Below are 288,358 nucleotides of genomic sequence, written 5' to 3' on the forward strand. Positions count from 1 at the left end.
GAAGAAATCAACTCCTTCACATGTAAATCTGTGAAAAAGGGAGTTTAAAGAGAAACAGTCCAACAGTAGTGTAGCCAGCAGTTAGGGCAGACTTTTTTGAGGGAAAACGCCATTGAAACTAAGCTGGTAAAGTAGAAATGCCAGTAGAGTCATAGGAAGTAAAGAAAAAAAAATATGGCGGCCGATATCGAAGAAGTCCGTTTTTACCTCATATTGCAATGTAGGATGAGGTACTGAGAGCCAAACACATATCTTGGAGCACAGGAGGACTTCCGACATGCAAAACAGCCATTTTGAAAGGGAAACGCCGACCAGAAACAGTCCGTTCGTGCTCGGAGCGCCGCCTAGGACACGGAGCTCACGTAGGAGCGGCCATCTTGGTTGCCGCGTCGCACGCTCTGCTTGCCTGCCTCCCCTACCCTTTTTAATCTTTATGTGACCCCGTTAGCATCACTAATAAAAGCACACGGTCTAAAACTAGTTTCAATATGCTGATGATACTCAGCTGTTGGTATCACTCACACAAACAACTGAAGTCACGGCGGAGCAATTTAGAAGCTGTCTCTTAAGCATAAAATGCTGGATGAATAAAAATTTCTTAAAATTAAATACCGAAAAAACTGAGGTGATTGAGTTTGGACATAGCACCTCCATCTGGAGCCAACTTTGGTGCCTCCGGAGGCAGGAATCTGTCCTGCGCCGGCATTGAAAGTCAAAAACCTAGGTTTCTGGCTAGACAAAGACCTTGCTCTCACTGCACAAGTGAATCAAGTGACATCTGCTTGCTTCTTCACTATCAAAACCCTCAGGAAAATATTGCTTATGGTCCCTCCCACATTGAGGAAGACTGTGGTCGGGGCTTTAGTTCTCTCCCATATCGACTACTGCAACGCTCTATATTTGGGAATGGATGAAAGGCAACTCACCAAATTACAATCACTCCAGAATGCCGCGGCACGAGTTCTGTTAGATCTCCCAAAGCCCCATCCTACTTCCAAAGCCATACGCCAACTCCATTCGCTACCAGTTCGGCAAAGAGTACAATTCAAAGGCCTCTGCCTAGTTCACAAAACAGTTGTAGGAGGAGGAGCCGAGGACATGAAAGCTCTCTTTCCTCATTACACCCCTAGCCGAACACTTAGATCCATGGGCCAGGGCCTAATTACCACTCCAAGAATAAGGAAAGCACGCTGGGGAGGCAAGTCCTTCTCCCATCTAGCAGCAAAGCTATGGAACACCCTGCCCGTTAAGCTTCGGTTTCCACCTAATAAGAATAGCTTCCGAAAGGCACTAAAGACCTGGCTGTTTACCACGCTCTAGCTAACCAGCAGAAGCCTCACTTCCCTCGCAGCACCAAGACGCCACGGCATAAGTGCGCTTAACAAATAATTCAGTCAGTCAGTCAGTCAGAGAAATCGTGCCCCCCCCCCCCCAGACCGTGTCGGCCATTAAGTCCCCAAGCTACAGAGGCTGGTGATGCGCAAGTTGTAGAGCCAGAGTGGCCCTCCACATTATCCGTGTTTGCTTCCAGGATAGCCACAGCTTTACTCAGCTATTGTATCTGGGTTTAAATGTCTGTTACAGTCGGTCGCATGGCCGCCATCATGGATTCCGTACTGCAACACGGTCCACTAGCTTCCTGTGATCGGCTTGCAAGAGATCCAGCTCAATCATTAAAGCATCTACTTAGGGCTCCAGATTTGATGTGATTTCCTTAATTGCCTGCAGGAGCATCTCAAATTGCACTGTACGGTTCTGGTGTGGCTAGGGATTCTGTTCTCATGTTACTCGCCATTTTGTGTGGTGGGCTGGCATGTTCAGGCCTCAGCACCAGTCTTCATGTCATTAGGTCTCACCCAGCTTTGTGGTGTCTCAGTGGAAGAATGGATGGCAACCAATTCGCCTTGAGAGGGCTGGGACCCCCATGCAGGCAGGCCCCAACTCCTTACATTGGGGATTAGCAAGCTGTCCCTTTGTGCGCATTCCATATAAGTCTCCGGATTTCAGCCTCTAGTAGGTTGCCAAACCACCCCAGATGCAGACCCCGGATGCCTCTGTTCCAGCCGAGGGAAGGGAAACCTGTGGGGTGACCCACAGGGGGGCACCTGTTGGCTTCAGAAAGGGCACTCAGGCCCCACATGCCATGTCTCCATGCCAGCCCCACTTGCATTGCTATGTAGGTGAGCACCACCATGCTGCACAGGTGAGCACCACCACCTTGCGGATCACTGGGCCGGCACACAACTGCTGGCAGCGGCGCAGCAGCCAGTTGTTGGGTGGAAGAACCTCAGCCACGCTGTTGGTTCCCATGTGGGCGGGTCCTCTGCAATGGGGTTGCTGTGATCGCCGGGCCCCAGAGGTTTCTCATCCCAGCACCGTCCTCTCTGCAGTGGTGGGATCTCTCAACACTTCCTACTGCCGTGGCTCAACCCGGTTTCCCTGGTAGGATTTGGTGCAGACCTCTGCTGCAAGGCAACATAGGCCGCAGCTGTGGCCATTTGTCAGCGGTCCAGAAGCTTGTACACCCGGACATCAGAGGCGCCCACTCAGACTCAGGGGGGAGTATAGACTATTGGTTCCAACTCAGGAGCTTGCTAGCATGCAACCAGCACAGCCGCCATCTTGGCTGTGCCCACTTGGTGCCTGAACAGCTGTTAGGGCAAAATTTAGATATGTGACAGGAATTTTTTCTCTTTGAACCGCATGAGGGACTCCTCGAGCCAAGCAGTAAAGATGGCTTATTTGCCCACTTAACACAGCTCTCGAGCTGGGAAGTGGATCTTCCCCTGCTCTTCAGCTCTCCCAAAGCGTCTTCATCTTGAAGTATACAAAAAAGTGATGAATGGCATGCTTGAATTATTGTTAGCCACGGGGAATTACTTGAGGCCACATCACAGTCCATCATGATTTTGCACACCATGCCATCTTAGTTTTGACTCAGCTGTATGCAAATCGGTCTTGACCCTGCTCCAATGGGGGACAGCCCTGCCTGAACTGCCAGGACATGCCCTTGCTGAACCAGAACACAAGTAACCTAAGACTGATTTTGCATTTATTATGACTTATCGGTCAGGTATAGATTGGTTCCAGAGGCACAGTGTCCAGGGGACCCAACTCTAGTTATACACGTTCCACTTAGGGTGTCACACTGAAGTATATCAAAAGTGATAGAAGGAATGCTTGAATTAATGACAGCCACTAGTAATTACTTTCGGCCACATCCCAGTCCATCATTGTTTTGCAAACTATGCCACCTCAGTTTGAGCACAGGGAGGGGGGCAGGAGATGAGGGATGCTGTTGGTGCTCTGGTGGGACCACCAGGTTACACTAGGAAGGCATGAAAACTCCTGGGGGACTTCCAGCAGTTCTTCTACCTCTAAATGGGCGATTTCTAAAGTGGTGCTTGACATTGTGGACCACAACCACTTCCTTCAGACTCTAGAGCTTAAAATTGGCATTAGGGGACCGGTTCTAATCTGGTTCCACTCTTTCCTGACTGGTCATCCCAGTAGGTAAAACTGGGGAACTTCACATCTGCAATACAAAAAATGACCTGTGGTGTTCCTCAAGGTTCCATACTTTCCAGTTTTGTTCAATCTTTATGTGGAACCACTTGAACTGTTGCTAAACAACACTGCCATAAAGCTACCTCAATATGCCAACAACACCCAATTGTACTTACAATTATCTACAGTGCAAGACTTACACACCTTACAAAAGGGTCTGAAAAGAATACATGACATGATGGACTCTCATTGTTTAAAACTAAGCCAGTTGAAAATGGAGTTTCTCCTAGTCCTAATCTCCCGCAAATCCTTCTTCAAAATCGATCCAGCTCTGAACGTGGAAATATTAAAAATGGGGTACAACCCAGTACAGAACAATATGTTCAAGTCCTTTATTTCCAAGATGGACTCCTCACACAGCCTGACAGCTAGGTGAACAAAATAGCGCAATCAGTTAACTTCGAACTTCACCGGCTTCATATAATCAAACATGTTTCAATCAATCCATTAAGATCCGCAGCTCAAGCTCTGGTCACTGCAAGAATAGACACAGGCAATGTAATTGCAACAAGACTTCCAACATCACCTTTGGCTCTCCTCAAACACATCTTTCACCCCACAACTAAACTCATTGCTGAGAAAAAGATTTGACCATATCTCCCCGATTCTGAAAGAACTTCACTGGATACAACTGCAGCGTATGAAGTTCAAGATCAGCTGCATTACCAACAATACATTACATTTACAGTAGAACAGCACACCTCTCTAACTTCCTCACACTACCCAGAGGTGAAATTGTCTCAAGAAGCTAGCTCTCCTTAAAACTGGAAATGCCAAAATTCAATGCCTCGCCAGCATTGAAGCAGTTCTTCTCGGGAGATGAACCCAGGTTCTCGAATTCCCCGGCCTTAGACATAATCTTGTCTCTCAGGAAAGGCCTCGCCATTTGCAGCAGTGTTTGTCTCAGTGAATTGTCTTCATGGTGCACTAGTCTATTTTTTAAAATCTATGAACCTAACTTACATTACAATACAATGGTCCCCTAGAAACAAGAAATAAAAGGTCGAGCTCTGTGTCTGTGTGACAAATCATACTTTTTGTCATTATTACTGTTGTAAGCCTGCAAGGTGAGACTGGGATGCAGAAACTGTAAGGAATATCTCCAAAACTAAAGGAATACAAACAAGACAGTTGTTTTACGTCTAGTTCACCAGCTCTTAAATATACAAGACAAACAGTAGACAATTAAATTAATAAATTGGATTTTATGGCAAGGCACCAAGACTAACATTATTCATTAATTTCTTTATTGCACTACACACTGCACCAACAGAGAAAGGAATCTGGATTGCTTTCAACATTCTAAGACAGTGTAAAACCTCAGAACACGCAGCCATCTTTCTTTTGCTGCTGCTAATCACAAATGAATAAGTGCGTGAGTGAAGTACGAGGATATTTGTTTTTAAGAGGATAAACGGTGGCTTTCTTTTGAATTTGATTGTTAATGAGTGACTTTAAGGACTTTGCGGATAAGGTATTCTAATTAAATGTGCATTTAGATTAATATTAGGCTCGTCAATTTTAAGCATTTCGGTAAGTCACTTAAGTTGTGCTTTTGATATCACAAGGATGATGTTCTACAGATGGACGTTAATTTTAAAGTATATTTAAAATATCAAGTATATTAGTTTCATCTGGAAATAAGTTAAATATTAAAGACCATATTTAAAGTTTGATGGACAGAGTAGAGTCTGTCACGGTGGAGGAGGACTTTAGGTTCACCACCCTGACAGACTTCTGTCTGTCAAGTTTAGAGATCACCACTGACACAGTGGGAATCCCTGCAGCTTCACAGAAATGTTGCTTTTTGTCAATGTACCCAGAGTTTGGTGTACGGTCGACGTTTTTAACGGCCGTCCACCAAAGATTAAATAGTTTGTGTTTTTTTCAAAAACGAACTCACAAGGTGGGAGTTTGTCTTCGAAAAACAAAAAGAAATAATGAACCCCCCACACCCAGGAAGTTGTTCCCCTGGAGTTGGCAGTCATTACTTGTTTTTTCTATCTCTTACTGCCAGGGGGACAGAAAAAAGGGAAATTACGCCATGTACCATAAATAAGGCAGGCGTGTCATGACCTTCCTATGACTGTTTCTTCTCCACTGGGCCATTGGAGAACGCTTCATATCAATGGTGCCAATGGGACTCATCAACGGAAAGCTGGCAGTGCATCTGACCTTAAAAGGGGAGGGCGGACCATCACTTTGGCCGACAGAGTACCTTGTCTGACAAACTCAAAAGCAGCCCCTAAGTTTATTTATGCACAATTGAAGGTACTTTGGGGATAGCTGCTGAACACGCACATGGCGAGAGTTGGTACATCACACGCACCTTATCTTAGTAGCGTCTGTCATGAGGGTTTTGTAGCGTGAGTCTTTGGATGCCTACTGTGCCGACAAAGTTGTTTCACATCTGAGCTAAGGTGCCCTCAGATCTGACGTATAGGTTCAGCCTGTGTTGGGCAGCAATGTTATATCTTTTGGCCCATTACATTGAATTCTATGAGTTGGCCACTCTCATGCACATGCAGATTATCACATTTCAGTCAAATGAAAAAAAACTGACAACAGTCTTGAGGAAGAAGTTTGCTCAGGTTAAAGTGGTACATGAAAGGAACAATTTTACTTGTTTTGGGTTTTCTACTCATTGGGATCGTTAGCATGATCAAAGAGTAAGATAAGACAAGTATCAGTTTAACGATAGAGGAAACAGTGAGTAAAGTTGTGGAAACAATGATGAAAGGTTTTACAGTAGGTTAGAGAAGAAACTGTATGAACCTTTACTATCAATCAAAGGTTTGCGGAGAGGACAGGTTTTAGAAGAACAAAGATTTTGGTCAGCTGGTGAGAAAAGAATAGTGAGGATGGAGAAAAGGGGATAGACTTGCTGGGAAAATGTATCATCGAGAGATTGAAGAACTGAAATCTTCATTCTCAGGGGTCTCACTAATACAAAAGAACTTGGCACAGAAGCTGAAATATCAAAAGACATCTTTATTAAACTTAATAAGTGAGGCCACGTCATCCAACTGCCTTAGCAATTGAATGAGGCAGTCTAAAGAGTACAAAACACAGAGGCTTTTTATATGTTCAGAATTAAAAACTCAGCATCAAAGAAAGGGGCAGTCCTAGCTTCTGCAAGCATACAAAATACCTAATATGGACATACAAGATCTGCAAAATATTAGCCAATAGAAAAACATCATGTAACCAGAATGTCCCCTTACGTCGTGTTTCTGCCCAACCCATAAGTCAATCAATTACAGCACTTATAAGTCAATCAGTAATGGCAGAACATATCTGTATGCAGTTAGGCCAGCTAGTGTCTAAGATTGGTTTCAAAGCAAGGACAGAGGGGGTGTTTTCTACACGTTGCAGTCCAAAGGGCAGAAATACTTCATGAATAGAGCAGTCTGTGTAAAGGCAACACAAATTGATGACAAATATAAGATGGAGTCAAAATTAAAGAACCTCAAGATTCTGGTAGAGAGTAGAAAAGAAGAAATGCAAAGAAGTAAGGAAAACTGCTCTTTAGAGTTGGCTATGACCAGTAAGCAAGATAGGTTTGTTGTTATCAACCGACTTTCCAGGTCCATTGCATTATCACTACAGATTTTTAAGATAGCAAGCAGAGAAGAATTACTCAAAGTGGATAGAGTTAAAGGAGGGAGCAGATACATTAGGGAACAATGAATGTTCAGCTGTGGAGAGAGATTTTTTATGAAAATCCATGTTGGGTGTTAGAATTTGTTGCAAGATGCGAAGGTTAGGTGATCAGGCGTGGACAGGTATTCAGGGAGACATTCAATGGTCAAAGTGGACAAGAGACTGCAATTAACTGCCTGGAATTGTTTGCAGGGTCTTTTGCAATTCGCTTTCTAATGAAAGAGAGAATAAACTGCTGTGAAATTATGAAAATTGACAATGTATCAGCAGTGAGGTATATGAACAAGCAGGGTCTGCTCCTCCGTTTGAGACAGTAAACAAAATGGTAATGAATTGTATTCATTACCATTTTAATTTTCGTCCCCCGTCCCGAACGGAGGGTACGGACAGGGTCAGGGCTGCTAATGACTGGCTGCAGTGAAGAAGACAGGGTACTTTCAGTTTAAAGTGTGCATATCTTTTTAGCCAGCACTGCTCTCATGCTGGTGAGCGAAGCGACAAGATTGGTGGCTTGGGAATGTCGAGCCTGTCTGCCTTGAGAAGAGAAGATCCTCGCAAATGTCACATTCGCAGGCAAGTGCTTTTAATTCACTTTTCTTTTTTAATGTCCTACCTGCCCCCGCCCCCCCCCCACCCCCCACACCCACCCACCCTTGGGACATGCCAGCCACTACTGTAAACAAAATGGACCCATTTGAAGAGACTAGCAGGGATGGTTGAAGAGTATTATCTTGAAAAGGGAATCATGGTGCAAAAACAGAGTACATTCTGGAATTGTCAATTGAGTCACAGATTGTGGTTCCTGTATTTCTAAGATGCAAACGATTGGAAAGAAAATGCGGGGTCGGGCCAGCAGAATGCTGGATGCCAACAGGCAAAGAAACGCCAGGACTGGAACTTGAGCTCCCCCTCAAAACATTGGAATCATATCCCATATGTGCTGAATCTTCTGGGGAGGGGGCAAGGCTTGCAACTATGATGTGTCCATTACTATTTGTCCTGTGAACCAGAGTCTCTGAGAGGGCTGTAGGTGAGGCATGGGCACAGTGATGGAAAAGTCCAAGTTGAACAGCAGGGATGCTGTTGTCTGTAGGTGGTCTGATACCAGCAGCGGCGAGCCTGCCTTGGGCAACAAATAGCCGAGGAATGGGAACACTGTGACACCCGACTCGTGCAGATGCACTACAACCATTGCCATCACCTTTGCGAATGTAAATTATAACAAGGTCCACCCTATAAGCCCACCTGGAAAGGGGTAAGTGTTATATATATAAGTACAAAGTACCATGGGCATCATTCAGTAGGTGGGAATCATACCCTCAATACGTGATTCCATCACTTAATTCAATTACTGATACAATATGGACAAAACTTCTCAATTATAACACAAACAAAAAAGGTCTCACAAGGGTTTTATTTGCTGATATTTATTCTCAACAAATCTCTTTAATCATCAGTGTACCTATCCATATCCATACTAATATAATAAAGAGAGAGCCCAAACCTCTGAGGCGGCTAATCTCAGGAACCACAGCACCAATCACAACACCCAATACAGTGTTGGAAAGGGCAGTTACAGCAGAAGGACATAGGCTATGCAGACTCCCACCATATACATTTAAAAGGTAAAAGAACCGTGCCAGCAAAGTAGTCCCTTGTGGGCATGTCTGCGTGGTGCTGTGGGCGTGTGCTGGGGGCGTGTGGTACGTTACGCCCATCATGCCATGTCTCATATTGTGTGCTAATCCCACCCTGCTCCCTTTAAATACCCCTGCACCCCATAATCATAACCCACCCTTACTCCTTAAAATACCCCAACACCCTTAAACACTAACCCATCTTAACCCTTTAAATATACCCTGTACCCCAAAACACAAACCAATCCCTAAACCCTAAAAATACCCCTGTACCCCAAAACCCAAACCTAGCCCTGAACTCTATAAATACCCCTGTAACTCAAAACCCAAACCTACCCCTTAACCCTAAAAATACCCCTGTGCCCCAAAACCCAAACCTAGCCCTGAACCCTAAAAATACCCCTGTACCCTGAAACCCAAGCCTACCCCTGAACCCTAAAATACCCCTGTACCCCAAAACCCAAACCTAGCCCTGAACCCTTAAAATTCCCCTGTACCCCAAACCTACCCCATAACCCTAAAAATACTCCTGTACCCCAAAACCCAAACCTAGCCCTGAACCCTAAAATAACCCTGTACCCCAAAACCCAAACCTACACCTGAACCCTAAAATACCCCTGTACCCCAAAACCCAAACCTAGCCCTGAACCCTAAAAATACCCCTGTACCCCAAAACCCAAACCTAACCCTGAACCCTTAAAATACCCCTGTACCCCAAAACCCATACCTATCCCTAAACCCAAAAACGACCCCTGTACCCCATAACCCAAAACTATATCTGAACCCTTAAAATACCCAAACACCCCAAAACATATACCTCAGTACCCCAAAACATATACCCCTATACCCATACTTACCTTATCCAAACATTAAAAAAAAACATGCTTTTACCATTCGTGCATTTACAACGAATTTCGTTGTAAATGTATGCGTGGTAAAAGCATATAAAATGTAATGCCATTCGTTATAATGGCATTGCAGAGTCATGGCACTTTCGTAATGAAAGTTTGCGGAGTGATTGTATGCGGAAAGAAAGTTGCGGAATAATGGGTGTTTACCCTCCCCAGTTAAGTACATTGGTGGCACGGCGGCCCACATCTCCAGCAACATACTCATATTTTTTTCACCACCCATTTGAAAAATGCACAGGTCTCTCTCATTGATGGCCAGCTCCGACATACACTTTTAGACACACCTCCCGCCACAAGTTCTAGAATTGCAAACTTTAGAGCTGGGGTGCTAAGTTCGAATCTCGGCATCAGCTCAACATCCTGTGATTCCAGGCAAATCGCTTTGTCTCCCTGTGCCTACCACAAATGAATGTGTTCTTCTGTAATGTAAATTGTGCTCATGCCATGTTGTCGAGTTCGCGCTATATAATATTGCAAGGAAAAATAAAGTAGGGAAACTCGAGTTCACACACTACTGAACGCAGTGCATCAGCAGTGCACTGTGAATTGGAGCGTTTCACAGGCCTGTCACAGATAAGAAATGCTATCAAAACGAAATCCTACAAAACAATATACTACTGGCCGGCAGCAATTCCTACCCGGACAACATTGGGATGGGCTGCTAGTTATATATAAAGTTCAAAAGACGAAGTGCTGAAGTGAATGTGATGGTACATAAATATGAACTCAAGACACTGTACAACCCAGGCTCATTTAATAATTTCTGAAGGAAAATATGTTAGCAATTATTGCACATTCATAATAATCATAATAGAAATGTGAGCTAGGGATAAGATGTCGACGTTTCAACGCAAGTTGATTAGAAGGATCTCCACAGGACTCGTTGTTTGGCTTAGTACAACCGAGTATGTATAGCATCTCATGAAGTCACTCAACTTATATTCAATGGCATCATCACAAAAAGGTGTAGAAACGGGTGCCCAGTAGGCCCACCCTTTTTCCAATGCCAATGGGTATCCCTCAATGGTCATAATATCTGGTAGTTTAGGAGTGACCGGAAGGGTCATTTCGTGACCTCCATATGTCTGAATGGAATCACTCACAGATGTCGTCAATGTAAGATATTGCTCTAGTAATCGAGCTCAGAATGAAGGAGAAGGAAGGAGGCTCCTGTTCACCCTGCTTTCCCACAATCTCAGAGATTGCTGTCACTGACTATGCAACAGAGACATCGATCTCTCTTGAGGTCATGAAATGACCCTTCTGCCTACTCCAAATCTACAGTATATTACCACCATCGAGGGATACCCATTGACACTGGAAACAAGTGGTCTTCTGGATGAAGGGACTGAGGAGAGGGATCTGGGGAGGTGCCTGTTGGAAAAGAACAACATATTCCCTTTCTGTGACCTACAAAACTCACTGGTCTGATGTAATGGCCCTTCAGGCCTGCCAAAAAGAAATTAGCCCCCCTCCAACTGGCTGCATGTGCTCCTCTAAGGGGAAGCTAAAGCATCTTTAAAAGTGCAGCAGGGGAGTAAGAGGAGGAGAAAAGCTGCTGGGCTTAATGGCCTTTTCTTTTGTCTCTGTGCTTATACTGCTGCTTATATTTTTCAGCTGCTGGGGGGGCTGGAAGGGCTAACCACCGTAGCTTCCATGTCCCACAGAGAAAGAGTATACCTGACAAGCAGGCAAAAGACATTCATCAATATAGGGGCTAGACTTCACATCAAAATGTTTTTCTTGCACACTGCTTCCAATGTCCTAGACTCGATCTGGTGGAGGGTGTAGGAAAAGCTCACAGATATTTGCTTTGTACACAACAAAGCCTGCACCACCAAACATTCTGGTGGGGGATGGAATGAGAGAAAGGCTGGATCTCCAGGGGCTGGTCTTTTTCTCCTTGCAATCAGGCTGTTCATGGCTGGGGCGAGGTGGTCTTATTGCAAGCTGCCTGAATGGGTTTGAGCAGAGCCTCATTAAAAGCAGGCTTTAGGACCTCTGTCAATAAGTTGGACCTAGTTTCTACTGTTGGAAGGGGCAGCTACAACACTTCTATCACCTTCTTAATGACAGCATGGAAGGAAGTCACTTCTGCAGACGTGGAGGAGGAAACTCCATAACCATCTTCGGCAATGTTTCTATCCCACTAGCACTCTGTAATGCCAGGTTATCGACAGTGTCTGAGGATGGATTGGGGAGCAAGCTTGCTTCTTTGCTGCTGTTATTGTCATCATTTTTTCAAACAAGGGGTACCTGGCCACCAATTTCAGTACTTCTAATTAATACTGCAGATTCGAAATACAATACAGAAAATCATTGTACTTTACTTTCATATTTGTATTGATTCAACTTCTACTCTTGATGCATAGGCGAAATACACATTTCATTCAGTATATTGTGCGACTCAAAATTGTATGAAAAACATTTTACAAAAATATATTATAATCAAAAACAAAAACAAAACACTGTTGTATTTGCATCAATTAATTACACCAGTCCAAAATTTCAACAATTGCCTGCCAAAATTCAAATTCTATGTGGCACTATGACAGGCAGGCTGCGGGGAAAATTATTTTTTAATAAAAGTTTGCTCTCGGGGTATGTTTCAATTATGACACACTCACTAGAGTCCCATTCAATGTTGGTCCCTTGCAGACGATTAAAGACGTGCCTTAGCAGTACTGAATTTGGTGGCCAGGTACCCCTTGTTTGAAAAAATGTATTAGACGTCCTGCCAGGCTCCCAGAACGGACAAAACCCCTTTGGTTTAAAGTTATTGTCATCATGACATGGTTATTTAGACCACTGCAGACCCCTAAACCTAGACGGGTTATAAGTACTTCATGGTAGCAGCATATTCCTGCTCTTGATTCCTATGGGTATGGCCACAGTGATCAGCTTACACACAAACTGTTATAAAGGACTTGAAATCTTTATTGGGACATATGCAGTAGCCAAATTGGATTCGTACCAGCGTTTAGCATTCCCCTCCAGTGCGTTCAGCGATACCATGGAAAATGTGACTGCTGTACTCCTCTCCCTATCATCCCAAGGGAAATGTGGTAGCGGAGAGGAGGAACAAGGACATAAGACAGTCTTTAATAGGCCTGGGCGGTAAATTCCATTTTGCTCATGGAATTTGCGGTATTTGGGTAATTTCGTGTTCCGCAGAGAACGCAGAATTGCCAAAAATTCTGCGATCAGCGGCTTCACTGAATTTTTTGCTTGTTTGTGCTTGCTTGTTTGTGGAGCTTTATTACCGTTTTGCGGAGCACAACTACGCAATTCCACCCACCAGCAACAGTACTGGGTTCAGTTCCCAGTTGGGTTCACCAGCTGTATGGGGGCCAGAGAGCTCTAAATAATCTGCCTAAAAAATCCCTGGGTGGTCAGACTCCTTATGAGATCCTGTTCAGGGTTAAGATATGGGTTTTTAGACCTTAACAGTCCAATTACAGTGGCGGTAAAATCACTTTTTGATGTCAGTGAACGTTTAGATGTTTACCTGAACAAGTTCATAGAAGCTCAGAGCAACATACAGGAGAAATATTATGCTACTAGTGAAGTGAAAGAAGCACCACCAACTCCTGGTTGGATTCCAAAGATCAGTGATCTGGTCATGGATATGATTGTGGACAAGAAGGAATTCGGACCTTTCTACAGAGCACCTGTGCCTATCCTGGGAGATGAAGGTACCAGAACTGTACTTTCAAGCCCATTGCTGGTAGCAAACACAAGAGCTCAGTCTACTGTTCTCATCAAACCACATCATGTGGCCAGTTGTATTTAGTAGGCCAAAAGTTCACCTGTCTGCTCTCCCTAATCTACAAGAAGTCTGTTACAAGCTTTGATCAAATATGAAGACAGCTAACTCTGAAGTATCACTTCTTCCTGTTACATCAAAAAATGCCATACAATCATCATTTATGTAAACACAGATTTCAATTCTGCAAACAATGATGGTGCCTACTGCAACATATCACCATTAGAGCCATCTACTGGTTCTACCCAGTTACACAAACGTCCTGAGTTTGTGCAAACAGCCTCCGGTTACTTTGTTGACTTTGATGACTTTTCTTGGGATCCGTCAGACCCATATCCATCTCCACAAAGGGAATTTTACATTTGGCTCAAAAAACATACTTTATCCCTCCATGGGTATACATTTGGATTACTATTTCATTACTTTTCTGCATCCTTTGGAATGGTTTTGTAGCAATATTTTGCCTGCTTCTGAATGGACACTATCTGTATATCCACCTTCTCCAGCATCCCACTGAGCTTCCAGCACTGCAGCCTTGGACTCGTCTGAGACACGCCTTTGAGCGTGTCTCTACTTCATGTTGGGGACCTACAAGGTATCCTGAATAACCCAGCTGAAGAACCGGGTTTCTAAACCCAGCGGCGCCAGGGGCACGCCCAAAGTCTTCGGATTCACCTGTGTTGGTATACAGAGACACGGAATACTTCTGGATGGTGTCAGAGACCAAATTTATTAGCTGCAGCTAGTAACAGTAATCTCAGCAATACAACACAGTGTACAACTCAAGAAACTGTTCAATTTTTGTAAGGCAAGACATCCCTTTTTATGCCAAAATTCACAATACGAGTACACACCCATTGCGCAAAATTCTAACCAATAAGGTACATTCTCAAACAAAGTATCACATAGCAAAAACCCTCAGTTTACATTGCCCCAAACCACAAGTTAATTATTAGGAATGTCCCAAATCCAATCTCCACAAGCCGGACGAACCCATAATTGAAAGCACAATGCATGTAATGAAAGAGCATAGGAAAGGAAACAATGACAGGTAACGAGCAAGATAAAGCATGTGTAAGGAACCTAAAAGTTAACGATGTCCTGAACCTTGGTTCGCAATCTCAGACAACAATCAACCAAGGAAATTGACTTAGCGAGGTCAGTTTCAGATGAAGGGGCCAGTTTCTTACAATGCACCTTAAAGTCAAGAAAAGGCCTAGTTAATAAGTGTATGAACAGTGAAGCTCATGCAACTTTGTTCGTTCGGTTACCTCCACGGGCCCACAGGCCTACGTGATGGCAACACAAAATGGAGGCATAAACAAAATGGAACCCATGTTCGAAAACAAAGTCTCTGAATACGTAATGAACTCGCTAGTTAACGTGACGAATTCACTCCATATTAGCCGCATTCACTAAATACGGTACAACATCACCAAAATCGTGACGGAACCATGACCTCACGAGACAAGTCAGGATTTCACAGAACCTCAGGCCCTCCTTTTTACTCACGTTAATCTGAATATAGGTCTATATCAATATTCATCAGATCATCAAGATGTTGCTGGAGCATCATCCTACTATTCTCTACTTCTCTCGAGACAGGTCTCCGCACAAACAAAGTAGTACAAAGACTACAAACGGCGGGAGCACACTGGATACAAAGACAACAAGAGAAGAGAATAGCTAAAACCATACCAAAGAATATCAGAATCTTCCATCCCCATTTGGACAGTAGTCCCCAAAACCATCCAGTCAATGACCAGTCTCCTTCATCCACATGAATAGACTCGGAAACCTTATGCAGTCTAGAAATGGCCTGGTATACCGTAGGGGCATTATCTGGTATGAAAACACAGCAACTAGATTGGATCAATTTGCATACCCCTCCTCTATCTGCAAGTATAATGTCTAAAACCATACGGTTTTGTAACGTCATAAGACAATCCGCTTGAAGCTCAGCGGTGACATTACTAAGGGCACCTGCAGTCTCATTGATAGTGGCCTCAACCACTCTTGTAAGGTGTCGTAGATTCCTGCTATTGGCCATAGGACACCAAAACAGTAAGAAACCCTTGAAAAAGTCTCCTACTTCCAGTGCTGCGGTATCTTCCTGATCAAACACACCTCTACCATATCTTGTCCTATGATAGTCCGGAGTAGCAGTATAAGTAGGGGGAAGCAAAAATGCCACATAACAAGTTCCCGAAAAATCAGGTGGCAACCATGTGTAGGCTCCGTCATGACAAATAACATACGTGCCTTTAGCTGGCACGAATGGAGGAGAAGTCTGGGATGAATAAACATAGGTGTGAGCACATATACTCTTACCTAACTGAGCTCTAGGATTTCGACCACTACCTTGTAAACAAAAGTGGCCTCGATGTGGTACAATCCAAATCGGGGGAGACCTTTTTCGCCTCTCCTTCTCTGTCAGACTAATACTATTATATCCAGTCACGTTCCAACCAACGTAAGCCTGCACCTCATCCTTAGGGATAGCATTATATGCATCAATATCTCGGATCATATCTACTATTCCCTTTATCAAGCACAATTTCTCGGATTGTCTTTCATGGAACGTAAAGGATATACCTCATTCGCATAGATAAACATAGTCTGAAAAGCCCATACAGACCCATTGAAAGAAAAAGGCAAAATCAAAAAAGGCATACCTCTGTCTGTTGTATGAGGCATAAGACCACAAACCCAGCAAGTAGTGGTATTTACTACCAACTGATGCTGATGCAACAGCTGTATAAAAGAATTGTTGACAAATTCTGACCTACTTATCTGTTCATGTTCAGGCAACATGTAAAATTGGTGTGAAGACACAGTAGAAAAAGAAAGCATAGGTTGGGACGTGGGTGCAGAATTCAGTTGGGTAGCATGAATAATCCAACCCACAAAAGCTAATGTGATACTTAAAAACATAAAAGAACACAATATTATAAAACATTTACTATGCATCAATGTACAGAATCTCATTTTAAAATTCACTTCATCAACAACTCTCTCAGTTACAAAAAACTCCATCCTCTAACCGTGCTGTTCGCGGCAGTTGTTTCTTTTCGCTCAAGTGTGCGTCTGTAAGTCCAGGGAACGCCCTAGAACAAACCAGAACCGCTGACCTTGTGCCAACACGGCTCACAACCTTAAGTCTTTATACCGCGACCCTACAGCTGAGCTCGGATGGTAGCTCAAAAAAGAAAAATAGAAAAAAAGTTTCTTGTCTGAAAGAGTATAGTTTCCAAAAAACGTAATTTTATTTGTCCATGTTAGATCTCAAATTGTAGCGTTCTTTACCAGACACCGCCTGATCCTTGAAAAGCAACTCTGGTTGGGTAGTATCAAGCTTCAGTTGAGGAGGCACAGCTTCTTGTAGAACTTCGTCATCCGCACGTTCCGACTGAGTCCATGTCAAACATGCATCACTAAAAGGCACAAAGTTTGGGACCTTTTCAGTTTCTGAATCTGCAATTCCTTCCCTCACCCATTGGTCATATGGTAAGGGCAAAGGAATCCTTTTACAATGGGTGGCATGCACCCAGTTATTCTTGCCAAACACTTTAACAGCAGTCCTGGTTGTAAGTAGAACCTGGAATGGTCCTACCCATCTCGGTTCCAGATTCTTTGTCCTCTGGAAATTCCTCACTAAGGTCCAGTCGCCAGGTTGTATTGAGTGACCTGGATCCACAGAAGCTGAAGGTAAAGTATTGTGCACCTGTTGGTGAAGAATACGCAATTTAGCAGTCAAGTCATGTAAGTAATCAACCAACATAGGATACTCGATGTTGCTATATTCATTCGGCCTCGGCACACTCCAAACATTCGCCGGGGGACCAAAAACAATCTCGTATGGGCTAAGTCCCACACAAGAATGTGCTGTTGTCCTTGTTGACAAAAGTGCCAACCGAAAAGCATCAGGCCACGTAAGACCAGTGCTCGCTTGTATCTTGGCCAATTTAAGCTTAAGAGTGGCATTGTAGCATTCAACCAAACCAGCTGACTGGGGGTGATTCGCAGCATGAAATTTCTGTTTGATTCCCAAACCCGCACACACTTTCTTCATAATCTGACCCACAAATTCACTTCGATTGTCACTCCATACCATTCTCGGCAAACCATACCTAGGGAAATATTCCTTCAGCAAAACCTTAGCTGTAGATAAAGCAGTATTATCCTTTACGGGGTAGGCCTCTATCCATCGGGAAAAGGCACATACAACCACAAGGACATACTTTAGGTTGTTGCATCTTTCCATGTGAAAAAAAAACCAACTGCAACACCTCAAACGGATACATTGGAGGAGCAAAATGACCAGCTGGAGTTGGGGTTCCCTTGCCAGGATTATGCATCAAACAGATCATGCAGTTTTTAACCAAATTCTCAGCACATTTAGGAATTCCAGCATTCTGCCATACCGGAGCCAACAACTTACATATCCCTTTCGAACTGATGTGAGCCAATCCATGAGCCATTGTCACTACAACGGGAGCACATACGCATCAGGCAACAACCATCGCTGATGCTCCGACAACTCCACCCAACAGCCAGTCGAGTCCAACATTCCCGTAGTCTCTCTCCACACATTCAATTCTTTCTCAGTAGCTTCTGCCTGAATCAATTTCACACTTTCCATTGTGTCTTCACACATTCCTCCTGCCATAACCCATCTAGCAGGGCCTGCAACATACAGTCGACTCGTCACATCTTTCGCCGTTTCTCTCGCTACTTTATCCGCAAACGCATTACCACGACCAACATCATCCGTAACCTTCCAATGTGCACTGCATTTCACAATCGCAACTTGTGTTGGCAAAGTAAGAGACTCAAGAAGTTCATTCACCAATTGCCCATGCTGAAATTTTGTACCATGAGAGGTAATAAAACCTCTTTCTCTCCACAAACGTCCAAAACTATGGGCAACACCAAATGCATACTGGCTATCAGTATACACATTCACTCTCTTTCCTTTCAACAATTCACACGCTTTCGTCAGTGCAATCAACTCTGCTGCTTGAGCTGAATTCTGTGCAATACGTGCAGTTTCAACAATCGTGTGCAAAGTCGTAACCGCATACGCTGCAGTCGTATCGCCATTCGGGAGCTTAAAGCATGAACCATCTACCCATAGGGTACCATCTGGTTTCTCAAGAGGATAATCTTTCAAATCAATTCTACCCTTTGTTTCCTCCGCTGTCCGAAGAAAACAATCATGCTGTTCCAGAGCATCTGTCTCTACAGAAATCGGCAACAATGTAGCTGGATTCAACGTGTTGCTCCGCTTTATGTGCACATGACTAGTCAAAAGCGTCAACTCATAACCTGACAAACGTGCACTAGTAAGATGCTGAGTTCTAGTTTTATTCAATAAGGTATCCACTGCATGTGGGACCATCACAATCAATGTATTATCCAATACTAAACCAGCAGACTGTCGGATAGAAACAGCCGCTGCCGCTGTAGCCTTCAAACAACTCTGCAATGCTCTAGCTACCGGATCTAAAGTAGACGAAAAATACGCACATGGGTGCTGCTTGTCTCCGAATTGTTGTGTCAATACTGACAACGCACAACCCTCTCTCTTGTGTACATAGAGTGTAAAAGGCTTACTGTAGTCGGGAGTACCCAACACTGGAGCAGAACACAATGCATCACGCAACTCAGAAAAACTCTTCTGGCATTCGTCAGACCAAGGAATAGGATTCGGTGTATCCTTAAGGGTAAGTGCCAACAAAGGTTTCGCCAATAAGGAAAAATTCGGAATCCACTGCCTGCAATACGAGGTGATACCCAAAAACGCACGCACCTCTCTTTGTGTGGATGGCACAGTTATCTGAGCAATCGCTTGAATACGCTCTGGGGTCAATAGTCTTCCCTCCTTCGACAAGAGATGACCTTAGTAGGTCACTTCTTGGCGTCAATATTGCAACTTCGAAGGCGACACTTTATGGTGAAGGTCAGACACATGTCGCAACAAAGAAAGCGTAGCTGCTTTATAAATCTCTTCATCATCAGCAGTGACTAACAAATCATCCACGTACTGGATAAGAGTTGCACCAGAAGGCAAAACAAAAGCATCAAGCTGAGTTTTCAAAGCCTGACTATAGATGGAGGGACTCTCACAATAACCTTGAGGAGCGTGCTTAAACCGGAAGCTACGACCTCCTAAAGAGAAGCCAAAAATATCTCTACTTTCTTCAGCAATCGGAATACTAAAGAAAGCATTCTTCAGATCTATAACAGAAAACCAAGCAGCCGAAGCAGGGATCATAGTCAATAAGGCAGTAATGGCCGGAACAACAGGAAACTGTGGCACAACAATTTTGTTGACCTCTCGAAGGTCAATCACAAACCGATACAAAGGTGGTTGAGAAGAGTCAGTACGCTTAAGGACAGGCAGAACAGGACTGTTACACACATTACCTCTCGTTTCTTCAATCACATCTTTCTCAACCAAATCATAGATAATCGCTAAAAGAGCTCTCTCACCATCACTAGAGATCTTATATTGGGGAATGCGAGGTAGCTTAGCATTCGACTTGAGAGTAACAACATAGGGTGGAATCTGCAAAAGGCCAACATCATTCGGACCTGTAGCCCACAAAGTATCAGGAAGCGAACGCAATTCCAGTGGAAGCCGATCTTTAGACAAATACATCGGAGAGATCACTCTCTTACCCAACGTAAGATGTACTCCTGAAGGAGAACAATGTAATGTTGCATACAATCTTTTCAACAAATCCAAACCCAACAGATTCTCCCCACAACCTGTCATTAGAATAAGGGGTGCTTCCAATTCACAAGGACCAATAGAAAGAGACAAAGGACTAGAAACCGGATTACGAACTGGGGCGCCAGAAAATCCTACTGAAACATTTGTCAAGCAAGACAAAGGTGCGCCAAGGAGTTTAGAGTGCATGATAGAACTCTTAGCAGTATCCAAAAGAAAAGGTTCTGACACACCTGATGTAATTACTTCAACATAAGGTTCACTCTGGTCAACTGGAACTGACACTACTCCCTCTCTTTGTCCATGGCTGTCCTAGCTATCATTAAAGCCAGCACTCTCACCTTCAACATAATAGTCATCCGTGTAGTATTGAGTAGACTGAACAGACGGAACGTTCTGTTGATCAAAATAATTAATAGAATTCTGAGGGGGAAAGGAACGTTCATTCTGAAAAAACGTACCACGTCCTCTACCCCTAGACGCTTGTTGAAAACCACCACGGCCTCTCTGACCAGACACACCATTCGCACGTTGAAGCAAAACCGGACAACTATTCTTGAAGTGACCCTCTTCCCTACAGTAAGCACACTGATTAGGACCTAGCGGAATTCGCGGAGGAAAAGACTCAGGCTTCTGCAACAATCTCTGGAACTGTGGGGGCTGCTGAAACTGGGAAGGTTGCTGACGCTGATTCGAGCGAGGCGGATACACCTGCTGTAAAAGAACCTTTGTCTTTAATTCTTTATTCTTCTTTTCTGCTTTATCCTTCTCATCTTTATCTCTATTCTCGTAGTATTGTGCAGTAGCCAATATCTGGGCCGAAGAAGAAACAGCCCATGAACTCTCAGAGTCCTTCAACTTATTACAAAGTTCAGGAAGCAAATTAAAAACAAACTTATCTACAAACAATCGTTGGCCACCTTCTGTACTCATGTCCTGACCACTGTGATCAATAAATGTTTCTTCAAACCTAGTGAAGAAATCAGACATACTCTCATCTTTCTTCTGTTTACATGCTGTTAACTTGTCCCAATTCACTCGCATAGGAGGCATCAAAGTTTTCATTATATTAATAATCCTACCAGGTAATTCTGCAACTAAAGGCTCAGGTTTGGCACCTCCTACCTGTTGACCATCTGCAGCAGCAATGTTAACCCATGTATCTCCTAACTCTTGTGCATGATCCTCATGACGGATCTTCGCCCACAAAGGTTGAGGAACTACATTACCCAACAGCATATTTACATCAGCTAAATTCATAACACAAGCATCAACTGTCTGGGACAACTCCTTGTAATAACCAGCAGGATTCTTACGGGGGTCAGGCAGAGTCTGCTTAAGAGGCAAGACCTCAGTTCTCTTCCAAGGGACATGTACCTATACACACTGAAAATGCGCCGGTACTCCTGGGGGATTATTATTCGCACCAGCAGCTACCGCTTCACGCCATACTGGGGGAACTTCTCTCATAGGATACTGCTTTACTTTCCTGCTAACAGAAGGATCAGGTTCAAACAACAACTGAGAAAGGAGTCTACACCTAAACGCAAGAAGCGTCTCTGCAGCTTCCTCAACATCGGGACCCACTATCGTCCCTTTAGCAAATTCAGACTGAACATCAAGCACTTCTTGCGGGATCAGACCCAACTCATTATTTTCCCATTCTTCACGAAGGAAGGTACACATCACATCAAAAACATACCTTTGCTTAGGCGGATCCCACTGCAAGAAAACATCCATAACCGCTTGTAAGTCATACCTAGAAGCATTCAAAACCCATCTACGAGCCAAGATATCCAACACTGCCCGCTCTTCGGGACCAGGAAGCTGACTACGGCTCTGCTTACGTTCCGAAACCGGGGTCATATTCAGTGACCCAAAGAATGGAGACAAAAGACTAACAACAGTCTCAGACATCCGTTTCTGAGCAGAAGGAGAAGAAGTTGACATAAGAACAGGAGACAAAGTGTTTTGAGGAGACAAAGACATAGGGTCAGTAGAAAAGGAAGTCAAAGGCACAGGAGAAGAAGGCAAAGGAGTTTGAGGCAGGACTGGTAGCAAAGCTGGCAGCCCTAAAGAAGGCTGCGCCAATGGAGGAAGAACCAACTGTGGAATGACAGCTGGCGGCTGAACAACACCAGGGGGTTGAACAACTGGAGGTCGCGGAGGTGCTGTAGCACTCTGCACATAAGGGGGTGGTCATCTCAACAAATGCGACATCAAAGGATCCTTTTCAGGGTCATTTGTCGCATTCGAAAGAAGAGGTGGCAAAGCCGGATAACATTTGTCAATGGCCATGCAATGTTGTCTATCTGACACCTCAATCGCACGATCTTCTTCATCTTCTTTAAACTGCCTAGCAGCTTGCATAATCGATATATTCTTCTCTTTTCTATCTTTCTTCGCTTGCTTAATTTCTCGCTGTTTGGCTTCCTTACGCCAAAGGCGGAAAGAGTCAAACATCGCCGGCTGGGCTTTCTTCCTAAATAGCGCAACTTCTAGGTTATCTAAAACCTCTGATTCAAAACTACCATGTTGGGGCCATCGTAAGAGACCATCTTTCCTAGTATAGCGGATCCATACTTCATTATACGTAATTGGACCCACGCCATGCTTTGAATAGAGCTCATAAGTTGGAGTTCCAATCTGAGGTATCGGACACGAATCCTCCAATCGGGAATCCCTTTTACAACTACAAAAAAACCATTTCCTAAATTTGCTAAGATCAGGCATCTTATAGCTCCCTAATCTAGCTTCAAACTTCAAGGGGTTATCAACACGATATACGCGCAAATATACGAGCTCCTCTGCTTTGGTAGTTGCAACAACCAAATCAAAGAAAGCCAAGAAACCAAACAAAGTCGTGGGAGCAACCCACTTGTACTTAACCAAAATGTCTGTCACGCCACCAGAAGACCGTCTATCGTCTCGCCTTACAAATCTTCACAAACGGGTCCAAGACAGGGCGACAGTCAGGGCAGCAGTCCTTCGTAGCCGTCGGAAAAGGGGAAGCCTCGCAGTAAACACCTTCGGTCTACAGTCGACATGCAGGGGTCGATGAAGAGGGGTCCCTCCTCCAGTATTTCCTCACGAAGCTCCTCACGATCTTTAGGCTTGGACCGGTACCGCTGAAGTCGCCCCACGTTGGGCGCCAGTTGAAGAACCGGGTTTCTAAACCCAGTGGCGCCAGGGGCACGCCCAAAGTCTTCGGATTCACCTGTGTTGGTTGTCAGACTCCGCCTCTGTCTCTTCGGAGCTGTGCTGACAGACCCACACCTTCCCCCGAAGAACTGCCCCAATGTCTGGATGAGAACACAGAACACTAAGGCAGTTTCACCAGGGAGGGAAAGGAAGGGGACAGCGGGGAGGGAGATCTGCAATGACAAAGAACAAGCTATTAGAACAAATCCCCCATACCCACCTTACTCTAACACTTCTCCTACTTAATTACAAGGCCTTTACTACATACACTTCCTCATACCTGGAAAGGAAAATAACGAGAACTAGTGCGAGGAGAAGACATTCAAGGTGATACCAGGGATTCTGCTTCACTGTATAAGAAAACAAAAGAACTTGTATGAAACCCTGCTTCAAACAACAACTACGCTATATGCACATAACATTCCACACATACCATCTCATGGATGCGCACACAGCACTAACATAATCCCTCGAACTTGATACCCCTCACTCGTTTCTCCTGCTTGAAAGAGAAATAAACAAAGTTGTGGAGAAAACAAATAAAGCACACAGGGTTAATCCTTCCTTAACGGTGTTTGCATGATAGAAGTCTGAATGCCTCTATATTCAAGTAAATAGTCAATATGTATTGTATATCCTGCTATTGATATAGTCTCTGGGCAACGCAGCTCCACTGCGCATTGCAAAAGGAATAAGAAATAGTCCCCGGTCTGAAATATCCAAGTTCTTCAGAAAGGTTACACTTGAACAACTCTCTCAGTCGAGAGAATTACGGGGAATCTGTAACACACGCTCGCTGCGTGTTCGAGCATCCGTAGCTCACAAGGAGCCTTCTGAAAGTTCCAGGACAATTGGAAACAAAGATCCGAGGGCTTACCGCATCCACAGCTCACCGCCTACACCTCAGAACAAATACGGAATTATCGGCGCCGCCGATAGTTCCAGTGCAGTCTTTATTTCCGGGTTTACGGCGGGTTCAGCGTCTCTTGCGTGACGCGAATCTCGGCATGTCGGGATTTGTAGTTTTCATCCTGACCCTCCGAGATCGTTGTTGTACGGTGGTGCTCAGAAGACGGAGAGGGTGTTGTGGTTCCTTGCCGTTTGGGGCGAGATCTGACATTGGTATACAGAGACACGGAATACTTCTGGGTGGCGTCAGAGACCAAATTTATTAGCTGCAGCTAGTAACAGTAATCTCAGCAATACAGCACGGTGTACAACTCAAGAAACTGTTCAATTTTTGTAAGGCAAGACATCCCTTTTTATGCCAAAATTCACAATACGAGTACACACCCATTGCGCAAAATTCTAACCAATAAGGTACATTCTCAAACAAAGTATCACATAGCAAAAACCCTCAGTTTACATTGCCCCAACCCACAAGTTATTTATTAGGAATGTCCCAAATCCAATCTCCACAAGCCGGACAAACCCATAATTGAAAGCACAATGCATGTAATGATAGAGCATAGGAAAGGAAACAATGACAGATAACGAGCAAGATAAAGCATGTGTAAGGAATCTAAAAATTAACGATGTCCTGAACCTTGGTTCGCAATCTCAGACAACAATCAACCAAGGAAATTGACTTAGCGAGGTCAGTTTCAGATGAAGGGGCCAGTTTCTTAAAATGCACCTTAGAGTCAAGAAAAGGCCTAGTTAATAAGTGTATGAACAGTGAAGCTCATGCAACTTCGTTCATTCGGTTACCTCCACGGGCCGACTGGCCTACGTGATGGCAACACAAAATGGAGGCATAAACAAAATGGAACCCATGTTCGAAAACGAAGTCTCTGAATACGTAATAAACTCGCTATTTAACGTGACGAATTCACTCCATATTAGCTGCATTCACTAAATACGGTACATCACCAAAATCGTGACGGAACCATGACCTCACGAGACAAGTCAGGATTTCACAGAACCTCAGAGCCCTGCGCACATAGGTTCCCCTGAGAACCTACGCCCCTCCAACCCAGACTATTGACGGTGTGGCCCCAGACCACTGCGATATAAAACCTGGTCCTGATGATGGCCTAAACTTCCTACAGGACGAAACGCCGTCGCAGCAAAATTCCTGGCGCTCCCCTCATGGATACCTACACAAATTACTTATATTTTATACTTTCATTGACTGTTTGGGTATCCTCAATTTGTACAATTGTAAGTTCACTTGTTCGCCGTTGCGCCCTCCACAGTCGCTGTACATACCACCTCACATTGTCACTTGCACCGACTCAATCCTTCACGAGCACTTGTGCACAGTATCCAACAGGTTACATACCATTTAATGTAACGCAGCACAACTTTTCTGTTTGACCATATGGAATTGAATATGTCAAATATGTGAATATATCATTTTTGTTGGCAAAACATTTGGTTTCTTCCCTTTTTTTCCCCTTTCTGGATTTATCCTTCAGTAATAATTGGTACTAATTTTATTGTCCCTCTATTGACACCCCTTTGAGACATTGTTGTATGTTACAAATGTTTGCCCTAGTCTCATTAGGGTTTATGGGCTACCTCCTGTAGTCAGATATTATGTGAATCAGCATTCAGATTGCTTTCGAATGGTAGCTATTTGATCTTGAACAATAGAAGTTGAAGTGGAATGAGACCGGGAATTGTGACAGTTTCTGCAGTCATGACCTGCTGTGAACAAGTACTGTTTACACAGTTAGAAATTAGACAGTTTGGCCTTCGATTAAGGTTTCTAATGTGAACTTTGATACTTTAAGCAGACAGGAAGCCTCTATGCTTCAGAAGCACATGGCCTTATAATCTGCAAAGGAGACGTTTGATCTTCAAGTAGCAAGGTCTTCCTCTGAGATACAGTTCTTATTCTGCACTGATTTCCCACACCATTTTGGGGAGTGAGTGCACCACATGTTTTAACATTTCCAATAAATTAGGGGTAGCACACTTTTGAAGAAAATTAGATTTGAGTTGGTTAGCACCTTCCAGACTGTCTTCGGAGTTAGTCCATCTTGCAATCACTCCATGCTTGGAAGCATTTTTGATGGCTTCTAAACTAAACAATGACTGATTCTTATCCTTTCGGCCAGTCTGGCAGCCCGTATCCTGCGGTCTACTGTCCACTTTCGAGTGTGTCCTGGACGTATGCTTGGAAATGCAACCGGTTCAATCTATGAACGTAGAACTGCTGGTGAGTCCCCTGGCCCAGTGTACCGTTGCTTTTCGCTTCAAAATGCATATTGTGAGCCTTCCTGGGATGCGCCACCTTATGGTGAGTTGGATCCTGGTTCGTCCTCTGCAGATTTATTGCTGTCTGTTCCTCCTTCGGCAGCTGCTGAGGGGGTTGGATTTCAACACGTATTGCTCTATGCAGCTAGTGCGATGGGTGCCACAGGGAACATCGTCTGCAGTTGCTGGGAACAGCAATGTTTTGTCTACTCCTCAGAACATTTAAACAATCTGACAGTTTTAAGTAGTGCAGATATTTTTGCATTCAGCCTTGTATTTTACTGTTGAAAATTACTTTTTAAATGTACCTTTTTACTCACTTTTTACATTAATTTTACTGCAATTTGGCTTGCTGTATGCTTTTATTATTAAAGAGCACAATGATTTAAATGGATTTGAGCTTTTCGTGACCACATCTTTTTTTTTTTGTTAAGCCAATATTTTTGGAATTGTTTAGTCACCTTAGTGGGTGTCATGTGGTCACATTAGGCCCGAGTAGGTACACCACCATTTTACTTGCTCATGTGTTTTAAAGTTACCATATTTTCTTAAACACTGAAATTTGACACACATTTGCTTGTGTGCCTGTGCAGGATAATATTCTCTGAAATGGCTCTTCTTACATTTACACTTCTTCATAGCCATTTTATCAAGTGCCTTGATTATTCTGTACGAGGGCTAAGTTCAATGCAATTGTTGTTTGTTATTGTCCATTCGGCGACAGGCTATCCGAAAGAATCAATAATAGTGACTTGACTGGGGCTTCGGGATGATTAGATAAGGGAAGTTTATTATATAAACAACATCACTCCTTTGTTAGGCAGAGGAGTACTTCGATGTCACTGTTGAGGTTGCCCCATGCTAGAAATCCAGCCCAGTTAATTTCTATTTACCTCCTGTAAGGGATGGGGCTGAGCTGTACACCAAGACAGGCTCCCAGATGACACTTACCCACAGGAACGCGGAAGTTAGATTACCCTATGGGGATTCTGGCAGGTTCACCCACCATAGTGGATAGAAGCATAAAATATAACATTACTGAAATGCGAGCATTTATCCTATATGGTAGCACAATGGTTGAATTATTTTCTTTACCATTCACGTAATGCTGATTTTACAGTTCAGTTTCCTTCTATTAATAATTGCACCGCCTGTATTTTGCACAAGAATTAAAATGCTTCAATAAATATTGAAATGCCATGTTGTGGATCTATTTGGGTGTGCACAAGTTACCAAACAAAACAGTTCTAGACAGGGCAGCTCCTCCTCTAAGGCAGAAGAGCAGTGAAAAAAGGAAAAGCTACAGGGCTAGGTTAAGGCAGGCAGGCTGGGGTTACAGGGGGAGTGATGGACACACTTTAATGTGCATGACTGTTTGGCCGGCCAGCTTGGGCCGCCCAAACCGTCATGCACACTTTGCATGTTCCCCATCAGGCTGTAATTCACACCTTGGTGGGTAACAAGCACAGGCTCCAAGTCCCCGTTTGACCAATTACAATGCTGCCTAGTAGCATTGTGATTGGCTTAGGGGAGCCTGTGTGCTTCCAGCTTCTGGGACTTACCAGGAAGAGAAGCAATGATGGAGGAGAGACAGGGACGTGAAGAGGTAAGTTTTTTTTTTTATTTATGGCTTGTTTTTTGCACCCTCCTGCCCTGCCACTCGTTCCCTGCCATCTGCCACTGGTTCTAGATCTGATTCCACAATTTGCTTAAGGAGTCATTGTTGTCACGTTCTGAGGTTGCACATTCCACCGGATACCTTGCCAGGTTAGGAGTAGAGAGGGTGCACTGTGAGCTGGCAGAACTAAGGCCGTTGGTGTGCATAGAATCAGTTTTGCACAGTTCTGATGTTTATGTTGTGCAACAAAGGCACAGGCTTACTAAGATAGTATGAACCGTACCACAAGGTTCTTGGGTTGAATACAGTGACAATTGATGCAGGTCTTGCTGTCATGGTCGTGCTCAAGGCACCAGAGGTAGACAAGGTGTGAATCTGTCTCCGACGTTTGCCGGTGACGGGCACCACAGGGCTTAAAACTGGCCTTCTTCATGGACAAACTTTCCACATAAGAAGACAATGTCTCAAAACAACTTTGACAAAAGGCTGAAAAAGACCAGTCAAAAAGTGACTGGGGTAGCTCTTCTCCAGATCTGAGCTGACTGGCGCGGAAAGAAAAGAACTGACGTCAGTGCACTGGAGTGGTGCCTTTATAGGCACCGCTTATGCCACTTTCGGCACAGACGACGCCACATGGAGTCGAACTTTACCACATACCGTACTGCTCACAAAAAAGATTTTTGGCTCCGATTTGATTTCTGTGGATAATTCTAAGGTAAAGAATCTGTGGCTAGGAATGTTTCTCAGATAATTTAGAGAAACTCAAAGGGACCGGTTCAGGAAGATAAGTTGAAAAGTATAGATGGAGTTCTATACTGCCTGAAAGTAGCAAAACTGGTTTAATACTTCAACTGGAAATCCACACTGAGTTTTTCACCCATTCTGTTGCACGTCTTTTGACTTTGTGAAGGTGACTACTTAAAACATATGTATTTGTACATTGGAAACTTTTGCAGACTGTGGGAAGGGCAGCACATTTTATGCCAACAGTCTGCACAGAAAAGTCAATGAGTCATTATTTGATTTCCATAGCAAAACAATACCGATTCAAATGCATTAAGATGTGACAGGAAACCATCTGGAGGAATATCCAATAACTACTTAATTTACTGGGTTCTGATTATTCCAAAGCATACAACTTATATCAAAGAGCTCCCAAGATTTGGCAAATAGAAATATCTTTAATATGATAGAATGTAGGCTTTTTCATTGTTATTTCAGATGTTTTAATAAGAAGAAAGAGGCAATTCACAAACCCTTTTATGCAACAATTTGTACTTGCAAGGACAAATGGCTGATGTGAATTCCTAGAATCAGACGATATTTAAACTTATAGATGAATCTAATAAAATACTCAGGTAGGGCACATTTTGCAAAGTTGTTCGACCGCTGGCCCACACGAAACCACAACCCTCATAGAGCATCTCCACTTCCAGATCCAGACCAACCCTAAAATGACTCTCCACGGAATCCTCAGCTACAGGCCGCCAGGCCCCTGCACTCCTTTCACTGACACCATCGCCGACCTCTACGCACCCCACGGCCTCGCCTCTCCAGACTACATCCTACTCGGAGACCTAAACTTCAACCATGACAACCTTGATGATCCCAACACTACCGCCCTCCTAAAGAACCTCACCAATATAGAACTGAAGCAACTTGTCACCGCCCCCACACACAGAGCAGGACACGCACTCGACCCTGTCTTCACAGAAGGAAACAGCGTTTCTCACAGCCACCCCACGGAACACCTCCGGACTGATCCCCACTGTATCCACTTTTCCTTCAGAAAACCCACCGTACACAAGCACGCCCACCGCCTCCCACGTAGAAGCTGGAACAAAGTCACCCAACTACAGCTCACCTCCGGCCTCACCAGCACTCGACCTTCAACAATGCCAGATGTTAACATCTTCGCACACAACATCCACCACTGGATCACAAACTGCGCTGACACACTCGTCCTTCTCAAGAAAGCTACAGGACGACACAGCAATATAGCAAGCTGGTTCACCCCGGCACTCCAAGAATCCAAGCACTTCTGCCTACAACTCGAAAGCCATGGAGGAACAGCATAACACCAGAAACACGCACCGTCTCCAGAACAGACCACACAGCACACCATCAACTCATCAAATCCACAAAGAACTTACTCCAAGACAGAATCCTCACCAACGCCCACAACTCCAAAGAACTCTTCTCCATCATTAAGGAATTTTCCGAACCCGGCAGCGAAACAACAGACGTCCCAACTTCCCAAGATCTCTGCAACAGGCTCAATACCTTTTTTCACCTCAAGATTAAGACGCTCTACGACAACTTAGACAACCAAGACATCTGCACCGCTCCAGCTCCTCCCCCCAGCGACACCACCCAATGGACCCAACTCACAACAGAAGACACCTTAGGGACCATGAAGAGCATCCACTCTGGATATGCTCATTTCACACAGACATAACTCAGTGAGTCAGACTCTTGCCCTACCTCTCAGAATCAACAGAGAACAGATGTGGAGAGCCCCAGGGATCCTCCCTCAGAGCCCCCTTGTCAACATCCACATGGCCCCCTCAGCAGCCATCATCAGAACACCACAATGAAGTGAAGCTGCCTGAAATTCAGCTCAGACAAAACAGAAGTCCTCATACTTGGCTCCACCCCCTCTGCATGTGACGAAACCTGGTGGCCCTCCACCCTTGGAAACCACCCCACCCTGGCGGACCACGCACAAAACTTTGGCATCACACTAGACTCATCGCTCATGATGAACCACCAGATCAACGCCGTATCCTTGGCCTGCTTCAACACCCTCCGTATACTCTGAAAAACGTTCAGATGGATCCCATCCGAATCCAGACAAACAGTCATGCAAGCCCTGATCAGTAGTAGACTGGACTATGGCACCACTCTCTATGCCGGAATCAACAAGAAACTCCTTCGCAAGAATATTAATATCACTGCATACAGACACCTGGTGCCAGGTACAAATGGGGAGAGAAAAGGGCTTAACCAGCCCTATCCCGACCCCCAATGGCCTCAAACAGGGATGTCTCCTCGCTCCTCTACTCTTCTCACTCTATCTCAGCGATATGCCTCAATGTCTCCAGCAAGCACGCAATTTTCCACCAAAAGTTGCCTCTCATAAAATACATACACTGTTATACGCAGACGATATTGTCATATTAGATTTAACACCATTTGGACTACAAAGCAATCTCCAGGCACTGAACAAATATACGGAGGAAAATTACTTAATCCCTAAAATTACAAAAACAAAAATAGTTTCTTTTTCAGGAAAGAAAAAGAGTTCTAAATATAACTGGACCCTTGGTGGAGACAAGGTGGAAGAAATAAATGAATACACCTATCTTGGCAGAATCTTCACCAAGTCTCTACAAAATCGGCCACACACTGTGAACCTGACCAGGAAAGCTGACGTACGCGGGAGCTCTTGCAAGACTATCTGCAGCGTCAGGACACAGGCATTTCTCTTCTCTGCTCAAGGTATATAGTGTTAAAATACCACCTGTACTATCATATGCCTTGGAATATATTCCCATAAACCAGTGGAACTTCCTAGATCTAAAAGAAGGAAAAATATTACGGAGACTAATGAAGGTATCACAGGCCGTTCCTGTACAAGCTCTTCGCCTCGAGTTCTCATTAACCAGCTCCTACTCTCGAGGAATTGCTAATGTCATCAGGTGGGTATATAATCTCCTGCACGTCGAGGAAGGAACTCTTCGATCTCTGCTCAAAACAGAAACAATTGATCGTGACTCATCCAAACACGTTTTTAAGAAAAACATGTCAGTTGCCTTTAAGCTAGCGGAGATTAACATCGATCTACTGCTAGCTTGGACACCATCCCAACTTAAGCTCTTTCTGAAACATTTCACCTCAAGGCTGAGCTTTGATCTAGACTTTTTGCATTGTTCTAAACTATCTTCATATAAGAATTTCACTGAAACTATAACATACAAGAAAATTCAACAGTACATTGCTTTCAATCTAAATCATTCTGTCAGGAGAGCGATTGTTCTGTTTCGGTTGGGTATTTTACTAGTCAAAACTGTAACAGCCAAATGGCACTTAAAGGAAAACTCTAAATGTAATCTGTGTAATGGAGGAGAGCAAGATGTCGAGCATTTAATGTTTGCCTGTTTAAATCCAAAGGTGGTAACGGCAAGGAAGCGGTACTTGCAAGCCATACACATTAAATGTAGGATTAATTTAGCAAATGAACTGATCACTCTATGTAAATTCCCGCCAAATGAATTTGTTTGTTGTAACTTTTATAAATTTCTAAAATCTTTTTTAACATTGTATTAGCACAAGAAATTTTACTGTTGTAAATAACCTGAATTTTATGTTTGAAATATTTGTGGTTCTCAGTTGAGTACCAAAGCAAATAAAAATAAATAAACTTGAAACTTGAAACTCCTTCGCAAGATCCAGACCGTCCAGAACGCCGCAGCCAGACTGATCCTAGCCATCCCCTGTCACAACCACATCACCGAATACCTCTGCAATCTCCATTGGCTCCCCATCGAAAGAAAAATAACCTTCAAGCTCCTCACTCATGCATACAAGGCACTCCACAACATCGGACCAGTATACCTAAACAACTGCCACTTTTACTCACCCAAGAGAAACCTCTGATCAGCCGACCTCTCTTCAGCCATCTTCCAACGCATCTACAAGACCAGAACAGGAGGACAGTCCTTCTCCTACTTTGCAGCCAAGACCTGGAAGGACCTCCCCTCCCGCAAAGCCCTACACTGCTCCAGTTCAGGAAGGACCTCAAGACCTGGCTCATCAGATTACCCCAGCACTCAACGGAACCGCACTCCCCCCCTCCCCCTAACACCTTGAGACCCTCATGGGGGAGAAGCTGAGCTTTACAAACCCCTGATTGATTGATTGAGTGCTACGGGTGGGTTTGGAACATGGGTATCAATTGGGAAGGCAGTAAAACGTCCATAAATCCCTAACTTTGTGGGTATGCACCAACATCTCCATTTGTGTTTCACACCCAATTTGAAAATCTGTGCATACTGGCAAACACAAGTGATTAGATTGGGTTGGCAAACACAAGTGAGCAAATATGGTGTGAAACATTGCCCAACACATCCATAATTTCATGTTATTTAGGTTAAGTGGTTTTCCAGATGGAGAAATATTTTCTGTGTTGGTAAAGTATCAAAAAAGTAAAGGTGCGAACATAGGAGACAGGCATTATTATGCAGACTCTCTTCTTGCATCATTCAGTAGCTCACATAAAAGACACTACAACTCCCATAATCCCGCTTGCCACATAAATAGCATTAGCCCATACACCATTTCCTCTTTTATTGCTGCTAGAGAAAAGTGCATTACATATCACTGTTTGCTAGCACTGAATTGTGATTAACTGTAGGTTGCTTGATGTTTAAACTAAACTTTGTATTTCTTCATGTCAACCTCACATAGGTGGCTGCTTTCAAAGCTGTATGAAATTGGTACATTGTTGTGAGGCAGATTCATAAACTGCTTTTAAGGCTTGCATGTAAAATTGTTACTTTGTTTCAGTGTGCTGTGACTGGTTTGTTTATTTAAGGGGGAATTCATACGTTTTCAAAGGTTCACATATGAATAATAATTAATTGTAACAGTGCAAGGCTGCTGGGGGAGTGTTGCCTATATTTATTTTATGGTCAGATACACTGTATAATTTGTAGCAAGGAAGAGTCTTGCCCGAGGGAGTGTTTATGCAAGCAGCTGCCTGGATTTATGTGAATGCCATTGAAAGGCATATCCTGTTTACTGTGTAACTTTGTTCAAAGAAAATATTGTTGGTTGACTGCAGTATTAATAATGAGGAGGATGAGGTTTTTAAGAAAACCCGTGGTGAAGTTTTGGACAATTCAGTTTCTAATTCTATTCATAAAGTGGCATCTTCATCATTTAGAAATGGCCAATGATTTAGGAAATTCTGTGGCAAATGCCATTACAAACTCTTTCATTCCTGCAGAAGGCAGGTTAGTTACATGCCCAGCAAGGAGAATTAGGTAGCACAGCAGTAAAATAATGATGAAAACAATTATCTTTCCAGTCGTGTATGAGGAAGATGAATTATGTGGTGGTTCAGTTCTGCAGGGAGATAACCACTGGATGTCAATGTGGAAAACCCCTATTATGAGTAATATGGGAGGCTGAAGTAAGAGGCTCCATGATGATGTATGTTCATAACATTCTGATGAATGCTATTATAATGAAAATTACTATAATTTGATGGTTATTAATGTCCTGAAAAAGATTAATATTGGGGATACGCCTCATATTTCTATTTTGAATGAGGGGGGTACTCTCATGTTTGAGTCTGGGCTCATGCAGCCGATTGGGATCCTGTGCTGTTTACTGATGAATACATTAGATCCAAGATAAAAAGTTCAGTGGACAGCGGTGTTGGATCTAAAATGAGGGAGGAGTGCTCAAGGGCAATAATATTTGAGAAAGGACCTAAACTTCGGGATTGGATGCTAAAACGGTACCATTTTAAAGCAGAGGTGGGGACGGACACAAGAAAAGGTGTGGATAGGGGATGGTCCTGTTGCAGAGATACATTTTTGGATACCCTGGGTCCTGTTTTCCTATTATGTACACTGATGGAAAGGCAAAAAAGTCGGGGACCAAATGGACCCAGAAACAATTTTCTGGTTGGACACCAAGAGCAATCTGCTTTCTTTGGAATGCAAAATTGGGTCTTTGGTTTGAGAGACCCATGGGAGCTTTGTTGTGTATAGATCCCAAACTTGGGGAGCTAGCCGGCTTGGATATAGAAGAGCCAATGGTCTCTGGGAATGAATTTATTAAAGAAACTAGGCTGTATGTTCAGACCTTTGTCTAAGCCACATTTCTCCCAGGCCTGTGTTTTTGGACGCGTCTCTGCAAGTGCCAGTGGATATTGGTAGGGGGGGTCGATTCTCCCACTGGAGGACCTTCTACAGACCCTTCTACCATCAGCAGGATGGCTACTCAAGACCAACATTCTTTCTACAAAGAAAGGGAGAACGTTTTGTTGTCAGCAGACGCCAAACAAGGGGAGGGAAATCTCAAAGTAAGTGTAAAGCTCTCTCCCCTTGGAACAGTATGAGGCAAGGTGGTCTTTTTTCTTGAACAGTGGGTATTACAGATGGTTACAGGGTATCAAATAGAATGCTAAGCAACCTCAATACAGACCAGGTGGCCTTTGCCAATACATTTTTCTCCGGAAGGGTGGGGTCTGGTCACCACAATGGTACAGTTGTTGTTGCAGAAGGGAACTTTTAAAACCATTTCACGTACACCCCAAGGTTTTGTCTGCAACATCCTCCTAGTGCAGAAGATGAATACAAAAATATATTGACCTGTAATACATAAGGGATCGCAACCAGTTTGTTCTGTACTGTCTTTTCAAAATATAACTATTATATGCCTGAGGAACATCCTTCTTCCGGGGGACTGTATGGTGCATCTGGATTTTAAAAAACGCCTACCTGACATTACTAATGTGTCAAGAGCACAGGAAACACTTGCAGTTTCTGTAGCAAGAATAGGTGTTCTGATTCAAGTCCTTTCCATTGAGTCTATCCTGGACTCCTTGGTGATCAGGCCTCTTGCAGCGGCCCTCAGAGCACAGAGACTGAGGATGGTGGTGTACCTGGACGATATCCTATTCCTGAGACAGGAGCGAGGAAAGCTAGTGAAGCAAATTTGGAGAGGCATAGCACTGGATCAGTTACTGAGTTTCATTATCAATGTTGAAAAAAAGAGTTTGTGCCCTCAGGAAGGATGGAATTATTGGGGTTTCTGATTATTTCCAAAAAGTAGCTGCTTTTGTTACCTGAAGCAAAGCTAAAGCGGATAAAGAAAACATTGAGGGTGACCTTGTCACAACAACACATTGCTGTCCTTGCGTTGATGAAGCTGGTAGGCTGGCTATGGTCCTCAATTCAAGCAACTTTTCCAAGACTCCTTTATTACACGACTCTCCAGCACCTAAAGATAAGACACCTTCAGAAAGGTCTAGAATACTCAAAAACAGCCCCTTTAGATCAGCAGTCAACACAGAAGAAAAGTTGATACCTGTCATGTAGACAAATGTTAAGTGTGCGCCATCTTTGCTATGTTGCCAGATTTTGTCTCAGAATTGGATGCAATACACAGAGGTGCAAGATGTGGCAGTTACTTGAATCAAGGAGGATGGTTCAGGAAGGAATCCTCAATGTTTTTGAGCTTCTTGCAGGCTCCGTTGTAATCCAGCACTTTGAAAAGAAAACCAGGATCATATGTGCGATCCTCCTTTGCATCAACAACATTAGAGCAGACCAATACATGCAGACTCAGAGAAACAAGGTAATTGCTATTGGCAGGTTTAACCAGGTTCCCTTAGGAACTTTGTCTACAATGGAAAATATCACTGGTGGCAGAATATCTTTCAGGACTGAACAATACAGTAGCAAATTGGTATTCAAGGTCCACATATGAAAGCATTAAGTGGTGTCTGTCATTTCAGACTCTGAACAAGACATGGGGTCCTTTCAGCGTAGACCTCTTTTCATCTTGATTGACAGTTTTACAGTTGGAAACCAGATCCCGAAACTCTAGCAACGGATGCTTTTCTTCAGGGAAGAGGGAATTGTTATGCTTTTCCACCATTTATCATGATTCCAAATGTATTTCCATGATCCACAGTCAGTTGGCAAGGGTCACATTGGTAACTCCATTGTGGAGGGCACAGCATTTTCTTCTCTTCATTTCAAGAATTGTCAGACCATTGACCAATTCTTATTTCAACCTTTCCTCAGCTGTTGAGGCACTTGCTGTCAAGACCACTAACCTAGAACCTTTACTCTTCTGCTGGGATGATGTAATCCTCCTTTCACTTCACCATTGATCCCAGATTATAGAGCCAGGTGAGCAATGATAGCCTTAGAAGGGAAGAAGGTGATGGGATAGAAAAAGAAGAGCCGCTGCTACTTTGAGTAGTGTGTTCTTGGCGTTTACTCAGATTGGCAGCAGATCTTCCTTCAGACTGCTTGGGTTCTACTGAGATTGGGTAAGAGGTGCAGTCTACCTATGCATGTAAACAACAGTGTTGTGGCTCACATAACACACATCTTAAATTGACACATTTACATGGATACAGTGTGCATTTAATTTAAACTTACTTTCTAACAATAATTTGGTTACTTCCTTGGCTTCAGGAAACAGTAAAATACTAATGAGTACTTTTACCAAATAGTTTAGCATCTTTCTCTCATTTGAGGTGAAATAAAGTTTGCCAATAAGACTTCATTCAGTCCCTCTTACTTCGGTTTAACTCAAATTATTGTGCCTCCTTATTAAGATACTTTACAATAAACTTTGGGAGGCTTGTGCCAGTTTCTCCTAATAAAGGAACTAACAGCCTGATTCATGAAAACCAAAATCTGCGATTTTCAAATTGCGATTAACAGCGAATCGCAATTTAGAAATCGCAGATCGGTATTCATGAAATTTACAGAGAAAAAAATGTGATTCGCAAGCGGCCGCAAAAAGCGATTGCGAGTTACGGGAATCGCAGAATAATCGCTATTTTCGGCAACATCCGTGTAGGAATTGCGATATCGCAAATAGCGATATCGCTAATTGCGAGATCGCAAAATGCAAGATCGTAAAATCGCGAGATCGGGAAAACGGGAAGTCGCATTTCGAGCACAGTGATGACATCACAACCAGGAAACAGCCAGTTCCCACCCCCATTCTCAACAGTGAGGCAGACCTCGAGGCAGCAACCAACTCAGCTCCTACCAGGACACCTGCAAACTTGAGATTCCACACCCTATCTCACTGCAGCAATGGCAGAGGAGGCTGTACCAGGGCCCAGCAACACCGGGCGCAAGAGGAAACTGAAGTTCTCTGAACAGGAGTTGGAGCACCTCATCGAAGGTGTGGTGGAAAACCACTCAAAACTGTTTGGCAGAGAATCAAGGAGGGTGCCTGAGCAGGAGAAAAGGCGAATCTGGGTCGGGATAGCGGCCACAGTGAACTCCGTGGGCGTGGCACACAGGTCCTTGGAGGAACTCAAGAAGAGGTGGTACGACCTCCGAGGTCGTGCCAAAGAGAAGGTGGCCGAGAGGCTAGGTGAGACCCTGGCCAATGGAGGGGGAGGACCTACAATCCCTCCCAACACCCCCTTGGAGGACCGCGTCGAAGACACGTTGGAGCCCGAGGCGTGCATTGGGGTCACCAGATTGGACTCATCCCGCCCCACCCAAGAGAGCCAAGGTAAGTCGCATGCGAGTGCGACCCTGTCCCCTATCAATGGTCATGACCCTATAGCCTCCCATAATGTTCCAAAGTAATGCCATCCGTGCACATTAGGTAATGCCCTAAAGCATTGTGGGTCATGTAGTCTGCCCACAATGTACAAGTACCCCAATGCAGCCAGACAGGTCCCAAAGTACGCAATGCCACAGCCAGTCAGGGAATGTCAGCCAGCATGCATGTAGCAACTGCACGTGTGACAGATACATGCAACTAATGAACGTCCACTTCCCCTCACAGGTGGCGCAGACAGCAGCGACAGTGACAGGCAGCTCATCGATGAGCAAGCATTGGATGCCGAGGAGGTGCCGTCACCAACACAGCCTGCACCAACAGGCGCAGCACCTACCCCTGCAGCCAGGCCCACAGCATCTGCGCCTACACCATCAGGCGCAGCACCTACCCCTGCAGCCAGGCCCACAGCATCTGCGCCTACACCATCAGGCGCAGCACCTACGCCTACCTCAACGCCACCAGCAGCTGGAGCCTCCACATGTGGTGCAGCGACAGCGGTGACACAGCACCTACCCACTGTGGCCAGCCAGCAGAGCAGGCATGGCAGGGCTCGCCTGCAGAACAATGCATGCAGCGCCAGGAGGGGGATGGAAGTGCGCTTGCCGAGCATGAGCATAGAGCGTAAAATATGCTACGCATTCACCAGCTGCAGGCACGCCGGCAAGGGGCCATACAGATGCAGCTACACAATATAGGCCGCAATGTGGCAAATGTGGCAGAGAGGATGGACTGCATGACGGCAGCCATGGAGGCCAACACTGCTGCGCTAATATCACAGCGCAACACCGCCCGCCGCCGCCACCGGCAGCTACTGACGCGGCTGTTGGCATATAGTAGATCCAACTACGTGATCGGGAATGCGACGTCCCAGCTATCGCGACGGTCCCTGGCGCAGCAGCTAATACAATGCTGTAAGGATGTGGCCAGAGTGTTAGAGCACCTCACCACTGCAGTTATGGCACTCCATCCCGCTCTACCTGGCAATGTTGGGGGGGACGATGCCAGCGAGGGCACCTCAAGTGTGTTCAGCCAGTCTGCCTCACAGGTTGCGGTGTTACGACGTAGCACCAGGCCCACTGCAGGGTCACGTGCGGTGGCAGAGGATGAGCCGGAGAGGCGCTTGGGTGCTTCGCGCCGGAGGCGCACCTGAGTAACATGTACTTTTACAGGGACATGCTGACACTATAAGTCTGCCCTGTGTTTTGGACGCAGCAGTATGGGGCAATACTGATTGCATAGGAAGGATGGCAACTTGCACTATTATTGTGAATCAAACAATAATATTTATTCTTGCATCATACATTGGCGTCCTGTCATTATTTCCATTTGCATGCAATTGTGATTTGTTGGGTGAGGGGAGTGGGTGCACTAGAAACAGTTCATTGTGATGTGGTTGCGGCGTCTGTGGCCTTCAGCTGGGTTCTCCCCGCGTGCATGGCGCACATGTGCAGGTGGCCGGTCGTCCCCTTCCGACTCACTGCCAGAGATGTCTACAGGTATCCGGCGCTTGGTAGCAATGTTGTGTAGTATTGCACACACAGCCACAATGCGGCAGCACACATCAGGACTGTAGTACATGGCCCCACCTGTCTTGTGAAGTATGCGGAATCTGCTCTTCAGTAGCCCAAAAGTCCTCTCAATGCAATTCCTTGTGCGTATGTGTGATACGTTGTAACGCCGTTGCTGTGGTGTAGCAGGGTTGAGGTATGGGGTGAGGAGGTATTCACGCAGGGCGTAGCCACTGTCACCTGAATGAGAGGAGCAGAGGGTGAGTGCCTGTGCAGCGCAGCTACTTCATCGCAGTGTGACATTGTGGGCAAAGTGTACTTACCAAGTAGGTGTCCTTCCCCGAAGTCTCCCCTGGCCAGTCGTGTGTGGAGGCCGCTGTGCCGGAATATGAATGAGTCATGTGTACTCCCCGGGTACTGTGCCACTATGTCCGTGATGTATGTCTTAGCATTGCAGACCATCTGGATGTTGAGGGAGTGGTAGGACTTGCGATTGCGGTACATGTACTCCGTTGCAGCTGGTGGGCAGATGTGGATGTGGGTACAGTCAATGCATCCTACATTCGACATTGTAGAATTGAAGCTTGGTCTCATCCAAATCCTGTTGGCTTGTTGGAAATTTGATATGGTGGTGTAGCTGGGTCAGCATTGCCTCAAGGAAACTCCCTAGGCAGCGGGATGGTGGGCTGGGATATCCCCCCAGCAGCCGCAACTATCCCCTGGAAGCTCCCGGAGGCCAGGAGGTGCAGGCTACACAATACCTGGACATGTGTTGGCACGGCATTGGTCCGCCTTGTTGGGTGCTGCATCAGGGGGTCAAGGTCCTGAATTAGCTTGATGATCATTGCCCCATTCAGGCGGTACTTTGCGTATATTTGCTCTCTGGTTTGGCCCAGCAGGGTGACCCGCTGGCGGAATATCCTGGCCTGGATTCGGCGTCTCCTCCGTGCTGCTCGCTGTAGCCTTCGCCGCCTGACCACCATGTACATTCCTGGCATTGTGACACTCCTTATGCTGATGCTGCTTCTCCTTAAGTGTGTTTGGTCAGGCCAGCACCAGTTGCTGATTGGCCAACGGTTTTTCAAATTTTTTTTCTATGGGTTTGATGGTTACCACCTGCTTTGGGCTGTCCTTAAATTGCGCCTCGCAAACTGCGATTTTGTGCTTTTTCGCTAATTGCGATTTTTCATGAATCCCGATTGCGAGGATATTGCGACTTCGCAATTTATTTAGCAGATTCCGTGATTTCTCGCTATTTCCGAATCGCAAATGGTCTACTGCCGGGATTCTGCGAATCTTTTTGCGATTTCGCATTTCTGTGTTAGCGATTTCGCTGTTTTCGTGGTGAATACCGATTAGGGAAATTGCGCCCGCGATAGCATTTTCGCAGCTATTGCGAGCGCAATTTTGCTTCATGAATCAGGCTGAATGTCTCAAAAAGTGCTCCTAACATCAGTCCATCTAGGCACAAGGAGAGTTACTATGTTGTGGTAACTTTTAAGAGTTATGTTTTAGTGCACTAACCTTTAATATGCCTTGTTCTTCTTTTGCCGGTGCAAAGTATTGCAGGAGTACAGGTCAGTGAGATAGCAAAGAAAGTGGAGCTAGATGGGGATCCAGGTTACAGATAAGAGATGTTCTCCCGAGGGATGCAAGAGGATGAGTTTTCTTACAGAAGGTGGTAAACTTAGGTTCCAAGCTGGGGGCAGGAAGGAAAGATCCTCTCTAATACTGAGTCTGAAGCCAAGCGGGTATTGTGGCTTGGGTGCGGGTTAAATTGAAGTGCCCAAGCAAGATGGCTCCAAAACTATGTTTCTTTATATGTATTTATTGAAGTTTTGTATAGCGCTAGCTGGACCCGAGGGTACCAGAGCGATTCACAATAGGTACAGTTATGAGCAAAACATTTTGGGCAAACACAAGAACAAAAAAATAAAAAACCTGCAATTTACCAACTCAAGAGCATTATGGACAAAGTTACAATACAGATCTTCAGGATGAGGGGTTTCAAGAAGAGGAGTTAGTTGTCCATCCCAAAGTCATTTGTGGATTTCTCGTTACGATCGAGAGCACTCTAGGAAGAGGCCTTTGAGTAGTACCTTGAATTTCGGGAAGGAGGTGGTCGTTCTGATGTGAGGAGGGATGGAGTTCCAGATCTTAGGTGCATTTCCCGCAAAGGATTTATTTGCAGTTTTGTGTTTCTGTGATTTCAGTGGGATGAGTAGAAGCGTGTTGGAACTTCTGAGGTTCCTGGACTGACTATCCCTTTTAAGTTTGGCGGCCAGATATTCTGGTTTACCTGTGTGCAAGGCTTTATGCGTGAGACAGGCTGTACAGAAGCTCGCTCGTTGATCAATAGGGAGCCACTTAACTTCCTTGAGTGCCGGAGAAATGTGCTCGTATTTCTTAGTTCCTGTGACCATGCTTGCTGCGCCGTTGAGGGTAGTGGTCATGGGACCTAGGTGAGATTTTGCTGTCCCGGTCAGGGTTGCGATTTCATAGTCAATTCTGGCAAGCACCAGTGACTGGGTGGCCTGTTTAAGATCTTTCGGGGGGAGGAAGGGTTTTATTTTGTATAGCTGTTTCAGATTTAGGAACGCACTTTTGGCGGTTTTTGAGATGTATTTTTTCATGTCCAGTTTGGGGTCGAGGGTAATCCCTAGGGATTTCACCGAGTCCGCTGGCATAAGGGTACCATAGAGGGCCTCTATGGCTTTGAGCCATTCTTCGATTTGAGGGTTTTCGTCTATATTAGAGATGAGGAGAACTTCTGTTTTCTCTTGATTGAGTTTAAGGTGGTTCACTGAGAGCCAATGTTGGACATCTTTGAGCGTGGCATTTAGTCTGTGTATGTCTTCGATCGAGGTGGTTTCCAGATAAAGTTGTGTGTCGCTCGCATAGAGGTGGAAGGGGATGTTGAAGTTCCTTAGAAGTGTGGTGAGGGGTTCCATGTAAATGTTGAAAAGTTGTGGAGAGAGTGCTGACCCTTGCGGAACTCCTCTGCGGACGGCAAGGGGGTCAGACTCAAAGTTATTGATTTTTATTCTTTGCGTGCGGTTGTGAAGAAAAGAGGAGAACCATTTTAGTACCGTCATTTCAATGCCTGCTCTCTCGTGGAGGACTTTGAGGAGCAGGGTGTGATCAACTGTGTCAAACGCGTCTGATAAATCAAGGAGAATGAGAAGGCTACATTGGTCGGAGTCAAGTGACATGTGAAGATTGTCTAAGATGTTTAAGATTGCGGTTTCGGTGCTGCATTACTTTCTGAATCCTGATTGGTGTGGGTCTAGTAGCTTGATATTCTCCAGGTGTTGGGTTAGCTGTGGAAGGACACATCTTTCTAGAGTTTTGGATAAAAGAGGAAGGTTCGATACCGGCCTGAAGTTGTTAATGTCCTCAGTGTCAAGGCCAGGTTTTTTTAATAGCGGCGTGACTTGTCCTACTTTGAGGTAGTCTGGAATGATTCCTGTGCTCAGTGAACTATTGATGATGATGTGACTCACGCAATTTCTCACAAGTGTTCAAGCGGCATGAACCACACAGCGGGAATCAAACCAAAAGCCCTCCTGTGACACTGGAAGCGTTTTTTGACATGTAGGTGTTTACTCAAGCAGGGGTCATCAGGCTCAATATTAGAAGAGCATAAGAATGGGAGTTCATAATTTATCGCCCCACTGTCGAATGTGACCCAGACTGCCCCCACCGAGACGTAGGCATCGGATCTTGCATGCTTTTTCACCACAACGATTAAGCTGAATCTGGACTCTTTTCCATCGCGACCGGCCGCTGCCTTTCCTTCTTCTGAGGTTGGACCAGTTCCATCGGCTCCCCTTGGGCCAGTCCTGTCAGACTTTCCGCCTATTTCAACTGCTTCGTCATTGACTCTTTTGGCCAATCTTAAATCTGGATCGCCGCTCGACCCATGTCCGGCCAAATTTCTGGCGAAGATGGCGGTAGTGGTAAATCCGCTGGTCAATCCCCTCCTGAATCTTTCTCTGAGCCAGGGCGTGGTCCCTTCGGCTTGGAAACAGGCTATGGTCATTCCCCTTATTAAGAAGCCCGGTCTAGACCCCGAGGTCTTGGCCAATTACAGACCTATCTCTCTCCTCCCTGCATTGGCTAAAACCCTGGAGAAGCACGTGCATAATGTGCTTTCTAATTTTTTGGAATCACACGATCTGCTTCATTCCACCCAATCGGGATTTCGTCCCAATCTTAGCACTGAGACGGCGTTGCTGGAGGTGTCTGAAGCCATCAAGGAGACGCTGGACTCGGGTGGCAGAGCCATGCTGATCATGCTTGAGTTGTCGGCGGCCTTCGACACCGTCCCCCATGAGGATCTGCTCGTCAGACTTCATGAGATTGGTCTGAGGGGGACGGTGCTCAGCTGGTTTACATCTTTTCTGGCCGGCCGCCGACAAACGGTCTGGGCGTCCTCTAGCTCTGCTGAGATGCCGCCATTGGGAGTCGGAGTCCCTCAGGGCTCTGTATTGAGCCGACTCTTTTTAACATCTTTATGACCCCTCTGGCGGCTCTGGCTGAGTCCTTCGGGGCCCAGATCGTATCCTACGCAGATGACACCCAGCTGCTCTTTACCTGTCGGAAAGGAGAGGATTTTGATGGAGAGAGTATCCGTGAGTGCCTTGGGGCTGTTTTTAAATGGCTCCAACTGAACAGTCTCAAGTGCAACTCAGATAAATCGGAGGTGCTCTTCTTCGGTTGTCAATCCGATCCTGACTGGCAGGTATGGTGGCCTGCTGACATGTCTCCTCCGGGGCGGTCGTCTCAGTCAGCTAAGAATTTGGGGATCAAAATCGACAATGGCCTGACGTTAAGATCTCAGATCCTTGCCCTTACTGGCACCTGCTTTGGTCTTCTCCGCATGCTTCGGAAGTTTTTCCCTTTGCTTTCTGAGGACCACAGGAGGACTACGGTACAGGCCTTGATCGGTTCAAGACTGGACTACTCCATGGTCCTATATCTTGGCCTGCCGGAATATCTCCTGCAACGGATGCAGGTGGTTCAGAACGCGGCAGCGCGTGCCATTTTTGGCCTGCATAGGCGAGTCAGAGTTTCTGGCTTGTTGCAGTCGCTTCATTGGCTGCCTATCCGACAGCGGATAGTTTTCAAAGCCTTAACTCTTGCTCACAAGGCCTTTTATGCCACAGGGGCTAAATACCTTCAGAAGAGGCTCTGTTCCTATCGTCCTTCCCGATCTCTGAGGTCAGAGTCGATGTTTCTTGCTACGGTTCCTCGTGTGAGGAAGGCCCGTATGGGAGGTCGTTCCTTTATGCTCCGGGCCCCACAGCTTTGGAACTCCCTACCCCTGACATTGCGTAGCACCCCAGATCTGTTGGCCTTCAGGAAGGGCCTGGAAACTTGGCTTTTTGCTTCCTAGATTTCCTTATTTTGCTGACCCTGCTTTCTTTTAATCTGCGTGTTGTGTTTGTCTTTTTTCAGGTTGTCAATAAAGCCCCGGGACACTCTTTTGAGTAGCCGAGCGCTATAAAAGACACAAAATAACATAACATAACATAACATAATGGGGCCCCATGGTGAGGTGACATAGGATACAAGAAGAGTCAAAATGTGCATTATTAACAGTCCCCCTCCCCCCATTAATGGCCGTCTCAGTGTGCGTGGCTTAGGTGAGTAACAGGTGTGAAATAAAGGAACCAATCGAGGGGCATGGACATGGGAGGCAAGACTTCCAATCTATTAAATAAAAGAAAAAACTCTTGATCCATTTGGTGTCAACTATTCGCTGAACTTGAAGCTACTTGCTTCCTACTACAAAAGACTAGGCTGGAACGGGTCGGCGAAGTTAAGTTTTTTATTTTAAATTAAACCCCCCCCGAATCATGTGAACCCCGCCACTCCACCCACGACTCATGCCGGCTGCGACTGTGTAAGAAAAGCAGTGAAACATGAAAGACCGGATGTATGGTGAAGTCATCAGGAAATTTCAATTGGACAGCTACTGGGTTGATGAACTGCTGAATTGGAAAAGGTACCACAACTCTGGGTTGTAATTTCTTTAGTCCAGACAATTGGAAGTGCTTAGCGGAAAGCCATACTAAATCACCCTTTGATATGTGGGTTCTAATTTACAAGTTTTGTCTGCTTGTTGTTCATCAGTTGTTTAATATCTGCTAAATGTTGTTCTATAGTTTTTTTAGGTGAGAAAGAATGTTATGCTTGTCAACCAAAGGGACCTGATGTTGTTGGAATCTCAATGGGTAGAGATTTAGGATGCCTACCAGTTAAACAGGAAAAGGGGTAATAACCTATAGCAGAGTGATCAGAAGTGTTGGATGGAAATTACACCAGGTGTAACATGTTCTCCTTCACAGTGGATAGGGTCGAGAGAAGACATTACAGGATTTGTTCCTAGGATTGGTTCACTCATTACGTCTGCTCATCCATTTGTGGATGATCGGCAGAAGAGAGTCTGACGTCTATGTCCAAGGAGGTGCATAGTGCTTGCCAAAATCTTGACACAAACTGTGTATCTCGGGCAGATATTATAACGGACAGGAGTCTGTGAAGTCTGACAATATGTTTAGTGAAGAGGTTGGTTAGATCTTTTGCTATTGGAAGAGCATTCATGGAATGAAGTGCACCATTTTATAAAAAAGATCCACTATCACCCAGATAGTGGAATACGCATTGGATTATGGCGGTCTATAAAAAAACCTATACTAATTGTGTGCCAAGGGTGAGATGGTTAGTGACAAAGGATGCAATAATCCAACGGGAGCTGAATAAGATATCTTATTTATTATGCATATCAGACAGGCTTGGAGATAGTCTTGCACATTCTTGGACAAAGTAGGACACCAGAACCATCTTTTACAATTTGTTATTGTTTTGGTAATCCGTAGATGACCCGCTAGAGATGTGTCATGACACTAAGGTAAAACCTCCTGTCTTAGTCCTTTTGTTTCTGGTGCAATAATCACTCATAAACACTATCTGCCATTTTCTTTAACCAGTTCTCTAAGTGTATTTTTAATGTTTCTATGTTGAGTTAAGAACTCACCTTCTCAGATGAAATTACGTTTTGTGGGATATTGATTTCTATTCCTGAGGAAGAATATCCTAGTTGGGAAAATGTGTTGGCTTGAGTTTATTAAGATCCTGGTCGATAGGTGATCACAAAGTCAAATTAACTATAAAACAGCAACCCAAAGATTTGTAATGGGGTTAAAGCTTTCAGGGACTTGAAGAATTGTACATTTTTGTGATCCTTATAAATTGCTATACTGTCTCTAGCTCCTAAGGAGTAGTGTTCCCATTCCTGTATACTTAATTTGATGCCCAACAAGTCCCTTTCTGCTACTTTGTAATTTTGCTATGCTGGAAGTAATATTTTTAGAAAAATAGGCAATTGGATGTAACTATCTGGTGTTCTCATCCCGCTGTGAAAGGATCCCCCCAACCCGCACACTGTGTCACTGGAACTATGCTATACCTGGATGATAAGCCCAAAACAAGTGCAAATCGGTCCTGGGTTGCTTGTGTTCCTGTTCAGGGAGGACCTGGTTTGGAAGTTCGAGCTGGACTGTTCCCATTGGAACAGGTTCAAGACTGATTTGCATAAAACTGGGTCTAAACTGTAGTGGGTCCAAAAAAGCTTATGTTCAATGGATCGTGAAGGTCTGTTGGGCATGTAGCATGGACATGTAGGGGGTCAGGAGCCACTGTAGTAGTGGAAGGCTCTTACCATGCATTGCTCGGTGAGCCAGGCTGAGAGATTGACATTTAATTATTTTAGATATTGGTAACTAGTGAAGAACTACAAGGGTAGGGGGGGCAGAATGACACATGAGTATTTTTTGCCAAATATGTGCTGCGGCTTCAGAACCACCTGCCATTGCTTAGTTACATTTGCTGGGTAACCCAAATAAACTGAGTTCCCTTAATCAAGCTGGCACAGTTGAAGGCCCTGGATGACAGTTGTGCAAGTGGTGGGGGGGAGCCAGGTCAGAGCTTTCCTCATCAGCCTGAGTATGCCAAAGACACTGGCCCCCAGATTCTAACATGAGGCTCCATTGTCAGACAGATGTAAATCCAGAAGCCTGTTATCTAATTTTCACGGGGGAGCAGGTCTCCCAGGTATTCGGGCCAACATAGCTCTGTACAGAGGGATGGATTGTTGCTGACCACCAGGACCCGTTTTATCCTAATTTAATTTTATATTACTGTTTGACATCCAGTGAGTAATGTCTCTTAAGCAGTTGCCTGGAGAGTACTGCAGTTTCTGAGGTGAGAGGGATAAATATTTGGGTATCATCTGCGTATGATAGATAGGATTGAAAATACATGTTCTGTTATAATATCAGCCAGTGGTCGGACATGCACATTGAATAGAGTGGGTGTTGTGTTTGCATTCTCAGAGTTTCCATTTATTAACATTCCTTATGATGCACTTGTAGAGCTTTGTATATGTCACTCTGAGAATGTTGTAATGTCATGAAAGAATGTATTTTTGTAAGTGGTAGACGGTTACAATTCATGCTTGAAGCTGGATGCATTCTGGTTCAGCTCTTTGACTTCAATAAAGGAAAATTTATCATAACGATCCAGAATCCTTTATTACACTGGCGACGGGCTTTGGAAGAGCGGGAGGACCTACGCAAGCTACCACATTGATAAGAAGCATTTTCTTCGAATTTTTAATTATCAGAAGATACGTCCTTAAGGAAGTACCGATGAATTCCTCGACGATTCTGAAATCGACAAGGGAGTTATCTGTAAGTGAATCTACGTGAGAATTATCTGTGAGTGACTTAGACGCTTTCTTTTTATTTAAAAAGTAAGCGATTTACCTTCTTCTCCTCGCGCTCTTCTTGCTGCACGAGCACCTAACGACAACTCACAAGACTCACTGCTCCTTAGTTACTGTTGTCATTACAACACTCACGGCTTCTTTGCGATGACGTCTGGATGATCTGTGGCCGTAGTTACGTCTGCATTCGTGTACGCACTTACGCTAATCACGTCACGTAACTCGGATCATGGAGGTAAGAGGTACTTAAATCCGTCCAGCCACAGCGACTCCTCGGCAGCAACTGCCGAGCACAGAACCGTCACAAGTGTTCCACGCAGGGAACATTCTCATGCAGAATGTCACGACAGGCTAGAGAGAAATCCCAACACACCTCCCTTTCAACATGAAGAAAACAAAAGAGAAAGGATAAGAAAAGAAAAGAAAGAAGCCAAAGGAGAAACAAAGACAGAAGCAAAAAGAGAAGAAAGACAAAAGGAAAACAAAACAAAACAAAACATACACCACCCCGTAAATCCAGCATGCTTTACCCCATCATGTAGTCCTGGAATTTCGCAGGAACAGATCTGACTCTGGAGGAAGTTTCCCTCAGCGGTTAAGAGACGGAAACAGGAGAAGGCACAACACCATCTACCCTATGAGAAGCAGGGAAAACACCAACCCCCAACCGCTTGCTGACACTCTCAACCATAGAACCAGGCACAACAGAAACCATACACTTGTTCCAAACCCTTCCATCCTCCAACACCACAACACAGTCCTTCACTGCAGACACCTTCTTGGGAGAAGAAAACCGCGACTCCCCCTTAAGGAGGAACCCGGGTTTCTTTATCCTCACCCAGTCACCAACCTTCACCCTGGAAGGAGACGAAACATCTGATCGGGTATCATACTTTTTCTGAACCGAAACCCTAACATCAGCATCACCAGCTAAACATGCAGCATCCACAACTTTCCTTGACATCCACTCTTTGTTCAACTTGGTACCAGCAACCCTACCACGCAACAAAGTGCAAGGAGCAACACCAGTCGAAACGTGCGGAGTGGTCCTTACAGCCCATAACATGTCACTAACCGCTTGGCGCCAATGCAAACCATTCACTAAGGCCAGTTGAAGGTGCTCCTTGACAACACGGTTGAAACGCTCAACCAAACCATTGCTACGAGGATGATAGAGCGACGTGCAAATATGCTTAATACCAACCTCCTTGAAAAATGAAGTCATCTCAGCAGAAACCAACTGCGTACCATTATCAGAAACTATCTCCTCAGGAAAACCCTCCCTGGAGAAAATGTCACTTAAAAATGTAATTACCACTGAAGAACTGATAGAATCAACAAACCTAACCTCAGGCCACTTGGTCATGTAGTCAACCAACACCAAAATAAACTTAGTAGTTGAACCAACGAGACCATAGGGTCCAGCAATGTCTAAAGCAAGCTTGGACCAAGGAACATTCTTCACAACAATAGGTTCAACAGGCAAAGGATGGGTAACCTGTGACTTATCGCTAACAACACATTCACAGCATTTGCGAACAAAACGTTCAACATCCTTGTCCACACACGGCCACCAAAAATCCTGCCTCACTCTACGTTTCATGGAACGAATGCCAGGATGACCTTCATGAGCGAGACAAAGAATCTTACCACGGATCGAAACAGGAACAACCAACAAACCTCCTCTTCTCAATATACCGTCTATAAGGGACAATTCATTCTTAATTCTCAAGTAAGGAACAATAGCAGGGGGACAATCTTTTTCACACGGTCAAGACTTGCAGAGAAGATCAATAACAACCTGCATATCGGCATCTGAAGCGATCCCTTCCAACCACTCACACTCAGAAAGGGCACACCCAACAGAGTCACACAAAGAACCAGCCATGCAAACCACCTTCAAATCGTCACACTCAAAACTGTCGTCACAATTGGAAAGGGGAAGCCTGGATAAGCAATCGGCAACCAGATTCTTTGCTCCAGCCACATACTCAAGCTGATACTGAAACTCTTGCAACCTGAACTGCCATTTGGAGATCCGTGGTGTTGCCCTGCCACCCTGTAGCGGTAGCATGGAAAAGAGGGCTAGTGTCATATCCACCAAAGCAGCTATGTGGCTTGTGTAATAAAAGTGTACATGCTCCAAGCCGTAAAAACTACAACTACCAGCATGCCAAGGGGCTGGTGAGTGGAGGAGTGAGGCGGTTCTTACATAAGCACCTCCTTTCCAACAGGAAGGTGCTTGTCAATTAATCCCGGAACGTTTTGGATGGCGGATGGTGTTCCCTGCCGGATTTCAGCAAGAAGATTGAAGCCTTCGTGATCGTGAACTGTGGAGCCTTATTTTTCGTATTTTGGAAAAGACGTGGAAGACTGTGACTGTGATTAAGGTCAGAGCCGACCGGAGAGCGGGCTCGCCTCCGGCGTGTGTGAGCCTTATTGAAAACTCATTTTGCTTTTGTAGAACTTTATTCGAGGTGCCTCGTAGTCGGGTCCTGCTCGTATTTAGCAACCCGTGTAGGAAGAGAAGAGCAGGGAGCGCGACTGAAAGTGAAGTCGCGCTTCATTTCTTTGTTTTTGCATCTTCAAAACAAACATTTGTTTAAAGCAGGAGTTGTGTAATTGTGATACCGGAATGCAAGACAGCCACACGAGATAACTTTTTATTACAAAGTGAAACGGATTTCCAGGGTGGCAGCAGCTGGCTTGAACTTGTGGTGTAACGGAGGTTACACATTCTTTTTCTTGGGTTTTCCATGATATCGTTTGCAACGTTGAATATAAGCAAGCCCCTGCATTTATTTCCGGCTTTGGTGGTGTGACACTAATGTGAGTACCGTAAGGATTATTTACCTTTTACATAACTCAATCCCCCCCCTAAATAGGATCGTTTATAATCATTGTGTCCCTTCCTTTTTTGCAGTGTGGAATCCCCTATTTGAAGTCTACTAATCTTGAATCCAGTGATAGGAGAGATCCCCATACATCCATCCTGCCTTAATTCTTTTATCCACGTCCCCTTTTCCTATCTGAGCACTTCTCCACACAGAGAGTCCTATTTCGCTGTGGGGGTCGTGTTTTGGTCGGACTGGGGGGTTAGCTTCGGACATCGTTCCTGCTGGTCGTCTGAGAAGGTTAGTGGCGATAATAGTGCTTGCGCTGCTGCCAGTCTTGACAGATTGACAAGCCCAAGTATACTCGCCAGCCTGAACGATGGATACAGATGCAGTGTTGTCCTCTTTGGTGGAAAGCATGGCAGCTTTGCAGCAGGAAGTGCACACTTCTAGAGAGGAGAATCAGGTCCTCTATAAGGAGATGGGTACCTTGCGTAGGGAGGTAGCAGGGTTGTCACGGAAGGGTACAGGTGGAAATCCTTACATTAAACCTGCTACTTTACCCCCTCCAATTACCTCCACACATACTCCATCATTGGTAGCGGAAGGGGGTGGATATTTTACCCCGCAGGCTGTGGATCCTTCTTCTGCTTCCACCCCCGTGGATCCTGTGCATACAGTACATGTGGTGCAAAATATGGGTATTCCATTGGCCCCGCCTGAGAGGTTTTATGGGGATCCTAGGAAGTTTGAGACATTCCTTAATCAGTGTAGATTACACTTCCTCTGTAAACCTGGGGTGTTTCAAGATGATCCCGCCAAGACCGCTTTCATGATGTCCTATATGGGTGGTAATGCGGCCAGTTGGACCATTCCTTTGTTGGAGAAAAACGACACAGTGTTGCACAGCTTTCCTGATTTTTGCATTGAATTACGAAAACTTTTTGACAGAAAATCCCACATGCTGACCCTTGACAGGGAACTGTTAACCTTACGTCAAGGCTCTCAGGATCTGTTGTCATATATCACTTCATTTAATCGACTAGTGGTTGAAACCGACTGGCCTCCTGCAAAACGGATATCTTTGTTCTATCAAGGCTTACGAGGAGAACTTAAGGATGTTCTTGCCCAAGTTGTTCAACTACCTGACACATGTGAAGAACTTATAGACTTAACAGTTCAGTTGGATCATCGTCTTCTCGAGCGAAAGGGAGACAAAAGTAAAGGAGAAAATCGTCCTTTCTATCCTCGCTTTAGGAGTCCAATGGAAGAACGCCCTAAGGCGGCAGATGGCGTAGAACCTATGCAGATTGGAGGCATACGTGGTCCCCTTTCCCAGGAGGAGAAAGATAAGAGACAACGTTTGAAACAATGCCTCTATTGTGGCAAGGGAGGACATTTTATAAAGGAATGTAGAGCCAGGAACGCGTTATCCGGGAGATCCTTTGTACCTCGAGTTCCGGCCTTAAGCATGTCTGAGAAACCGTCGGAAAACTAGAGAACCCAAATCAGGAGGAGGTCTCTGTCTTGGGTTATCTGAATCAAACGATCTCACCCTTCCTTGCCAATACGTTGCATCCAGCGGTAGCACATATGAATCTCAAGGTCCTTCTGTGGGTTACCGCACAAAACGCCTTGGATATCGATGCCTTGGTGGATTCTGGTGCTACCGGTAATTATATTGATCAAGAGTACGCCATGAGAATTGGAATCGCCTGCGAGAAAAAAGAAAAGCCTGAGCTAGTAAAGGCAGTCGATGGTACTGTCCTGTCTTCTGGTCCTGTGGCATATCATACCTGCTCTATGTTAATGCAGACCAACCAAAACCATCAAGAATATATCCAATTCGACATCATCGATGCCCCCCAATTTCGTCTCATATTGGGCATGCCCTGGTTGACACTTCATGATCCTTGCATTAGCTGGTCAGCCCGTACCATCACCTTGTCGTCCAACTATTGTAGGGAACATTGCGTTCAAGACATAACTCTTGCAGACAATCCTGTCATGACTCCTTCAGTATGTTTAGCGACAACTTGTGGGCAAGAACGGTTCTGTTGTGCTATAGTTCTTCCGGAGGAGTACAAAGAATATTTACCAGTGTTCGACAAACAGCAGGCCACTAACTTGCCACCACATCGAACGTACGATTGTCGATTTGAACATCGATGCCCGCCTGTCTACCAGCTATCATCCCCAAACGGATGGTAAGACAGAATGTCTAAATCAAACCTTAGAACAGTATCTGCGATGTTTCACTTTGCAAAATCAGTTGGATTGGACTACGTTGTTATGGACTGCTGAATTTGCCTACAATAATGCTGTGCACACTACCTTGGGTTGTTCTCCTTTTTTTTTGTCTTCATGGGCATCACCCTAATATGCTTCCTTTTGACTTGCCTGTTCATTCCCCTCTGCCTAGTATTAACGAACACCATGCACATCTTAGAGCAGTGCTGATAGCAGCAAAATCAAGTTTGATGGAGGCACAGTCTGCCCAGAAACGTTGTGCTGACAAGAGACGGTCTGTAGAACCAGACTTTAAAGTGGGGGACAGGGTATGGCTTTCTACCAAACATCTACATATCAAAGGGAATTCCAGGCTTATACCTAAGTATGTGGGTCCTTACAGCATAGATAAGGTTGTGAATCCTGTGGCGGTAAGACTCTCCCTTCCTGAGGCATGGCGGATCCATCCTGTATTTCATGTTTCCCTCCTTCAGCCTTGCTTGCCTGGTGCGTGACTTTCAGATAAACCCCTTCCGGTTGAGGTGGATGGAGTGGAGGAGTATGAGGTGCAGTCCATCCTAGATTCCCGATTGGTTAGGGGTAGGGTTCAGTATTTGGTGGAATGGGTTGGTTATGGCCCTGAAGACAGGTCATGGGAACCTGTGGGTAACATGAACTGTCCTGAGCTGATTGCACAATTCCATGCCCTGTATCCGGGTAAACCAGGTCGACCGCCGAGTCGGCGGTCCTCGAGAGGGGGTTCTGTAGCGGTAGCATGGAAAAGAGGGCTAGTGTCATATCCACCAAAGCAGCTATGTGGCTTGTGTAATAAAAGTGTACATGCTCCAAGCCGTAAAAACTACAACTACCAGCATGCCAAGGGGCTGGTGAGTGGAGGAGTGAGGCGGTTCTTACATAAGCACCTCCTTTCCAACAGGAAGGTGCTTGTCAATTAATCCCGGAACGTTTTGGATGGCGGATGGTGTTTCCCGCCGGATTTCAGCAAGAAGATTGAAGCCTTCGTGATCGTGAACTGTGGAGCCTTATTTTTCGTATTTTGGAAAAGACGTGGAAGACTGTGACTGTGATTAAGGTCAGAGCCGACCGGAGAGCGGGCTCGCCTCCGGCGTGTGTGAGCCTTATTGAAAACTCATTTTGCTTTTGTAGAACTTTATTCGAGGTGCCTCGTAGTCGGGTCCTGCTCGTATTTAGCAACCCGTGTAGGAAGAGAAGAGCAGGGAGCGCGACTGAAAGTGAAGTCGCGCTTCATTTCTTTGTTTTTGCATCTTCAAAACAAACATTTGTTTAAAGCAGGAGTCGTGTAATTGTGATACCGGAATGCAAGACAGCCACACGAGATAACTTTTTATTACAAAGTGAAACGGATTTCCAGGGTGGCAGCAGCTGGCTTGAACTTGTGGTGTAACGGAGGTTACACATTCTTTTTCTTGGGTTTTCCATGATATCGTTTGCAACGTTGAATATAAGCAAGCCCCTGCATTTATTTCCGGCTTTGGTGGTGTGACACTAATGTGAGTACCGTAAGGATTATTTACCTTTTACATAACTCAATCCCCCCCCTAAATATGGTCGTCTATAATCATTGTGTCCCTTCCTTTTTTGCAGTGTGGAATCCCCTATTTGAAGTCTACTAATCTTGAATCCAGTGATAGGAGAGATCCCCAGACATCCATCCTGCCTTTATTCTTTTATCCACGTCCCCTTTTCCTATCTGAGCACTTCTCCACACAGAGAGTCCTATTTCGCTGTGGGGGTTGTGTTTTGGTCGGACTGGGGGGTTAGCTTCGGACATCGTTCCTGCTGGTCGTCTGAGAAGGTTAGTGGCGATAATAGTGCTTGCGCTGCTGCCAGTCTTGACACACCCCCCTTAGTCGTGAACAAATCGACCAAAGGCTTGCGGTCAGTCCTCAAGATAAATCTGTTGCCCCAGAGAAAATTCTTGAAATGCAATACCCCCCACCACATTGCTAACGCCTCCTTCTCAATGGTAGAATATGTACCCTCAGCACCCCTCAAAGTTCTGGAGGCAAAAGCAATGGTTTCCTCACGACCATCACTCCTTCTCTGCATGAGAACAGCCCCCAACCCCCCATTACTGGCATCGGTGGAAAGAATACATAAGTCATTGATGTTAAACAACTTCAGAGGACGAGCACCAATATTTTCTTGCTTAATGGCATTAAAGTTGCTATTGCAATCATCATCCCAAACAAACCTAGCATTCTTTTTGAGAAGGCAACGCATAGCAGCGGTTTTGGAAGAGAAGTTCTTAACAAATTTGGAGTAATACTCCACCAGGCCAAGATATGAACGTAACTGATCCTTGTTGGCAGGAACAGGAGCATTTTGAATGGCATCAATAATCTTGACCTTTGGTTTGATGCCATTGTGAGAAATATGGTGACCAAGATAGTCCACACCATCTTGAAGGAATTTGCATTTGTCCTCCCTCAAGGTTAGCCCACTGGACCTTAAGATGCTCAGAACAAGTTTAACCCGCTCATCATGCTCAAGCTCGGACTTGCCGTGGACTAGTATTTCGTCCTGGAAAAAGACAACACCAGGAATGTCTTTGAACAGGTTGTTCATCAGCCTCTGAAAAACAGCAGAGGCTGAAGCCAAACCAAACGGCATGCGAATGTAACGATAAGCCCCCTCCGGAGTTACAAAAGAGGTAAGATGTTTAGAATCCGGACACAGTTCAATCTGGTGATATGCGGATGAAATATCGAGGGAAGTGAAAAATGTAGCACCCTCGAGAGTAGCTAACATCTCGTTGATATTTGGAAGTGGTTGCCAGTCAATCCAAATGTTTGCATTGAGATCGCGAAGGTCAACACACATCCTTAAACATTTGTCGGATTTCCTCCCCAAAACTATGGGAGCGAGCCACTCAGAACCCTCAATTGGCTCGATCACCCCAACAGCACACAGACGTTCTAATTCCTTCTTCAACTCTGCTCGTAAACTTAGAGGAACTTTGCGCACTCTGTGGGCAACAGGCATGGCATTTTCTTTTAAAATTATACGGTGTTGAAAACATTTGAGTTTGCCTAACTCCCAGCTAAATACTTCTGGAAACATAAGCGCCCACTTGGTACTAGATACTTGAGACACAGTAAGCGCCCTTGGTGGTGCAGAAGCTGAAGAGTAAAACTCACACAATTCACTGCGGGATATCACCATGTCTGGATGGTTGGGATCCAAAATGATGTTCAAGTCACCTTGTTCGTGCCAACCCAACAAGTTAGTACCATCCTTGACTATGAATACCACACCAGTGGTATGATCGGCATGAAATTCCAGTTTGGCAGAACACTTTCCCAAAACTTCTACCCTTTTGCCATTATAAGCAAAAATCTTAATGCTGGAAGGTTCCAAAAGTACATTAGACAGTTTACTAAAATCAGCAAAATTCAACAAAGTGAACGGCGAACCAGAATCTGCTAAAAATTTGCAGACAACTCCATTCACCGCTATAAAACATTTATTTATTTATTTTTTTTATTTAGGAAGCTTATAGAGCGCACAGCTACCCCCGAAGGGGGTGTCCCGGCGCTACAGAATACTTGTCAGTCAGAGGGGGGATGAGCGGAGCAGGTAGGCTAGAGGGAGAGAGAAATTTAAGGGAGAGTGAACAGCCAGGTCTTAAGTTTACGACGGAACACTTGCTCTGAGTCGATAAACCTAAGGTCCAATGGGAGGCTGTTCCAATATTTGACGGCAGCCACTCCAAACGTTCTGCCACCGCTCCTGGCGCGGCGAAATCTGGGTACCACCAGGAGACGTAGGCTGTTAGATCTTAATGTTCTGACAGAACGGGATAGTTTAAGTCTTGTACTCAGGTAGGCAGGACCAGAGCCATTGATGGCATGAAAGGCCAGGATCAGGACTTTAAACTGAATACGTCTGGAGATGGGAAGCCAGTGCAGTTCTTTCCGATAAGCAGCAACAGAGTGGCGGAAGGGAATATTTCCGATTAATCTGGCGGCTGCATTTTGAACCACTTGTAACCTTTCAACAAGGTAGAGAGGGGCGCCTGCATAGAGACTATTGGCATAGTCTAAATGCGACGTGATCAGGGCATGTACAACAGTCTTACGGGAGTCCAAAGGGAGATAAGGAAAAATCTTTCTGATCATACGCAGTTTGCCAAAGCAGGCGGATGTCACTTTGTTGATCTGGGCTTTACAGGACAAAGTGTTATCAAAAAGGAAACCCAAATTGCGGGCAGACTGAACTGGAATAGGAGGAGGTTTCAAAACGGCAGGCCACCAAAGGGTGGTGGGAGGGGCAGTTTTTTGGTTGAAAAATAAGACCTCCGTTTTGCCAGTGTTTAGAACCAGATGGTTAGCAGCCATCCAAGAGCAAATATTGCCCAGGCAGTTGCGGAAGTTAGAGAAGTGGTGATCAGAGTGGTCTCTAAAAGAAAAAATAAGCTGCGTATCATCAGCGTAAGAGACCACCCTGACCCCCCACGACTCAACCACTCTGGCAAGAGGGCCTAAATAAACATTGAACAACAGAGGGCTCAAGGCCGAGCCTTGAGGCACACCGCACAGGAGAGGTTTATCTTCTGATACAAAGGGCCGAAGAAGAACTCTCTGCGTCCTCCCAGTAAGACGATCCAGTAATATATCATGAGACACCGTATCGAAAGCGGCAGACAGGTCGAGGAGGACCAACATTGCCTCCTCTCCCCTGTCCACACACTCTCGAATCGTCTCCGATACCTCTAGCAGAGCAGTTTCTGTGCTAAAGCCGGTTCTAAAGCCGGACTGGGAGTCATGCAGCAGCTGATTTATTTCTAGGTAGTGAGACAATTGCCTCTGAACTACCTTTTCCAGAATCTTTGCAGGTTTGGGAAGAAGGGATATCGGGCGGTAGTTGGAAAATTGTGAGGGATCCGCATCCGTCTTTTTTAGAATGGGGACCAGCATAGCCTGTTTCCACAGTGTGGGGAACTGACCTCTGGTTAAAGAGGCGTTCCATATAGAAAGGAGAGGGTTGGTTAGGATCGGAGCAAGGTTTCCCATCACTTTAGCGGGGACTGGATCCAACATGAAGGAGACTTCCTTTTCCGAAGACCAGACAAAGCAGATAGTTCAACTACTCCGGCCTCATGCGAAGAAGAAGACAGCATCAACAATTCATAGCATTCCTCATAAGATTCCCCTGAAATAGTCTTCACAGAGTGAATGGGCTTGTTCGTAGTAGCAGCTTTGCACATACGAGAATAGTGACCTTTGTTCCCACACTTGTAGCAGGTTTGATTGAGAGCAAAACAAAATTTAGCAGAACCCTGATGTGACTTGCTGCCACAACGAAAACATATTAATTCATTTTGCATAAACTTGGTTCTGGAAGAAACATTAGTTGGAACAGGACGGGTAACATTGGGCAATGCACTAGTTTTAGGTTTAAAAGGAGGTTTGGAATTCAAAAGTTTAACCTCTACTGAAGAAGAGGACGTGGATGGAGAGGAAGAACTCATCTCTTTAACACAAAACTGAGAATGCTCAATACTTTTGGCCAGAGTGAAAGCAGTCTCCAAGTCAGGATCACCAGAAGCAAGTAGTTTCTCTTGAATTTTCTTATTGGAAGTCCTTTCAATAAGCTGATCACGTATGATCTCATCTCTTAATTCCCTATAATTACAGTTGATGGCCAGAATGCGAAGCGCTGCTACAAAATCGTCAATAGATTCACCGGGTGTTTGAGCCCGTTGAAGAAACTTATGACGTTCCAGCACAACATTTCTCTTGGGAGAGAACCTTTTATCAAGAGTTTTTACTAACGAAGCATATTCATCAATTAGAAGTGAATCACCAGCATCACCACCACTAACTGTAGTGCTGACCACCTCTAAAGTCAAAGTTTTTAAAATGTTTCTGCCTTCAGTGCCAAGATTATAAATGAGTAGAGCTTTTTTCTTTTTATTGGTAAAAGTGTCACCATGAATAGCCTCTAAATACGCTTCAAAAGTGTCCTTCCATTGTTCCCACGGTACAGGAGGTGTGCCAGCAGTTTGCAAGAAAGGAGGAGGGGCCAAAATACGATCCATTGCGTGGGTGAGTTGCTGCCCCAACAATAAACACACAAAAAAAATGTAACTTCAATGAGACTATTGAATTTTCCCAATAAAATTGTGCAGATTGCCAAATAAAGTCATGCATAGAAAACCAGTGCAAATCAGCAATGATAAGGAAACTCAGCATATAAAATTCATAACTGAGTGCGAAGAATGAACTTGCAAATTGAAGAAAATTCATGCATCAGACAAAATTGCGCACAATAAACCAGGAAAACATTGCTGTGCACATCGACGCTTAAATTAGGCAAGATATGCTGTGCGCATCAGCGATGAAGATGATGAAGCGCTAAACATTGCTGTGCGCATCAGCGATGAAATGAAAAGCAAAACGCTTTAATTAGGCAAGGCATGCTGTGCGCATCAGCGATGAAAGTGGTGAAACGCTGAACAGCTGTGCGCATCGTGCGAGCGTTGTTGAAACGTTGCCAGGTTACACAAAGCAATTTAAAATGGGCGCACGCAACGTGGGATGTCGCACTGACGGCGTCAGGCAGGATCCACGTAGTAACGCGAGAGCAGAGCAACGGCTCGATCGCGTAGGGAAACAAACAAAAAGTTACGGTGATAGGAACATCCGAACTTGGCAGTCAGCAGTCAGAGGACACAACAGGAGGCAGAAATCACTTCGGACCAGGTCTGAAGAAACTGGAAGCCATTTCCAGTTAAACATCAAGTAAACAGAAATCCGAAAATGCCAGGAAGACTGGACAGCTACACGCGAAATCGTCTGGAACACTGAGGAGGCTGTAAGCTGGAGCCAATCGTCGCCACTGAAAGGAAGTACAACACTTGGATCATGGAGGTAAGAGGTACTTTAATCCGTCCATCACACCGACTCCCCAGCAGCAACTGCCGAGCACAGAACCGTCACAAGTGTTCCACGCAGGGAACATTCTCATGCAGAATGTCACCACAGGCTAGAGAGAAATCCCAACAGTAACCTACGCAGGGGGCATGTTTTTTTTGCCTAAAGTCATTTTTACGATGTTTTGAATCGAAAGATTCTGTACCACAGCAGACTTAATATTTAACGACCAGCAGTATTCGGCGGCATCATTACAAATTCGTTCATCCTACAACCGGCAGTATCCAGTGTATGTAATTTTGTTTATTCTTCTTCAACTACCTTCACAAAGACTTGGAACTTTGATCACTTTACGTCTTTTGAGTGCTTTACATTACAACTTTTATTTAAATACTGATATTACGCTACATATAATTACTTACTCTAGACTTGGAGAACATTACAAAATATACTGACTATTAATATTGATGACTATTAATTCTTCTGGCAATTTTTTATTATTTTTTCTAATACTGCCAGATATTAACTATTAAACAATATGACCCAACCAAATTACAACATCAATTCTCCACAAGCATTTTGGATTTCTGGAACTGAACCTCCCTTAAAATGGTTGGAATGGAAGCCTTATTTTTGTAACTATATTGATGCTTTCGACGAAGATGGAAAAATGTCTCATGCTCAAAAAAAAGATTACTTTTGCATGCTTTATGTCCTGTTGGGTTAAAAGTGGATGAGAGTATAACAAAACCTTGCTTTCCAGGTGACCTAAATGTATATGCCTTGGCCTTACTTCATCTGGACACATATTTCGCCCCCAAGGCTTGTATTGGAGTGACGAGGTATAAATTCTTTTCTAGGAAAGACCATAAGGAGGAGAGCATTGACCATTACTTAGCTGATCTCAAGAAATTAGTTTTAGACTGCAAGTTTGGTGTATTACAAGATGATTTAATAAGAGATCAAATAGTCATACACGCTTACAATCCTTCCATACAAGACAGACTATGGATTAATGCTGATGCCCCTTTAGATGACATTCTTGCCATTGTACGGAAAGCAGAGATTTCTGGCAGGTGTGCCAGTATTCTTAAACAAGATAATGTCACTACTGATGTGGTAGGTAAGGTGAATGTCAATGATAGAAAGAAATCCACAACTAATCCTAAGGATAATTCGTATGTTAAATCCAATTAAATTAGGTATTTACCCTCTACAAGATTTAAACCAAAATGTTATAGATGTAACAGCCTAGAGCATTTAGCGGGTTGTAAAAGTTGTCCAGCACTTAAGTTTAAATGTACTAATTGTGGTCTTAAAGTCTATTTTGCCAAAGCTTGCAAAAGACGTAAGAATAGTGTCAGATGTGTGAATAGTGTGGATGAAAATAATCTAAATATTGATGATGCTGATGATATGAGTGATGATACTGGCTTAGTAATGAATTTACACAATACACTTGTGTTGAGTATTAGAGATGATACTATTATAAATAAGCCAATTTGCTTGATGGACATTGGCGGTGTTGAGGTAAAAATGTATGCTGATTCTGGCTCACCCTACACTATCATCAACGAAGAGCTTGGGAAATCCTGTTGTACAAAAAGTGGGTGAACAATTATTGGACCCTGAAATTCACCCTGAAGGTTATGGTGGGGAAACTATTGATCTTCTTGGTTACCGTTGGTTCATTTTTAAATTTAAGGGAAGAGAGTGTAGAGGCAAATTGTACATTGCAAAAAAAGGGACCACCTGTTCTTGGTTGCTTTGATCAGAAACAATTGCATATCATTTTAGACCCGATAGCAAGGAACAGGTATTCATTGCTGATGACAGTAATGTAATTAGCAAAGATATGTTAGTTGCGTTTCCTAATGTTTTCAGCAAGCTTCTGGGTAATCTACAATATTTTGAGCACAAAATCATTATCAAACAAGATGCTTTTCCTAAAATATATAAGTGCAGGAAGATTCCTATTTTAATAAGAGATGAAGTTAGCAAAGAATTAGACAAAGTTGTTTCAAACAACATCATTGAGCCGATAGAAGCGTCTGATTGGGTTTCCCCGATCGTCGTAGCAAGACGTAGTAACGGTAAAATTCGGCTCTGTGTTGACCTGAGGTAACTAAATAATAACATAGTTGTGGATAAATTTCCATTACCAAATGATGTCAAGTTTGAATAATGCTAAGTGGTTTTCCACCATAGACTTGTCATCTTCGTATCACCAGATTTCTTTGTCCCCTGAGTCAATGAAATTTACATCTTTTGTCACCCCCTTTGAGTGATTTCAATATAAACGCATGCCCTTCGGCTTAGCTTCGGCGGCCGCCGTTTTCCAACGGTTGATGTTCCACTTATTCAAAAAGGAACAAGGTGTTAGGTTTTTTCAAGATGACATCCTTGTATTTGGAGGTGATGAGAAGGAACAATTAATGAGACTTATTGAACACAAACTACAAACCGTTTTGGGAAATTAGATTTGAGTTATCTATTTCACACAATACTCTGTTAAGGGGTGAGAGAATAATTCCTCCTGAGAGTTTACATGATGGAATTATTGAGCTTTGTCATGAAGGTCATCCAGGAATTGTTAGGACTAAATCCTTAGTTAAAAGATTATTTTGGTGGGCAAGTTGTGACTCCCAAATTGAGAAGAGAGTAAGGAATTGCATTTCTTGTTCATCTTCTGATAAAACCTTACAAACATTCCGTCCCCCTATGGCAAAATGATTTTTTCCTAAAAATCCTTGGGAATGTGTTGCAGCAGACATTATGGGACTTATTTGTGAGGCTGATGGTTCTCATTGCTCTTAATTGTTCTCATTGAATTATTCTAAAGATGGCCAGTTGTTAAAATTGTTACAAATGCTGGCACTGATTCTGTCCTACTATTCTTAGATGAGAAATGTGTTACAGAAGGTATTTCTTCGTGTATTCTAACAGATAATGGAGTACAATTTTTATCATTGAAAGCTAAGACCTAATTAAAAAAACTGGGAATCACACATAAAACCACTACGCTTTACAACCCAAGTGGTAACGGTATGGTGGAGAGGTTTAATCCAGTTTTAAAAAACACCATTCAGTTACCATTGAATAGTAATCTTGATTGGCCTACTCAAATAGGAATAACAGTGTGGACTTACCGCATTACTGTTAATGAATCTACGGGATTCTCTCCCTTTGTACTTATGAAAGGTAGGAATCCTCGCTCTAAACCCATTCCTACATGGTTATTTTCTAATGAAATACAACCATGGCCTAGAAGTGAAGTGGAGACACGTATGGAACCTAACAAAGTTCAGAAAGGTGATTTCCAATTTTCAGAACCTTTTCAGGTAATTGAAGTCCTACTTAATGCTGTCAAAGTCAGTGATGGTAGAGATTGGAACTTGAATAGAGTTGCTAAGTGTCAACCCAATCTTGCCAACCACAATTGGAAGCCTGAGGATTTAGATGCCGATGCTTCTGGGGATATTCCTCCCAGCAAAAGCCGAAATGGCAACTTGGAAGTGCCAAATAATGAAGATGTTGGTGCTTCTTCAGAGAACATTTCTCCAATAAACACTACTACTTCTGTAGAAGAAACTGCTTCTTCAACCTCAGCAACCACTTCTTCTACCTCACAGAATGAGTGGCCTGATATTCTTCGTCATTCATTAAGAAAGGTGGTGCCTTCTTCGTTGAAAGACTATATTATTAGCAATTGATAAATAGTATCATAAGTTGAATTAGTATTATTATTTTTTTTTGTGTTATTTTTTTTTCTGTGTCCTAAGAAAGGGGGATGCATTGTGTTTGCATTCTTAGAGTTTCCATGTATTAACATTCCTTATGATGCACTTGTAGATCTTTGTATATGTCACTTTGATAATGTTGTAATGTCATGAAAGAATGTATTTTTTGTAAGTGGTAGATGGTTACATTTCATACTTGAAGCTGGATGCATGCTTGTTCAGCTCTTCGACTTCAATAAAGGAAAAATTATCATAACGATCCAGAATCCATTATTACAGTGGGGTTTAGTGATAAGCCCTGTAGTATACCATATTCCAAGGTCAGGGGGTCTGAATGGAACGTTTCCTCGCACACTTGTAAACTTCTGTTGCTTAAGAATAAGGTCAGCCACTTGAGAGTGGTACCCTTAATTCCTGCTTCTTCTAATCTAATAAATACTTGGTGGGAAACCATGTCTGAATCTAAGATTTGTTTACGTTCAGCAGTCACAGCCAAGGTGGTTTATGTGCTGTTTCCTGTTCTGAAACCACTTTGAGTAGGGTGAATTGTACCCTGTTCCTCCAGGTACAAAGAGAGATTTTTATTGACAACACTCTCTACAATTTTGTTAACACCTGGGAGCAGGGAAATAGATCTGTAATTTTCTGGCCGGTTAGGGTCTAGTGAGGGTTTCTTTAAGAGAGGTTCCAACGTGGCACGTTCCCATGCTGAGCGCACTATGCCATTCTAAAGAGAGAATTTATGGTAGAATGGCTAGGACTGAAAAAATGAGTTTTCAACCTTTCAAGAGGATATTGGGTGGAGCCGGGTTCAACAGGGATCCTGATTTGATAGAGATAAGTAGGCTTCTGATGTCTTCTGCTCTAATCTTTGGGGAGGTTAAAAAACTCTCCTTTACCTTCCGTAGTTGGTGCGTTATTTTGCCTTTTGACACCAATATTGTAATCTAGGCCCTTTGGCAAAGTGGCACAGATTTTATTAACCTTTTCCACAAAGTCCCTAGTTCGTTACATCTGGCCTTAGATGCTTTTGGGACCTACTTACCTTATGGATGGCGTCAAGAATGAATAAATGATTGTGAAAAGCTCTTTTGCGTAGTTGGCAGCATTATCGACCTTAGTACAAAGGAAGGAGGCTTTAGCCTTCCTTGTAGAAGAGTGAAAAAATGTTATTCTGTCCCTGTACTTTTGTTTACTGACTGCATCATAGTGTTTTCTCCACTTTCTTTTCTTTTACATTCCTTTTGAAGGATTTTAAGGTCACTTTTGAACCAAGGAATGTGCGCCTGTGTGTGACTGCTTTTCTGTAATCTCTTAGGAATTTTGAGATCTAATGAGTTTTCTATCCAATCTACAAATGTGGAGTATATTTTGGTAATATCTCCATTCAACATGGGGAAAGAACTAAGAGTGATTTCCCAGTCTTTGCCATCTAATTTTCGACCAGCTTCGGTCTAAACTGGGTTGCTGGCTCTGGATAAGTTTATTTCTTTCTCTATCGAGATAGAAGGGAACCATAGAGTGGTCTGACCAACAAAGTGAGAGAGGATTAGATACTATTAGATTAGAGATATTTGAAAATATATGAGAAGACATCTTCACTTTCTGGGTTAACTGAATGGCCTCTAAGTCATGTGTTTGGTTTTGTGCATTTGTGCAACTAGTGTCTTCAAAGTGTAGATTAAGATCACTTAGGAATATGAAGGTAGCCTTTTGTAAGCTTTCTTCTGCTACTATATCGGGCAGTGCTTGTATGAACGTGGAGGGGAGACCAGGTGGGCGATATACCAATATACCTGAGCGCATAAATGTATGATAAAGTTCCAATAAGAACTCAAGATAGTCACATATTGGAATGGGGGAGGGAGAGAATTTTCTTTTTAGATCTTTCTTATAAATAATAGCGACCCTTCCTCCTACTTTATTTGGGTGGTCTGTGCACAACATACCCGCAATAATGATAAAATATAACATAAAACATAATATATAACAAAAATCCCAAAGCAGCAATAAAGACTAGGCCACCAATCAACTCTCCTATTAACTAAGTACATATGCTAAAGACATATCGCTGTTCATTTCCAGACTTGTCTGTGCTATCTTACTGGAGGCAATAAATCTATAAATTGTGTGATAGATCATGTCGGTGTGGAGCAACTAAAGATACTCCAGTTCTGCCTTGCACTCCCTAATGTTAAGATTCCTCAGTAAGGGTCTTAAAATGTGCATTCTAATGTCTTTATATAGCTCACAGAAAAAGAACAGGTGCAACTGAGATTGGGACATTATTGAGTTACATGAGCATGGTATTAGATCTTGGTATAAACATCTGAGAGGTAAGATACCAAATAGTGTGCCATACCAAGTCTAAATCTTATCAAATAAAACCTCTGGTAACGTGGCACCTTGGCTAGATATGGTTCCATATTGGGGGTGTGCACAACAGGAGATAGCCTTCAACTGACTTCTTCCTCAGTTCTATTGCCACTCTTTTCCCTACTATAAAGTTAAAAATTCCCCGTTTCACTGAGGTTTTGGTTGATTGATTGATGATCTGTGGGTTTTTGCACAGATGCATCCTACAATAGCCCGCAGATCATTTTTAACATACATCAGCCATCTAATATTGTGAACCCTTGACAGTCCTGAGTAGTCATTAATTACTGCGTGGCTAAGTACAGCTTCAAGCCTGGACCAGACTGAAAGCCACAGCAAAGTTGGCGCTAGCCTTATGATATCACTTCACAAGAAACAGTTTTGTGTAACCTGCAGGTGTGAATGATCAGTGTGCCTCCATACCAGTGCGCCATAGGAGGCAATCTATATAGATCTTGCTTTGTAGATTTCAATAACAGTGTCAAGTACCATGGACCGTAACTTGGCAGCAAATTGAAAGAGAGAGGGTGTGGTCTGTTTGAATTGCATTGTCCTCATGCTAATCAAATGCTTCTAAGAGCTCGTATTGTGAAAGGGGACCCCCAGGTAAGTAAAGTGCAGTGCCATTACTATGGAAGGGAGCAATCCTGCTCAAAAGGTGGTCACTCACCAAGACCAAAGATTTTACGTTGTTACTTGATAAACCCAGCTCAGACATAAAAGCCACATAATCCATCTAACGACCTCCAGAGTCCCTGCCCCATTCTTGCCATGAGAACACAATCATCAGCATACATCAGTACTGGTAACATTGAAGTCCCTGAGCTAGGAAGATTAGTGTTTAACTCAATCTGATAACTGTCAAAATCATTAATATAGAAGCCAAAAAGAAACTGGACCAACACGCACCCCTGTCTAACCCCTCTTATCTGTATAAATGATGTGCATTCACCGTTTGGCCCAAACCTAACACTACCTTCCACACCCTCGTGGATCTGAGAAAGTAAGTGGACAATCTTTGGATCAGCACCCTATTTCACTAACATGCTCCACAACATGCCCCTTATAACATTGTCAAAGGCTGCGCTAAAGTCCACAAACGCCCCCCCCCCAAAAAAACGAAACCCTTCTTTGTAAAACACATATTTACTGATTAGTAGGTGGAGATTCAGACACTGGTCTGTTGTCCCTAATCCGTGTTTGAATCCATACTGAGCTGTTGTTAGGATACCCGTCTTGTTTGCCAAATTCTCTAGTTGTTCCAGCAGTACTCTATCCAATACCTTAGTTGTAGAGTCTTTTAAGGATATTTGGTGATAGCATCGAGGGTCACCCATTCTCCCCCCCCCCCCTTTTTAGAAATAGGGACAATGATTGCTCTGGACTAGGATTTGGGAGGGCCAGCACGAATCCCACTATGGAGCACATTCACCAAGATCGGAGCCAAAAGTGCTTTGTTATTCTTAAAGAGATCAATTGGGACCCTATCAGGCCCGATGCTTTGCTGTTCCGACATCTTTACACAACAGCTATCCTTGAGAGAAATTGATAGTTGATGATTGTTCCCTAAGCTAGTTGCCTTCTTCAGAGTGTGCAGTCGTTGCACGCGGGATTCTGGAAGTCATTTACATTGGTAAAATGATTGACCCAAATGCGCTCTGGGATGGTCACATCTATACTGGTGACAGGGCTATTCGCAAAAAAAGGTGCATTCACTACCTGCCAGAATTGGTTGCTCCTAAACCTCCCTTCTAACCTTCTCTTTCCATGTCATAATGGCTCCCTTATAAAGTTTCCAACAGGTTTGGATGTCCGACAAATCACTTAGTGAGCTTTTAACTGCTTGTAAAAGTCTGCTATGTGCTTGTGACCATCTTTTGCATCTTGGGGTTCGGTGGCAATAGCTCAGTTGCCTACTTGCAAATTTCAGTGAAGGCTCCAAATACCCTCAACAGGTCGGGCTGAAAATTAAAACACAGTTCAAACTGCTACCAGTGTTCCTCCAGGAGCAGGGACTGAAACGCCTCTGGGTCAATATTCCGCTATTTACTGCATACTCTCCCATTTCTAGTGTGCTCAATTGGGGAAGCCAAATTGTTATTAGTCAATAATGTCAACCCTAAATAAAGACTTAGTGCCAGCGGGTTATTGTCGCTCATAGGGCTCTTTGTGATATAAAACATGTGTCCCTTCCTCGCCCATACCTTAGATATTGTGATGTAGTTGATCAGGGACCCTTTTCCCCTGCCCGTGTATGTTACCTACTTGGAGACTTCATTAGAAGCCAGGTCTATACTAAGTATAAGGGCATGGGTCACCATCAGCCTGATCACTTTATCACCAAAAGCATTGTGTTGAAAATGTGAGTGGTTACAAGATTCATTGTCACCTGGGCCACAAACACAATCATTAGAAATAGGGCATAATCTAAAATTAAAATCACCCCCTCCATATTATAACATTTTCACATACCTGTTGAAGTACGAGGTGGAGACAATCGTATTACAGTAAAGGGTATTTATTCAAAATGCAACAACTCCCACGACCACGGCGTCCAGCAGCTGCAGATCCTCAGCACGAACAGAAACGTTGCAGAGAAATCCACGGTTGGCGAACCGCCACAGAGCTCGGATTATAATTTCAAGAAATAACACGTTTGTCCCCGTGGAGGTCACATGCGCCCACAATGGAAGGCTGCATGTGCCCACCTCGTGAACCGTAATTGCAGAAATATCACAACATTTTCTTCTTAACAGATGAAGGAAGGCAAAACAAGACAAGAGAGAAATACCAGCTAAGGTAAAACATAAGAAATATTAAAATGCAATAAAGAAAAGCACAGGTAATGGTAACAACCTGTAAAAGAAAGAAATAAACATGTTAGCTCAGGATATAATCCTTGAGTTTGTCAGGTAATCTCCTCAAGCGAACACTACTTTTGTAACATGTCATTTCACAGGCAGAAGTAACAGTGGTGTGTGTCTCATGTGAGGAGGAAGGGACAGGAACGGACAAAGTCGAATCCACGGGTGGCATGGAAGCCAACGTATCCTGTAACCAACTATGAGACTGTATGTAATCTGCATTTAAAGCAGGATGATTCATGATGATGTCAGTTTGGGCGTTAATGAGGATAACCAGATTCCACTTGTTCCACCATCCTCTGTTTGCTAGAAGAGCTGAACCTCTACTCACATGACTAACTTGCACGGGTGAAGAAAATCTGGAAGTGCCTTTTAATTCTTTCTTAGGATTGTTAATTAAGATCCAAAAAGTGCCTTTTAATTCTTTCTTAGGATTGTTAATTAAGATCCAATCACCAGGTTTGAACGATTCAGTACTAAAATGTGTGTTAGAATCAAAATGACACTTCATGGCATCTTGATTAGTTTGGACCCTAGCTTTAATGACATCCAAAGACTCTGGCTTCTAATCAACCCTGCTGGATAGCCGCGTTGGACACTTTGGACACTAGTTAGAGTGCACTTTCCTTCCTCTATGTAAGGTGAAGGGTGCAACTCCATTGGTGCAATGGGGAGTGGTGTTATAAGACCATACCTTATCCTTCAATTAGTCTAGCACATTTAAACCTGATGAAATTGCAGTTTGTACATCCTCCTTAATCAATCTATTACCCCTATCCACTAGACCATTGGAGGAGGGTGAATAAAGAGTCACTTTGAGGTGTTGAATATCATGATGTTCTAAAAATCTGAGTATACATTGGAAAACAAAATGAGTTCTGTTGTTTATAACAAGTGATTTAGGAGCTCCCTCCACACTGAAGATGTGTTCTTAAAAACTTAATGACATTATCAGTAGTGGGACCATCACAAAACCAATAGAACTTCCACTTTGAAAAATATTCTACCATAAGGATTAAGAATTTGTTGTGGGCAGGTAACAACTCATAAGGACCCGAAAAATCTAGACCAACTTTATCCCAAGGGCCAATAGGAGGATGTAAAGGAATTTGTAAAGTTTTCCATCTCTTGTCAGGAAGAAGGCATTCTGCACAACTCTCAATAGTTGACTTGAACCTCCATGGAAGGCCATCAATAAAATTCCTTAATGCGTTGACAAGTTTTAGAGATACCAAGGGGACACTGATGAGCTATCTGAATAATCTTCATGCGTAAACGTTCAGGAGGAATGAACATGTCATGCCGCATGCAATTGACAATTCATTTGACACAAAAACAAAATTCCTCATTTCACCAGAAAGTGTCCTACTTTCTGGCCACTTCCTTCATGATAAATTCTTTAACCCTATTAAGGTTGTGGTCCTTGGCATCTTCTTCTCTCCATGTGTTCTCAGAAATGGGAAAGCATTCCTTGACCGCATCTATAGCTACCAACACACACTCAGACATTCTTGTCATTCTCATTCTCTTCACATTCTAAAGACAAGCGAGATAAACAGTCTGCTCCGTAATTCTTACCACCAGGAAGATGCTTTATCACAAAATGATACTCTTGTAGGGTAGAGAGCAAGCGTACCAGCCTTGCAGAGGCCTTTTTGGGACCGGCACTAGTGAGAATGTATACCAGAGGTTTGTGATCAATCAATATGTCAAATTCACGCCCCTAAATGTAAGATCTAAACTTATGTATAGCCCAGACACACCAAAGTGCCTCTCTTTCGATGGTGCTGTAAAGTGTTTCTGTGGGTTGCAGTGTTCTAGAAGCGAAAGCAATCATCTTTGGCTCCAACCCATTGCCCAAGCACAGCACCCAACCCAGACAAGCTGGCATTCACATTCAAAAAGCATCTGCATTCATCCTGAAAAGGTTGTAATGCAGGAGCTCGCTCAATGATGACTTTAACTTGATTAAAGGTATCTTGCAACTCATCATTCCATATGAATTTGGCACCTTTTCTAAGCAAAGCTCGAAGGGGATCCACAATTTGGGCATATCTATGCGTGAAAAAGGCATAGTACTCGGATAAACCAAGGAAAGAGGGTAATGCATCCTTGTCCTTGGGTGGTGATGCATCACGCACAGCTTTCATTAATGACAATTTGGGCTTACTACCTTCTGGAGCTAGTGTGTGTCCTAGGTAGTACAGATCTTGAACGCCAAATTTGGATTTTTCATGTCTATTGGTCATGCTAGCTGTGCACAACTTGGAAAGGACCTTGGACAAAGTGATGTTATGTGTCTCGTGACTGCTAGCATGAACCAGAATATCGTCCTGGTAAGCCTGGACTCCAGGAATATTTTTTTAAAGTGTGTCCATGAGCTTCTGGAACATGCTAGTAGGGGAGGCAAAGCCAAACGGGAGCCTGAGATGCTTGAATGCCACAAAGAGGGGTAACAAAAGCTGTGAGTTCTTGGGAATCAATTCTAATGGAAATCTGATGGTATGCAGAGCGTAAATCAATGAGGGAAAATACTTGGACCCGCCCAGGCCAGCCAAAAGGTTGTGGATCTTAGAGAGGGGATGACAGTATATGATGTTGTTCCTGTTCAAGGAGAGCAAGTCGGCACAGAGTCTCACCTCTCCAGATTTTTCTCGTACGACGCTGGAAGAAACCCAAGGAGAAGAATCACATGGGGCAATGATCCCCTCAGAACAAAGGTTGCACAGAACATTTTTGAGTTCATCCCTGACATTAAGGGGTAAGGGTTGAACTTTGAGCACAACAGGTTGGGCATCGGGTTTGAGTCTGAGTCTGATTTGATGTGCCAACTTTATTAGTAAGAACCATTGGAAATTAGTTGACAATGTTCTTGATGTCTGAAGAAACATCTGAAAAGTAAGAGTTAGCAATAGATATAGTATCCACATTGTATGCATCATCAGCTATGTAACCTTGAGGTAAGTCATCAAGGACGATAGGATTGTCTGAACCTGGTTTTAGGTAAATTACCATTTTAGCTAGATCCTGCCAGCCAACGATGTTCCTGCCTTTAACTGAAATATACATTTTGGTAAAGGCATGACGCCTGAGGCACATTAATTTAGATTTGAAATAACCAAGCATATCAATCTCAGTTTCCCCAAAAGCCTTAGGGTTAACATCAGTCAGAGTGAGTGGTATAGAACCATGCCATTCCTCCTGAAATTAAAAGTCAGACAAAATTGTTATGGGTGAACCAGAATCAGCGATGACTTGAAATGGTACACCAGCTATCAAAACGTCACACCATGGACCCTTAGCTGTGCCTATATTGCTTGTCATATTGCACTCGATTGTCAATACAACATTACTGAGTTTTTCTAAGCATGCATTTTTATTGGTCTTCTGGCACTTCTGCATACAGCCTGAAAATTACCAAATTGTTTGCATGATGTGTACTTCTTGCCAATGGTTGGACAATTAGGAGAGTTGCCAATATGTAATTTAGAACCACAACTGTAACATGTTAGTCTTTTTAAGTGCAGATCTTCCAGGATTGCTAAAGGTGGAAATCACATTAATAGATGCTTCAGGCTGAGAGACAAGTGAATTAACAGATTGGCCTTCATGGATAGCCTTAAAAAAATCATAGAGCGTTTTATTGCTTTGGCGATGTCAATGGTCTCTGACGAGGTGGGATTCCTGCAACTCAGTAATCTTTCCTGAATTTTGAGAGAAAAAAATGCAAAGACAAATTGATCTCTAATGGAAATGTCTGCATTTGTTCCAAATTCACACGTGAATGCAAGTATTCTCAGTTCTGCCATGTATTCCTCCACTGTTTCGTCAACATTTTATTTTCTTTTAAAGAAGTTGGAACACTTGAGCATGATGCTTGGCTCTTCATCATAGTATTTGATTAAACAAGCTAATGCTTTCTGAAAGGGATCCCAGTAATCACCTGACCCTACTTGGGGTGCATCAAGCAAATTGTCAAAAAACCTTTTGCGCAGCGAGGCCAATGCAACTATAAAGAAAAGCTGATTTACGTGTAGGTGAAAAACATGTGGCATCAACTGCTACCAAATAATTATCAAAAATATTGATCCATTGATGCCATTTAACACTTGGTTTGCCTGTGGATTGCAAAAAAGGTGGAGGAAGTGTGATTTGCTTTGTAGAAGCCATGGTTTATAGTCACAATTATACACAAATGTAAGATAAGCAGTAAAATATAGTCAAAGTGATTCCTTTTAGGAATTAAATGAATAATAGTACGTGGGTTAAGTGCTTGCTCTGTAGAAGAAGATGCAAAGTGGAGAGCAAGGTAAGTAAAATGACAGTACCACACAGAATTTTTGAAAAGGGGTCCACAGGCAAGTTTAATGACCCAAACCTAGATACACGCCCCCACTAATATCATCAACAACAACAAGTATCTAGGGGTCAAGGAAAAACAAAAAAACTCAACTCACAACATGATCCTCGAAAAAACCCATAATTATTGGTAACACATGAAACGCCCAGGTGCTCTATTGTGCGTGGCTAAATGCACATGGGCAAAACAACTCCAAGGGTAGATGAATTATTCCCATCAGTCGCCGATCTGTACCGCCCTTATTGCATCATCTGGGGTTCTCCTTACCCAGGAGAAAGAGTGTCCACAGTCTAAAGTTGTGAAAGGCTGTGACAACTCAGTGGTTACTTTAATCAACAAATAGGTGGTGTAGAAGCTGAATAGATGTAAATAGGCAACTGAAAAAGCAGTGCAAATAGTGTGAGTGGTGATAAGATAAAATTGGATAGGGCTGAGTAGAGGTTTAGACTTTAATATTTTCTCTCAGCTCCTTCAGATTAAAAATCAAGTGAAAAAAGAAACAGATTTAACAAATTATCTGTTCAGCAATGGAGGTCAACATGTTTCTGCATTGATGGCTTTTACGCCTATGCTTTCGTCAGGACCTAGAATGTTGCTACTGCTGTATAATGAAAAAGTGAAAGAAAAAGGGAACTTATATCACCTGAAATCACAGGCTAGATAGTCCACCACAATCCTGTTGTAGCATCATGGTCGAGGTAGTAAGTGAGGAGAAATATAACACATTAGAGACATATCACAAGACATTTCGGTGTGATAGAAAAAAACATTCCCAGTTAAGTCAAATGGTCATTACAAATAGTTTAAGTAAACACTCACCAAGTATTTGTGGAGATGGCGCTTCACCCCACCTGGCTGCAGCTCAGGTATAGAGGAGCACCGCTCTATTCAGAAGAAACATACAGACATTCAGTATTCCATTGAGTTCACAAAGGAGGCTTTAGAATAACCCTTGATGAATTTATTGCTATATTTGATGTGAAAGTGTGCTAATTCACAAAGTTGCCCCGTACCGATTCTTTAAATAGTTGTAAAAAACGTGCTGCGATTCAGATAGAAACAGTCAATCACAGTAAGGGCTCACAACTTTATTAAGCTAGTTAACAGGTTCTATCGTGAAACCTCTCAGTGCGTCTGTTCTCAAGAGACGCCGTTATGCCCAATGTTGTGTGCCGTGTTTGATGTGCATTAGAAAGCACTCCTTCATACTTAGTTTAAGCATGCTCAAGCGTACATATCTAAAATACTTCAGTCCACGCTATAACTATACACAGCCCAAAACATAGCAAACTATGTTTAAAAGCGCGTGTCTCGAGCAAGCCAAAACCCAAACGCGTGTCTCCGTACATTTGTTCTCAAGAAACACCGTTATACTCAATGCAATGTGCCTTACTCGATGTGCATTAAAAGTACTTCTTCATACTTGTTTAGAATCTTAAACATGCTCAAGCCTTCTTATCTTAAATACTTCGGTCCGCGCTATGACCATACACAGCCCATGACATAGCACATCGTGTTTAAAAGCGCGTGTCTCGAGCAAGCTAAAAAAACAAATGCGTGTCACGGATCATTAGATATCAAAGAGCGGCAGCCATTCATACCTGTCCGTCGGTGTCTCCCAGCGTCCCTCTGCGCTGACTGGGGAGGCACCGACCGGTTTGCAAGAGGCGTGTTTGTACACAACACTTCCGGACACGTGGGGCAATCAGGCAAGCTTGGGAGTTGTAGTTCAAAAGCGTTCTGATGCGATATTAAACGGCAAAGGCATCGTATCCAGTAGATAATTCATATGGATGAAACCGTGTCTCGATAAGAATGCAGGGATTTTGGTAGTGCATTCCCGAGATGACTATCTCTATTAGCACCAATTATCACGTTTATTTTGCAGCGTGATATCAAGGCGCATAGGAGATGTACAGCAATCGGGCATTATTAGGCGGTGTCGTCCCGATCGATTCCAATATTATAATATGCGTGAGTCGCATTGTTGTGTTGATTCATATAACATCAGAACATATTATCTAATCAACATAGGTGCAGCGTTGTATAATAGTAAAGCCCCAAACACAGTGAGCAGCATGGGAAAAGTGGTTCTAGACCGAAAAAACTGTCATTAGCAAGAAATCACTTGCCAAATTTTTTTTGTCAATTTTTTTACACGAAACTAAGGCTTCTACAGAAATAGAAGGACTACTTTACACATCTAGGTCTCTAACAAGTTTCTTGCGATGTAGATGTCACGCTACATTCGAGTTTGCGGGCGATTTAACGAACCCACAAGAATGTTAACTTTTGTTATCCAAGTTTATAAAATTGAAGGCTGTCTAGTTCCTCACATTGGTCATGTGCGACTCAATCGCACCAAATGTGTACTAAATGGAAACAAAGTAAAAAGTAAGAAAACCCATCGTTGTCATGTAAGTGAATATAATCATGTCACTGATGCGTCTCAATCAATGGGCCATATTGCATGCCCACATTGAGGTGGCAAAATATCCCCAAGAAACAAATACTCATACCAAGCTAGGATGTCAAGTCATCATTATCAGGTAATCCCTTAAAAACAAAGGGAACCAGCCTTGGAGTGGGTGAGTAGAATACAGTAACGAACGGGACAACCCATTGATTACCAGAATCTGACGCTTCCATTTCCAGCATCGACTATTTTGTGTCTACCACCCAAGGTTTTATTAGGGGTAGTCCATTTACACAGCTTTCATTGGTAATATGATGACATATTGTCATACTAGGAAAGGAATGGTCATAAATACTATAGCGCCATCCATGGTATCGGTTCATTCAAACCGTCTTTGTCGCTATTCAACTTATAAACCCACTTCTGTTCGATCTTAAATAGGAATTTGCTTACATCAGAACACAGATCTGGAATAGTGGGCTGTTCAAGAACTGTCCAGGTGAAATCATGCGGACCATGGCCAGCTTCCAAAAAGTGTGATGTTAAACGAGTCGCTTGTTTGCGACAGCGTACAGTTCTTTTATGTTCGGAAATTCGAACCTTTATTTTTCTTGTAGTCATGCCAACATACCTTTTACAGCATGGGCATGTAATGAGATATATGATGTTCTCACTGTTACAATTCGTGAATTTCCGCTGGTGCGAGGGTCTACTTGTGCCAATGTCTACACATTCCGAAGGGATGGTGGCCTTCTACCGGTGGAAGGCCCCACAAGGTACCAAGTTGTCTCGGTGTTTTGGTCTTTGGTCTTGTATATACAAGTTGGTCCTTTATACATTGTCCTCTCTTAAATGCAAAAAGTGGCCTTGGTATATTGTCGTCCCCTGTATTCAAAATTGACCAATGTTTTTTTACAATTTTTGGAACCTGGTTGGACTTAGTGTGAAATGTGTTAACAAATGTAATCCTCTCTGTTTTCTCTTTTGGTACTGACAATTCAAGAAGGGCCTCACGGTTGTTATTGGATGTTCGCTTCTTAGATTGGCGTATAATTTTCTTGGGATACTTTTTTCTCAGAGTTGTTCTTCCAATTTAGCTGAGTGTATCTCAAAGGCCTCTCTGCTACAACAATTCCTCTGGACCCTCAGGAACTGTCCAAACGGTAGATTGTTTCCTGAGGGCCCTAGGAGGGCAGCTTTCATAACTCAGTAATGCATTTCGGGCCATGGGTTTCCTATACAACTCGGAACCCAGTCCGTCTGCCGTGGCTTGAATTGTAAGTTCTAAAAAGGCCAAGTGTGTCTTGCTGTATTCCACCGTAAACTTTAGATAGGTGTTACGTGAGTTCAACCACTGGTGGAACTCAATCAATACTTCCACTGCACCTCGCCAGATGACAAGAATGTCGTCTATGTACCGCTTCCGAACTCGAAGCGATACATAGAACGGGTTACTAGGAGTGAGAATCTCGGTCTGTTCAAAATGATGAACGTAGAGATTAGCGAGACTAGGAGCGAAGACACTACCCATACTGGTCCCAGATGTTTGTAGGTAGGTAGGGCCCGATTCACAGAATGAACTTAAGACTCAATCCTAAACTTACTACTATTTTGGTATTCACAGAATGCACTTACTACTTTTGGCATTCACAGAATGAACTTACTACTTTTGGTATTCACAGAAGTTAGGATTTTGTCTTAAGTATGTCTTAAGACAAACTTAAGACAAACTTAAGACAGACTTAAGACAAAATCCTAACTTCTGTGAATAGCAAAAGTAGTAAATGCATTCTGTGAATGCCAAAATAGTAGTAAGTTTAGGATTGAGTCTTAAGTTCATTCTGTGAATCGGGCCCGTAGTGTCTTCGAACCTAAAATAGTTCTCTTTCATCGCAATCTCTGCTAGATTCATAATGAATGGTACACGTGTAATAGATTGCAGGTTTTAGGTTGAGGTTTATGAACCTTCGGGAGGCAGTAAAAATAAGGGATGGATGGTTGGAAAACCCGGAGAAATTGACCCTCCTGTGATGTAATCCACCCTTCAGATGTAGCTTCCTCCACTAGATGACCAATAGTCACCTGTAACCTCTCTGTCGGGCGGTAGACACAAAATAGTCGATGCTGGAAATGGAAGCGTCAGATTCTGGTAATCAATGGGTTTTCCCGTTCGTTACTGTATTCTACTCACTCACTCCAAGGCTGGTTCCCTTTGTTTTTAAGGGATTACCTGATAATGATGACTTGGCATCCTGGCTTGGTATGAGTATTTGTTTCTTGGGGATATTTTGCCACCTCGATGTGGGCATGCAATGTGGCCCATTGATTGAGACCCATCAGTGACATGATTATATTCACTTACATGACAACGATGTGTTTTCTTACTTTTTACTTTGTTTCCATTTAGTACACATTTGGTACGATTGAGTCGCACATGACCAATGTGAGGAACTAGACAGCCTTCCATTTTATAAACTTGGATAACAAAAGTTAACATTCTTGTGGGTTTGTTAAATCGCCCGCAAACTCGAATGTAGCATGACATCTACATCGCAAGAAACTTCTTAGAGACCTAGATGTGTAAAGTAGTCCTTCTATTTCTGTAGAAGCCTTAGTTTTGTGTCAAAAATTTGACCCAAAAAATTTGACAAGTGATTTCTTGCTAATGATAGTTTTTTCGGTCTAGAACCACTTTTCCCATGCTGCTCACTGTGCTTGGGGCTTTACTATTATACAACGCTGCACCTATGTTGATTAGATAATCTATTCTGATGTTATATGAATCAACACAACAATGCGACTCGCGCGTATTATAATATCGGAATCGATCAGGACGACACCGTCTAATAATGCCCGATTGCTGTATAGCTCCTGTGCGCCTTGATATCACGCTGCAAAATAAACGTGATAATTGGTGCTAATAGAGATAGTCATCTCGGGAATGCACTACCAAACGCCTGCATTCTTATTGAGACACGGTTTCATCCATATGAATGATCTACTGGATACGATGCCTTCGCCGTTTAATATCGCATCAGAACGCTTTTGAACTACAACTCCCAAGCTTGCCTGATTGCCCCACGTGTTCGGAAGTGTTGTGCACAAACACGCCTCTTGCAAACCGGTCGGTGCCTCCCCAGTCAGCGCAGAGGGACGCTGGGAGACACCGATGGACAGGTATGAATGGCAGCCGCTGTTTGATATCTAATGACCCGTGAAACGCATTTGGTTTTTTAGCTTGCTCGAGACATGCGCTTTTAAACACGGTGTGCTATGTCATGGGCTGTGTATGGTCATAGCGCGGACCGAAGTATTTAAGATAAGAACGCTTGAGCATGTTTAAGATTCTAAACAAGTATGAAGAAGTACTTTTAATGCACATCGAGTAAGGCACATTGCATCGAGTATAACGGTGTTTCTTGAGAACAAATGCACGGAGACACGCGTTTGGGTTTTGGCTTGCTCGAGACACGCACTTTTAAACATAGTTTGCTACGTTTTGGGCTGTGTATAGTTATAGCGCGGACTGAAGTATTTAAGATATGTACGCTTGAGCATGCTTAAACTAAGTATGAAGGAGAGCTTTCGAATGCACATCAAACACGGCACACAACATTGGGCATAACGGCATCTCTTGAGAACAGACGCACTGAGAGGTTTCACGATAGAACCTGTTAATTAGCTTAATAAAGTTTTGAGCCCTTACTGCGATTGACTGTTTCTATCTGAATCGCAGCACGTTTTTTACAACTATTTAAAGAATCGGTATGGGGCAACTTTGTGAATTAGCACACTTTCACATCAAATATAGCTATAAATTGATCAAGGGTTATTCTAAAGCCTCCTTTGTGAACTCAATGGAATACTGAATGTCTGTATGTTTCTTCTGAATAGAGCGGTGCTCCTCTATACCTGAGCTGCAGCCAGGTGGGGTGAAGCGCCATCCCCACAAATACTTGGTGAGTGTTTACTTAAACTATTTGTAATGACCATTTGACTTAACTGGGAATGTTTTTTTCTATCACACCGAAATGTTTTGTGATATGTCTCTAATGTGTTTTTTTCTCCTCACTTACTACCTCGACCATGACGCTACAACAGGATTGTGGTGGATTATCTAGCCTGTGATTTCAGGTGATATAAGTTCCCTTTTTCTTTCACTTTTTCATTATACAGCAGTAGCAATATTCGAGGTCCTGACGAAAGCATAGGCGTAAAAGCCATCAATGCAGAAACATGTTGACCTCCATTGCTGAACAGATAATTTGTTAAATCTGTTTCTTTTTTCACTTGATGTTTAATCTGGAGGAGCTGAGAGAAAATATTAAAGTCTAAACCTCTACTCAGCCCTATCTAATTTTATCTTATCACCACTCACACTATTTGCACTGCTTTTTCAGTTGCCAATTTACATCTATTCAGCATCTGCACCACCTATTTGTTGATTAAAGTAACCACTGGGTTGTCACAGCCTTTCACAACTTTAGACTCTGGACACTCTTTCTCCTGGGTAAGGAGAACCCCAGATGATGCAATAAGGGCGGTACAGATCGGCGACTGATGGGAATAATTCATCTACCCTTGGAGTTGTTTTGCCTACGTGTATTTAGCCACGCACAATAGAGCACCTGGGTGTTTCATGTGTTACCAATAATTATTGTTTTTTTCGAGGATCAAGTTGTGAGTTGAGTTTTTTTGTTTTTCCTTGAACCCTAGATACTTGTTGGTGTTGAAGTAAAATGACAGTACCTGTGTGGAGATTGTAGAGGCTGCTGTAGTTACAGAAATTGGTACCTGACGCTGAGAGGGTACACATTTGGAATAGGCTCATGCCTAAAAGTGTTGTGCGCCCTGCTGCAACGTAGAGAATCACAGTACAGCGCTGGGATAGGGAAGATCCAAAATGCAGCCTCTTGATGCGATGAAGGGAGGGCGTGTTATTAGCAGTGGGGGGCACGTTGAGACTTCCTGGTGGGTGGCGTTTTCCCAAACTGCGTCCTGGGACTTCCTGCAGGAGTGCGGCTGACGGGAAAGCAGAAGATCCCATGAGGAAATAGATCCAAGGTAGCCAGAAGAAGCAAGACTCTGCTCTGCCTGATGAGCCGAAAAATTGCGGGTCTGTGGTTGCGAAAGCAAAATCCCAATCGTTGCCAAGATGTTGAAGTACAAGGTGGAGACAATCGTATTTAAGTAATGCGTATTTATTCAAAATGCAACAACAGCAGCGACCACGGCGTCCGGCAGCTGCAGATCCTCAGCATGCACAGAAACGTTGCTGAGAAATCCACAGTTGGCGAACCGACACAGAGCGTGGAATACAACTTCAAGAAATAACATGTTTATCCCCGAGGAGGTAACATGTGCCCACAATGGAAGGATGCATACGTCCACCTTGTGAACCGTAATTGCAGTAATATCACAACACCCCTGCCAGCACCTTGTCCAGACCATGAACAAGTGAATCTACAATTAAAACATTTTTGTTGTCAAACTTATTATATTTATATCAATCAACAAAAGAGTGTCACTCAATGCAGGAATAAGAAGCTACAATAAGAATTTTTCAAAGAAATTATAAAATTTCAAGCATCAAAGGAAACTGTTAATACAGTAGGAGAATAGAGTGCACGTGCTCAGAGAGAACTAACTAATAGGACCCTCAGGCCCCAGCTAAAAGCTTGTAGCCAGTTGTCTTCATCGGTTCCCCGTTAGTTACAGAGAAAGTGAGAAGTGCATTAAAAAGAGTATGGACTACTCCTCAAAACTATTTTAATGAGAGGGTAGCTCTAACTCTGTTAAAACCAATGTGAAAAAGAGTTTTTTCAGGACTGCTAAGTGGTTGTGTAAATTTGAACCAGTAAGTCCTATTAGTAGTGCAAGAAAGAATAATGGTAAAATATGGTCAACATGTTTCTGCTAATCGAGCATTAAATCAGCTCAGCATTCGTCAGGACCAGAAAAAACACACACACTTCTACTCACTGGTGGACACCCCCTAAAGTGTCCAGACCTGTGAAGTAGAAAAGAGAACAGATACGACCTGAATTGTCGGCGTTCTTTATGGAAACTTCTTCCCAAAGTGTCTCCTCATTGTGGGAGAATCGTAAAAATCTGTGAAAGTAAACATACAAACAGAAGCGTCTGAATTATAAGCTCTTGTAAAAAGTATCCAAAATATCAATTGATTTTGGTGATCTCTGTTCATGTGCATCAACCTCGTGTGGCCTGCTGTAGACAAATGCATGTTTCAGACTATTTAGAAAAAACATGTTTTTCTATATTATTCATAATTCACAGCCTTGAGGTCAACGTGTTAACTGTATCTGTTACACGTTAAAGTTCACAACTAAGTATGACTGTTAGTAAATAGTGCTCGTCAAGAGTGTCGACAATTGAAATGTCAAACATAATTTAAAAGAAAAAGAACACCTTTGCGAAAATGGAGTGCATCAAAAGCCCTACGTGCTCGGCGAGAGGCAAGGAGACAGCAAACACTCACATGATATCGTAGTGTAGTGGACCCCCTGGGCTTGGCGGCAGGAGGAAATCTTCACGTTCAGAATGAACTGAAAATTAAATAAGGATACGATCGTCTGTCACTGACCTCAATGCACAATAGACCTTGTTAAACTAAAGGCAAAGAACTTACTTCATACTGAACGGCTCCCCGCTCGAGAACCTACAGCAGCCACATCCGCCGCCCGTATCCACAAACGCGGCATTGGTACCGTAGGTTTTAAGAAGTAGGAAGTGGAAGAAGACGTGCAAGGCGTCGCTAGCGGTCACATGACTAGCGTCACAACGTCACTGTCTTAAAGGCGCCTGTTTATTTACATGCACGAAGAAACAGACTTTCGGGTTTAGAACTGAGGAAAGAATACCTTCACAAATCCAAAGGATCAAACCCTTTGACCACCGGTAACCTCATACGCGCCACAGGATGGTCATAGAGCAAACATTACAAAGACAAGAAAAGGTTATTATATTAACAGTATTGCAAATTATAACTGTTCTTGTGAAGATTTATTACGTGTATTTCTTGCCATAAATCTGCTTCAACATTTTAGATATATACAGAGTGTGTATTTTACAGGTACAGAGAATTTGCTATGTGTATTTTGTAACTGATTGGATAGTGGGGTTATCTTCAGATTTCCCCATTACAAACATGAAGTGGAGATGGTATAAATGTAAGTAGTTATTCAAGAGGCTTGCAGATGAAGAGTGATCGATTTTCTGGTATAATACATTATATTACCTGTACTAAAGTAGGAAGGAAAGAATTTACTTGATGCAAATAAGCAATAACCAAAATTAAAAGCTAAATATTTTCAGTACATGCTGTCTTACAATTAACAGGTTTATTATCTCTCATCTGTTGCCAATGGAGATGGACACCCCAAAATACTATGAAAACTTCACAAAAGTTAAATACGTCTTTTAGATAAGATTAAATAAAGCAGACTTTTTGTAAACAGGGGATGTGTTCCATATTGTTTCCTAGTAACTTATTTCTATTTCACTGGTGAGAAATATAACATTTACGTACAATGTTTATTGAAGCCTTCTTGAATGTTACTCTGTCATGCCAAGGCATTTCTTCAGTTCTGCTGCTGTTTTTTGCATTTGCTGAATGTTCCATTTCCGCTGTCTGTTGCTCAATTGAACTTTATTCAGTTGACAATGCAAACGTTTTAGAATAGCCTCGTAGCGTTTGTTTTGCACCTATTTCAATTTAAGTGAAATAAAATATATTTAAAGGTCTTTTAGATATCCAGTGAATCAACAAAAGTAACATGCACTACTGTGGCATAAAAAAGTCTATTTGAAAATAGTAATGTTCACAGGAATGTTGTGAATAAAACTCAGATTTATTTGCAAGTAGCAGCTTCTAAGGAGGGCAATTCTTCCGTCCTACAAACCGTCCTTCAATCTTCCAGCATTTAAACTACACAAATAGTGTCATCGCATTTTAGCCTTCTGACTTGAACGCATTCTAACTGCGAATTCTACAATACTGCTTTACATGAATGGACTGGCAATTCAAAAGGAACCTAGGGAGAAATAGAAGGCATCCTTCTTGTGCCAGGTTGGGAGGGCGCCCAGGGTCAGACGGAAGCTTTTCTTTATATTGGTAGGTGGGGGCAAGCCCAGATAGATTTGAGGAACTTCGCTTCAAAAGGGGTGGAGCTCACTCCCAATGTAGAAAGGAAAGAAACAAGATGTGCAAAGTAACTCTATTTCTGTCACGTTTGTGACCGCTGAGTGATTCGGTAGTTATCCTTAGGATAGTCTATAGCATGGGTACTCACAAACTTTCTCTCGGGGGCCCAATTTACAGTGTGCTTTGTGGCCGAGGGCCGCACCAGTGGGGGCAGGGTCAGTGGTGGGAGGGGGGCGGGGCCAGAGCACAAAAAAAACTGTGACAATGAGGTTGAACACAGGCCCCTGCAGCGGACACCTTCGTCTACTGAGCCACCAGACACAGCATACACACTTCTCTCTCTCCCTCCCTCCCTCTCTCTCTCTCTCTCTATCCCTCCCTCTGTCTGTCTCCCTATAGCTGTCTCCCTCCCTCTGTCTGTCTCCATCTGTCTCTCTCTGCCTCCCTCCCTCTATCTGTCGCCCTCCTCCCTCTGTCTGTCGCCTTGTCTCGCTCCCTGTGTCTCTTACTCTCTGTCTCCCTGTCTCTGTCTCCTTCCCTCTGTCTGTCTCTGTCTCCCTCCCTCTAGTTCCGTCCTTCTATCTCCCTCCCTCCCTCTATCTCCCTCTGTCTGTCTCCCTCCCTCTATCTCCCTCTGTCTGTCCCCCCTCTCCCTCCCTCCCTCTTTCTCCCTCTCTCTGTCTCCCTAAGGCCCCCTCCCTTTCCCTCCCTCCGTCTCCCCCTCCATCTCGATCTTTCTGTCTCTCTGCCTCTGTCTGTCTCTGCCTGTCTGTCCCCGTCCCCGTCTCCCTCTCAGTCTCTCTGTCCCTGTCTCTATCTCTGTCTGTCTGTGTCTGCCTCTGTTTGTCTCTATCTCTGTCTGTCTCTGCCTCTATCTGTAACTGCCTCTATCTCTGTCTCTCTCTCTGTCTCTATCACTCTCTACCTCTGCCTGTCTCTACCTTTATCTGTCTCTGCCTCTGTTCGTCTGTCCCTGTCTCTGCCTCTATCTAGCTCTTTCTGCCCCTGCCTCTATCTGTCTCTGCCTCTATCAGTCTGTCCCTGTCTCTGCCTCTATCTAGCTCTGTCTGCCCCTCCCTCTATCTAGCTCTGTCTGCCCCTGCCTCAAGCTGTCTCTGTCTCTATATGTCTCTATCTCTATCTGACTCTGCCTCTGTCTGTCTCTGTCTCTATCTGTCAGTCTGTCACTGTCTATCTCTGTCTCTTTGCCTCGGGCAGTGCACACTTACTGTGACTACACATTCCCATCAACAGCCCAGAGACAGTCCCCCACTTCCCCCTCCCAGTGTAATGTAAAAGCCAGCTCGATTTCTCCCTGAATTTGCTGTTTCACAGGGTTTGTGTCCCACCACTGGGCCTGGGGTCACATCTGTTGCTGGCTTTAATTCTGACTCTCACCCCGAGCTGTCAGATCAAAGAACCCCTTTGGCGCCAGTCACCCGAGTGTTTCACAGGTCTTTAAAAGACCATTTACTGGTTAATAAGGCTTTGTTGTATTTGACCTCTTCTTAGCGCCCCTGCATCTCCACTCTGACTATAACTGGAATCATAGATCAGCAACCGGCGGTGCTTGCTGACATTCTTTAAAAAAAAACACAGGTACGATGTCTGCAAGGTCCGCAGGCCGCAAAGGAAGGCTTGCCGGGCCGTACTATGAGTACCCATGGTCTATAGTAAAAGCATTTTTAATAACTTTGGTAATCTTTGACTAATTTGTATGAAACTTTCTAAAAGAATAAGTTACTTACCTTTTAAATGCTTTTCTGTTAGATGATCTATACTCTATCGCTGAAAGGTGGTTCTATTGACCTCCATTGCAACTATGTCCAACTTCCTGACATGCCATCATGAAGCCACCAAAAGGGCCCCAGTGCTTTTTTTCGGCACCCAAAGAAATTGATTCACAGCTCTACACATACAGATTTTGGTTTCCTCAAATTTTCTAAACTTTACCCAAACGTTGGCAATGAGGAGGGAGGTCACCCCAGAAGACAACAGTTTAAAAACTGTGCAGCATGCTGGAAGCAGGTGTGAGTGATAGACCCATGCACTGTCTTCCTATGGATTCCTCGGGAACAAGCATGACAAATGCTGTTTTATGCAGACTTTGAGAAGGCACAGGTTGTCAAGTCCATCCAGAAGAAGAGAAGGATTAAGCACCCAAAGCAGGCCAGATGCTGAAGTCTGGGTTACTTCCAGAGCTGCAGGGGTTGTCAGATGTTGGCGGAGTGAGACAGATACATTTTGCAAGGCACAAATTGAGTGTTTTACATTTGCGATAACATAGAAGGGAGTCAAGCGACATGTCAGCAAGCAGTGGTTGGAAGATAGGATGTTGGCCTGGAGGATGGACAGCTTCATAGTGAGCCCATGAATCCTGATCAAGAAGCTAGCAAGAGGTTAGTGGTTTCATTTGTGCCCAGGATTTTCCTATTGTCACAGTCCCATCATGTGCTGTACACAGAAAATTGGACATTATAAAAAGCACAGGATAGATAGGACCGACTATTCTTCTGGCCAGGGATATGCAGAGATGCACGAAAGTTCAGCTGAACCTGTCCCATGTGCAAATAAGTGGTAAGTCAAGAGGTAAGACGAAAGCACCATTAGTGCCACTGCCAGGTCTGTATGAGAGGGCGTGAATTTACATTGTTGATCCATTTGAACCCTCGTCCGTTTCAGATAACAAGTACATTTTGGTTGTGGTGGCTCATACCACCAGGTATCCCTAGAAGCTACTTCTTGAATGTGGCTTTTCTAAGGTTAGATTTCTTTGGACAATATTTTTCAACCAAGAGAGCCAGATTTGTCTCCTCATACATGAGAGATAGTGTGACATACCACTTTTTCACAACATAGCACCCAGAGATGAATGGGTTGATGGATAGATTCAATGGGACTGTTAAGAGCTTGATTGGAATGCTAGCAGAGAACCTCAGGCAGAAGTGAGAACTCCTCCTGCCTTACCTACAAATAAATTACACTGTAATTAAACTCCAGTCTAGTATGGTGAGTGGGGCCTGGCCCCACTCACCTTATTCAGAAAAAGATGGGAAGTAAGTTTTAAGTCACCACAGAAGGATGTGATGAACTATGTGGTTGGTCTAGGGAAGTTGATGGCACAATACACAAGTCAGTTGAAGAAAAACCTTGAGGCAAGCCAAGAGCTGATTAAAGTATAGTATGAAAAGAAAGTGTCGCTCACTGGGTACCAGGAGGGTCAGAAGGTGTTTGTGGTGTAACCCACTTGTCCAAGAGCTTTGTAGATTAAACAGAGCAAGCCATAAAAGGGAGTGCAGAAGATTTCTCAGGGTAACTATTTGATGAACACAGGTGCCACAAGGGAACCAAAGGAGGTGTTTCACAAGAACTGGCTCTTAATATCATGGTTATGAAAGAGGAGTTTGAGAAAGACAGTGAACCTCTTCCTGACCTCCTGCAGTCAGGAGTACAGTGAGCTTCTTTCTAACCTGCTGCATAATGATGTGAAGTATGGTTCTATGAATGGGGTACAACTTGCCCCAGAGCTAAACCCTAAGCAGCAGAAAGAGTATAAAGAGGTCCAGAACAATTGACCCATGTCTTCTCACTAACTCAAGGGTTGATATCTCTATGCGTCAGTGACACAAACACAGGAGATAGTCAGACTGATACATGCAAAACTTACTGGATACCTGCCTAAATGAAGGAATGCATCAAAGCAAAGATGGCCGGCCAAGATTTTGGGATTGGGAATAACTGAGAATTTCCATGGTCCTTGGGCCAGTCCAGTGGTGTTGGCCTTACTTGGCTGGTCCAGACTTGTGCTTTCTGTGAGCTACCAGGCCCTTAATGAAGTCACTAAGACAGATGCAGGTCCAATCCATAGAGCTGATGAGCTAGTGGAAGAGGTGGGTGCTGTCAGCTCTCTGGGAACCTTTGATTTGACCAGTGGCTATTTTCAAATCGCTTTTAGCACTTAGTGCCAAGAAAAAGCCTACATTCTCTATGGATTATACCACTTTAGAGTAATGGCCATTGAGCTGACAAATATGCTTATCACTTTCCAGCACCTGGGGAGCTATGGTCTATCAGGGCTACAAGATTTCTGAGGCCTACCTGGACAATATTGTGGTATTTAAAACTTAATTGAAGGACCCCCTGTCGCTAATAGAACAAGTGCTGGTCAGGAAACAAAGAGCAAAAGAGACCGCCAACAAATCAAATGCAAGATGGGGGCAGTCTACTGTAGCCTACCCAACATCTAGGAATGGGTGAGAGCCTTTTTAAGACTCACTGGTTACTATCGGAACGTTGTGGGGAACACAGTTACCCCACTGACAGCCCTGACATCCAAGAAACAGCTCAAGAATGTACTGAGCAGTGTCAAAAATCACTTGAGGACCTGCAGAGAGCACTTATGTAGTGCATCTGTATTTAAGGCCCATGATTACAGCCAGTTCTTCATAGTATAAACAGTTGGCAGAGATAAAGGAATTGGAGCAGTGTTGAATCAACTTGATGACAAGAGTAAAGAACATCTGGTGGCCTGTTTCAGTCACAAACTACTCCCTAGACTGCAGAACTGGGTGGCCATTGAAAACCATGCTTTCACAGTGGAAGAAAAAGACGGAATGAATCCTAGGAATAGAGATGAACCTTTCTACTACCAACTTTACAGATCCAAAGTAGGAGGGGCCCCAGAACATCAGTGAGAAAATACCTCAACCCACATGGTTGAAGCCCAGTAGCCCCTACCGTCCCTGTAGCCCCCCCAATTGGGGTCTGACACCCTGTAAGTTCAAAACACATTCTTAAACTATTGTCTAACAGGAAGAGTCCCATCTTTCAAGATCAAGTGATGGACCGATCCCCTATACTCACCTAACTTCTCACTGAAACCTGAGCACATTTTCTTCTTCAATTTGTCATACAAAGTAAAGGGGATAACAGGACCAAAATATACCATCCCTATGACTAGTGTCCACAAATGAGTATCTGGTCCCTATGTAGATTTAAAACAAGATCTGTTTTGAATGATTCCTTGAGTGTGGGGTGTGGTGCTCAGTTTTTCCCTAAAAAGGAGAAATGTCCCCAACTACCTAGGTGGCTTGCTTCATCACTGGGCCACTCCTGACTATAAATCCAATTATTAGTGAGTGTGGTAAGCTCTACTCTGAGCTCTTTCAGAAGGTGTACGTGTTTTTAAGAGTTGTTTTTGTTGGCAATTTTTAACTTGTCAGGTGAACTGGAACCCTATTTATAAAGATAAAAATGCATACAGGACAGCTATTAGTTCTATTGGCAATTACCAAACAGACCAAACCACATTAGTGTTCCTTATGTTAACGTGCCCTCCGATCTCATCCAATGAGGTGCCTTCCTCCAGCAATTTATGCTATCTTAATTTGCATGGAGGAGGTTCTAGGGACCTGAGCACCATAAACAAGGTACACTATACCAGTCTTTTCGAGGAGGTCCCAATCGGTACGGAACCCTGGATCCTCCCTTTCTCTCTCCAGCCAATCATTTAAACTAATCAGTTGAGTGGCTCAATCTCAGAGGTGTCATAAGCGAACCTCAGGTTTTTACTTGCCCAAAGAATAACTATATATTCACAAAGAAGGCAAACATCAATAAGTTCAAACATATGGTTCTGTATAACAAAGTTTAATGTACACGTACATCGAAAAATAATACAGCATCTGTGTAGATCTTGTCCATATGTCAAAGGTGCTCTGGTGACCGGCACAGTGAATAGTAGATCAAGTGAGGGCAAGTGCACAATAAGTGATAGGATGGATAAAGTGAAAAAACATGTAGAAGAGTACGTATATATTCAAGTCCATTAGTTAACTCATTCGGATGCAGTTACCGCTCCAGAGAGCGAGATTACCCCCTAGCATCGAGACCGACGTGATAGATGCGAGAGGCTATTGAGCCATACTAGATCAACCTGAGGAAACTCCTGCCTTGATCTTGAAACCGTCTCCCCCTCCCTGTCTTGAGAAAGACCCGCCGTGACCACTTACAGGGGCACACCAGGGTCAAAACGTCGACAAATCCATAGGTTCAGAATCACCAGGATTCCCACAGTAATCGAAGGAATCCCTGGTTGAGATCAAACCATCATCTGACCAAACTCCAACTGTACCTGTATAACCATCTGTATAGATTCATTTCCCACACTGTATATATTATCTTGTTCACTGAGCACTCTTTCACAAAAAGTCACAAAAAATGTTTATGACGGTCCTGCTATGTATGTATAAATTAATCCACGAATGAAGTAATTCGGTTTTGTATAGAAGCAATCATGTATTAATATGTACAATACAACACTTTTGAACTTATAACCTTATTCTTCAGTGTTTTGAGCAATTGATTTCTCACTAAATACTAGTCCCTGTATCAGAGAGCTGATTTGTTTTCACTTGCATCTATGAGCATTGTTCAAATAACCTGTCTTACCCAACAGAACCAATTTTTTGTTAAACTGCTACATACCCAGGTTCTGAGGGACACCGGGTCACCCCTTTTTGTAAATTATCATTTTGAGTTCACTACACAGAGAGTAACAAAGTTTCGACCCCTTTACTGATCTAAGTTCCTCGGGGTCTTCATCAGAATAATAAAGCACCAGCTAAAACAAGACAATAATACAACAACTCTTTGGGAGGCAGGTACATAACAAATCAGTAAACTTCTTTAAGCCGAAAGTACATATCACACTTACCCAGAATGATAATTACTCAAGTGGGGAGGAAAGGGTGAATCATCCTCTTAACACTTCCTATTTAGAAACATATTCTACGAAGTAACCAAAGAAAAAATCTTTCTCAAGATTGAAATAGGCACACCACATTTTCCTTAAAAACAGCTAATGCCATACACACCAGGCCAAGCATCTCTGTGTATTGGCTCTCAAGATGGGGGTGAATGTTTGAATTGTTCAGCATTCTGTGCATCATTTGTTCCTTTTGTTTTCGTCGCCCTAAGTGGGTAGGGTATGCCCAGAAGTGAGTCCTGTGCTCACTGCGACACTGGATTCAAGGTAGCCTGGCTCATGAGAGGTGATGTCCCGAAACTGGTCCCAGGATGCTTGTTTCCGGTCCAGGGAGGACCTGGCTTGGCAGTTCGGGCTGGACTGTTCCCATGAAGCAAAGGGTCAAGACTGATTTGCATATGGCTGAGTCCAAACTAGGGTGGCATGGTGAGCAAAAGAACAATGGATTAAACCCAGATCTTTGTAACTGGAGGTGAATGTTTGCATTGTTCTGAATGCCGTCCATCATTTGTTCCTTTTGCTTTTGTCACCCTAAGTGGGAAGGATATGCTCAGACGTGGGTCCCGTGCTCACTGCGCCACTGGATTCAAGCTAGCCTTGCTGATGAGGTGTGATGCCCCAAAACTGGTCCCAGGATGCTTGTTTCTGGTTCAGGGAGGACATGCCGTGGCAGTTTGGGCTGGACTGTTTCCGTGAGGCAAAGTATCAAGACTGATTTGCATATGACTGGGTCCAAACTGGGGTGGCATGGTGAGCAAAAGAACAATGCATTAAACCCAGATCTTTGTAACTGAGGGTGAATGTTTGCATTGTTCAGCATTCTGTCCATCATGTGTTCCTTTTGCAATTAAATATATAGAACTGTACACCTTTACATAATGTGGTGCCTCAAAAACACTGCAACAATAAACAGAGACTCCCACAACCCAATAGCATCAAGGGCAATCTCTGTGTTTATTTCCTCTTCCATGCATTACCCAGTTTGTATGAACCAAAGAAGTGAATGCAAGACCCCTCTATGTTTAATACGTTCATCAGTGTTACAAAGGGCTACATATAACATCATAAATCACCTGTGTCTACTAAATGATTTGATCAGACAGATCAAAGCGATCCCTTATAGTAAAACACTTTTCATAAATCGGTATTGGGATAGTCCAAGGAATATATGATTAGCCGTATACTCACTATGATCAGGATGAAAATTAGCTAATAATTATGCCATGCAGTGGAGGTGAGTTGCACCTATTATCCTTCAGAGCCGACTCAAGCAGAAAAACGCCACACATGCTTGGAGTCTACAAATATGGTCTCCAATTCAGGGCACATCACATGCATAGCTCATAGCTCACCTCAAAAGGGTACAAAATGTAGACCAGGGCACCAAAAAAATTGAGAACCTTCTCAGTCAATCAGATAATGGCCTATCGAATATATCCCAGCAAAAATAATGATAAAAGACGGGTTGTGAAACGACTACAAACTCCAGGGCAGAGGTCTTCAAACTTTTTTGCTTTGAGCCCCCTAAGCAAATTCTTTTGAAGTTGGGCCCCCTACAAAACTTTATGAGAAGGATTGAGAGAGTGGTAGAAACAGGCTGAGCACAGGGGGCAAGACTTATGAGATAATTTCAGTGGTACTGCGGTTCACAGTCCACAATAAATGGGAGACTTATAAAACAGCAAATACATCGAACAAAAACACTAGTTGGCCCCAAAAATATTGCTCCCCATAATTGGGGTGTTATAAACCCCTCACACTCCTGGGCCCCAATGCAACTTCGCCTGCTGCACCCAGGATAACTGAGGCCCTGCGTAGCAAGCTATCACCTCTGCAGCTTTCACCTCTTCCACACCCTGCTTAACCATTATGCCAACCTTGCAACAGGCTCTCTGTCCCTTTCAAGCAAAAACAGAAACTCCCACATGATATCCCTCTTTTTTTCTGCAAGTGTGCCCTAATGTTATATATGACATTAAATCCTCTTGACCCGTTTTTAAAATGAAAGAGGGAACCGTAATGCAGGGTGCCCCTCAGAACCCTGGACCGCTGCACCTACTTCACTAATGATAGCTTCTGCTAAGCAAAGCGGGTTATCTCCCCTGCCATTTGTTAAAAACAGGGCTCCCATTTTCCACACCCCCTTCCTGCCATCTCTCTGAGGCTAAAAAGGTGCCTCCTCTACTTCAATTTTACCCTCCCGTGAGCCATTGCTCCGAGGCTGAAAGCAACACTGACATAGAAGTGTGCATTGGGCCCTGAGATGTCAGATTTGGCACTATACAATTACCTTTTGTGTGGTAGTTTTATATATAGAAAATTTGACCAGAGATGTTGCAGTACTTTAAATGAGCACAAATTACATTACACAAGGTCACGTTCATTTGTAGGCACAGGAGATTAATTGATCTGCCCAGAAAAACAGGATGTTTAACTTGCATTTATTTTTTATTTCACTGTGTGTGGGTTACTTTTTTGCCTTTGTAGCTGCATATAAAATAACAAAATCCTTACAGAATAGTTTGTTCTTCTAACCCACCTCTTTGACCCTGCCACCGCACTCAATGACCCCAGCCCCCATAGCACGGTGTTTCTATACTTTACACTTCAAGTTAATTTGTAAATGAAAACGGCCTGGAAATACGCCAAATAAAGAAGGCCACGCTTCCAGGAGATCTTCATTTACACTTATTTGCTGAGACATTTGCGCCCCCCTGGGATTGCAGTCACGGACCCCCAGGGGGGCACGCACCACAGTTTGAAGACCTCTGCGCTAGGGGGTCACAAAGAACATGGAAGAGATACTACAGGGCCAGAGGCAATAAAGACCTACCAATGTAGACAAATAATCACAGCAGGTTTACATTATAGATGGTACACTAACATACAAAAGATAATTTCAAATACATAGGAGAAAGGCATCTGTTTATAAACAAAACAGTGTATGACCTTGCGCTATTGCTGACTTATGGTAATTTCCGTGAAACATGTGACATGAAGGTTTTAGATGATTCACTTTGTGTCAGGGGTTGTATATAGAGGTGTCTTGGATTAACTTTTGGTGTACATACACTGGCTGTTCGATATTGCCATTACAGCATGGAAGAGGAAATACAAACAGAGGTCCCCCTTGATGTTACAGAGTTGTGGGATTCTCTTTTAATTATTGTGGTGTTTTTGGCACCATCTATATAAATAAAAATGTAAATGTTCGTTTGTTCAAAATCATAAATCTCTGAAAGTTCTTCACCGATTGCTTTGAAATTTTGACACAACGTTGGATTCGAATACGCGCGTGTTTTTATATACACAACGTTGGATTCGAATACGAGCGTGTTGAATACGCGCGTTTTCATTGAAAATCCAAACAAACACATAAAAATGTCAATGTTCGTTTGTTCAAAATCTTAAATCTCCGAATGTTATTCACGGATTGCTTTGAAATTTTGACACAATGTTGTATTCGATTAAGCACGTGTCCAATACGCGTGTGTTTTTAATCAAAAGACCGAACAGACCCTATCGATTTGGTTGCTGCGCAACAACTACATGGGACGCATAGAGACAATAGTCTACATATATTAGGATGGACAGTTGGTGTCAGGATGGCAGACCAGGAAGTGGGTGGAGGGAGGGGGGAGGAGTTGGTTCACTTTGCAACATTAAGAAAGGACGCATAGAGACAATAGTCTACATAGATTAGGATGGACAGTTGGTGTCAGGATGGCAGACCGGGAAGTGGGTGGAGGGAGGGGGGAGGAGTTGGTTAACTTTGCAACATTAGCGCGTGTTTATATATACACACAACGTTGGATTCGAATACGCGCGTGTACAATACGCGCATGTTTTTAATCGAAAGGCTGAACAGACCCTATTGATTTGCTTGCTGCGCAACAACTACAAAGGACGCATGTAGACAATAGTCACAAATACATATTGTATACCCACACGCATCGTGAAATTAAACATATTAGAAACGTGCGCTTACTCTTTCCTTTCTCTTCCATTTAACCAGACTGAGCCACAGCAACGCGTGGCCGGGTACAGCTAGTGTTATATAAAGGTGTAATGTTCTATATATTTTTACGGATCCGATGGGGCACAACTCTCCTGCACCCGACTGTCGCACTGCGATTAAAGGAAATCATTCCTCTTTCAAACTCTTCCTCCTTAATTCAAAGAGGAATGATTTCCTTTAATCGCAGTGCGACAGTCGGTGCAGGAGAGTTGTGCCCCATCGGATCCGTTTCTAACTGAGCTGTGATGAGGCGTTTCACGGCTTCTGTTCGCACGCATTTCATCACATAAGCTGAAAAACAAGAGTAATTCACTAAGGGAAGGAGTGCAAAGGCTCAACCTTGACTATATATTTCTTAGACATTTTCAGATCCATTACACAAGGATGCTTAGCCTGGTGTGTATGAGCATTTGCGGTCTTTTAAGGACAATGTGGTGTGCCTTTTTCAATCTTGAGAAAAATAGTTTTTTTTGGTTAATTCACAAATCATGTTTCTAAATATGAGGTGATAAGAGGGTGATTCCTGGTTTCCTCCACACTTGCGTAATAATCATTCTTGGTAAGTGTGATACATACACAGTTGGTTTAAAGAGGTTTATTGATTTGTTATGTACCCACATCATAAATAGTTGATGTATTCATGTCTTTTTTAGCTACTAATCCAATGTCCTAATGAACTAGTGACTCAGATCAGCAATGGGGCTGAAACGTCAACACTTATACAATGTTACCCACTGTGTAAAAGACACTAAAATTGAGGCAAATATTGGGACTTGAATGAATGCGGTCTCTTCTAAATGTTTTTTCCCTTCTATCTGTCATATCACTTATTACAAACTTCTCCTCATTTGATCCACTATTCACTGCGCCATTCACCAGAGCATCTTTGACATATTGACAATATCTACATTGATTGCTGTATTATTTGTCAATGTATATTTACATTAACCTATGTGCCACAGAACAATCTTTTGGCACTTAATGTATTTGGCGAGGAAGCAAAGGCTTGATTCGCGTCCTCCGAGGAAACCATTGTTTATTAATGTACCACTTAGCAAGGTTCCTAGAAATACAGGCTTTATTTAATCAAAGAAAAACAACAGCATTTGATTGTATCTGATTGAGGAATTAAGTAAGATTTTGTATGGATAATTTTAGATTATATATAGAATTTTGGGCAGTAGAATCATTCTGTATAAGACCTTCCTGTCCAAAAATTGTTAGTAGCCAGCTTGCTCCAACTGGAAGTAATTCTTTGTATCTTCTTCCATAGGGCTACCATATTTTGTTCCCTTTTTTTGTGGGATTGATGGAAAAAGGAATCTCAAGATATTTAAAATATGTTGCTTGGACAGTTAACTGCACTGCATACTACAGTTATAGGAGGTAGAATTTCCTTGGTGGGGGGCAAGAACATACTTGCATCTATTGACTCGGAACTCAGAAGCCTCAGCATATAGCTCCATCATAACCATCCATCTTTGTCCTGTACACTTTGGGTAGGACATGAAAAGGAGTAAGATAGGTGGTATTCAATATTTCCCTCTCTCTGAAATCCCTGTACTAGACTATCATTTCTAATCCAGGCCAGCAGTGATGAAATTAAATGGCTGAAAAGCAGGGGTAAAAAAGGATACCCCTGCTTAGTGCCACTCCCAATCTCAAAGGAGGAGGACAGAGCCACACTAAACCGCACCCTTGTCAGTGTCTGGTCATATAATATTCTTGCTAGAAAAGGGGTTTCTGGTTGGCTAGGGCTTGCCTAAACCACCACTCTAGTCAGGGCAAGGGAGTTACACACTGATGATAACCCCTGCTCACCCACTTGGTAGCTTGGTACAAGCAGTCAGGCTTATCCCAAAGGCAATGTGTGAAGCGTTTGCGCAACACACACACGCAGCAGCAACACACTAGGCACACCACAAAAGAAACTCCACACAAGGTTATATAAAAAAATAGCGTTTGTATAATCATAAACACATTAGATCATAACCCACAATGTACACTGTGCCAACTGGCACTAGGAAATATTCATAGGGGATTATATACAGGACCAGGCCAATCGGGCCATGGTCAGAACCATCAGAATACAGGTAGTAAGTATAAAACACAACCAGTAACTACTGGTACCATAATGACCTCAGCATTATCACATTAGCATTAGACACCATCCTAAAATATCATAGCATGACGGTAGGCATAAACTTATTAGGCCCAAACCTCACTAGCATAAACACATTACGCATTAGGACCTCAGCAGCCCCAACACATTATGCAATATTCATGGTGCATAAATCACATTTGTCATAGGCATCACATAAATCACATTGGGCAATAGGCATCATAAGCCTAAACAGGGCACCCCAGTAACACAGTGACACAGCACCTTAGGGTCTTGCGCCCTACCAACCTTAGAGTTGAGCCCAGACCAACTGGCCTTCTGTGGGCTCCAATGCCCTATGTCCCAAAATGCCAGGGCGCTAAATTAGGACCTTCCACGGCCCTCTGGCCGCCAATGCAGTAAATGCATGGGGTGGAATGCACTGGGGCGGGGGGAGTGTCTCTCACTCCTTCCTCATCACCAAAAATAATTGCCCCCAATGTTGCAGCTGCCTGCAATTGCTGTGCAGCTGAGTACAAGAATGAGCCCTGGCACTAACTGTGCCTCAAGAGTCCCCTTTACTGGGACCCTCCAGGTGCCGCTCTTGGCACTACCCTGCTTAAAGGGGAAATTAGCATTCACTGTGCTTCTGGAGCATGATCACTGCTCCGCACTAAGCCCCACGTTGCAGCAGCCCGCGCTCTCGTGGTGCTTTTGTAAAAACAAGCACTGCCACCACAGTGCCAGGGGAGCACTACAAATGCTCCAAACTCAGCCCCACGTTGCAGCTGCCCGAAGTCAGGGTGGGGCAGCTGTGGAAATTGGCAAAACCAGCACTGGCACTAGAGTGCCTCCTGAGTCCCACTCCGGAACACTGCACCACCAAATCGCCCCCACGGTGCAGCTGCCCGCAACGACGGCACAGCTGTGACGATGCACTGGCACTCACAGTGCATTTGGAGCCCTATTCACGGGCTACTCCCTGTGCCCTCAATCAGCACCAACAATGTGTAAAGTGAAGCCCCACTCACCGGGGCTGCTCGGGCACTCCTCCGGTCCCCAGGGAACCTCTGCGAGGCTCCGTGACTCTCAGTGCGGGAATGCAGGGCTCCTCTTCAGTGCAGGGGGGCCGCCCTCTGTCAGGCACTCACACGCCTGATTTCCTGCGACTGTGTATGGAGCTAGGTCTCAAACATCACCCTGCCTCTTCCTGCTTCCTCTGAATACATGGGACTCTCTTGTCACCACGGGAGCCCCGCTGACCCGCCGCAGCACCTCTCCTCCCTTCCGGCTGGCCTCTTCTCACGTCTCACAATCCCGCCCACAGTCAGGCGGAGGTACCTGACTTCAGGTGTCGCCGGACTGGGGGGCTTCCCTTCTCCTCATCGAAGCGCGGGATAGGCTCCTGCCTTTGATTAAGTACGACTGCGGGGTGGGCACCGCTTTCTTCACAATGTGGGGTGGGCTCCCGCCAGTAAATACCAAATGCGGGGTGGGCACACGCTCCAAAGCAGCATAAACGTGTGGTGGGCACCCGCTTTTCAGAGGAACTCGGGGAATCCATACGCCAGGCTTCCCTCCAGCAATCTTGGCAGCAGCACACTGCAGGCCACCCACGCTCCTCTCGTCTGGAGAGTAGATCTAGCGCTCTTCAGAATAAAAGTAAAGCGCTCACAAGGCGCTAGAGTCCAAAGTCCAGGGGGGCAAAGGCTGAGCCCAAGCAGGCCAGCACACAAGGTGCTCCAGCAGGGAGGCAGTCCCTCATGGCGCCCAGCAGCAGCAACAAGCTCCCAGTCACAAGAAAAGCACAACCACCTCATGGGGTCACAGCCCCTATATGTATATCCTATATTTGCTTTGTCTGTTCTGGCACAGGGCTTGGGGAACCAACCTAAACTGGTTCACGGGGGACTTGGAGCACTTTGTTTACAAGGCTTCTCTTCCCCATTGTCAGGTGGGGGCTCATCATCAGACACACCAAAGGGGGGGAGATGAACCAGCATTGTACAGGCTACACACGGACCCATTAAGGGACCAGGGACTTCTCCTCCCACTACTCTAAATGCAGATGTCCCATTCAGCCTAGCGCTGACTCACCCTGCCTCTCCTGGAGCCACACACACCTCACCAGCCCCTGCCACTCAAAAGCCAGACATGCAATTCACATCAGGCAGGCAGACACATAGCACACAGAAATGCGAACTTCTAAAAGTGACATTTCTAAAATAGTTATAATAAATATGCACACACCATTGTGCAGCATTTATTATTACTATTCCAAACATACCACACTTGACCACACTGCTCCTCTCATATCAGGAATTACCACTGAAACACTTATCAGGGAATCCCCAATGCATTCCTATGGAAGGGCAGCCTCACAGTAGTGAGAAACCAAAATGGCTGTTTGTCACTACCAGGACATGTCACACACTTAAGGTACATGTCCTATCTTTTACCTACAATGTACCTTGCCCATAGGGCTAGCTAGGGCCTACCTTAGGGGTGACTGACATGCAGTAAAAGGGGGGTCACAGACATGGCACACACTTTAGGTGCCACGTCATGGTGGCAGTAACACTGCACGCACATGCCCTGCAATGGCCTGAGATAGGTTTGCAAGGCTACTTTGGTGGGTGGCAAGTCCACCAGAAGCATTTCATTTACCAGCCCTGAGTATATGAGATACCACTTTACAAGGGACTGACAGGTAAATTAAATAGGCCAAACAAGTGTAGACCAATCTTACCATGTTTACCACAGAGAGCACACACACTTTACACTGGACAGCAGTGTTAAAGTGCCCAGAGTCCTAATACCACCAACACCATGTCAGAAAAAAGGCTAGGAGAAGGGCAAAATTTTTAGGGATGACCCTGCAGAGAGGGCCAAGTCCAACAAATCTGATATATAATGTGAGTCATGGACCAAAGCTGAATTTATAAAGTATCTGAGACAAAACACCAACTCGGCCAATCAACCACCTTTTCAAAATCAATGAGTATCAATGAGCCCCTGCTGGTCATACATTCATTTACATTTTGGTTAATCAATGCAAGAATTACTTCAATGAACCAATTGGTTAATAACTCGGTCAGCACCTTTGTATTAAATTGATTAGTGAAACTGAGTACCATGAGTGACCCTCCGGGTTTGGCCAGGACTGATGCTGTAACCAAATAAACGTATAATAGCAGTTACCTGAACTTCTGTGCTTCATCCATCATAGTTAACGGTGGGGCAAGATAATTAAAGCATTTAAGGAATTCCACATGACCCCAGGAATGCCCTTAAGCAAGTTATTCATTACTCGTTGGAACACTGCCGCGGCAGAAACCAACCAGAACGGCATTCGCTTAAACTTGAACGCCCCCATGGGCGTGATGAATGCCGTGAGTTCTTGGGAGTCCGGGTGGAGCCTAACCTGGTGATAGGCTGATGCCAGGTCTAAGTAGTGAATAGTTTTGCTCCCTCCAGCGTACACATCATTTGTGAGATGTTTGGAAGTGGAAACTTGTCCACGATAACCTCCTTGTTCAGCGCCCTAAGGTCAATGCACAACCGAACAGATCCATCCGTCTTCTTGGCTGCGACCATTGGCGCCAACCACTCTGTGGCTTCAATTGGTTCTATCACCTTCAACCTGCATAGTCTCTTTATTTCTTCCTTCACCGCTTCCTGTATGGCAATGGGGAGGTTTATGACTCTGGCTGAGACTGGTTTGGCATTCTCCTTGAGCTTTATTCTATGGGAGTAGTTTCTGAGACAACCCAGGTCCTCAGTAAAAACCTCTTTGAATTCCTCCTCTATCCCCACTCCTGCTCTTCCCACCTCCTGTACTAGAATCTGGGGATCCTTGATGGGGTTGAGATATATGCCCAATTCCTTTTGTGCTTGCCACCCCAGAAAGTTATCCCCTTTCTTAGACACATAGATCTTTGTTGCCGTTATCCTGTCTTTATAGCCAACAGTACCCCAAAAGTAACCTTTCATGCTTATAGGCTGTCCCCCATACCCCCCTGGTCTTACATCCATTTTCCTGAGACTGATTTTGCTTTTAGACACTCTTTCAAATTCTACTGCAGATATGATTGTGATCTTAGAACAAGAATCAAACATCGCTTACAGCCTAGTTCCTTCAACAGTTATTTCATCCTTTGGACTGCAGACTGGTTCTCCCTGTACTTGCAACACAATTTCATCACAACCCTGCGTGGAACATTCCTTACTCGTTTTTTTAATAATTGTTAATACTTCTGCAACATTGTCTGAAATGTCCTCATTTCCCACACTTATTGCACAGTGACTTCAGGGCAGGACAATCCCTATCACTCGCCATGTTACCTTGCTTGCCACACCAGTAACAATTCCCTTTGAAGCTCCAACTCCCTTTCGCCTCCATCTGTACCTTTTTCGCTCCTTTACTGCGAGTACCTTCTCATCTTCCACTGACACTTCATTCACCTTGACCTTACTCTCCCCATCCTGCCTTATCTCATTTACACACTGCATCATATGTTCGACCTGTTTCGCTACAATGAGCACCTCCCCCAGGGGCGGGTCGTCCTTTAGTCATAGTTCCTCCCGTATGCGTTCAATCTTACACGTTAAGACAAACTGGCCACGCATCCTCTCTTCACAAGCTCCCCCAAACTTGCAGGTGGCTGCTAGTTTACGCAACTCAGAGACAAATTCTTCTACTGTCTCCCCTTCTTTTTGACCTTTCTTTCCAAAGTGGTAACGCTCAATAGTGGTGCTTAACTTCGGTAGGTAGTGTATGTCAAATTTTTTCAGGCTCAACTCAAACTCATTCAAACTCCTCGCATCATTCGCATTCAAATCTGGAAGATGCTCCAACACCTCTTGTCCTTCTGCGCCTAGGTAATGCATTAGCAGGGCAACTTTTCTTTCCAGTCCTAAATTTGGTCCACACACCACCACATAGTTTTGGAAGACTTTCTTCCATTTGAGGGTCGGTTACCCAGGGGTGGGCAAGAAAAATGAAGGAGTTACATTCTGCATGGCAGCTCAAAATTCCAGGTGGGAAGCTATAAGATACCTTTTAGTCACTTGCAAATATAACCAACCCCACTACAGTTTTACCTTTTATATTATGAATTTTTACCTCCCTTGAAGAAATACTAACATACAGAAAAACACGTGGAAAAATGCAGTGGTGACACACAACAATATCGAATGTTTCAAGAAGAGCTTCTCTCTTGTCTCCAGTAGATGGCGCTGAGATACTAAATTATCCACTGTGAAGGCAAGGGCTCCCCCCCCGCCCCGTGTGAGGATTCCCTTTTCCTTTTCCACTATGCGTTCCCACTAGACTAAGGCGAAGATCCTGGCCTTACGAGACCCGTCCAAAATGACCTGCACCCGAGCCTAAAGCTGCGACATGCTCGAAGGCCACCGGGTCTATACGTGGTGTCAGTGTTCTGTCCAAATGGGGCCCAGGTTCTGATCCCCCAAACACTGAGGTCACCCCAGCGATGACAGCAACGGTCTCTGTATGTTGTAGATTTGGCCAGTGATTTCTCCCTGCGCCTCCTCCGCGCTCTCCCTGATGCTCCGTGAACAAATTTCTGACAGGACCGCAGTTCTGATTAGTGCGACGCTCCTCTATTACTTGCACTGTCAATACACACACAGGGACACCACAGGCTCTTCACGCATAATAGCTGCCACCATCGAGGAATATGCGCCCAAATTTCTTATAGCCACACAGCCCTCTCTCTGCTGCCCCGTCAACACTCTTCTGACAGGAATGCACAGTTGAAGGTATAGCGGCTACTCTTCTGCTCGCATTGTTAGTTCCACACAGAAATGCCCAAGGTTCTTAAATCAACACTGCTGCCACCTCCGATAACTGTGTGACCAGAAAACCAACAATCACCCACTTCTGGGTGTCGCAGCCCCATAGCTCCTCACCGTGATAGTATTCAGGGTAGTACCTCAGCACAATGCTCCATAGCGGAACCGCTCTCCCTCCGCCGTCTCACTCCGCACTGCCCAGGTATCGTACCACTGTGCTTCTTCCCTCACGATGCTCCTCACACTATACTCACACCGATGCCGCTTCCTGAGTTACCAGCAGCTGATCCGATGAGTGATCGGTGACAGCGATCTCACCTCAGAAACGGGTGAGTCCCAGCAGTTTCTGCCCGTGCACTTCTCTGAACACGCTGAGAAGTATGCCGATTCCAGTCCTATGAGCGCTCTCACCCGCTGCAACACTTAACTTTCCTTAATCTCCTTCAGTTTACAGAGCGATGACTGGATTTCTTTTTTCAAAGACAGCGTGTTGGGGTCACTCTTACTCCTATGTCCTGTACTTGTCACCAGTGTGAAATAAGACGTTGATAAGGACACAGCAGATAAGGTGTAAAAACCACGAGTCTTTATTTGTAATCCAAGTTCAAGAACATGACCCCAGCCACAGCTCGTCCGAGTAAGCTCGTGCTCTCACACCTGAGGCGCCTCGCATCGAACATTCACCACTGCGGCATTCTGAGTGTTGTCACAGTGGTGTAGACCAAGGCGTACACCAAACAGGGGTGAGGAGAAGGGTAAAGGTTCCCCGCTAGGCCAAAGGATACCACAAATGGCTTCTTACAGCTGAATAGAACCCCTTATCATATCCATCACATCGTTAGATGAGATCAATCTGTATTTGATTTCATACTTATTATCACTTACAGTTTGGTAAAAACTGTAGGGAGGGGTGTGGAACTGCTGAGTTGAATGCACTGAAGGTTTTATACTTGCAAGACTGCAATATGATAAACTGGAGTCCTTGCAAGTGCAAAACCCCCAATCACAATGTACTAAACAGACACTGTGATTTGCACCTGGCTTTGACTGATAATGTCCACAATGCAAGTTCTTGAGAATGGTAAGGAAAACGTGATAAGAGAGGGGTGTTTCACCTTCCTTGCAACTCGCAAGGATATGTATTAACAGTCTGTGACCACTTCCCTGGTTGTAACCCATTAATATAATATTGACAACTGAAATTAGCTGTTCTTGAGGCAACAATCACACAACATAAATGCCAGCTGCATGCACCGAGGGGTGCAGGCTACAATCCATGGAATCACTGCACGCTCTCCCCAATGTCCCCTCACGCAGTGACAAATGTTTGTTTTCATTGCAGTCCCTTACAGGCATGCGATCACAGCATTTAGCGATTGTAGGGTTGGAGGTCTCCACTCCCTCACAGAGATCCATCCATTACTTATTAGTCATTCACCTGGATTCACAGAAAGGAAAGCTACCAAATTAACTGATCTGCAAGTCCTTGCGAATGTCCTACTTACACTATGCTAGGATCATGCAAAGGATCAGAATCGCAGATCAGCACTGTGCGAACGCAGTTTCTGGTTTTCGACCTATTTCTTGATACATTTGGCCCATATTCCCTACAGCTACACTGCTGTAAAGGACCTTTATGATTTCATGATCACCTTTGGTGCTAATACTGCATAAGCAATTCACGTACCCGAAACATCCTTAAAGTGTTAATAATCACCTCTAGTCCGTGAAACCCCAAAATAGGTTCACAATCATATATATCATTGTAGTGAGCACTATACCCTTGGGAAAGATTCACAAAACAATATAGAATTATAAAAGTTGTAAAATTCTGAATAAATTCTTTGTTGCCTTTTGACTAGGTCTGAGCTATGCAAACACCGGAATCACACATACTAATTAACACTCATACAAACATTCATTTACTAAGAAACGTTATGGCTGAAAACTAAGATGTAAAATTTTGTGAAAGTCGGCAAACTAGACAATTGCTGCTTTCAGCACTACTGAACCATAATAATGTATCCACTGTCAATTCTAAACATAAAGAAACTTGTATTTGTTGTGTGTCCTATGCTAAGGTTCTGCTATGCAATGATGTTAGCAGAAAATATAATACGTATTGCAAAACTCACCTCAATTTCCTTTGCAAGCCTTGCGTGCACTTCTTTCTCTTCGTCAAGCAAAACAAGGTGATTATCGATCTCTTGCTTAACTCCTGTTATTTCCTCCCTTATAGTTTCAATCTCTCCCTGGTGAAGGGAATCATAATTAGCGGTCTCTCTTGCCTCAACTTTCAGAAAGTCGGTCAAATAAACAAGTTACTGATCTTATTCCATATAGGACACGATGTTAAAGTCATATGAACTGGGATGGGAAAGTACAAATAACATAAGATACAAGGAAATTATGGGGCATATTACCAAGCATAAGCGATAATTATCGCTATGCTTGGTTAGCGGCAATAATTTTATCGCTGTGCATCGCTTATTTTTATCGCTTAAGAGCCTTCTTATTATCAAGGTTTATCTCCCAAGCGATAAATATCGGCCGAAATGCGTGAATATCGCTGAAAAGTCAGCGATATGCATGCAATACCGAGCTAATGCTCTTAGCCATGTTATCCACCTACCATTGGATAAAATGGCTAAGAACTGCTCAGGGCAGGCGTTAGCTTTTGGAGATCTTCGCGCTTAGCGCGAATATTTCCAAAAGTTGGTAATCGGAGATAGCGATGTTAGCGACTGTTTTCAGTCGCTAACATCTTGGCACGCCCACTTTGCATGTCATTAGTGATAATTATCGCTGACATGCAAAGTGGGCCCCTAAATGCCCGCTATCACCTACAAGCTGTCGCTAACTGGTGTTAGCGACAGCTTGGTAATAGGGCGATGAAATTATCGCCAAATTAGCGGGAAAAAGTCCCGCTAATGGGGCGATAATGGCCCTTGGTAATATGCCCCTCTATGTATTGTAAACCACTACTGCGGTATCATGTCCATCCAAAACAACAGCTGCATCAGAATTTAGAAACATTCTACTTTCTTTGATTTTTCGGAACACCTCAGGCTTGGTTAGTGCCGTAAATTCGATTTTTTAAATTCCATTAAACAAGGGAGTAAAATCAAAATCAAAAAGAAAACACATTAAAACTTTAATTACTATAAAAAACTATATAACAATAGCATTCACAAAATTAAATAAATTTGGCAACTTTTACAGGGTTTTTTCCCCGCTGTTATGGTGAGATTCTGTCAATCTGTAAGGTTCAAGGCAATAAAACATTTAGGACAATTGGATACATTATTTACAGACTCTGCCATGGTGGTAAGTCATCTGCAAGAGAGGCGGCCTCTAGTGAAGATACTTGCAAGCCATTAGGACATCTCACGGTTTCCAAAACAACATTATACAGTTAGCCCTTTGCATGACACTGAGAAGTTACAATGGTTGAAAGCATATTTAATATACTGAGCAACTGAATTTTTATTTGATTGGGTATCTCTTTGTGAAGTTCTTTTTCACCATTATTGCTCTCTTGGTGAAAGCAACATCATCTTAAGAAAAATGAGAGGCTTTAGGATTCTCGAGGTCTGAGAACATTTAGGTGGTTCTGAGACACATACCAAAAGAAAAAAAAATGGAGATTTTCTGAGGAGAAAACCTTGTGTTGGCTCTCTAAATCCGAGAAGCCAGAAGAAGAGTGAAAGGGGTGTTAAAAGATATTTGCCTGGATTGTAAACAAGCAGTTGCAACACAATCGTTTTGGCATGTGTTGGGGTTGGAGGTAAAGCAGTGTAAATGGAAATGTTTTTTATTTATGTTTTTTTGTTTGCAGTGGAGGGATTATTTAAAGAAAAAAGTGCACACTATACCATATTATAAACTTTATGGCAACTATACAGTAAAGCTATGGTTATGTTAACGTAAAGGTGTGTGAATAGATGAAAAAACTACAAAAACATTATATTAAAATGCAGGATGGAATGTATAGCATCTAACAGGGGCTACTTATTATTGAATAAAAAACATATTTAAAAAAAAAGCCCATTCACAGAACGTGAAACCAGCGAACTTCAGGATAGTGGCTAGCAGCAGTGTGGTGACGGTCACATGTGATAGAGCTAATCGGTTTTCACTTAGGCAGCGCTGCGGTTATGCAAACCCAGGTGGCACTTATAAGTTTACAGTAATCATTTTGGAATTTCACACAGCGTGCTACACTATGAAACATTCCCACAGAAACTTTTGGTGCTGAAGGTTAACCAATAGACATCTATAGTTCAAATTCTACTTCCCCAGTGGCCGTGTTCACATTTGTAATGGCCTGAAAAATGCTTTGAGGTGCACAAGTACGTCAATAAAATATTGTAACAAATTTGCATTGTGTTAAGTGGTGCCTACATTTTGTTTGTTTATTTATTTATGTTTATTTGATAATGTTGCATTGATGCTTACAAACCTTTTTAGTTATGCAGCTACGTTTGTGTTGGAAACCCAATAAATGTGAGTCCTTTGAGGAAGAAAATACACTCTAAGGTTTGAAGAGAGTATGAAACCTCACTTTAAACTTATTTTATATGTTTGCACTGCGAGATGCCAAATGTATCAGGTATCTATACAAAGAGCAGTTCAGCAGAGGAGCACAATTAAAGTATTCCATTATGCTGTAAACAGCTTGGCATAAAAACAATTCGATAGTAAACACTAAATAAATAGCAGGGCAAGTCGCAAATGCAAGTTTGTGATTTATGTTTTGGTTTGGACAGAGAATGAAAGTCATTTATGTCTGGCATTCCCTCATCGAATCCGGCACTTAGAGGGGCCATGAACCCTTACATAGGGGCAGGATGGATGGGGTGCCGCCTTCATGGTCCAGAGGAGAGTGTGATAAAAGGGGTCAAGTAAGCTCGGGCACGCAGTAGAGAGGGAGAGCATGTGGTCGGAAAGCAGTGAAAAGGGAACACCACAAGCTGACACACTCATGACCCCTCTGCAGACCCAGTGTCTCTTGCAACAGGAGCTGCTGGTGGAGAGTCTAAGGCGCTCTGCCAGACACTACTCACCAGCCGCCTCACTCTCTGGCCTGTTGACTTTTGATCCAGCGAACGATACATTTTCACAAATAAAGGCCCATTTACACTACCCAAGTAATCCCTCCATGCTGGAGTTCAGTGTGATGCAGGTTTATGCCCAACTTACCAAATACACAATAGAACCTGCATATTCTCCTTTCAATATGTGTATAACCGTGGTGATGAACCTATTCAGTGTTGAGAAGTTGATAGCAATAATATGTACCTATCAACAACTACTAAATAAACAACAGACTCAGTGTAAAATGTATAATATCTGTCGTAAGTAATGTGAAATAAAATGCTCATCAAGTACCGTTATACAATGCAAATTCACAGATTATCACGGAGAAAAAGTATTAGCAATGTACAGAATCAAACTCATGTCAAATAAACAATGCATTGAAGGAGTAGATAGGCGAAGAGAGAACGTTTCAGAGAGAAAATACATTGGTAAATGATTATGCAAACTCTGAATATTATTTATACAAACACAAGTAAGAATCAGGGAAATCTACCCTCTGACTAAAAAGGGCAGTAAGGCCCTCGAGAAGAGTCGAGTGGCAAAAATTAAGTCAGGAATCAGGAAGGCCTCTATCTGGAAACAGCAAACCGACGACAGCGACAATCTTCCGCTACCTAAACACCAGCCGACCACTTCTACAAACCACACCCATCGGGGTACCTCAATTATACCCTAAAACCTAAATGTTCAACCCACATTTGTTTCAATATAAGAATAACTCTGTCTCCCATTGGCTAAGGAAGGGAGTGTTCTGTCACACCACTCTCAGCATGATCATTTTATTCAATGTCATTTTGTCTTAAACTTTCAGCATTACAACAGATTTTATCCAGGAAACGATTTTGAACACAATCATAATACACATTTCCTAGAGCGTATTTCCATGTATCAAGACTTTCACTTTTTCTTTGTTTGCCTCTGCCATCTCATGAGGAAGTTGCTCGCTACCACCGTTTAGCTTTTTCTTTTCCGTAGCTTTGGCAGCCATACAAGGAAACAAGAGACACGTACAGCTTTTGCGTTCTCTCTTCTTCTTTCAAAACCATATTTTTGGACATTTTATATTTCTACTAAATGCGGTCCCCAAACTGGCATGCAGGAAAGTAGGCCCATGCTTGCTTTTTCTACAGAAAACAAACACATAACATTATTCTTTTCATGAAATGTTATTTCATTGCACACCATCCCAGCATTGCACTAACCCATGCACAACCCATATTAATATTATTTCCTAGCAGTCATTATTAAGGTGCATAAAAGCAGCATTAGAAGTACATGATGTTTGTTTTTTTAACATGAAAGCGGGCGCCGTGCTGAAACAAAGCGTGGCACCCGGGTACATAAAACCTATGTGCATGGCAGCCCCTTAAGCGAGCACCATGGAAAAAATTAGTAGTTCCCAAATAAAACACATCAGCACCTACAGTGTAATGAAACTGTAGTTGGTCGGTGCTACTGGGCTAAAAATGGAAATTATGTATCGCCAGTACCAACCAATAGGGTGCCCGGATATAGGAGTGATGAAGGAGTGAACCAATGCCAAGCAGCAGGTGGGATTACACTCTATTGTTATTACTGCAGGTTTTGCAGACAGCGCATACGTGCTGCCTAGGCTCGACCTAAAAACAATAGGCTTTGCAAAAAATGTAAAGGTCAGCCCACAATGGGCTTCATCTGCAATCTGAAAAACCTTGAAGAACAAGTTAATTGCCTTCAGTAATGCTCTTTATTGTGAACACTTTAACCACAGACTCTTCAGTTTCAACTTCCTCCAGGCAGGAGACAGGATCCAGAAACATTTTAGCAATGATGCTTAAGGCAGTCTCTTTCTACGGGTGTAATCATCATTAAATCAAATGAAATATGTACATAGAAATGTGTAAAAGAATTAACTATTTAGAAAGTGCACAAAGGAATGTACAAAAAAGAGTGTTTTCAATGTTCATGATGACATTACACACAATGTGGTTAAACCCAGCAGCAAGAAGGCGCCTCCCTTTTTTCTGATCATGGCTGCAGGACAGCCAAAACGCTTCAGGATAGCACAAGAGCACTTTAATGAAAGTATGTATATAGCAACAGTCCTAAGCTTCGGTGATCCTTGTTGGAGGTGAAACCAGTGTTGGATATATATATGTGTACTTTAAAAACATGCCAAGATACTCACTCGAGTCTGGTCTAAGTTTATTTCCTGGGAGGGAACAATTAACCTAAACATTATCAAATTAATGTAATACATGAATATGGAGACGCACTGGTATCATATTGCAAAATAGACATGCAGAAGCTGACAATTAAAATCCACTCTCCTGAATTCAAGGATTATGTGGAAGCAAAGGTAATTCGCCAACACCCCCCTGAGGTAGATTTCTACACACAAGCTATTTTACCAGTGAGAAAGTGAAGCTACCCCAATGGGAAGAGGAGCTCGGGGGAGGGAGGGAGGGAGGGAGAGAGAGAGAGGGAGAGAGAGGGAGAGAGAGGGAGAGAGAGGGAGAGAGAGAGAGAGAGAGAGAGAGAGAGAGAGAGAGAGAGAGAGAGAGAGAGAGAGAGAGAGAGAGAGAGAGAGAGAGAGAGATCCACTCCCAAGGGACTTCAGGTCTTCAGCTCAACGGTGACATTCTTTAACCTTCTTTTCTCTTTCTTTTAGGCCACTGGGACTATGCTGCTTTTCTATTTAATCTTCCCTTTTTGACCCTTGACCCTGTTCGCAGGGCCGCTCGCTTCACTCACCGCACGGCCCTCGTGTGCCCTGGTCACTGCTGCTGCCGCATCTCTCGCCGCCTCTCCTGCTGCCCTTCTACCCTGTGACTCTCCCTGCCTCCGTGCCCTCTCTGCTTGGGCCACTCTGTTTTGCTTTTGTTTGCTGCATTGTGTTGTGCCTCTGTCCTCGAGGCTCGTCCCCTCGCCGCTACCCCTGTGACTGGTTTCCCGCCCTTGTCTCCCCCCACTCCCCGCGGCTGCTCCACTGCGGCCCCGCCCCCTTTTCCTGCTCTTCCCAATCCCGCTCCCCATTCGCCGCCCCGCTCCCACCTCCCAGCTGCTCCTCCCTCCCACTTGGCCATATATGGCGGGGACCGCACGTACGCGCAGCGGCCACACGCAGCAGGCGCGCCGATTGCGCGCCGAAGGCACGCCAAAGGCAAGCCCGTCTGCGCCTGGACCGCGCCAGAACCCCTGTTCCCCGCCGGAGCCAGCCCACCCGACGGAGATACAACGCCACCACCCTCCACGCACTCAACACCGGCCGACAGCCAGCCTGCTACCGAGCCTCTCCGAAACGCACCCACGGAGCATTCACCTGCCGCGCCTGCAAGTTCACCTGCCCTCTGTCCGGCACCGCGCCCGCCAGTACCGTCGCCAACCACAACCACCTCGAATGCATCCTGCTCAACACCAGCTCCGTCCACAAACACGCCGCCGAACTCTGGGACCTCCTTGACTCCACAGCGCTGGACGTCGCCTTCCTCACGGAAACCTGGATGAACGCCTCCTCAGCCCCTGACATCGCCATAGCCATCCCGGACGGCTACAAGATCATCGGGAGGGACCGCGTCAACCAAGCCGGAGGGGGCATCGCCATTGTCCACAGAAACACCATCCGCATCACGACCGACAACAACGACGCCATCACCACCGCCGAGCACCTTCACTTCAAGATACACACCGACCCCATGACCACCATCAGAGGTACCCTCATCTAGAGACCCCTGGGCCCACGCACCCACTTCAGCGAAGCCATCGCAGACTTCATCAGCCCGCTCGCTCTCGCCTCCTCTGACTACATCCTCCTAGGGGACCTCAACTTCCACCTGGAGAACAACAAGGAATACAACACCACCTCCCTGCTAGACAACCTCGCCAACCTCGGACTCAAGCAGCTGGTCAACACCCCCACCCACCGAGCCGGCCACACGCTCGACCCCGTCTTCTCCTCCAGCAACCACGTCTCCTTCAACCACGTCACCGAACTTCACTGGACCGATCACAGCTGCGTCCATTTCAACTTCAGGAAAACAACGACACACCACCGCCCGCAACAAGCCCCCCGAAGATGCTGGAGCAAGATCACCACCGACCAGCTCACCACCTCCCTGAGCCAAAACCCACCCACCAACACTACGGACCCCAACGAAGCAGCCCGCAACCTCACACAGTGGATCACTAACTGCGCCGATGCCCTCGCACCACTGAAGAACGCCCCAAGCAACCCTGACAGCAAAAAAGCCTCTTGGTTCACCAACGATCTCAAAGACTCCAAGAAATCCTGCTGTGCCCTTGAGAAAGCCTTTATGCAAAGAAGGGGTTTGGCCCAGAGAAGTAAGGGAGGACAGGTAGGGCCTATTAACAAAAGAACTGAATATTTACCTTAACCTTCAATTTATTTGAAAGTGTAACTAATATGAATGAATAAACGAAAATGAATGCGTTTATCCTGGCAATTAATTTCGCCTGGTTGAATTTTTATTATTCTTCATGCTACATTGAATTAAAAAAAGAACACATAATCTACTAAACAGACAGTCTCATTATGTACAATATCATGCACAATACATACAATAGTTGCACAAAAAAATTATCAAAAAATACATTCACATTAATAACAAATACAATGACAATAAATCAGAAAAAACAACAAGAAAAAACAGTTGTGGTATGTGACTTGAAATCACATTTACGCAATTAAACGACACATAATGTTCCCCAATTAAGAGGGTGAATTTGTACAAAACTCTTAGTGTCCAAGGATGTAACTACACTTTTTGTGGTAGCCGACGCGTTTCGAGTCCTGTTTTTTTGAATTGCCGGACTCTCATCAGGGCTGGATGAGTCTTTTCATAAAAACCAACTGTTTATGATAGAAGACAAAATTACAAAAATGAATTGTAGTGTGCTTCCCATTAGATCTAAAATCTTATTTTCATCATTAACTATACGGTGGCCAACATACCTGGCTATTGCCCAGCGTGGTTTGTAGGCTCGTGTTGTAAATTCGTGCAGTGCACGCCACTCTGCAACAAAATATCGGAAACTGAGTAGTGTTGTAAAGCGACTTATCTCACCTTGTGTTTACTTCTCAAAATGATTTAAGTACCTTGAAAGTGCTCTTGTCTGGCGTAATAATCTATTGACTTCACATTCAGTGTGTCAGGTCGTGGTGCTGGGGTTCTTAAAATCTACAAGGGCGGAAGGGGTTCAAAGGATTAATCAATCAAATCTGACCGTGTAGCTGAACGTGCACTGAAAGCAGTCGCGTTCAGTGTACTTACTCGTAAGGCGGTCTCAATACGGACAGCGAGCCACGACTTTTTGTGTATTCGAATCTGTTCCAATTTGGAATCTAAAAAGGGTAGACAGATTCAATGCGTTAACGGCTTGTGCAGGAAAGCTAACATCTTTTAGAAGAATGCATGCGCGAGTGCCTTATTATGAAAACCGGGGGACACGCTTACCTTTTAGAGAAGCTTCATGCGCGTTTAAGTGATTCACTCGTACCCAGTAAGAGCGAGAGCTTGTCTGCATTCTCCTAACTGCTTTACCGAGTGAACACACCACGTGATCGGGGGTGCGAGGCGGAGCTCGCCTGCCATTTGAGGCAATGCATTGTGGGATTTGTATTTTAGGTCAGGAATTGTTTCGCCATCCACTTAGGGAGTAGCAACAATTAAAGCATCTGTGGAATAGCAATACTGGAGGATATATAACCCAGTTCCACTGACATTCAGCAACCATTATCTTTTAAACAAATGAAATTTGTCACTGAGTTAGACTCTATTGAGTTCACTCATACAGTTCAACCCTCTATTTATACTGTCAAATTTCATGATCAAGTACGCCTCTTTACGTAACAAGGCACTTTCGATACAAGGGGAGCGATGTTTGGAATCAATCGCGGACAGAATGGTCCATTTGAATTCATTCTCATTGTGATTTAAGGACAAGAAAAGTTCCACCATTGGAGCAGATAGAACTTTTTTCTTTATTCTGGACCTGTGTTGCGTTATTCTCATGTTTATTTGTTGACTTGTTTTGCCGATATATATTTTGTTGCATGGGCATAGCACTGCATAAATTACATTTTTTGTCTTGCAATTTGTAAAGTTGTTATGTTTCCATGTTATACCATTATGATCAAAGACATCCCCCTCCAATGTTGAAGGGCAGGCAATGCAGTTACCACATCTGTGGTGTCCAGTAACAGGTGGTAAATTCCATTTTGTTATTAAGTTACTTTTGGGTTTCGGAATGTAGCTGTCAGCTCGTATTAGCTGTTGGCCGACACTCAAATTCTTTTTCATTGCAAAAATGGGTTTGGATATAGGGCTGTCAAGGTTCTCCAGTAAGTGCCAGTTTTTCAAAATAATTTGTCTAAACTTGTTTGTATGAGGCCCATAGGTTGTCACACAGACAAGCTTATCCAAATCAGATTTAATCTTTTTCTCTAATAGAGTCTCCTTAGGGGTGAACCTGGCTCTTTTCTTTGAATGTTTCAATAATTTCATAGGGTAACCCCTCCCTTCCATTTCTTTACAGAAAGAGTCTGCATGCATATCAAATTCCGCCAGCTCAGTGCAATTTCTTCTGATCCGTAGTAGTTGTCCACACGGAAGATTTTGTTTTAAACACTGTGGGTGTGAGCTTTTGTAGTGCAAAATAGTGTTTCTGTCAGTTTCTTTTTTATACAGGGAAGTGACGAGTTTTTGTTCATCACAGCTGATGGAGACATCTAGAAATGTCATATTGGTTTTACTAGATTGTATAGAAAATTTGATGTCATTGTGTCGTGTGTTGACCCACAATTGGGACAACTACTACGGATCAGAAGAAATTGCACTGAGCTGGCGGAATTTGATATGCATGCAGACTCTTTCTGTAAAGAAATGGAAGGGAGGGGTTACCCTAGGAAATTATTGAAACATTCAAAGAAAAGAGCCAGGTTAACCCCTATAGGGAGACTCTATTAGAGAAAAAGATTACATCTGATTTGGATAAGCTGGTCTGTGTGACAACCTATGGGCCTCATACAAACAAGTTTAGACAAATTATTTTGAAAAACTGGCACTTACTGGAGAACCTTGACAGCCCTATGTCCAAACCCATTTTTGCAATGAAAAAGAATTTGAGTGTCGGCCAACTGCTAATACGAGCTGACAGCTACATTCCGAAACCCAAAAGTAACTTAATAACACAATGGAATTTACTACCTGTTACTGAACACCACAGATGTGGTAACTGCGTTGCCTGCCCTTCAACATTGGAGGGGGATGCCATTGATCATAATGGTATAACATGGAAACATAACAACTTTACAAATTGCAAGACAAAAAATGTAATTTATGCAGTGCTATGCCCATGCAACAAAATATATATCGGCAAAACAAGTCAACAAATAAACATGAGAATAACGCAACACAGGTCCAGAATAAAGAAAAAAGTTCCATCTGCTCCAATGGTGGAACATTTCTTGTCCTTAAATCACAATGAGAATGAATTCAAATGGACCATTCTGTCCGCGATTGATTCCAAACATCGCTCCCCTTGTACTGAAAGTGCCTTGTTACGTAAAGAGGCGTACTTGATCATGAAATTTGACAGTATAAATAGAGGGTTGAACTGTATGAGTGAACTCAATAGAGTCTAACTCAGTGACAAATTTCCTTTGTTTAAAAGATAATGGTTGCTGAATGTCAGTGGAACTGGGTTATATATCCTTCAGTATTGCTATTCCACAGATGCTTTAATTGTTGCTACTCCCTAAGTGGTTGGCGAAACAATTCCTGACCTAAAATACAAATCCCACAATGCATTGCCTCAAATGGCAGACGAGCTCCGCCTTGCACCCGCGATCACGTGGTGTGTTCACTCGGTAAAGCAGTTAGGAGAATGCAGACAAGCTCTCGCTCTTACCGGGTACGAGTGAATCACTTAAACGCGCATGAAGCTTCTCTAAAAGGTAAGCGTGTCCCCCGGTTTTCATAATAAGGCACTCGCGCATGCAATCTTCTAAAAGATGTTAGCTTTCCCGCACAAGCCGTTAACGCATTGAATCTGTCTACCCTTTTTAGATTCCAAATTGGAACAGATTCGAATACACAAAAAGTCGTGGCTCGCTGTCCGTATTGAGACCGCCTTACGAGTAAGTACACTGAACGCGACTGCTTTCAGTGCACGTTCAGCTACACGGTCAGATTTGATTGATTAATCCTTTGAACCCCTTCCGCCCTTGTAGATTTTAAGAACCCCAGCACCACGACCTGACACACTGAATGTGAAGTCAATAGATTATCACGCCAGACAAGAGCACTTTCAAGGTACTTAAATCATTTTGAGAAGTAAACACAAGGTGAGATAAGTCGCTTTACAACACTACTCAGTTTCCGATATTTTGTTGCAGAGTGGCGTGCACTGCACGAATTTACAACACGAGCCTACAAACCACGCTGGGCAATAGCCAGGTATGTTGGCCACCTTATAGTTAATGATGAAAATAAGATTTTAGATCTAATGGGAAGCACACTACAATTCATTTTTGTAATTTTGTCTTCTATCATAAACAGTTGGTTTATATGAAAAGACTCATCCAGCCCTGATGAGAGTCCGGCAATTCAAAAAACCAGGACTCGAAACGCGTCGGCTACCACAAAAAGTGTAGTTACATCCTTGGACACTAAGAGTTTTGTACAAATTCACCCTCTTAATTGGGGAACATTATGTGTCGTTTAATTGCGTAAATGTGATTTCAAGTCACATACCACAACTGTTTTTTCTTGTTGTTTTTTCTGATTTATTGTCATTGTATTTGTTATAATGTGAATGTATTTTTTGATAATTTTTTTGTGCAACTATTGTATGTATTGTGCATGATATTGTACATAATGAGACTGTCTGTTTAGTAGATTATGTGTTCTTTTTTTAATTCAATGTAGCATGAAGAATAATTAAATTCAACCAGGCGAAATCAATGGCCAGGATAAACGCATTCATTTTCGTTTATTCATTCATATTAGTTACACTTTCAAATAAATTGGAGGTTAAGGTAAATATTCAGTTCTCTTGAGAAAACCTGGCACCACGACCAATCAGCGGAAAACATGACATCCCTCAAGAACGCCATTTGCGAACACCACCAGCTGATCCGCACCACCAAAAGGGCATACTTCAAAGAACGGCTGGACAACAACGCCCACAACAGCAAGGAACTCTTCGGCATCGTGAAAGAGCTCTCCAACCCCAACGCCAGCAACAACGACATCACGCCATCACAAGACCTCTGCAACTCCCTCGCCATGTTCTTCCACCGCAAGATCGCCGATATACACAACAGCTTCGGTGCTCAGACCACAGACACTACCACCGAACCAGCGCCCCCCACCACCACCCTCCGCACCTGGACCCCCGTCAGCACGGAAGACACCACATTCACGATGAACACCATCCACTCAGGCTACCCAGCCGACCCCTGCCCACACCACATCTTCAACAAAGCGGACTCCATCATCGCACCCCAACTCCGGGACATCATTAACAACTCCTTTGCATCCGCCACCTTCCCGGAGAGCTGGAAGCACGAGGAGATCAACGCCCTCTTGAAGAAACCCACCGCAGACCCCACTGACCTCAAGAACTTCCGCCCCATCTCGCTCCTCCCCTTCCCCACAAAAGTAATCGAGAAAACTGTCAACAAGCAGCTGACCGCCTTCCTCGACCCATCGCAGTCCGGATCCTGAGCGAACCACACCACGAGACCGCCCTCATCGCAGCCACCGACGACATCAGGACCCTGCTGGACAACGGGGAAACTGCTGCCCTCATCCTCCTCGACCTATTGGCTGCTTTCAACACAGTCTGCCACCACACCTTGACAACCCGCCTCCACCACGCCGGAATCCAAGGAAAGGCCCTGGAATGGATCACCTCCTTCCTCTCCGACAGAACCCAAAGAGTCCGTCTCCCCCCCTTCTGCGCAGCAGCCACCAAGATCATCTCCAGGCGTACCCCAAGGCTCCTCGCTCAGCCCCACCCTCTTCAATGTCTACATGAGCCCCCTCGCAGCCATCGCACGCAAGCACAACCTCAACATCATCTCCTATGCTGACGATACCCAACTGATCCTTTCCCTCACCAACGACCCCGCCACCGCCAAGGCCAGCTTCCAGGAAGGTATGAAAGACGTCGCAGAAGGGATGAAGCTCAGCCGGCTGAAACTGAACTCAGACTCAGGAAGTCCTCATCCTAAGCCCATCCATCTCCGCCTGGGACGACTCCTGGTGGCCCCAGGCTCTGGGCACACCCCCCAAGCCCACGGACCACGCACGCAACCTGGGTTTCATCCTCGACTCCTCCGTCACGATGTCCAGGCACGTCAACGCAGTCACCTCTTCCTGCTTCAACACCCTCCGAATGCTCCGAAAGATATTCCGTTGGATCCCCACTGGAACCAGGAAGACGGTTACCCTGGCCCTCGTCACCAGCCGACTGGACTACGGGAATGCTCTCTACGCAGGGACCACTGCCAAACTTCAGAAAAGACTCAAGCACATACAGAACGCATCAGCACGACTCGTCCTGGACATCCCCCGACACAGCCACATCTCCCCCCACCTGAGAGACCTGCACTGGCTCCCCATCAGCAAGAGGATCACGTTCAGACTCCTCACCCACGCACACAAAGCTCTCTACAACATGGGTCCCGAATACCTCAACAACCGCCTCACGTTCTACACACCTACCCGCCAGCTCCGCTCCACCAGCCTCGTCCTCGCCGACGTTCCACGTATCCGCAGAACCACCACCGGAAGAAGATCCTTCACCTACCTAGCGGCCAAGACGTGGAATACCCTCCCCACCCACCTACGACTGACCCAGGACCATCTCTCCTTCAGGAAGCACCTCAAGGACTGGCTCTTCGAGCAGTAGCAATCCCCCACAGAAAAACATCCCTTACCTCCCAGCCAGCTGGTTGGCCACCGCCACTTCTCCTCCATCCTTTTCCTGGCTTTTTCTGTAGAAACAGGAAGCACCCGGTCTCCCTGTAGCTAATCACAACGTTGTGATTTGTCTGAGCACTGTGCTAGGCAATGGGAGCCTGGGCATGTTCTGAACTCAGGCAGTAATGCAGTCAGCACGGAGAATGTGCAAAGTGTGCATGAATAATTGGCCGGCAGGGGGCCGGTCAAACATTCATGCACACTTACATAATGCCCACCACTCCTGCTCCTGCTTTGAGAGCAGAGCAGATCTGCCTGCCCCGCCAAGACACTGCAACAGGAACAAATAAAAGGACAATAAGACGAGTTATTATCATTTTATTTTTCAATTTCTTTCCGCTACAAAAAGCAGTGGGGCGACACTCATCCGTCTAAGCGGAGGAGCCACCATTGCCAAATCCTCTTACCTTTTCAGGTGAAGTGAGAAGATGTTAGCAGGTAGGGTTGAGGAAACCTCCAAAGGGAGCATAGATTAGGGCGGGCTGTGGCAGGTAAGCCGTTTGATATTCCTCTCTCGGTGGGGTATGGAAAGCCAAGCAAGGCTTGGCTGTTTGGGTACTGTATTTTGAATACTGCACTCAAAATGGACACCGCTCCTAAAGAGAGTCTTCCGAGAATGGGAAAGGTTTTCGTTCATAACACAGGCCTTTTTAAAAGGACCCTCCCGCCTTTATCAATTTTGCAATTTGAGAAAGTTTCGCGAAATCACCTTAGGAGAGTGATGACCGCAATATTTTTCATTTTGGCTGTAAAAGAACAAAGAAGGCCTCCCGGCAGACGCCACGAGTGGGCAGCCCTATCTCTGCCGCCAGGGTCCTGGCAGCACGAGTATAGAGACCTTGTGCTACCGCCGCCGCTCAAACATTAAGTTAAAGCCAGAGAGTGAACTATGCTTTTAATGAGAGGAAGTGATGTTAATTTTATAAGATTCGAGACCCGCAAAACCGACAATCTTCGGTAGGAGAGTGCACGGAGGGTGCCATGCATAAAAGGAACTCTGGCGCGGAAAGCCCAGTGTGTCACGGTGCTCAGAGCTGAAGCAAGTACAAAAAAATCTGAGTTCATGTGTTTTTTTGCTATGGCAAACTGAGTCCATCCAACACTTCTTCAGTGGACATCAAGAGCCACAGCTGCAAAGTGACTTCATGTGCATGTCGACATTCAATGCAAATGGTACAAGCCCAAACAATGGAATGGAAGGTGGTTTTACAGAATTTTACACAACACTCTCAAGGGCTGACCCAGAGTGTTAGGTCTTGCTTACGGGTTGTGGATAATTTTTAATGCAAGCATACTTTTGCAAAGTTCTTGATTTTCCCAATTCGCTAGTGGTGGAAACTGCTTGGGTTTTGACCTGCTCCTGGTCAAACTTTGGAAGTCGGGCCTCTGAATTTTTTCAGCAGGACGAACCTGGAGGGTCGCCGGCTTGGCTGGCCAGGTTGAGCTAGGAAGCTTGTTTCCGGTCCAGGGAAGGCATGGCTTGGCAGTTCGGGCTGGACTGTTCCCATGAGGCACAGGGTCAGACTGATTTGCATATGGCCATGTCTGAACTGGGGTGGCAGAGTGGGCTAAAGAACGGTGATGGATTAAACCCAGATCTGTTGACTGGGTGTGAGTGTTTGATTGGTTCAGGTGCTCCGTCCATCACCACCCCCTTTTGTACCGCTTTGTTCGCCATAAGTTGGCAGGGTATGCTCAGACGTGAGTCCCTTGCTCACTTTGCCACTGGATTCAAGCAAGCCTGGCTGTAGACGGCTGTAATGCCAGAAACCGGTCCTAGGAAGCTTGTTTCCGGTCCAGGGAAGACATGGCTTGGCAGTTCGGGCTGGACTGTTCCCATGAGGCACAGGGTCAGACTGATTTGCATATGGACATGTCTGAAATGGGGTGGCAGAGTGGGCTAAAGAACAGTGATGGATTAAACCCAGATCTGTTGACTGGGTGTGAGTGTTTGATTGGTTCAGATGCTCAGTCCATCACCAGCCCCTTTTGTACCGCTTTGTTCACCGTAAATTGGCAGGGTATGCTCAGACCTGAGTCCCTTGCTCACTTTGCCACTGGATTCAAGCAAGCCTGGCTGTAGACGGCTGTAATGCCAGAAACCGGTCCTAGGAAGCTTGTTTCCGGTCCAGGGAAGGCATGGCTTGGCAGTTCGGGCTGGACTGTTCTCATGAGGGACAGGGTCAGACTGATTTCCATATGACCATGTCTGAACTGGGGTGACAGAGTGGACTAAAGAAAGGTGATGGATTAAACCCAGATATGTTGACTGGGTGTGAGTGTTTGATTGGTTCAGATGCTCCATCCTTCACCCCCCCCTTTTGTACCGCTTTGTTCACCATAAGTTGGCAGGGTATGCTCAGACGTGAGTCCCTTGCTCACTTTGCCACTGGATTCAAGCAAGCCTGGCTGAAGACGGCTGTAATGCCAGAAACTGGTCCTAGGATGCTTGTTTCCGGTCCAGGCAAGGCATGGCTTGGCAGTTCGGGCTAAACTGTTCTCATGAGGCACAGGGTCAGACTGATTTGCATATGGCCATGTCTGAACTGGGGTGGCAGAGTGGGCTAAAGAACGGTGATGGATTAAACCCAGATCTGTTGACTGGGTGTGAATGTTTGATTGGTTCAGATGCTCCGTCAATCACCACCCCTTTTGTACCCGTTTTTGCATGGCCCAACCTTTTTTGGCACCTACGTAGCCAACAAAGAGCTGGTCATCCACCCGGAACTGTTGTGTGCGCTTCAGATAGAACGAGAGCACACGCTTTGGGTCCAGACGGTGGAGCCTCTCTTCCTCTTTTGAAGGATGCGGAGGCGGAAAGAAGGTGGGCAAAGTGATGGTCTGCCCGATGTGGAAGGGCGTGACAACCTTTGGCAAGAAAGAAGGACGGGTCCTTAAAACCACCTTGTCCGGATAAACAGAAAGAAAAGGAGGTTTAGAAGAAAGAGCCTGGATCTCACTCACTCTTCTGGCAGAGGTGATAGCTAGTTATCAAAGGGGAGGGACCGATTTGTGGGCTTTTAATAGGTCCAGCGTACACGCCCTAGATGCATTTAACAAAGAAAGGAGTATGAAGTTCCTAGGTGATATGGTGGTCACCATTAAAATGCGATAGCTATTAAGGTCTGGCAACGTATTACAGGAGGTCAAAAAGGGGGGAGGGGGGAATTCCTCCTTTCGGAACTAGGTCTCTCACACCCAGCAAGCTAGGTTGTAGTGTAGTTCCTATTTTCCCTATAGACCCTGCGCATTGGAATAACATAAACAGCAGTGTAGACGTAGGACTGCGGTCTTCTAGGTCTCTACTGACTATGTTAGACTTAATTTAGGTTTGCGCCAGCTAGCTCAGAGGTCACTGGAAACTTTCTTGACTGAATAGGAAGTGATCAGCTTCCCTGGCTCAGACAAGAAGGGATTCAGCTTCCGACAACCGCATAAACATGACAACTTTGCTCCTCAGAATAAGAGTCAATCTCTAGAGTCGAGTGAAACAATAGACAGCTATTTCACTCAGCTATGTCAGTTGTGCAGATTTACTTTCACCAGGATGCAGAGAATAGAGAGACAGGCGTTTTAAATAAAAGATATTATTTATTGAGCAGTCTTCCTTCTCATGCAAGAGAAATGAATTGCCACAATTGCAAGACTTGTTATTATGAAAAGTGCGTACAGTAAAAGGAGTATTACGAAATAATACTGTAAAAGCATTGATATGGTTTCTTAGCCATAAGATAGTTAAAATGAATAAAATATATACATTCATATATACATTGGCTAACGACCTCAACTGGTGCTTCTAACTATGCCTACCCCAGTGTACCTGACCTAAGCCTAATACAAGGGAGGGAGTAAGTAGCAGTTTAAGTTAAGTTGGTTTTGCCAAGAGTTTGTTTCAAGAATTCTCTCTAAGGGTTTAGTCAGCACCGTACCTCTGGAATACAATGCAGGAGGTCTGGTATCTCCTCTCAGGACCCGATATCCCAGTCACCCGCAAGGGTAGGCTGGAAACGCCGGAGCTGGATTTTCTCGGCAGGAGAAAAGACAGCGTCTTTCTCAGCGCGTCAAGGAGGAGGGGCAGCGTCCGTGGGCTTCTCGCATCTGCTGGGCACTGCAAGGGGACAGCTGTTCTGCTCCTGTATTCACCACCACCGTGTGCTTGCTTAGGGCAACGTTGGTATATTTATACCTGAAAGGTGCAGAGTTTGACGTAAGTTTTTGGACATAAGACGTCAATAAAGATGTCACTAAGAACTGGTCGTTCTTACAGTGCTCGCAGGAGCTCTATTACTAATCAAAACAAAGCAAGCGGGGCTTTCCCAGGTTGCTGGGGGTTTGAGATGTCGAAAGAACTCGGTGTGCTATCTAGGAATCTAAGGAAGTGGCTTCTGCTGTGTCATGGACTGTCATGTACTGCAGAGACGAGTTACTGAAATATGGCTCTGATCGTTATGCCATTATAGGGATATGTATTGATTATAGCCGTATAGGGGCATGAGGTCACAATATTGATCGGGGTCCTAGATAAAACACAACACCCACTCCACGAATTTATGTCCATCAAATTACTAAAAACTAAAGCAATAAGAAGCACGTGTATTCCTACCCACCCCAAAATACATTTTGCATTTGAAATGGTGTATATGAAATACATGGAAATTAATTGGTACTGTACGTTATCAAGCATAGTAATCATTCAAAAATATTGCATATGTAATCATTTGAACGATTCTGCGAAGAATTACACATGAAAAGTCTCTAAATACAGAAAAGAAGGGCGAGACTATTTCATCACATTTAAACACAATTGCTGTAAAATGTGCTATAGGCTAAGGTAAAATTTTGTCTCTAGATCTACTAAAAATAGAAGCTCTGTTCTTTATGAATAGTTCTACTTTAAGCAAAGGACGTGTGCCAGAAAAAAGGTAAATATTTTGGAAATTTTTGGAAAAAAATAATTTCATGGTGAGCGGGGAAAAAATAGTTCAAAACGCTTCTCAGTAGCTTTTGATTATCAAAGCTGAAGGCCGAATTCAGAGTTCATGGGAACGCTGTGTGCCGGATTGTTTTCCAAAAAGTTATTGTTTCTGTTCAGGGGAGAACATAATTTTAGACAGGCTCGCAAAGAATTGGTCTACATATTCAGGTGACAGTTCGACCAAGTTCGATAATGCTGTAACTTGGCAGTTGTGAGAATGATTGCTATCATCGATTTCAGGATCAGCAATGCTCACAGAAGGTCGTACCTGGGTGATGTTGCTTCCATTTCTTGCCTCACTGCCACCACCTAGTCGTAGTGCAGGAGTCTCAACGAATGCCGTCATCAGGATTGGTAACCGCTGGGGACAACACGATGCGTGAGCCGTTACTGGACTTATCAAAGTATCGACGTCCATTGGTATTGCTGATGGTAGTGCAAGACAGGTGTCTAACACGCATTCCTCTCCGCATAGCATACATCGAAGCACAGGTAAGATGCAGGTCTGCCATATAGGTCTGAATGAAAGAAACCAGGTCATATTCAGATCTCGTAGCCGGGCTATCCCAAGGACTTTAGTTATGCGGTCCCGGTAGCGTATTTCTAGGATCGTTTCTTCCATCCGTGCCGGAGTCATGTCTGCGGTTTGGTTAGCCATATCGGAGCAGGAGAGTCAAAAATAAAATACCTGCTACGAGTCCCAAAAGTAGTGGTACGCCGCCAAAAACCGAATGTACAAAATTTGGAAAGATACCCAGGACAGCTTCAAATGGTGTTAACAGTCCCGAAAAAACTGTCTTAAATACATTCGAGATACCACTGGCATTCGACATATTTAGGATTTGGCTAAGCATTTCTGTGAAATGCACCGGGCAATTTGTTGATAAAAGTGTATGTATCTCTGCCGCCGTCCTTGCAACTTGGAGATCATACGTCTCTTTTGATGAGGAGATGGGCACTGCTGTCTGCAAAAGCACATACTTCATTCTGCTTAAAGTATCAATTCGTATAGAAGAGATATTCAAACTAGGCCAAATCGGAGCCACTGAGTCTCCAGGCCGTTCGGATACAATGCTTGCATACAGCAAGTGACCATGGAACTCACACTTAAGAGATATGCTTTCCCTGGCACCAAGCCACAACAGCTGTGATCCGTTATTAGAACGTAACTCCCGTTAGAAAGTTGCCTAAAGAATGGCTCTATTTGTGCTGCAGGTGTGCCATGCTGGTGGCATGAAAGGTTGTTTGAAGTACCCTCACAGGCCCCATGTAAGTTAATACCTTGGCACAAAAGTATACCGCTTAGTGAATGTTTACACTCATTACCACTAAGAAATACATTTTTGTTGTTGTCACTATAACATGTGTGTGTATAAGGTAATTTCCATGATGACTTAATGTATCCTTTACCCAACTTTTCATACTGGCCTGCCGGTATATACTCAAGGCAATTTTTAAATTGGAAAGTTGTTATCGGAATTGTGATAATCCTGTGTATTATCCATTCAATGACAGTTCTTTCTGACATTGTCAATGGTAATCTCTCAAGTTTTTCGATGCTCAGGATTGTATAGTCTGCTCCTTTCTGTGCCAAACTGATTTGTTTATCAGTAAGGTTAAAGATGGAAAAAAATGACGTTGTGTTGATTAAACGCCATGGCACATAGCCTGAACGAAGATTTTGCAACGTCCAGCCTAGCTGTACAATAGAACGCAATTGGGACTGGCCATGTTGTAACATTAGCAAGTCCTGGTCTATTATATCAAATGCAGATGATACAATACTGTCCAGTGAATATATTCTGGAAGACAGAGTCATTAACCCATTGTCTACAACAGAAAGTGATTTTTCCAAATTAATACGATCAATTTCTCGTATTTTCTCGGCTGTTTCAATTTGAGTTTCTTTCCAAGCCTCGTTGTATGCCGCATATATGCTGGCCGCTATGAAACGTTTTTGACGCTGTTTGCGTGGTCCCATAATGAAATCGCGCAAGTCAGCACCATCTTTAAGTAAAGACAAGTGTTGCTTAATTTGTGCCAGTGTGGTAAATATTTGATTTACCGTCTTAATTTCTATGCAGGTAAGTACTTAATCAATAATAACTCAATCGGAAATAAAGAGGCAGAGTCCGTGGTGTTAGAGTTCTTAGGGGTTTTATTCCTTAAAAAGGAATGGTCATGACCTGGATATCATGTTCCTGCAACCACAGGGGTTCAGGAAGGGATAGAGCAATATTTTATTGACAATACATAGCTTATATACTTGACTTGCATTATAGAAACCTATGCAGTAGGCGTAACAGCTGAGAGAAACAAGATAACAGCATCCACGTGATAGTGGTACGTAATTAGAAGGCGTGAACTGGGCGTGCACATGGAGGTGTGTACTAGAAACGTCACAGATAGGTGTCACAGTGGGTGGCAACAAAGCAGAATTTTGTAATGTCAGCAGAATTCTGAAGCATGGGTGCGCGCGCAGTTGCATGACGTATGATTGACGTGAAACAGACGGGTGCAGGGGACTTGACATTTACACTGGCGGAAAGAGACAGAAGTCTGGCATGTCAGATCAACTCGTACTTCTATCATATCTGATATCTGATGTTTGGGAACCATGCTATCTAGAGGGAAAGGTCTCTGGGGCAGAAGCTATTCTATACTGACTGTGAGTGCGTGTATAAGCGCCTAAATGTCTGCACGGGATGCGAGGGGCATGGGCCTTCCATGGTAACAGAGACTATGAATTACTTGCATGGAGACAGTGAGGCCGGGCCTTTCGCCTTTCAGCTGGGGGAATGTTTACTTAAACTAGTAGGCAGGAATGCAGTTTCGAAGAGCGGAACAGATAATTCGAAGGTTGAATACAGTCTTGGCAGGCAGCAGGCTGAGCTAAGCGCCATGGGCCGCACAGAGAGTAGGACAGAGGTCATGAGTACAGAGGCTGCCTGGGCTGAGGCTTTCAGAGTCAGAAAGCAGAGAAAAAAGGCTCGATGGCAGAATTCAGGGCCTAGTTTGCCAGAGCTGAAAAACGTGTAGAGTACACCATAAAAAGACGTTGGCAAGGCATACTTGGAAACGGAATATTCAACCCATTCAGGGTGGGTCTGAAAGAGGACATGTTAACGGTGGACGCAAATGTATTTGCGTCTTCATAGCTGGCACAGGAGGGAAGTTACATGCACTTTAAGCTGGTACATGGAGACGGTGGGGTACACGCTAGGGAACATTACTTGACCATAAAATTTATATTTCCTCATTCCCTCCTTGTTCCCTACGGACCCTTCATGATATATCGATCCTCATGAATCGATCAGTCTGTTCTTGTAACATCATTTGCTCATCTTTCTTTCTTTCACGTTTTGAGAAAAAACTGGAATGTTCAATGCACGATGCGGCACACAGTCCACATATTGCTGGCCCACACTGTAGGCACAGACAACAACTGAATACTATGACGAGGGCAATGCCTAGGAAGGATAGGATCTTCCATCCCCAAGCGGTTAACGTTGTCCAGAACCAACCGGACCAAGTCCAGGTGCCTGGATTCTGATGTATCAGATTTGCAATTTTATGAAGACGTGTAATAGCTTGATATACTGTGGGCGCGTTTTCTGGAATGAAAACACAGCAACTTGACCCGATGACCTTACAAGCTCCGCCTCTGTCTGCCAAGATGACGTCAATAACAAGACGATTTTGAAGGACAACAACCCGCATGGCGGACTGCTCCTCTGTTAAGTTACCCAGGGCGGAGGCAGTTTCATTCACTACTGCTTCAAGTGTTCTAGTTAATCTGCGGATTAGCTTACTATTTTGGACAGGGCCTGTGAAGAAAAAGAATCCTTTATTGAAATCAGTGTATTGCTCCCATGCCGTTTCAGTAAAGTCGACAATCGGGAGACCTCTTCGGAGTCTATTCTGTACTAGATTTGTGTTTCTGTGATAATCAGGAGGAGCTAGAAAAACAGGTGGCAGAAGGAATGCAATGTAGCAGGTACCATCCCAATCTGGAGGTAAATGTATGTATGCGGTATGACCACAAACAAAGTAGGAATGACGAGTAGCTTTAAAAGAAGATTTACCTTGGTCACTGAATTCGACCACAGTAGTACATTTGCTATGACCTAAGTGTACTGAACCCTTCTTACTGACACATAATTCACCTGTGACTGGTAATACTGACATAGCAGGGGGAACGGAAGCGGCTTCTGATTCAACAGTAAGAATCATAAGGTTAATTGTATAATTACCTAATCCATATACTTCATTTTCTAGATCAGTTCCTATTCTAATGGGAAGTCCCTTCTTGTCTGGATAACAGGCATTAAGCAGAACTAAGTTCAAGTTTCCCCAAACCCAGCTCCCTTTAAAAACAGCAATATCAGGATCTACGGAATTAATTATTCTAAACCAGGCACCACAGGAGCCATTGTGTGTGAACGGGTACGGAAAGAGGGGCAGAACTCCCTTGTATTTCTGGTAGGGAGGGAGTCGGCCACATATCCAGCAATTTGTAGCGTTGTGAGTCTGATGGGAGTGATGTAACATACTAATGAATGTGTTGTTGCGCAGCGCAAGTCTGTAAGAAAGTTCATGAAGAGGTAATTCACTAAAGGAATGTTCAGCAGTGACATTATAAGCAGATTGTTCACGCTTGAAAATAGGATAATATATAGAAAGCAATATACTGGCAACAATAATCAGAAGGCTTAGAAAAAACATAATCAATAATGTCACTATACAGTGACTACGGAGTGATTCACAATAGGTACGCTTCTTGAGTTGTCTCTCTCTCTCTCTCTATCTCGATCTAGGGAATACATGTCAGAAACTATTTAACCGATTCACCTAGGGGAGGACTTAAACAATTAAACTGTCTGACTTGCTAGATCGGAGTTTCAGTTTATACTCCTCTTGGGGAGTTTTCTCTTGTTTCGGAATTTTAAAGTCACTAGATTCGATACAGTCTTTGGAAGGGGTGGACGAGTCTTTTCCTGGCATTAGTTCCTTGCATTTTTTTACATGGCTTATGTGGATCCACCCCTTTCTCCCTTCGATTTTTATAGCGGTCCTCGTTGTGAGAAGGACGGTCTTCGGCTCTTTCCAGCGGGGTTCCAGCGGACTTTTCCTGTCGAAGTTTCTAACTAGGATCAGGTCTCCTGGACGGACATCATGCGGCTTTACATCTGTGTTGTCAGGAAAGGCTGCGGCAACCTGTGAACGACATGATTGGAGTGCAGACATCAAGGAGGCAAGGTAATCTGTCAGCATATTACAGTCAACATCGGTAATTTTCTTCGGTATGGGCGTCCCCCACATATTCGGTGGTCTGCCAAAGACCACTTCATACGGGGATAGTCCTGATCGCGAGTGGGCGACCATCCTCATGTAGAACAATGCAACTGGCAGGGCGACTATCCAGTCGACCCCTTTTTCTTTACAAACTTTAGCAAGACGGGTCTTTAATGTCTGGTTATGCCTCTCTACAAGGCCTGCGGCTTCGGGGTGTCGGACACAATGGAATCTCCACTGATACCCTAACAGAAGGGAAACCTGCTTCATTAATTCGGATGAGAATGGCTGTCCGTTATCTGAGTACACGACACGAGGCAAGCCGTACCGTGGGAAGAATTCACGAACCAGCTGCCTGGCAGTGGTCGGAGCAGTGTAATCTGGGACTGGATATGCTTCGGTCCAACGGGAAAGTGCACAAACAATTACGAGAACATATTTGAATCCTCGACAACGGTCCATCTGGATATAATCCATCTGGAGGACTTCAAAAGGGTGATCGGGAGGATGAAATCCACCTTGCTCTACAGGGACGCTTTTACCTGGATTGAACTGACAACAGATCATGCAAGTACGCACTTTCTGTTTTGCTGCTGCTCGTAAGTGTTTATTATACCAGAGATTCTGTAAACTGTCTAACATCGCTTTCTCTCCTAGATGTGCTGGACTATGTGCTGTATTGATTATAACTTGAACCATAGAGTCGGGGAGAAACCATGTAGATTTTCCCTTCGTCATCCATCCTTGATCTGTCTGGATCCCTCCTAGTTCGGTCCATTTCTTTATTTCATCTGCAGTAGCATGTGTCTGAATATCGATTACATCTAGGGCGGGATCCCTAACTGTCATACAATGTGTCGGTACTATTGTCTTTGTCACGTCAGTTGTCTGAGTGTGAGTCAGTGCTGTATGTTTTGCTGTCTGGTCTGCCAGGTCGTTACCCTGGGAAACAGAATCTGTAACTTTAGTATGTGCTTTACACTTCATGACGGATATGCCTGAAGGCAGATGTATGGCTTCTAACAGTGCTTGAATGAGGGGACCGTGTTGGATCTTGGCACCGTGAGAGGTCAAGAAACCTCGTTCTTGCCACAACATTCCGAAGTCGTGTACGACTCCGAACGCATAACGGGAATCTGTGTATATGTTAACATTTCTGTTCTTGGCTAGTATACAGGCTCGGGTCAGAGCAACGAGCTCTGCCGCTTGAGCAGACAAGGTATCAATACGATATGTTTCTTTGACTTCAGTTTCAGTGGTCACTGCATATGCGGCCACTAATTCTCCTGTACCTGTTCTCATACATGAACCATCCACATAAAGTGTCAGGTCTGGATTTGTCAATGGAACATCTGTTAAGTCTCGTCTGGGTTTTGTTACTGCATTAATGATCTCTATACAATCATGCGGGGCTGGATCTGTCATTATTGAAGGTAATAATGTAGCGGGGTTCAGAATGCTACAGCGTCTGATTTCTATGTGTGGCTGGAATAGTGTTAATTCATAACCTGTCAGTCGTGCTATAGTTAAGTGTTGAGTCTGGGTTCTGTTTAAAAGAACCTCTACAGAATGTGGAACTTGTACTGTTAATTGATGTCCTAAAACAATTGAGTCGCTCTGTCTGATTGCTAGTGCTGTTGCTGCTACTGATTTTAAGCACGCAGGGAGTGCCTGGGCTACTGAATCCAATGTACTTGAAAAATAAGCGCAAGGCTTATGTGAACCTGCTTGATCTTGAGTGAGGACAGACAACGCTGTACCATCACGTTCTGTAACAAAAAGTGTAAAAGGTTTGCTGTAACATGGTGTCGCTAAAACTGGTGCTTGACATAAAGCTTTCTTTAATTCTTCAAAGGCGTGTGTGTGTTCCTGAGTCCACGGAAGGGCAGTCGAAATTGCTGCCTCCTGCGTTGTCAACTGAATGAGTGGTTTAGCTAGAAATGCATACTGAGGAATCCATTGTCTACAGTACGAGGTGAGGCCTATAAAGGCCCGCACTTCCTTTTGTGTCTGGGGTTGTGGCATATTTACAATTAACTGGATGCGATCAGGAGTGAGCTGTCTCCCCACTTTGGACAGCAAGTGACCCAAGTACACAACTTGCTGAACACAGAATTGTAGCTTCGAAGGAGACACCTTGTGTCCCTTGTCGGCCAGAAAATGTAAAACTGTCAGTGATGCTTCTTCACATTCGGGTTCACTTCGTGCGGTGATCAACAGATCATCGACGTATTGCAGTAAGGCGGTATTAACTGGCATGTGAATACAATCTAGTTGTCTTTTCAGTGCTTGACCATAGATGCTGTGGCTTTCTGTGAATCCTTGAGGTGCGCGTGAAAATTTGAAACTTCGTCCATTTAAACTGAATCCGAATAGATATTGGCTCTCTGGATCAATAGGCACACTAAAGAAGGCGTTCTTGAGGTCATTTACAGTAAAGAACGTTGCTTCTGAATCAATAGCAGTCAATAGGGAAGAGATATCGGGAACCACAGGGTACTGTGGAACTATGCATTTATTCAGTTCTCGTAAATCAATCACCAGCCGGTATACTGGCGGTGCATTGGGATCAGTACGTTTAAGAATCGGAATGATAGGGGAATTACAGATATTGGAGTCGGTCTCTACAACCACTCCTTGGGCAATAAGCTCTTCAATGATTTTCAGTAAAGCCACTACAGCATCAGGCGGTAACTTGTATTGTCTGATTCTCGGTAAAACAACACCTGGTTTCAGTGTAACACGGTATGGAGTAATATGCATGCAGCCTACATCGGTTGGGCCTTGTGCCCACAGGTGATCTGGTACATTTTTCAATCTGATATCAAACTCTCGTAATACATAGTGACCCTTGAAATCTCGCAGAAAGAGTCTAACTCCTTCCGGAGAACAACATATCACTGCTCCTAGAGCCTTCAATGTCTTTATTCCTAACAGATTTTCTGGACATGATTTTGTTAGTAATAGGTCTGTAACACGTGATAATGGACCCAGAGTCAGGGGAACTGGTTCTGATACCTCATTTACAATAGGCTGTCCTGAAAAACCAAGGGAAACATTCTGTGAGCCTGAGAGGGGTGCCCCTGGAACTTCATCATGACTGATTGTTGTGCGGCTTGCCCCTGTATCAATTAAAAACTTTCTGTCTTTTCCCAATACTTGACTGTGTACATAAGGACCTTCTTGATCTACAGGAATCTCAATAAGAGGCAAGCCAACTTCCCTCTCCAGGCTGTTTCATGTGTATCGTGGATAATCGGGGTAAGCAGATTGGGCATACTGGTACATCTGTCGTGAAACTTGCTGAGTCGCGGCAATGGGCTGTGGCTGTGGTACCGCTACTGTCTGTACTGTATGAGATGAAACATGCGTAGGCTGTGTCTTCTGTAAAGTCTGTTGCTGGACCTGGTCTTGTCTAGGTGGATGCGGTCTTTCCTTAGTTTTACCTGTTTCTATATTATGTTTCAGGACTGGGCACTCATGTACGTAGTGACCTGGCTGCTTACAATAGTTGCATGTCCCTTTAACGGGAGCTGCGGCGTGACCTGTCTGGGTCGTACCCTTTCTCTGGCTGTCGGCTGGAACTGATTGGGCTACTAACATTTTCATTTTCGTGTCTTTCATGCGTTTCTGTTCATGATCCTGTTCTTCTCTGATTCTGTTCTGATGATATTGTAACATTTGTAACATCTGTGATGGCGTATTTGCTTGCCATGTACTCTCAACCTTGTATACACGGTTTTTAACTGCTAACAGGGAATTTTCGACTAGCTTTGATACAAAAAGATGCGGGTACGACTTGCTACTTGGTTTAAGACCACTATTAATAATGAAACATTTCTCGAATCTTGAATAAAAGTCACTCGTATCTTCATCTGGCTTTTGTTTACAGGCCGAAATTGCGTCCCAATCTTCCTTTCTAGTTGTCAGTAATCTGGGCAGAACCTGTACTATCAAACCTGGTAATGCTTTAGTTTTCTCCCCAAGGCCTAGCCCTGGGGTACGTTTTTCTTCCTCGTCCTCTATTTCTGCCCATACAATCTTTTTATCTCCTACCTCCCATTCCTTTTCCTTGAGTTTCTCGTAGATGCCCGTGGGCAGCAGTACCTTTAACATTTTCATGATATCTTCATATGTATAATCTCCCATCAGTAACATATCTTTAAGTTCTCTGTGAAAACCTGCAGGGTCTTTATCATGACAGGGTACTAGTTTCTTCATTTCCAGTAATTCTAACTTGGTCAGAGGCGTGTGTACATACACACGTTTCAGGTGATTATCGGTTCCCATAACTGGATGCACTTCCCGTAAGGGGTTCTGACTTTCGATGCCATGCAGACGCTCCATATGATACATTTTTCTTTCTGGGGGCGGAGCGGGAACATATTCTTTACTTAAGAAAGCGTTATATCTATGTCGTTGTTCTAGAATTATTTGTATTAACTTGGTACTTAGACCTCTCCATCTGTCCATGAGTAATGCTTCTAATGTATCGTGTAAGGGACCTGGATCAGAATGTTGGTTTCTGTATAACGTGAGGAGGTGCTGAATCATGTATACACCTGCTAATTTCTGTTCGTCTGGGGGGAGGTTCAGGAATGTCTGTGCTACTGTGTCATCATTATATATGTTCGGATTATCGGCCCATAGTACTGCTGACCGGGCTAGTTCTTGTTCATCCATAGAATTGAGTACATGGTACCCCATTCATTCTCGAAGCCTTTTATCAGTCTCTTGGAACTGATGTTCCGGAGAATTCGGTTTTGTTATGCCAGAGAGAAAAACTCTCTTGCTTTCCGGACGAATACCTTTCCTAAGGTAAGTTCCCTTACCTACATACGCTATCATGTCTGTAGTCTTTTCTTGTTCTTCAGATTCTTCCTCCTCCTCGGAGGAAGCTTTTTCTTTCTCTTTTTCGTGTATTTCTATCACTGCTTTTCTTATTCTCTTGTACATACTGGCTATGCAACCCCCTTTATCATGTTTTCCTTCGGATATATTTTGACCCCACTTGTTGAGTGCCTCTATTTCATCCTGTTCTGTCTCAGGCCTGTCTCGTTCTCTTATTAGACAATTTATGAAAAAACGTAATATATATGCTTGAGTGTCAACTTTCTGATGTGCCATGGCCTCTTTAATACTTTCAGGGTCTTCCCCAGTCTGGACAAAATGGTATATTCTATCTAAGTGTTCTTTCATTCCTGAGAACAATATTAGGTAATCTGTAGCTTGTGGCAATCGTAGTGATGCTATCAACATCCTATCGTCTTTGCCGGGTACTGGATCGTATCTGCAAACTGGAAGCGGTTCTTTGAGCATGTCGAGACGGGGTGATTGGAACGTGAACGGATTCTGTATGTCCCTAAGGTGTAATCTGTGTGTTGCTGGTGGGGTCCGGTAACCCCCGGTCGCACCTCCTGAGGCGGAAGCTTGGACATTATCTCTCTGTGGTGTCTGTATGTGTACTTGAACTTGTCTTTTAGTAGGATCAGGTTTCGGTATGTCAATCTTAGGTGTGGGAAGTGGTGGAGGTACAGGAATGACAGGCTGTCGGACGGGATAACCTGATTGCAGTAACGGTGGGATATGGTCTGGAGGCGGGTTGCCACCCCCGTCACCGTCAGCAGGCGGGACATGGGCACGTGGATTGGTGTAAGCGGGTGCTACATCCTCTAGATAGGAATTCAGGAATATGTCTTTAGTAGTTCTGTGATTTACTTTAGTTGGAATCAATGGTGGCGGCAGATTTTTCGGTATTTCTGAAGTGGCTTCAGGCGAACCCTCGGCCACTAGATACATGCTATTTACGAGATTATTTCGGGCACGGTCTATTTGCTCTGATTTTACTCGGATCCCTTCAGTAACTAATTCGTTTTCTTGGGCCTTATCTGATTCTTTAAGTCTGTCTTCTCTACGGAGTGCTTTTTCAGCACGCTTATGTGATTCTTTACGCCAAAATTCTATGGCGTCTTTCTGGGATTGTCTGGCTTTTTTTTTCCATAGTGCTTCTTCTACTTTCATGATGCACTCGGCATCCCATGTTCCGGTAACAGGCCATCTATGTCTTTCGTCTAGATGCTTAGTATAATCGGCCCATAAATCTAGGTACAATATGGCATCTAAGCCATGCTTGTGGTACATAAAATTTCCAGGAGTGTCTCTAGGGGGGATAGGAATTTCTTCCTCTAGTATCTCTTTCCTAGTTCCTATCTGTTTTAACTTGTTGAAAAACGGCATCTTGTTTACTTAATACTGAATGCTCAATCCTTGCTACTTAATACTGAATACAGCTAATTACACAAGAACACAATAATGCACATTAAAAACAGTCACACTCATACCACGACATTTATCACATGGAAAACATTTGAAACATATATGACTACCCCCTATATCGGATGTACTGCTAAACAGTACAGATACACTGTCTAAAGACAGTGCAAAGACTTGAAATAACGGATATACTGCTAAACAGTACAGATACACTGTCTAAAACAGTGCAAAAACTTGAAATAACGGATATACTGCTAAACAGTACAGATACACTGTCTAAAACAATGCAGACCGTGTTTGTGTACCCAAACCCGTCTTGATACGTCCCAGCAATGGTACTCACCGGGAAGCACGGAAACTGAAGGCCTCGGAAAACTCGACTGGACTGGACTGGACTGGACTCGACTCGACACGTGGATACTTCGGAAACTGGTGGGCCTCTTGACACCTCGGACCTTGCTTCTTTCGGCTAGGCTCTGGTCGGGATCCTCCGCACTCCTCACCGCCTCGTCTGGGTGCTGATCGCAGTCTTCGTCACCTCCGTGGGCCAGAGGGAGATACAGGAAATCCTGCCAGTACGCGTAGTTTCCGTCTAACTGATGGCAGGGGACAGAGCTTGCAACGCACCAACCGGCGCGTGGGGTGGGGGAGGGGTCCCTGTTCGGGCGCCAATATTCTGTGGTAAATATTTGATTTACCGTCTTAATTTCTATGCAGGTAAGTACTTAATCAATAATAACTCAATCGGAAATAAAGAGGCAGAGTCCGTGGTGTTAGAGTTCTTAGGGGTTTTATTCCTTAAAAAGGAATGGTCATGACCTGGATATCATGTTCCTGCAACCACAGGGGTTCAGGAAGGGATAGAGCAATATTTTATTGACAATACATAGCTTATATACTTGACTTGCATTATAGAAACCTATGCAGTAGGCGTAACAGCTGAGAGAAACAAGATAACAGCATCCACGTGATAGTGGTACGTAATTAGAAGGCGTGAACTGGGCGTGCACATGGAGGTGTGTACTAGAAACGTCACAGATAGGTGTCACAGTGGGTGGCAACAAAGCAGAATTTTGTAATGTCAGCAGAATTCTGAAGCATGGGTGCGCGCGCAGTTGCATGACGTATGATTGACGTGAAACAGACGGGTGCAGGGGACTTGACATTTACACTGGCGGAAAGAGACAGAAGTCTGGCATGTCAGATCAACTCGTACTTCTATCATATCTGATATCTGATGTTTGGGAACCATGCTATCTAGAGGGAAAGGTCTCTGGGGCAGAAGCTATTCTATACTGACTGTGAGTGCGTGTATAAGCGCCTAAATGTCTGCACGGGATGCGAGGGGCATGGGCCTTCCATGGTAACAGAGACTATGAATTACTTGCATGGAGACAGTGAGGCCGGGCCTTTCGCCTTTCAGCTGGGGGAATGTTTACTTAAACTAGTAGGCAGGAATGCAGTTTCGAAGAGCGGAACAGATAATTCGAAGGTTGAATACAGTCTTGGCAGGCAGCAGGCTGAGCTAAGCGCCATGGGCCGCACAGAGAGTAGGACAGAGGTCATGAGTACAGAGGCTGCCTGGGCTGAGGCTTTCAGAGTCAGAAAGCAGAGAAAAAAGGCTCGATGGCAGAATTCAGGGCCTAGTTTGCCAGAGCTGAAAAACGTGTAGAGTACACCATAAAAAGACGTTGGCAAGGCATACTTGGAAACGGAATATTCAACCCATTCAGGGTGGGTCTGAAAGAGGACATGTTAACGGTGGACGCAAATGTATTTGCGTCTTCATAGCTGGCACAGGAGGGAAGTTACATGCACTTTAAGCTGGTACATGGAGACGGTGGGGTACACGCTAGGGAACATTACTTGACCATAAAATTTATATTTCCTCACCAGTGTGGATGTTTGTAGCCATTCAAGGCATAGTTTCCCTACACTGTATGTTGTTACTATCCCTGGATGTTGTCTCTGGGAGTATCTAGGGTCTGGTCTGGACATTTTTAACCCCTGTATTTTGTTCAGGAATCTATCTTGACAGTTATTCGTGTCTGTAGGCCAGATTAACCACTTTTTCCAATCAGGATATGTTCTGTTTTCATTTAAAATTTGGGATACGTCTAATTCAATATCTGTGGTTGCATTATCAGGTATTGGCTTTGGAATAGACGGTTTGTTAAGGTCTTTAATCTTGGCTAGACCAAGACAGGTTGTTTGTTGAATTGTGTCATTCAAGAACATTATTTGTTCTGGGATCATGCAGGCTCGAAATAATGCTTCTAGGCCTTGTACCTGCCAATCTTTTGTACCCCAGATGGTTTTTGTTTCAATGTTATTTTTCCAGAAATCAAAACCAAATGTAATCATTTTTTCATAAAATGCTTCTGAATATATCAATTTAGTATTAGTCAGCATGGTTTTCGTCCGTGTTTTATCCAACGGTTTATAATAAAATGTTTCTGCATTACTCGTGTTAAACCCTGAGAAGTATTGGAATTTCTCATAGAATGTTTTTGAACTGCTTTTAGGTGGAGTAGCACAATGTTCCCATTGGTTATATTTAAAAACATTTCTAGGTTGAGCAGATTTATGTAAATAGTGGTCTGCGTAATGTGAAAAACAGTACATCTGTTCATAATTAGATGAACCTTGTAAATATTCATGTTCTGTAAATTTTGCTGACAACACTAAATCCAACATCATATCATTTATACTTTTAAAGTCCCAATCATCAGAGAATGTACTTGGTTTTACAAAGTCACTTAATGAAACCTTAAACTGGTGAGGATATTTCAAGATCTCGACCGGGCCATATATTTCATAGTCTGTCTTGTCCCAAACTACCCCGCCGGGTATTGGAATGGCTGTGACATTTACTGATGATAGTTCTCTTTTCTCGACGTGAGATGATTTGTGAGGTTTCAGAACTAAGTTGATGTTCTGACTTGCTGTGTCCATTGAACTGTATTTTCCCTCAATGAATTTTCCCAAAGTACCATGATGAGCCAAAGCAGGAGGAAAAACACACCTAGCCCAATCCAAAATTCTAACCATGGAGAAATAAGATAGGTTTCTTTGAGTTGATAAAAGAGTTCTGTTGCTTTTTCTTTAAAAGTCTTTGTTTCTGGCGTCACTTCAGGGTCGCTTTGATCTTCAGAAAAGTTGTCGAAATTGATGAAGTAGCCAGATGCAGTTCTGTCGATTGTTGGAATTATTTTTCCCATTTGGCTTTCATTAGCACATTCTGATGCCACATCATTGTAGATTGGTGTTTCATGACGAACTGTTTCAATTTGTGTTTCAAGAGGCACAAGTTCCATGGCATTTCGGCATAGTCCTTTTTTATTCACTGCAGGTTTATTAAATGTGATTAGTCTTTCAGTTTGAACCTCTTGGATACTTGCAAATTTGGGTATTCTGTTACTTCTTGGGAGTCCACTGGGCCTGCTATTGATTATAGGCCACATGATTGTGGTTTAACCAGGTCGATTGATACAACTCTGTTCTCATTTTTACCAGCAAGGGGCGGTAGTACTACTGATCTTGTTCCGTTGATCGCTAAGACAGGTACTGCTTTTCTGTAAGAAGGCCCAAATTCCTTCTTCATCGCTATTTTCTCTCTGACCAGATCCCCAATCTTTGGAATCCAGACAGGTCTTGCTGGGACAGGTGGTGTGTCTTCAGTGGTGGTTGGCTGTTGTTTTAACTTTATGTTGCTCAGGGCTTTTCTCGTTTCATTTAAGTCCTGTAAAACAGCCAAACGATCTTTGATGTCAAAGTCTTTATTCTTATCTTCTACCACTGAAGCAAGACTATCTAAGTCCTGAACATGCATTCTAGTTCCGAACAATAGTTCGTACGGGCTGAAACCTTTTAGAGAATTTCTTGGCAAGTTGTTAAGACTACGTTGGACACTTATTAAATGTTTTTTTTTTTTTTTAATTTTTAAAACCTTTATTGAAAGAGTGCACACAGCTATTCAGCCTAACATCCCGGAGGCAAGGCAGCACGGTGTATCAGGAGAGCAATAGTGCAAGAACAATTGGAACAGTACAGTGAAGGTTGTTTTTATATTTTATGTAATAAAGAAACATAGAACAAGAAAAGAAGAAAAACGCCAAGGGCGTGAAAGAATGGCAATGGAGTAGAAGAAGCCTTCGAGGTGTCGGAGCAGGGCAGGGGGACAACGTGCATAAAAGCACAAGTAGAGGAGAGTAGATCAGGATAAGGGGGGGAGAAGGAAGAAACAGGATTCAGCAGTATAACGTATCACAGTTGGTGTCACAGGTCAAGGTGACAAATGTTCCTCCAAAGAGACAGGTTCCGGGGGCAAGCAAATATCACCCCTGTAAGCATTCCAAGCCCCCCACACTTTCGACCACTTTTTGGGCTTACCCCTGGCAACATAGACCGTCTTTTCCCTAAACATACACCAATCCATGTTGGCTTTCCATTGTACCACCAGGGGAGCCGTCGGAGCCCCCCACTTCTGCGCAATGTCGCGTTTGGCCACCATGTTGCCAAGAGTCACCCACTGCGTCTGAGCCACATTGTGATCGGACGGTTCCCAGATGTTGAGGAGGCATCTCCTAGCTTCCGCAGTTGTCACCACCCCAGTCACTTCATCCATAATCCGGTGTACACGTCTCCAGTAGGAAACTATGATGGGGCATTCCCAAAGAATGTGCAGGAAAGTAGCAGAGGCGCCACAACCACGGCGGCAGAGCCCATCAATCGAGTAGCCCATATGCACAAGCCGGGGGCCAGTAACGTACACCCTGTGCAAGATCTTAAACTGCACCAGCCGAAGACGAGAGGAAATGGCGACCTCCTTGGGGGAAGACACAGTGCTCTGCCAGTCCTCGTCATCGATCTCCAGACCGTCACGCACCCACTGATCCCGCACACCGAGGAGGAGGTCAGTGCGAACATTAATTATCTTCTACGACAGTGAAATGGCACTGTCAGGCATATGACCGTCCAACACCCTGTCCTCCAGCGGGGAGCTCTCTGGAATCGCCCCGTCTGCCGGCTTAGCAGAGAGTAGAGCGTGTCGTAGCTGGGCATAACGGAAAAATTCTGTGCCGCCCAGCTGATACTCAACCTGTAGCTGGGAGAAGGTTTTAATCTCGCCCTTAGAGATCATATCATCCACCCTGGAAATTCCTATGAGGTCCCATTTATCAAATCCCTTGGTGTGCCATAGTTTGCCCAAAATATCGGAATCATACAAAGGGGTGAATTTAGTAAGCCTGCCCCGCCAGCCCTGCGCCTTGGTGATCGTCCGCCAGATGTGGACCGCAGTTCTCGTTGGACCCGACATCCGCCCGTCCAGAGACCTCGAGTACAGCGCCCTGTAGTAATTGCCGCCATCCAAAAGCCACTTATCCATGGCGTAGCCAGGGTTATTCTCCGGCCCGTAGAAACCATGATTGATAGCCGCCAATTGGGAGGCCCAGTAGTACCTACGCACATCTGGTAGTGCGATACCCCCGTCGTACCACGGAAGTGTGAGCTTCGTGACAGCGACGCGGGGACGGCCGTCCCAAAGCAAGGCACGTTGAAGGCTCTCAATCTCCCGAAAGTAGCGGGCGGGGACCGGATCTTGGGTGTTCTGCAGGGCGTACAGAAACCTGGGCAAAGACATCATCTTGAATAATGCCGCGCGTCCAAGTAGAGAGAGTGGGAGTTTGCGCCAACCCTCCACGTCACGCCGAAGGCGCAGAAGAGGGGGAAGCAAGTTTTTGTCGTATCTCACCCTCGCATTACAGGAGATGTAAATCCCCAAGTATTTAAAGCCCTGACTGGCCACCTGAATGTTACAGCCTCTAGGGAGGCGTGGTGTGTCCCCTTTCAGTACATAGAGGGAGGACTTGGCCCAGTTAATAACGAGGCCAGAGTACCTGCCAAAAAGTCGAAGTACATCGCATGCCACAATAAGTGATTTGCAAGGGGAGGTGAGGTAAAGCAGAATGTCATCAGCATAGAGAGAGATTCTGTCCTCGAAACCAGGGGCCCAGCTTATGCCATGCAGATCCGGGTGCGTACGCAACATGGCCGCGAGCGGCTCAAGAGCGAGCGCGAACAAAAGAGGCGACAAGGGGCAGCCCTGTCTGGTGCCCCTATGAAGGGCAAAAGATGCCGAGATGCGGCCATTGACGGCAACGTTAGCCAGTGGGTCAGCGTAGAGGAGCTTCACCCAGTGGATAAACACCGGGCCAAGACCGAGCTTCTTCAACAACGCCCAGAGGTAACTCCATTCGAGAGAGTCAAAAGCCATCGTAGCGTCCAAGGAAGCAAGGACTGCCAGCTCCTTCAGGGTGTGGGCCCTGGCCAGGGCGCCATGGAGTCTACGCAGGTTAAGGGCAGTGTTGCGATGAGGAATAAAGCCCGACTGGTCCGGGTGCACTAAGTCGCCAATAACCCCAATCAGTCGATTAGCGAGTAGTTTGGCGAGGATCTTAGGCTCAGCATTAAGAAGAGAAATGGGACGATAAGAACGACACAAGTCTCTCGGCTTCCCATCCTTATGGATGACCACAATGGTGGCCAACCTCTGGTCTAAAGGAAGTAGGCCGGCGTCCCGCGCTTCCAGAAACATGTTACGCAGGTGTGGAGATACCACATCCGGCCTGATCTTATATATCTCAACCGGGATGCCGTTAGGGCCCGGTGCCTTTCCCGATCGCAATGAGCGATCGCAAGGGCGATCTCGTCAACAGAGATGTCCCTGTCCAAGTCGTCGCGCTCCTCGCCCGAAAGACAGGAAAGTTCGACCGTCGAGAGAAGCGCTGTCGAATCATTCTCAGACCGGTCCGAAACAGAGGTGTAAACGTCTCGGAAGTAATCAGCAAAGGACTCGGCAATAGCGCTGGGATCAGAGACGACAACTCCGTCACCTCCCATTATCTCGGGTACGACACGGCTAGCCATCTCCCTCCTGTCCAGCCAGGCCAGCAACTTCCCAGCCTTATCGCCAACGTCGTATATACGGCCCTGCTGTTCCTTAGCCAAGGTAAGGGCTGCATTCGTGGCCAGGTCACGGTATTCCGACTGTTTGAGGGAAAGGTCATGCAGGAGAACGGGATCGGGTTATGTCTCCAACTGGGAGTCAAGTTCCATGATCTCCTCCTCAATGCACACCAAATCGGCATCCCTGACTCTACGGGCCTCTGCTATAAGAGCGAAAGCCTCACCCCTCAAGACAGTCTTAAACGCCTCCCACAGAGTCGCGGCCGACTCAACCGATCCCTCATTCTCAGAAAAATAGAGGTCAATGGCCTTGGCCAAGAGATTGCGAGTCTTGGGATCGCGAAAATACCATGGATTAATAGCCGCCGGCCGGTCAGACAAAACAATGTCAAAGTCAAAAGAGACCCACAACGGGGAATGGTCGGAAATGCCCCGCGCCAAAAAACGGGCCTCAGAAACAGCAGGCGCATGTGCAGCCAAAGTAAGAACATAGTCTATCCGGGAAAGACTACCATGGGCGCCGGAATGGAAGGAAAAATGACAAAGCGTGGGATGTAGAAGCCGCCAGCTATCCACCAGTCGCATAGTCTCAAGGAAAGATGGCAACCATAGTTGGGAGCCCCGGAGGTCTCTAGGCGGATGGCGTCCAAGGAGCCGGAGCATACCGAGTTGAAGTCACCCCCTATTATCAACAAACCAGCAGGCAAATTCAAAATGGCGCCACCAAGGTCTTGGAAAGTGCTAGATTGTAAGCCCGGAGGAACGTAAACTGAAAGTAATGTCAGGGCACGCCCCTCCCACCGTCCCGCCACTGCGGCGTATCGCCCCCTCTCATCTATCAGAGTGACGTCGACCTCAAGTGGAAGGGACGTACGGACCAGAATTCCCGCCCCCCGAGATCCCGAAGAGAACCCTGAGTGGGCCACCATTTTATATCCCTTTCGATTGAGTGCTTTACATGTGTTCCCAACCAGATGTGTCTCCTGAAGGAGAACAACATCGGGCATGTGGCGTTTAATCAGTTGAATCACGACCCCCCTCTTGAGGCGGTCACCCAACCCGTTAACATTCCAACTGAGTACTCGTAGTTTCCTACCCCCCATCGTCGTGTCTCCAGCCCCACCCAACCCCAGCAAACCTCAACAACAAGGGAAACTGAACAGTGTATACGACCCATCGCCTAAGAGATAGAAGGAGAGAAAAGTAAACAAACAAACAAACTTTCCCATCACCACCCCCCACCCTGCACCCCTGCAGCAGACTAAAAAGCCCCCCCAACCAGCAGTGTGCCTGTCGCCCCATGAACTAGTCTACAAAAAGTCCCCAGAGGAGTAAGGAATCTCCACAAACCCCTCCCGCCACCCTCCATGTAAACACCAGGAGAATCACCCAAATCAAAGTAACATTGGTATTAGCCGTCACAGACAGCAGGGACACCAACCGCCATAATCAGCTCAGTATAGACCAGTCCTAGAGGTCGGAACCACCAGTTGCGCCTCCGGATTGCTCGTCTTGTTCTTCCCGGCGTTGTGGCAAAGTGTCCAGCCAGTCGCTTGCATTGTCCAGCACATCGAAAAACAGGGCACGGCCCTCGTGCTCAATACGAAGTTTGGCAGGGAACAGCATCGAGTATTTAAAGCCCATGTCTCTCAGGCGCCGTTTCACCCCTGCGAAACTCTGTCGCTGTCTCTGCACGGCCCTGGTGAAGTCCGGATAGAAGTGCACCTCAGAGTTCTGGTATTTGAGCGGTCCATGCCGTCTTGACGCCTGAAGGATCACGTCCCGGTCCCTAAAGTTAAAGAGCCGGGCAATGATGGGTCTAGGCGCCATACCCGATTTCGGCGGGCCACCCGGGACCCGATGGGCCCGCTCCACTGAGAAGAAGTTGCTCAGGCCAGAAGGTGCGAGATGCGTCTGCACCAGGTCTTCCACAAAAAGGTCCACTGCCGCTTCCTCCGCTCCCTCCGGAACACCAATAAGACGGACATTCTGGCGCCTGGCACATCCTTCGAGGTCGTCCAGCCTTCTAGAAAATTGGTCGTTGGCCAGTCTCAGGGTCCGGACCTCCGTCTGTAGGTCCGAGACGTCGGTAGTTAGGCTGGAGGTCTTGAGATCAAGAGACTTCACTCGATCGTTGGTTTTTCCCAGGTCCGCCCTGATAAGAGTGAGATCCACAGCCAGAGTGTCCACCTTATGAGTCAGGACCTCATGTTGTTTTTGCATTTCAGACCGAATGCCCACGATGGCACCCATAACGTCACTCAGGGTTGGCTCAGAGCCTTCGGGCGAGCTCGCACGATGAAGGTCTTTAGAGGAGGCCACCACCGTGGGTGAGGTCCGTTGCTGAGCATACCGGTCAATTTTGTTCAGCTGCGTTTGAGTTGTTCTACAAACACCTTTGTTCGACGTCTTGTCGGGGTCCCCTCTGCCCGCCATGTTGAGTCCTAGGAGGACAAAGGGCTACACCATCCGAACAAAGAAACACACGAACAGAGCAGAGGCAATGTCAATAATCGCACCAAGCCGGTAGTAGACAACTCCGCAGTTACAGGCACTCCGCCAGCAGGGACCACAGACAACCGCTTCGCATTCCAGTCACGCGGAGCGTCGGCGAAGGCAGCAGCCTCCCGAGAGACAATGGCGCATCCCTGGCACGGAGTTTAGCTCGACGTAGTTTCGCCTAGGAACCATCAATTTAGAAGCGGAAAACTGCTCCCGTGTCTGCGACCATCCACCAAGTAGAATCCACTAATGTGGATCAGGATTTCCAACAGGATATTTGCGGAGGATCGGAGGGTCCGCGGAGCTCCGAGCTTACGCGGCCATCTTGGTTGCCCGCGAAGCTCCTCCTTCACTTATTAAATGTTTGACCCACCCATCACCCGAACCTAATACCTTTGCTGATATAGATTGCTTTATGTCTCGGTTTTTTCTTTCCACTACGCTGTTTCCCTCAGGATGGAAGGGACAAGAGAATAGCAATCCAATGCCCATGCTGGTCATGGCCTCCTTATAAGCTCGAGAGCTAAAAGCAGGACCCTGGTCAGAATGAAGCATGGCAATTGCGTATGTGCCGATAAAGACTCGTAAATCTTTTATAACAGTTTTGGCGTCAGCCGAGCGCTGGGGCCACATTTTTAAAGTGAATGTAGTCTTAAACAATTAATAGGACGCTGGATTGCATGTGTAGATAGCTTTATGCTACCTTCATAAATGGCCATGGCATTACTCCGCTTGACTCGTTACTGCGGTCCCTGTCGCAGTCTGGACAGCTCTTTACAAATTTATAATGGTGCAGGCTCATCCCCGGCCACCAGTATACTGATTGTAATTCGGTCAGAGATTCCCTCATCTGTTTGTGGCTTGGACCTTCACCCATGTGTGCGTCTGCTATTAATAATTTTCTCCGATTCGTGTTTGGAATTACCCTATCCCCCACTCCAGGGATTCGAGCAAAAGGAACGGAGTTTGCATCAATTACATATGTATAATTGAGTGGATAGTTCACAGGTAATGCTGCACAGTTGCCTTTTGAAGACGTTTTTACTGCTAGCATGGTTTCCCCGTCTATGTATTTTTCTGAACGCTTTTTTTGTGGCTACGGAAGCCGGTTTAGTTGCTTCCGCCATGGCTGTATTAGCCAATTAATTCCCTGCAACGTGAACGCCATCACGTTGATCACTCAGAGCGTGTATCACGTGAGTCTTTTGTAGTTCTTTCTGTAAAAGAACCACTTGTTTACAAAGCATTTTATGCTTGATTGTGGCACCTGTGTCATCCTTATAATCATTTTGAACCCAGCTCTGCAAATCATTATTGTAAGAATTGACGCAAAAATGCGAATCGCACACAATTAGTGTCGGGAATTCACGTTCGGCATTTTCAAGCACCATCTTTAAAGATCTGCTTTCAGCTCGCTGCGCCGAACATTTTCTCAGTGATTGTTTTTGTTATTTTCGGTCTGAATTTACCGCAGAGCAAGCGACCTTTAACAATCGCGCAGGCTGCATCGTAGGATTTATCTTCTACATTGTAATGCTGTACAAATCTGTCTGTATAGATTATACAGGAGTACTGTTCTAGAGGGAGAATTTCGATTGGCAGAGGATATTCTTTTTCATATTTTAAATCATTCCGTTTTTTCATGTGCGGGGCGAAATAGTATTTCACGTCTTCTGCAGCAAGAGAATTTTCCCACTGTATCCATTTCGGATCCAGTGACACTGTAGGCAGGTTTACTGGGCTGAATAGTGCCTCGAAGGCGGATTCTGCTGTGAGAACAGTGATCCTTTTGCCTTGTGCTAGTGCTCGTTCTTTCGCTATAGCAGTTTGCACTGCCTTCACAGTATTTTCTGTGAGACTGAATGTTTTTTCTGCTTGTGTGTACAAATGTGATTTGTAAGCCATTGGTACCGTTTCTCCCTCATTAGAGGTCAGGTACGTGAATCCGCATCTTCCTGGGATGACCCGGATTACAAGGTTGCGTGTATTGTCACGTGTTTCTAATTTTGTTTTTGCTAACATGTCTGTTTGCAGTGATCTCAAAATTTCCGTGTGTTTTTGAGTCCAGTTGATTGGTTTAAAATCAGGTTTAATTAATTCGTAGAGAGGTTTAATCCTCTCTGCGTAGATTAGAATGTAAGTTCTTCCGAAATTCAGGAAGCCTAGAATTGATTGTAAGTCCTTCAGCGTTTTTGGTGCTTGGAGTACAGCGCATTTCTCTAAGAAGTTGTCCGCTAGGCTTTTTCCTTCACTTGATAATTCGTATCCTAAAAATAAGACTGTTAGATGGGCAATTCTCGACTTTTTAAAGTTGAATTTGTAACCCTCTGCTGCGAACCCAACCATTATGGTGTTCACCCTTTTCAAGTGAGTATCCAAGTCGTCGTCTGTGAAATAGATGTCATTGACATAAGATAATGCCTCATCATCATATATTTGTAGTAACTCTGTTACTCTGGCTGAGAATAGTCCTGGGCTGTTCTTGAATCCCTGTGGGAGCCTACAGAAATTTTTCTGTGATCCCATTATTGAGAAAGCGGTTAAGTACCTGCTTTCTGGTGCAATATTTTGGCAAAAGAACCCATTAGATATGTCTAATGTCGGTTTGTACTTTTTGCGAACTATGTTATTCATTAGTGCCGCACTGTGCAAATTTTGTACTGCAAATGTTTTGCAACATGAGTTAAGGTGTCTGTAGTCTAAGACTAGACAATACGAATCGTCTGGTTTGGAGACAGGAAACATAGGATTGTTCATTTGAGAGGTGCATGTTTCAATTACCCCTTGGTATTCAAGTTGATCTAAAATCTCCCTGACCTGTTTTTTAGCTTCTTGCTTAATTGGGTACTACCTTTGTGCAGTCGGTTGACTTTTTAACTGGATTTTGTGAGGAGGAGAGTCCTCATCCCATCCTACATGATTCTTATATAATGCTGGTGCCTGGGCTACTGCCCATTTCCTTGCATATATATATTTAGTGTGAATTGGAATGTGATTTGAGAAGGCAGGCATAATCATTTCTTCGCCATGAGGGCACTCCCTGACAAACTCTGGGGGCCAATCTTTCTCGGCTAACAGGATGTCATAGCCTTTTGAGAGGTTATCCCAAAATAAACCCCTTATTTTTCTAGTCTTATCTCCCTCTATACGAAGTGTTATTTCGTATATCTAATGAGGTTCGCTAACTCTGGTGTCTGCAGTTTCTACCTGAATGTATTCATTCGTGTCCACTGTCTCCAGATGACTCATCAGGATCTTGCGAGCTATGCTGATTTCTGCTGCACTGTCTAGCATTGTCTGAGCCCACTCTCCGTTTTTCAGCTGTGTCCTCAGTATTCTCGGCATTTTCGATTACTCTAATACTGGCTACCTTCTTCCTTGGGAATTGTAATGTTTTACTTGAGCAGGTTCCTTGTCTTTGCACTTGGTGTGCTCTTCCCTTGGATCTGACCATCCTCTTCTTTCCGATTTCTGCGAAAAAGATCGAGAGGGACGTGTATCAATACTTTGATATCTATCAGGCTTTTTTAAGTTATCCCTATTTCTAAGGTTGTATCTTTTCTCAGAGTGTTCCCTCTGGGGAGACTGGTGTTCTCAAGTCAGAGTTCTTTCCCTCCGTCGAGGAGACCTTCCTCTGGACTGGAAAACTTTTGCTTTGGGAGTGGACTGTTTATTTCCATCCCAGCTCTTTGTAGGAGTGTTTACATTATTTGTAATAAATAATTTTTCAGGATTTTTGAGTAGTTGGGGTTTTACAGGCTTCCCACCCAAACTATCTCTACCTAATTCTTCATAGCATTTTTCTATAATTGTGGCAAGCTCAATTAGTTGATCTGTTATATCTGTTCCTTTCAATTTCTGATGGATCGCCACAGATGCTGCTTCTCCTTTTATGTTGGCTAGTAATATAGCCGAGACCTGCTTGAAGTCTTTCAGTAATTTCATACCAAGAGTTAAAGCAGGTTCTGGACCGTATTCATTCTGAATTTGTTTCAGCACATCCGGTATTACCGCCATGGACGGAACACCATGTGTTTTTGTGTAAATGGAAGCAAAGACTGTACCCCAAGTGTCACAGTCCTCCACATGTGGTACGACCCCCATTGGAAGGCAGATAGTCAGAATTCTGTGTTTCTCAATAGGGGTAGTATTCGGGAATACTGCCTCTATTTGAGTAATTTTCTGTGCTAACCAGAAAGGAATTTGTTCCCGTTTTGCGGGAGTTTTTCCAAGACAGGATTGTATGTTCTGTGGTGTCATTTTATTTGTGTTCCCCTGATGAGGGGTCAGCTGTGGAACATTAACAGCTGTTTGGACTGTTGCAGTCCGCATTACATATTGGACTAACTGTCTATGTATTTTAATCAGTAATTTTAGCTGTGCTAAAAGTTCTTCTCTTGACATTTTATCAATGTCAGGATGTGGTGTGTAGCTGGCTAGAACCGGCCACGTTGCTCCTGGTCTACCTAGTGGACCGAGCCTGGTGATGTGATCATTATGTTTTAGGGCGCCTTTAAACCAGAGCAGGTGCTCTTGGTATTTTAATGGGATTTCAATCTCCTCGAAAGGAGCGTACTCTTCCGGTGGTTCCTCTATTTTGTAATAGTGAAACTCGTGTGTTGTACCGTTTGCCGCTGGAAAGTTTATCCAAGAATAGAATACCTCTGTCTGCCGATATTCGTGTGCCTCTATCACGAAAATGACTGTACCACCTCGTGATGTCAGTCCGTTTTCTATAAGTTTTGAAGTTATAGATTTTCTTATGTTTGCCGGGATGATAATCGCACCCGGTTCATTAATCCCTGTACATCGGGACCCTGCTGATTCGCGTCTACCGTGACTTCATTGGTTCCGTTGTTATTGCCATTTTCTGGCATTGTATTAATGAAGGTTTGCAGAGCAGGTTTCCAAGGAAACAAAGATTAGGTGCACAATATTTTGGAACACCGTATCCTTCAACGTTGACTAAACCAGAAACTTTACATAGGAATCTCTTCCTACTAAGTTCCGGCGGATTTTAACCTTTCACCCACTCCAGACGTCTATTGGAGTATTTACGGGGGAAAGGGTCTGTGTGAAAAAGCACGACTGAGTTACTCTAACGTCTTGCGTTAGTTTTATCGCCTTACCAAACGTTGGGCGCCATGTAGTGTAGTTCCTATTTTCCCTATAGGCCCTGCGCATTGGAATAACATAAACAGCAGTGTAGACGTAGGACTGCGGTCTTCTAGGTCTCTACTGACTATGTTAGACTTAATTTAGGTTTGCGCCAGCTAGCTCAGAGGTCACTGGAAACTTTCTTGACTGAATAGTAAGTGATAAGCTTCCCTGGCTGAGACAAGAAGGGATTCAGCTTCCGACAACTGCATAAACATGACAACTTTGCTCCTCAGAATAAGAGTCAATCTCTAGAGTTGTGTCAAACAATAGACAGCTATTTCACTCAGTCAGTTGTGCAGATTTACTTTCACCAGGATGCAGCGAATAGAGAGACTGGCGTTATCAATAAAAGATATTATTTATTGAGCAGTCTTCCTTCTCATGCAAGAGAAATGAATTACCACAATTGCAAGACTTGTTATTATGAAAAGTGCATACAGTAAAAGGAGTATTACGAAATAATACTGTAAAAGCATTGATATGGTTTCTTAGCAATAAGATAGTTAAAATGAATAAAATATATACATTCATATATACATTGGCTAACGACCTCAACTGGTGCTTCTAACTACGCCTACCCCAGTGTACCTGACCTAAGCCTAATACAAGGGAGGGAGTAAGTAGCAGTTTAAGTTAAGTTGGTTTTGCCAAGAGTTTGTTTCAAGAATTCTCTCTAAGGCTTTAGTCAGCACCGTACCTCTGGAATACAATGCAGGAGGTCTGGTATCTCCTCTCAGGACCCGATATCCCAGTCACCCGCAAGGGTAGGCTGGAAACGCCAGAGCTGGATTTTCTCGACAGGAGAAAAGACAGCGTCTTTCTCAGCGCGTCAAGGAGGAGGGGCAGCGTCCGTGGGCTTCTCGCATCTGCTGGGCTCTGCAAGGGGACAGCTGTTCTGCTCCTGTATTCACCACGACCGTGTGCTTGCTTAAGGCAACGTTGGTATATTTATACCTGAAAGGTGCTGAGTTTGACGTAAGTTTTTGGACATAAGACATCAATAAAGATGTCACTAAGAACTGGTCGTTCTTACAGTGCTCGCAGGAGTTCTATTACTAATCAAAACAAAGCAAGCAGGGCTTTCCCAGGTTGCTGGGGGTTTGAGATGTCGAAAGAACTCGGTGTGCTGTCTAGGAATCTAAGGAAGTGGCTTCTGCTGTGTCATGGACTGTCATGAACTGCAGAGACGAGTTACTGAAATATGGCTCTGATCGTTATGCCATTATAGGGATATGTATTGATTATAGCCGTATAGGGGCATGAGGTCACAATATTGATCGGGGTCCTAGATAAAACACAACAAGGTGTCATGGTACATCATTTGAGCCTGCTCCTCGTTGGGCCAGCGCTGCAATGCCCAACGGGCACCCTTAAAGGGGCTCTTTTTCGGAGATCTTTTGTTCCTTGCCGTAAGGGTGCAGTGGGTGTGAGGGGCCTAGTTGGGTGTAGATGTGTGGTGTGTGTTTAAAACAGGTCAGAGAATCCTCTTGAAGACTTTATTCTGTGAGGGACCTTACCTAAATAAAATAATGCGGGAGGGGTAGCGTATTTTGTCTTGATGTTGCAAATTACATACTCTACTCCCAGATGGTCGACATGTTTCTCGCCCTAAAATTGTCATACAATGATCAGTGGCGATTCTTCAAGACCGTGGAAAAAATATTACAATGAAAAACTATCAACATGAGAGTGGAAAAGGTGCTATGCTACCTACCACTGACATGACCCTAGGGAGTTACCTGCTAGGGAAGTAAGGCAACCTGTAATAAAAACATAAACAAATGAAAACACAACAGTCCATATTAGTTTCATTGTTTGTCATGGAACATTGTGCAAGAATTACTTGGTTTGGGTTTAAAAACACAGTGTTTCATCAGGTATATCGCAATACTAAGTGATCACATGAAAACCACAGAGTGACTTTCATTTAGGCAGGAAAACAAAGAACCACCCTTAAGAGCATGAAGAGACCACACTGAGTTGGTGAGTATGGTATGAACTCAACTAAAGTAGTACACAGTATGGCCTCATCTGGTGCAGCGGATTAAATGTACACCCAAAAGTGGAGTCTCTGTAGAAAATGTGGGTGGAAAAAACATACAAACGAACATCAGCAGTCAAGATCATGCAGGCTATGAACTGGTTTTAGATAAACGTTTGTTGGGAAATGCTGCTGTGGTCCCAGCCAGTTCACTAGTATGTTGTAATGGTCTCAAGACATGCCCGCTACGTTTATGCGCAATGGTGCCCTTTGAAATACCATGCTGGCAGACAGGGTAATAGACAGGGTAATAGAAGCGTGGATTCAATGCCGCCTGCCCGCTTTTCGTAAGCTGAGGAACTGCAAGGCCTGCCGCTTTTCAGCCCCGCTCCAGCCCCGCTCCCAGCCCAGACTGGTGGAACAGTAAAAAGACTCCCCTGGGCAGAAAAATACAAAGTGTGCCTGTAAGCTCCCACTGCGAGAACAACCATAAACCTCAGGGAGGCGCTTTAAAAAACCCTTGTGTGTCACAAGTCCAGTTAAAATGCCAACATGTATCCAGGTGCTTACCTGTTCCTTGTAGGGAACTCGCGAAACGACCTACCCCGATCCGCCGCTCACAGGAAGGTACAGTTGCCTCGTGGAGCAAGGCATTAAATATCCCACACTGCAAGATAGGGTCAGGGGCAGGGTCATCGCGGGGGTGTGGCCTCATAAACAGAAGGTGAAATGGGGTGGTAGACATGCACACAAGGCCAGTAAACACAGCGGTCATCTTGGAATGTAACTTTGTTGATCAAAGTACTTGCCTTGGTTTAGACAGATGGTAACGTGGTGGTAAACATTGCGTTTTAAGCTATTCTATTCAAATTATTCCTGTGGTGCCAAGATTAAGAGGAGCTGTTTTAAAGAAAGTGCGGCCTATGACTCAGGATTCTATATCACAAGTAGTAACTGCCTTCATGAAATTCTCCTGAAGGCTGTATGAGGGAGAGTAGTTGTGAAAAAATGGGCGCCAAGTACATTTGCAAGGTGCACTTTTCTGATGGCTCAGATCAAAAAGGGTGCCTAGCTGGATGTATGTCGTTGCAATGCATACTTTTACAACGCATACCTTTACAACGCATTTTTTACACCGCAACATCCATTACAACGCATGCCATTACAACGAATTCTTTGAAACTACCTTTACAACGCATTCCACTACAACGCATACTACATTTACAACGCATACCATTACAACGCATACCATTACATTGCATGCATGGTAAGTATTGGATAGTGTAGGGGTAAAAATTACTATTCTAACTCCAGGGGGTACAGCAGTAGGGTAAGTGTTGGATAATGTAGGGGTAAAAATTACTATTCTAACTCCAGGGGGTGCAACAGTAGGGTAAGTATTGGATAGTGTAAGGGTAAAAATTACAATTCTAACTCCAGGGGGTGCAACAGTAGGGTAAGTGTTGGGTAGTGTAGGTATGCGTTGTAATGGTATGTGTTGTAATGACTGCGTTGTAATGACATGCGTTGTAGTGGTATGCGTTGTAGTGACATGCGTTGTAATGGTTGCGTTGTAATGGTATGCGTTGTAATGGATGTTGCGTTGTAAAGGTAGTGCGTTGTAAAAGTTGCTTTGTAAGTGTTGTTACCCTGCCTAGCCAGGTGAGGCCAGACCTTCCTCAATGTTATAGTATGTCTTAAGTTCGAACTTCTGTGGCATGAGCTGTTATAAGTATAACCCAAAGGGGGGTGGGAGGGGAGGGGAGGTGGGATTAAATATATTTTCATTTTCATACTCATCCTAGTGTGTGCTTATACCTGTAGGGGTCTGCAAACAGGGATGCGTATGGGTGCAAGAAGCTGTATCATAATGAATAACCCAATCACCTTTGAAGAAGGGTAAAACCCAGAGCAATTCATCACGGTTAACCATTCAGAGTGAACGAATGAATGAATGAATATATTTTATTGTATCAATTAACAAAAATTGTTACAAAAAGTGTCCTATAAAATATCCACAAAACTTGCTTGCTACAGTAATCATCGTTAACTGCTACAAATGTGGATGCACTAGATCCTGTAAAGCAAATCCTAAAAATACAGGTCATAGATAATAAAAACATTAAAACCCATGTGTCAGTTATGAATAATTCAAGGCATTCAAAGGCCTATTTTGGAATAGAGATTCCAACAAAGTGCGAAATAGATACAGCTTGTCGCAGCGTACAAATCAAAGTCTGGGCATGCCCAAAGTGCAGTCTTGAAGTTCTAAAGTGCAAGGTGAGTTACTTAAACGTTCTTTAACTTTATGTGCAAATTTGGCAAACCTAGCTAATTCCATCGGTGTCTCCAGGCTAAACAAGAGTTTCATTTCATGGCATCCTTGCAATTACGGGTCCCATATTTTAAAAACAATGGCCTTAGTAAAGTGCGACGGGCTTGTATTAGGCAATGGCATGAAATGAAATTAAATGAAAATGATTTTTATAGAGCGCACATAGTTGCCCTGCGGCGTCCAAGCGCTAAGACCGAGAATGTTAACTTGTTAACTAGGGGGACGCAGAAATGGGGAAAGCTTTATTTCTTAAATAGAAATGTTTTTAGTTGTTTCCGAAAAGATGTCAATTCCGGATTGGGCCTTAGATGAAGAGGAAGGGCGTTCCACAATTTAGCAACATTGAAGGTGAAGGAACGACCTCCAGCTCTGGTTCTTCTGACTTAGGGCACTACAGCCAAAAAGGCATTGGCTGAACGTAATTGTCTTTTGGGATGATACGGGGTGGTTAAAGGGATGTTAATTGCTGGGCCGATCTCCCAGAAGGCCTGATGGGCAATGCATAGGGACTTGAAACTAATTCTGTCGTTAACAGGAAGCCAATGCAGTTTCCTCAGGCCAGGTTTAGCAGAGATCATGCGTGGGATTTGCAGTAGCGTGCGAGCAGCACAATTTTGAATTATCTGCAATTTCCGCAGAGTAAAATCCGGAGCTCCTAAGTAGAGGGCATTTCCAAAATCTAAGCGTGAATGGATCAAACCTTGTATCACCATTTGTCTGGCTGTAAAAGGTAGAAGGGGAAGAATTTTCTTGAGAGTTCTGAGTAAGCCGAAGCAGGTCACGGCTAGCCTAGTGGCCTGGTAATCAAATGTCAGGGGCTTATCAAGCCAGATACCCAGACTCTTGATGGTGGTTTTGGGTACAGGTGGCGGGCCTAAATTTGAGGGCCAAATGGGACTGATTGATGCTGGGGCTGTACTACCCAGTAGCATGAACATGGGCATATGCAGACCAAATGGACCATGGATTCTATGTCAGGACCGGAGGCTCGGATTATGCTTTTCTCTCTTCGCTTTAATTTCAATAACAAACACAGCAGCCACAAAAGCAATAACAGCATCTTTTTTTCTCACAAAAGCTAAGAAAAAAACGCCATAAACACAAAACTTTCAACCATGGAGTCCATGAACCACAAGTCCCATAAGTCTCTGCCATCTCGCAGCGTAGTCCTTTCACACTGTCCATGGCCTTCCTGTGAAAAGGTCCTCCATCTTATGCAGCCCTCCTCTTTCTTCGCTGCTGCAGCTAGAGATAAGTGCTATATTTTTCTTCCCTTCTCTATTTCTGTGTTCTTTACAGTTGTGGGCCGGTTATTGTGGGGTTGTAGGTTCTTGCTGTGCAGGCAGGTTTTTCTCCTACAGATTCCCCATTTTGTTGCCGCGGGAGCGTTTCGAGCTCCTTTCGCGGCTGGCCCGTTTTGCGGCGGCGCTGTCTGCCCGTCAGGGGGCGCCCGCACGTCTCGTTGCTCCCAGCGCGGATCTCCGTTCTGAGGACGCGTCGGAGCCTGTCCCCCTGCCACCACACCTTGAACGCCCCCCAGGGGGTCTGTATTGAGCGCCAAGAGTGCTGTGACGCCCGCTGGGCAGTAAAACGTATTCGTACACTGAGCGCCTAAGAGCGGTTGTTTCCTTGCCACACACATTTACAGCGTGCTGGGTGGTGGCTGGCCCAGTCTATTAAGAGGGCCGGCGTGCTTTGGGGAGATCGTGTACACCCCCACTGCGACCTGTCCGCGCTCTAAGTTTGCAACCTCTGGTCTGCCCCAAGTTCTCAGGCGCTTGTAGCCTGTACCCCACTCACCAGGGTGTTGTTGGTGTAGGTGTTTGGGGACATATACTGTCAGCAGGTAGGGTCCTGGGCAGGATGGAGCAGGATGTTTATTATGAAGAAGAGGAGTCCACGCAATATTTGCCTCTTGATGATGATTTCTTTGAGGCAGTAGATAACTCCATATACAAGTGTGTTACTGAGGTGTTTGCCCCTATGGAAGAGCGACTTTTGAACCGCATCGTTGCGGAGTGCGCCAAATTAGTTCAGAGTTCCTCGGGCCCCCCCCGCCTTGATACCAGCTCCAGCAGTGGGTCCCCCTCCCCCTAAGAAGGTTTGTGTGGAAGGGACTGCGGATGGGGCACACGGAGTGGACTCGGTCGCCTTTGAACACCTGAAGAGCGCTTTATTGGCTAAGACCGTCCCACCCGTGTCATCCCCCCCTCAGCACCCCGATCCGGCTTTATCCACGGCGCCTCCGTCCCCGTCTCATGACGGGGGTTCGCAGACAGACACCAATGAGGAGGGGTCTTCTCGTTCTTGGCGTCCGGCCGGTTCTTCGTCCACATTGCCTCAGGATGAGTCAGGGATGCTGGACCCGGATGAAATTATACATCCGCGCTCCGCTGCCTGGGCACCCGGAGACAAGGTGGCCAAGTTCGTGGCAGGGCGCCTCCGGAAACCCATGGAGAAGGAGGCGCGGGGGTATCTCCGGGCGGAATGTCCGCGTCCGACGCTCGAGGGTAAAGTAGCCCTGACACCAGAGTTGGACTCTAAGATGGCCACTTTTTTGGCCAAGTATGTCAAGGATCCACGGAAGGGGATTGATAGGTCCTGGCGCTCATGCCAGGACAAACTCCTCGACGCCATTGGTCCCTTGATGAAAATCCTGGACATGGCGGAGGAGGCTAAGGTCACTGGTTCAGTCACTTTCTTGGAGGTCTTGTCCAATTGGGCGCAGAGGGCTATAATTTTCTAGGGGAATGCCAACTGCGCTCTCTCTACGGAGTGCAGGCGGTCCTTACTGATAAAGTTGGATCCAAAGCTTGGCGATTTGGCCTCTTCGGAGTCGGGCGCCATGGCCTAAGGAGGCCTATTTTGGGAGCCTTTTGTGAAAGAATTCTGCAAATTTGTTGCCACCTTTACGTCATTAAACAAAGCCCAATCGAGCATTAAAAAGGTGTTCCAGACACGTTTCTCCCAACGGGCCGGTCGCGGTAGGGGCCGCGTGAACGGCCGTGGTGGCCAGCAATCTGGTGGCAGAGGACAAGGCTCCGGACGGGGACAGTACAATTCCTCAGCAAACTTCAGTAACTTTTACCCGACCCAAGGGTAGCGTTTCCGCGGCCGAGGTGGCCGCTCTGACGGTAAGTGTCAGGCCTGCGGATCAGGTTCACATTGGGGGTCGTTTGGCGTCTTTTCTGCCTGCATGGCAGCGGCTGACATCAGACGCATGGGTCTTGCAGACAAGGGGTTCCACATAGAATTTTACGACCAACCCGTTCAGGTGGCAGATCCAAGACCAATTTCCTTTTCTGTTGTCGATGCCCAGTTGATCGAGGAAGAGGTAGCCAATCTTCTGGAGAAGGGGGCCATTTGTCGATCCACTCGGCATCTAAACGGTTTCCTCAGCAACGTCTTCTTGGTGGAGAAGACAGACGGCGGGCGTCGCCCGGTAATAAATCTGAAGGAATTCAATGGTTGGCTGGTTTACCGCCACTTCAAAATGGAGGGGATTCATCTTCTTCGGGATGTCCTCCTGGCGCGCAATTGGATGGTCAGATTGGACCTCAAGGACGCGTATCTAGTGGTTCCAATCCACCCTCCCCCCATAGTCGCTTCCTCCAGTTTCTCTGGCGGGGTCAAATTTACGAATTCGTGGCTCTTCCATTCGGTCTGTCTTCAGCGCCTTGGTGTTTCACGAAGGTGCTTCACCCAGTAGTGGAGACTTTGAGGGGACAGGGAATAAGAATGATTGTGTACTTGGACGATTTCCTTCTTATGGCCCAGTGTCCCAGGTCCTCACGGACCAGTTACAGTGCACAGTGTCTCTATTGGAGAGTCTGGGATTCGTAATCATTGGGCAAAAATCGGTCCTTTGCCCCACTCAGAGCTTGGTTTTTCTGGGGTTCGTTGTGGACTCGGTCCAAGCTTCTCTGAGCCTTCCGCCACGGAAAGTGGCAAAGATTCGGCATGTCCTGTGTCAGATGCTTTCCAGGCCGCAGACTTCTCTGCGTAAGCTGGCCCGGGTGGTGGGCCTCCTGTTGTCGTCCATTCAGGCAATTTTTCCCGGGCCCTTGCATTACCGGGCCTCGCAGTGCCTCAAAGCGCACCATCTCCGGAAGGGTCAGTCCTACGACCAGTCGGTCCCCCTATCAGTGGAGGCGAAAGAGGAGATGGCTTGGTGGTTGACACATATGGAGGCCTGGAACGGGAGTACGATTTTCGGTTCCGCCTCGGACTTGTTCATAGAGTCAGACGCCAGCAGGTCCGGGTGGGGGGCACGTTGTGAAGAGTTCTCCTGTCTAGAGCTTCTGGCGGGCTACTTCGCCGTGCGCTGCTGCACGGGGCAGCGGGCAAATGCGTGTGTCCTGTTGAAAATGGACGTTTCGGCAGTCCGCTATGTCAATCGTCTAGGGGGTCCTCGCTCTCGGGCCTTGGCGGACCTAGCGAAAGAGTTCTGGGAGTACTGCTTGGCGCACCAGATCTCAGTGACGGCGGAGTACCTGCCGGGGCAGGCCAACCAAGTGGCGGATTGGCACTCGCGACACCTACGGAATTCCAGCCTGAGGAAGCTGGATGCTCAGGTTTTCCGGTGGTTTCTGGGATCCGTTTTTGGTGGACCTCTTTGCGTCATGCCTCGATCACCAGCTCCCGTGTTTTTTCAGCTGGAGGCCGGATCCCTTGGTGGAGGCCACGGATGCCTTCCTGCAGGATTGGAGCCAGGAGACGGGGTATGCCTTTCCCCCGTTCTCGATGGTGGTGAGGATGGCGGCTCGGATCTGGCTTCTGGGATCAGAGGTGGTGGCGGTGACGCCGTTTTGGAGGTCTCAAGTGTGGTTTCCAGTTCTTCTGGAACTTTCCTGGGATTTACAGATCCTACTCTCCCCGTTTCCTCATCTTCTTCTGAACCCGGACGGGGAGCAACACCCACTCATCCTTCGGGGGTCTCTCCGCCCCATGGCATGGAGGCTTTCCGGAGACGTTGGACGCTCCCGGGGCTTTCGGGACCGGCTCAGGACCTGTTATCACAGGCCTGGGCAGACAGCACGACAAAGCGATACCTCTCCGCGTGGACCAAGTGGCTGCGTTGGTGTCTTCGAAGGGACTTCGATCCTGTAGTCGCCAGAGTGGTTCCGTGCTAAATTTCCTAGCTGCATTGGCTAAGGATGGGCTGGCTTACCGTTCCATCAATGCGATTCGGTCGGCGATCTCGGCAGGACACGGTCCGGTGGAGGGTGCACCGATTGGGGAACACCCGCTAGTCTGCCGTCTCCATCGGGGGATTCGCCTTTCATGGCCTCCAGAGCCGCGATATTCCGTCCTTTGGGACATCAATTTGGTGCTAAATCTTTTCTTATCTTGGCAACATAACAGGTATCTATCTCTGAAAGAAATTTCTGCTAAGCTGGCCATGCTGTTGTGTTTAGTCTCATGTCGTAGAGTATTGGATGTACGAGCCTTGGATATTACGGCGAGGGTTTTTTCCCCTGATGGGGTTACGTTCACACTTGGTCGTCGAACCAAGTCAGCATCAAGGACGATCTCGTACCTGGCGTTCTCCGATGTGCCCAAATTGTGTGTGGTGAATTGTTTGAAGTCATACGAGGATATGACAACTGAATTACGCCCTCCGGGCGAAAGGCAGCTTCTGATTGCTTTACGGAAACCGCACAAAGCAGTTTCGTCCCCCACGATTACCAGATGGGTGAGATGGATCATGCAGGAGGCGGGTATTATTACCAAGCAGTTTGGGGCACATTCGGCTAGGGGCGCAATGGCATCTAAGGCGTTCTCCCTGGGCGCCCGTCTGGAGGACCTTATGCGCGCGGCGGATTGGTCCTCGGATTCCACCTTCAAACGGGTTTTATTTCAAACCAGTGGTGGATGTAGCACAGTTGGTGGTAAGTAAGCTTTGAACAAGCATAATCCGAGCCTCCGGTCCTGCCATAGAATCGAAATTTGCCTAGCGGCGTAACGGTAAGTTTCAATTCTATTAAGGACTCGGAAGCGAGGATTATCCCTCCCACTGCACTGTTGGTACGAACCCACCGGTATGGACGTAAGTAAACTAGTTTTGACTCTGTTTATGATTCTGGCATGGTTCAGTTTTGACAATATGCTGTGGTGGCCGTCTGTTTGTGGACAGATTAACTCCTCGACGTTCCTTGTTTTGCAGGCAATGAGGGCGCTAAACAAGATCAGTAAGATTCAAGCGTGCCTTACGCGAAGAAAGAGGAGGGCTGCATAAGATGGAGGACCTTTTCACAGGAAGGCCATGGACAGTGTGAAAGGACTATGCTGCGAGATGGCAGAGACTGATGGGACTTGTGGTTCATGGACTCCGTGGTTGAAAGTTTTGTGTTTATGGTGTTTTTTTCTTGGCTTTTGTGAGAAAAAAAGTCGCTGTTATTGCTTTTCTGGCTGCTGTGTTTGTTAATGAAATTAAAGCGAAGAGAGAAAAGCATAATACTCGCCTCCGAGTCCTTAATAGAATTGAAACTTACCGTTACGCCGCTAGGCAAATTTCGATTCTTCATGCTGGTGGCAAAGTCTGCAGGTGGTAATCGCCTCTAGGGTTTTCCAGCGCCTGTTGATATCTTTTATCGGCAATGCCATAAGCCTCACTGTTAAGATTTGCTTTAAAATTATCTTGTTTAATGTAGAATCGAGGTATGGTTGCCATAACCGATCTTCATAGGAGCTTACAAGTATCCCAATGTTCTTCTCTGGATAATGCTCTAACTTGTTTTTTTATTATAGATTTTAGTGTACCAGGCTGATAAGTCAGATCCTGCAGTTTGGTCATGTCAAGCTGTAATGCAGTGCAGGCAGTTTTCAGGCCGTTACTCCATGAATTATTGGCTTTCATAAAGATCATTTTCAGGGTTGACTTCATTGTGTTCGGAGGGGCCGCACAAACCCCTCGGTAGTACCGCACCAGCATTGCCCAGTGCTCATAGTTTTGTTTGTTCAACCCAAATTCCAGTCGCACCAAGATGTTTCGTTTATGCGCTGGGATCTGGAAAATTCGCTTGTAGGCTCGGCAGTTGATATGTTCGAGGCTATTAACAAAAGCCGCAGGAAATGCTAACTGGCCATATGTTATTGAGGGAAGCAGCTTGGCCCTTATAACTCTTCTAATGGATTTTGTTGTTGGGCTATTTAGTTTAGCATTCAGCTTGCACAAGGCGAACGTCACAGCCTTTGCCTTTGTTTCGGCTGAAGCAAGGTAAGCTGTTGATTTCCCATTATTCATCAGCCAAACCCCTAAGTAATTATATTTGGGCACTGTTGTTATCTTCAAGTTGCCCAACCTCCAATGCTGTCCGAGTTTGTTGGCATACTTTCCAAATATAATTACCTTTGTTTTTCCTGCATTTGCTCTTAGGTCATTCTTGTTGTTGTAGAGATTTAGTGCGTCCAATAGTCTTTGCATGCCTACTTTTGTTTGATCTAATAGCACCATATCATCTGCATACTGTATTAAAATATTCTATTTGAACCACTTTTCGGAGATAGAAGATTTGCATTAAGAATAGTTTTAGCAAGGTCTGCCGTATATAAGTTAAAAAGCAAAGGTGCCAATACACAACCTTGTTTTAAACCACGGTCTGTTGGAATCTTTTTGGTAGCTGAGTTCATTGAAGTTTTCACCCGTTCCAGACAACCATTCAGAGAACCCCAGGGAATATCATTGTTTAAGCCACAGTTTGCTGCATTTAAGCGGTGTACCCACCTCTGTTCTAGCCTAAAAAAGGCTGTCTGTGTAATAGCGGGGTGTGCTTTAAGTATAAGCCACCTCAGGCTCTCGGGGGGGGGAGGGGTGTTTCTTCTCAAAGTAGTGTGTGTACAGTTTAGTGTTGGTTTTGTTCCGTTATTCTGGTTTTAGCTGTTCTCATAGTCATTACAACGTAGTGGTTCTCGCATGGGCATGTGAGTAAATAAATGCAGCGACTGGTGTTGCAATTGGTGTGCCTCGTCATGACCCATGTGAAGGTATCAGAGATTTTGATTTCTTTTATGGGTTTCGTTTGTGGGCCCTCGGTACAGGACCCACAGGGGTAATGTCCCGTTACTGGGGCGAGACCTCATAAGCATCTTTGTGTGGTAGTAGATTTGGTGCTCAGTCTGGTATGTATTAACAGATCTTTGAGATGGTTAGTCCTTTTAAAGGCAAATCTTGGTTTTGTTATTTCCAGATCCCCTGTATTCAAAATGCCCCAATGTTTGTTTATTGCTTTCTTTATCATTTGGGACCCTAGTGAAAAAGTGGTCACGCAAGTAATGGTGTTATCAGGGACCTTTTCTTTGATCTCTAAAAGCCCCTCACTGTGGTTACTGTGAGCGCGTTTCATACATGTCATGACGTTGTGTCTGGTATTGTCTCTTCACTAGGTTAGTAGCTAGCAAGTTGGCTTCTTTTTTGTAATCCTGTATTGTGCCACAATTTCTTCTAATGCGAAGGAACTGACGGAACAAAAGGTTTTCCCACAGAGTTTTCGGGTGATAGCTACTGTACATTAATAGACTGTTTGTGTCAGTAGGTTTTTTTGTAGAGTGTTGTGTCTAGTCTACCATTTTGGAGTCTGGTGGTTAGATCAAGGAATGGAAATTCTGAATTAGAGATAGTATGGGTGAATTTCTGATAATTGTTGGTGTTAATCCATTTGCAAAATTTTATACAAGTTGGTAAGTCACCTCTCCAAAAGACGAGGATATCGTTGATGTACCTCTTCCATTGTCTCAGGTTATCAGCGTAGGGGTTGCTAGCATGTAGTATCACCTCCTGTTCGAAGGTAGCCATGTACAGGCATGTCACGCTGGGGGCAAATCTGCTCCCCATTGAAGTACCCTGAGACTGATGGAAGAGGTGGTTGTTGAATTCAAATTATTTTTTTTTTTCCCGTTAGTGCAAGAGTGGCACATTGAATGATAAATTAGATGGGTGTAGGGGATGTCCATTCATTGTTTCTCAGAGCTGTTTCAATTGCCCTGAGTGTTTCTCTTTGAAGAATGTTTGTGCAGAGTTGTTCTACATCAAGGTTCACCAATAGGTCAATTCCAGTATTGCCATCCCACCCATCAATGATACGTAGAACTTCTGTTGTATCTTTAACAAGTGGTAGTGCTCGGCCGGACTCGCAGCGAGAGGTAACGCGCTCACTGCTAGCGTTTAGACCATTGTTCACAGCCTGAATAATATGCTTAATTCTGCTTGAGAAAACTGCTGCCAGCACTTGTATTGCTATATTGCATAGATTGAACGCGAGCACAATAGTTTTTAACTTGAACTTAAATACTGTTTTTAAATTTGCACAACTTCACCTACCTAGCCCGACTCCTCGGTCTGCCGCGGGAAGTCCCTTTTGTGCAGAGGGAGTGCAGGGAGACACCAGGCTCGAAAGAGCAAGTCGCCATCTTGGGAGTGGTGGGGGACACGCTCTAGCTGTTGACACTTCCGGGGAGAGCCTACAAGAGGTAGTGCTCGGCCGGACTCGCAGCGAGAGGTAACGCGCTCACTGCTAGCGTTTAGACCATTGCTCACAGCCTGAATAATATGCTTAATTCTGCTTGAGAAAACTGCTGCCAGCACTTGTATTGCTATATTGCACAGATTGAACGCGAGCAGAATAGTTTTTAACTTGAACCTAAATACTGTTTTTAAATTTGCACAACTTCACCTACCTAGCCCGACTCCTCAGTCTGCCGCGGGAAGTCCTGTTTGTGCAGAGGGAGTGCAGGGAGACACTAGGCAATTTCCTTTAACATTAAAAGCAATAACCAAGCTCTTATCACAGGCCTATTAATATACAGGCCACCTGGAACGAAAGGTCCTTTCATCAAAGCAATCCAAACTTTTCTGGAATAGTGCCTAGACACTCCCACCTATACAGTCCTAGGTGATTATAACTTCCATTTGGAAGATAACAGGGACTCTGACACTTTGTCTCTGGCTGACAACCTCCATAGCTTTGGGCTGAAACAGTTGATCGCGAAAACCTACACATCAAGCCGGCCACACCTTTGACGGCATTTTTACGAATAACGATAATATAAAAGTGACGTCGGTCTTACCAGTTCCATGGTTAGATCACATGGCTAACCACTTTACAATAAAATACACAACACATACCTGCTGTCGCAGGAGACGCCCTATACTAGCCGCAACTAGGCCATGGAAATGCATTCAGAGGGAAGGTCTAGCCAAAATCCTGTCAAACAATCCCCTCTCATTTAACGATAGCAATGACGGGGCAAATAAACTCAACCTCTGGATAAACAAGGCAGTAAATGAACTAGCCCCGGAAGAGAGTAAGAAACCTAGGAGACAATCAGCCACCTCACCTTGGTACATGCCGGAAGTCAAGCGATTGAAAATTAATTGCAGGCACAAAGAACGGATCTGGAGATCTGATTACAGTTCACCCCATAGAAAGGAGTACACGAAAGCCCTAAATGAGTATAAATTAATGATTATACAAGCTAAATCGACCTACTTTACTCTTAAAATTCATGAGGCCGGAAACTTCTCCAAGGAGCTATTCAAAACTGTGTCAAGCTTACTTAAATGTTCCAGGGACATAGTATTTGTCCCAGACCAACACTTTGTAGATAAGTTAGCCTTGTTTTTCCAACAAAAGGTCCATGATGTCTATAATGAGCTTCATGAGGTATCCGACTCAGGAAGTAACATCAACAGGGAACAAACAGAAGTCCCCCAAAACTGCTTATCCCAATTTGCACACCTTGAAGAAGACCAGATCTCTAAGATGATAATACAAGCCAAGTTGGGTTCACCTCTAGACCCCTGCCCCCCCTACATATTTCATCTGGCCCCAGAAACAATTAGCAAGATCTTAACTCCGCTCCTCAACGTGATAATTAAATCTGGTGTCTTTCCACAAAAGTGGAAAAAGGCTAGCATCAGACCTATCCTGAAGAAGCATTCCCTTGATCTAGGCGAGACAAAAAGTTATCGTCCCATATCCTGTCTCCCTCTACCAACTAAAACATTAGAAAAAGCCTTAAATCAGGAATTAATGGAGTTTGTTAACCTCAACAACATCCTCGACAATACCCAACATGGCTTTAGGGCCTGTCACTCCACTGAGACAGCTCTAATAATAGCCACAGAGGAAGCCCGTAGAACCATGGACAAGGGAGGCAGAGCAGTGCTGATACTGCTGGATCTAAGGGCAGCGTTTGATACTGTTAACCATGGGGTCCTGATCAATAGGCTAGAATCAGTAGGAGTCAGAGACACTGCCCTGACCCTACTAAAATCTTTTCTAGATAATAGAATCCAACAAATCTATTGGGAAGGCCTGCAGTCGGAAGAATTCTCTCCTCCGTGTGGGGTCCCACAGGGCTCGGCACTCTCCCCTACCCTTTTTAATCTTTATGTGACCCCGCTAGCCTCACTAATAAAAGCACATGGACTGAAATTGGTGTCGTATGCTGACGATACACAACTGATGGTATCACTCATGCAAACGATTGAAGTCACTGCGGAACAGTTTAGAAACTGCGTCTTAAACATAAAGAGTTGGATGAATAAGAACTTCCTAAAACTAAACACCGAAAAAACGGAGGTGATTGAGTTCGGACACAAGACCTCCATCTGGAGCCAACTTTGGTGGCCCCCAGAGGCATGTACCTGCCCCGTGCCTGCACATAAAGTCAGAAACCTAGGTTTTTGGATAGATAAAGATCTTATTCTCACCTCACAAGTAAATCAAGTGACATCTGCATGCTTCTTTACCATCAAAACCCTTAGAAAAATACTGCCCCTGATCCCACCCACACTAAGGAAAACAGTGGTCGGTGCTCTAGTTCTCTCCTGCATCGACTATTGTAACGCTATGTACTTGGGAATGGGTGAAAGGCAGCTTTCTAAACTACAGTCACTGCAAAATGCCGCGGCAAGAGTACTGCTGGACCTCCCAAAGCGCCATCCCACATCTAAGGCCATACGCCAACTACATTGGCTTCCAGTCCGTCAGAGAGTACAGTTCAAAGCCCTCTGTCTAGTTCACAAAACAGTAGTTGGAGGAGGAGCCGAGGACCTGAAAGCTCTCTTTCCTCCCTATGTTCCTACCCGTACATTAAGATCTGCTGGCTTTGGCCTGATTACCAATGCGAGAATAAGGAGAGCACGCTGGGGTGGCAAGTCTTTTTCCCACCAGGAAGCGAAGCTATGGAACACCATGCCCATTAAGCTTCGCCTACAATCAAATAAGAGCTGTTTCAGAAAGGCATTAAAGACCTGGCTGTTCACTACGCCCTAGTCTTCCAGCAGTTGCCTTGCCCTCCCTGCAGCGCCAAGACGCCATAGAATAAGTGTGCTTAATAAATACTTCAGTCAGTCAGTCAACATATGCTGGGGTTTGTTTTACCAATGGTTGGAGAAATACATCACAGCATTTAGAAAATGGTTCCAAAAGGGACCCAATACTGACACTATAGGTCTCCTGGGAATTGGGGGTCCCCTTGTGTATTTTTGGCAGGTTGTAGAAGTACAGGATTTTAGACTGTCGGTAATTAGGAATTCTGCTTCTTTTTTGTTAACCTACCCATTGCTATCCGCCTCATATAGAGGTGATAGCTACCATGAAAGCCGTCTCGAGAGTAAGAAGAAGCAAAGGACAGTTATGAGGGGGCTCGAAGGGAGGGCACATCAGATATGTCAAGGCAAGGTTTAAGTCCCATTGAGGTATGATGAACGACACGGAAGAACATGTGTGCGTAATGCCTTTCAGAAAATGGTTAACAACCGGGGACTTAAAAGAGAAGGCTGATCTGGAAGCCGTAGAAAGGCGGAGATGGCAGAAAGATAACCTTTGATAGTGCCCAGAGCAGAACCCTGCTTGGCCAAGGAAAGAAGGAACAGAACTTCGGAAAGAGGGGCAGAAAGGGGATCCACAGACTTTGCTGTGCACTATGCCACAAACTTGTTACACCTGCCAGGCGTATACCGTTTTTGTGGAGGGATGCCTGGCTGCTAGAATAACATCACAGACTTCGGGAGGAAGATCGAAAGCTGTCAACTGTGTCCGCTCAATCTCCACGCATGGAGGTGGAGGCTGGACAGGTTCGGGTGGAGGACCGTCCCCTGCTGCTGTGACAAAAGATCCTCCCGAAGAGGCAGTCGGACCGGGGGCTCGATCGCCATGTTGAGTAGATCGGGATACCAGTACCTTCATGCCCAATCTGGAGCCACCAGAATGACTTGGAGCTGGTCGCGCCAAATCTTCTTCAGCACTCTGGGCAGAAGTAGTATAGGCGGAAAGGCGTACAATAGACCGCAACTCCACTCGCGATGAAAAGCGTCGCCGAGCTAATAACCGCCTTGGAAATTCCAACACGCAGACCTGATGACATTGCGCGTTCTCTTCGGTGGCGAATAGATCTAACCAAGGCTCGCCCCACTGCTGAAAGAGGCCTTGCCCCACGTCCGAGTTCAGACGCCATTCGTGATCAATCATGCACCGGCGGCTGAGTTCGTCCGCACTGGCATTCATAGAACATGCCATGTGTTGAACCACCAAGGTAATGCCTTGATGTTCCAGCCATGTCCAGAGGCGCAGAGCCTCCAGACATAGGGTCCAGGACCCCACCCGCCCTGTTTGTTGCAATACCACATGGCGGTGGTGTTGTCCGTGAACGCCTGCACCACACTTTCCCGGACAGAGGGAAGGAATGCCTTCAGTGCAAGTCGGATTGCCCAAAGTTCCAAAAGGTTGATATGGAGCCGGGATTCCATCGGCGACTAGAGGCCTCTGATATCAGCCTCTCCCAAGTGGCCTCCCCATCTCAGAAGGGATGCATCCGTCACCACTGTGTGCTCCAGTTAGGGAAGGGAGAGGGATCTGCCATTTACCCAACCCTGATTCGTGAGCCACCACTGCAATTGTCGTGCAGTGCCCTCCGAGATCTGGACGTGATCGGACAGGTAGCCCAAATGCTGCGCCCACTGGAACTTCGGTCCCCCTGAACAGCCTGCACATGCCATCTGGCATGTTGCAATAGCAGGATGCAGGAGGCCATCAGGCCCAGGAGCCGGAGGGTCATCCTGACTGAAACCTGGGATAGAGGCCGAAAGATCGGAATCATAGCCTGAATATCCCGGACTCGCTGCTCGGGAGGATAAACCCAAAAACACGTCGATTCCAGAACCGCTCCGATAAAGGGGTGCTTCTGGGAGGGACTCAGGTGCGACTTCGTCACGTTGATGGAGAAACCCAGCAAATGCCGGAGGTCGGCTGTAGTCTGAAGGTGGGTGACAACTGCTTGGGGCAAGCCCACCTTCAACAACCAGTCATTGAGGTAGGGGAAGACTGACACCCCTGACCTGCGCAGGTGAGCTGCGACCACCGCCATCACTTTCGTGAACACCCGAGGGGCACTGGTAAGGCCGAAGGGGAGCACGGCAAACTGAAAATGCTCCTGGCCTACCGTGAACTGCAGGTAACGCCGGTGAGCCAGCAGGACGGGGATGTGAAAATATGCGTCCTGCAAGTCCAACGCTACCATCTAGTCTCCAGGGTCGAGGGCAGTCAAGACCTGAGCCAGAGTCAACATCTTGAACTTCTCCTTCCGGAAGAAGCGATTGACGTTCCTGAGGTCCAAGATGTGGTGCAAGCCCCCTTTATACTTCTTGGGGACCAGAAAGTAGTGGGAATAACAACCACGTCCTACTTCTGGCCCAGGAACGTGCTCGATGGCTCCCTTGGCCAAGAGTGCCATAACTTCCTGCTGGAGAAGCGCAAAGTGATCCCCCGACATGCGGTGGAACTGAGGTGGCATGGCTGGGGGGGTAGACTCGAAGGGGAGGGAGTAACCCCTCCGGAAGAGTTGCAGCACTCACTTGTAGGAAGTGACAGAACGCCAATGGGGAAGGTGATGTTGAATCCTTCCGCCCACGCCGTGGGCTGCGTCTCAAAGCTCAGACTAGGAAGGCTTTGAGGCAGAGGTTGCGGGGGCAGAGGTGGACTGACCCTCACGCCGGCCCCCAGAGCCGCCATGGCGGCCTCCACGCCGAGTTTGGTTCTGTGCAGGCTTTTGACTGAACGAGCGGGCAGGGAATGAAAAGTCGTCGTGGCCGGGCACGTGGTGAAAAGACCCAAGGACTTAGCTGTAGCCCATGTCCTTAAAACGCTCCAGCGCACTTTCGGCCTTATCACCAAACAGGTGAGTGCCATCAAAGGGCATGTCCATGAGCGAGCTCTGGACGTCCGGTGAGAAAGTGGTAGATCTCAACCAGGCGTGTTGACGAAGTGCCACTGTCGTGGAAATTGCCCAACCGAGGGAGTCCGCGGTGTCTAAGCCAATGGCGAATTTAGCCGCATCCTTACCCTCGGCCACAGCCTGGGACAGCACAGCCTGGATCTCTTCAGGACACTGAGGTTACACCTGAGCGACGGTATCCCACACCACGTGGGAATAGTGGCCCAATAGACATGCGTTGTTCACCGACCGCAGCCCCAAGCTGGCTGAGGAGAACAACCGCTTGCCGAACAGCTCCAGCCTCTTAGAGTCCTTATCCGGAGGAGCCATGGGAAAGGCACTCTGGGACGTCGAAGCTTGAATGACCAGACTCTCGGGTGTAGGATGAGTGGTCAAAAAGGCAGGGTCACCCGGCCCCGGGCAATGACTCCTGGCAACGTTCTTATCCATAGGGGTCCCTGTGGCCTGCCGCGACCAAGTACCCAGCAAGACGTCAGTGAGGGCGTCATTAAATGGCAGCAGTGGCTGCGACGAAGTGGACGCCGATTGAAGCACCTCATTGAGGAGATAAGTCTTTAGGGCCACCGTAGGGAGATCAAGGTTAAGGACCTCAGCTGCCGAAGCACTTCGGCACTGGGGCGGAGCCGTCGGCCCGACAGGAACCTGAGACTGGACCGCCCATCAATTTGTTTACCAAAGCTTTATTTCCCAACTGTATTCATATTTTTATCACCAACAATCTATACATATTACAGTTGTCAATTGAGTTTGCAGGATGTCCAGCAGTATCCCAGGACATGTTCCCAGGACGGCCTTGGACGGGTTTCAAGATTTCATGGCATCTGGCTTGGCATCACTGCGCCTGCCAGTGGAGTCACGATTAGTGTAGACTTTAGCATTGTTCAGAGGCCCAAATACGAACTAATAGAGAGGTCAAAAGAAAACCTAATAATTTCGAAATTAAATAAATAAATAGCACATTTAATTTCAGCAAAGAAGATGCTTAGCATGTTAGCTTCCAGGCGGCAATTTTAGATGCATTTGCGCAGAAGCAGAGTTTTCCCTCCAAGCGTAAAAACGTAATTCTGTGTCGATGCAGTTGACACGTGCAGTACAGTTTCCCGCGTTAGCAGCCATTTAAAGTTCCACTCGGGTTACTTGTTAGTAAAACACATATGCAAGCTTTGTCTAGTTAAAATATATGTAATTTGGTGCATATTAGTTACACATTACATTATTAATACAACGTTACTGGTTTATACCAGAGGATTGCATCCGAGCAAGTCTCTTTTATACGAGTCCTTGCTCCATCAGTGGCATTGCCGAAGCAGGCACCGTCGCCTGGATTACAATATCCCTTTCAGACAGCATTTTCATGTTGGACAGAATGCCATGAAAAGGCACTTGAAAACGGATTATGGGGGCCCAAAACAGGGCCGCTTCCATCGTGGGGCAAGTGGCCCACGAGGCACATGTAGTGCCCCCACACACTTTCATGCACCATGTGCCATGCACCACGTGGTGCATGGCACACGGTGCATAGATGTGCACAAAGGGCTCCCTTACATTGCAGCTTGTGTTGCGGCCTTTTTTTCTGGGCTGCAGTACAAGCCAATATGTAAATGAGCACTTTCTAACTGCTAGCCTGGCAGTTGCATCGTGATTTTGCGGTTTGACATCCGACTGCTTGTCAGGAGGTTTCCTGACTGCCATGATAGAAGACTGCGGTCCGACTGACCGACATCGTAATTAGCCCATTAGTCTAGTAAATAAAGAGAGGTTTTTTGTACAACAGAAGTAGGGAACTTATATATTTGAAGGTGCTCTCTTATGTGTTAATGAAGAAAAAGGCGACGCAATGCGACATAAACTTTGAGACAAGTTCACGGGTCAAGTACATTACAGTTAGGTCGAGTAGCTTATTCAAGTCACTAGACCTGGAGGTCTAGTAACAATTTTATGATTTTTCAAGCCCTGCTTACATTCCAACCTTGACACCAACTTCTACATCTTGACTTCGTTCTTAGCTGGAACGAAGGTCTTTTAAAAACTGCTTTCACAGATTGACCTCCAACTGTGCCAAGAAACTGCTGAGTTCTGACAACTATATTCCAAGCAGTCTCCCAGATCAGGGAAGTAAACTCTCTACCTTCCTGAATTCGCTCTTCTAGGAAAAACTGCGGAGGTTTTGTATGGCCTCCACTCCACAGAGTGCATCTCTCACCTCTTCCTGGATGTTAAGCACCCAATCCTTTCCCTTTGCGGAAGCCCATCACTCCTAAATATGAGCACGGGCTTTATAATCTGTGGCTCTGGTTGAGACATGAGAAGATCACCCACAGCATAATGGACAAACCCCCACTTTTTCAAAAACTCTAGGAACAAGTTTTTCTCTATCTGAACTCAGATTTCCAGGGCAGGATGTGCCCTCAGAGACTTTGTGACTTGGGCCTATTACACACAACACTGTTAGGTGCTATACAAAAATACTATTGTTTGGCCCTCCAGATAGACTCTGATGTGTAGGTTGTAACACTTCAGTGTCCATTCAATGGTTGTGGAAATGGGATCATAAGTGGGGGAGGTGGGGTTGTTACAACCCGCGTTCCTTGGCTGTTACTGCAAGCATTGTTTGTATGCCTCTAAATGTAAAACTGCAATAAAAATCACTGAAATATAGAAATGTGTCAGTGTGCAATAACGCAAAGGCAGTGGTAGTACTTTAGCAAAGTATACAAACTATTTAACAATTTCCTCCGTTTTTTTACCATGATAAAACTCACGACATATCAATAGAGTTCATTCTAACCTTCTCAGCATTACAATGATCATTACATTTTTTATTCTATAAATAACTGTTAGTATTTTCAGCAATATCAAGTGGATGAGTAGGAGCAGAGCCTTTACTTCTGTAATGTGTTAAATAGTGCATATGCATAGTTGAACCAGAACATATCTAGTTATCATACCAAGAATTATGGCTCTCCAATTACCGAATATTGCAGATATCGAAGACCAGATGTTACTACTTCTGTTCCTTTCAAAAGCACTTTTAATATCATGAAGTTCCCTAATACTACTATGGATGTGATCTACTTGTTCATGAATGCCGAGTAAGGTGTTGTAAGGTGTATGTACAACAGACTGACCCAACTATGGCACAAGCTTTGCCCATTGCAACAAGGACAACATCCATGGCCATTCTACTTTGCAATATGATAGTTTGTTGGGGTTCTAGCTGGTAAGTCACTAGAATAAAGGCAGATCCAATTACAATCTCTTTTAAACCTCTGGCATTAGTACAGGCTTTATGGATGGACTTCTCATATATAGGAAAAAAACTTGAGAAGAAATGGTTAATTTCTCAGAAACAGCTCTACGTTTCCTTAGGCGTATGGAAATTGCTCAGGTGTGTCACAGATTCAGGGGGCCACATAAGCAGGGTAACAAGTTCCAGACCAATTAGATGAGAGCCGAGTATAAGCTTTCTTGCCACACACAATGTAAGCACCATGTTTATCCTTAGATTGACACCAGTAGTAAACACTGATAACAGTTGGGGGTATTGGGCCCCTGCCTACCTGGAAAAGCATTCAGTACAATGTCGCTGATACTTACACCTACATAGGCCATGCTATTATATGTCTCACAAAATGTACCCCTGGTGAGTAAGCCAAGTATATGCACTCAGGGGTAGTGTCTCCCCCTGAACTCATTCACCAGGGACCTTGTTACTGTAACATTGGTGGGCAAAGGGATTTGGGTGGAGAGTTCCTACTTTCCTGCAAGCGATGCATATTATAGTACAATTCAGCACACCTAGCACACCTACTGAGAGGTACAGAGAACAGAGGAATCCCTCCTTTTCCATCAATAGGTAATAGTGTAGATTCAGCAAGAAGAGAGATTCACAGTGGAAGTATTTTTTCAGGAGACCATTATGACTGGGTAATTGGAGGCTGCTGGCCATGAACACATATCATATAGAGATCCAGATGATCACACCAAAGGCAAAGAGGAAGAGCCAGACACACAGAGGGATACGGTATCGTGACACCATCCAATAATTTCGGATAAGGTTGTAATGATGCAAGGGGGTAGGCGCTTTGTTGTGCAGCTGCAGTAAAGCTGGGCAGAAGAGCTGGCTTCCCCCAAGTGTCCTGCCTGGCTACAGGAGAAGGTGCAGAGGCTGTAGGAGCTCTAATAGGAGGCACTGATCTGGAGACAGATACAGTTCATGAGATAGGCACTGGAGGGCAGACGTTCTGTGGGGGTGCTGCACACTTGCACTTGGAGGAATGGCCCCATGCCAGTAATCCTTAACACCTACCAGCTGTGTTGCTGAGTAGTACGTAATAGAGCTCTCTCTACTGGGGCTGTATGGTTGATTTCCTCCGGCTCACCTTGTTGAAGACCCAATCACCAGGTTAGAGGGTGTGGCAGACTTCAGATGGGCAGTCAGATAAAGCAGCTTGAAGCTGTGAATGGAAACTGTAGAGACAGAACCGCCTCATCATTCAACTGCACGTTTATCAGAGCAGCAGGAACAGGTTGATTCGAAGGCAACATCATAGGGCACCTTATGACTATCCTGCAGGGGCTGAGTTTAGTAATTTGAGTTGGAATGACGCTGTTTGACCACAAAGCCAAGGGTAAGGCATAAGGCCATTTCAGCTGGGTCTCTGAACAGATTTTTGCTATCTTATTGTCAAGTGTACTATTATCTCGTTCAACGTTTCCTGCTGACTTTGGGGTGACAGACACAGTTGAACTGTTGCTTGATCCCTAATGATTTTCAGACTTCCTAAATTACAACTGAAATTAAGTGTATTCAGCAGTCACTAGAAAGGCGATGTAGAATACAGAGTTATGGGATGAATTTCTTGACTATGCTTTAGCCACGGTAACAGAATATGCCCTTGCACATGAATATGCCATCACCCACCAGGAAAAAGATACAATCACAAGCACCTAAGAGTATGAAGCATATTTTGGAATTTGTATAAAGACCTTCTGTAGATAAACAAAGGGGTGCCAAGACAGAGGATGGGCAGCAGGGTGAACTTGATTCCTTTATCAATGTTGGGAAACTGACAAATGACACAGTTGTGGTAATAGTTGTGGGCGACAGACGATAGAATGGTACATACCTGTGCGTTATTGTGGCATGAAACATACCATCCCTTCCAACATGGGACGCTCAATGATACAACCATGCAAGAATGGGGAGTAGAAATTTTGGGGCAAAAACAAGCCCTGAGCTGTGCCTTTACACTACTTCCAGTTGTCTTGTACAATTTTGCACACTATTGTTTTCCAGTTCTGAGACTGCTTCTGCAATAGAGACACATCGCTTAAAGAGGGAATACAAAACAAATCTGCCCACACACCATACAAGGCCGCTTCACTACCTAGAGACAATGCATCTTTTCTAGTAGCGGAATTAGCAAGAACATTTCCCTGTGACACTTGATCATGAGAATTTAGGGGGGAAGCGAGTTAGACAACCGCAATTTTAAGCAGATAAAGCAATGCATTCAAAAGGTTCTTTGCATACTGTATTTTTAATTATTGCAGCTGCAGATGACAGGAAACCCCTCTGCATCCAGACTCCAACACATACTTTGTGTCTATGAATAAAGGTACTGTCTCTTTCTCAGCACGAACACAAACTCTAGTACGAGCAACTAACACAGCAACTTGAGCATATCTCACATTGGGTAAAGGGTGGGTCTTAATATAGTGTACATACAGCAAATCCGACAAGTTTGCCTTAATTATTTCTAAGACATGATCCATTCACAATTTGGTATGGAAGCATCTGTAAGATCATGTTTAGTCACTGCAATACATTCATGGGGTTCGCCCTACTCGCAGGTGGGCATTTTAGTCATGGATTTTAGGGTGAAGCTGCAAACCAAGGTAATATGACAGGCAAGAGGAACTCATATTGTGATAACCTAGCAGTGAAAAGGTGTGGATCTTAGTGTTGAGAAGGAGTGCAACAACAAAACCAGGAACAGCTATGATCAAGGTGATACTCAGTATAATAGTTTTAGAGGCTTCAACAAGGTGGACAGCAGCATTTCAACAGGTTTGTCTGGGCAAGACTCGTTTCATCTGAATTATTCTGGAAAGAAATCCAATTACGCACTGGTTTTTCATGAAGTGATAGTAGATTTATGTGTACTCTATTCATAAGAGTAGGTGAAAGGAGAAACAGCCAACACGTGTTTCGACCCTTTACATGGCCATCCGGCCTGGGGCTTCCTCAGGGCGATTGAATTCTTAATAGGGTCTATCAGCGTTGTGGGTAACTACAATTTCTTGAGAATTCTCAAATATCGGGTTATAATGCCAGGACGGGATGCGGTGTTCTGCTCACGTTGGTGTGACAGCAGCAGCTACAGAGCAGAGGCAAGTAGGGAGATCTGCAGCTATTGGATCTAAAGCAGAGGAGTAGTGTGCTATGGTTTTTCCCGATCACCATGAACTTCCACTAATAATCTGTAACGACCTGGCGGTCCCTGGATCGGGGACAGACACCCACAGAACACACGACAACCAGATAAATGCAGGGTATTTAATGGTGAGTTTAGGCAAAACAAAGAAAGCAACTCAAATAACGTAGCTGGAACCTCCAGTCAAAATACGATACCCAATCACAGCACCGGAGGCTCTCACCGTCCTCCGCATGTGCACCGGTCCCGATGTACTCCAACGGAGGGCACTGTGCTAAATAGCGGCCAACAATGCCGCTCGACAGCTGTGATGGGTTGTCTAGTCTTGGTGGCAGTGTATGGGTCTTAAGGGACGTGGGAGTCACCCAGCCGGGCTCTCAACCACTGGTTCTGACGGGAAGACAGGGAGCAGCCACCCCACCTGTTCCTCTAGAAGCTGGCACCTCTGTAAAGCCCCAATGCACGGAGACGCTGCAAACACCTCCTTAGTGTGCGTCTTCTGTGCCCAGACACCGAACACCAAAGCAAAAAATGCGGAAGAGTGGGGCCGAGAGCAGCCGCTCGATCGCACCTCCTACCTCTACTGAACTTTTTGCTGAGATGCGGCAAACACCTCCCGGTGTGCGTCTCAGCGTATGGCAAGTACTAGCAAAGTACGGGGGCTGGGAGCCTCTGCTCGCACCAACCTCCGTTTGGCCAAGCTCGTGGTTACAGACCCACTGACGGGACTGAGAGTGTCCGCTCCCACCAGTCTCCGTCTCAACCATGCTCAACGCCGTGCTGACTCGTCCGAGTCGGAAGCGCAACCCAGCAGTGTTTCCGGCTATTAGGATGTGTTTGAAGACACGGGGCGGAGAGCGGGTGCTCCAGTCTTACCTCCGTTCTCCGATAATACCTCAATAGCCGCAAAGTTCCCGATGTGAAGCACTCAGCTGCTTGATACGTCGGTGTAGAATCCGTATATCCGACGCAGCGTCCTTCCCGTCTCCTCCTTAAATAGGCGGTCCTACAGCGTTATGTAAGCATGACATTCAGTGTTACATAGCCGCGTTTCCCGTTAAGCTTTATGGGATCTGTAGTCCGCACCGCATGCGGCACGCTGGATACTGCGGTTTTCCCTAGGGGGAGGGAATTCTTGACATAATACAAGGGCAAATCCATCTAGTCATGACACTACAGAGTAAATAGTTTGGTGTAATCAGGGAGCCCGAAGGCAGACGGAAAAGTCAGAACTTGTTTTAATTTTACAAATGCGTGTTCAGCTTTCTTAGACCATTGCAATGGTTCTGAGGCATTTCAAATTTAATTCAGCAAAGGTTTTACCATTGCAGTGCACCCAGGGATCGGCTGTTTACAATATTAAACCATGTCCAAAATCAATCAATCAATCAATCAGGACACTTATAAAGCGCTCTACATACCCGTGAGGGTCTCAAGGCGCTGAGGGGGGGTGTTACTGGTCGAAGAGCTAGGCCTTGAGGAGTTTTCTGAAGGCCAGTAGGTCTGCCGTAGGTTGGTGGGGAGGGTGTTCCAGGTCTTGGCGGTGAGGTGGGAGAAGGATCTGCCGCCGGCGGTTGTTCTTAGGATGCGGGGGACTCTGGTGAGGGCGTTGCAGGCGGAGCGGGATGGCCAGTGGGGGTGAAGAAGCTGAGTCGTCTGTTGAGGTATGCTGGGCCGGTGCTGTGGAGAGCTTTGTGTGCGTGGATGACGAGCTTGAAGGTTATCCTCTTGTTGATGGGGAGCCAGTGGGGTGCGATGTGGCTGCGGCGGGGGATGTCGAGGATCAAATGTGCCAAGGCCTTCTGGATCCGTTGCAGTCGTTTGGCCGACGTTCCTGCCTAGAGGGTGTTTCCATAGTCCAGTCTGCTGGTAACGAGGGGCTGGGTGACTGTTCTTCTAGTTTCGATGGGGATCGATTTGAAGATCCTGCGGAGCATTCGGAGAGTGTTGAAGGAGGATGAGGAGACGGCGTTGACATGCTTAGTCATGGAGAGAGTGGAGTCGAGGATGACCCCTAGGTTGCGTGCGTGGTCGGTGGGTGTCGGGGCTGTTCCCAGTGTGGCCGGCCACCAGGAGTTGTCCCAGGCCACCGGGGTGGGGCCAAGGATGAGGACTTCCGTTTTGTCTGAGTTCAGCTTCAGCCGGCTGTTCTTCATCCATTCGGCAACTGCCTTCATTCCTTTGTGGAGGTTTGCTTATTGTGGTGTGCAGGTCTTTGGTGAGGGAGAGGATCAGCTGGGTGTCGTCTGCGTAGGAGATGATGGTAGGAGATGATGTTGAGGTCGAGCTCGGGCGACGTGGGCGAGGGGTGCCATGTAGATGTTGAACAACGTTGGGCTGAGGGAAGAGCCCTTGGGTACGTCGCATATGATCTTGGTGGCATTGGAGTGGAAGGGGGGGCGGACGCTCTGAGTTCTGCCAGGTAGGAAGGATGTGGTCCAGTTCAGGGCCTTCCCTTGGATCCCGGCATTGTGTTGGCGTGTTCGTAGTGTGCGGTGGCAGACCGTGTCGAAGGCGGCTGACAGGTCCACGAGGATGAGGGCTGCTGTTTCTCCGTTGTCAAGCAGGGTCCTGATGTCAACTGTGGCAGCAATGAGGGCGGTTTCGGTGCTCTGATTGCTGCCGAACCCGGACTGGGACGGGTCCAGAATGCTGTTCTCCTCGAGGTAGCGGGTCAGTTGTTTGTTGACGATTTTCTCTGTGACCTTCGCCGGGAATGGAAGCAGGGAGATGGGTCGGAAGTTTTTGAGGTCCTTGGGGTCTGCCTTGGGTTTCTTGAGTTAGGCGTTGATCTCGGTGTGCTTCCAGCTTTCCGAAAAGGTTGCTGTCTCGAAGGAGATGCTGATCATTTTCCGGAAATGAGGTGCGATAGCTGTGCGGGCTTTCTTGAAGATGTGGTGAGGGCATGGATCTAACGGTGATCCAGAGTGGATGGTGTTCATGATCTCGCTGGTGTCTTCGTCGCTGATGTTGGTCCAGGAGAGCAGGCAGTTGGTGCGGGTGGTGGTCGTGGGGGCGGTAGGTGTCGGGGGGGGGGGGGGGTCGTGGCGTTGAAGCTGTCATGGATTTGGGCGATCTTGCGGTGGAAGAAGGTGGCCAGTGAGTCGCATAGGTCTTATGCAGACGGGATGTCGTTGTTGTTAGAGCTGGGGTTGGAGAGCTCCTTCATGATGCCGAAGAGTTCTTTGCTGTTGTGTGCATTGTTATCTAGGCGGTCTTTAAATGAAGCCCTCTTGGGGGTTCTTATGAGTTGATGGTGTCTGCGAGTTGCGTTCTTGTGGGCTGCGTGGCTGTCCGGAGTTCCTTCGTGGAGCAAGTTCTTCTCCAGTTTTTGGCATGTTCATTTGGAGGCTTGGAGGTCTTCGGTGAAAAAGTTCATACTTTGGAGATAGTTACCATATGTGTTAACTTAAAGATGGCTTCAATCTGATTTGTTAATGGAGCTTTCCTGCGGAGATATGATGACCTAGATATCATAAATAGGAAAAACAAAATGTTAGTTTCTTTCCCTTTGAAGCTGTGTGCCCTTTCTTAGCAACTTCGGTGCGAAGACAACAGGAGTTGCCCTTGCATTGGTCTAAAGTAACAGATGTAAGAGCATCAACATATTGAAAAAAATTGGAGTTTCCGGGAAAGATGAAGATGTCTAAATTAGGTTTTAAATCTTGAGAAAGGATCAATGGGAACTCTTTAAATTCTTGAGTCTCTACCATGCCCGTTGGGATTTACTGAATGAGATCATGAAGAGAAACTGACTCAATGAATGGATATGAAGAAGAAGATGGAACACAAATCCACCACGGGGAACCAATGGACATTTTTGGGGATATAGGAAAGGACGGTTGCAGGTTTGGGGACCACAGGCACTCTATGGATAATAGCTCTTAAATCCTGTTTTAATATGTACACATTGGTCTTTTCCGCCCTTTTTCATAGAGGAGGACGAATATTATCCTTTGCTAATAATTGGCACCAAAACACCCTGTTTGATTAGATCTGTGTTAGCATGACGAATTCCTGTTTCAGCTTTGGGCTTTATATGATATTGAAGCATACATGGTAACTTCTTCATATGATTTATCTTTCTTTTAACAAGATCAAAAGAAAGGATACAACTCACATTCTTAGGACCTGTGGATCATAAGTCTGAAGGCACCTGCACAAGTAAATTAGACAGATCGTCAGACACTTTAAAATTATCTGTGTAAGATCAGCAAACAGTCTTGCACAACTGAGCAAGGACCTCCTCTCCTTTGCTCTGGGGTACATTGAGGTAAACTCCACCTGGAGTACAGGAAACAGTGCAATTCAATTTACATAGGTGCAGGGTGTAAAAGAAATGTACATTTGTCTGTGATGGAATCAAGAGTTAAAGAAACAGGATTGGAAATGTGTTGTAGAATTTGTTGATTTGAATTGCCTACTATATCTGTTGATAAGCCCAAGAGAGGTAGTGAAGAGAATGCAAAGGTTTTAGAGAAGCTAGACTTGTTAAAGTACCAATGACTCAGGTATTCGTATTTCTGTTTGTCATAAAATCAACATAAGGATCTTTCTGATATAATCTGCACACATTTCACTTCCTGATACCAATTCAAAAAAGCTGGCCATTGTTCTGCATCTACTTTATTTTTCAGAGCCTTCAATATTCTTGTTTCAATATTTTCAAACATTCCAATTCAAAGGTATGGTTATCAGGAAAGGCGTTCTTCCCATTACTGTCTGAAAGGCCCCCCACTGTTTCAGAAATGTACTTACCTCTACCGTATTGGTGGTACACAGTCACCATTGCGTTTTCTTCACTCATACATAGAAATCATGAAGGTGTCTCACAGTCTTGTGCTGCAAGAGGGGGTGTGGGGGATGGGGGGGGGGGGTAAAGCAGGGCAATACGGGAGCCCTCAGGTAATTTATTGTAACTGATCTCCTGGAGGGAGGAAAGGTAGTGTTCACTCACACTCCCAGAAACCCTCGCCTGCAGACAGTCTTTGCTTATAAGGCCAGAGAGTCTAGCAAATGGGCTGATGGAGCTGGATCAAAGCGATTCTTTTGCACACACATTAATTCTTCAAGAATCTACTCTATCTTTATCGGCAGTCCTCTAGCGTTTGCTTGGTTTATACCATAGATGACACACACACACACCATCTCTTCTGTAGGACTCCTCTCATTCCTACCTGACCAATCACAATCTTAGCCTGTCATCTCCTACCCAAATTACATTTTGGTGCACCTTCAACACATTACATACACAGAAACAGAGCACAGCAAACCCATGCTTACACTATCCAGCCAGATTACCAGTTCCAGTGCTGGGCCATGATCTACCTTGGTCTTCCAGGACAAATCTCACCCTTATCTTAGTGCCTGGGGTCATTGTGGGGAACCCAATCTAGGGCTTGTTCCTCCAGTGTCTGTGTTAAGACACTTTCCCGCGTATAACACACCAGGTTCTGTGATAAACATCACGTTGATGGCAAAGACACAGCAAGCATAAAAATATTCTACAGACAAATTGGCAGGGCAACAGACCAGCGCTTTGTCATCTGAGGTGTTGGAGAATACAATGCTAAATTGACTTCAATTTCACATTTCTTTTATAATTTTTCTATAATGCAGCAAGCGGACGATAGTATATGTGATGCTATACAAAACTATCCTATCACTGCTAACAAGCAGATGCCTAGCTCTTCTCAAAGGAAGAACGTGAGAAGACCTTGAAGACTTGATACACGGGGAAAGATAGAAAGCCGACCACTAAATCTGTAGTTTTTGCTTGTCTATGCCAACCTCATTATGAGGCTAAACTTACTCGAACAGCCAGGCTAAGGGCCCGATGTAGGTCGATCGGTAACGGCCGAAAATCGGTATTTTCGGCCGTTACCGATCGGTAAATAGGTGAATGGTATGTAGGGGACATTATTTTACCGAATCGGTAAAATTACTGATTCGGTAATTTTACCGATTCGGTAAAATAAAAAATCGGTAAATTTACCGATTCTGAGCCACCCATATGTAGATGGGACTCTTCAGAGTCTCAGGAGCCTTAACGAATCGGTATTTTACCATCAAATCCAATTTGGTGGTAAAATACCGATTCCGGTGTGCATGCACATGTGTGCATGCACACCTATGCCATGTGACAGGCAGACCTGCCCTTAGGGCATGTATGCCTGCCACATGGCACCCGAGCCTGTTTTGGGGGTGCCAGAGGGTGTCAAAGTGACACCCCCTGCACCCTTGTGAAAATCCGTATTTACCGATTCGGTAAATACCGAATCGGTAATGCCCATTCATTCCTATGGGCTTCAAAGCCCATAGGAATAAATGGGCAATACCGATTCGGTATTTACCGAATCGGTAAATACCGAAATCATCCGATTCGGTATTCCAGCACATCTGGAATACCTACATGTCGACACCATAGATTTACCGATTTTCAATTACCGAATCGGTAAAATTCGGTAATTTAAAATCGGTAAATCTATTTCACCTACATCTGGCCCTAAATGTACAACATGGAAGAACAAAATGGCCGTACTTTTAAGTGTTTGTTAATGTGCAATAATGCAAAGGCTTTGTTTGTAAGCAGGAATAAAAAACTATTTCACAATATGGTTCAACCGAGATTATTGGCCCGATGTAGGTAGCCCTTTACCGATCCGAATCGGCCGAAAATACCGATTTTCGGCCGTTTCCGATCGGTAAAGGGCTACCGAGATGTAGGGGCACATTTTCGGTAATTTTACCGAATCTGTATCATTACCGAATCGGTATATTTACCGATTCGGTAATATGTACCGAATCGGTAAAATAATTACCGATTCGGTAATATTTACCGATTCGTTAAAATTACAGAAAAAGCAATGTAGGTAGAAAATTTACCTTTGGCACATGGCTTACAGAATCGGTATTTTACCATGGAATACAAATCCATGGTAAAATACCGATTCCTGTGTACATGCACATCTGTGCATGTACACATGTGCCATGTGACAGACAGACGTGCCCTTAGGGCATGTCTGTGTGCCACATTGCACACATGCCCGTTTTGGGGGTGCTAGAGGGTGTCAAAGTGACACCCCCTGCACCCTTGTGAATTCTTTAATTACCGATTCGGTAAATACCGAATCGGTAATGCCTAATCATTCCTATGGGCTTCAAAACCCATAGGAATGAATGGGCATTACCGATTCGGTATTTACCGAATCGGTAATTAAAGAATTGTTAAGGATTCGGTAACGAATCCAGATGTTGGGACCTACATTCCATTTACCGATTTTGAAATACCGAATCGGTAGGATTCGGTATTTCTAAATCGGTAAATGGGATTTACCTACATCGGGCCCTTTGTTTCAGGTTCTCGATTGCGCCAACTCTAGCAGCAAATAACACATTCACAGAGCATCAAACAAACATATGTCTGACCTGTAGTTGCTTAATTACATTCCCGTCTGAATTCTCAAGATCAATCAGTAATTCCTCTTTTCTTCTTTTTAGCTTACTGATAGCATCTTTTTTTTCAAGAAGTTCATTCATGATTGGTAATTTGCTCTCTGCTTCTGAAAATAGCTGTGTGTGGTAAGACATTCTTTCCCGATATACGTTGTTTCTTGACAGCAGTGCTTCAAAATCTTCTTTTCGCTCTTCTAAGTTAAGTTTCATCCTTACAATAGCTGAGTACACTGATTGGTTGTGGGCTACAAGGCATTTACAGTTGAGATTTGTAGTTTCAATTTCCTCATCTTTCTCATAGATTTCTTTTTCTGCTTTCTTTGTTTCTGCTAAAATAGTCATTCTTTGTCTTTCAAGTTCATTGAAGTGAGCCTGCAAAATATGGTAATGCTTATCAGAGAACTCAAATGCATCTATAAGCAATAAAACATTGCGAATATCAACTACGGTCTAACTTTATTCTTAGTAACTCTGAATTTTGCCCTCAGTGAGCATGACGATCATGCAAAGTTCACTGAGGGCTTTGCATTTGAAAGATTACGAGACACAAGGATCCTGCTCTGAAGTCGAGGAGGCACAAAACTGCACCCATCTTTCAGATAGTGGCTACTGTTTCTCTGAGAATGACAGTAGTAACAACATAATCCTAAAAAGCATTGGCAAAATCAATAGGTCTCGCCTAAGAGCGCTATTGGCTTTTGCCATTATTTTTAGCCATGCTGTACAGTATGGGGATGCAAATGAACAACAGATGGTGGGGCAGGAGGGAAGGCAGCACGACGACATCAGGGTGGGAGGGCGAACTCAGGCAGCAAGCTGAGAATGGAGGATAGGCAGGATGAGCTGGAAGAGCAAACTGACAATGGTGGGGAGATGAGAGGATGGGGAAAAGTGATAACGGATGTAAGGCGGGAGGGGATGGAGAGCAAATGGTAACGGAAGGCAGGCAGGAGGGGCTCTTAGAGAAAGTTGACAACAGGAAATGGGTGAGGGGGCTTAGAGAGCGAGCTGACAACGGAGGGTAGGTGAGAGGGGCTGAGGCAGCAAGCTGACTGGCAGGTGGGAGGGGCTGGGTCAGCAAGCAGATAATGGAGGTTGGGTGGAAGGGGCTGTAGAAGCAAGCTCTCAACATTGGACTGGGCAGGCAGGAGAGGAAGGGGCACCATGCTGGGAGGAGGGGCTCAGGCAGTAAGTTGAGAATGGAGAGTGGACAGGAGGTGCTGAAAGAGAGAACGGAGGACAGGAGGGAGGGGATGGGGTGCAAGTGGTAATGGAGGGCAAGCAGTCGGTGAGGTGAAGCAAGATGACAAGGGAGGGTGGGCGGGGATGGGGAAGCAAGCTGCCAACGGTGAATGGGTGAGAGGGCCTGGGTCAGCTAGCTGACAATGGCAGGCAGGAAGAGCAGCAAGCGGACAACAGAGTGCAGGCAAGAAGGGTTGGGGTTGCAAGCTGACACCATAGGGGCAAGGCAGGGGATGGGGAAGCAAAGGGACTATGGAGGGCAGGCGGGGCAGGGCTAGCACACAGACAATGGAGGGCGGAGAGGATGGGGAAACACACGGTCAATGAAGGATAGGTGGGAATGGTTTGGAAAGCAAGAAGGCAATAGTTACTGGTGAGAACGAACCGCTGGAACTTCAAGCCCCAGTCTGCCTTGCGGCGAGGACACCGCCGACGAGCTTCCTTCGCTCAAGAAGGCACTTAAAACACTGCCAGTACTCCCGCAGCGCGGGTGCCCGGGCAAAGCCCGGGCCAAGGGCATGCCCGTCTGCACCAGTCCGCAGCCGGAGGAGGCCGGGCTGGGCAACCCCCTCTAACAACTGTTACCTGAGCTGGTGGACTATCAATCTTGAAAAGGTACTGTTTGATTTCACAATACATGGCTATTAAGGGCCACGAACATGAGTAGACTTATAATTGCCAAGGATCAGAGAGGCCAGGGAGTAGTGGGGACACTTGACGCCTTTTTGTTGAGGGCTGAATCTGCCCTCATTCATGAAATTGAACTAACCGAGCGTCGCCTTTCATTAGAACCGCAGATTTCCCAGGGACAATCAGTTTTTGTTGGCTGTCCTTCGCAAAACAGCTCTCAAGACTCCTCAGTACAGGCAATACAGACATTAAATATGTCATCTGATCAAGAAACTCCTACACTCTCTGAGCAAGCGAATGACAAAACTAGGCCGAGCATAACTACGAGGGGCCGGAAGACAAAAAATAAAACCAGACAAGACTGTAGCAGTGAGGCGTTACCTAAAAAGTAAAGGGGGCGGGGGCCTCAGAAACAGAAAACATTAGAGGCAACAAGAAGCAAAATAGTAACTGAAAAAAAAACCCAGCCAGAAACAGTGCGCAGGGTTTCTGCTTAAGGTCGGAAACTGATGAATCCATTAGATTACCCCTGGGGACAAAAGAGGAAGACTTCTGGAAAAGACTAGAAACCATTGTATCTGTTTTAATTGACCCTGTGTTACAAAAATTGTTAAGGATTGAAGAAAGACTTAGCAATTTGGAGGGGCGATTTGCAAATAATGGCCCAGTTCTTCGTGAGCTACATTTGGGTAGAGACTCTGACACAATGTTAAATCGGGGAGGGAGGCTAGAGGCAAACCCAACTGTCACTACTTTGGACACCAGTATAGTACACTGCAATAGAACTCAGCGTAGTCTCCATGGTGTAACAGCCCATTCGGGACCTGTTTTACAACCGGGAGTACCTCCCCCCCACCAGCAGACCGGGGAGGCCATGGGCAGCAGGCCCAGGAGCTTCCCATATACAAGCATTGAATACCCCTAATGCAGCATTAGCTGCTACAGGGATGACCATACTGGCTAATGGGAGGAGCGATCTTAATCAACTAAGCCCTCAAAGATCTAACTTTAGATACAAAACGTACTCAAATGAGACCTTGCACCTCCCGCCAGGAGCAACACCCTACACTATAGAGCTGACAAACGTTCCTCCTCTGCCCCTTTGTGCCCCCGAGCACTGGACAACTCTGAGAAACAAAGCGCTGCACCTACTGAATGCCAGAACTGGCCTAACCGATATTCTTTTCTCAGAATTCAAAATGGCAAGAAGAATTGGCTGGGTCGGTAAATCAAATAAACACCTGGCAGGTGACTGTGTTGCCTTAACCTTTGGATCCCCGTACCTGGTGCAGTCTATTCTTGGTAGGGTGGGAAGCCAACTTAGTATCACCCAGGGGATTAACATTGTACCACTAGGGTACTTTTATAGACCAGCTAAGACCATGTGGAATAACTGCCTGGAGGTGAATCGTACAAGCAACATGCAACACAGGTTCAGAGTCCCAGTCAGTAACCGATTCGACACCTTTATTACTTAGATGATATAGACTGACTAACTCACTCTGGAAACATCTACCTTACCAACAAGCACGGACTTGGTGGCTATATCACTGGCATAACACCCATAAAGAAACTCTCCCTTGATGACAGGAAAAACAGAATGAATAACTATTGTCTAACGCCAGTCCCAAATGGGCGCAGAAATGAGATCTTGAGAGCTAGTAGCTTGATCTGCACAATACCTACAAACTCCAAGAAATATCTAGAAGTAAATCAGCCATCAGTCATTTCCCAAGAACCGTCCCCCCCCCCCCCACCCCTAATAACTATAGATCATCAGGGCCCTCAGTTAATGCTGATAGCACCATTTGCACTACTTGCAACCTTGCATTTTGGAATATAGCAGGCTTGCAGGCTAAGTTAACCAACCCTATATGGTGTGATTTCATACCTAATTTTGACATATTATGTCTTCACGAAAAATAGGCAATTGATGCATTCCATGTAAATGGATTCAAAACCTTTCACACCCCAGCTGTCGAGGTAGCACGTGGTACGCCAAAGGGGTGGCTATGCTTATATATTTCAAACAGGTTAAATATAAACAAGATAGAGATGTATAATGAGAAGATTTACTACCAAGTGATAAAATGTATTTTGACAGAAGACATTGTATGGTATTGACAAACTTTTACAATAACATCCATCCGGAACAAACGGGGGAAGGTATGGAAGAAATGGTTAATGATCTGAAACGATTATACAATGGCTATGCCAAGGATACATTTCTGATTTTGGGAGAGGGTTTTAATTGTGTCTTGTGTCCTTATACAGTTGGTAAACAATGTGGATTTATGAATGATGATGGGTCTAGTTACACACATTTCCGACACTCAAATTTGGGAGAACTGTTTAACGAGATGATGTTTTGCATTGATCTAGGGTTTGCAAATGAAATATATGTTAGGCCTGTTCTGAAGAGTCAGACCTTCAATGGTAGAGGCTTGTACTCCACCATAGATTATATATTAGCATCAAACATTTATGCGAATAGACTTCAATCATTCCATACCCATAATAACTCTCTCAGTGACCACTTCTCACTAAGTGTGTCTATATCAATGCCGGTAAGATCTTCTGGTAAAAGAGAGGAAACAAATCAGGTTCTGCAAAATCTCACCTTAAGTAGGTTAAATGAATATTCCTTGCGATGGACGAAGATGAACACTGTGGATATCACTAAAGAAGTAGTAACTAAGAGTAAATCAGCGGTCGACACTTGTCTGAGCGAAACAGCTACTCCCGATTGTGTCCTCTCTTCCTTTCAGAAGATTTCAGAAGCTGTAAGGGAGGCTCTATTCATGCAGAGCAGAAATAAAAAGAAAAATTATGGGTGGTTTGATTTGAAATGCACACGTGTGTACGCTAACCTGAGGAGTGAATTACATAGGTTCCAAGAAATCCAGTTAATGCTAGGCAGGAGAGAGTGGCATGTAGGCTAGCACTCAAAGGTCGGAAAGCATCTCTTAGAAATGAGGTATGGGAGTCCCAGCATGAGACCTCCTTATCGAAAGACAGCTCTGCTTTATGGAGAGCAGTGAAAGCCCCATATCTGACCCCTGGTGATGGCCCATCTATAGAAATAGCAATAACAGCAATAACAGAAAAACAATGGGCAGAGCCTTTGATAAGTTGTATAATGGCGGGTGAGGGAGGATGTGTTAGATATTTATTACCACAGGGAAACAGCGTTGGTATCTATTTCTCCACTCTGATCTCCATTTTAACCTGGAAGAAATCAACCGGGCATGAGCCTGGGCGGCAAGGTTCCTGGGCCTGACGGGATCTCTGTAGATCTATTTAAGTCTAATGTGTTACTATGGGGAACACTCATAGCCCAGATAATAAGAGCTAGTTGTGTTTCACCTTTCTTGACTATGTGGACTGAATCGATCATAGTGTCTATATTTAAAAAGGGGGACCGCAGGATACGGGGTGCTACAGGCCAATATCATTATTGGACTCTCTGATTAAAGTGGCAGGCCGTGTTATCCTGGAATATCTACAAGACTGGGCCAACAAGGTTATGTCCGATATCCAATATGGTTTCCGCGAGGGCATAGGGACAGTCGAACAGAGCCTTAATTTGACCTTTATTATGGGAAAATACATATGAGTAAAGCAGGGTAGACTGTTCCTAGCCTTCGTGGATTTTACCCCAGCTTTTGACTGCGTTAGGCATGACAGGTTATGGGAGATCCTTGAGGGTATGGGGGTGGACATAAACATAATTAATTTTCTGAGACGGCTATATATTGATGAAAGGGCAATAGTACGATACAGTATCACTGGTGAGTGCTAAGTTCCGTTTCTGATTAGGAGGTGGGTTAGGCAAGGTTGCGTGCTTGCCCCCTTTCATTTGAATCTTTATATTAATGGCCTTAGTGAGGCACTGATAAAAGAGTGTCAAGATCTCTCCCAAATAGCTGGACAGCCAATACCTGCGCTTTTATACGCGGATGATGCAGTTTTGATGTCACGTACTCAAGTTGGTCTGCAAAGGGTGATAAATTCCTTTGTAGCCTTTATGTGTCACCTTGGCCGTACACCACAAAAACGTTTATAATGCGGTGTGGCCACGGTAGCCGTAAATGCAGGAATATATATATAGAAGGACAGAAGATAGTGTTTATTAAAGGTTTTTCATACCTCAGTATATTTTTCTCTAAGAATGACCGTTGGGCTCAAGCAGTCCATGCAAATAAATTGTTTTTTTTAAAGTCTATGGGCGCTCTCCTAAGTTTTTCAAGAAAGTTAAGCAGGAGGCCGCCTGGTGAGCATATTCACATATATAAGGCAAAATGAATTGTCACGTCCATCTATGGGGCTGGGATTTAGGGTTTTGTAGATGTGTATCCTTTGCGAACTGTGGAAAATGCATTTTAACATTACATTTTAGCTGATCAAGTTGTGCATCCTCGTTTGACTGCCATTCTGAATTGGGTATACCGTACATAGCTGATCTTATAACAATGTAGCCCATTCTTTTATGGCACAGGATCTGGACATCATCAAAAACTGTACTCAACCAGGCCATTTTATTGGATAACCTAACACTGGGGGGAGCTCTATCAATCCCCTGGCTAAGGTATATGAGAGATTTTATGCGTGACCTTGAACACCCAGAATATTTTACAGATCCTAGCACTACGATGAGACTTACGAGGAAAGAGCTAAAAAAAAGAGTGTCTTTCATTATTAGATACTTGTAGATTAACACAAGAGATCATAAAGCCTACCGTTCGATACAATCAAATGATTTTAACAACCCTTAGTATTCAACCTTATCTGACAATGGTTCCCGGGTGCTACAACTGGCTCTTATTACCAAGGTTTAGATTTGGGATCTTTCATAAATTGGTATGCTTCCATAAAATTAACGATTGGGATAGAGTTATGCAACTGTGTCCTTGTGATAATCATTCAGAACAATCCACCTTGCACGTTGTTTTATTTTGTAAATTGTATAATGAATTAAGAAAGATGTGGATCGTAAAAATTCAGAAATCTATGGGGAACAGACAATGCCACCCAGCGTTCATTGTATTATAGCACCTGGAAAATGAACATATAATATGGAGGGTTGCCATGTTTTTAAAGAAGGTTGTCAGTCATAGGAAAAGTATTGTAACATAATCATACATGTGTAATGAGGCAATAGATACAGTCTTTTTATGGAATAACTTTTGATTGATCATTTGAAAAATGTTAAACCCTTTTTAGCTGTTTAATGAATGAATATGTTTTTTCTTTTTAAGTGCTTCTATGGTTGTGTGATACAACAATCGAATAAAGCCTGTCTTTGACTTTGACTTATCGGGGAGCAAACGGAAAAGGCGTGGTGAAAAGCAAGAATGGGTAAATGGGGAGAATTGCAGCAGAGGGAGGGAAAGAAAGAGAAATATGGAAGCGGGAGAAGTACATGAGGGTGACAGCTGGAAAACACATGCTCTCGCAGAAATCTTAAACAAAAAGAACTAAGGGTAGCATCTGAAAAATGGGTAGGGGAAGGACACAGGTAATGCGTCCATACTCTTGGGAGAAGCAAACACAAGAGGAAAGAAATCCTATGGAAGAGGACTAACATGAAACAAGCAAAAGAGAGTGACAATGAGGTCAGCAATGGCAAGCAATGGACTGAAAGATAACATGTTTCATAACTGACAGTTCAGTCGCTGTCTTAGGTGAGACCTAAAAACAGATGTGCTGGTCAAACTAATTGACTTTGCCAATGCTAGTTAGCAGATACTGCTTATGTTTCCAGGATGGATACATATTGCTTCATGTTAGTGTTTGTGATGTATTGTGTTAACTAATGCATTGAAAATGCTATGTAATGTACTTGCCATGCCTGGTGTCTGCTGTTACTTCTGTAGTGACATTTACCCTTTTTGTGGGTGCATACGCAATTTTGGCATTTGCATTACAAAGTAAAATAGAAGTGGCTGAAGCATTACAACGGTTTGTCTTCTCAGATTATGTACCATTGTTTAATTAATACAAATGAACTGTATGCTGTAATTTATGATTAAATACATTTTGTTTACTAGAGGCTTGTTACCAACGAGAGCTGTAATTTATGATTAAATACATGTTGCTTACTAGAGGTTTGTTACCAACGAGACTCCTGCTGTACCAGCCAAGTGCAAACAGACCAAATTAAGTCCAGGTTGTCATGCACCAACACAACAGGGGCGGCCTTAGGCATGTGGAAGCTGTGCGCCTGCACAGGGCCACCAAACCCCAGGGGCCACCACACCAATATATATCCTTAATATAATAATCCTCTGAGGATGGATACATATTTGCGAGGTGGCCCCTGGCAGGGATTTGGCGGTCTGTTCCACTTCCAAACAACCTGATCTCCCCCCCCCCCCCCCTCCCCACTCTTCACTGGCCTCCGCGCTCCGTCCCCGCCCGGACCCCCTCTTCCGGGGCCCCCACCTACGCTCCCTGCCCAGGGCCGCCATGAGCCTAGAGCCGCCCCTGAACACAACAAATGGGCTAGGTTCTTAGTAAAACAAGCATTTGCAATGCAATAGGTCTCGCATTATTTAAGTTTGAGCTATTAGCATTGTAAATGGCAATTGTTTTTTGCTTTATGCTATAGTTTTTTTTTACATAAAAAGCTACATATAAAATATGTTTTATTAAAGTTATTTATGCAGTATCTAAATTTTGTTTGCATAAAACAGTATAATAATATCTTAGTAAAAAAGTCAAATATTTTAATGGAAATTCACCAAATGTTCATTTATGTGTTGGTTTTGAAAATAGCTAAATTAATAGCTTTGTCATTTACAATGCCAATAGTTATAACTTTCGCAAATGTGACACCTATAGCATTTGTAATGCAACATTTGTATTTACGTGACTTAGATGTATTGATATTACAAATAACAATGGCTTTTAATTTTTTTTAATACTTAATAAAAGTGATTGTAATTTATAATGGCAATAGCTTAAACTTTTGTAAATAACTTTTGTGAAGATTAAATTCAGTGTATTTTATTGTAACAAAATCCAAGAACAGAAGTGAAATATTAACATCTTTTTGTGACATTTGTAATAAAGCTTGAAACATTGAGAGAACATATTTGTGCTGTGGTGGTGCTGAGTGATGCTGTGGTGGTGCTGAATGGGGCTGTGGTGATGCTGAGTGATGCAGTGGTGGTGCTGAGTGGTGCTATGGTGGTGCTGTGGTGGTGCTGAGTGATGCTGAGTGATGCTGTGGTGGTGCTGAGTGGTGCTGTGGTGGTTCTGAGTGATGCTGTGGTGGTTCTGACTGATAATGTGGTGGTGCTGAGTGACTGTACTCACTGTCACTCTGCACTCACTGTCACTCTGCACTCACTGTCACTCTGCACGCACTCTGCACTCACTGTCACTCTGCACTCACTGTCACTCTGCACTCACTCTGCACTCACTGTCACTCTGCACTCACTGTCACTCTGCACTCACTGTCACTCTGCACTCACTGTCACTCTGCACTCACTGTCACTCTGCACGCACTCTGCACTCACTGTCACTCTGCACTCACTGTCACTCTGCACTCACTGTCACTCTGCACTCACTGTCACTCTGCACTCACTGTCACTCTGCACGCACTCTGCACTCACTGTCACTCTGCACTCACTGTCACTCTGCACTCACTCTGCACTCACTCTGCACTCACTGTCACTCTGCACTCACTGTCACTCTGCACTCACTGTCACTCTGCACTCACTGTCACTCTGCACTCACTGTCACTCTGCACGCACTGTCACTCTGCACGCACTCTGCACTCACTGTCACTCTGCACTCACTGTCACTCTGCACTCACTGTCACTCTGCACGCACTCTGCACTCACTGTCACTCTGCACTCACTGTCACTCTGCACTCACTCTGCACTCACTGTCACTCTGCACTCACTCTGCACTCACTGTCACTCTGCACTCACTGTCACTCTGCACTCACTGTCACTCTGCACTCACTGTCACTCTGCACTCACTGTCACTCTGCACTCACTGTCACTCTGCACTCACTGTCACTCCGCACTCACTGTCACTCTGCACTCACTGTCACTCCGCACTCACTGTCACTCTGCACTCACTGTCACTCCGCACTCACTGTCACTCCGCACTCACTGTCACTCTGCACTCACTCTGCACGCACTCTGCACTCACTGTTTCTGCACGCACTCTGCACTCACTGTCACTCCGCACTCACTGTCACTCTGCACTCACTCTGCACTCACTGTCACTCTGCACGCACTCTGCACTCACTGTCACTCTGCACTCACTGTCACTCTGCACTCACTGTCACTCTGCACTCACTGTCACTCCGCACTCACTGTCACTCTGCACTCACTGTCACTCCGCACTCACTGTCACTCCGCACTCACTGTCACTCCGCACTCACTGTCACTCCGCACTCACTCTGCACGCACTCTGCACTCACTGTTTCTGCACGCACTCTGCACTCACTGTCACTCCGCACTCACTGTCACTCTGCACTCACTGTCACTCTGCACGCACTCTGCACTCACTGTCACTCTGCACTCACTGTCACTCTGCACGCACTCTGCACTTACTGTCACTCTGCACGCACTCTGCACTCACTGTCACTCTGCACGCACTCTGCACGCACTGTCACTCTGCACGCACTGTCATTCTGCACGCACTCTGCACTCACTGTCACTCTGCACTCACTGTCACTCTGCACTCACTGTCACTCTGCACTCACTCTGCACTCACTGTCACTCTGCACGCACTCTGCACTCACTGTCACTCTGCACTCACTGTCACTCCGCACTCACTGTCACTCCGCACTCACTGTCACTCCGCACTCACTGTCACTCCGCACTCACTGTCACTCTGCACTCACTCTGCACGCACTCTCCACGGCCCATTGCTTCACTTCACTTTTCCTTAGCCATCCCGTTTGAGAACACATTGAATTAATTCAATAGTGGATCTGTGCCTTACAAAAACTTCAGTTATAGAAGGTTAGCATAAATAAACGAATCTTGATTCATGTATAATAAGAATAATACAGGCTGCGTAAACAGAGAACATGGCAAACTGACACATTTTGAGCAACATGCGGCAATGTCACCAGGGCATGGGGTGATACTTGAATGCTTGAAGTTATAAATATTACTTTCAATAAATGCTGCTTAACTCAGTTATATAATAGTATGCACTTAATTGAGACTGAAAAATGTTGAAAATATATAACGTTTTATTTTTATGTCTTTTTTCTTGCTATTGTTCGTCTGATTTACATATTTGGCTGGCTCGGCTCGTGCTCTGGCTCTTAGAGCCACACCAGACCCCTGGCTCGGCTCTTCTCAGGGCTGTCCATGCCCCACCATAAAGGTGGTGTCTTCTCCGCCCTTGGTTATGGGGTCTCCCCTCCTTGGTTTGTTAGTGTGCCTGGCAGGTACACAGCGCCTCGCCTGCTCCCGCGCCGCTTCTAGCAGCAGTGGCTGCCCTGGTACCGGGCCCGCCGGGCAGGCGATACTCGTCTGTTCAAGAAATGCACGCGCGAGCCCGAGGACTGATCCCGATCAGACGTCTGAAAGAGGCTCGCAATTAAAAAAGAAAAAACACAAGACGCCGGTAACCGGAGCGCGGTCGCGGAAACTGAGAAGCAGCCTTTGTTCTAAGCATTTTTATGCAGCGTTTTGCGCCGGCCTGCGACCAGGAAGTCAGGCAGGCCGGGCGGGACAACCGGAAGTAGGAGGGCGGGAGCCTACCCCGCCTCCCACGGAAGAGCCGCGATTGTTTGGAGCACCGGAGCAGGCAGGAGCCTACCCTGCGCCCCGGTGCCGAAGAAGGGAAGAAGAGTCTTGCTGCCGGTGGGAGCCGCTGCACTGAGGATGCCGGTGAGTGGGGCTTCGCCTTGTTGGGGGGGGGGGGGGGGGGCATCTGTGTGCGCGCGCGCGGCGGCGGGCTGTGTATGTGTGTGAGCGTGCATGTGTGTGTGTATGTGTATGTGTCCTGGAGTCTGTGTGTATGCGTGTGTGTGAGGGGGGGGGGGTTGCCTGTCTGGGTGCCTGCGTGTCTGTGTAAGTGTAAATGCGTGTGCGTGTGTGTGGAGCCGGGAGGAGAGGGGCTGGTGTGTGTGGAGGGGTCTCTGTGTATGCGTGTAGGTGACGGGGGTGTGCCTGTGTATGCGTGTGTATGTGCGCATGCGTGAGTGCTGTGTATGCGTGTGGCTGTGATGTGCGCATGCGTGAATGTTGGTGCGCGTGCACGCAGCTGAATCCAGCCAAGGATAAGCTCGTCACAGTTTCTTGTCCCTCATTCCCCCGTGTCAGACAGCTTTAAGTCTCCGCCTGGACGCATCCTTCGGATGCGATTTCCAGGCGAGACCTAAAAATGAATAAATAAATTAAAGAAAGCGAGTTGCCCCAGTGCCGTAAACGCTTGTGCTGAGATGTACGGTGACCAGGCAGTCATGAGTAAAACAAACGGAGACATTTATGATTCCAAGGTGGTTAAATTGAATATAATTACATTTAAAGTGTGCATCAGTTTAACATATTCCCAGTTTATTATCATACCAAACACTTATTGTTTTTTAAAGTATGGCTTCTGTCTAGGGGATCATTTTATATTAAGGATTGTGACTTCTATTTGTAACATTTACAATCTATATATGTGCTTGAAAGAAACACATTGCTAGTCACATTTTACTGCCACCACTCGAAAGGATATCTATAATGATAATGTTACACCACAGACGCTACAATGCAAATGCGATGGTACTGGCACTTCTCAGCAGAGCTGCTTTTCACCCCGTATCCCTCAGTAGGTGATATCCCCGTCCATGCATGCATTCACTTCTACAACAAACTAAACACCAATGCCCCTTCTCCTGTACATTGGTTGATGGGAAGGAAAGGGCTTCAGTGTCATGCTCTGGCCTTTCTAAGGGAGGTTTTGGTCTAAAGGCTTCAAGAAGCACTCAGTCTGCAAACGCAGAGGGCTGGACTCTGTTACACAAACTCTCCAGGGACAGTAAGCGTGACAGCATTCTCGAAATAACCAACAGTGCACTAGCCGGACATCAAAGGTCGGGCACAACGAAGCAACATGACCATTTTAAAAAGGCTTAAATGCATTCTTTGGTCACTCAGTGTGACAGAAGTGTACTGTAGGAAATTGGGGTATTAGATGAAGGGGTGAGAACTTGCTTTAAATAATAATCACAATCCTTGTCGGGTGAACCACAAAAGTCACTAAATAAACCAGTGCTTAACCATCTAGTAGCTTGGCACAAAAACAGTCAGACTTAATTTAGAGGCAATGTGTAAACTATTTATGCAGTACACAAACAGTATTAAAGTGAAAAAACACCACAAGAAACACACCAATGTAGAAAAACAGAGAAAATAAAAAGACACACAAATGGTTATAATCCAATACGTAGAACATATAAATCTGAAGTAAAAAAATAGCACCAAAAAGCACCAAGCGCCAGCCACGGTTTTCTGAACGCACCAAACTAGGCCAAGTCCAAAGTTATGGCCCACTGTGATGGAGGACGTGTTGTATACAGGAAATAAGTTCATTCCTGTGCAAAGTTGATCTTCTGACTTTAAAATGTATCTGGAAAAAAGTGGTTATCAACTAGTCAAAGGCGACACAAGCTGCAAGCAGGGTATGAAGCATGGATAGACAAAGGTAGGCTGTTGAAAAGCAGGGCATGATCGCTTACAAAGGTGGAAAAGATTTGATTGAGCAAAGTCTGAATGCCCAGGAAGGCCTCGAAATATACGGTTTGCTGCTTGGCATCGGTCCTGATGAAGCCCTCTACGCTTTGATACATAAGGCGTTTCAATGAGCCCCAACATCAAAAAGGTCCACATGTTTCAACCATATATCATCATCTCCATGGTCAGGTGGCTTTATTCAAGACCAACAGGTATTAAACAGCCAAATGTCTACTGTAACCTTTATCGCTATGTCTCTAGATACAGCACTATTTCTGCCCTCAATAGCTATTGTGAATTTGAACTTAATCAAACTTCATTCATCCTTGCACGCATTGCTTTCACACCATACTCCGAACTTTCATAAGCAGGTAAAGTGTAAATCAGAAAGAGAGAATGAGTTCCAACTTTACTCCATTGTACATGTTTATTTGTGAACAATCTTAGTGGGCACAGCACACAACTATATGGTGAATTCATAATGATTCACATGCATTTATCTGTGGTTAATACCATACACTTTGCATGCTTTAAAAAGACTTGCAATTTAGCATTTTTTTAGCCCTATCTTCCAGAAAACCTTCTTCCAATCCCATAAATTATTTGTCAATGCATTGTCGGAAAGGCGAAAATTATAGAAGATGTTCTTAATGTTGGTAATCTTTATATTACCTGTTGTGTATAAATAGAAGGAGATCAATATTTCTATGTAGCCTGAGAGTATGAGAATAGGGGTGTCCGTTCATATATGTTACCCAAGGGATGTCATCATTTAGTCCACCCTTGCGACTAGCCAGCCTGTATATTCAGCGCTGTTCTTTTTCAAATAGTCCTATTTTTAGAGTGTCTGCTGTTGTTATTTAGTTGTACAATTACAACCCATTTCACGTTGTCCATTGTGTGTTCCATCATTATGTTATAATTGGCCATTTTAGTGGTGTTTCCCTAGCTCCGTATAATGCTGCAATGTTCAACTATGCAGATCGTGATTTTCCTGCAGGTCATTCCTATATATCTAAGGCCACATGGAAAGGTAACCATATAGATTACCTGTGTTGAATTGCAATTTGTATGTCTTTTCAGTGTCCAGGGTGTTTTAAATCCCAGTTCTCATGTTTTTTTGTAGGGCTTGTGAGCTGGCAGATGTTACAACAGTTACATGGATACTGGCCCATTATTTTAGGCAGATCCCACGGATTAGGTATGGAATTTGTCTTTGGTTTCTGGTCCCTGGTATGTATCGGGGAATCTCTGAGAAAACTTGCTAGTTTATGTGAAAACATTGTTTTTCCAAGTATAGAGATCATGTGTTTAGTATGCCCCAGTTCTTCAGAATAATCTTTTTGAGCTGATTCGAGGCTATATTATAAGTGGTGAGACAGATTAGTCTTAGGTCATGGTTTTCCCTGGGTTTTGTTTTTAATAGTGCTTCCTTATTTTGCTGTCTGGGCCTCTTTTTGGCTTTCTGTATAATGTATTCTGGGTAACTGTGTTCCCTTAGTGTGTTAGAGAGGTTTCTGTGTGTGTTTTAAAAGGAGAGAAGTTACTGCAATTTCTTCGTATAAGGAAAAACCGCTGATACAGAGATTTTCGCTCTGTGGCTTAGGGTGAAAGCTGTCAAATTTCAATAAGTTGTTTTTGTCAGTAGATTTGTGATGTATGTCTTGTATGCATGTATGTATGTATGACTTCTTGTTCAGGGAAGATCCTCACATCTAAAAATGTTAGTGATTCTTTTCTGACCGTATGTGTGAACATAAGATGTTCATTGCAGTTGTTTACCCAGAGGAAGAAGGAGATAGCCGAGTCCATATTACCTTTCCGAATTAGCAAGATGTCATTTATATACCTTTTCCAAATTATTACATTGGTTCTAAAGGGATTCAAGACACTTAAGATGAACTTTCTTCCAAAGTTATGGATATATAGGCCCACTATGCTTGGAGCTAACGTACTACCGAATACCATGGGTTTGAACCTACATTGGTGCCTTCATACTTGGAAACAAAATGTTGTGGAGTGGAGCATTCCCAGTTCCCAGAATATTGAATATCCTGTACCGCTTCCTGTGTCTCCTCTTGGTCAGGCTTGTGTAGAGTCTTTCTATATCAAGACCTATAGGTAAGTTTTCCTCTGGGTCTAAATCTGTATTCTTCAAAAGCATCAGTAGATACTGAGTATACTTTAAGTATGTTGGGGTGCTTTGCACTATAGATTTTAGGAAGAAGTCACAGAAACGTGACAACATTTCCAAAATTAAGGCTATTGCTGATAGCATGGGGTTAGGTGGAGGTGTTATGTCCTTGAGTATTTTGGGGGAGGGTATAAAAATATGATGTTACTGGGTCTATAGTTGTCAGAAAATCAGACTCCTCTTCAGATAGTCACCCTCCTATCTCAGCTTCCTCCAGCATGTCACTGATCTGTCTTTTAAGTTGTGAGGTCTGAGTTAATGACTTTGTAGTTTTTTTGTCTTGTAAGAGGCAGATTCACTCATATCTGTAATCCATGGTGGACTGTAATACCATGCCTCCCCCCTTGTCAGACGTTTTTATCACTAGCTCGGTGTCAGAATTGAATTCCTCCCGTGCTTTTCTCTCCTCTCTTGACATGTTGTGAAAAAATGTTATATTGTTCTTTTCTATAGTTTCTACTTTACTAAATACTGCCTGTTTGAATGTTAGGACCTCAACAGGGATTGCAGAGATTGGGAGGCAGACAGTCGATTTATTGTGTAATCCTGCATCACTCTCCGTAATCTCAAAGAAAGACTGAGTCTAAATTTTCTGAAGAATTCAGGCAGCTCCTAATAGCGTCTGAATTTTTCTAAGGTTGAGGTAGGGGAAAATGCTAGTCCCTAATTAGATTGTGTTGTTGTCAGCTCTTTTGTTACTAGGTTGTGTTTGAACTGGTCCGTGGTGTTGTGTCTCTATTTGTGCTTCTCCTATGTATTTTTGCCCATCTGTCTTTCCAATGGACTTGTGCGTCTTTGTTCTTCCTGCCTCTGATTCTCTGTCCTCTTCCTAAAAAAGTGAGCCTGTTCTTTTGAGGGAATCTTTGGGTCAAATGTTAGTTATAAGGTATTCCCCAACTAAAATATTGTAGGAGTTGTGGTGGGTTGGTGGGGTTGGAAGAAAGGTATTTGGTCATTATGAAAACTGGTTAAAATTTGCACCCATGGCCTTTGCCTGTTTTTTCCTCTATGTCTACCTTGTTGTTCTTCCCCATTACTCCACCATTCTGTGTATTGTGGACCTGGTGCCTCATCTGTCGTCCCTTTTTTCACCTGGTGTTGTGTGGTCTGGAGTGGAGTACAGGTATAACTTTTCAGGAGAGAACAGTTTAAAGTCGCTTGGATTTTTGATTGTGCCAAAAATTCCTTCTATTCTATCATCTCATATTATTTCCTCAAGTTTCTTCTAGTAAGTAGTGATGATGATTGTTGGTTTGAACTGAATTTCGTGTTTAAATTTTTTACTGGTAACGCCTTCAATAGTTTCTTGGTCCAAAGACACACAGGGATTGCTGCGTCTATTACAGAGCAACATTACAAAAAGGGGGGTTGAACCCAAGCAGTCACGGGGACCTGGGCGATATCTGGTACATGTAAAAGGGGATCCCCGTAAGAGAAGTGTGTTGTATCAAAAAACCAACAGTTATTGTTCAGACAACTTCATGAAACAGGAGAAACATCAAAAGTTTTTGCAAACAGGGTACTGTAGTTTATTGACAATACCTTGAGGTAGTAACACAATTAAAGAATTTTATGCAATTATTGCAATTTTTGCCCCAGGAAAGGGGAAGTGGGAAAAAAGGAAGGGGGGAGGGAGTGCTCAAGGGAGTGTAAGATAAGGATGGGCACAGTTAAAGAGACAAGTGATGAGTACAAAAGTTACCAACACAATCAAAAGGAATACAAATGCATAAGCCCAAAAATCTGGGCACACAATGATGAATTATTTCACAAAGGAACTTTCAACGGACACACAGTCAATATAAAACTGTAGAGGACAGGTGCCGGAAGTTTTCAGAGGAACACTGTCGACGTTTCGACCCCTATATGTAGGCTATGTTCAGTCCTTAGGTGGGGTCTTCATCAGGACATGTGCGACAGGGGGAGTGAGGGGCAATCCTGTCAGGTAAATTAATAATAATCAATTAGTAAGTTTTACACCATAGCCAGTAGATTCAGACTATGATGAAGATTTGAAATGGTGATTGAGAAAATTAGTTACCATGGAGTCGTGGCCCAACAGAGCTCGCGACGTGGAATAAATGATGGACTGTACAGAAGTCACAGGTCGATCACAGCGTGAGTGAATTTCAAAACTACAGAGGAGAAAGGACAACCAGTGAAGAGGGCCTTGGACATTACTATCGATTAAGTAAACAAATTAATATAATTAATATAACCCAAACTAGTATTGGATCAGGTGGTTAAAGGTTTTGGGATATTGGGACTGGTGAATGAGTCTACTACGTTGGTGTGGATTGAAGGTGTCCCCAGAGGGGCCATTGACAGTAATGTTAGTCAAATATTTAACTCCAGACCTGTATCTGATCAGATGAGTAGGGGTCAAAAAAGTCCCTTAGGATATGTGGGCTGGATGGATTAAGTCCACTGGGTTGGGGGAATTCAAATAATCCACAAGGATTTGTAAGTCTGGGACCCAATGTTAGAAAACTGAACATCTGTCTCAAAACCGGGGTGATGGAATTAAAAGTCTTAGCAAAAGCATCATGGTACGATAATCCAGGAATTTACGAGTGCTCGGCATACCTGTAGTGAAAGGGATGCGAGGGCGAAATAGTTCCAACCGTTAATTGTCGAACGCGCCCAGCGGTCTGTTTGGAGCCGGTAACTCGAATACCAGCGTGGATCGTGCTGCTAAACGTCGGAGCAGATACAGGGGTAAGTCTAAAAGAGATCGAGGGTGAACGTGTCAGGAGCAAGAAAAGTAAACTTCCCACAATGGAATAATGAATTACCGCTCAGTCAGCCACGTACCACTTCGCTGCTACTGCGTCCGTGGACAGTAACTCCGCAACCACTGCTACGCGGAGTTTCAGTGGGTGGGGCCTACATTAAAACGCCAACCAGAAATGGAAAGGGTAGAGTTACTCCGCGAACACCCGTGTTCATCACTAGCAAACTTATTTAAAATTGGGTAGAACATTCGTAGAATCATTTTAAGGATAAGAGAAATTATTTGCAATGAATGAAATTGTTTGGTGAGTGTGTACAAATCGTAAGCATGTGATAACAGAAGCCTACAAGCGGTATGTCGTCGTAACAAAAGTCATTCACAATTTAGATCAGGTCGATCATAGCACTTTAGGAAATATCGGCGCAACTCTCAAACATGAGGTTGAAGGCGGGTCATAATCTATTACAGTGGTCATTCACAATTATGATCAAGGGGTCATAACATTTGTTGGAACAATCCGCGCAACTCTCAGACATGAGGTTGAAGGCGGGTCATTAGGCACCTTAAGTGGATGTGAAACATTAAATGTTATGAAGACAAAAACATGCAGAACCTTATGTACATTACAATGTTTGGAATAATTACAAGATTATTCAAGAAATACACAGAGAAACATGACATAATTAGCAATACCCATGCACCTCTCAAACATGAGGTTGAAAAAGGGTGCTATTTGTGAACTCACGAAAAATTAACACTAGCACACGTCATGAGTTACAGATGCAATCCCACAGTTCAAACTGCCCACCCAGTATCTAGGAAGGGGGAGGGAGGTGTGTTACTATTAATGAGAGTTTGGAAAGGACTGCATCATTCCTTGTCAAATATACGAAGAATCTCAGTAACATGGTTAACCCAAGGCTGCCAACTGTGATAAACTGCTGTCTTGCTCGTTAAGGCCATTTTTGATTGTATCTAAGAGGGACATCCATTTGGATTCGCGGGTGTTAAGTGCTGTCAGTATGTTGCATCCTCTTCTCCCCAAAGAGACCTTTTCAATCACAAACCATCTCAATTCTGAGACTACGTGTCCGGCCTTTAGCCAGTGTTCAACTAAAGGTGCACCAACAACATTGCAGCGTAACCTGCTACAATGGGATGATATACGTGACTTAATCTTTTGTTGTGTTTGACCCACATATACGTGTCTACAAGGGCACAGGACAATGTAGATCGCACAGCTCGAATTACATTTTTTGTGGTGTTTTAATTGGTACGGACGTCCACCATAGTCAAAGGTCTTAATCTGAATGGTAGTCTCACATGCAGTACACGTGCCACATCTGTAGTGTCCCAATAATGGGGGTAGATTCCACATACTTGTAAGAGTTGGTTGGCTCGCAGGTTCCAAATATGAGTGGACCACCATGTCTCGTATGTTTTTGGCCCTCTTAAAGGAATGAAGAGGGAACTGGGTCTGCATGATCTCGTCTGATACAATCGACCAGTTCTTATTGATAATGCGTTTGACTTCATTACTCCGTGTGGAGAAGGTGGTTACACAGATGATCCGATCCATTTCCGGTTGGTTCGTATTGTCCGGTTGCAACAGAATTTCGCGTGGATTATACCAAGCCCTTTTCCTGGCACGTCTCACCATTTTAGATGGATATCCCCGTGAGATGAGACGTTCACTTAGGATCTCAGATTCTTGGAGGTAGTTTTCACGAGTGGAACAATTTCTCCTAATTCTAAGAAATTGGCCGACTGGGAGATTGTCTTTAAGACCTCGAGGATGATGACTGCCATATTGCAGTAAGGAATTTCGCTCCGTCGGTTTCCTAAATAAGGTGGTCAATAGACGATTGTGCTCCACATAGATTGAGATGTCCAAGAATGGAATTTTTTCATTGCTTGAATCCATCGTGAATTGGATATGGGGGTTTCTGGAATTCAGCCATATGTGAAAATCTGAAAGGAGTGCCTTACTTCCCTCCCAGATGCAAAGGACATCATCTATGTATCTGACCCATAAGGTCAGACTACTGTGAAAGGGATTATCCATGGAAAAAATATGTTGCTGTTCAAAATGATCCATGTAGATGATGGCCAGATTTGGAGCGAAGGTAGCCCCCATGGCTACCCCCTTTGTCTGCAGATAAAAGTTTTCTTGGAAAATGAAGAAATTCTGTCTCATAGCGATACTGAGTAACTCGATTATGAAATCAGTCGAAACCTGGACTGGTGCCGGTCGCTTCTCTAAGACTTGTCTCATTACTTCCAAAGCTTATTACAGAGCAAGGCACTATGGAGAGTTTGAAGATTGCAGACGCAACCCAATGTGGAATCCGGATAGTTTCCACACCATATTGAAAGAGCTCCAACAAGAGAGAGTTGTGGTTTACAGCACCGGCCATCCACATTTGGGAAGGATGACACATCCTGTGACGATCTGTGGTCTCTACAGATATATTCTTTAACTATTGACTTTGGAATTCGAATTGCCATTAGGAGTTTCCATTCCGGAAAGGTCCTAATCCTGGTAAGAATCAGTTGAGCTTGGGTGATTCCGGTCCCGCACTGTCCTGAGGAGGCCATAATTGGAGGCTGAAATGCGTGGACTTTTACTAACAAGGGCCAACAACATTCATTTAAAAGGAAACATTTTTAAAAAACCAGTGGAACATTGCCCCCCAAAAAACCAATGCTAGATTCAATTATGTATGTACAAGTTGGTCGAGCATGAATTATTGTTGAGACCTAAAGACTGTTTTTCTATCGGTGCTTAAGGAAGGGCTGATTATCCGCCATTCTTCATCTAATTATTAGCCAATACTTTGTTTTCCAATCCTGATACAAGTTTGTTCAATGAATTGATAGATTGCAGTATTAGCCAATGTGTTGCGACTCACAACTTGCTTTTCAAAATCAATGAAAAACTATTCCAATAAGTAAAGGTTTTAATTAACAAAGAGATTTTGCAATCAGTGTCTTCCTTGATTTTTGGTACAGCAATACCTTTATAAATTCAATGGCTACATTTTATACGATTTAAAAAATTATGTAATTACACAAGGCAAGTAGTTCCACCAGAGGTCACAAATAAAAAGTGGGCTTCCTTGCAAGTTTTCTATACATTTATCCTGCTTCAGAATTTTCTTTGTTCAGATAGGTTCTTACTGTTTTGATTATCAGAATGAGCCAATCCCTGGTGCAGTGCCACACAATCATTGACAATTCTTTTTTAGTTTAATATCGGGCCGTCTATGAATATGTGTGCGTATAGAAACCAAAAGTTCTCAAGTGGGAGCATTAGATGTTAAGTATTTAGTCATAATTACCCCATGTAAGACAGTTTGTGCAATGGTAACGCCACTCAGGATAGAAGGTCTTGAAAGAATCAAATTGATGTCCTCTTCTGTGTATATTAGTCACAAATTCTCAACATTCTAGTGATGACATCCACATTTCCTAGAGACAGATAATATGGTCTGCTTTAATTACATACTAGGTGTGTTTTCCTGCCCAGTTTTGGGTCCTGCTGTATCACCTACCCCCAAACCCAACTTTGGTTTGTAGACAGTAGAAGACGGAATAACGAATGTATGTATCTCCCACAGCCGTCCACTTTAGACTGTAACTAATCTCTAAAAAGGGAAATGAAGTTTTCATGTGAGTTTGCTCAACATCCTACTTCTAAATACGTTTTATCAAAGAAGAGAGGTCTCAAAAAGTTTAACAGAAAAGACTTTCTACATGGTCTAGTGGGGGCATTCCTATTTGAATAAAAGGAATTTCACCCACAAGGGTTATTAGTAACATGCTTCATCATCGGGTCCTCTACCAGGTCACCTTGTGTATCTAGGTGGGCTCTACGTTAATAAATGATAGAGCACTTGATTATTCTTAGGATTTCAATTTCGAATTGCCAATAGGTTTACAATGTAGTCTAATGTTTATTTTTTGATTCTTTGGCAAAATTAAAAACAAGCGCTTTGAAGAGTACGTTCCAATGGGCTTCAACATCAAGAAGGTCCGAGTTTCAGCTATATATGTAGATAAAGGTAGTGATGGACTAATAATCGTGCCTAGTATTGATGTACAAATTATAATGGGAGTACAGTAACACATACAGAGCACAGGAAACATTGGGGTGGTGCCTCTAAGGTCATCCAACATCCTGCTACCAAAGGTGTGAGTTACAATAGGACCAAGGGTCCAATGCAATATTTTATAACAAAGAAAACCTAAGCACTTGATTGCGTAAAAACGTTGACCTTGATAAGCCCCTGTGACTGACTCAGTCAAGGTCCCAATTTTTTGGTGCACATCACTGTGAGAGTCCATATTCCTCCACCGGCTGTTCCGTATACCTTGGAATTGCTTTCCACCCTTACAAGAAGTTTCCCTGCCCACACTAGATTGTGAATTTTTGCTTTGCTCCATGTTTCTTTGCAGTTTACTTGTTTAGGGATCACTGGTAACTCATGACTAGTACCTTATATGCTGCTTTTTGAAAACAGAACAAGACACCAGCTAAGACTTGCATATGGTATATCCCTTTATACCTACAAGCGTTGAAAAAGTCACTGTGTGACAAAACACATGTCAGCTGTTATTCAATATCAAGAACTGAAGAGCGTAAAACTTGTGAAACATAACTGTATTGAAGATCATTGAGTCTACGCATTCTCACAATAAAGAAACATCTCATCTCAACATCCTGATTGTCTGGACTCCACACGTTTTTCGCTAATACGCAATCAAGTGGGATGGTTTTCCTTGTTATAAAAGTTTCAGCTATATATATTGTCGCCTCTATGGTAACATGGCTTTCCTCAGGATCAACAAGTTATAAAGATCTCAATATCTACTGTAAAGCTTACTGTTACATCTCTAGATACTGCACTATTTGTGCCCTTAATAGCTACTGTGAATTCTAACTCATTCACACTTCATTAATCCTAGCAGGCCTGAGAGCTAAATTTGAAAAAAAATAGCAATCTGCTTGAACATTAAATTCTTTACACACCATGTCGAACAGCATGAATTAGTTTACCTGTCAAGCAGAGATTGTATCAAAGATTAAAATATTTCATAGACCAGTGTTATTTTAACTAGAATCTACAATCTTGTTGAAAGTAACACATATTCAAAGGTAAATATGCCAAGCAATGTTCAGATGGTCACATTTGCTTTATTTCTTGTAAATAAAAATAACATGAAAAACGACATCATGATAGGGGGGGTATTTCAAGGTCAGACTTTTCTCAGAAGTCATCCCTGTAAGAAATGGGGAAGACTATTTAGAGACCCGATATGTCCTGGACCATCCCGATGTTGGCAGACAGGAGAGTATTAGAGACTAAAAAAGGGAACCAGAACATTAATATGGCTTTTAACAACAAATGCGTTATTCACGCATTCCATTACAACACTGTTGTTGTTACATCGCAAATCGTTTCGGGGGCTTGCTGGACTTAGGAATAGTATTATATACTATTCCAACTCCAGTTTGTGCTACAGCAGGGAAGGTGTTGGATTGTAAATCCAACACCAGCGCGCCCCCTACAGCAAGTCGTTGAATCGATTTGCGATGTAATAGTATGTGTGGTAACAATGCCGTTGTTGTAAGACCGCGTTGTACAGGAACCGCGTTGTGGAGACAGCTTTGTAAACACTGTTTCCCCCATAAATTGAAAGGCTTCAAGGCCATGCAACAAGAATTCAGCAATCCTTAAGGTCAACAAAACCAAATGTAACGGATATTGATCTGTTAAAATGTAATTTTGGTAGTACAGAATCAGGAAAGAAAGCTTTAATCCACTTTATTTCAATGAAAATTAAGGAGTAAGAGAAAATGCCTAGTTACGTGAGTATTTAACAATTGACTTACTGACGAAAGGAGCACAAGCTAATAAAAATCGTTGTCAGGGGGAGCCAGATAAGCTTTGAAGATAATAGTGAATCTGAAACTCGGGAATGAGAATTGCGCCATCTTATTCTGAAATGGTAAGAGGTTTGTGTAGATGAATACCACCTAGAGAATGCAGATGAAATATCTAAAGCATCAAAAGCGGGTTTTCTCAGAAAGGCAAAGAAGAAACTACAGGGAAGAAAAAGGTTGGAATCCTCTAGGCACGGAAAGAAAGTCAAGTTTATCAGAGCCCAAGAACCATAAAAAAACACCTAAAATACTGTTGGCTACAGGGAAGTTGCTGAATGTAACTTGAAAAAGACTAACTGATGTTGAACTGCTGGGAAGCAAATGAGGTTACAGCTAGAGTGTGCTATAATTCAAAAGAAAGGTATTAATTCAGGAAACTGTGTCGTCCTCGAGAACCTCGCCAACCTAGGACTGAAACAGCTCCACAGCACACCCACCACAGGACAGGGCACACCCTGGACCCCATCTCCGAGTAAGGATCAAACATCCGCTTCAGCCACACCACTCTGCCCATCTAGACAGACCATCACTGCGTTCATTTCAACTTCAACACCACCACCGTACCCAAGTCCGCCCCGCGCCCGCCTCAACTGAACTGGAGTAAGGTCACCGAGGAACACCTGAACTCCACCCTCCTCCAAGACCCCCCAAGGCCACCACCGACACCAACTCCACAGCCAGAGAATTCCACCACTGGGTCGCCTGCTGTGCCGACAAGCTGGCACCTCTCCGACACTCCGCCAAACAACGCCCGCCTAAGGCCGCCTGGTTCACCACTGAACTCCAAGAGGCCAGACGCACCTGCAGACGGTTGGAGAAAACCTGTCGGAACCAGAAGACCAAGGAAGCACGTAAAAACCACAGGATCGCCATGAAGGACTACCACCAGCGTATACGGGACACCAAAAGAACCTTCATCAGTGACTAAGTCAGTACTAACGCATCCAACACGAAGGAGCTGTTCAACGTCATTCAACAGTTCGCAAAACCCTCCTGCAAAGCCACTGACATCGCACCCTCCCAGGAACTCTGCGACAAACTCGGCTCCTACTTCCACCTGAAGATCAGGGCCCTCTATGACAATTTCAGAGAGCCTGCAAAAGACAGCACCACACCACCCACCACCGCCGAGAAGGCGACCATCACCTCCTGGGCCACCGCGCCCGCCGAACTGATCTCCTCAACCATGAAAAAGACACACTCAGGAGCCCCGACGGACCCCTGCCCCCTAACCTCTTCCACAGGGCCACCACTGCCATAGCTCCTGAACTAGCACATTATTATCAACTCCTCCCTCACATCCGGTACCTGCCCTGACTGGAAACGCGCAGAGGTGAAACTCCTCCTTAAGAAACCAACGGCAGACCCTACTGACCTGAAGAACTACCGGCCTATCTCTCTCCTCCCTTTCCCAGCCAAAGTCACCGAAAGACTCGTGAACGCCCAGTTGACCACCTTCATTGAAGGAAACTGCATCCTAGACACTTCCCAGTCCGGCTTCCGCAGCAACCACAGCATCAAAACCGCCCTTCTCGCTGCCACCGACGACATCCGCATGCTGCTCGACCAGAGACCCACTGCAGCCCTCATCTTCTTAGACCTCTCTGCAGCCTTTGACACTGTCTCACATCGCACACTAGCCGTCAGACTCCACAACGCGGGATTCAGGGAGCTGCCCTTGACTGGATCCGATCCTTCCTCTCCGGCAAAACCTAGAGGGTCAGATTCCCCCCTTCTTCTCCGACATCACTGACATCATATGCAGAGTACCCCAAGGATCTTCACTAAGCCCAACGCTCTTCAACATCTACATGGCCCCTATCGCCGCCATCATCAGACAGCATGGGCTTAACATCGTATCCTACGCTTACGACACCCAACTCATCCGTCTTCCTCACCAAGAACCCAGAAATCACCAGACTCAGCTTCTAGGAAGGAATGTGAAACGTAGCAGCCTGGATGAAGGACAGCCGCCTAAAGCTCAACTCAGAGAAGACTGCGGTCCTCATCCTCGGACCTTGCACCTCCGCCTGGGACAACACATGGTGGCTCTCTGCCTTCGGGAGCCCACTCACCCAGACAGACCACGCTCAGAACCTCGGCATGATCCTCGACTCCTCCCTCTCCATGTAACCGCCAAATCTTACACTGTCTCCTCGAACAGCTTTAACTGCCTCTGCATCCTCCATAAGACTTTCAAATGGATCCCCCGACTGCAGAAAGACCATCACTCACGCACTCATCACCAGCAGACTTGACTACGGCAACGCCCTCTACACCGGAACTCTTCTACGCAAGTTCCAAACCATCCAGAAGGCGGCCGCCAGGTTCATCCTAGGGACACAGCCCCACAAACACATGGCCGAACACCTGCGAAGCCTCCACTGGCTCCCCACCTACAGAAACATTTACCAGAAGGGTTGTCTTTACACAGTATTAACGCTGCTTTCTGTGAATACATTGGATACATGGCGGCAAAGATCAGTATTCTCCAGAAACTGTGCAAGCAGGTATGTTAAAGCCTTGCTCTCCTTAGAGAAACCAGTGACAATGAGGCATGAACCCTTTGTGTCTGGGCAACTAATTCCAAAGTACCTAGAAGGTTACACATGATATGCAAAGACAAAACTATTTTCATTCATGATAAATTTTAAACATGCATGGTTTCTGTCAACAGGCAGTTCAGAAGGAATTCAGAAAGGAGCTTGAAAGAGTAGTGTTGAAAGTAGAAGCATATAGATATACAGTTACTAATGTTTATAGATGACAAATCCATTTGCAGAAATTCTGACCAGGGGAGAAATTCTGCAGTCAGAAATTTGGACATGATGTGGAGAACCATCCATGGTCATAAAGGAAAGGCAGAGAAGTGGCAATTGGCAATGTTAGGAGCTACCACAAAGTCAGGTTAGTGGTGTTAAATATCCTCAATGCATTTTCCTACCCCAAAAATACATATGTAAACATACTCTGAAAATGTTCAACTTAGAATAAGCCTTTGGTGAAATATTACCCGAATACCTCCCTACATTCAGAGGGTGTAAGGAAAGGTAGTTTTCTCTATATAGAAAAATGTTTCAAATGTATGTAGATTTCAAGATTCTTCAGAATCCCTTAAAATAAGACAGTCTCCCAAAATCATAGACATAAGACCAATATTCATTCTTTAAAAAACACTGATCCAATAAATATATTGTACAGACAAAATATATTATAAATACAGTAAGTGCTTTAACCTAGACAGATCACCCCCAACTTTGAGTGATTTAGCAATTTGCTAATTTAGCGGAAAATTGATAGTAATATGTGATACTTGTGATCTGTTACAGACTCCACTAATAAATAAAACCTCTGAACAATTTTCCTTTTTTTTAACATTGTGCCATTATTGAATTGACGAATGGTTATTGGAATATATACATTTGATTGCTATTGGCAGTCTACATAATGCATGCCATAACATGCCTATGTAGCCTCTGTGGAGAAGGGCTAAGAGCAGTTTAGTTCAGCGATGACTGGCCTTCCCATATTTGACTGCCTGCTTGCCTTCATAGCAGGGCTCAGTTCTTCCTGCAGGTATGAGTGCGGCCTGATAAGCAAGGTGAGAACTATCAACTCCTTTGCCCTGCTAGTTTTTGTCAGGAGGGCCCTTCTTATTTGTGCAGCATACTTTAGTGACTTCCTGGGATATGCTGCACAGATAAAATAAATCTGTCTATTTTTTCTAAGTGCCTGGCACATTCTTTTGTTCAGAAGCCTGAGGCTGATGCTATCAAAGGGTTCAATAGTATCAGCTGTGGACTTCTGAACAAAAGAAAGGGTCCTGACACTTATTCTTTTACAAATTAAGCACTGACTGCCACAGTTTAAAATATATATTGAGCACAGTGTAAGACAGACTGCTTATAGGATAAGATACCCAGATCTGTTGACTGGGTGTGAGTGTTTGATTGGTTCAGATGCTCCGTCCATCACCACCCCCTTCTGTACCGCTTTGTTCGCCATAAGTTGGCAGGGTATGCTTAGATGTGAGTCCCTTGCTCACTTTGCCACTGGATTCAAGCAAGGCTGGCTGAAGACGGCTGTATTGCCAGAAACCAGTCCTAGGAAGCTTGTTTCCGGTCCAGGGAAGGAATGGCTTGGCAGTTTGGGCTGGACTGTTCCCATGAGGCACAGGGTCAGAATGATTTGCATATGGCCATGTCTGAACTGGGGTGGCAGAGTGGGCTAAAGAACGGTGATGGATTAAATCCAGATCTGTTGACTGGGTGTGAGTGTTTGATTGGTTCAGATGCTCCGTCCATCACCATCCCTTTTGAACGGCGTATATGATAAGATAGGCAGCCTTAACATTTTCAAAAATTATAAGTATTTAAATTATTTACAATGTACCCAGAAGTTATGGAGATCTATATCAGAGAAGTGTGACAAGAGAGCAAGGGGAGGACTGAATGGGGAAACGACTGTAGTGAGGTGATGACAGAGAAGTGGGAGGATCATAGCACAGGAATGGGAGGGAAGGTTCATGATAGAGGAGTGGGGTGGCAATATATCAGAAATGGCAAGGGAAGGTGTTGACGTGAGAGTGGTAGCAGAGGAAGAGTATATAAGAGTGACTGACGGCTGAGCAGGTTAATGTATTAACAACCACAATATCTCAATCGGGTTCAGTAAACGGGGCAAGTAAAAATATAAGCAAAAAACATTACAAGAACGTGGGCGAAGGAAGAGAGACTCTGGAGTTCATTTTTTAGAAAGTGCACGTAGCAGCATATATTTTAAGAACACATTTCATACAGGACAGTTAAGGCAGTACTGTAGGCATAAAATGCTGTGGCAACCCATGGGGCTTTGTGCACTAAGTGTTAGTGAAGCAAAGAGTGACGGCGCGAGTGACAAATGGGTGAATACAGCGAAGGACGCAAGGTAACAAAGTGACCGAAACACAGTATATACAGAGACAATGGTTCGTCCTCAATCAATGGATGATGATTCTTTGTTTCGAGAACTAAGGTTGATGGTGCGCCATAAGTCGCGCTGTGAAAGGGTCGAGGGCGTTTCGATCCTATTGATTTAGGATCTTCATCAGGACCGGCTTGTTATTTTGGTGAGTGCGGCATGGGGAAGGAAAGGGAGATGAGGGCCAAAAGGGGGACGGGGATGCAGTGCGAACGCAGAGATCGCGGGAGTCTGTGGCATTGTTGCCGGGCTGTGGCGGGTTCGAGGAACAGTGATTACGGGTTGCAACCACCCTGGCGGTGCTGAAGGCTATGGAAGGGCAGTGGTGATCAGAGTCCCTGAGGTCTGTCAAGGCAGCGCAAGGGGGGGGGCAGACGAGGAGCTGTGGGAGTAGGCGGGTCTGGTGTGGTACGAGGGTGCACCGTGGATGCACGTGTTGCGGGGGGAGCGCAATGATGCGGTGGTGCAGAACTTGCAATAGCCAGAGGATGGTGGGGGAGATTAGCGAGGATCCAAGGCTAGGGGTGCAGACATCCAGGGTCCCAAGCAGAGGATGGGTCGAATGAGCCCGAGGTAGGGGTCCCAGAGATGAGGGGTGAGAAGGGGAACGGGGGAGGAGTGAGGCTGGGTCAGCGTCAGGAGTGCTGAGTCGGGCGCGGCAGAAGGGCACATTAAGAAACCTAACAAGTGAAAGGTTGAAGCATAGGCACTGGTACGGGGTCCCGAACTGGCCTGGGGGGAAGTCTTCACCTAGTTGGCGGTCTCGTGGTGGCAGGGCCTGGAGGCAGGCGGGTCTGGGTTGCAACGTGAAGGCGTGTGCTGCGGGGGAAGCGCGAAGTAGTGCGAGAGTGAAAACTTACAGCAGCCAGAGGAGGTTAACGAGGATCCACGGCTTGGGGTGCAGTCTTCAAGGGTCCCAAACGAAACAGCTCGACTGAGTCCGGGGTCGGGGTCCCTGAGGGGAGGGATGAAAAGGGAATGGGGGAGGAGTGAGGCTGGGTTGGCGTAATGGGAAGGGATGAGTGGGGCGCGGGAGAAAGGCACGCTGAGAAAACTTACAAGTAAAGGTGAAGGTGAAGCGTGGGCACAGGTACGGAGCCCCGAACTGGCCTGAGGGAACGTCTTCACCTTGATCGCGGTTTCGGGGCGGCAGGGACTGTAGCAGAGGACTCTCCGGTCCTAGAAGTACGAAAGAGGGGGAAAGGATCGGTGTGCTGGAAGCGGTAAGCGAGGGAGAAAAGCACTTGAGCGTGCAAGCGGCTTACCTTGAATAAGGGGGCGGTCCACCGTCAAAGTCCGGGGGCCGAGGAGCCGTTCGTATGCAGGGCAGTCTTGGGAATCCGCGTCGGGCAACTGGTTGTAGGGAAGCGTAGTGTCGGGCTAGATATGGAGGTACCGGGTGCGGGGCCAATGAAGCGAGTGAGTGTGGAGGGCGTGACGGAGGAAGCCAGAAAGGGCAAGTGAAGAAAGACTAAGTGGAGGGAGTGCGGGGGAAGAATTGGCCTTCGTTGAAGGGAACAAGAGTATGGAGCGCGGTGTTGGTACATATGTAGGATGGAATCACGGTGGATACAAAGTACATTGTGTCACACAATGGATAGAGTAATTGACAATGCAAGGTTTAAATTAAGATCAGAAACAGGGCCCGAGGATCGGGAGAGAAGGCCCATGTTGGAACTGGTCGTACGTGTGACAAATAAAATAAACAATGATAGCATCACGGTACAGAAAACAATCTGGTACACAGGTTGGGCCATTTAGAGGCAGTTGAATAGTCTGATTTATTCCATAGTGTTTAATTTATTCTAGTGTAGAATGGAGACAACGCATCCGTGGTGCGTGAATGACAATGCATAAATGCACACAAGGGTTCATGGGAAGAGTGGGAGGCATGAAACAAAATATATACATACAGGGAGACAAAGTCTGACATGTTTGTGGGGGCGTACGGTTCAAGGTGACACATTTAATGATAAGATATTAAACTATTCAAACGCGTGACCAGGGATGGTCAAGGTACTGAGTGCCAAAGGGAAGGGGATCATGCATGGTGGGATAAGGCTGAGAATTCATATTAGGAAAAAGGGGGCCCGTTGTGAGCTGGACATCCTAATGGCAGATACGGTACATAGGTGTATTAGGATAGCTCAGAAAGGTGTGCCTATGTGTGTCGGTGTCTGATTGGCATGTCCGGTAGGGTCAGGCTAAGGCTGGGGTTGGCTAGTCAAGTTCATATGGTGTTATTCCATTCATCAAGTGTTTTTAACCCCTGGTGGACGGAGTTGCAGATAGTGATCCACTTGCATTCCCTGCGGTTCAAGAGGCTCTGGAGATTGCCACCCCTAATGGGTAAGACAGGTTGTTCGATCACTTGCCAGGACATTTCCAGTTCAGTGTGATTCATTTCCACATAGTGTGAGACCATTGGTGCTGTCAGAATTTTGCAGTGAATTCTGCTCTTGTGTTGCGATATCATTTGTTTGATCATCTGCGTTGTTTGACCGATATAAACCAAGTCGCAGGGACAGTGAATGGCGTCGATCACGTTCTGGGACCTGCAATTTGTGAGGGTTTTGAAGGGATAAGTCTTGTTGTTGTGTTTTAACTCTTTTGTGTTGTAGGTCAGTTCACATACAATACAGGATTGACACCGATAGTGTTCGATCAGTGGCGGCAGTCCCCTGGCCGCTGTGAGAGAGTCAGGTTTCGTGGGCTTGTTTTGCCATGTAATTGCATGTACAAGGTGGTTGGCAAGGTTTTGTCCACTTTGGTAAGAAAACAGCGGGGGTTCAAGGAAAGGGCCTTGTGTGCGTAAAATAGGCCAGTTGCGGGTAATGATTTTCTTGACTTGGTTGCTGCAGGGACTGAACTTGGTGACAAATGGAATGCAGGTGTTTGTTTTTCTGGGCTGCGGTGACAATAGGAGGTCCCGTGGCAGTACCAGGTCGCTTGCGGGCATGTTTCACAATTCGTACTGGCTAGCCCCTAGACGTCAGTTTGTCATGTAGGATGTCAGACTCTCTGAAATAGTCTTTTCGCCATTTACAATTTCTGCGGATACGTAAAAATTGGTCGAAGGGTAGCCCATCCTTCAGTCCGCGTGGGTGATAGCTGGAGTAGTGGAGCAGCGTGTTGCGTTCTGTTGGTTTTCGGAAAAGAGCAGTGCTGATCCTGCCATCTCAGCATGGATGGTGACATCTAAGAAGGGAAGGTCATTGGTTCTGCATTCAATGGTGAATTTGAGGTGGGGTTGGGAGTTGTTAAGCCATTCCATGAATTTGTTCAATGTTTCAGAGTCACCTGCCCACAAAAGTAGAATATCGTCGATATATCTATGCCAAAGGTGTATTTGTGCTTGGTGTGGGTTGGTGGGGGTGAGAATATGTGTCATTTCCAAATTGTAGACAAAGAGGATATCAAAGTTTGGGGCAAAACAAGCGTCCATATAGACTCCCTTTATTTGCAGATAGTAGTTGTCTTGGTACAGGAAGTAATTGTTCTCCACAGCAATGCGCAGGAGGCTCATGATGAAGGAGGTAGGCATTAGAGTTGGCCTGGTTTCAAGCATATTCTTGATGACTGATAATCCCTCCTCATGGTGGATGTTGGTATATAGGGACTCGATGTCGAGTACCACCATGAGTTCTGTGTTAGGGTCGAAAGATCGGTCCTCTATGGTTTTGATGAGGTCCATGCTGTCCTGGATGTAGGCCTCTGTGTGGGGGACAAATTCTTTGATAACAGCATCTATATATTTGCCCAGGGGTTCCAGTATGAACCCGCAGCCGGAGACAATTGGTCCTCCGGGGGATTGGTGCTGTCCTTGTGGATCTTTGGAAGGACATAGATAACCGGGGTCCGAGGATGTTGGTTATTTAGAAAAAGGTATTCCTTGTGTGTGATGATCCCGTCCAGTTTGGCTTGGTTGGCTATTTCTTGGTTTTTAACTAAGGCAAGGGGTCCCTGGGAAGTTTGCGGTGGAGTAGTGGGTTGGAGAGTTGTGTTTTTATTTCAGTGTAATATTGATTGTGGTTCATCACCACAATGCCTCCGCCCTTGTCCGCTGGTTTGAATATTACATCTGTTCATTCTTTCAGGTGTTGGAGGGCTTCTTTCTCGACAAGTGGGAGGTTATATGGGACATATTCAAATTGTTTCTGAAGGTCTGAGACCTCACGTAGTACAAGTCTTTCAAATGAGAGTATTTCAGGGGGCATCGCAGAGGACGATGGGTTAAAGGTAGAGGGAAGGTGGAACCTGGGTCTAGATGTGTAGTCAGAGTCTGGACTATCCTTGACGAATAGTCTGAGTCTGATCCTTCGGAAGAATTGGAGTAGTTGGATTTGAAGTTCTAAAAAGTTACTGATTTCGGTGGGCACAAAACGGAGGCCCCTGCTGAGTAGATTGATTTCGTCACTGGAGAGGGTATGGCTGCAAAGGTTGAAAATGGGAATGAGTCACTGATCTGGATTTGTAGTTGTAACGTTGACCGCAGGTGTAGGCGGAATCAGGAGGAGGTTGGAAGGATGGGGGGAAGAAGTGTTCGTTGTGGCGGCCCCCATTGGTAAAACCTGTTCCTGGTTTGTCTTTCTCCGTAGTATAGAGGTTGATAGTTTGTCCTGGTCTGCGTCCGTTTCTGGCCGAGTCCGCGGCCTTGTTCTAAAAAACCGGGGGGCAATAGGGGTGCTGGTCTATTGGTGTTCCTTGAGGTGCTTGAGCCCTCGTCGGGGTCGGACTCCTCAACAGATGTGTTTGATGAATCAGAAAAGATGATTTGTTTGTTGTTGGGGAATCTGCCCCAATTACGTGTTCTTGGTGGGTTATATGGGGTATTGTAGAATTCGTCACAGAGGTACGAGTAGGTTGTTTCAACTTTGTGGTATTTAATGTCCCTTTGGATTTTAGTGACTTTTTTGTTAAGTTCAAAGGTTTCGAACATGGCTATGGTAGAATTGATTTTCTCTAGGAGGTTTTTGGCATCAGGGATAGAACTGTCCTCCAGGATAAGTATTTCAATCTCAGCGATTTCTTCTAATTCTTGGCAACTATGTTCAATGGCAGTGTCAATCCCCAGCACCATCCAGTGCCAGGAGCAAGTGGTAGCTAGGTGGCTGAACCCAGTAAGGAATTTAGGGTTTGTTGTAAAGATGGCTGGTGTATTATGGATCTGAAGACCTAGGAGGATGACGTCAGACGTGAGGTAGTCTGTAAGCATGCGTGCATGGAGATTGGTTCTGATCTGTTTCTTTTTAAGTTTTTCAAGCGTTTCTAAGAAAACCTTGGCGGTGGTAGTGACTGGGGTTGTGGAATGGGGGGCCACTGAATTGGAGAGTAAGGAAGAGCCATTAAGTATGTGTTTGATGTAGTCGTCTGTGTACGAAGGAGTCTCTCTAGACATACTTGGTGGAGGGAAAATCCTCAAGTAAACCAAACAAATTGATTCAAGAAGTATAGGTCACAGAGGGACCATTCTCGCAGCTCAGCAGTTGCTCACAATATAGGGTAAAGCAAAAGGAGTACAACCCATAGACCGAATTGAGATCTGGGTGTACATGTATTAACAACAACAATATCTCAATCGGGTTCAGTAAAAGGGGCAAGTAAAAATATAAGCAAAAAACATTACGAGAACGTGGGCAAAGAAAGAGAGACTCTGGAATTCATTTTTTAGAAAGTGCATGTAGCATCATATATTTTAAGAACACATTTCATACAGGACAGTTAAGGAAGCACTGTAGGAATAAAATGCGGTGGCAACCCAAGGGGGCTTTGTGCACTAAGTGTTAGTGAAGCAAAGAGTGATGGCACGAGTGACAAGTGGGTGAATACAGCGAAGGACGCAAGGTGACAAAGTGACAGAAACAACATATAAACAGAGACAACGGTTCATCCTCAATCAATGGGTCATGATTCACTAACACTTAGTGCACAAAGCCCCCTTTTTATGCCTACAGTGCTGCTTAACTGTCCTGTATGAAATGTGTTCTTAAAATATATGATGCTACGTGCACTTTCTAAAAAAATGAATTCCAGAGTCTCTCTTCCTTCGCCCATGTTCTCGTAATGTTTTTTGCTTACATTTTTACTTGCCCCTTTTACTGAACCCGTTTGAGATGTTGTTGTTAATACATGTACACCCAGATCTCAATTCGGTTTATGGATTATACTCCTGTTGCTTCACCCTGAGCAGGTTAATGGCCTGCTCAGGGTAAAGCAGGTTTTGGGGTTTTTAAACTATGATTAACAAAGAAATATTAGTGAAATAAAACATTTCAAAATCTGTTGCAACAAAATGCAACTTAGTGCCGCAAAATCCTGGGGTGTTCTGCCTAGAACAGGAGACAGTGTGGTAATTAACAATATGAACAAAAATATTTGGATGAAACGTAATATTAAAGTACATTCACTACATCTTGCTTGTTATACCTCACCTGAAACTGAAGTAGAAGTTTTTTGCTTTTCTCCATTTCTGAGGTTTGAGACTGTTGTTGTTGTACTACTTGTTTCACAACATCAGACAAGGAAGGCAGTCTTTTGTCTGCCATTTCTGAGCAAAGAAAGCATCAAAGGATTATTGAAAGTGAATATAAATAAGTATAGCAACAGTAAATGTTGTTTTCTATAAATCATAAGATACTGTAAATTTCTAATTGGATTGCTTTCACTAAGACTAAAATTTTACATCACAAAAAAATATATAGAGAATAGATTAGCCTTGTTCCTTTGCTCCATTAAGGGTACATTGTCTACGCTTTAAAAATGAGCTCAGTTACGAATGAATTATTTGAATTCTACATCTAATTCATGTTTTAGTCAATAAATGTATGCACTATAAAGCCCGACTGGATACTTACTCGTTAATTCACAATATTTTAATCACGTAGCAAACACAAACATCAACAAATTAAAAGCACAGCAGAGATTTATAGAGGAGAATTTCATGCACACCCTCTACAAGTGGAAAACTTTAGTGGTACTATCGATTAGGTGATGGGAAGTGAGGTTTTAGGGTAAAAAGTGCCTCACAGGAAAGAAACCCGAGCTTTACAACTTGAGGATAGGAATATAAACCAAAAAAGAATTTCACAAAACATCAGGGTGTTATTTTCTCTCACTGGGCGTACACACCTGCAGGTGTGGGAACGATGGCAGCCATCTTGTATTGGAATTCCACTACCTTATGATTAACTTGTTGGTACCTTCTATTACTGAAACAAACTGTAACTTTTTAAATCCAACTCGATTGTTTCAAAGCCACAGGATATATTCACACATACTTGTAATTCCAGTTTGAACCTCGTATTCCAAGAGTTTGCTCTAGCCAACCTTTAGATTGATTGAATCCAGTGTAGTTATGTATTGAGTATGCCTCACATGCATCGGTGCCAGGTTCACAAATGTATTTGTGGGGACAAAGCAGGGTTGTGACCTGACAGTTTTTTGTCAGCTTGACCAGTATTTTAGGGTCTTGGCCAGTACAAAAGTAGGAAAATCACTTAAAGTCAGTATTTTTTCCCTTATCAGTACATTCTTTAAAGACTAAATATAAGAAGAAATCACTTTAACCCCTTGCATGCAGTGCGAATTTAAATAGTGGGTCCTCCGCACACGCCCACCGTGATGCATGACGGCCGGGGTCGGTCATGAGCACGCAAGGGGTTAACATGTGTTCTAGAGAGCTGCCTTATTTATACCTGACTGATACTTGAAGAAATCAAAGACAGAAAGGCTATTCTGACAATTAATTCAGACTATTTTCTATAAGGTTCTATTTAAGTATCATGCATGGAACTTTGCAGCAGCCTTGCCAACTACCACGCATCAGGGGTTAGATTAACACATTTTAGTACTTGTGTCCGCATCACTGCAATAAAATGCATTAGTCACACATTTATAGCTCCACAACACTACCCCTGAAGCACCTAACCCATGTCAAACAGAATTACTTTAGAAGTCATCCCAGAGTCAATGGATGATCATCCAACTACTGTAGAAGTCATTTTCACATCATCAAACATCATCAAGCTTTTGAAGTCATCAGTAAAGTTTAGAAACTTGAGCCTGATGGTTCAAGGATGACTTGAAAATGAGTATCTGATGACTTCATAAGGTGTGTGTTGAAGATAGATCTCAAGTCACTTCTAGTTAGTTACATGTAGATTTATTGTAGGACACAGCTGAGTGCACACCTCGTCAGCTGACCAGACCATCAGCTGACAAGAGTGGAACTCTCAAACAGTACATGATAGAATGCGCACAGGTATTCTGGGAGGCTGGGAAATATGGATCACAAAGGAAGAAGGTCTAATGACCTTAAGTAGGCATCTTGTGAGAAGCACAAGTATACTACACATCTTCCTCCTTCACAGGGAAAAGAAAATAAGGAAACATAATACACAAGAAAGCTTAAAACATAGGCAACAACTACAACAATACGACATGAAGGAGGTCGGCGACCTCTAGGAATTAAGGTCACGAAGGCAAAGAGGTTGAGAGTGAAGTGAGGAGCCGGACCAAAGCAACCAAAAGTCATCACTATCACCTAATCCCCTTCACAGGACAAAACAGGGAAAGACAGTCACAGTCAATCTGACTTGGTACAACCCTGACATCTGCTGCCAATCATAGATAAATTGCTGAACAGATGCCTCCATGCTTCAAATTAGAAGTTTCAAGTACAGACACCATCGGTGACCCAGCATGTTTCATCTTTATCCGGTTTCTGTGTGTTGCAGGTCCCTTAGCTCCGATCCGGGTTCTCTTTCCCTGGTTCAAAAACTGCGTCAGTTTTTTTTCCCCCCAGGCTTTTTGTCTCAGTGCTACAGACTTGGCTTGAGCAACATTTCCCTCAGCGTTGATGGAGTGTTCTTTGAGGTTCTTTATGTGTGCTGAAAGTGCTGGCTTTGGGAGATAGATCATTGTCCTGCCAAACATTAGTAAATGTTGCATAAGAAGAGCGGAGCCGGATGAGGTCCTGGAGATTGCATGATTTTTCTGTGACACCTTCACCCACAAGCGAACTGTCGATCCGTGAAGGCTTTAGTGGGGCGAGTTCCTATTCTCACCTTCCAAAGCATGATCAGTGTCCCTGAGCAAAATGTTCACACAACAACAGCGATGCTGCCATGGATTCCACATATTTGCAACCACTGGATTCTTTCCAGCAACTGTGTGATTGCCCGATGAACAAGCTAATACTGTTCCTTTGTTTGCACTGGAAAATGCCACTGTCCCTTCACATCACACAGTACACATCAAAAATTCTCCGGAATTTGCCAGCTTCCAACAAGATCCAGGTGTAATATATTGGACAGGTTGCTCTTGTACAACCTCCTGGATTTTGAGTAGTCGCCATAGAAACTATCTTCCCCAGATGGCACCTTCCTCTCCAAAACTGGCACAAACTGGACTCAGGGTGCTAACGGCTCACAGTTCTCTGGGCACAGTTCCATGGGCTCACTGACCCGATTAAAGTTTCAGGACCTTTGTTGTCCTGGGCGCTCTGTACCAGTTCTGATAGTTCCCGTATTTTCTCGATTCTGGACTCTCAATGCTTTCCCTGGTTCCTGAGTCTCTGGACCCTTTTGACCTGGTTCAAAGATCACTCACACAGGTACACTCACTGGTTCTAAGCACCTTTCTTTTGCAGATTTTAGCACTCTGCCTAGATGCCCTTTGGGTTTATGTTGAAAAACTGGACACGCTAATCAGTCACTGCAGGATACTAGGTTTCACCCCATTTTTGAGGGTGTTGTTGTGTTTCTTTCCGCATGTACTCTTTCTTTGTTCAAAAGACTGTGAACAGCTACATGACGTCCTACTTTCTCTAGGCTAAGTACCAGGGGTGTACGTTGTAGGATAATAACTCTGGGAACTTTTCGTACACCCTGTTTAGTTACAAAGTTCAGTAACGATGAAGCTCCCATCAGCTGTTTGTAGTCTTGACTTATCTAAGGGTTGGTATTGGTTCTGGGACTTTTGTACCCTAATGGTACTGAAGAAACAATTGTACCCTTCTGGTTCTGGGGACCTCTTTGATACAGTTCTCAGTCATAATTCTAGGTTCTCTGTAGTGGTTCTGGAACCTCAGTTCTTGTGGGAGTATCTTTGTCTCTTCCTGGTTCTGGAGGAACTTTGTCCCATCCTGATTGTGGGAACCCTCTTGATTGTGGGAATCTCTCTGTTACAATTCTCTGTTGTGGTTCTGGATCCGGGACGATCTTTGTCCCTTCTTTGTCCCTTCTTGATTGTGGGATGACCTTTGTCCTCTCCTGGTTGTGAAGAGCTCTTCGTCACGACTCTCCAGCGTAGTTCTGGGACCTTTGTCCACTGTTGGATCTGGACCCCTTTCTCTGGTTCTGGGCCTCTACGTCACGATTCTTGTGGTATCCTAGGTTATAGAACCTGCTGTTCAAGGTTCTGTAACCTAGGAGCTGATGTGGTTGTGACAGAGTGATCCTGGCTGCGCTGCTGTTGAGTCGTTTCCTAACTCCTCTGTGGATGAGGTCTTTTGAATATTAATAACTTGTATTAAACAAGTCAACTCATCATTAACGTGTCCAACTCATTATTACACTGGCGACTTGGTAAGAAGAAGAACCTTTGTTTGCTCTCTTGAACCCTTCAGAGACAACGGCTACAATTTAAGGAACAATGAAATGGTGATGTTTGGACCTCAACACGACGAGAATCTCACAGCAAGTACTGAATTTAATTTTTAAACATTTACGATCGCTGAGCTGGAATGTGAGATTAATTTAACTTACATTTTTGATCGCTCGCGCTCGTTTGGCAGTTGAAGATTATCCCGTGCTGATTCACGCGCTGTTTGTACTGTGACTCGCGTGACTGACATCATTGGAACGCAAAGCTTCACATTCTTTGATGTCACTGAAACGCGACGCATCACGTAACGTGAGCACGTTGGCAGACATCTTAGAAAAGAAAAATTCTCGTATTTAAAGCAACTTTGCATAGAATAAGCGCGGTGATGCGCACACCATTTGGCAACATTTATCTTTCATTTTAGCATGTGAGAACTTGTTATTATTGTGTTACACATAAAGAAACAGCGCGGTGATGTGCACACCAAAGGATAACACAACATTGTAAAATATGATTACAATAAAAAATTTACTTTTGTGTCATATAATAGCGCGGTGACGCGCACACCTGTTAAATCTCAGCTTAAAAACTCATCTCTTTTTAAAAGGATTTGTGGTTAAGAGTCTATTTAAAAAAAAATATATCATATTTATCATAATATCTTTATTTAGTATTATGGCGTTACAAAGTGTACCTGCTCCTTCATTTTTTCTAAATTCACCAGGAGAACCACCATTAAAGTGGTCTAAATGGAAGAAAGTATTCACAAAGTACGCTAAAGTATGTGGAACAAACTTGAGTATTGAGAGGAAAACTGCTCTTTTGATGCATTGTCTTGGTGCAGAGGGTCAAGAGGTGTATGAACACCTTCCAGAGCTAAGTGATGATACTGTGGCAGATTTAAACGAATATGAAATTGCGATAAAAAAACTTGATGTCCATTATCTGCCAAAATTAAGTATGGTTTTAGAAAGGTACCATTTTGGAAGAAGGATGCAACATGAAGGTGAGACTGTTGAACAATACATCACTATTCTTCGTAAATCGGCTTCAACATGCAATTTTGGAGCTTCCTCTGATGAACGTTTACGTGATCAGTTCATGTTAGGGTGTAATTTGGAAAAGGCAAAGGAGTCTATGTGGGAAAAAAATGATCCGACTTTACATGAGGTTCTAACTATGGCCAACACTTCGGAACATTCGCAAGCTTGGGTAGAAGTTATGAAGAAAGATATTGCAACTTCAAATAAGACTCTAGATGCTACAGTCAAAGTTGTTGAGAAGGATAAAGAAAAGGAAAAAAATCAAAAAAACTATTCTTAGAGCACAAAAAACTCCACCCAAAATAAGTTTGGAAATAAGAACGTTGTGGGAAAGTGTTTTCGGTTTGGGGATCCGGGTCATCCAGCTAATAATAAACTGTGTCCTGGATGGAAAATCACTTGTAAAGTTTGTGGTAAGAAGGGCCATGCATCAAAATGTTGTCGCTTCAGCACTTCAAACAAGAACAAAGTCAGCGAAGTTGAGTGTGATGATGAAGATTTTGTGGAGGAAATTGTTATTTATGAAAACAGTGTAGAAAAATGAGATGGTCCACTTGAAAAAGTTTTAGTAAATGACAAAGAAATTCCTATGCTTTTTGATTCAGGAGCAAAGATTACATTGATACCCTTTGCATTTTATGATGCAAAGCTCAAGGACAGTGTAAAGTTACTAAAGCCTGATATAAGGCCGAAAGGCTATGGTGATAAACCAATAGAATTGGCAGGATATTTTTGGGGCACTATAGAGTTTAAAGGTAGAATTATCTCTGGTAAAATCTACGTTTCAATAAAAGGAGACTTGTTGATAAGCTGGTTACATCAACGTGATCTGTTTGTTTTTCTAGATCCTAATGCTACTTCAACGGTATGTTTAAGAGAAAAGCCATCCATCAATTCTGTTGATATTGATTGTAGCAATTTGGTAGATAAATTCTCTGAAGTTTTTAGGGATAAACTTGGTTGCTTAAAGAACTATTTACATGAGATTAGACTGAAAAGCAACTCTGTTCCTAAAGCAGCCAAGGCAAGAAACATACCCATGGCTGTTAGAGATAATATGAAGGTTGAATTATAGAAGCTTGTAGCCAAAGGAATAATTGAGGAAATTGAAGCTTCTCAATGGGTCTCTCCCGTTGTGATGGCTCGAAAGGCCAATGGAGAGGCTCGTCTTTGTGTGGATTTGCGTGAGTTAAACAAGGCTGTTATTGTAGATCACTACCCTTTACCCAATATAAGTGAGATGTTGAGCATGCTTAATGGTGCAAGGTATTTTTCCTCTTTAGATCTTAGTTCAGCATACCACCAAATTAGGCTTACTGAAAATTGTCAAGATCTAACAACTTTCGCCACACCCTTTGGTACCTTTAAGTTTTTAAGGATGCCTTTTGGACTCATATCGGCAGCTTCAGTTTTCCAACGTGCCATGGAAAGGTTATTAAAGGATGTGGTGGTGGTGAAGATCTATCAGGACAACATTTTAGTATCTGCTTCAACTGAGAATGAGCATAACAATAGACTTTGTGAAGTCTTAGACATCATTTTAAAATCTGGTTTGACACTAAAAAGATCTAAATGTAAATTTGGCATTCAAGAAATTGAGTACCTGGGTTATTTAGTCACCAACAGAGGGATTCAACCTAAGAAATTGTTGGTTAACACAATAGAAAATTTGCCTTCCCCAAAGAACAGAGATGATTTGGTTAAGTTCTTAGGAATGGCTGAATTTTATAACAAATTTATTTCAAAGTTTGCAGAAAGGTCGTTAAACTTAAGACATTTGCTGAAGAAAAATACTGAATTTGTTTGGTCAAATCAGTGTGAGAAAGAATTTTTAGATATCAAGTCTAGTTTGAAAAATGCATCAAATCTTGGGAGTTTTGATGTGAATGATGATGTAGTTGTGATGACTGATGCTAGTTCTAGAGGTTTGGGAGGTGTGTTGCAGCAAAGATCTGATGGTGTATATAGAACGATTGCTTTTATCTCAAGAGGTTTACGTGGAGCAGAACTTGATTATTCTGTAATCGAAAAAGAGGCCTTGGCCGTTTATTGGGCCATCAGGAAATGTAAAAAGTTTCTCTGGGGACGCAGATTTGAGATAAAAACGGATCACAAGCCTCTACAAGACGTTTTTTCGAAGAAAGGTGTTGATCAGTTTTCTAATAGAATACGTAGATGGGTGATTGCTTTACAAGAATTTGTGTATCAAATAGACTATGTACCTGGTGCTAGTAATTTACAAGCTGGTTGTTTGTCAAGGTTGGTTGATGATTCTGTAGATAAGATAGAACCTTTGGATGAGGACTTTGCAGGTGAGGAGTTTGGTGAAGAATTAAAGGTATGTTTAATCACTGAAGGGGTAATACAGGAAGACTTCGTTAGATAAGGACACTTCTTTGCAGTGCGTCATGAAAATGATTTTGGAAGGTTGGGTGGTGAAGAGCAAATGTGAGGAAGTTTTGTTGAGTTTTTGGGAGGTCAGGAATGAACTTTCTGTTGTTGATGGAATACTTATGAGGGGAAGCAAATTGATTCCTCCTATTGATTTGAGATTATTTTTGGTAAAAAGAGCTCATTCCAGTCATATGGGTATCTCTAAGACAAAAGAAAGGGTCAGAGAAAATTTCTGGTGGCCTTCTATGGATTTGATGATAGAGAGGGAGGTTAGAGAATGTTTGGAGTGTCTTAAAAGTGATAAGGTATTAAAGTGTAGAACACAACCTATGGTTATTAGAGAGAGAGCATCTGGCCCGTGGACTGATGTTTCTATGGACATCCTTGGTCCTGTTAAAGTTGGTTCTATAGACAAATATGTAATTGTTTGTCTAGACATGTATTCAAGGTGGCCTGAGATAAAATTTGTTTTAGTTGAATCAGTTGAATCTGCTGATGTTATAAAGTTTTTAGAAGAATTGTTTGAGAAAGAGGGTTTTCCATCCAGTATCCTCACTGACAATGGTGTACAATTTACCTCTAGGCAGGTTGAGGAATTTCTTAAAGAGAGAGGTATTAAGCACAAAAAAGGCTTCGCTTGATCATCCGGAGTCTAATGGTGTAGTTGAAAGGTTTATTAAGGTACTAAAAGAAAGTTTGCAATTGTCTTTGGTTTCAGAGTGTAATTGGATGGAAAGCATGAGAAAGAAAGTGAGAGAATACAGGTTGACACCTCATTCAAGTACTGATGTGTCACCTTTTTATTTGTTTAAAGGAAGATTACCTTCTTGTGAAGTTAGCCAAGTTCTTTGAAATCTAAAAAAAAAAAATCCTGGGTCTCTGTGTAGACCTAAACATGCTTTATCCAAACCTATTCGCTTTAGAGATTATGTTTAAAGCTTGATATTGTTTTAGCATTAATAAGTTTTAATGTTTTAATATTATTATTATTTTCTTTTTTTTTTCTTTCTCATTTTGTTATTATAAGAAAGGAGGTGATGTGGTATCCTAGGTTATAGAACCTGCTGTTCAAGGTTCTGTAACCTAGGAGCTGATGTGGTTGTGACAGAGTGATCCTGGCTGCGCTGCTGTTGAGTCGGTTCCTAATTCTCCATCGTGGTTCTGAGAACCTCTCTGTCACAAATCTCTGTCGTTGTTCTGGAACCGTTGTCCCCCCTGGTTCTGAGACGCTTGTCCTAGTTCTGGGAACCTCTCTGTCATTATTCTTTGTCTTGGGAACAGTTCTGGGAACCGCTGGGTCACGATTATGTGTTGTGGTACTGGAACCTTTGTCCCGGCTCTTCTGGGAACTGCTCTATCACAAATCTGTGGACTGTCTGTCTCAGTACTGTGGGCAATAAGACCCTGTTCCTGGTTCTGGGAACCGCTCCATCACAAAACTGTGTTGTGTTTTGGAACTCTTGTCCTCTTCTGGTTCCAGGGCCTTTTGTCCCCTTCTGGTCCTGGGACGTCCTTAGTCCTCTCCCGGAACTGGTTGTGAGACCTTTGTCCCCTTGCGGTCCTGGGACCATCTTTGTCCTCTACCGGTACTACTTCTGAGAGCTTTGTCTACGCCTTATTGTGAGACGACCTTTGTCCCCCTGTGATTCTGGGGCCTTTGTCCCCTTACGGTCCTGGGACGTCCTTTGTACTCTACCGGTACTAGTTCTCAGACCTTTGTCTTCTTCTGGTTCTGTGACTATAGTCTCCTTTCTGCTTTTTATTCGTGGTTAACGACTAGCTTCTAGTTGAAGGACAAATGTCCCTGGGTTTTGGGTACAGTAGCCCGCTTTTGGGCTCGCTGTCAACCAATTGGACTCATTGCCCAGATCTTGGGCTCTCTGTGTCGATGCGCTACTTGTTATGGGACGTTCATCTCTGTTCAGGGTCCTCTGACCTGCTTCTAGTTCTTGACACTTCCGGTTGTTTATTTTCTGTCTCAAATCTTAGACTCAAAGTCCCATATCTAGTTCTGTTCCACAAACTTTTTTAACTTGACCCCTGTTCTTTTTCTACGGTGTTATACTCTCTAGGTTCTAGGGTCACAGGGTTAACTGTACCAGGGAGTAATTCTGAGTTGTAGTTGCAAGTGACGTGCTAGTAATGGTGGTGGGCTTTGCTGGTGGATGTGTCTGCATCACATTATATTTAATCAGGTAGTACTAGATGGCATAGGCATTGTGAAAAAAAAAATGTTGCCTACACAAATCAACCAAGATCATCCAGAATAACGGATTATATACTCCCTTTGGTGCTTTATTAATGCATCAGCCTCTTCACGAATACATTTTTGAAAGTTATTATCAGTGCTGCAGAATGTTTTATTATTTCTAAATGATTTCTCTCACCTCACTCATAAAGCCTTATTTTATTCCGGCTTTCAAACGCAGAACAATAGAGTAATGCAGCAGTAGGTTTTATTATATTCAAGTATTACTTTCATGTCACTCGTTCTGCCTCCCTATGAAAAGAAATCCATATTGTAAACCGCAATCACAAAAAATACTTAGAAAATCCATCAGGTGGCACTCTCGTAAATGAATTAATACCCTTAATATCGACTCATATATGCTTCCCTGTGACGCTTTGACATATGAATGGTCTCTTTACTCAAAGGGCATTTCAAAGCGCATCATGACGGAAACTGCTGATGTGTGACTTTTTTGTGAGTGTCTTTTTAAAAAAAAAAAAAAAAAACACACACACACTTAACATCGGAACTGCTAGCGCTTTGATATTCCCTATAGTTCATAACGCTAAATGCGTTCTCTCAACTTTTGGCTTTCCGGCATCATGGTGTGACTGACCTGTACCTCAATGAGGTAATGTCTGCTGAAACACGCTTAGGGTGACATATGATGAACATTGTCTCCACGCCAGGAAGCAGGAAATGTTGCGTAGTGGCCCCGTAACTCCTGTTACCATGGGAACGAAAAAACACATTCATGGAAGAAAGTTGCAAAATGGCTTCCTGACGTTGCGTCGTGACGTTTCACATTGCGCGACATTGCACAATGACCGAGCTGTGGAGTTCCCTGGTAACGAGGAAAACTTCCTTGAGACTCTACTCCCTAGCAACGCAGGAATGGCGCATGCGGGGAAGAGCGCGCACAGCTTTAAACTGACTCACAGTTTTGGAGAGTGGTGTCAGGTCTGCCTCCAAGAATTTCTCTGGATGTCTCCACTTTTGCCCCATCCGAAATTTGGACCACAGGATGACAGCAGCTAGGCATAGGGGTGTGAGTTACTGGTTTCTTTCTTTTTCTAATTTTCCCGTTTCTGGCAGCAATGAATTTATGACCTGTGCCATCAATTGGTTTCTTGGCGTTTCTTTTGTTTATCTTGTTCTGACTGCAGCAGGATAATACTTGTGGCAGGTTTATTTGAATTTCCAATTTCTTTTCACCTTGCTTCTTGCTGCAGTTGGGTGACGCGCAGTCTTGGTGCGAGGTGCTGCCAGGGATCAGTTATTGACTCACGGTTGGGGAAGGTAGACTTTTCTTTCCTTGGTTTAGTTTCTTTTGACTTTCCCCTCGTTTGTCCAGTTTCTTGTTTCTTTTGCTCACGTTACTGGCAGCAGATAGGTGGACCGCAGTGGGTTATTTTTGCGAGGTGCTGCTCAGGCTGTGTTTGATGGTTTCATCTCTGGTCTGGTCAGCTAAGTTGTCGCCAAATTGTTAAAGATAGATCTCAAGACACTTCTAGTTAGTTACATGTAGATTTATTGTAGGACACAGCTGAGTGCACACCTTGCCAGCTGACCAGACCATCAACTGACAAGAGTTGAACCCTCAAACAGTACAAGATAGAATGCTCACAGGTATTCTGGGAGGCTGGAAAATATGGAACACAAAGGAAGGTCTAATGAACACAAGTGGCCATCTTGTGAGAAGCACAAGTATATCACAGTGTGACTATTACTGATGACTTCAGGAGGATTTAAACAGGAGTATCTGATGACTTCACAAGGTGTGACTATTCCTGATGACTTCAGGAGGATAAGAATGAGAAGCTGATTACTTCACAAGGTGTGACTATTCCTGATGACTGCAGGAGGATTTTAAAATGAGTATCCGATGACTTCACAAGGTGTGACTATTCCTGATGACTTCAGGAGTATTTAGAATTGAGTATATGATTACTTCATACGGTCCAGTTGTTCTGGGTGATTTGAAAATAAACAAGCATCATTTCTTTTTAACATGGTGAAATTGCTCATGATCTGAGAATGATTTGCTGATTACCCCAAGAAAATACCCACTATTTGGGTTTCATTTTTTGTCAGAAAGGTCCAACCTGCTGTATGATTACAGAATTATTTGCTTATTATTACTCAGTGAACACCATTTAGGTATTAAAGACTTTTCTTTATATGCAAATTAGCATGCAGTGTGCTTCATAAGACTATGTTAAAAAAAGTCACAGGTAAATATGTTTTTATTTACATTAATTTGCTGTATAATAATCAGTATTAACAAGTATATTGTGATAAAATATTTAAAACATGCTAATATTGGTTTGCCTTGATCAATTGTACGTAGGGCCAATGGAATTAGGCAGCAATAGATTATGAAATTATTGGGCAGTACTCTCTAAACCATGCAGCTGGGTAAAACAAATTATGAATTCAAAGAATGCTAATTATACAGCATGTTCTGTGAATTTGTAAAATTTAGCCACTTGGCATTTTAAAAAGGGGTTGCACACCCGAGCAACTTGAAACTTTACGTACTTTTTTTTAACTATGCAAAGTGTGATACTGCAAAGTAATTAAAAAATAGCAGATTCAGCTGAATTCTGTAGCAGTGAAAAACCATTACTACTCTGGCAACTTTCGGTTAATGAACTGTTGCTGCTTGGCTGTGGTCTCCATTGGAGACCCTTCCTGAAATATGTTTCCTAATCAGGTTCTTATTTGAACATTATACACCATCTCCTGCTAGTGAGCTATGTCACTTGGTCTTACACCACATAGACATTATTTCGAGAGCTTGGGTGTCACCCCAGTCCTCACCATTTCACTGTCAAATGTTTTACCTTGGAAAACCAAAGTGTGGAACACCCCAAGGCTGAAAAAATGTTTATTCTACAAATTTCAGGTCAAGTTGCTAAAACTTTGCCTTGGTCAACCCATAAAGGGGAAGTTTCCAGACTTTGTGGGTGAAGGGTGAATCTTCACCTGCCTCTATTTTCACCACATGGAGGTATGGATCCAAAGTGCACCCCAGTGCTTTAAATAACTGTACACCTACTCACCCACCAATTACTTTACAAATCAAAAGTCAGATTGATTGACTTTACAAATGCTTGCAATTAATACTGCATTTTATACCTTGCACATGAAAATAGTTAGTCTAAATTATGTATATGCACATGTGTAAATATGTAGGGGAGTGCAAATTCTGCACAATTATTTTTACGTCCAAATACACAAAATTAAGGCAGAGTTGCACAAAATAGCGTTAATGCGTTAAATGCAAATCCATCATTTTGTACTATGTTGTGTTTAATGTGTCAACTTTTGGTGCAAGGGCGCATTTGCATCGTAAACAACAGCTGCTCGCGTTCTGTTGTTCACATGCATCTGCGGGTACATTTTTATTGTGTAGCAGGTGTAAAATCCCCAAAATTATAGCAAAGTAATTTTTACTTTGCCCATGGCTTATATATACATGTGGTATTTGTATTTGCAAACCTGGGCAAAAGGATGAAAGTCAAAAATACAGTCAAGCATTTTATTGGGGGAAAGCTGGCTTCTGGCAGTAAAGGTGGATTGTTATCATCATGATGTAGTGTCTTCAGCTCTCTCCTAAATTGAAGCATGGTTGGAGTGGTTTTTGTGGCTCTAGGGATGTCATTTTAGATACTCAGTGGATAAATGTAGCAGACCTGTGGCATATTGTTTTTTTTTACACTACTTCATGTCTAGTTTCATGGTGTCTTGGCTGCAGGTGTGCAGAGAATAACTGGCTTTGGTGAGTATGACGGCCAGATAGGTGGGCAATTGCTTTGTAGATTAATCATTTGACTTTGAAAATGGTAATGTACATGCTGTCAAGGGTAACCAATGGAGTTCTATTAGGGAAGGAGGAGATGTGGTCATATTTCTTGAAGCACAGAAGAGGCATGCTAAAGCATATAGGATGTCTGGTGGGGTATGGGAGCTGTTGGGGCAGTGTGGAGTCTGGAAGTCCATTGAGTAGGGCTTTACAACCATCTGCATGTGAGAGTAAAAGGACTGGGACAGCAGTTCTGAAGTGATTTTCTCGTAAGAATGTTTTTATTTTCTTCAGTACACAGAGATGGTACCCAACTGTCTTGGTTTTCTTAAGGATAAGTTCCTTCAGGGTGTGGTCAGCATCTAGAGTGAATCCGAATGAATTGGCATGGATGAGTGGTGGGGTTCAAATATGTCTGTGTTCAAGTCACTGTGCCAAGTTTGCACTACTTGTTGCTTGCTGTTTTTGACAAATAGTGTGAATTGGGTCTTGGTGGGATTGAGCTTCAGGTATATGTTGGACATCCAGTTCTGGATGCCATGAAGGCAGTGTTGAAGTGGGATATTTTCTTTGGGAACTGACTGCATAATGTAGTCCTGACATGAAGAGATACAACTTAAATATATATATTTTTTCATTTTTTTTAAAATTGTTTTTATTATCACTTAAGCAAAACAATTAGGACAGTGTTAGCAAAAATTCCGTTACATCATATAGTCTTAGGTTATCGAACACATTGCAGGCATATTCAATTTGAATGTCTTTGAACATTACAAAAAGCAGCATTTTTCAACATTTCAAAACCCCATCCCCTCATGCCGGCCGTCTAGGAACTGTCTGGGTCCCCACCCTCTCCATCAGTGTGGCTCACAAATGTAACCTCGAAATTTGTTCCAAGCCCCCCAGATTCCATCCCATTTCCTCGGGCAACCATAAAGACAGCCTTTTCTACCACCATCTTCTCATCCCTATCTCTACACCATTTATTAAGGGTCGGTGAAACTGCAGAGCCCCAAAACATAGCAATGTTGCGCTTTACCACCATCATGCCCAACATTACCCAGTCTTGCTGTCGGTGATTCAGGTCATTGGGCTCCCAAACATTCAGCAAACAGCGACGTGGCTCGGGCAATAAGGATATGTCTATCGCTTGGGAAATCGTGCGCATTACTGCGGCCCAGTATGTTGTCATGTACCTACAGTCCCAAATGGTGTGAAAGAACGTTCCCTCCTCCCCACAGTTACGGAGACAGAACTTATGTGTGGCTTTACCTATTTTGTGTAGGGTTGTTCTCGTATAATATGTACGGTGAAGTACCTTGAGTTGGACCAGCTTTAATCTGGAGGGGATAGCAGTTTCGCGCGGTGAGGAGAGGGCCTCCTGCCATTCGGAGTCATCAAAGGAACCCATCTCCTCAGACCAGGTCTGTTTCAATTTGGACATCACGTCCAGTAGGTTATTAATAAGTTTCCTATAAGTAAAGGAAGTGGCTTTGTCTGGCATGTGCTCTGTCAGGAGTCTATCTTCAAGCGGGGTCGATTCCTGCAAGGCAGTGCCCGGCGGTATTGCTGATTGTAACGCATGCTTAATCTGTAGGTATCGAAACATCTCTGTCTGGGACATCTCGTACTGCGTTTGCAGGTGGGCGAAGTCCACCACCGTACTTTCTTCCAAAGATCACCCACCACCGATATGCCAATGGTGTCCCAAGCCTGGAACCCCTTACTGGTATGGAGGAAGCCCAATTGATAGGAATCCCACAAAGGTGTCATTTGGGTGACGGTGCCAAGACACTTAAGCCGTCTATTGGCCTTGTACCATAACTGTACAGAGTGGTGTGTCGGGCCTATCAGATCCGTGGGGGGGGGGGGGGGGGGCGGCGGGAGTATAACGTACGAAGTACACCTCTACTGTCCAGAGAGTGTCTGTCGGCGAGATATGACGGCTCAGCCTGTGGGGCATGCAGCCAGAAATTAATCTGCTTAAGATGTGCCACCTGGTAGTAGAGTTCAATGTTTGGGAGCGCTATCCCCCCATCATACCAGCCTCTAGTTAACTTATCCTGGGCGATTCAAGGTGGTCTTGCGCCCCATAACAGGTGGGACACCGTCGCAGCTATCGCTTTAAAATAAGCCGTAGGGACCAAGAACGGGGAGTTTTCTTGCACGTAAAGGAAACGCGGGAGCGCCATAATTTTGTACAGCGCCGCCTTGCCTAGGAGCGTGAGGAGGAGAGTCTGCCATACCTTAGCGTCACGTTTAAACCTCTCCAGCAGGGGGCGGAGTTTCAGACTGTAGAATTCGTCAGGGTCTGATGTAATAAGGATACCTAAATATTTGAATGAGGTCGCTGCAGTCCTTAGGGGGCAACTCAGGGGCAAGACGGGAGGGGGGCCAGCGAGGACATATAGAACAGACTTATTCCAGTTGATCTTATAACCAGACACTCTACCGAACAGCTCACACACGTTTAGTAATACAAGAATAGACTTTCTAGGGAAGGTGAAGTATAACAGTATATCATCCACGTATGGGGATATACGATTCTCCCAAACATCGGACCAGCGGATCCCCTTGATAGAGGGGTCCCACCTGACCCAAATCGCGAGGGGTTCTAATAGTAGAGCAAACAGCAGCAGGGACAGCGGACACCCCTGCCTTGTGCCACGGCCAAGAGGGAAGTCCTGTGAGATGTGTCCATTGGCAGCGACATGAGCCAGAGGCTTAGTATAAAGCAAACGAATCCAGGCGCAGAATTTGGGGCCAAATCCCATGTGTAGGAGCACTGCAAATAAATAAGGCCATTCTACTGTATCGAACGCCATAGTAGCATCCAGCGAAAGGATGACAGCGGGTTCCTCAAGAAGTGGCGCCCATGCCATGACAGCGTGAAGCCGTCGGAGATTAAGGGCCGTGCTCCGGTGCGGCATAAATCCAGATTGGTCCGGACTGACCAGTGATGCGAGATGCGGAATCAGACGTAACGCTAGTAGCTTGGCTAGGACTTTAGGTTCTGCGTTGATGAGAGAGATCGGGCGGTAGGAGGCACAGTCTGTCTCCGGTCTGCCCGGCTTGTGAATCGGGCCAATCGTGGCCAAGCGCTGGTCTCTCGGCAGTTCCCCTCTGTCGAGGCTATCAGCAAACATACTCAAGAAAAAGGGGGCCGTCGTTTGCACCGTTCTTTTGTGAAGTTCAACTGGGAGCCCGTTTGGACCCAGCGCCTTACCAGACACTAGGGCGTAGGTAGCGGCCTGCACCTCCTCAGTAGTGATATCCGCCTCCCTTAGAAGCGCCGCCTCTAGGGAGAGCTTAGGTATCGTGAGGTCTTTAATGTAGTCATATGCCTCCGCAATCGTATAAGACGCCTGTGGGGCGTAGATTTGTTCATAGTGGTCAGCCAAAATATTATCTATCCCATCAGGGTCAGATACCAAGGAGCCCTCAGGGGATTTCAGTTGAGCAATAACTTTGTTTGCCCGTTCCTTTTTATCTAGCCAGGCTAGCATCTTCCCCGCCTTATCACCCAGCTCATATATCCTATGCCGAGTGGCCTGGATCCGAGCGTGTGCCATTTCCCTCTGGAAGGTGAGGACTTCAGTCTGCATAAGTCGAACCGTGCAGGCAGCCCCTGGAGACGGGTGGGCCTCCTGGTCCGCAATGGCTAAGGATAATTCCGCCTCTAGGTCGTCCAAGGTCGCACGCTGCTCCCTCTTGTGCCCCGTGATAGAGGCCATTGCCTGACCCCGGAGGACCACTTTATATGCCACCCAGAGCGTGCACGCAGAGTCCACCGAGCCTTGATTTTCCTGAAAGAAGTGTTCAGTAGTTCGCGTCAGTGCCGACATGATAGGCGCCACCTGAAGGAAGCCGGCGTGTAACGGAAACATGCATCTCCTGCCAGCCCGGTGAAGGGTATATTTCAACAATATTTGGGAGTGATCAGATATACCCCTCGGATGTATAAGGACCTCCTCCAAACCACCAATGGCGACGCGGAGACAAAAAAATAATCAATGCGTGTGAGGCAGGTGTGTACTGCAGAGTAAAAAGTGAAGCGTGTCTCAGCTGGGTGTTTGAATCTCCAACTATCTGTGAGGCCCAGGGCGTCCGCCAGTCCTAGGAGGCTTCGTCCAACCTGTGCCTCCGCTCGAACAGGGAATCTGTCCAGGGTTCTGTCGATAATATCATTAAAATCGCCCCCCCATTAGGAGTGTCGCAACTGGTAATGTTAGTAGAAATGTTGTGAGGGCAGCGTGAGCTTGTGCGTGGAGTGCTGGGGGTATGTAGACAGAGACGTGGTTGAACAACTGACCCCCCCATTGACAGGTTAACGCCGCAAATCGGCCCTGGTCGTCAATTCGCGTTTGCTGCACTACGAGGGGAAAGATTTTCCTAACCAGGATTCCTGTACCCCTAGAACCTGAGGAGAATTCCGCATGGGCAATCATCTTATAACCCCACCTGTCCATAGCTCGGATTGCTGACCCCACCAAATGCGTTTCCTGCAAAAAGACCACCGCAGGGCCACAGCGCTTCAAATACTGTAGCACCAGACCCCTCTTCACCTTATCCCCTAACCCGCGGACATTCCAGGTAAGCAGAGTGAGGACTGCCAGAGGAGCCCGTGAGTCCTGTGAATTGAGTTCAGCCATCAGCAAAAGGGGAGGAATGTCAAAAAGTTTTGCACTTCAAGCGTCCCATAAAATCGACACATCAAGGTATATAGCTGTCCTAACAAAAAGAATGCCAACAAACCTAAAAAGAAAACCCCACATACAATAGTGTCAACAGAATCATGTGCAACAGTTACCTTCCCACCCCAACAACCACCCCCCTCCCTGCTCAGCGAACCTACCGCCACCCCAACATAGCAGAGTGCTTCTTCCCACCCATAGTTGCAATACTTGCGGTAAAGGGAATACGGCACCTCCTGCGCCCGAAGTAGTTTCTTGACTTCAAAGAAGCTGCGACGTTTCCTTGAGACGGCCGCTGTGTAGTCCGGGAAAAAGGAGATGGTTGAGTTCTGTATTCGGATAGGGGGGGAGAATCTTGCTGCCTGCAGAATTGCATCCCTATCCCTAAATTTGAAGAGACGGGCCAGGACAGGTCTTGGGGGAACTCCTGGCTTCGGCCGTCCCCCTGCACTCTATGAGCACGTTCAACGGAGAAGAAATAAGAGAGTCCCTTTGGCTGCAGCCTGGTTTTTATCAGTTCCTCAACATAAAGATCCATCGCCCGGGTCCCTTCCGTCTCCGGGACACCTATGTTTCTAACATTTTTCCGTCTTGCACGTCCTTCTTGGTCGTCCAATTTGTCTGCTAGCATCTTGTTGTCTTTTTCCAGGCGGGCCACTGACATTTGTAAGTCCGATGTGTCCTGAACCAGGGATTTCGTCACTATCTCCACCTCCTTCACTCTATCCGCCATTTTGTGGAAGTCCGCCCGTAACAGGGAGACGTCCGTAGAGATTGTTCCAAGCGTCGTTTGTACATTTGTCAGTGCCTTCATTATATCCTCTAACGTGATTTTCTTCCCTCCATCGCCCTCCTGAGTCTTACCCTGCGGTTACGTCGCATTCGGCCCTTTATCATAAGCATATTTGTCCAGCTTACCCTGCACAGTCTGACTCCTGGGCCCTCTGCCCGCCATGTCGACGCGGATAGGAAGATACTTCACAGAGGCAAACAGCGTGTAGCCAGAAGGGGGCCTGTAGTATGTAACCGGGTTAGTCTGCAGTCCGCGCAGTGGATTCCAAAGTGCTGTGATCAGCGTGGGCCTGGAAGAGCGGAGGGAGGGAGGCCAGTTAATTGGGGAGGCGAGCACCCCCTTAGCCACCGCTCGCTCGCCCCCTCAACAAGCAGGAGGCCCCACAGACCGTCCCAATCCGGGCCAATATTCAGGCTTACACCTCAAGACGGTAGGGCATGCCCGGCAATAGCAGCTGCCAGTGGCAAGTACACCACTCAACTCCAGGGTAAACAGCAGTCCGGTCCGGGGCCCACCACAGCGCAGGGTCAGGATCACAGGACCCGCACCCAAGGCACCCCACAGATGCCTCAATGCCCACTTGAGCCGGGGTCCATCCAGAGATCATGAGACAGCGCAGTCCAGGGCACCCGGATCACAACCCCTGCTAAGCAGTCCGTAACCGCCAATAACTGGGTGAGGGGTTGGGGAGGACGCGATAATGCCCAGAACGGCGCCGCCACTCACCCGGTCCCATCCACCGCAGAGAACCTGATAACAGGGCAGGCCAGTGCCGGAGTGCAGCCCGGGGGAGGAGGTAATCTGCCAGGCCCCTACTTGCAGGATCTTGATGGGCACAGTAGGAGGTACAAATGAAGCGGAGACGCCGTCTGATCTCCCCAGTGCTCCGCCGCTGCCGAGCAGCGCGCCTCTGAGCGTCCGCTGTGTGTCTGTCCTCGGCTTTCGCAATGTACTATAGCTCCCGGTCTTGAAGGCCGCACTAGGCCGCAGGTGTCCGGGGACGCTAACAGCATACGTCCGCAGCCGATCTTCACCGGAGTGCCAGCGATGCGTGCCGCCTGTGTTCCGCTGCTGGGGGAACCCCTCAACGGACTCCAAATGGATGGATAAATGCACGGATTTCAATATTAGGGCTGGATCTGCCCCGGAGCTCCGGGACTAGGAGGCCATTTTCATCGGCCGGTAGCCACGCCCCCTTCGAGAAACAACTTCAATATATTTTAAAAATATTGTAATGACAGTATATGCTATACTCAGGGCGACTGGAATTATACGATTTTGTGCAGCAGTATTTTCCACACTATTATGGATTTGCTGCAGTTCCCACATAATCTATCATCTACTGCATATCTGCGAATTTTAACAAGACAAAATATTTCTAGGTTAAACAGATCAAACGTTACTAAAAATGTGACAACACATGTTGCTGCGCGATGGAAGGCCCTTCACAAAGGTTTGTAAACAATGGGATTCTATCAATGTGAGTGGTGACTTATTTGATATGATTTTGTATATTTCTCTAGTCGTGAATACACTGCAATGTGAAAATTAGGCCTCTCTGCGGGTGGCAGAATGAGGGCACTGTGTGTTTTTAAAATACCCCTCACACACTATGAATCTCATAGTGTCATTCTCCCATCATTGGGGTCTTCCCGTCCCTCTACGGGGCGGGCGTGCTTCGACCTACGAGTGACGCAGGAGCACTTATATTTTTGACAATAGGCTATGTGATGTGATGAGGATAGTGATATGTGTTAGGGAGAGTAGGGACCTATTTACGTGAATGGTAGTGTAAAAAAGGGTTACAAATTCCCTGGCTAGTCGAAAAAATTAACTTTAATGGTTTCGCAAGCTGGGAACATTAAAAAGGGGGTTAGTAAGTAGAATTACAAGTGTGGTCCACTTTGTCGACATGACATGTTTCATAGGCAGACCCCTCCTGCCTACTCATCAGGACCTCTGTTGATCCCTACAAAAATACTCAATTCTAAACTAAATGTTAAATGCCTATGGTCCTAAAACTTAACAGCAAAAATTGGCTGCTAGGTTTAGCCTCGGGGCTTGAGTTGGCCCTTAGTAAGGCATTATCATGAAAAATGACCTAATATGGTCTATTTGAAGCGTGGTGATAGGGCCTCATGAGCCTGCGTCTTAGGGTGATTAGTTGACTGGGGAGACATTGACTGACCTGTGAGCGCGAGCTCTGTCCTGCGAGGCCCTTTCTGCTGGACTGTTTGTTCTGTTACTGCACCTCGCGGAACCCGCTCCGTGGGTCCCGCTTCGCCCGTGTGCCTGGGCGCATCGTTGCTGCTGTTTGTGGACAGGGGAGCTGCCTGAATCTCGGGGAGCAGGGCTGCGAGCGCCAGGTGAGGATCAGGGACTCCATTGCCCAGGAGTCCCTGTGCTGCCATCATTTCCTGCACCTGGACGCTCTCCCTGCTGGCCATGCCCCCTAAGCACCGCTGAAAAGAGCCTGCTTGTTCTTAGCTCTTTGGGAGACATTGACTGACCTGTGAGCGCGAGCTCTGTCCTGCGAGGCCCTTTCTGCTGGACTGTTTGTTCTGTTGCTGCACCTCGCGGAACCCGCTCCGCGGGTCCCGCTTCGCCCGTGTGCCTGGGCGCATCGTTGCTGCTGTTTGTGGACAGGGGAGCTGCCTGAATCTCGGGGAGCAGGGCTGCGAGCGCCAGGTGAGGATCAGGGACTCCATTGCCCAGGAGTCCCTGTGCTGCCATCATTTCCTGCACCTGGACGCTCTCCCTGCTGGCCACGCCCCCTAAGCACCGCTGAAAAGAGCCTGCTTGTTCTTAGCTCTTTGGGAGACATTGACTGACCTGTGAGCGCGAGCTCTGTCCTGCGAGGCCCTTTCTGCTGGACTGTTTGTTCTGTTGCTGCACCTCGCGGAACCCGCTCCGCGGGTCCCGCTTCGCCCGTGTGCCTGGGCGCATCGTTGCTGCTGTTTGTGGACAGGGGAGCTGCCTGAATCTCGGGGAGCAGGGCTGCGAGCGCCAGGTGAGGATCAGGGACTCCATTGCCCAGGAGTCCCTGTGCTGCCATCATTTCCTGCACCTGGACGCTCTCCCTGCTGGCCACGCCCCCTAAGCACCGCTGAAAGAGCCTGCTTGTTCTTAGCTCTTTGGGAGACATTGACTGACCTGTGAGCGCGAGCTCTGTCCTGCGAGGCCCTTTCTGCTGGACTGTTTGTTCTGTTGCTGCACCTCGCGGAACCCGCTCCGCGGGTCCCGCTTCGCCCGTGTGCCTGGGCGCATCGTTGCTGCTGTTTGTGGACAGGGGAGCTGCCTGAATCTCGGGGAGCAGGGCTGCGAGCGCCAGGTGAGGATCAGGGACTCCATTGCCCAGGAGTCCCTGTGCTGCCATCATTTCCTGCACCTGGACGCTCTCCCTGCTGGCCACGCCCCCTAAGCACCGCTGAAAAGAGCCTGCTTGTTCTTAGCTCTTTGGGAGACATTGACTGACCTGTGAGCGCGAGCTCTGTCCTGCGAGGCCCTTTCTGCTGGACTGTTTGTTCTGTTGCTGCACCTCGCGGAACCCGCTCCGCGGTTCCCGCTTCGCCCGTGTGCCTGGGCGCATCGTTGCTGCTGTTTGTGGACAGGGGAGCTGCCTGAATCTCGGGGAGCAGGGCTGCGAGCGCCAGGTGAGGATCAGGGACTCCATTGCCCAGGAGTCCCTGTGCTGCCATCATTTCCTGCACCTGGACGCTCTCCCGGCTGGCCACGCCCCCTAAACACCCTCTCCCTATATCAGGTGCAGCTTCTTCCGCGGCGCGGGAGCGCGCCGGGAGAAGCCCGGGACAAGGGCGGGACCGTCTGTGGCCGTCAGGGGCCGGGCAGGGCCTACCCTCTTGGTTTGTGCTTCCGAACCCTGGTCTCTTACACTCGGTGGAGCAGCCCGCTGAGTTTAATTTATTGCGACCAATATGCCGTCCCCTGCAAGGGAAAGCACCCCACTAAAACCGGGTGGAGCAAAGAACAGGACTCTAGAGAATTATTTCTCCCGGGCAGTGGGGGAGGGGGACAAAGAGTGTAATCTGTCCAGGTTAAGGGCAGAACGGAGACGCTCAATAGATAATATGAAAAACACGCCCCTCGCAGATCAACCTACTTTACCAAGGGAGGAGTTGTCCCGAATTGATGATTTCCCATTATTGCTGAGGGATTGCACTAACATGTCACCAGGTGAAGCCTAGAGTATAGCCCCAGAAACTAGTTCTAGCCCCCCCAGGGTGACCATTGATTTAGTGTCCCAACCCCCTCCGGCCCCTCAAGCCTCGAAGATTAGGAAAACTAAATCTAAGCCAACTAGCACACAAGTAGCTTTTGGACCTCCTCCAAATAAACGCAGGAGGAAATCGAGGGGAGTTCAAGGAAAGAGCAAACCCAAGGTTCCACACTCGGACTTTGGGAAGTTTCTAAAAACCCCCGCATTAGCAGAGAAACCATTGGTCGATTTACATCCTAAACCCATTGCTCATGAGGATCCAGCTCCTACTATGATAAAAGACACAGGAGTTGGTACTGCTAATATTCCCTTGTCTGTTGTCCCGCTGGGAAACCTAGAATTTTTGCTAAGGTCCCTGTTATTACCGATCAGCGAGAGTATTAAAAAGATTGAGATCAGACTAACCATTTTAGAGGCCACATTGGGCAGTCTGAAAACTCCAGCTGGCAGACAGGGAAGGCAACCAGAGTCCACTCTCTCCACTGTAGCCCCTCAGCTGTCGGCAAATAGTGTCGCCAATCCAGTCCCTTCACAAGCTGTGAGTGTGGCGCCCTCACAACAACTTACAAGGACAAAGCCTGCAACAGCTAAGCCCCCTAACACCAATATGCCCAACCCTCCTTTAGGATCTGTACCCCCGGCACAGCCGGTAGATAAGAGCACCCCGACCCCTTTAATGAAGCTCACCCTGAGACCACGCAGACCCAATTTACCCCCAGAGACCAACGCTTTTACTGTAGTTATGGCAGGTGTCCCCCCACTTGAGGAAGGTGAAACGGAGGATTTTTGTGCCCTAAAAAGTAGGGTAATCAAGTGGCTAAACATAAATAGACCCCTCCCGACACATTTTAATAATGAAATTATAATGGTAAGAAGGGTACCATGGGTGGGAAGAACACAAAAATCCATTAAAGGGGACTGCATACTGGTGAGTTTTAGGGATACAGGAACGGTGTCCCATATATGTCAAGGGAAAAATAGATCTAGGGAATCCACCATCCAAACCCTCCATGTGTCATTCTTTTTTCCCATCATCCCAGTCCTATCTCAGCAACCCCAAACTCATGACAACTGGGAGAGGGTTGGCAGGAGGGGGAGTCACCAGGCCTTTAACCCTAGGCCGTTTTTTGGCCGATCTGAACAACCCTTTTTCTCCTATAACCGGTTCCATTGCCTAAATGGCCTTGAAGGGGTCGATTGACAGACAGACAATGCCCCCCAGGGTAGTATAGAAAATGGAGGTACGGTAGAAAGACTGGAGGAGCAAAAATCCAAGGCTCAGCAAACTCTGGTGGTTGGTGAGGGGGAACCAAAGTGTGTTGAGCCAAAGGAAATAGATGAAGACAAGACAGGAGGGGGACATGGGCAGGAAACGCAAAGATCAATGTGGGAAAGAAGACCAAGGGCCCAGGGGGGTGCTGAATGGAGTAGAGTGGGTGTGAGACTTATCTCTTGGAATATAGCGGGTATAGCGGGCAAATTTAACAATAAGGAATGGGTGGACTTTATTAGAACATTTCACATTATATGTGTACAGGAGACATGGGCTGTGGAGAATAACTACCATCTGCAGGGGTACAAGTGTTTTTTTGTTCCCGCCCGAAAATCTAGCTCAGGGAGAGCAATGGGCGGTTTGTCCATCTATGTAGACTTAGACCTGCCAGGCACTTGGTCCTTTCCAGACTGGTCCTCATATGGGATACAGGCGGTTCGGTTCCAGGGAAAGGGGTTACGACTCTCTGTTTTTAACATATATAACACCGAGTTAGAAAATAGCCATACCCCGGTATTAACTGAACTCGACCAAAGGTTAGGAAAAGAAATTACATTCCAGAATAAGGGACCGTCTTGTGGACTGCTTGTGGTGGGGGATTTTAATTGTCACCTTTGTCCGGCACTGGTCAAAAAGAACACAGATTGGGCGCAATGCCCAATTGAGAAGGGACCGCATTTTTCTCACTCGCCTACTGGGTCGGCTCTTAGGTTGCTTCGGCTCAAGTACGACCTAGAGCACACCATTAATATGGTAGACGCACAGTCGGATGGTACACTCCCACCAACTTTTAAGGGCAGGGGCTGCTCGTCTATTATAGATTATATTCTGGTCTCGAGATCCCTGGTTAACAAAGTAGTCAGTGTAGGGATAGACTGGAATACTTTCAGTGACCATAACCCGCTTGTTTTAACGCTCGCATATAGGGCGGGTACTGGCTCCAATGCCCATCGTTCAATTGTGGAGAGGGTCACCGATCAAGGCAGGAGACTGAAATGGTCCAAAATAGATGGGGTAAAGTTCTATAAAAATCTGAGCGATAAGGGTCTGTTGGCCATAAATGAATGTTTGGATCTGGAAGTCCAGGGACCAAGGTTATTAGAATCATTTAACCACATTGCCAACCTGATCGACGGGCTACTAAGGTCCAGTGCGCCCACGCGTAATTTGGTCAATCCCCGGTGGTTTGACAAAGATTGTTCCAAGGCACTGAGGGAACTGAAATGCTCTCTTAAGTCAAAACCACGAGACCCACAAGTAATCAGGGCATGCAGAGAAAAATATAAAAAAGAGACCAAAAGGAGGAAACTCACCCTGCAGGCAGAAGCTTGGGCAGATCTGAGAGAGGCAGGGGAAAGAAGGGACCTAGCGGGGTTCTGGAGAATCATCAACAAACCGACCTTTCAAGAAAATGATTCTCCGGAGGTAGGGGCTAACATCCTCCCGGAGCAGTGGGTCACACACTTTAGGAGCCTGTATAACCATGAATCGGGTACCCACGTAGAGTCATCAGTAAACCCAAGTCAGGCTCCCCCGGTACAATTTTCCCTTAAGGAGATTACGGCAGGGATGGAGAGTCTAACTAAGAAAAAAAGCACCGGGCCCAGATGGAATTCCCCCTGACCTTTTTCTTAGTAATACAGATCTTTGGGCCCCACTGATGACCAGGGTCCTAAACACTGCTATCATCTGCGGTCTCTCTCCATCATGGTCTAAAGCGATCATTGTGCCAATCTTTAAAAAGGGCAACAAGGACGACCCCAAGTGTTATCGGCCTATTTCCCTGATTGACGTCTCGGCTAAACTTCTGGGAAGGGCACTCCTGAACAGATTGTCCGAGAGGACCGAAGAGAACAACATCTTCTCGGACACTCAATATGGGTTCAGGTCAGGGAGGTCCACCAGCGACCAATGCCTGAACCTATATATGCTGACTGCCAAATATACTCTGGCCAGTAAGGAACCCATTTATATGGGATTCATGGACCTGGCAGCAGCATTCGATCACGTCAACAGAGGGAAGTTGTGGGACATGATGGCAGGGATGGGGATCGAGAGCGGTCTAATCACCATACTAAGAGAGCTGCATAGCGACACCACGGCTAGAGTTAGATTCAACAGGGAGGGAGGATTGACGGACCCCTTTCCATGCAAAAGTGGAGTCAGACAAGGTTGTATTCTTGCCCCTTTTTTGTTCTCCCTTTACATCAATAATTTGGAACAGTTTCTTTTGGGCTTAAAGGCAGATTCCCCAAGGGTTGGGACGCGGCAAATCCCTGTCCTGCTTTACGCAGACGACGCGGTCTTGCTGGCGCGTACACCACGAAGCCTACAGATTCTGATAGATGGGTTCGTCAAGTTTATGAGCGATCTGGACTTATCTGTCAACCTAAGCAAATCTTACGTGCTCCTGGCAGGCAAAAAACCTTCCTCTAAATTTTCTTACACAATAGGCACCCATTGTTTAGAGGAGGTCAAAACGTTCTCCTATCTCGGAGTAACCTTTGATGGTGCTCTTCAATTCAACTCCTTGGTAGAAGAGCGCTGTAACAAAATGATTGCCTCTAACGGGGCAATAGCCGGATATGGCAGGAGGTTGGGCAGATGGAGTCCGGAACAGGTGATGAACCTGTACGGCTCCATAACATGCGCCAAAGTAAGCTATGGGGCAGAAGTTTGGGGCTTCGTGAATACCTCTAGAATTGACCAGGAAGAGAACAAACATCTGAAATCTATCCTGAGGGCACCACCCAGCACTGCTGGACTCATAGCTCACAGGGAGCTAGGGTGGCCATATCTGGTCGATTTGTTAAAACTTAGGCCAATTGTGGCGTGGCTAAAAATCTGGGTAAATCCAGATGCGCATCTAAGCAGAAAAATCTTACTGGACTGCCTAGGTAGGGGCCACTGCATGCGCATCCCATGGCTCAAATATGTGAGAAATACTCTTGAGGAACTAGGGTTTGGAAACCTCTTCAAGAATCCCACCACCATATCAGCACAGCACAAGAAACAAGTAGGGGAAATTTTCCTAGTGCGGAAAACCCAATGTCGTGCTGTGGCGGAAGGGGGGAAAAAGTCAATAAGGGCTCATAATTTGGTGAAGAGTGTGGAGGGTATGGAGCCCTATCTGTATCTTGTACACAACACACAGGATAGATTTCTTATGTGCCGTTTCAGGCTGAACCTACTCCCTTTTATGTTGGCTTCGCCAGCAGGTTTTACTACGTCAATCGAGCAGAAGGGACCCTGCGGCTGCGACAACCGGTCTCCGCAGGACTCCCTTCATTTTACCTTGCTCTGCCCCTATTATTCAATGCCCAGGCGTAGATTCCTAGTAGACATCCTAAAAAAGGCCCACCTGGAACATGCCAGAGATGCATTAATCTACTTGCAAAAAGCTTCTGACCCGCTAATCTTGTGTTGTGTTATGAATTTTATCAAGGTTGCGGTTCGACTAAGGAAAACGAGGGGAGAGGATTGAAAGACTTTTGACTCCCTGTTTTAAATTTATGGCCTTGCATGTTAGTATTTTATTGTTATTTATGCACAAGGATCTTGACTAATATTTAATGCTGTCTGTTGGACTTGGCCCGTCTGGCAGGTCCGCCCCGGAAGTTTGGTGCTTATTATATGTGTCCGGGGAATGGTGATTCCCCTTCTGAGTGTGTGTGTGGTGAGAGAGACCTGCCTCCCATAGGAATGCATGGGGAATGTATGTGGCTCTGGTAGTTCCTGATGCGTGGGGGCGTGCCGAGTCGTGTTTGGTATGTGTGCGCTCGTGAGGTTGAATGCTACAAGATGATGTGTGCAGCATGTGTGTGACTAGAAGGGAAGTGCCACTTCTAGACTTTGGTGCATGTGTGCAGTAGGTGTGCTGGTGTATGATTGGCTGAAGCCGCCTGGGCCTTCCCCACCTGGCTGGCCCCACCCCCTAGGGTGCGTCCAGTGCCCCTGGCCTGGCCAGTAGCATGAAATTCCTTATAACCAGTTCTGGCTGGTTCTCTCCCTGCCTGCCCCTTTTGGAGACAAAGGGAGCTCCTGTATAAAAGGGGGGTGGGCCCTCTTCTCTCTCTCTTCTTCTCCCTGCTTGGGACCCTGCCTGGGTCGTGCTGCTGCTTGGGCTCAGGGAAGGGCGTGCCCCCCTGGGCCCTGCTCTGCTCCTGAACTATGGACCCCCCGAACTTCCTATGGCTTCTGCTGTCCGTGTCCTAGCCCGTGGGAACGCTTTCCTGTGGTCCTAGTGCCTGGGGGCGCTCCATCTATGCTCCTAGCGCTCTGGAGCACTCTCTCGCTGGTCTAGCGCCTTGGGGCGCTTCATTTGTGCCCTCGCGCTGGGAGCGCTACATCCAACAAGACCGGTGCCCACCCGGCGTCTGCCTCGTGCTATCGAGGTTCTATAACCCCAGCGAGTGCCTACCTCGCTGTATTTCCTGCCCTTGTGCCCTACGAGGAAGCCCCCTCCTTGTCAATTTCCCCTGTGTTCACCACCGCAGCCCGGGACCCCTCGTAAGGCCCTCCCCCGGGCCGCGCTGGGATTGGGCTGGCCGGGGCTGGGCTGATGACGTCTCCCCGGGCCGCGCTCTGATTGGCCGGCGGCCCGGGGAGCCTTGTGCGACGACCAGAGAGAGCCGAGCCATGCAGGGGGCAGCGGGAGCCAACTCCGCGCCCCTGCGTCCCCCCAACCGAAGTGCCGTTTCCCCCCGGGGCCCCCAGGAGCGAACGGGAGCCCCGGAGAGCGAGGAGAGACCAGCGCGTCTGGCCGACGACCGGTGAGTGCTGCAGGAGGGGAGGCGGGGCGTCGGAGCACATTGCCGGTGCTCGCCCCTCCCCTCCAGCGCGAGCATACATGTGCACAGAGGCCCGCGGGGCCCCCAGTGATGCCGGGTCCCCCGAGGGGGACCCCACCTGCCCTCAACTTCCTCCTTTGAGCCCCGCGAGGCTCCATCATGGCCCCCATTGATGCCGGGTCCCCCGAGGGGGATCCCGCCTGGCCAACCCTCGTCCCCTGAGCCCCGAGAGGCTCCACCTGCACTCACTCCCCCTGAGCCCCGAGAGGCTCCACCTGCACTCTCTCCCCCTGAGCCCCGAGAGGCTCCACCTGCACTCTCTCCCCCCGAGCCCCGAGAAGGCTCCAACGTGTCCTGGCCCCTGAGCCTGCAAGGCTCCGTCCAAGTCCCCCAGCGGCCCAGCACTTCGTGGGCCGCTGCCACGTTTAGGTTTGCCCCGGGCCCCTTGCAGCCCACTCTGGACCTCGAGACTCTAGAGCGCCCTTGCCCAAGGAAGGCCATCTGGCCTAGGGGGCGCTACTGACTACTATCGATGTGATACTGAGAATTACTGTATGTTGCCCTGCTGATGGGGGCCTCTGTTGTGTTATGTACCTTGCCATCCCTTTTGTATAACCTTGCCTCATGTATGTCTACACTGGTGAGAGTGAGTTCTATTGCTAGTCCTATGAGACCCCGGGGCATGACGTATTCTAATGCTAAGCTCCTGGTGATTATGTGTCCTAGTCCTAGTCCGAGGAGACTCCCAGTTGTTATGTGTTCTAAATGCCAACTCCATCATGTGCACCTTCCTGGCAGTGGTCCCTTGGCTGCCCTGTACCTTTTCCCTTGTAACCCCTGCCGTGCCTCGAGCCCATTGTAAAGTGTATGTTCCTATGTGTCCTTCTTAATACAAAGACTATTTTCATATATACTTGGTGTGGAGTTCCTTTTGTGGGAGGCCCGGGATGTTGTTGCTGGTGGGTGCGTGCGCAAATGCTTCACACATGTCCTCCGAGATAGGCCTGACTGCCCGCGCCGCGTTACCCAGAGGGCGAGCAGGGGTCGACTTTACATAGGAGTGGCGGTCTCTGACTGGCTGGGGTGCAAGCCCTGGCCGGCCGGGGTCCCATTTCCTACACTGTCTTATTTATGTATATGTATGTGTGCTTTTATGGTGTTTTTTAATCACCGAATAAAGATTCTTGAATTGAAAATTGAATTGACTGGTTAGTGACCACATGCCTAATCTGGCTTTATTCCATACCCTTCAGCAGCTCCGGTTGACTGGTCATCTTTCTGTTGCTTGTTGCTGCATGTCAGGTGTCAGACTAGTAGTATTGAGTTAAAACCTTTCTCCAGCCAGTATTAACATGTGTAAAACTGACAAAGTAATGTGGTAATACTAGGTCAAAATGAGCTGCATCACGCTGCATAATTTGCCTTCTCTTGCTGCATAATTTAGTAAAGCCTGACACATCATTTGATCCAACCCTGCTGCATAATTCCAGTGATCCTTAAAGTACATAGAAGGAGACTTTGTGAGTAAGAGGCAGAATTCTACTCATATTTGTCAACATTCCAGAGATAGGTATGATGCTTCTGTCGATTTTTTTGAAAAAAAAGTTATTTTACCTTTCTCTTGCTTTAACTTCCTTCACTTTGGGTTAATGAAATTCCTCAGATTTTTCTCACACAGCTGCTATTGCACGTTTGTGTCCTATCCTTTGACTTGCTTTGCGGTACATTTTATTTTAACGGAAAATATCAATAAAGGAAAATATCTATATTTATGGTGAAATTGTTGTGATTTTTGTGTGCAGTTTTATATAGTACGAGGGCAACTTCTGTTTTTTGTGTTTCGTTTATAAGGATGGGCACATTTAGTGATCTGCCCAGGATCACAGGATGTTGAGCCGAGGCCGAGAAAAAAAATGTGTCTAAAAGCCCTGTACTCAAATTGGAACCAGTGACATATCCTGTGCCCAAAAATACACAACTTCATTACAACTGGGCGTAAAAACTGCTTGGGGAAGTGTGGTTTTTTGTATTGTACCTTTTTAATAAAAATAATAAAGATTTGGTTAAAAAAATACTTGGGGAAATACTGTTTTTGTACTGTGTGTATTTTGGTATGATTCTATAACGCTGCCCTAAAAATTGGAAAAAATACCCTGTGGACATTGTCTTTTCCACATGTTTTACCAAAAGGCATTTCCACATTTCAGTTTTGCCAGCACAAGTTCATTCAGGTACCACCTGGAGGAAATTGTTTATGAGAAAAAAACACTGGTTGAAAAAAATTAACGAAACCCTGATTTCATATTTGGTCAAACAATTTTTGCACCTGATATCAAACTTACATTGGCAACAAATAGAAGTCAACGGGGAAAATATATTCCCCCATTTTTCCAAAATCTCACTTTTTTTTTTTACATTTCCTGTTTTGCACACATTCCCCCGTTCTTGCGCGTCCCAATCACTACGCACAACACAAGGAAACTCTTGCAAAGATCGAAAACATCGAAATAAATACCTTCCATTACAGGCATTTTTAAGTGTAAGGAAAACAAAAATAAGGTTACTGGCTGCTGTAAAACATGGAACTCTACAAACTAAATCGGAACGCTGGTATTTAAACTTTACTAAAAACAGTTTTCTGAAACTCTAAATGTTATGAAACTGCATAGTGTCCACGCTCTTACCTCGCCCTGCAACAGCTGAAACGCCAGTGTACAAGTGGCTTCAATGACACATGCGTTTCAAGCACGTTTCTAAAGCACTTCGGGGCGGTCATCCGGTGGCGCCGGAAGGGACGTCACCCAGGAACTAACGTCACGTGCTTGTGCCGACGATTTTAGGAACACGCGAGGATCGAAGAGGTCGGCAAAACAGGAGAATGATTGCGCTTATTTGCCCCACTCAAATGCATTATTCAGCGACCGACAACTCTAAAATGTGCATTTAGCCCGTTTTCGAATTGCTTTGAGGTAAAAACGTGGTCAGCGTAATAGTGGGCTCGGATAGTTCTCGAACTGGTGTCTGTTGTTTTAGAAATGTATTAATTATCTAGTACTACTGTTTAAACAACTGAGCGTTGTGCCGACCAGGGCTTGCTTCAGTCCTGATCTGTAAGTGTCTCGTGGTCTCAGCGCATTATGACTAGTTAGGGTGATAAAAGAATCCAACACGCTGCAGTGTTGATTGGCCGGTGACCTCAAGCACTCACTGAGGCAGCGGGCGGCAGCTTTGTTTCTGTTTACTGTGCCCCCCGGCGACAGAGCATACAGGGGGCACCGCCCTCGTCCATCATGCCTGACCCTTAGTTCTGCTCGAGTTGTTCAGCAAGTCACACTTTCCCACAGCGCCAGGTCGATGTCTTAACAGATGCCGTTAGGATGAGCTAATCTGTTCCAATAGCAGTGCTGTGGGCAGCAGGTATGGCTCATGGTTTCCCTTCTCCCTGGTCGTCCTCTCCCAGTCTCCTGGACATACAGCCAGGGCAGCTCAATATTAATGTTGACTGAAAGTAACACGCTGTCCAGTCACATGTGCATGGTCTGGGGGCCCCACAGTCAGATCCAGCCAAGGGCACAGTTAAAAGCAGCACCGCCATCCGAATTGCCCAGATTCCTCTGCCACTGCTGGATTTCTCTGACACATTGCAGACTCATAAAGCCTGAACAAATATTTTCCTCTGGTAATGGCTGCAAACTTAGTCCCAAATCATATGAGCAGCTCCATGGATACAAAATGTTGAGCATGTCCAACAGAATGCCCTTAACCCCTTCCAGGCTCATGACGAGCTGGGCTCGTCATGGTGTAGCCTCCTCGCACACTGATGACGAGCCCAGCTCGTCATGAATAAGGGGCTTTTAAATATCTCAGCGCAGGAGGAGAATTCAACTAGCGCGGATGTGGTTAATAAAATATATGATGCACCATGAAAAAGAGCTGGAATGAAAGAGCTGACCCTGGCTCAAGAATTTTGCGTAGCACCAATCAACCACTACTGGACACCCAAGGTTGCACTCCCTTAAACATCAAAAGTAGAGACCAAGTCCAAGAAAAAAATTGGATTGGAATTATTAGCGTAAGTGTCAGAAATTACCATATTTTGCAAGACATTCCCCTAGATATTTGCCTCCTTTTACTAAACCTAATTTTGTTGACCATGGGAGTCTGCGCACTTTATGCCTGCTTATCAATATTATAGTGCTTGTGCTCCCCAACTAAGCATGGTGAAATTGACAGAGTCCTATTTGGCGCATTTAATTTACTTATAAGCCCATGGCCTGTAAATTAAATGCTACTAGTGGACTGCAGGGTTCATTTTGCCACCTACTAAAGTAACACTGTAAAACATGTCAACAGACCTGCCCTTGCAGCTTGCATATGCAGATGTATGCTGTCAATTTGACCTGGCAAAGTAAACCTTTTGCCAGGCCTAAGCGTTCCTTTTAATACTTATAAGTCACCATAAGGTAGGCCTTAAATACAGATAGAGCAGGCTGCATGGTATTTAAAAAGTAGGACATGTACATTTAAAGTTTTTAAATGTCCTGTCAGTGAAAAACCTACAATGTTATTTTTCACTGCTGCAAGCCTGGCCATCCTATAGAAAAACACTGGGTTACACTATGACAACGTATAGTGTTTAATTTCAGTTTGGTGCTATAAATTTGATTCAATGACTTATGTTAATAGTAATTTGAAATTCAACTGAATGATAAAGTCTGATTTTAGATTACTATTTTGGATATTGCACTTTTAGAAAGTTGTTATTTTCCTATCTAAACCTGAAGGGTTTTAATGTGAGTGTCCTGTGTCACCTGACTCCTGCTGGCTCCCTTGGAGTGATATGTGGATTTCTCCCAGATAGTGAACAAACGACTCTGGGAGTGGTGAGGGTGACTCCTCCCTTGACGAGATGGCCTAGCTACTGTTCCCACCCCCTTCCTAAGCTCACCTCTAGGCCTGCCTCCCCTCTCTAGTCAGGCTTACACCAAACCCAGTGGGGTTAGAGGAACAGACTAGAACTTTCCAGGAGTCACAGGCATAGTCCTCTGTGAAGCATGTACAGTCCAGTAGTTGGTGCAGCATCTCTTGCCAGGTCCAGGGCTCAGCAGGGCAGTTCTTTTTCTGTCCCTTTGCCAGTTCCATGGTGCTAGGAGGTTCAGGGTGCAAGGGGTGCCATAGTTATCCCCAGAAAGTGCCCTGGGGGGATAATGCATACACTAGCCAATGACTACCAGGTTTATTTATTTATTTATTTATTAAGCGCCCTTCCTTCTGTGACAACTTACGCTATGTGTGGCATTTGTCAAATTCCAGAGTAGACTACTCTGCCCAAGATGTCTGAACCCTCCATGGGTGTTAGGAGCTTGGTAGCCCACCCTAGAGTTGTGGCTACCTGTGGGCTACATGCCCATGGGAAAACCTGTTAGGCCACAAGTTTTCCGCATCTGTTCCTGCCACCATCCTGTCTACCTGAACAAAGGGGCCAACCCTTCAGGAGCGTAATCGCCATTTGCCCACCAAAGGTAGCTTCGCCTTTGAATCTCGCCTTCTGGGCCAACGTCCTGAGTGGCTTTCTGCAAGGGAAAGGTTACACCGTTCCCTGTAGCAGGATTCTATTTTTTCTGAGCCTACTCGCCAGGAGGGCAGAAGGCTGTCTGGGGGCTCATCAACTATGCAAGGCCACTGGACGAACTCGACAACAGAGTGGCAACTTTCTGAAAGTTGCCGTTCCTGAAAAGTAACCTGAAATTTGACTTGGGAGTCGAGTCAGGTTGAATGCATCGATTAATTTGATACCTTGAGGTATCCATTTTAGTGGTCCCATTCAGAAGTTTGCTGAGCCTAGAGGTCAACCGGTAACTCTGTGTTAGCCAATGGGGCTGCTAACGTTTACACAGCAAAAATGACACTTTAGAAGTTTTGCTGTTTGGGCATTTTAAAAGTATATGTCCTACTTATAACATATAGCTCCCTGCCTTAGGCTTTCCTTAGGTGAGACATATATATTGTTAAGGAGACTGGGTACGTTACCTTTGGTTTAAATGGAAAGGTGAACTAGCAGTTTAAATCTGGTCTTCCACGTTGCAAGCCATTTTCTACTATGTCACACACAGGGTAGCACAGCCAGTCTTACATGCCCTGGGTACCCTTGGTATCACATACTGGGGACTTAAAAGTACAATAGGGGGTGGCCAATTCAACATATAGTTTGTAAGGGGTTAGAACGCTTGCACGGAGGACTGGTTAGCAGGCTTCCGTGCACTCTAATGTAAAAAAACTAGCAGCATCAGTCCAAAACTGTGGAGGTAATCATACAAAAAGTTTTAGTTCCTTATACTTATGTTTTGCATTCCGAGCCTTTAACAACAAGGGCCCTAGTATGTTGTATCATGTGGTCCAACCTTATACTCCAGTGAGACCTCTTAGATCCCTGTCTTCCTACTCAGCCATAATTCCCAGATTCTTCTTGTTTCTAAATCATGGAACTCTCTTCCATCTATCCTTCAGATTTCCCCTGATGAACGTATTTTTAGGAAATCTCATTAGACGTGGCCATTTTCACCTTTTTGTTAAGATTTTTCATGGCTCCTAACTGTCTTAGCACTGGGAGGCCCTCTTTAGGTAGCCAAGCACATTACAAAATAGAATAGAATAGAAAAGTTCAAACATAAAGAGTTATTGGGGCTGACACCAGGCAGCAAGCCACTGAAGTTGAGGCCTTCTTGGGCACAGACTTTGGTCTTCGCCCACTTGGAGTTTTTATCCCTACCATTGAGGACCACCCCGGTACCCCGCTCTTTAGCATCCCACCGTTGTTGAGCCCTGCTTCGGATCCAGCTTGGAGCTTGCTCTGCCGACAAGTCGTTGACGTCTGTTTTTTTTCTCCAAAATGTTTCTTTTTTTTTTGTTTACTTTGTTATTTAACTTTTTATTCAAGTTTCATTACAACAATAGAGATCAGCATAGGTTATTGTACAATCGCAATGTCATTTCTGTACACTCACTTATTAAACAATTCTACTTTCATACATATTTACTTCACAACATTACATGTCGTCACCCGAATCACTATCTTCTTCTGGGGGCGAACAGATGTTTCCTCTGTGCACGTTCCATCGTCCCCACACCCTAGCCCATTTGCGGGGGCATTTCCTATTTACAAACGCAGCCTTCTTCGCCACCATGGCCATATCCATGTCCCTACACCACTGCATTATTGTTGGTACTGTTCCCACACCCCATTTTTGCGCTTTGTTTCGTTTAGCTATGGTCATGCCAGTTGTAGCCCATAGGCGTTTGGTGTGGATAAGATCTGTCGGACCCCAAACATTAAGAATGCAGCGCTGAGGCTCAAGTGGGACCTGTTTCATGGTGACTTCTGCTATTGTGCCTACCACTTCCTCCCAGTATCTCGCGTGTTTGGGGCATTCCCATAAGGTGTGATAATAAGTACCTACGTCCCCACAGAGACGCAGACAGCTTGAATCAGGGACCCTTCCCATCTTGTGTAGTACTATCCATGTGTAATAGGTCCTGTTTAATACTTTAAACTGCACCAGACTCAGTCTAGAAGAGATTGCCACCTCTTTGGGCGAGGCTAACGCCTCGCACCAGTCAGGGTTGTCCATTTGTCCCACATCAGATTGCCAAAGGTCCCTGAGTCGGGCGAGTGGGTCCGGTCGATTGTTAATGATTTTTTTATATGTCAGTGAAGTCGCTTTTTTATGGAGGTAGTCAGTAAGTAGTCAGTCTTCTAAGAGGGAGGACTCTGGAAGCGTCTCATCTGTGGGGAGGGCTGTTTCAATCGCATGTTTAATTTGCCAATATCTAAACCGTTCGCCTAGAGCCATTGAGTACTGTTCTTGCAGATGGGTGAAGCTGACAACCTTCGCATTATGCTAAAAATCCCCCAACCGGGAGATGCCAATCAGATCCCACTTTTGAAACCATTTACTATTGCCTAGTGTTCCAAGTTTGCGTGTGTCCCACAAGGGTGTGTGTTTCGTAAGTTTGCCGGTCCAACCCAGGTGTCTGCTCACTGTGTGCCAGATATGGATGGTGTGCGATGCTGGGCCTATAAGGTTATGGGCTTTCTGGGTGTTGTATAGTGCTCTATTCATACCGCCTTTCCCTAGAGTCATTCTGTCAAGGTGATAGGCTGGGTCTATGTCTGGCACATGAAGCCATTGATTAATAACCATAGTTGCGAAGCCCAGTAGTATGCTTTGATATCAGGGAGGGCTATTCCGCCATCATAACTACTCCTCATCAATTTAGTCGCTGCCACTCTTGCTGGTTTGCTGTCCCATAAGAGAGACTCCACCTCTGAGTTAACTGCCCTAAAGTATGAGTCAGGGACTGGGTAGGGGGTATTATGAATGACATGTAGAAATCTGGGCAGGGCCATCATTTTAAAAAGACACGCTCTACCTAGCAGGGTGAGTGGTGGTGTCTTCCAATGCCGAATATCACGTTTCAGTCATTGCAGAGGGGCTTGTAAATTAAGTGTTAGGAATGTGTCACAATCCGAGGTTATATATATACCCAGATACTTAAAACTGTCCGTAACTATTTGGACCTTACAGCCTCCTGGGAAACGTGGGGGTAGGCCATGGAATACGTATAGCACTGACATCCCAAGTGATAGCATAGCTGGAGACAGAGCCATACACTGTGCGGATATTAAGTAGTACATGCAGTGATCTCGTAGGCGAAGCGATATACAATAATACATTATCCGCGTACAGAGAAATACGATCTTCCCATTCCATTCCATCTTATCCACGCCGCCAGTGGTTCAAGCACTAACGCGAACAATAAGGGCGACAATGGGCAGCCCTGTCTCGTTCCTTTGCCTAGGGTGAATTCCCTTGATATGTGACCATTAGCGACTACGTGTGCAACCGGATCAGTATAGAGTAAACGTATCCAAAAACAGAACTTCGGTCCAAACCCTAAGTGTTGAAGGACCGCGAATAAAAAGGCTCATTCCACCGAATCAAAGGCCATCCGTGCATCCAAGGAGAGGACCGCAGCATCTTCCTGAATAGTATGTTTCCGGCCTAATACGCCATGAAGGCGTCTAGATTCAGGGCCGTGTTTCTGCCCGGCATAACGCCGGATTGATCCGGCTGGATCAATGTGTGGAAATGGGGGGTAAGCCTGAGCGCCAGCTCTTTGGCTAAGATTTTCCCTTCGGCATTAATTAAGGAAATTGATCGATATGATGTGCATTCCTCTGCCTGTTTGCCAGGCTTATGGATGGCCACAATTGTTGCCAGCCGTTGATCTCTGGGGAGTGTCCCTATGTCGTGACTAGTTTCAAACATTTTTAACAAGTATTGGGCTATCTTCTCCACCGTGTGGTTATACAATTCTATCGGGATTCCATTAGGGCCCGTGGCTTTGACCGATTGTAGTTTAGAAATGGCCAAATGTTGGTTTTAGACTTTCGGCTTCTTGCGGCGTGAGCTGTGGCATACGGATATCGTGCAATAATGCAAGTGCTTCTTGTATAGTGGTAGTGTTTGTGGATGTGCTTACTTGCTTGTAGTGTCATGCCAGTGATTCCACAATTTGTTGTGGGTCCGACGTGAGTGCACCCTCATCACTTCTAATCTGCGCTATCCATCTACGCGCCCGTTCTTTTTTGTCAAGCCAGGCCAGAAGTTTGCCTGCTTTATCCCCGGACTCATAGATCCGATGTTGGACCGCCTGCAGACGGGACCGAGTGGCAGCCCAGAGGTGCTCCTTGAATTCTTGTGTTCTCACGCGTAATGCATGTGTAGTTTCGTCAGTGGGTGCAGCTGCATGTTGGGATTTTAAGTGCTGAACTTCCTGCTCTAAGGTCTCTGTTTCGTTCCTTTTTTCCTGTTTGTGCCCCTCAATAAGGGAGATAGCCATTACTGGTTTGTAAGCTTCCCACAGAGTTAGTGAAGAGGAAGCGGACGCTTCATTTTCTAGAAAGTATTGCGTGGTTGCTGTAGTTAAGGTTTTCCAGATCTTAGAATTCAGGAGAAACCATGGCTAAATGGGGTATATGCGTCCCTGAATAGCGCAGTGTGCTCAGATTTCTGTCCTTACCGGGGAATGATCATAGTGTGTGGTCGACCCTATCCTCCCCAGACCGTCCATGGCCGTGAGTACGTAATCAATGCGGGACAGGCTATTAGGCGCTCCCGAGTGGAATGTGTATTGTCTCTCTGCCGGGTTTTAGAGCCTCCAGATGTCCAATAGGCCATGGGCCTCTAAAAATTCTGCCAAGGGGGAACTGGTGCGGTGTTGCGGACAGATTGGTGTGTGGTCCAGTACATCATTTTTTTTTTATTTATTTATTCAGAGTTTTATATAGCGCGAACAAGATCTTTACAGATATCAGAGCGCTTCACAGAAACAAGGGTGGGGATAGCATGAAGGTGACGCAACATAATATTGGGTGCAATATAAAATTCAGTAGCATGATCGGATGGCAGTCATGTTCTAATAAAAGATCAATAAACAATCAAATAAGCGATAATATAAGACGATACTGAGTCTTTCCTACAACTACGATAAAAGTCAGGCGAACTAATGCTAAAGGGATTGCTTATGCCAGTATCTAAAAGTTACGGGGAGCAAAGGGGACGGGCATCGAGATTCAGTAGGCTAACGTGAATAGTCTAATAATAGATATTTAGTGAGTAGTATAAAAGGATCGACTATCCATCATGGAATTATGGCAAACAAGAAGAATAAACAAGTCTAGATCCTGAATAATATGACATTATTTGACATTAGACAAACATGTAACCAGTAATACCCAAGCGGTGCGAAGTCTCTGAGCAACAAACATTAAAGTTCAGGTGAACTTAGCCATGAGGATGGCTTTCACCTCTTTCCTAAAGACGGCCGTGGAGGAGATAAGCCTGGTTTCAGGAGGGAGTGCGTTCCAGATCCTCGGTGCCATTCCTGAGAAGGCACCGAGGATCATTCAAAGCATCATTCACAGCTATATTAAAGTCTCCTCCTATTAGTAGGTCTCCATCTGGCAGTGTTAGGAGGAATTTGCCCAAATCTTGAAGGGCGGTGGAGTGCAGAGCAAGCAGGACATAAACAGATACGACCATAAACATTCGACCCTCCCATTGAAGTGTTATAGCCGCAAATCGTCCTTGGTCGTCCTTAAAGGTGCGGTGGATAATGAGGGGAATCGTTTTCGCACCAAAATCCCCACTCCCCGGGACCCTGTATTAAATTCGGAATGGACCACTAATTGAAACCCCCACCTGTCATGGGCCTTTTACGTGGAGCCCATCAGGTGTATCTCCTGGAGCAGTATAACCGCCGGGAGATGTGTTTGAGATATTGGAGCACCACTCCTCTCTTTATCTTATCTCCTAAGCCATTGACATTCCAGGAGAGGAGTGACCGTGCTGGGGCCTTGGTGTGTTGCGTCATTGGATCAGATGAAGACATTGGGGATACAAATCCTCGTAACCTGTTGGACGTCAAAGGTCATTGTGGACCCCTTACCATAGTGACTGTACTTCGATATTTGCAGATCAATAACTAAGAGAACATCAACAAATAAAACATTCCCGAGTTGCGAATAGACATCTCTTGCAGCCGGAATCTGCATTCCACCACCTCAGCTCAATCTGGACATCTTCATACAGAATAATACATTGCACGTCTATATTGTGGGTACATGCATCGATTAATATAAACTCAGTTAAAGTCCATACCCTCCCCCCAACTCTGAAAAACTAAACCCCCTTCCCTGCATCCCTGCCTAGTAGGTTTAAAACTATCCACCACCGAATAGCAATTTGCTTATAGTTACCAGGATCAAACCCCATTAAAAGTAAGGTCGCCTCTTCCTCCCGGGCCCGCAGCAACACCAAGGTAAATTGAGGGACAATGATAGTTATTAACGTTCTACTGTTCAATAACATGGTGCCAGTGCAGCTTTAGTCTGACAGAGGGGAATCTGATATTGTCCTACGAGTGGGAATCTCCCACTTCCAACCCCACCCGTCCCACATACAAACAATAAGAGAGACGATTGCCGACCATCGCAGTCATGCAGTCTTTCATCTTATGGAACGTGTCATGTCGCTGGCGGAAGGGTAGCTTCTGGATCTCGATGGTGAGCACTGCCCGCCTATGCTCCGTATGAAGAGTCCTTGGGGTGATATTCGGTGTTCCCGCGATTCATCTCTCCGTTACGGCGTTGGGACTTGAGTGGACCCCCTTCCAGCCATTGTTGCGCTTCCTCAGGCGTCGTGAAGAACCAGGATTTGTCTCCGTCTATGACTTTCAGCTTGGCTGGGAAGAGCATCATATACTTAAATCCCTTGTCTCTAAGAGCCCGTTTGATGCCTTCAAAGGAGCGTCTTTCTCGTTGCACCTTCAAGGTGAAGTCTGGAAAGAACCAGATTGTCGCGTTGTCGTATTGGAGGTCTCCAGTGACTCTCGCTGCTTGCAGTATCGCATCCCGGTCACAAAAGTTAAAAATACGCGCTATAATGGTGTGAGGTGGCACCCCCGGCTTAGGCTTCGGGATCGAGGCTCTGTGCGCCCTTTCTATAGAGAATAGTGGAGAAAGTCTCTTGGGCTTTAAATGAAGCAGGATAAGATCTTCAAAGAAGAGGTCCACACTGGGCCCCTCCGCCCCTTCAGGTACCCCCACCACCCATATGTTTTTACGGCGAGCTCGTCCCTCTTGATAATCTAGGTGCAGTGCCATTTCCCTATGTTGGTGAAATAATTGTTTGACCTTTTCCTCCAATTTACTTGTCGCGGTCTGGAGCTCGTCCCCTCTGTAGCCGTGACCCTGTCAGAGGTTTTCCGCATGTCCGCTCACATAAGGTTCATCTCGATCGTGACTTTATCGATTTTTGTCTCTAGGTTGGTGCCGACTGATTGTATCCACGCCATGATTGATCCAAGAGATGGTTCCTCTGTGGGTGCGGCTTCTTCGTTCGTTCCATTCGCACCTGTAAGCTGGAGAGGGACCGCATATTTGTCCATCTTGTTGAGTTCGACGGTTGCCGTAGTGCCTTTAGGTTTCGTCATATTACCGCGTGGGCCTCAAGTCGGGCAGTGCAGCATTAATGGGGAGAGGGTTGTTACTTCTGTATCGTTGTGAGCCGTATCTTGGAATTTAGTGCAGTCAGAGGGTCCCACTCTATCTCAGTCTGTCGCCCGCTTCAGTCCAGGCTGTATCAGACTCTCCCGTGGCCCACCCAATGCCAGCTGGGCCGCACTTATATCTACTCCTCTCCCTCCGCAACTTCGTCATCCGGCTTCCAATATGTATGCAGCGCTTGTGGAGTATGATATCAATAGCACGAGGTGCCAGAATTTAGGCACTGGCCGGCGACTGGCGGCCTGATTTTTGGCATAGTCGTGGTTAAGGTCTCCCTTTGCAGACGTATTCTGTGCCTGTCCTTATTGTGCCAGATCTATCCCCTCTAGCTGGTTTATGTAGCGGTGGGTGGGCGGGGGGTGAAGGAGAGGGGATGCTTGTTTGGGACCTTCCTGGAGCGCGTCCTCTCCTGCTTAGTATCCGCTGTCTGAGGATCTCCCGTCCCTTCCCCCACTATGCTCACATCAACTGCGGTATTCCAACTTCCACACATCAGTGTCTATTAGCAGTTCTCCATCTGCCTCAGCGCCACGTTACCACTACAGTGTCTTCTGAGGCCTCTCCACCAGCTAAGTGCCGCCGGTGCTCCAAAGGATATGGGCCACAGGGCCGCGCGTCTATCTCTCCGCACACACTGGGGAGATGGGGAGGTCTCCTGCGATCCTCCCGAGGTCTCACCTCGGAGAAGACCTTGGTCGCTGTGCCCAGGCGGCGCTCCCAGGAGGCCGTCAATTCATGTCCCGCATTCCGAAGGAGCAGGCCATCAGCCGCGGCCCTCGCGTAGTCTAAAGTCCCGGCCCTTGGTTCTCCCTGCGGGCCGTCAGATTGTGCAACTCCGCCCACCTCTGTTGCGGCCGATGCCCCGCTTTAGATTTTGGCACCGCTGCGATATCTTGACTGTCGCGGTCAGCAGGGGGCTTAAAGATGATCCCTCTCTTGCTCTGTGGGTTCCGGAGCCTTGTTCTTGTTTATTCTGCCCTCAAAGTGCCGGATAATGAACAGATTTGGCAGGTTAGGCCGCAGGCACTGGCGGAGTTCGGGAACTACGCCGCCATTGCTGCCCAAAGTGTTTCTCAATCAGAAAGTTAATTTTCCACCAGGAAGATCCTGTCCCTATATCCCAACAGTGCTCCATCCCAGTCAGGCTTAACCTATGACTTTGATCTGGTCTGGTGTGACCAGATACCTGCAGATGGTGCTTTGTGCTTTTTGAAGCTATATTTAATTGAAACTTTAAAAATTAATATCTCTAGTGCTACTTATTGGATCTTTCTCATTTTGTTGTAATTTAATTTATTATCATTAACTATTTTTCTAAATTGCTTTTGGATTTTTCTTGTAATGTATTTTCATTAATTGCTGTTTGAGTACTACATAAACACTTTACACATTGCTGTGAGGGCCTCATTATGATGTCGGTCCGACCACCACTGACAGACTGTCGGTTGTGGTACGACCGACAGGCAGCCTTTCGGTCCGACTGCAGGTGGTCAGACCAAAAGCGGTCAGAGGGGAGCCCTCCGCCAGGATCGGAGACCTCAAAGTGGCTATGGTCCGATACGTAATCCCTGAATGGCCACGGTGCCTGCCTCAGGATTATGATATCCTTTTGTGAAATTCTGTTCAAGGAGGTCCGACTGCCATATAAAAGCTGTCAGAAAGAGTATTTGGGGGCCCCAAACGGGGCCCGTGTCCCTTGTGGGCCAAGCTTAAGTTGGACCTGGGGACCCATGTAGTGGCATGGCACATGATGGATGGATGTGCACAAACTGCTCATTTGCACTGGGGCTTGTGCTGCAGCCCTTTTCCTGGGCCGCAGCACAAGTCGCCATTCAAATGAACACTTTGCGATTGCCACTCTGGCGGTCTCATCCTAATTCGGGGGCTTTACCGCCACCTGCCTATCGGGTGGTCTCCTGACCGCCGAGATAACGGGTGGCCGTCCGACCGCCAATATGGTAATCCGCCCCTAAATTAGGCGTGACAGCTTTTGCAACAAGCAACTAGAAGGTTGAGCACATGTTTATTTAGTGACTTTTTGGGGTTCACCTGACAAGGATTGTGATTGTTATTTGAAGTGGGTTATTACCGCCCTTCCCAACTGACACTCCAATTTCTTACAGAAGGCAATGTGCATCAGTGTCATTTTATCATTAGGATCAGTGGTGGCTGCTACCACTAAAACTTGGAGGCACAGCACGGGGTATAATAATTAAAACAAGCATTGGTAATGCATCGGTTTCACCTATGTAATGAATAAAGAGCTGTTTTCATCAATCATTGCCTGGGAGAAGGCAAGAGCCCCCTTACAGATAACACAGGAGTGAAGAGGATTTGGCACAGCAGGCAGGGTTGCTAACTCGCGAGCTGGGGATCCCGGTTCAAGTCTCAGCTGCGTCGCGCAACATCCTCTGATTCTATGCAGATCACTTAATCTCTTCGGGTGCTAAATTGTTATATAAATATGTTGCAATTATAAAAGGCAATACTTAATGAAAATATATTACCATCAAAGCGGATGTTAACAGTATTTCGGCAGCGGGAAACTGATAAGAGAAGCAGACGAGGAACAAGCATTGGTAAATGCTGGAAAATGTGCTACAGCCAATAGAAATGGAGGAAAGGTAAGAGGCACACACAGGAACCAATGATAAGCCAGGAAAAAGAGGAGGTTGGATGTAGGTCACTTTTAAGTTTATTTTAAAAACAATAGATTCCTTACGCTGTGCAGGCGAAACCTAAAAAAAGAACGTACCTGCTGCTCCCCGGATGCCGCCTCGGTGCTCCTCTGCTCCAGCCACCTTGGTGCTCTTCTGTCCCCCTCACCACCCAATATAGACGCTGCTCACCTGCTATTACCCAGCATGAGAGTAGAGCCAGGATCGGTCTGAGCAGGCTGAAATCCGCTCAATTTCGGGACAGGGAGCCTGTGCCTCTTTTCCCACCAGGATGTGCAAGACTGGTGGGTTGGAGAAATGTAAGTTCACATGTCGGTTTGACCGTCCTAAGACAGTCGTCCAAACTGACATGTGTATTTATGATGCACCTACCACTCTCCTCCCTGGCTGCTACTGACACATAGTATGGCCCGCCCTTCTCTAGACTCAGTAGACTCCGCTGAGTACGTGAAAAATAAAATGATAATGAAATAGTTTTATTATCATTTTATTTTTCATTTGCGGCCTTTTAGCAGTAGCGTGAAGCTCCTCTACCATAATGGAGGGGCCTCTCCTGATTAGGTTGGCTCTCACAGCCTTACAGAGCCCCTCTTAATAGTCATAGGTGAGGTAAAATGTGTATTGTAAATGCATGTTAACATACAGTTTACAGTGCATATGTTCATATATAGATCACATGCAGAGATCTCACAGGATTATGATTATGTTTTGTTTTTATTGGTGCCCTGAAAAGGCCTCCTCACTTTTTAAACTCTTAAAAATAAAACGAATACTATCCCAAATGTAAATGTAAAAAGAACAGTTATTTTACCTACTGTAATTCATAGCCATATTTTCGGGGTTAGAAAATTGACCGTATAAATTAGTCAAAATGACATTTTTAGACCAGGGGATAGATAGGTATGCTTGCTTAGTGCATAAAAAGAAGGCAGGATTTTTCCGACAAGTAAACTAAAAGTACTGTTATAATACGTAAGTGCAAATTGTCTGTAAAATGAGGTGTGAATTTGAATCGCAACCTTATGAGTGTCTCTGACATCCCACCTCTACCCCTATAGAAATGCCGATCACTCACGCTTTCATACCTCATCTGCCAGAAAGCAGGCGTCTAGCAATCTACGAGCCCTGCTTATGTCCAGCTAGTAAACAAGGTGAACATTGGTGGAAGCTTTTTAGCCAGTCACCAGATAGATAATGTCGGTTATCTGATATTTAGCTGGCCGTCATCTATATAGCTGCAATTACGTGCGGTTTGGCTAATGTCCAGGCAAAGAGTAATGAATCTCCTTCAATGACCCGGCATGTCAACTAAACAGCTAATATACTACATAGCCTGCGGCCGGGCAACTAGCAAAGAAACTTCACTTTGTAGCCAGTCACTAGTTAAATAACATAATTCATGTCTTATTTGGTTAGTGGCTGGGCAAGTAGCAACTCAACCTAATGAATTCATACTTTCCAACTTTTGGGATCAAAACATTTTATTTCTCCATTTTACAGTGACAAAACCGATTCTCACACAAATGAAGGCCTTCAAAGCCGAACTTTATTTAACGATTTGCATTCTAGAAAGGGCAGGCTCTATAGAGAAGATTTGAGCTGTGTCGGGCACGGGCTGCCAGTAGGCCCTCTTGGCTGCAAATGTGAAATGAGTGAATCCATCAACCTCCATATTTCCGGCGTGTTCTGTGGATTCCATACCTGTTAACTTTGAAATACACTAATCAGGCTGATATTAGTGTGACAGTGCAAAGATTCTCGACAGTCTTAGGAGTGCTCACATGTATTTCTAAATGGACAATTATGGAACCACAGAACAATGAAATCTGTAATAACTAGATAGTTTAAATGCCACTTCAAAAGGGACTTGGAGTATCTTCCCCAGGGACTTATTTGCAAACATTTAGGAATAGATGTCCACAGATTGATTGAGCACTTCCACTCTAACATATCTATGCCATACAAGTTCTTCATCCCCTCGTGCCTTTAGCATCTTCATCAGATAAAGCCTGGGAAGTGATGAGAACGAGAGGAAGAGCTGTAGTCAATTGGCTATCCACAAGTGGTTTGAATCTCGGTGTCTTCATTTGACCAAATTGTGTGATATTGGACAATGTGCTATTTTAAACTCCCTTCTTGTTCTTCACAAAATGCATTGCTAGAAGTGAACATATGCTGCCAGCCTGAGCTTTGTAACCTGTCATTGCTCTTTTCTGGCAGGCGAATACAATAATGGGAAAATAAACGAGTTTTGCCTCTAAGAAAATGCATGTTTGTGTTACTTTGCCAAGTGGGATTGACAGGAGCAATCCGAGAGCTGTTTCAGGCTGGGCGGCTGCCATCCCTTGCCCCCTCAAGCGCTTTCAAAAGTCTAACTCTGCCTAGCCCAGGGGATAGTCAATTTGTCCCTCTCCATTCAGCTGGGCACATATTTAAACAACTGGTCATTTTCTACATGATCCCAGGACGTATCCTTTCCATGCTCCAGCGCACCAGGCATCTTGATGAAGGAAATGTTCTCACAGGATTCTGACTAACATCGCAGTGCCCGTCCCTTGTCCTTAGCAGGATGCCTGCGCTTATTCCATGACAAAAGCCTCTTTCTCAGCCTGGCTTGGTTGCTGCACACCAGTACACTAGGCTGTCAGTCTCTCCTGAATACACTGTATGAAGCCTGAGACGGAGGGATGCCTACGGAAGCCAGTCATAGTCTGCCAGAGCAATGCACTAGCACACAACTCCAGCTACTCCTCCATGATGAAATTAATTCAGCATGACCCCTGCCATTTGCTCTCAGCCTCTGGTGGGCTATGGTGCACATTATACTTTGGCATTCAGAAAAAGGTTCCGCCCACCCCATGCTGTAATGGTCAGGGACTAACTAATCAAATACCATCAAGTGATTAGAATAGGTTAGCCCCTCCCACAATTACGCCAACATGGAGGCCTGAGGGCCTATAGGTGAGAGCTTCATTTTCTGGGTCTCTGGTTGATGAACGCGAAATGCAGATGACACCTGTAATTTGTGGGTGACTTGACAGGTCTGGGAGCCCATACACCAGAAGATGTTGCAACATTACATCTCCACCTTGGAAATGTAATGAGTCTCTCTACTACTTTGACATGATGACAGGGACTTCTCGGGGGCTGTTTGATGGCCGATGCATAAAGTCAGTAACTATGGAGTTGTGTGTCGTGCATGAAACATTACATAGAAGGACTTTCATAATGCAGTTCTTCCATCTTGGTGTCACCGTCAACTTCTTACAATGAAATAATTAAAATCACCATTTAGAACTAGAAAATATGGGAAGTTCTGGTTATGGAGTTTCTATCCCTTCTAATGGTGCGCATGGGTCCACTAAAATCTGTTATTCTATGCAGACAAGGAGTAAAGACCAATTCTCCTTGTGAAACACTTTGACTTTAAGCACCACTTTCCCTTGGCAGAGAGGAGAAGATCTGACTTCCCGTCCCCTGTCTGTATACGGTTTCATGCTCCTTTTTTCTGTATTCACCATGGTGCTGTACTTCACCTGAATTCAATTCAATTTATTAAGATATGGAACTCAAAAAGAGTTCCACTTAAAAGTTACAAGAAGATCACACTATAAAAATACAGTTTACATTGTGCAAATTAAGACCTTTATCATAAAAATGTATTTGTATAAGTTATGAATAAAAAGGCACTCACTTTTAACAGGATAACAAGTACATCAGCATTTCATTGAGAGAACACATTTGTACAGATAAAATCACCACATGAAATCAACAGAAAATTCAGCTAGAGAAAGAGAGAGAACAGAGCTTAAATTGGTATATAAAATATCCTTCGACCAAGCAGCAATGGTTAAATACAAAATTCTGCAGGCAGTAAAAAAATACTAATAAAACAAAATTGAAAAAGAAGTCAAATATTCCATTGAAATTGGATTATAGGAGGGCTGTGCTGGGGGGTTGGCTAAAAGCCAAGATGGCAGAAGGCTGTCTGGGGGCTCATCAACTATGCAAGGCCACTGGACAAACTCGGCAACAGAGTGGCAACTTTCTGAAAGTTGCCATTCCTGAAAAGTGACCTGAAATTTGACTTGGGCCTCAAGTCGGATTGAATGCATCGATTAATTTGATACCTTGAGGTATCCATTTTAGTGGTCCCATTCAGAAGTTTGCTGAGCCTAGAGGTCAACCGGTAACTCTGTGTTAGCCAATGGGGCTGCTAACCTTTACACAGCAAAAATGACACTTTAGAAGTTTTGCTGTTTAGGCATTTTAAAAGTATATGTCCTACTTAATAACATACAGCTCCCTACCTTAGGCTTTCCTTAGATGAGACATATATATATATATATATATATATTTTTTTTTTATCCTCATTTGCGTGCATGGCTCCAATCTATCAAAACCAAAAGACCGCCACAGAGCAATAAGGCGTATGGTCGTGTTCTGTGCTGACTCAGCTTATAGCTGGTGGGAGAATTCATTAGGAAGGGAGGGAGACCAGTTCCCATCAGCACCATTCACACAGGCCAGACATGATGTTGCTTAGGGCTGTGTCTTAGTAGATAGTGCCCGAGTTATCGAGACCCCCATAACCCCAAGACTCTTAGTCATGGTAGCAAGGATAGGCAATGCGCGCAATAATCATAGGACCTGGGGGAAAAAAAAAAACCCAGGTATGTCGCTACTATCCAAGCATAGCCCAAAAAGCTCTCCTATTGGGATTTCCTGCTCTGGCGAGGTCAAGTTTGGAAATTTGGAGAAGTGATGCTCGCCATTCGAGGACTGTGGGTGGTTGAGCATCTTTCCAGTGTCTACATATCTCCCTACGTGCCACTAGAATGGCATAAAATAGCAGATTGGTTACGGCATTGCGGACTTTACTTTTAAGACCAAAGATAACAAGAGCGAGGTCTATAGAGATGTGTTCATCCAAAGATTGTGATAGCTTATTACTAATGGCTTCCCAATAAGCGGATAGATTTGGACATTCGAAAAACATATGGATGTCTGATGCTGCGATTAACCCGCATCTTGGGCATAAGACTGGGCCTGTTAAAGAGAACTTAGTCAACCTATGCGGGGAATAGTATGCCCTATGTATAGTAAAAAGGTGGTTCCTACGAAGCCACGCAGGTTTTACTAGTTCCCAGAGTGTTGAGCAAGAAGCCATCCAGAGCTCCTCCACATCCAAACCTGGCATTAATTCAGCCCATAACGATGTCGGTAAATGGAAGTTAGCATCTATTTCATCGATTATTTTATTATACCAACGTGAAATTTCTTTCTTTGCTGCTGGGCTGTCTAAAAGGCAAGTTACCAGGTCACTGTAACCACCTATAGGCAGCTTACTAGTCCGTGCTGGCTGCTCTTTATATGACTGTGACCAGCTAGAGATCTGGATGTATTTAAATCTCGACAGACTTGGGCCTACTTTGTTAGTTAAATAGTCCCATGGAAGCAGTGATCCATCCATAAACAAATCATCCCAACTATTAATACCAGCTTCTATTAGCGGATTGATCAGTGCATCCATTGTCCATGAGGGAGGAGCGGGTAGGTTCCATATAGGAGCCTTCCCAGAATAGTAGCCAACATTTGTCGCTTGCCTCACTTTATACCAAGTAGATGCAATCCCTTGTAAAACGTTCAATTTTATTTTCTTAAAGAATTTGGGGTCTCCAAATTTGAACAAAAAACCAGATTGGTCTACTCTTTCACATTCTAATAGTGTAGAAAAAAAAGGTCCATCCCTGTTGATGTAGGAGTTTTAAGCAACATGCGCGTGTGCGAGAGCTGGAACGCCCATGCATAGATTTGAAGGTCTGGACCAGCCAACCCTCCCTTCTCCCTACGACGTCTGATTTTTTTCCACGAGATTCTGGGGCTCTTACTATTCCAAATAAAGCTGGTAATCGCGCTCTGTAGCTTTGAGATTAACTTTGAATCAAAAAAAAGTGGAATTGAATTAAACAGAAAAGAAATTTTCTGTAAGATACTCATCTTCACCAGGTTAACCTTACCCAAAACAGTAAGCGGGAGATATGACCAGTCTCTCATAAGTTTCCGGCACTCTGCAGCTACTTTGATGAAGTTTAGAGAAGCAATTGAGTTGATGTCTTTAGTTATGTTTATCCCCAGGTAACGAATTTGGGTTTTGGATGTCCCGTTATTGTCAGTTATATTAATATTCCAGGACATTGACTCGGTCTTTAAGGCGTTAATCTCATACCCTGAGACTTTACCAAATTTGAGAGCCAAATCGATTATCTCTGGGTATGCTTCATCATAACTTGTAGTAAAAATCATAATATCATCCGCATAAAGTGCCACCTTTTTTTCCCATCCACCAAAAATAAAAGGTTTAATGAGTATATTGTCTCTTAAGGTTTGGGCGAAGGGTTCGATGTATATATCAAAAAGGAGGGGGGACAGGGGACATCCCTGTCTGGTTCCTCTCGTAACCCTGAATGGCTCCGTCAAACCACCGTTTATCAAGAGTGAAGCAGATGGGCAACGATATAACAAACTTATCGTTCTGCGAAATCTATCCCCTACATTGAACTTCCTCAAGGCCTCCGACAGGTACAACCAATTCACCCTGTCGAAGGCCTTGGTAGCATCCAACGTGAGGACAGCCAAGGGGATAGCCTCTTTTATAGCTATATCTATAGAGCCTAGTAATTCGTAAGTGAGCTCATAAAGCTGTCTCCCCTTTATAAACCCTTTTTGGTTCGGAGCTATAATATCAGGCGCTACCCGGCCCAACCGATTAGCCAGTATAGTGGCAAAGATTTTGTAGTCAGCGTTTAAAATAGAAATAGGCCGATATGAGCCACAATCTGAAGAAGGTTTACCAGGCTTCAAGATGAGGGTTATGGAGGCATTGTCCCATGATTCAGGTGGCAATTCGCCGTCTCTTAGAATTTGATTAAATAGGGTGACTAGAACTGGAGAGACCTCTGTAATCAATTTTTTGTATATTTCACATGGCAAACCATCAGTACCTGCAGCCTTTCCACCCTTTGCTCTCCTTATAGCCTCCTCTACCTCTGTAATGGTTATTTCCTCATCCAAGGAGCGGCTCTGTTCTGGTGTTAAAGACGGTAAAGAGATACTTTCCAACCAACTCATGATGTCGTTCTGAGTAACATTAAGGTCGTCCTGATATATGGATTGAAAGAAAGTTCTAAAAGCTGCTCTGATTTCATCGTCCCTGGTAAAGGTGCCACTCGCGGATGTAACAGAGGAAATATTATTTCAGACCCGGTCAGATTTTGTTTTCCAGGCAAGTAGTTTCCCTGCCCCCTCCCCATATTGGAAATGTGAAAGCTTACTTGCCTCCCATCTCTGCAAGACCCGTTTCTCTAGAATTGCCGATAATGCGTTCTTTAGCCTATCCAACTCTACGTGTTTTTCGGCAAGGTCGTGATTGTCTATTAAACCAATATTGTCGATATCTGACTGAACTGCCAAAATGTTATTTTCTATAGAAGTTACTTCCTCTATATACTGCCTTCTTCTATAGGCTACTTTGGTTTTAATGAGGCCTCTTAATGTACACTTAAATGCATCCCATGTAGTTCCTGTTGAGGCTGTACCATTATTAGTGTTAAAGAAGTGACGTGTTTCTGACTGTAAAAATTCAATATCCTCTATTGATGAGAGTAAAGACCTGTCAAAGCACCACATTCTTGTAGGAGGTGCCATAGCCAATTTTAATTCTAACTCGATTGCCGAATGGTCGGAGAGATGAATTGGGATGTAGTGTATTGAGGTAATGTCATCAGCCAAAGCTCTGCTAGTAAGAATAAAATCAATTCTAGATTTATGTCTATACTTAGAATTCCTAAATGAGAAGTCTTGCCTTTGACCCTCTCTAAACCGCCAGATGTCAATATATCCATACTGGTTCATTAAACCTAAAAGACAGTTTCTGGATTTAGAGATAATTTTTTGTCTACTGTTAGGGGATTTGTCCAGAAGTGGGTTCAAAGTGATATTGAAATCCCCAGCTATAATCACCGGGTCTGGGAAACTTAACAAGTGGTTGAATAGGGTTTTCAGTGCTAAGGGATCGTCAATATTTGGACCATAATAGCCCACTAGTGTTAATTTCATTCCTCCTAACTCTACTGCTACAATGGCCCATCTCCCTCCAGAATCCGCTTTCTGTTGTATTATCTTAACCCTTACGGATTTCTTAAAGAGAATCGAGACCCCCCGTATATTAGATCCTTGTGTTGTTGAAATCGAGGATTCTATCCATCTATTCCTTCGGACCAACTCGAGTATCTCGCTTTCAATTAAATGTGTCTACTGGAGGATAATGATCCCCGCTTCGGTATCACGAAGATATTGCATGATTTTATTAGCACGAGGCTTGGTGCGGAGACCATTAACATTCCAGGATAATAATTTGAGTTTACTCAATGTGTTGTGGGATTGGGTTATTTGGTGAGACTGACAGTAAGATTAGTTGTTTATGTGACAATTTGTATGAACTTATGTTGTTTTGCTTAAGATGAGTAAAAAACCTTATATTAAAAAAAAAAACGTATTACATAGAAAGATTGGAGCTTATTCTTTAAAGTGTGGTTGTGCCCAAACACCCCCCGTGCCCTCCCCACCCCCCCTCCTACCCTGGGAAAACCCTGTACTCACCAACCGGAAGTTTTCCGGAAGTAGGTGCCCCTAGCTCTTCCCCATCTCGACCCTATGTGCCTCTTGTTTTTACAGTGTGACTCGCCTTTGGATATACTGCTTGTTTTTGTGGGCAAGTATTATTATTTTTTTCCCCTTTTTTTTCCTTTTACTTATTCCCCTAACCCTTTTTTCTCTCTCTTTGTTTACCCAAGGTGATGTCACGCCTTTATTTTCTCATGCTATATTTTTATCCTCCCGACTTGATTAATGAAGATTTGGTAGTTTAGGCATTGAGATATAGGAGCAGTTTAAGGAGCTTTAATTAGCTGTGTTTCAACGGATCTTCAATTCTACTCCCTCTGTTTCCTACTGCCAAAAGAGAGTAAAAGATCATCTACAGCCTGCACTGATCTAATATTGTACATTTTATTGTCAAGCATTATCTTGAGAGATGCGGGGAAACCCATCTGTACTGTAGCACCGAATTTACGAAAAGCGTCCATCCTCCGGCCTAGCTCCCATTGTTTGTCTAAAGTGAACTGGGACAGATCAGAGCAAATCTGAAAGTTAAAGCCTTTATATGATTGTGACTTTAGCTTAAGCGCTTGATTTAGGATATGCTCCTTCAAGGAGTAGGTATGGAAATTTACAAGAATTTTCCTAGGTTTAGTCCGCTGTGGGTTGCGTCTAAAAGGATCCCTATGTATACGTTGAATGTCTGTTGTTAGCTCCTCGATAGAGTGGGACAGATTCAACGTATCTTTTAGTACAGTGATTATGTAGATCTTAATATCCGTGCCTTCACTTCCTTCAGGAACATTCAGGATGCGTATATTACTACGCCTTGCGTTGTTTTCTAAGAGCTCCATTCTCTCCGAAAGGGCTTGATCTTCTTTTTTTAATCTTGTGATGTCTTCCTCGGTGCCCTCAGCCCTCATCGATATTTGCCCCACAGTTTCCTCCAGTACTTGAGTTCTCACCGTCAAGGTGCCTATTCTCTCATCAAGAGACTCGCAGAAACTCCTTATCTCCCTCTGATTAGAGGCTGACTCAGCAAAGCCTTGCTTAATCTCTGCAGATAGCGCTGCAAACATTAGTTGTATTGAAGCTACAGAAATAGTATCTGGGCACGACCCTGTGGCACCATTTGCTTCTTGAGACGTTATCAGAGGGGGTTCAGAAAATATTCCAGCCTCAAAATTGTCTTCCATGTTAACTGTAGTTACACTAATAGGGTCACTAATAGGGTCACCGCAGCCATCTACTAGGACTGAGGGTAGTACTGTTTCATCCACTATTATTGTCCGATCAGAGTTTTTTGTACCTAGGTCTGCTGGATTTTTAAGCAATAATCCCTCTCCGTCTTCCTCTATAGAGGGCTTCTCTGCTAGTTGTAATACATGAGAGGAGTCAGTATTAGTCGTTTGTAGCCGATTGTCAAAAGATTTATCTGAGGCGGCCTCTGCAGCCCCTATCGCAGGGGTCAAATCCTGCCCATTGGTAGACATGATCTCTAAACCTGGATTGAATTCCGTGATATTGTTACTACACTCCTGGTGTTCTTTCCCAATTTTCAGGACTTGGGGAACTCCCTTGAAATATGAGCGCAGAGATGGAGTGATTTTAGGTATGGAAGCTGTAGGGGTTTTAGCCTTACCGCGTTTCCTGCCCCTTTTTGCTTTAACTTCAGTTGAAAGGTAAGAGGATGTTTCTTGATCTGAGTTTAATTTTGCTCTGTTTTGAGGGCTTTTTCCTAAATCAAAACCCTCCCTGCCAGCCTCCTCCTCAGTAACATGCAGCGCGCCTTTAGCTCTCTTTTTACGAGATATGCTGGTCCCCACCAAGCCCTTTGCCGCGCTCTTACCTCTTAACTTCTTAGCAGATTCTGCAGTGCTCATGTGTGCCAAAGTTGCGCTTGAGGATTTTCGATTGTTTCTGGTATTTTTTTTTTACCTCTTTGGCGCGGTATTCACTTCCAGTGGCCAATTCGTTAACTTTGCCCTCAAATAAGGCTTCGTTGGGCAGTAGAACAGAACAGCCGTCAGAGTTTATGGGCGATAAATCGCTTACTCCGGATGCCGCCTTGCTGTTGAGACAGGCACTGGTTAAACAAAAGTCCCTACGGAGACTTTGAATCCGCCTGGTTCTGCGGAGCTCCAGGGCGGCTCGTTCCCAACGTAACAGCTCAGCTGTGGGCTTGACTCAGGAAGGGCGTTCACCTCTGCTGCTGCAGCTGATCGACTCCGTGGAGCTGCCGCGCCCTCCCTCCTGAGCACCGAAGCTTGCCGTTTGATCGAGGCACATCGAGGTAAAAGAAAAAAAAAAGCTTGAATTGAGCTACGCCACGGAGCTCAAAAATAAAAGTATTTGATATGTGAGCAAAACCTGCGACATATATATTGTTAAGGGGACTGGGTACGTTACCTTTGGTTTAAATAGAAAAGTGAACTAGCAGTTTAAATCTGGTCTTCCACGCTGCAAGCCATTTTCTGTCACACACAGGGTAGCACACCCAGTCGTACATGCCCTGGGTACCCTTGGTATCACATACTGGGGACTTAAAAGTACAATAGGGGTGGCCAATTCAACATATATAGTTTGTAAGGGGTTAGAACGCTTGCACGGAGGCCTGGTTAGCAGGCTTCGGTGCACACTATTGTTAAAAAAACAGCAGCATCAGTCTAAAACTGTGGAGGTAATCATACAAAAAGTTTTAGTTCCTTACACTTATGTTTTGCATTCCGAGCCTTTAACAACAAGGGCCCTAGTATGTTGTATCATGTGGTCCAAGCTTGTACTCCAGTGAGACCGCTTAGATTCCTTTCTTCCTACTCAGCCATAATTCTCAGATTCTTCTTGTTTCTAAATCATGGAACTCTCTTCCATCTATCCTTCAGATTCCCCCTGATGAACGTATTTTTAGGAAATCTCATTAGACTTGGCCATTTTAAACTTTGTGTTAAGATTTGTCATGGCTCATAACTGTCTTAGCACTGGGAGGCCCTCTTTAGGTAGCCAAGCACATTACAAAACAGAATAGAATAGAAAAGTTCAAACATAAAGAGTTATTGGGGCTGACACCAGGCAGCAAACCATCGAGGTTGAGGCCTTCTTGGGCACAGACTTTGGTCTTCGCCCACTTGGAGTTTTTTCCCTACCATTGAGGACCACCCCGTACCCCGCTCTTTAGCATCCCACCGCCCTTGAGCCCTGCTCTGGATCCAGCTTGGAGCTTGCTCTGCCAACAAGTCGTTGACGTCTGTTTTTTCCCCAAAATTTTTCTTTTTATTTTGTTTACTTTGTTATTAAACTTTTTATTCAAGTTTCATTACAACAATAGAGATCGGCATAGGTTATTGTACAATCGCAATGTCATTTCTGTACACTCACTTATTAAACAATTCTGCTTTCATACATATTTACTTCACAACATTACATGTCGTCACCCGAATCACTATCTTTTTCTGGGGGCAAAATGATGTTTCCTCTGTGCACGTTCCATCGTCCCACACCCTAGCCCATTTGTGGGGGCATTTCCTATTTACGAACGCTGCCTTCTTCCCCACCATGGCCATATCCATGTCCCTACACCACTGCATTTTTGTTGGTACTGTTCCCACACCCCATTTTTGCGCTTTGTTTCGTTTAGCTATGGTCATGCCAGTTGTAACCCATAGGCGTTTGGTGTGGGTAAGATCTGTCGGGCCCCAAACATTAAGAATGCAGCACTGAGGCTCAAGTGGGACCTGTTTCTTGGTGACTTCTGCTATTGTGCCCACCACTTCCTCCCAGTATGACGCTTGTTTGGGGCATTCCCATAAGGTGTGATAATATGTACCTACGTCCCCACAGAGACGCAGACAGCTTGGATCAGGGGCCCTTCCCATCTTGTGTAGTACTATCCATGTGTAATAGGTCCTGTGTAATACTTTAAGCTGCACCAGACTCAGTCTAGGAGAGATTGCCACCTCTTTGGGCAAGGCTAACGCCTCGCACCAGTCAGGGTTGTCCATTTGTCCGACATCAGATTGCCAAAGGTCCCTGAGTCGGGCGAGTGGGTCCGGTCAATTGTTAATGATTTTTTTATATGTCAGTGAAGTCGCTTTTTTATGGAGGTAGTCAGTAAGTAGTCAGTCTTCTAAGAGGGAGGACTCTGGAAGCGTCTCATCTGTGGGGAGGGCTGTTTCAATCGCATGTTTAATTTGCCAATATCTAAACCGTTTGCCTGGAGCCATTGAGTACTGTTCTTGCAGATGGGTGAAGCTGACAACTTTCCCATTATGCCAAAAATCCCCCAACCGAGAGATGCCGATCAGATCCCACTTTTGAAACCATTTACTATTGCCTAGTGTTCAAAGTTTGCGTGTGTCCCACAAGGGTGTGTGTTTCGTAAGTTTGCCGGTCCAACCCAGGTGTCTGTTCACTGTGTGCCAGATACGGATGGTGTGCGATGCTGGGCCTATAAGGTTATGGGCTTTCTGGGTGTTGTATAGTGCTCTATTCATACCGCCTTTCCCTAGAGTCATTCTGTCAAGGTGATAGGCTGGGTCTATGTCTGGCACATGAAGCCATTGATTAATAACCGTAGTTGCGAAGCCCAGTAGTACGCTTTGATATCAGGGAGGGCTATTCCGCCATCATAACAACTCCTCATCGGCATTAATTGGGAGAGGGTTGTTACTTCTGTATCGTTGTGAGCGGTATCTTGGAATTTAGTGCAGTAAGAGGGTCCCACTCTATCTCAGTCTGTCGCCCACTTCAGTCCAGGCTGTATCAGACTCTCCCGTGGCACCGCCCAATGCCAGATGGGCCGCACGTAAATCCACCCCTCTCCCTCCGCAACTTCGTCATCCAGGTTCCAATATGTGTGCGGCGCTTGTGGAGTATGATATCAATAGCACGAGGTGCCAGAATTTAGGCACTGGCGGTCGACTGCAGGCCTGATTTTTGGCGTAGTCGTGGTTAAGGACTCCCTTTGCAGACGTATTCTGTGCCTGTCCTTGTTGTGCCAGATCTATCCCCTCTAGCGGGTTTATGTAGCGTTGAAGGGGCGGGGGGTGGAGGAGAGGGGATGCTAGTTTGGGACCTTCCTGGAGCGCGTCCTCTCCTGTTTAGTATCCGCCATCTGGGGGTCTCCCGTCCCATTCCCCCACTATGCTCACATCAAATGCGGTATTCCAACTTCCACACACCAGTGTCTATTAGCAGTTCTCCATCCGCCTCAGCGCCACGTTACCTCTACAGTGTCTTCTGAGGCCTCTCCACCAGCTAAGCGCCGCCGGTGCTCCAAAGGATATAGGCCACAGGGCCGCGCGTCTATCTTTCTGCACACACAGGGGAGATGGGGAAGGTCTCCTGCGATCCTCCCGAGGTCTCACCTTGGAGAAAGCCTTGGTCGCTGTGCCCAAGCGGCGCTCCCAGGAGGTTGTTAATTCACGTCCCGCATTCCGAAGGAGCAGGCCATCAGCCGCGGCCCTCGCGTAGTCTCAAGTCCCGTCCCTTGGTTCTCCCTGCGGGCTGTCAGATTGTGGCCAATGCCCAGCTTTCGAGTTTGGCACCACTGCGATATCTTGACTGTCGCGGTCAGCAGGGGGCTTAAAGATGATCCCTCTCTTGCTCTGTGGGTTCCGGAGCCTTGTTCTTGTTTATTCTGCCCTCATAGTGCCGGATAATGAACAGATTTGGCAGGTTAGGCCGCAGGCACTGACGGAGCTCGGGAACTACGCCGCCATTGCTGCCCAAAGTGTTTCTTAATCAGAAAGTACATTTTCCACCAGGAAGATCCTGTCCCTATATCCCAACAGTGCTCCATCGCAGTCAGGCTTAACCTATGACTTTTATCTGGTCTGGTGTGACCAGATACCTGCAGATGGTGCTTTGTGCTTTTTGAAGCTATATTTAATTGAAACTTTAAAAATTAATATCTCTAGTGCTACTTATTGGATCTTTCTCATTTTGTTGTAATTTAATTAATTATCATTAACTATTTTTCTAAATTGCTTTGGGATTTTTCTTGTAATGTATTTTCATTAATTGCTGTTTGAATACTACATAAACACTTTACACATTGCTGTGAGGGCCTCATTACGATGTCGGTCCGACCACCACTGACAGACTGTCGGTGGTGGTATGACCGACAGGCAGCCTTTCGGTTCGACTGCAGGCGGTCAGACCAAAAGCGGTCAGAGGGGAGACCTCCACCAGGATCGGAGACCTCAAAGTGGCTGTGGCCCGATACGTAATCCCTGAATGGCCACGGTGCCTGCCTCAGGATTATGATATCCTTTTGTGAAATTCTGTTCAAGGAGGTCCGACTGCCATAAAAAAGCTGTCAGAAAGAGATTTTGGGGCCCCCAAACAGGGCCCCTGTCCCTTGTGGGCCACTCTTAAGTTGGCCATGGGGACACATGTAGTGGCATGGCACACGATGCATGGATGTGCACAAACTGCTCATTTACACTGGGGCTTGTGCTGCAGCCCTTTTCCTGGGCCGCAGCACAAGCCGCCATGCAAATGAACACTTTGCGACTGCCACTCTGGCGGTCTCATCCTAATTCGGGGGTTGGACCGCCACCTGCCTATCGGGTGGTCTCCTTACCCCCGTGATAACGGGTGGCCGTCCGACCGCCAATATCGTAATCTGCCCCTAAATTAGTCCTGACAGCTTTTGCAACAAGCAACTAGAAGGTTGAGCACATGTTTATTTAGTGACTTTTGGGGGTTCACCTGACAAGGATTGTGATTGTTATTTAAAGTGGGTTATTACCGCCCTCCCCAAATGACACTCCAATTTCTTACATAAGGCAATGTGCATCAGTTTCATTTTATCATTAGGATCAGTGGTGGCTGCTGCCACTAAAACTTGGAGGCGCAGCGCGGGGGTATAATAATTAGAAACAATCATTGGTAATGCATCGGTTTCACCTATGTAATGAATAAAGAGCTGTTTTATTCAATCATTGCCTGGGAGAAGGCAAGAGCCCCCTTACAGATAACACAGGAGGGAAGAGGATTTGGCACAGCAGGCAGGGTTGCTAACTCGCGAGCTGGGGATCCCGGTTCGAGACTCAGCTGCGTCGCGCAACATCCTCTGCTTCTATACAGATCACTTAATCTCTTCGGGTGATATTTGAATTTGAATTTTGAATTTAAAAGCATTTGTTTAGCGCGCTTATACCCAGCGGTTTCATGGCGCTGAAGGAGCTACTACCAGCAACAGAAACAAGAGGGACAGATTAGGCATCAAAAGCTCTGGAAAAGAGGAAGGTTTTGAGATTCTTCCGGAACTCCAAATAGGAAGTTGCGGATCTAAGGGTCATAGGGAGGGAGTTCCAGAAGACAGGTGCGAGGACCGCAAATTTCGCCCCGCCTGCTTTCTTTTTCTTAAAGCGAAGGGTGGCCAGGAGTGCCATGTGGGTAGAGCGGAGTTCTCTGCCCGGCAAGTAAGGTTTGATGGCCGAGCATATAAACTCGGGGGCAGTGCCCATCCTAGCCTGGAAGGTGAGGCAACCTAGTTTAAATAAGGCCCGCTCCCTCACAGGTAGCCAGTGCAATGATTTCAGCAGTGGGGTTGCTCGATGGAATTTGGGCAGCCCATGGATCAGGCAGGCAGCCTGATTTTGCACTAGCTGCAATCAGTGTATGGCATAGGCCGGTGCGCCGTTGTAGATTATGTTCCCATAATCGAGGCGCGAGAGCACCATTGCCATCACAATTATTTTCAGTGCCGGGATATATTGTTATATAAATATGTTGCAATTATAAAAGGCAATACTTTATGAAAATATATTGCCATCAAAGCGGATGTTAACAGTATTTCGGCAGCGGGAAACTGATAAGAGAAGCAGACGAGGAACAAGCATTGGTAAATGCTGGAAAATTTGCTACAGCCAATAGAAATGGAGGAAAGGTAAGAGGCACACACAGGAACCAATGATAAGCCAGGAAAAAGAGGAGGTTGGATGTAGGTCACTTTTAAGACTATATTAAAAACAATAGATTCCTTACGCTGTGCAGGCGAAACCTAAAAAAAAAACTTACCTGTAAGGGTGGCCGTAAAATCCGTTTCGGGGGCGAATATGCGGATTTTCCGCGATTTCGCGATCCGCGAATCTCGCGAAATCGCGGTAAAATCCGCGAATCAGCGGGGACGAATTTTCAGCCAAGCAAGGGTTACAGCAGCAGGTGCAAAAGTTGAACCTAATTTCTTTGTAACCTTTTACAAAAGGGTTACAAACAAATTAACTTCAACTTGGACACCTGCTGCTAATTGCTTCCTGGCGCCTCGTTGCCTACTTGCAACTATTCTCTGACCCTGCTCTGACCCTTGAAGCAGGGTCAGAGAATAGTTACAAGTAGGCAACGAGGCACCTGTCCAAGGAATTAAACCTCATCAGGAAGCACTTACAGATATAAAAAAAACAGGAAGAAGGGAGAGGATGGCAAATACACCCATTTTGAGTTGTCAGGAGGGGTTAAACTAAAAGAGACCTTTACAGCATAATTTTCATATGCATTTTGATAAAAATAAAAAGCTGTATGTTCTGTAGGGGCAACTCAGGAATCTGGCCCTTCAGAGATCCGGCCTCTCTTTCTTTCTCTCGTTCTCTCTCTCCCTCTCTCTTTCCCTCTCTTTCTTTCTCTCTCTTTCTATCTATCTATCTCTCTCTCCCTCTCCCATAAACGACTGCATGGGTAACTTCGCTATGCAAGCGGCTCGGGAAGACGCAAAAAGCCCTGCGAACATGCAAAAAACCCCGCGAACACGCAAAAAACCCCGTGAACACGCATAAAAACAAAAATTCGCACAAATTCGCGAATTTTGCTGATCGCGAATTCGCCAATCCGCAAATTCGCGTATTGCGAATTTGCAAAATTCGCCCATGCTTACTTACCTGCTGCTCCCCGGATGCCGCCTCGGTGCTCCTCTGCTCCAGCCACCTTGGTGCTCTTCTGTCCCCCTCACCACCCAATATAGACGCTGCTCACCTGCTATTACCCAGCATGAGAGAAGAGCCAGGATCGGTCTGACAGGCTGAAATCTGCTCAATTTCGGGACAGGGAGCCTGTGCCTATTTTCCCACCAGGATGTGCAAAGCAGGTGGGTTTGAGAAACGTAAGTTCACATGTCGGTTTGACCGTCCTAAAACAGCCGTCCAAACTGACAAGTGTATTTATGATGCACCTACCACTCTCCTCCCTGGCCCTGGCTGCTACTGACACATCGTATGGCCCGCCCTTCTCTAGACTCAGTAGACTCGGCGGAGTACGTGAAAAATAAAATGATAATAAAATAGTGTTATTATCATTTTATTTTTCATTTGCGGCCTTTCAGCAGTAGGTTGAAGCTCCTCTACCATAATGAAGGGGCCTCCCCTGATTAGGTTGGCTCTCACAGCCTTACAGAGCCCCTCTTAATAGTCATAGGTGAGGTAAAATGTGTATTGTAAATGCATGTTAACATACAGTTTACAGTGCATATGTTCATATATAGATCACATGCAGAGATCTCACAGGATTATGATCATGTTTTGTTTTTATTGGTGGCCTGAAAAGGCCTCCTCACTTTTTAAACTCTTAAAAATAAAACAAATACTAACCCAAATGTAAATGTAAAAAGAACAGTTATTTTACCTACTGTAATTCATAGCCATATTTTCGGGGTTGGAAAGTTGACCGTATAAATGAGTCAAACTGAAATTTTTAGACCAGGGGATAGATAGGTATGGTTGATTAGTGCATAAAAAGAAGGCCGGATTGTTTCCACAAGTAAATTAAAAGTACTGTTATAATACGTAAGTGCAAATTGTCTGTAAAATGAGGTGTGAATTTGAATCGCAACCTTATGAGTGTCTCTGACATCCCACTTCTGCCCCTAAAGAAATGTTGATCACTCACGCTTTCATACCTCATCTGCCAGAAAGCAGGCGTCTAGCAATCCATGAGACCTGCTTATGTCCAGCTAGTAAACAAGGTGAACATTGGTGGAAGCTTTTTAGCCAGTCACCAGGTAGATAATGTCGGTTATCTGATATTTAGCTGGCCGTCATCTATATAGCTGCAAGTACGTGCTATTTGGCTAATGTCCAGGCAAAGAGTAATGAATCTCCTCCAATTACCCGGCATGTCAACTAAACAGCTAATATACTACATAGCCTGCGGCCGGGCAACTAGCAAAGAAACTTCACTTTGTAGCCAGTCACTAGTTAAATAACATAATTCATGTCTTATTTGGTTAGTGGCTGGGCAAGTAGCAACTCAACCTAATGAATTCATACTTTCCAATTTTTGGCATCACAAAATTTTATTTCTCCATTTTACAGTTACAAAACCGATTCTCACACAAATGAAGGCTGTCAAAGCAGAACTTTATTTAACGATTTGCATTCTAGAAAAGGCAGGCTGTATGGAGAAGATTTGAGCTGCGTCGGGCACTGGCTGCCAGTAGGCCCTCTTGGCTGCAAATGTGAAATGAGTGAATCCATCAAACTCCATATTTCCGTCGTGTTCTGAGGAGTCCATACCTGTTAACTTTGAAATACACTAATCAGGCTGATATTAGTGGGACATTGCAAAGATTCTCGACAGTCTTAGGAGTGCTCACATGTATTTCTAAATGGGCAATTATGGAACCACAGAACAATGAAATCTGTAATAACTAAATAGTTTAAATGCCACTTCAAATGGGACTTGGAATATCTTCCCCAGGGACTTATTTGAAAACCTTTAGGAATAGATGTCCACAGATTGATTGAGCACTTCCACTCTAACATATCTATGCCATACAAGTTCTTCATCCCCTCGTGCCTTTAGCATCTTCATCAGATAAAGCCTGGGAAGTGATGAGAACGAGAGGAAGAGCTGTAGTCAATTGGCTATCAACAATTGGTTTGAATCTCGGTGTCTTCATTTGACCAAATTGCGTGATATTGGACAATGTGCTATTTTAAACTCCTTTCTTGTTCTTTACAAAATGCATTGCTAGAAGTGAACATATGCTGCCAGCCTGAGCTTTGTAACCTGTCATTGCTCTTTTCTGGCAGGCGAATACAATAATGGGAAAATAAACGAGTTTTGCTTCTAAGAAAATGCATGTTTGTGTTACTTTGCCAAGTCGGATTGACAGGAGCTATCCGAGAGCTGTTTCAGGCTGGGCGGCTGCCATCCCTTGCCCCCTCAAGCGCTTTCAAAAGTCTAACTCTGCCTAGCCCAGGGGATGGTCAATTTGTCCCTCTCCGTTCAGCTGGGCACATATTTAAACAACTGCTCATTTTCTACATGATCCCAGGACGTATCCTTTCCATGCCCCAGCGCACCAGGCATCTTGGTGAAGGAAATGTTTTCACAGGATTCTGACTAACATCGCAGTGCCCGTCCCTTGTCCTTAGCAGGCTGCCTGCGCTTTTCCATAACAAAAGCCTCTTTCTCAGCCTGGCTTGGTTGCTGCACACCAGTACACTAGGCTGTCAGTCTCTCCTGAATACACTGTATGAAGCCTGAGACGGAGGGATGCCTACGGAAGCCAGTCATAGTCTGCCAGAGCAATGCACTAGCACACAACTCCAGCTACTCCTCCATGATGAAATTAATTCAGCATGACCCCTGCCATTTGCTCTCAGCCTCTGGTGGGCTATGGTGCACAATATACTTTGGCATTCAATAAAAGGTTCCACCCACCCCATGCTGTAATGGTCAGGGACTAACTAATCTAATACCATCAAGTGATTAGAATAGGTTAGCCCCTCCCACAATTACGCCAACATGGAGGCCTGAGGGCCTATAGGTGAGAGCTTCATTTTCTGGGTCTCTGGTTGATGAACTCGAAATGCAGATGACACCTGTAATTTGTGGGTGACTTGACAGGTCTGGGAGCCCATACACCAGAAGATGTTGCAACATTACATCTCCACCTTGGAAATGTAATGAGTCTCTCTACTACTTTGACATGATGACAGGGACTTCTCGGGGGCTGTTTGATGGCCGATGCATAAAGTCAGTAACTATGGAGTTGTGTGTCGTGCATGCAACATTCCATAGAAGGACTTTCATAATGCAGTTCTTCCATCTTCGTGTCAACGTCATCTTCTTGCAATGAAATAATTTAAATCACCATTTAGAACTAGAAAATATGGTAAGTTCTGGTTATGGAGTCTCTATCCCTTCTAATGGTGCGCATGGGTCCACTAAAATCTGTTATTCTATGCAGACAAGGATTAAAGACCAATTCTCCTTGTAAAACACTTTGACTTTAAGCACCACTTTCCCTAGGCAGAGAGGAGAAGATCTAACTTCCCCCTGCCCCCTGTCTGTATACGGTTTCATGCTCCTTTTTTCTGTGTTCACCATGGTGCTGTACTTCACCTGAATTCAATTCAATTTATTAAGATATGGAACTCAAAGAGAGGTCCACTTAAAAGTTACAAGAATATCACACTATAAAAATACAGTTTCCATTGTGCAAATTAAGACGTTTATCATAAAAATGTATTTGTATAAGTTATGAAAAACAAGTCACTCACTTTTAACAGGATAACAAGGACAGCAGCATTTCATTGAGAGAACACATTTGTACAGATAACATCACCACATGAAATCAACAGAAAATTTAGCTAGAAAAAGTGAGAGAAAAGAGCTTAAATTGGTATATAAAACATCCTTCGACCAAGCAGCAATGGTTAAATACAAAATTCTGCAGGCAGTAAAAAAATACTAATAAAACAAAATTGAAAAAGAAGACAAATATTCAATTGAAATTGGATTATAGGAGGGCTGTGCTGGGGGGTTGGCTAAAAGCCAAGATGGCAGCTGAGTGAGACCTCGAGAAACTCACCTCCACATCGCTCTGACCCTCGGTGCCACCTGAGAGATGCTCCCTGGCCCTGAGTCCTGGAATCACTGGAACCGCTGGTGTCACTTGCGGGAAGTAGATCAGGGGCCGATCGTAGAGCGAGGCGGCTCTGAGACTCCTCATCATTGATATCGTAGCCCAGGCTGCAGCCGGCGCTGGGAAGCGCTAGCCCGGCTCCTGTTGACTGCGATCCCCGGCTGGAGTGTAACAGATGAGAGAAAGCAGTAGTTGCATAGCAACCACGATTCAGAGCAGAACGCCAACAACGTGGATGCGTGCACGATGAGCGTGATGGCAGCCCGAGAGAGAGCAAGGAGCAAGCCGCCCTCCTCAGCATCAGCTTCGATGTCTGCAGCACGGCCAGAAGCGAAGGACACGAAGGATGAAAAAACAACCATTGATCAGCGGAAGTCCGGCCCGAATACGGGTAAGAAAAAAAACACTTTTAACTGCTATGAGGCTGCTATTTGCACTTGATGAACCTGATGTGTGTTTTTTTACAGCTGTATATATCCTGAAATCTGTGGCTGCTAGGAAAAGCATGGTCGTTTCTTTTAATTAACCAACGGTCATTGCCCATGATTGATGCCCCCCTATTTTATTGTCATGTTATACTTGCTATGTTTTTATGCGCTTTTATGATTGTTTTTAATGTTTGAATAAAGCTTTCCAAACTGAAACTGAACACTTTTAACAAGAATATCAAGCTCACATCAGTAAGCGCTGCAGCTCCCATAAAAGACAGAAAACAAACCGCAATCACAAGCCTCTTTCCTAGTTAAGCAAATAAAGATCCAAATAATGACTCCATGTCTGCGGGGAAACCTGTGCAAAAACAGAAGGGGACTCTTGAGAACTCGCCTAAAAACAAAGGGGAAAGTAATGAAAGTACTGACAGCAATGAAGCCCAGAAATCATGGGGCTCAAGTAGCGAGACCACCGTGCTTAATGCAAATAATACGACTGAGAATATGACTGAGAATGCACCGCAAAATGAGGCAAACAAGCAAGGGGCTATTGACCAGCAGGACAATACTCAGGAAGCCCGCTCTGACAATATCGAGTTGGGCTACATATCCCCAGATCCCCCTGAAAACTTTTTTTCTCTAAACGGAGAGTCTGGGGGCTCGGAAAGTGTACATTCACATAGTGGAAGCAGTGATGAGGGGTGTGACGATACCTCAGAAAGCAACGGTAGCCAACAAGATGGCCAAAAAAGGCCAAGGAAATTTAAAAGGATCTCGGAGATGAGAAAGACTAAACAGAATATAGATACTGAGGATGAGCCTAAACTCGGATGGGACTATTCGGACACTCAACCGCTCGCCCTGTTAGGGGGGCAGGGAGTAATAGCAGTTGACAAGAGGTCCCAGGAAGACACAGATGGCTATAGAGCTCCAGCGCAGACGTCTGAACCCACAGTAGCAAAGATTTTACAATCTCTAAATGCATTTCAGAGCGAAGTCAAATCTGAAAATCTGCTCGCTCGAGTGGCAGCAAAAAAATTACAGGGGTCAGTGCGCAAAAT

At 45.0% G+C, this 288,358-nt stretch overlaps 1 protein-coding gene across 1 annotated transcript; it reads right to left on the minus strand.

Moving 5' to 3' along the window:
• Positions 1-84,257: 84,257 nt before the first annotated feature.
• Positions 84,258-220,203, minus strand: CCDC122 (coiled-coil domain containing 122). The gene is made up of 4 exons (XM_086933440.1): positions 220,098-220,203; positions 184,232-184,630; positions 105,684-105,800; positions 84,258-84,407 (listed from the first exon to the last, which is right to left on the minus strand). Exons 1-4 carry the CDS (start codon positions 220,131-220,133, stop codon positions 84,258-84,260), a joined length of 702 nt encoding a protein of 233 aa, XP_086789566.1. The 5' UTR covers positions 220,134-220,203.
• Between the last annotated feature and the right edge of the window lie 68,155 nt (positions 220,204-288,358).

Source organism: Lissotriton vulgaris, chromosome 8 (assembly GCF_964263255.1).
Source record: "Lissotriton vulgaris chromosome 8, aLisVul1.2, whole genome shotgun sequence".
Classification (NCBI taxonomy): domain Eukaryota; kingdom Metazoa; phylum Chordata; class Amphibia; order Caudata; family Salamandridae; genus Lissotriton; species Lissotriton vulgaris.

Excerpts from the sequence above, each read along its gene's own strand:
- CCDC122 (XM_086933440.1), bottom strand. The coding sequence starts at position 220,133 with ATGGAGAAAAGCAAAAAACTTCTACTTCAGTTTCAG. Across the intron at positions 105,801-184,231 it reads ATGTAATTAAGCAACTACAG|GGAGAGATTGAAACTATAAG; the intron begins GTCAGACATATG and ends TCCCTTCACCAG. Across the intron at positions 84,408-105,683 it reads GGCTTGCAAAGGAAATTGAG|GTGCAAAACAAACGCTACGA; the intron begins GTGAGTTTTGCA and ends AAATTGAAATAG.